This window comes from Diadema setosum, chromosome 1 (assembly GCF_964275005.1).
Source record: "Diadema setosum chromosome 1, eeDiaSeto1, whole genome shotgun sequence".
Taxonomy (NCBI): domain Eukaryota; kingdom Metazoa; phylum Echinodermata; class Echinoidea; order Diadematoida; family Diadematidae; genus Diadema; species Diadema setosum.
The window spans coordinates 10205176-10487907 of record NC_092685.1 but is presented as its reverse complement, the minus strand read 5'-3'; the positions used below and the strand labels follow the sequence as shown (position 1 = coordinate 10487907).

General features: G+C 37.8%; 8 protein-coding genes across 10 annotated transcripts; 2 read left to right on the top strand and 6 right to left on the bottom strand.

Annotated features, from left to right (window-relative positions):
• Positions 1–7044: 7044 nt before the first annotated feature.
• LOC140234058 (uncharacterized) lies at positions 7045–39166 on the bottom strand. The gene is made up of 6 exons (XM_072314142.1): positions 38616–39166; positions 20011–20307; positions 18293–19179; positions 17544–17769; positions 16706–16849; positions 7045–7743 (listed from the first exon to the last, which is right to left on the bottom strand). The coding sequence occupies exons 1-6, from the start codon at positions 38764–38766 to the stop codon at positions 7424–7426; spliced, it is 2025 nt and encodes a 674-aa protein (XP_072170243.1). The 5' UTR covers positions 38767–39166; the 3' UTR covers positions 7045–7423.
• Positions 39167–60048: 20882 nt separating this feature from the next.
• LOC140234035 (synaptosomal-associated protein 25-like) lies at positions 60049–151530 on the bottom strand. Of its 3 annotated transcripts, none has more exons than XM_072314119.1 (8): positions 151483–151530; positions 135789–136129; positions 101745–101786; positions 94088–94136; positions 84365–84482; positions 81779–81916; positions 79357–79501; positions 60049–64186 (listed from the first exon to the last, which is right to left on the bottom strand). In XM_072314119.1, the coding sequence occupies exons 2-8, from the start codon at positions 135864–135866 to the stop codon at positions 64118–64120; spliced, it is 639 nt and encodes a 212-aa protein (XP_072170220.1). In that variant the 5' UTR covers positions 135867–136129; positions 151483–151530; the 3' UTR covers positions 60049–64117. The 3 variants fall into 3 exon arrangements, with proteins under 3 accessions (XP_072170220.1, XP_072170227.1, XP_072170232.1); XM_072314126.1 differs by lacking the exon at positions 94088–94136 and adding an exon at positions 92554–92602; XM_072314131.1 differs by lacking the exon at positions 135789–136129 and having other exon boundaries at positions 151483–151521.
• A 2409-nt stretch (positions 151531–153939) lies between these two features.
• Positions 153940–181806, top strand: LOC140236044 (uncharacterized). The gene is made up of 20 exons (XM_072316020.1): positions 153940–154076; positions 154736–154900; positions 157784–159878; positions 160707–160813; positions 161712–161857; positions 163868–164298; positions 164740–165213; positions 166027–166167; positions 167636–167797; positions 168616–168667; positions 168798–170260; positions 171162–171299; positions 172092–172208; positions 173175–173366; positions 174481–174543; positions 175339–175455; positions 177154–177222; positions 177683–177754; positions 179274–179423; positions 180220–181806. The coding sequence occupies exons 1-20, from the start codon at positions 153940–153942 to the stop codon at positions 180274–180276; spliced, it is 6348 nt and encodes a 2115-aa protein (XP_072172121.1). The 3' UTR covers positions 180277–181806.
• Positions 181807–188085: 6279 nt separating this feature from the next.
• On the bottom strand, positions 188086–191260 carry LOC140235976 (uncharacterized). Its single transcript, XM_072315967.1, has 4 exons — positions 191024–191260; positions 190032–190525; positions 188866–188983; positions 188086–188292 (listed from the first exon to the last, which is right to left on the bottom strand). The coding sequence occupies exons 1-4, from the start codon at positions 191258–191260 to the stop codon at positions 188086–188088; spliced, it is 1056 nt and encodes a 351-aa protein (XP_072172068.1).
• Positions 191261–203107: 11847 nt separating this feature from the next.
• LOC140235925 (uncharacterized) lies at positions 203108–212599 on the bottom strand. Its single transcript, XM_072315921.1, has 5 exons — positions 212582–212599; positions 206169–206495; positions 205304–205797; positions 204652–204769; positions 203108–203338 (listed from the first exon to the last, which is right to left on the bottom strand). The coding sequence occupies exons 1-5, from the start codon at positions 212597–212599 to the stop codon at positions 203108–203110; spliced, it is 1188 nt and encodes a 395-aa protein (XP_072172022.1).
• A 4338-nt stretch (positions 212600–216937) lies between these two features.
• Positions 216938–247241, top strand: LOC140226709 (uncharacterized). The gene is made up of 22 exons (XM_072307152.1): positions 216938–217065; positions 218049–218137; positions 218871–219061; positions 219415–219695; positions 220222–220488; positions 221732–221852; positions 222265–222685; positions 223379–223524; positions 224460–224645; positions 225749–226063; positions 227000–227157; positions 227577–227736; positions 228269–228376; positions 232179–232496; positions 233074–233250; positions 233948–234080; positions 234961–235122; positions 240051–240245; positions 240851–240952; positions 241431–241626; positions 242583–242743; positions 246705–247241. The coding sequence occupies exons 1-22, from the start codon at positions 217059–217061 to the stop codon at positions 246948–246950; spliced, it is 4140 nt and encodes a 1379-aa protein (XP_072163253.1). The 5' UTR covers positions 216938–217058; the 3' UTR covers positions 246951–247241.
• An 8252-nt stretch (positions 247242–255493) lies between these two features.
• Positions 255494–262551, bottom strand: LOC140226699 (zinc transporter ZIP9-like). Its single transcript, XM_072307142.1, has 7 exons — positions 262078–262551; positions 260724–260826; positions 259834–260067; positions 258873–258947; positions 257777–257862; positions 257081–257215; positions 255494–256164 (listed from the first exon to the last, which is right to left on the bottom strand). Exons 1-7 carry the CDS (start codon positions 262237–262239, stop codon positions 255916–255918), a joined length of 1044 nt encoding a protein of 347 aa, XP_072163243.1. The 5' UTR covers positions 262240–262551; the 3' UTR covers positions 255494–255915.
• A 10171-nt stretch (positions 262552–272722) lies between these two features.
• On the bottom strand, positions 272723–278185 carry LOC140226688 (kelch-like protein 28). The gene is made up of 5 exons (XM_072307131.1): positions 277346–278185; positions 276695–276840; positions 275278–275721; positions 274510–274718; positions 272723–273291 (listed from the first exon to the last, which is right to left on the bottom strand). Exons 1-5 carry the CDS (start codon positions 278183–278185, stop codon positions 273128–273130), a joined length of 1803 nt encoding a protein of 600 aa, XP_072163232.1. The 3' UTR covers positions 272723–273127.
• Positions 278186–282732: the final 4547 nt, after the last annotated feature.

The following is a 282732-nucleotide window of genomic DNA, read 5'->3' as shown; positions in this document are numbered from 1 at the left end:
ACAAATTTTGTACGAGAAAAAGGTCACAATTACATACTATCAGGAAAGCTGGGCATGATTCCTTGAATGTGATCATATTCAACTAATTAAATTGATTTTCTCAGTTTATTTGGGAAATGAAAATAGTTTACTCCAGCTCATTAGATAATACCAGGAGTGTTCACTCAAGCATGTATTTATTGTGAAAGAAATTAATCTTTAATGCGCTGCTGTCTGAATGAAAAGGGAAGTGGACATGTCGGTTCTGTGTGAGCCAGAGAAGTTACAGTGTGTGTCAGAATTATTGTGATTATGTTTTAAAAATATATATTACGCATGCTTGTTGTTTCTACAAATACTTCATTTAGTTTGATATCTGCTGTATAGTATATTTCGATGTAGACTCTGACACAGCCTTTCATCAACATACAAGTCGGTGATCCGCAAAATTCCTCGATGCATTATAGACAATAAAGGCAGTAACATCGCCCATTCACCCATCACGGGTGAATGCTCGCCAGCCAGCCAGAGCTGAAGAAGTGACTCGGACGAGTCACGAAACTGTTCTCTCCGTAATTTTCACAAGTAAGTCCAGTCGAACATATTTAATTTACACGCTTTTTGTACATAGTATATTATTGTATCATAACTGATTAGAATATACTTGCGCACTCCATCGAAGGCAAAGGCTGTAGGCAACGTTGAATGAACCATGGTAGGCCCTATCTGTCTTTACCCTTTATTTATGTCTGTTTGTATGATGTTTTCAATGGCTGTATGCTCAATGACAGTTTGGTACACGTGTGTAATTTTGATATGGCAAATGACTTGATATCAGTTAACCCACCTCTCTTATCTTCTGATGATGAAGTATGCCACGATGTGGAAATGTACAGGCCTATAACCATCTAACCCGTTGACGCTTGAGATCGGTAAGGGACCCTTTTGCCTTTTGAGTGAACAGACTGCACGAACACATTGAATGGAAAGCAAATAAACAGGCACTACACAAAATAAAAAAATACACATTTATGCAATACAGTACTCTCCGCGTAATCGGGTATCGCTTAAACGGGTACTCCGTTTAATTGGGTAGTAACGTCAAAATCAGTTCCAATGCACATTAAAATTATCTGATAATCGGGTTGCCTCTCCGCATAAATGGGTAAATAATTTTCTTCTAATGTAATTTCTCCCCACATTTTATCGCAGATATAACACTTTAAGAAATCATGAATGTCAAATTTTCCACGGCTAATCGCATTCTCTGCTTAATTTGCAAAGAAGACCGATCATTTGGGGAGTGATTAAACATGAAAACACATGTACCAGCCTACCAGTACCGACTTGCCACACGTAAACGAACATTACACATGTAGCTGGCACTCACAATTGCATAGACAAACAGGAGTTGAACACACTTGCGCTCCTCCCTTGCTCCGCAACAACATTCACAACACGAGAAATTTGCAACAAAAATCAGGCCATGCACCAGCTCCATAATTTTGCTTTTCCCCAGTCACTTCTCGAAAAGTAACCCGACGTTCTACGTGACTAGTGCACGCAAAGAGACGTGTTCATTTCGGAAACGCCTGCGTGTTAGCGAGGAGTCTATAGTCAAACAACAAAGTTTTCTGAAGACACATTTGTCCGTAGAAAGAGTGTAAATTATTGCTCGTGACTGAGCAAGTGTAAGGTATGTATAATGTGCCGTGCAAGCACGCGTGTTAAGCATACAGTGTAGGTGTTTGGTGCAGTGTACAATGCATGTACATACGCATTGTGTGCGTCAATTGTGAATGAGACGTGTTCTTCTGGTACGTGTTCTTCGGGTACTCCGCTTAATCGGGTAAGAAACGCTCTGCCCGAGCCTACCCGATTATGCGGAGAGTACTGTAGTGTAACATGGTGTCTAGACACAGAGAGACACTGACACAAACACGACACAACTTGCATCACACCTCCCCAACCTTGTATGTGCATAGACCAGCTCGACGGCAGCGCGCAGTCCACTGATACATAGCATTTTCACGCAACCACACTGTGTTATCCCGTTAGGTCTACGGGTCAGAGTGTTATTCAAAATTTGAATAATGGGAATGTGTTCTGGTACCGGTTAGCACAGTCCCACACAAAGCACTTGTGAACAACAACAACAACAACAACAACAACAACAACAAAACACGATGTAAGACATATGTATCTGATATGCTGACATTGCGATTATTGGACAATTTCTCACCCATTAGTATGATGAGGTTTTGAAATGTAAAAAATTTATCCATAAAATGATATAATTGTGATTAAACGCTAAAAAAGAAATGATATTAAGACGCTCAATCCTGTCGAGAAGTGCATGTTTTACGAAACATGATTCTTCGTGAGCGACCAGGATGCGATATTGATGTTAATGTGTTAAATTAGTTTCAGGACACACACACACACACACACACACACACACACACACACACACACACACACACACACACACACGCACACACACACACACACACACACGGTATAATGTTATATCTACAGCTGCACTATCACTTTTTATTGAGGGTACCGGACGAATTCTTTCTGATGGAACGCTGCGATTCTTACTCTGAAATTTCCCTTCATTTTGAAAGAAGATATAGCTTGGATTATATTGACGGTTCCTATATCGTGCGACAACCCGATATTGTAAAACTTAATAAAATTGTAAAACTTAATAAGGCTTAGGCCCTACATTTTTTTTTTCTGCTTCATTTAAAACCTGAGTCAACTAAATATGGGTAATTTTGAATGTTTTAGGAACTATATGGTGCAGTATTTTCATCAGAATGATTAATCTCCCGACCAAATTTCAATGTATTGCCATTAAACAGTATGACAAACTACATCTACTTTGTGTATTTTCTCACTGAGTTGATGATTAGAAAATTAGCCAAAGTAAAGAGCAAGACCACTGATCTATAGACATTCCCCCATTCCTTCAATGCATATAATCATCTCTCAGTGTCATATCTTTCCTACCACATCATTTTACCATTTGCGACTCCGTGGCTGGAATAAATTGATGACATTCTAATTTTTAATCATAGAGCTCTGCCTATATACGAACTTGAGGCATTTGTCCAAATTCTATAATAAGCGCATGTACATGCACAAGTAATTATACCTCGACCATTGTATACCATGAAAATCCATCAAGCGACTTTGCTAAAAATCGAGTTAAAGGGGCGCACATAGATGGCTGGACGGACACCCGAAAACACCATTTCTCCTGCATCCTTCGGGGCGGATGCCACTCCCGAAAAAAAAGGGAAAAAAGATAATAATAACAAAGTACTATAACAGAAAAAAGAACAAAGTAAAGAAATGCATGTATTCAACCAGGGTTAATAAATCAGACACTGCCAACAAGTCAAGTTTGCAATTTGTATTTTTTTTTCGCCAATTGAGTTATTTTTAATACGCTGACATAACGACTGACAAATATTTGTCAATATGATTCTAATCTATACAGTAACAACAAAGACACTGAAACTAATACTTAACTGTTCGAAAAGTTTAGGATAAGACTGTTCACTACAAAGAGAGATATGAAATATGGCTCTCCTTGCACGACCAACATAGGGACAATATGTTTGTAAAATTAACTCGAGATATAACATTCCATACAGTTCGAATGGAACATGTTTTCAGGTACATCTTGTTAAGCACTTAAACAACGGTCGATTTATGACAGATTGTTCTCATTTTATACTCGAAAGAGAAAGCACTATTCATTAAACTCGATATGTACAGACATCTGTCATGATATATCATACAACATGGAGCAATAAAGAAGAGCAATGAACGACTCAAGGAAACCTTGTAGCACACACTGTGCTATCTCAATATCTCTATTAGATATTCAAGGAATCATCATTATACGCATCATAAATGCTTATGCAAGGCACTTTTTAGAGCATCTTGGTTTCTACGTCCATGTCAAAAGCTTGTGCATATTCATTTCACAATTACCACAAACGTGTGATCAACAGTAAACACACAAGAGCAGCATTATTGTCTATACTACACTGACTTGATCTTTGGATCACCGCGCCTTGCCATGGCACGCGTGTTTTCCACTGAAGTTACAGTTACAGGCAATCTGATTCGTCAGAAAATTGAGGTAACGAATGAATATCAAAGTTACAGTTCGATACATCTACTACATCAGTATGACCAAAGCAAGCAGCACATCGTACACGTATTTTCAACAACAGTATCATCGGCACATTCACGTTACATCACTATCAGCGCCATCACCTCCATTGCACCACGATCGTCATAATCGTCTATGAAAAATGATCATCTTTCGATCACAAAAATGTTCCAAAAATGTTACTTTACAGCACACATATCTCTCAGGATTTTTTAGTTGCCCAGTACTTTTCACAAATTCTTAATTATCTAGAATTTGTTGCAATGATCAAACAAAACAAGCAAAAGGCTGTGAAATATAACTTGCGATAAGTCTCTCGAAGGTGGTGGTGTCATCTTGCTTTGACAGAATACAACACCAGTAATCAACATAAAAAAATACACACCCTGAAACCAACAATCAAAAACACTGTATCTCATCTATACTCATATCTGACTAAAACATGTCATCGAATAAAACTGTGAAGTACCGATGCAGGTAATTTCAAACATGACATTAGACAATTACACACACAAAAACGAAACAAAAAAAAACGGAAAAGGGGGACACGAGTTCGATTAAGAACATGAACAGAGGAAATGGAAAAAAAAGAAGAAAAAGAAAATGAAATAGAGGAAACTAAAATAGGACTGAACGTTGCATTGCCATTCACTCATCACATAATCGTACATCCTATCAATCGAGCGACGAATCTAACATCACAGCAACACCCTTCAAAATCATCTAACACGCCTTGAATATTATATGTGTCTGTATGGCAAGAGAAAAATAGAAATACTACCATCTTCATCAGCAGAAAATTTGCGTCTTAATCTTACACGAATTGGTAAGTTGACACAACGACCCACGAACACATAAATAGGTATATTCCTTAACATACGCACAATAAGTTAATACCAATACATTTGGGCCCTGTTTAAGAAGCAGACAGAGTGATAGCGTACAATAAGGACTCTGATTTTCATAATAATATTGACATTCTGAAAACCGATTGACTGTGCCTGAAGCAAACACCTTTGTTTAAGACTAACAGCACGCGGGGAGAAGTCATTAGGAACGTGGTGTATACATCTGACTGAATAATATTACGAGCAAAACTAAGGCGGTGTGATGAGTTGAACAACTCATGTATATCAAACCTTGCAAACATCTCAGTATTACCAAATATAGAATGACAAGAGGAAAGTGACATACAATAATGTCATGATATACATGAAAACAGCCAAAATGAGCAGAGGACATATGACGAAGATTACATCTGTAAACCAGATGATCGCCTGCAAAACGGCCAAAATAATAATAACAATAATAATTGAGCTATAGATTCTATAACGACAAACTATACCAGAATATGATGAATAAAATTTGACGACCAAACTTTCAAGCACTTGCTTTTCCTATTATGGTCTTAAATCTCATGCTGTGGACTAAATATCAAATAGAAATGCAAAGAAATCGGGAAACAACAATGTAGATATTCATAGATGGATTTTCTTAAGGCGCTCATAAATTAACAGAATTATTTTCTTCAATATGTGTCTTCAATTGTTCTATAGAAATGTCAAGAGTGTAAGATCTCTGAATCTAGAAAACGAGTTTTGTAGTAGCCAAAATTATTAATAAATCATATTCACGTGGATGTAAAGACAAATGCTAACACTGATACACGCACAAACATGTGTATTCACACACACATCCCACACACACGCATGACATTTGATTCAACATGAATCTTTATCTTCTTCTTTTTTCAATGATTTTTTTATCATAGTCAGAGAATTAAAAGGAACTTGGAAAAATCGTTAGTTGTTGCGGTTCCTATTCTATATCTTAACCAGATAATAATTTGTTTATACACGGCTATCTTCAACAAACGACACGGTCCGGCATCTCGCGAAATTTTCGAAAATGATATTCATCAGCACACAGTTATTCCTTTAACTTTTTACTATTGTGAAAAATATTTCACATAACTCAACACTCATCTATCGTCAAAAAGCTGGAGAAAATATTTTGCATCAATAAGTAATGATGAATGATGAAACGGGACAACATTTACAACTGATCGAAGCTATGATGTTATTAGCTTACGCATTTTGTACTCGGTTTTGACGAACACCAGGTTGTAGAAGCTGCAGACATGATGCTTGTGATTGATCTAACGGAAGTCAAGCTATGCATCCAGTTGTATTTTGTAACCATAGTAAAATGATGTAAAAATTTATACAACATGTACCACCAAAATTTGATGGGAATTACACTTAAGCCTAAGGGTGTTGCATGGGAATGAAATTTACACGTGTATTTTAAATTAGATACTAGTACTCTGTGCCAAAGTTATCAATCGGTTTTCAATACACACACATTTCTGTTTGATTTCATATTTTATGGCTTACCTCTCTTACTGTCGTCATCATAATGGTCATACAAACGGCAGCGACAGAAAAAAGGGAGCTACAGCACATATTGAATATCACTATAGCATTCCCTCTGAATAAAGGTCATCGATTTCCGAAGACTAACTTTCACTGCTGGTTACTTACGTGGAAACGTTGCATAAACGGGTAATTTAAACGGTACTCTGCAATGGAAGACCGTTTGACGAAACGATTAATCTTACATGATTAGTGTTTTAAGTTAATTCACATGTCAGAAGACGTAACTTCCTTTCTGGCGACATCTCCCTTCACAGAGCGTACTTTAAGCAAAAATAATGTTTTTTGTCAAATACATAACAAAACTCTGAAAAGTACTCTGTGAAATTCATTGCCCATGTAGAACTGTGGTCTCTTTGCACAGACAACAACAAATTACATGAGTTGCATCATGAAACCTCACGACAGTAAAATGATAAACTGGTCACACACATATAGTTTTCATTCATAACCCAAAACGTTCACAGTTGCGAGTGTGAGGATTGAGTTGACGTAATTTGTGCTTTTTTGTTATCAGGATGTACCAAATATTCAACTCCATTTGCAGGAACAGCAGCTGCCAGGCTAAAGCATTTTCCACTTTACAGGCAGTGTGTTCACTCCAACTTCTTATTACTGATCGGCCTCAACTATACTTTCAAATTTCTTGAGAATGTACATGCTTGTGTGAGTTTCTGAACAATCGTGGGCACGGATGACAATGCTCCAAATTGTTACATCCTGTATGTAGTCTTTCTACCGCGAAAGAACATGAAACAATGGTCCATATAGATCACAGGCAAGGCTGTTTATTTTGCTTTTCCAGGGGAATCTACTAAACCACCGTAAGTTTCTCCTCCAACATGGCCGCTTGTGCCTTCATTTCCTCGCATTTGTCGTCGCTGCAGCCAGTGCCAACGGACAATTCGACGTTCTTGAAAACACCTGGTTGGATGCCGTGCAGCCCCTCGAGGGCGGTCAAGCCCTCGATAGTCGCCAGCGAGTCCAGTCGAGGCTTCACCTTCTTCTCTGGCACCCAGCCTCTCCGTCGCTGGATCAGAGGGATGAGAAGCGTGACGAAGGATGCTACGATATAGATACCACCACCAATGTAGAAGGCAACGTCGAATGATGCAGTCAAGTCGTATGAAGCACCTGGATTAAAAAAAAAAATACATAGAAATCTTCAAGAATGCAAAGTTTGACTGCTATATGCATCTTAATATTGACTGGGACATTTCCCCCTTCTCCTGTTATAATTTTTCCTTGCCCGAAGTATGGCCCTTCATTAACTTGCGCATAGAGTTGTAACGAGCTTGCCTTATGAGGATTCACCTTCAACCTCCTCTACAGGAAAAGAAATATAAAATATTTCTCAAGTGACCTTTCATTCTTGATTCTGATTATAATATGTTCATGTTGGCCTTAACAGGCTGATGTCATGGCTGTAAATTCCTAATGTGACAATTTTAGACAGGGATTAGTGACCAGTGAGCATGAAGTCTACACTTTCAGCTGAGAGGCATTCTCCAGTCGTGTGAAAAAAAAAATCTAGAGTGAAGGGACAAAAATCACTCCGAACAGGGTAGTGCACTGTCCTATTACGTAGTGATAAAGAGCGTATGTCATAAAACCATGCAGTTTGTGACAGATCAAATGTCAAACCCTCTCCTTTTCAAGCGATAGGCGTATTCGGACAAAAATTATAGCCTCAAATAACATGAAGCTGAAGTTAAAACCACAATGTTTGACACAATGGATTGACCAATCAAAGGGAATCTCTAATTCGTGTTCATGTTGATAGAGACAACATACTAAAATAAACAGTGCAATGCAAGCTTCCCCAAACTCGGACAAAACAGCACAATTGCCAGATTGTGTCTTACCCTCTTTGGGCGATTAGAAATGCAAAATCATGTACGACTGATAATGGAACGTAAATCATAAGCGATGCGTACTATGAACACGTACGAATTTTAATTGGGTAAATGAAGACAAATATCAAAACTGCGAGTTTCGATAAAATCATATTTATTCCAATAATGTATGAAGGAATGTTTATGATTAAAGGGGTTAGCACAGGCAGATCTTTCACTAAAGCAGGCACTATGATATTGATAAGTCCTAAGTGCATCTCTAAGTTTGGTCACTGTTGGAGAAACAGTTGAACAAACGGACCCGTATATGTTTCCGACATTCACTGGACAGGAGGCACACAAAAGCGTTTTCACAAAGAGCTGAAAAGTATCTGAAGTTTCACATTTACAATTTCCACCCTCCATTGCGCTCGGATATACTTCCTTGTCAAGAATATTTCATAAAAACAAACATCACAGTCCTATCTCAAGTCATGACGTACCATGAACGATTTCATAGTTCACAGTCATCTTTAACCACGGCTACCTCAGAAAGTGACACTCATCCGTTTATTATCGCATAGTTGCCCGTCAGTTGTGAATTTTGTCATGTTGTTCATCTTGATAAGTGCGGTCATACAAAGCGATAATCTCAAAATCGAAAGTTTACTCGATTCTGGTCGATCGCGAAATTATCGCCTCCAACGGAGGTGGATATGCGTTCGTTTCCCACAAGGGTTGTATTCGTCAAGCCAGTGGCGTACCGTGGGTCAAGACATTGGGGGGGCACCTTATGGCAGCAACATCAGAATTGCATAACGGTATAAATAAATGCGAGCGAGCGGAGCGAGCGAGCTTGAAAATTTTGACATTTTACAGTCCCCCAACTGCCGTTTGTAGCTATATATAATAATATATTTGCTTTTGAAATTAAGGGCGTTGCACTGGGCGCAACTGCTGGCCGTTGCTGGCAGTAACATGAATGGCATAACGATTAAATGCGAGCGAGCGAAGCGAGCGAGCTTGAAAATTTTGTCATTTTACAGTCCCCAACTGCTGTTTGTAGCTATATATTTTCGCTTTGGAAATTATTGGGAGGGGGCGCACCGGGCGCAACTGCTGGCAATTACTATATACTGACTGCAACATCAGGAGAATTGCATAACGATTTAATGCGAGCGAGCGAAGCGAGCGAGCTTGAAAATGTTGACATTTTACAATCCAAAAACTGCCGTTTGTAGCTACATATTTTTGCTTTGGAAATTATGGGGAGGGGGCGCACCGGGCGCAACTGCTGGCAATTACTGACAGCAACATCAGGAGAATTGCATAACGATTAAATGCGAGCGAGCGAAGCGAGCGAGCTTGAAAATTTGGACATTTTACGCTACAGTCCCCAAACTGCCGTTTATATCTATATTTTTTCGCTTTGGAAATTCGGGGCGGGGGGGGGGGGGCGCACCGGGCGCAACTGCTGGCAATTACTGGCAGTAACATCAGGAGAATGGCATATAACGGTTGAATGCGAGCGAGCGAAGCGAGCGAGCTTGAAATTTTTGACATTTTACAGTCCCAAAAATGCCGTTTGTAGCTATATTTTTTCCCTTTGGAAATTAAGGGGAGGGGGTGCACCGGGCGCAACTGCTGGCAATTACTGACAGCAACATCAGGAGAACTGCATAACGATTAAAATAATGCGAGCGAGCGAAGCGAGCGAGCTTGAAAATTTTGACATTTTACAGTCCCAAAACTGCCGTTTTTAGCTTTATTTTTTCGCTTTGGAAATTAAGGAGAAGGGGCGCACCGGGCGCAACTTCTGGCAATTGCTGGCAGTAACATCAGGAGAATGGCATGACGATTAAATGCGAGCGAGCGAAGCGAGTGAGCTTGAAAATTTTGACATTTTACAGTCCCAAAACTGCCGTTTGTAGCTATATTTTTTTCGCTTTAGAAATTCGGGGGGGGGGGGGCGCACCGGGCGCAACTGCTGGCAATTACTGGCAGTAACATCAGGAGAATGGCATATAACGGTTGAATTGAAATTTTTGACATTTTACAGTCCCAAAAATGCCGTTTGTAGCTATATTTTTTCGCTTTGGAAATTAAGGAGAAGGGGCGCACCGGGCGCAACTGCTGGCAATTGCTGGCAGTAACATCAGGAAAATGGCATAACGATTAAATGCGAGCGAGCGAAGCGAGCGAACTTGAAAATTTTGACATTTTACAGTCCCAAAACTACCGTTTCTAGCTATATTTTTTCGCTTTCGAAATTAAGGAGAAGGGGCGCACCGGGCGCAACTGCTGGCAATTGCTGGCAGTAACATCAGGAGAACGGCATAACGATTAAATGCGAGCGAGCGAGCTTAAAACTGCCGTTTGTAGCTATATTTTTCGCTTTGGAAACTCAGGAGGGGGGGGGGGGGGCGCACCGGGCGCAACTGCTGGCAATTATTGGCAGTAACATTAGGAGAATGGCATATAACGGTTAAATGCGAGCGAGCGAAGCGAGCGAGCTTGAAAATGTTGACATTTTACAGTCCAAAAACTGTCGTTTGTAGCTACATGTATTATTTTTTTTCGCTTTGGAGGGAGGGGGCGCCCGGTGCGCCCCCTGGATCCGCCACTGGTAGTCAAGGGTGTTGGTTTATATTCATGATTGGGGGAGTATGAATAGCGAGGGGGCGTCGAAGTGACCAAGCGGGAGAAGGATGTCCAAAATCTGCACTTTATATAGAGCATCCCCTAATTTGTTTGCGTTTGTGAGTGTGTGTGTTTCATATAGATGGAAAAGTTAGGAAATAGCCAAGGTCAAGTCTTATTATTGGCAATGCAAGGCATTTCAATATAGACTAGTATGTAAAGCAATACTGCAAAATCAATGATCAAGCTTTGATAGCAAATGCGCACAACCTATCAAACATCACATTGCGTAACATTGCAGCGACTCTTTTTGCCATTCCGATGTTCTGAGTACACTGCGCACATCCTGCTTATATTCAAAATGCCAACCAGGAATCACGCTGAATCACAATCTTTTGTCGTCTCCGGGCTTTTTGAACAATGTTTCACTATAATACCTCTTATATGGTTAAAAGAAATCTTAGAAAAATGTCTTTTTTCTTGATCATCCTTTCATGTCGATTTCAAAATCAGTTTACTAACCCTTGAATTACCATTTTGGTTTTTTTTCTCCTTTTTTCTTCTTCTTTTTTTTTTCTTTTTTTTTTTTACCAGCGGATTGGGGGGGCACGTGCCCCCCCATGCCCCCCCGTAGTTACGCCACTGCGTCAAGCCATATGAAACTATAGCAAGCACTCACAAAAAGCTATATCAAAACGCCTGTTCATCTGACGTCGAGTCCTTATCTAAACATGGCAAACACGACGGAGCGAGTGTGCCTTAGCACAAGGAAACGATATGCATAAGATAAGAGAAACAATGAAACGGAAAATTCCGTGAACGATGACTCTAGTATTATTACTGCCTTGACAAATTACATCGTTACTTTAAAACAGATGGCAAAAGCACACGTGCCATGAAACGAGGTTGTCATTTCTAATCTATTTTTTCTCTCTCTCTTTCTTTTGGTATTAAGTGCTCCTTCTCGCGATTAAGACTTTGGCATATGAATGAAAAAGTTTCCCTTCACGCCATTTCCTCGGGAATCAGAATTAGTTCAAGAGTAACAGGTGTATTTTTCTCCTATCTTTTTAAATAAGATTGTACTAAAACTGCAATTGACATGAACGTGTAACTGAGACAATTAAGCAAAAGGTGGCCTCTCTCAGTCATTATGGATTTGGTACAGATCTGTTTTCTCTGCTACGATCGATTAACTGTATTTATCCACGCAAATTGGCAACTGTAATAAAAAAAAAGCAAATTAAGAAGTGATTTATTCTATATTCTTCTATCATGTCATTTGCTGTGTATAGCTAGTGTTTTAGCAAACATCACGTGTGCAAGCATGCAAGCGCGCCGGAACACTTCTGGTTTTGGGGGGGCAAAATCTCAACGGGGGCACATTATTTTTATGTGACGATGTGAGATCCTCGGCGCGGGAGCGAAGCGAGTGAGCGGGGGGGGGGGGGGTGTGGAAAGTCCTCTCCCCCCCCCCCCCTCCACTGTAGGGAGCTTTTGCAAAAACAGGGTACAAAAGTCGCGTTTATAGACCATTTAAAAGCAAATTTCTAAGGAATTAAACATAGTGAAAAATAATCAGTGCGAAGGACTCATTATTACATACGGGAGTACATAATAATGTGATTGTGTGAGATCCTCGGCGAGGGAGCGAAGCGACCGAGCGGGGGGAGGGTGTGGGAGGGGGGATACCCCCTCCCACGGTAGGGACTTTTTGTAAAAACAGAGTGTAAAAGTCGCGTTTATAGAGAATTTAAAGCAAATTTATAGGGAATTGACATATTGAAAAATCAGTTGGAAGGACTATGATCATAACATACGGGAGTACATTAATAATGTGATGGTGCGAGATCCTCGGCGAGGGAGCGAAGTGACCGAGCGGGGGGAAGGTGTGGGAGGGGGGATACCCCCTCCCACGGTAGGGACATTTTGTAAAAACAGAGTATAAAAGTCGCGTTTATAGAACATTTAAAAGCAAATTTCTAGGGAATTAATATATTGAAGAAAATCAGTTGGAAGGACTATGATCTTAAACATACGGGGGTATATTATGTGATGGTGTGAGATCCTCGTCGAGGGAGCGAAGCGACCGAGCGGGGGGAGGGTGTGGGAAGGGGGATACTCCCTCCCACGGTAGGGACTTTTTGTAAAAACAGAGCATAAAAGTCACGTTTATAGAACATTTAAAAGCAAATTTCTAGGGAATTAAAATATTGAAGAAAATCAGTTGTAAGGACTATGATCTTAAACATACCCGGGGGTATATTATGTGATGGTGTGAGATCCTCGTCGAGGGAGCGAAGTGACCGAGCGGGGGAGTGTGTGGGAGGGGGATGTACCCCTCCCACGGTAGGGACTTTTTGTAAAAACAGAATATAAAAGTCGCTTTTATAGAGCATTTTAAATTAAATTTCTGAAGAATTAAACATAGTAAAAGAAATCACTGCGAAGGACTATGATAATAACTTATGAAAACTTTTCATTTTACTATAAGTACGGGCAGAACGAGCGAGCAACTTTTAAGGTATGTTTCAGCGGGCACACTCAAGGACACGAGGCTACCATCTATACACTAAATTTACTCATAAGTTACTATTAGTGTATAGATACAATAATGTATGTTGTTAGTGTATTATAATTTTCGCCCCGTTAGGGGCGAAAATTTTTACATTTTCAGTTATGAAATTACAACATTTAGACAAGAAATATGTCTTTATTGTTCATTTTGGTCTTTAAATCAGTGATTAATTATTTCGGGGGGGGGCACTTTGGGGGGGCAAAAAATCGTTTTGCCCCCCCAACATTTTGTTTGGGGGGGCAAGTGCCACCCCTGCCCCCCCGCTTCCGGCGCCCTTGCAAGCATGTTATCTACGGCCTAAAGACTGTATTCGTCATTATCATCACTAGTTTAAACAACGTACCCTTCGTATTGTGTACACATGCAGTTCAAAGTTCACCTTGGGCAAAGACCATGTCTTTTGGAAGATTATAGATCTGGTGATCGGATAACTACTTCGTCATGTCAGTTCTTGCAACACAATACCCGGAAGGAATGAAAGATTGAAATACAACTATAGTGTTTTAGATATATGGTATACCGAATGACAGTCTAGTGGGGTATCTCAGATATGGGGATGGGGAGGGGGCTTGCTAGAGTGAAGACATCTCATATACCTTACCACCCCCCCCCCCCAAAAAAAAAAGAGAGAGAGAGAGAGAGAGAGAAAGGGAGAATGTATGCTTTGATAAACTGAATATAAGTTTCTTTGTTTGTTTGTTGTTGTTTTTTAGTGACAGTTGAAACTGAAATCTTCACCACAGTGTACAATAATAAAAAACGTCATTGTTTGACTAGATATACGTTCTTATCAAAACTTTGATCCATGGGTCTAGAAAATGGGTTCCGTTTTAAGATTCCCGACCACTGTGATGTTATGTGATGTTGATGTGATGTGAATGTGATGTGAATGTGATGCGCGTGGATACCTGGTAGACTGTATTAGCCTACCAGGTCCCTGCAGTAAGGCAGTCCCTTTAGATGAATACCCTCCCATAGTACCGGTTAGACTTCATCCCCCAACTTTAGAGGAAGAGAGAAAGAAATGCGGCTCCTCCATTGTTGAGAAACAGGAGATGTTTACAGTGAGCATGCAGCAAATGAACAACAGGGTATATACGCCTACTAGAAGAATGTGATGCGCGCGGACACCACTGCGGTCAGTAAGATAACCGACAGATAATCCCGGACCAGTTAGAAGTTAGTTTGAAAAGACAGAATGACATTTTACAAGCACTATAGTGAACATTCTATTTTGATCAGAATCGGATAAAAATTAGAGAAGTTATGAAATTGAGAGGTTTCACAAATCTTAACAAAAAAGTTCTTGAACAGTCACCTTATATGCAAATGTTAAGTTGATGTCATCGCCTCATAACATGCCATACAGTTTGTACATAAATCTTGAAATTTCCAATTTTTCCTTTCAGGTATAGTATTATGCCCTAGCCTCAAATCCAAATGTGTCAAACTGATCACTATGTTGAAATCATTCAGCTATGACAACTACAGACCTTTTACATTTTTATAGCATAGGAATCGAAGTTTATTTTTTCCTTTATTTTTACATTATCGATGGAAAATTGTGGGGTAATGACGTCATCAGCTCACTCATTTGCATAATCATAACAACTGTTTGAGAACTATTTTGACAAAAAAAAAGATGAATGTTTAACGTTTCATGACTTACTTATTTTTAATCAGGTCTTGATAAAATATTCATTACTGTACTCGTAAATACGTTATAACAGCCGAAAAAGGTCAGCCTCATTGGGGTAACTGCACTTTTATGGACTGCCTCCGTGATTATTATGGATAGCGATTAACCGTATTGTAGTTTGTTTGTGTGTTTGGTCTTGCTTATTTTATAAAAGTTGAATTCTCTCCCGGATATTACAGGTTGCGTATTCCATAAAACCCTTTCCAATCAGCCTCGCCAGAAAGTTCGTATAACAACATTGCTGACACGGAAATCACCTTAGTAGCATCACAGTGATAACATTTTGCCTCGATAACACAGATACCGGAAAGTAAAGGTTGCTGATACTCAGAGACTATCAACGAGGTTCAATAAAACTGTTACAGAACTTTAATTTAAACGTTTTGATGTGATCACCTTTAACGGTTTCCTGCAGTCACAATAGCACCTGTTGTGGTTTTTAGAGACGGGAGGCAATGCGATATTTGGTAGAACGCAAAATTCGACCATTTCATCACCATCCACATACTTTTCCGCCATTATATCCCTTCGCTGCGGTCGATGACTGCGCCATTTTATCTTGGCAATAAACCAAGCTCGCCCTCGTGATAAATCAACACGGCGGAGGTGTGTAAGATAACCCTGGAGGTGTGTCACCCCAATATAAGATTACGGTCGCGAATCAAACAGCCCATCTCACAATGGCTCTTTGTTGTTGTTTTTTCCCCCTTTACTTTTCATGTTAATAAATATGCCCAGTATCCAGCCATTGTCAAAGAAGAACAATTGTGACCCTCGATCTCAAGCCACTTCCTACACATTCTCTTTACGAGAGACCGAGAGAGAGAAAAATGTGATCAGCCATGTGATAGCCACTGTCGTAATACCACACGCGTTAGTCCAGATTATGTTTAACTTCACAATACCCCATGTGATATGCCACAGGGTAATACAAACAAGCAACGAAAACTAAAACAACCTACTTCATATTAAGTCGGTTTCCATATTATATCATATCTTGATACATCCTATCGAGATATAGGCATGAATATACCCTGTAAGTTTATCTGTTCCTACTTGGACGGTACTTGTGAAAAATAGCAACAACGTGAGTCAGGCAAGTGATATACCAGTTCAATCCAGAAAGCATTTTCCATTACAAACCCATGCAGTTACAACAGACCACACAGTGATTGCAACTTGTACAACGACACGTGTATAGGATGGTTAGTGAATAGCTACGATTAAAGATGTGAACGATAGAATTGCTCATAAACTCATGGAATGTAATGAAGTACTAGGTACGATGGGTTTTTTATCCTTATCCCAGTTCAAGTCAATGTCCTTACAGCAATTTATACACACCTGCTATAGAGGGTCCGAATGTGATGCCGATTCCAGCAGACAGGAGGGTTAGCGTCCAAGCTTCAGCCAGAAGTTTGTGCCCGAATAAGTCCATTGAAACTTTGAGGAGCATGCTGTTCACCACACCCGTCAAGATACCAACAACTTGTAAGAGAAGATGGCATTGTGAAAGATAAACCAGTGTTAAGTAGAGTCAGTATCAAGTCATGACAAAACGAGAGTTTCTCTCTTAAAAAAAGGAGAGATCCATACCATAGCAAAAATTAAGCATTCACGAAAACATTTGGGTCAAGGCCATGACATTTACAGTTGGGGGTCTACTGCAGACCATTACAGAAACTAAAGACTTTCTTCAATATTTTTATATCGTTAAGATTAATTAAAAGTTCGTTTTTTCTTTTGTTTTTTTTTTTGTTTTTTTTTGAATAGTGAATGCATTTTGTTGTGAAAGTCGGCCCATATAGCTGATCAGGACATTCCAACCTGTCAGCAGAATAATATAAGATAGTAACTTACAAAACTGAAAGTAAAATGCCGAGGAAAGCGATTGATCATCAAGAAAGTATAATAATGATCCTCTAATCTTAGAGGATTATTATTATACCTACTTGATGATCAACCGCTTGAATGAAAGGAATTTCATCACTGATTTGACAAATTGTCAATATTCGCAATTGTTGTTACTCATATTCTTGTCCAATTTTGTCACAAGGTATGATATACACTATGAAGATATATTTTCTTTATTCAAATGAAGTAACACTGATTTGTCTGATTTCCCCTAGTGTTTCTCGGTGAAGGGTCGCGATTGAAAAGAAGAGTAGAGGGTTGCACTCACCTATAGCGTAACCATAGAGACCCTGTATTTTGGTGATAACCAGAAGGCAGAGGGTGACCCCGCCCATAATCAGGTTTGAGATGGGGTACACGTACACGGTGTGAAAGGGGATGTAGTCTCCAAATATCGCGGATCCGCCACGACCTATCATATCGCAGACGCCAAAGACCATCAACACGTGGACACCTTTTGACGACGGAATGCCTATTGTTTCCATGTATTTTATCTGAAACAAGATGAACGAAGAAAATTACGAAGGTTGAGCACTGCCATTGGCAAAGATCAAGCAGTTCCTTACATTTCTCAAACGGGAGCTGTGAAGCTACAGACTTTCACTGGGAAAAGTTCGTTCGACTGATACGTTCAGTTCGACCACTCCAACAAAACACACAAAAGTAAATTACCAACAAAAAGTGAAGTACAAACAAGATTATGCTTGCCTCATGTGTTTTAAAAGGACGGAGGATTTTTACTCTATTAAAGAATGTATTTTTAGTACTTTGAATTGTAAATGTGCTCACGTAGGGGACAATATCTTGTAAGAATAATTAACTGTGTCAAAAAGGCATGGATCTTGCATGCACATTGCAGCTCAGCAGTTTTCGCACATTCTTTCTTTTTATTACAACGGACCTCTGTTTGCAGTAATAGTGAATGTGTATGCAGCATTTCCGTTCTCGAGAGCCTGGCACATGAATTACAAAAGGTGAATTCAGGAAGTCCAAGGAAGAAGATATGTATACACTCACGAAGTTAACAAACGGGAATATCAGCGACATGTTCATGAGAACATTGGCTATGCACCAGAGCACAATACCCGGCGCCCTGAAGGTAACGAGGAAAGCCTTGATGTACTCCTTGGTGGTATGCTTTGGTGTGTTGTCCGGGATCGGGATCCTGCGCGACCTCGTACTGTCCCTCCTCGACCACACGCTGTCCCGCCTGCTGATGAAGCTTACGATACTGTCCCGGCGAGACGTCAAGCTGCTACTCCTGCGACCTTTGCTGTCGCGCCGCACCCCCGAACTGTTGTCCGACCTTGTTGCTGTGCTGCTCCGTCGCAGTTTATTGCTGCTGTCCCGACGACCCTTGCTAGTCGTGCTGTCCTTCCTGGAGCCAACGCTGCCCTGCCGGGACTCGCTGCCGGTTCCTGAAGGCGCGTTGTTGTCTTTCGGCGCTGCGGGGTCACAGTCTGACGGGGCGGCATTTTGAGTGCACATTGTTGACTTAAATGTAGCACTTTCTTTTCTTTCGCTCGTGGCATTATGACAATTTTGGTTGACATTTTCAGTACTAAGAGCGGATTCCTTAATAGTTTCAAGCTGCGCGCCTAGCATAGAGTCGACAACTTTGTTGTCATCGGCGACCTTGGTGTACCCGTTTTTGCTGAAGACTGCATCATTCTTGGCGGTGCCTTCCCCCTCCTCCCCATCACAACAGTCCCCATCGAGGGCTTGTTTCTCCTCCTCGTCCTCCTCGTCTGGGATTGGAACCTCGATGTAATCAATTTTCTTCCTGAACGATGCTGCACAAACCAGGCCCAAGACGAAGAGGGAGCAGCCAAGAATGATGAACGTCTTCCTCCAACCAAATTTTTCACACAGGATTTCGATGGCTGGATTCAATGACAGTGAGCCTGCAGGAAGTGACGAAAACAGAAAAAATTATGTGAAATGTTTATTTCATCATAAATGGACGGATTATGTTTCGATCAATGACACATTTTTGTTGTACACGAGTTCATACTTTGGCCTCGTCACCAACAATGCCCTCTGTTCATGTTGTTGATTAGTTTTATTTCAAAATGCATTACTTCATGTATGAGTGTTCATCCTTCAGCTGGAAATGTGAATACGACTGTGCTGCGCTAATTGACACATGTAGAACATCAATAGAAAATTCTGGACGGTATGTAATTGACGGGAAGAAGGAATTTTCGCGTCCATGGCCCAAAGGGGCAGCGTGCTACTGTCACGAAAGAAAAACTTTCCTCTTTTCCGTATGTAACCACACACAATACCATTACAGCATAGGTCTACTTCTATACTCTTATCTGCTTCAATTCGAATAATCTTCATATCTTTCACCAGTGGAGATGTTAAGCATTGATAAAGTTTTTGAATATTTTTTCCTTTCTATAATGAGATGTTGATATCAGCATAATTGCTATTTTTAAAGAGGTATACGTCCAAGATGACGTCGGTCTTGAATTATTACTTCCTATACTGCGCCACCAACGTTTCTATCATGTGCACTTAAATAAGCTGCGCTATAGAGGCTCTAACTGAGACGCAGGTGTTTGTAATTCTGGACATGGCGATCATGTATAAACCAATGATTCTTCACTTCATAATTTTTACCAAGCGCATTTTGCTATTGATTGCTTGGATGTATATATTCCGTCTCTATTTTTGTAAAGAGGTATAGGCAATAATTTGATATTGGGGTGATCGTTAAAACTGCTCACCGACGCTCCAGCCCAGCGTGGCGAAGCACGATGCTCTCGCGCTGTTCTTCCGCGGGAAGTAGGTGCCGACCAAGTTCAGCGAGGTATTGTCGATGAAGTTCGAGCCGATCCCGAAGAGGAGACTGTAGGTGGCGAACAGGTAGTACGGGTGTGGGACAGCGGCAGAGAGTAGGAGCCCAGCACTGCAGCAGATGACGCCCACGACGGCAACCTTGCGGTGCCCGAAACGCTTGAAGAGTCCGGTGGAAATGGGAGAGGCGGCAAACATGATCCCAAACGCGACTGACCCGATCCAACCTGAGGAAACACAGAATAAAACAAGTATAAAATAACAATGTAGGTCCTATATACACGCAGGCACTTTCATAACGAACACGACACGTCGACTTTTATTTTAAAAAAATGGCCAGGTTTTGCAACTGTTTCTGATTTGCAGTAGGCCTACATAATGATTGTACCATGTTGTGTCAGCATCGTGCACAAAACATTTTCAACAATAAGAGCAGTATACCGAAAGACTTGCTACGTCAGACAAAAAAAAAAAATGCGCGAAGTCATAAAGTATAATTATTCTAGATAGCTTTCAAAACGGTTGAGGAGGAAAAGTCAACATTGCCGTCTTCGTTATGCGACCACGCCGTAACTTGATCTGTATTCCTCATTTCTTATAATATCGTTAATTGATTATGTTTACGGATGCAGGGCTAAACAAGAGGACATAAAACAAAAGTATCTCAGCAAAACGAATAATTATGTAAGATAAATGTTTTTCCAGGAAACCGTATAGTTACTTGATATCAATTAAACATGATATGGAAGAGTCTTCCACAGTAATAACGGAAAAAGAATATAACTTTATGCGTAGGTAGACATCATCAAAACATTATTCTATATTCACGAGAGTGTGGTGCCGATTTCGTTGGAATGCAAGTTCTCTCTAGCATGGTGCACTGTTCTTACTATAATAACGTTGTGTCTAACTTTACAATTTAAGATTCAAGTTAACCAGTTGTTTCTGCAAATTCAGTTGATTTGAGACTGAGAGGAGATGGTAATTTGATTTTTATTCCTGCAAGTTCTTGAGGTTTTTGGATCAGCATTTGACACAGCATTTCTTTTCCGTTTATCTTTACTGATGTCTCTATTGCTTCATTTTTAAGGAGAAAAAGATGTGAATATAGGTTCATTCACGACGGATTACATGTGCTGTTATCACGACAGTCGCCAAAAGGAGATCGATAGCAAAACCAACTCCAAGAAAATAAAAATAGATAGGGCTTACGTAATATCATTGATAGCAATGCCTTTCGGGAACTAAAATGTCTATCATGATGTAAACTAATGCTAAAATAGAGAGATAACTAATGGAGAAATATGCATATTAGGTACGACGCATTTCCGTTAGATTAGATAGATTGAGAAGTGTTAACGATGTGCATGCATGTATGTTGGAGTGTTGATGGGTAGGACTATATCAGCAAGAGACAGGCAGGCTATGATGTTCTACATACAGCAACATCCTGATTGTGTGTATGGGTGAACCAATACAGCAAGATGAGAAACATTCTACATAAATACATGTATGCTGCATTAAGTTATGATTTGACATCTTAAAATACCCTTCGTTTCCAAACGTAATTCCGTTTAAACAATAATCACCATTGTATGCATTTCGTTGACTAACATTTCATATCCTGGAGTTCATCAATTCCAAGCAATATAAAACTAAAAGGGCAAAAGATTCGTTCCTGCTCCAGTGGAAAGCACCCATCGCTGAGCCGGAAAACAAATACGTTGCGAAATCAGAAATAGCAACTGAGACAGAGAATCAAGATTTTAAGTGTAGATATCGCCGGTCGGTGATGATAATGAAGCTTTACATGGAATGGAGACCTTAAAATACCGGAGGCTGAATGTTGCGATTGATCACTTCTGCCAAGGGTACAAAGAAAGCGAACGAATATGCGTTGATTTTTCTCGATGTATACGATTTTCATTCTCTTGCTCATAGCCAACTGGACTACGATTTATCGAGTGTCGTGACATAGACAATGGAAATAAAATAGTACTGCCACACCATCATGGAGCTAAAAAGAGGTTTCCTCGGAAAAAAAAAAAGAACTCGTAACGCCCTCCCCCCCCCCCCCCGTTATCGACATAGTTGTCCAATACATGATCTTCATATTATAAAGATAACTAAAACCGCTAGGCAACGCCACACCAGTAATGAAATCTTTTCATTCTAACAGTATCGGGTGTCTTAGTATACTGTAAAAAAATACAGGCATTATCAATTTAAGCGGGTATACACAAGATTTACTTTCATTGCAGGACATAACGAAATGCGACTGGAAACAAACTACGTTCTGCTTCCTATGAACACTAGACAATAGCTGTCTGAAAGTCACCTTCACAACCAACTGGAGCGCACACTGAGACCACCGAGTACGTCTAATCTCGCAGTAAGGCGCTTTCTTTATCTCAACCGGTTCTGTCTGCTATGCATTCTTTGACGAAAAATCACTAAAAGGAATACGATTTCATGGGGACAACATATACTATTTGTATAACTCTTTATTGGCTGTCCTGAGGGATAAAGACATTTTGAAGAATTACGACGAAAACTCTACTTTTACCAACAAAGTAGAACTCGACATACAAAATATTTCGCTCGACATATAGTAAATGTTTCTTGTTTTTCTGGGGTTATTTTTTTCATCTTTACACATTACGATGTTGCTTTTGGGACCTGCGTCTGGGGCCCATCGTAAGACAGTCCCACCTTATAAAAGTTCAAATTATTTTGTTTAGCAAAAGTCACATGATGTCTTCCTGTGATATGTTAAGGGTCAGTCATGCTGGCCTGTTTTTAAAGGACGAAAATGACAAGTTAAAAGGTCACCACTGACACTGTCACGAACAACTTATTTTACATCGAAGAGTATCTGATCCCCCCCCCCCCAAAAAAAAAAAAAAGGACGAAGTTGCGAACTCCCGCAGACTTGGCCCTGAGGTCCTGCCAGAGGGGCCCCTGCCCCCCCCCCCCCCTCCCATTCTATCTTCTGCCTGTGTATACGTGAGACTTCGGGCAGTTTAATGAAGATTAAGATATTTTGCATTTATGCTACATATTGGACCACCCTGTGAGGTATCGCTCACTCGGGTCGATATGAAGCGCTCAGTCGGGGCATCACACTAGAATTTAAGTTATGTCTACAAAGTTTGGTAAAAATAAGATCATGTATCTCACGGCAGGAACCAGCTTGTTACCATTGTCTAAGGGCCAAGTTCCAAGTTGAGTGATCACTTCAACTATCATGAACAAAAGAAACTATGTTAATATCTAAACATAAACGAGTATCTACACATGCGATACAGCATGCACCCTGGAACTGGAGAAGAAGTTTCAGAAAATTCACAACTTTTGTCTTCTGGGCTCCATAATGGGAGTCACTTGAATGATTTAAAAAAAACTTTGCACCCCTGCATGCCCTATTAACAGAATAACTCACGCTAATTTTCGTTTTAAAAGAAATATATATATATATATATATATATATATATATATATATATATATATATACATATAAAAGATGAAGAAGTAGAGTGGTAATGCATTTTGACAGTCCAACAGTGCTATTTATTTAGACCAAATTTTCGACGAATACATTCGTCTTCCTCAGGGTCGACAACCTGAGGAAGACGAATGTATTCGTCGAAAATTTGGTCTAAATAAATAGCACTGTTGGACTGTCAAAAATGCATTACCACTCTACTTCTTCATCTTTTCGATACTGGTACCAACACGCGGACTACAAGTATATATAATATAATAGTATTATGTTGACGTGCAATAATTCCGCATCATGCACCAATTTCACGTCGGCTTTATTTATACTTATAGATAGATGATAATCACACAAACACGATACCAATGATGGTTATCAAATTCGGACCAATTCAACATTCGCAGCAAAATTTCATAAGGTTACAATAGCGCAATAATCTGGCGGGGTTGTACTAGCTTTACCGATCAAAAGTATGAAGTTTAGAAGAGTTTGTGTAAAACCAATGGGAGAGTTTTCATGTGAGTTCTGACCTCGTCAGCTCACCTAATTAGCACTGGCACTGGCGAGTCGTTACGACTGACTGTCTCGTGAAAGCACTTTAGGCCCTTTCGATGAAATCCCTACCACTCTCTTCAACTGACTCTACCCTTTCTATCAAAGCCAAAATTGACCATTGTTTGGAATCGCATTTCAAAAAAGAATAGATAAGATGCGGATGACTGATGATGCACGGGCCACGACGAGCGACGATCGACGCAGGACGGACGACTGAGCGATGGTTGAAATAGCTTGCTGGAGTCGTTCGGGAAAGGTGAGGTACTTGAAGTCTTTGTTTGACAAGGGATATTTCCTGATTCCCTCTCACAACACTCTCATCAAGAGGTCATGTTATAAAAATAAAAAAGCGAGTTCAACAAAGGAGCGGAAGACCTATATGAAACTATAAATAGACACAAATAAACCGCATTTATAAGAATTAAACAAATACTACTATACACTGCAGAAAATAAAAAGAAAAACAAGAAACAAATAAAACATGTATCAGATATATTAATTTTGTTTTTGCAGAGATGTCACTTTCTTAGGAAAGCTGTCACAAGTGCAGCAACATAAGTAAATTTGAAACTCGCCGATGCGCTAAGGAGCATATACGGGGGAGTTTTGACGAGTCGCCTCCTTGTCTCGCCGTCCTGACCAGTCCAAATAAAAACAGTAAAATCTTACGAGTTCAACGGTAAAAAAAATTGACTGAAATCGGATGAAAAATAAGGAAGTTATGACATTTTGAAGCTCTGTTAATTTCTGAAAACAGTTACTTATACAGTGGATATGAATACGCAAATGGGTGAGCTAACCATGTCATAACCTCACAATTTTCCATTAAACGTGTACCAAATAATAACGAAAATTCAATGTTTCTGTCGTTGAAGTCTGAAACATGATATTATTCCAAGTTGAGTAACTTCTGAATAGTGATCAGTTAGATACGGATTTGACCCTCGGTCATAATTGCATTTGAATAAAAACTGGAAATTTCAAAATTTTATGTACAAACTATATTATTATGGTAAGTTGTGAGGGGATGACTTGCTCACTTTTCCATTTGCATAAAATTGACCGTTCAAGAACTGTTTCCTGCAAAAATAGCGAAACTTCAAAATGTCACAACTTTCTTATTAATTTTTTCATCCGATTTCGATCAAAATTATACCGTTGCACTCGTAATATTTTACTCTTTCTTACCAGATTAACTTATTTGGACTGGATTTCCCCTTTAAACAGCAAGTGGTCTTCTCATCTTCTCGCACTTAACAAGGCACACAGGTGATTTCCAAGCAGGAGCTTTCTCGCTATCCTCATCGTCCTGAACAAAATGTCAAAATTAATCGGTTTCCGAATGATGCTTTAAAAGCCCTTTCTCCATAACGGTCATAATAAAAAACATAGTAGTAAAGGCCCGATTTAACAAGTCACTGTCTCGCCTTCTCCTCCAAGGCGAGCGCCTGGATAAGCGGCTTGTGGTAGACTTGCCTTTTCGCCCTTCCTTTATCCTATATACGAAGGTGACTACGTGAGCTTGAACGAGTCACCTCGGCGCCGTGAGAAGTTGGCATCTTGTCCGACGTGATCATGCACATTCTCACCCCATGTACAGGCTTCAGTATAAAGGCGATCCTATACGCAGACACAATGGATCACTTCTGCTTCTCAACCTTTTTTTTTTTTTTTTTTTCTTAACCCGAGACCAACTTCGGTTCCCCTGATTTTTCTTTTTCAAAGCCACTTAGATTGGATACAAATATTTTTTATTCATTTTTTTGACCGACCTCGTGGTTACCCGCTTGAGAAGCGCGGCGCGGGATAACACGACAAGCCCTTGCATGCATAGCACCAGGCTTGGCCGTTTGAGAACTTGACAAGTTTTGGTGTGACCGAGAATATGGGTTTGGATCCTATATGCGTTCTCAAGAAGTCACTCAGGTGGTGATCATCAAGAGGTCAACATCCTCATTCACCTAATCAAAAGCAACCAGGAGAAGTGATGGATGCGTTATAGTCCGATGTTCGGTACAGTTTAACCTGTCATGCATGTGTCTTTTGATATCGTCGGCTTAGAATGAGAAGGAACACCATGGCTTTTAGTACTGGCAACTTATGGCCCTTAATGATTCTCAGCCGACGATATGCATAATGCCATGTGAATGTGAATAGTAATTAACTCAAACTTCAACTTCAACTTCGGCTTCGACTTGTCACCAAAAAACACCAGTTTTTATTCCGCTCCATCTTCTTGCGATGGTTCTTTATTGCCTTGTGTTCAAACTCTTTGTGATTGCTCATAACGTCAAAGACAACACCACAACTTCTTTTTAGTATGGCAAGTACCCGTTTCCCTGTATTCGACTCGATTTCCACTTCTCTTCACTCCCGAATGTCGTTGATGTGTGATCTGATTCTGAGCATACAGTGCCATCAAAGATCCAGGTTAGCAAAGCTAAAAGGTGCGACTGTACTATTCGCTGCCTTGCCTTTGTTTTTAAGCAGCTTCCTCTCCTATTCGTCTCCCTCTTCATAGAGGTTAATCTCAGTACATTGTTCGTTTTATGCGAAGGCAATCTGTTATCTTCTGGCGGGGAAGCGGAGAACAATCGGGGCGCACATTCTAGGGCGCTCGACCGAAAATCACTTTCAGCTGTTGGTCCTTCATTATATAACACAGAATAGGTGGAACAAACACTCACGCACTAGGACAGGTAAAGGTATAGGATTATCCGAAAGATGACGTGGCAGAGGAATAAGGAGTACTCAAGTAATGCACACGAAAGATCTCAACCGAATTACTTATCAAATTGTGGTGAAATTTATTGTAATCTCCTTTCCGTACCCGTAGATATACCGACATACATACACATGTACTCCCATACAGAAACATACAAAAATACAATGAACGAGAATAATATAAGTAGGCCTATTCGTACGGACATACATGTCTGCAAAGTTGGACCGCCTACCATATCGCATAAACTATCATCACGCGTGTGCATTTTCTACATTAAAACACTTATACCAGGGAGGTGGAAGCACCTCCCTGCTTATACGCATGAAGATGATTCTCGTGGCGCCGAAAGCACGCCATCGCACTGTCTGCAATTTGTGGTAAGAAGGGTCCCGAACTTCAGAGTCATTTACGTTGCCAGTGAAAATTCGCGAAATTTTGGTGGAAGTTTCTATATAGGTAAATAACCCTAAAAACCAGGTTACAAACATCGTTTAAAAAATCGCAAACAGGTGTGCCGGGCGGTTTCTCTTCAAACTTTGCGTTAAGTTTACACTATACAACGAACACGCCCATCGATGAAAATGAAATCACGATTCGTGTCAAAGTCACGTGACAGACTCTAAAAAAAAAAAGTATAAACGTTGTCTGCACCATTACGGAAACTTTCCCCTCCCGTTTCAAAAATGATTGGCAACAGAGGCCAACAGAGTCCTTTAAGAAAAATCTCAAAGCCAATTTTCTAAAATGTTTAATTATTTTGCCGTAATCACTTGAATTTTTTTTTTAAACATATACTCAAATGGTGCCTCGCTCGGATGACTTCATTAGTTTGATCAACTTGCTACTTTTCTTAGCATTTATACCATAAGTTAATCATAAACATTATATACTATACTTTGTACATCCCGTTAACATTGTAATATTCTCGATATTTTGAATTTTTGCATGTTACGTCACTTCTGACATTGATATACTGTACTAAAACCTATGTTATATTTTTGGAGCCCACATCCTACAAGCTTGCTTTTTAGTGGGTTCCTCATATTACACGCCAATTATATGTCCTTATACATTTGTGCATTATTGGTTCAAACTGACCATTGTGTGAAAAACATTTCTGCTTCAAACCAAATGGAATATAAAACTTGTATGAAATGTGGAATATGGAACATGAATTTAAAAAAAAAAAAAATCCGAGGGCACGAAACTGAAAGCGAAACTTGATTCTGTGCTCACAACTGATTCACCCTTAGATGCAATAACTACAATAAATGGGGCAAAGTCGTTATTAATAATCAACATCATACTTGCCGACAAACAGGTGAGAAGCCCCGTAAAAAAGTACAATAATGACAAAAATGTGCAGCGATACTGCCTTAAAGAAATATTGTATTGGTCATCATTCAAGAAAAAAATGAGATCCGATTTTGTTCTTTTTGCTAAAAATGCTAATTAGTTTTGTAATGATTCAATATTCATGCTTTCATGAATTTATAAAAATATGATGACCATAACACTCTTCACAACTACAGTCAAAAATGAATTTTCATTACTGATTTCATACTCTACGCATGTATTAACATCGCGAAGCAAAACAAAAACAAAAAAAAAAAAAAAACAAGAGACCCGCGGGTCTAGCGCTCACCTGAGTATCGCAAGTTCACCTTTCACGCAGTCACTAATCTAAATTATTCACAGCTCTACTAAAATTTGACCAGGCATTCTCAAGTAGAAGATGAAAATGTACAATAAAGGCCCAATTTTTTTAAGATTCCTTAATTTGGGGGGATTGGGGGCCCCCTGGGGCCCTCTGGGTGGGGCATGGTGCCCATTTTGATAAATTGAGATCCTGACCCCCTAGGGATGCTACCTGCCAAGTTTGACGAAAATCCATCATGAGGTTTTCAGGAAGAAGATGAAAATGTACAATTCAGGCCCCCATTTGGACCTTCCCAACCCCCCCCCCCCCCGCCCCCGCCCCCAAGAGGGGCACCCCTGGATTTGCTATGAACAAACTCAAAACTACAGTCATTAATGTACTCACTCATAGTATTATCTTAGCTCTATAACTTCTGATTCTAGAGAAGATTTTTAAAGATTCCTTCATTTTGGGGGGTTTGCCCCCCCCCCCCCCCTCCCTGGGGCCCCTGGGTGGGGCATGGTGCCCATTTTAACAAATTGAGATCCTAACCCCCTAGGGATGCTACCTGCCAAGTTTGGTGAAAATTGGTCATAGGGTTCTCAAGAAGAAGATGAAAATGTATAATTTAGGCCCTATTAGGACCCCTCCCCACCCCCTCCCCTGGGTCCCAAGGAAGGCACCCCTGATTCTGCCATGAACAAACTTGAAAATACAGTCATCAATGTACTAACTCATAGTATTAACTTAGCTCTATCACTTCTGGTTCTAGAGAAGAAGATTTTTACAGATTCCTTAATTTTGGGGGGTTTGGGCCCCCCTGGGGGCCCCCTGGGTGGGGCATGGTGCCCAGTTTAACAAATTGAGTTCCTAACCCCCTAGGGATGCTACCTGCCAAGTTTGATGAAAATCGGTCTTGGGGTTTTCAAGAAGAAGATGAAAATGTAAAAAGTTTACGCACGACGGACGACCGACGACGGACGACGGACGCCGGACGACGCACGACCGACGACGCACGACGGACGCCGGACGAAGGGCGATCGCAATAGCTCACTTGAGCCTTTGGCTCAGGTGAGCTAAAAAAAAAAAATGTCGAAGTCACATCCTATACTGATCTCGTGGAAGTCATATAAAATGAAATAGATTTAACGCTGAAAATCAGAAGGATAATCAGTATTATTTTCAGGGTAAGAAAGATACATTCATCCCCAATCACGCTACCTAAAATCACATCGGTCTTTTGTCAACATGATCTTGGAACAGCGCCGAAAAATTACTGAATAATATTCAGAGCGGCAATAGATAATTCCATTTTATCAGAGTTGATTCGATCGTGTTCGCACTGTTTTCAACACCACCCTGAAATAGATGATTGTTGTAACAACTCGAATGTCTACTTCTTCTTATTTTATCAACAATACTTCATTGTTGAAATCTAACACTATAAAAGATACTCAGTTTAACCTTTGGCCAGTCAGGATTGCCTTTGAACGATAAAGGAAGATTGCGCCTATTTGGTTTCGCTGCCTAATGAACACAAAATGGGCACAGAATTCTTCTTCACATGACTTGATAGGGAGCCTAGGGTCTATATACAATGTACAGCACTGGTTGTGGCTCTACTTGTTTGCTGATATGGTAGTATACACTGTACTTGTAGTTCCATTCCACTCAAAGCATAAAAAAGAATATCATCACAATATTCGATAACAGTATGTAAAAGTGGCTACACTTGAGATTGTCCCATTTACGTGAGATTAGCGCAATGGATAAATAAAATGACTTGTCATCTCAAGTAGGCCTACATTATAGAAGTTTAATGACGCTCTTTCTACACCTTTGACACTCTCATACACAGGACACACATTTTCCCCAAGGCTGTTATATGCCAATATTCAATACTGTTATCAATTGAGATTCGGTATCGAGGTTAGAGTTGATAACAAAGGACGTGATCATTGATCCCCTTACATTTTGACGTGTGGTTCCTGCAATGTACAAAGTGTGACATCACGTAGACAATAGTCTTATTGTGTACTGTAACAGACGGCAGCAATTTATCGGGTGACGAAAATGTAAAAAAAAAAAGAAAAAAAAAAGAAAAGATAAGATAAGAAAAGCAATTCAGCGATATCATAAACGCCTTACATTAATTCAAACTTCACAATTGATTTCACAGGTGTAGGCCACCCTCATATGCATTCACTTCCACACTTTTGCCATTCTAACGTGCCTCTGGCACCGACAACACAGGAAAACCAAGAACACTTTTGTTTCAATTTTCATTTCCCCTTATTGATGTCTAGTGTTCGGTCACGGGTACATTATTGTTCCATCGTGAGACGAATGACGCTATCAGCGATACTGATAGTTCAGTTTCATTATAGAAAAAAAAAAAACACAGCCCAGCTGTACAGAAAAATAACTTTATCACGATCCCCTTGGTACACACTACTGCTGATAAGATCGAGTAAACCGCATGCAATACCTTTGACTGGATTGTGTTCGAAATCTTTAGCTGAGTGGTTATGCTAATTTTAATCAATGGCGTCTTGTACAATCAGTCCTTATTGCACGCGTAATGTAAACATCGCGCATTAAAGCTCAGTATTATACACCATATATATATATATATATATATATATATATATATATATATATATATATGTATATATTGTAATCATACATAACTACAAAAAAACCCAAAACTTTATCATTGTTTTCTACTCCTCGAATACTCAACAACCACAAGTTCGATCTTGCAGGTGAAGTGACGTTTTCCGTCACTAAAACCTGTTTAGAAGGTACGTCTTACACCAAGGAGATATCATGCATAAACACACGCCCAACACGCATGATTATGCATCCCACCCACCCCCACACACACAAACACACTATACGAGTACCCCTCTCTTCCAACTTCATGAAAGATTCGCCCCGTTCATCTTTCCTACAATCCTGTAACAATGGAGTATTTGCAGTTTCCCCGACCACGTAACGGGTCAAAGTCAATGCAGGAAGCCATTGGTGAATGGGGAAGGTAATCTTTAGAATGAAAGGAAAAGCGCTTTTCAACCATTGTCAAAAGGACAATAGGACGTTCCACCATTAACTGGAATTTGAATAGAAAGAGGTCAAGTTACAGCGGTGACGTTCCACGTATACATACTGAAGTCGACTGCAAGTAGTGGAAGAAATCCGTTACGATCGTAGATAGTTTACATAGATTCCCTTAATAAATATGCATGACAGCCTTTTGAGCTTCAAAAATGTTCCAATACTTCTCTATGTCCGATTTCGATAAACCTTGGTCGTATCGTTGGTTATCCTCTCTACGATGAATCGTAACTTTATAGGCCAGTTGCCGGTATCTGTATATCAAATATTACTAGTATAATATACCTGCTATTAACATAACAATGACACTTGTTCGTAAGTTAGTGAGTGAGTTAGTTAGCTAGGTAGTCAGTTAGTTAGTTTGTTCGTTTGTTTATTTGTTTGCTTGTTTGTATGTTTGGATATTTCTTTCCCAACCTTACTTACTGAAGAAAAACAAACAACAAAACAGTGAATCTTTTCCCCGGTGAAATGACGAAATCATTTACAAGTATGTACATAGACTGCATTCATGGAAAATAATGTGACAATATACGTCATCGATCATTACTGCTGCTGATATAGGTAAGAACACACGAAATTTAAGTCTTTATAGAGAATACCATACGCTGAATATTGTGACAGAAATGACTAAAAAACACCCCCCCCCCCAAAAAAACAAAACAAAACAAAACAAAAACAAACTAGTTCAACAGTATTCTACTTGGTGAGAGTCAGATTCGAAGTGAAATGTTGGCTACCTATATCCATGGTCGCGTTGACTTTAATAGAGAAAAAAAAAATCAGACGAACATACAGTGATGGTAAAAATGCCTAAGATCGGACATGAAAGAAGAAACAGTTGAAATTAAGAATTGCTAGATGATCTCGCCGAAAGTGATAATTATCGTCGCAACCTTACACACTAAATGCAATTTTCTCTTATTGCTTTGTGCGGAAAATATAATGAAAATTAAGAGTCGATTTATTTGGTACACTATACAATCTAATCCCCTCTGGAGTGTCATCGCCATCTATACCCGCAGCTCAACGGACATTTGATGAGAAAACATTTTGTTTTTCTTTTCTGTTTGATTTGATGTCCAAAAAAAAAAAAAATGAAAAAGTAGTGGAGATTTTGTGCCAAGATTAACGGGAGTCCTATCAGCCATTAATACAATGACGTCATCACTTCGTTCCATTTTCAGCGTGTGTTGTTCTCACCAAAACGCTGTTTCGTGAAAACATCCAAAATGTTCATTTTTTTTTCACTTCAGGGCCCCGTTGCATATGAAATCAAAGTCAGAAAATCGAACAGAAGTCATAAAAATTAAACATAAGCCAGGCATCAGTCAATCACTATTGAGTATTCAGAGATTTTCTGAGTAATGTTTTATCTCGATTTTTAGGGTAACAGGGCCCAGGTCCAAGCCTGCTGAAACTTCTGCCATTTGTTCTGTTTGTCTGATCTAATTTTCTTGGAGGAAGCCAACCTGAAAATGATTTAGATTAGCCTTGTATTGCAATATCTAGTGCAAATGATAGGAACGCCTTGAAGGGTGATGAAAAAGCTGATGGTATTGTGTGATGTCCATGCATATCATACGAGGCTGATCTCGCGAAATGCTGCAGGTCGGAAGGCTCATGATATCGATGTCGTCATAATATGCGTGTGTATACAGGAACGATCTATAAACTTCACAGAGTAGGAGTTATAGGACTTGCTACACAGTTGGAGAAAACCCACACTTCTCTACCCTCATTGCAAGAGTGATACAAAATTAAAAATGAGAAAATTAAAGGACAAGTCCACCTTCATATACATGTGAATTAAGAGAATGCAGCAATATTAATATGACACAATCTGTCATTGGTGAGAGTTTGAGGAAAATCGGACAATCCGCTCAAAAGTTATAAATTTATGAAGTTTCAATGCCGCCATCGCTGGAAGACTATTACAGCTTGTGATGTCGCATGTGTAGAACGATATAAAGGAAATAAATATAGAGAAAATACATATGTTCACTTTTCTCGCATCATGAATTGTATTGTTGTATTGTTGCATTCACTCACTGCACATGACTGTAAATTAAAGTGGACTTATCAAAAGGCTGTAGGGCCAAGGAAAACCAACGAAATGTTGTCATTCCTGCCATTAAAAATGACACTGAAGAGTGAACATCAGAACATCCCATCTCGTACTCAAACCCTCTTCATAACATCTGCCGCCGTTGCTCGGGAGCAATTGATGATACCACCCTACATTGATACACGAAACCACAATCAATGCTAAAGCATTAAAGGGATAGTATGGTTTTGGTTGAGATGGGGATTCAGGTTTTAACTTTCTGCGAGATAATTAGAAACTCGTCATATAAAATCTCAAAGAGGAATTAAAAGTTTATTTGATGGAAATCGGCTTTGAACGTCTGAGATACCCGAAAACAAAGAGGACCTAATAAAAGGTGGGTGCCAACTTTTATTCGGACCACTTTGTTTCACTTTGTTTTTGGATATCTCAGCCATTTCAAAACTGATTTTCATTAAAAAAAAAAACACGTTTAATTCCTCTTAGAATATTGCATAGATGCTCTTTAATATTTCATATAACTGGATTCTTAATATCTTGCAAAAAGTTAAAATCTGAATCCCCATCTCAACCACAACTATACCACCCTTTTATTGTAGCTAGTGCATACTACTGAAGTAGTTAGCTAAACTAATTCTACCGATCATTCATATATCTAAAATCTTGCGAGGAATCAAATCTAACTAAAATCTAACAAAAATTATTACAGTAACACTGCAATCCTAATTAAACACAACCGACAATGTTATTTATCTGCACACTCATGTGGCATCATAATATGACCACATTATAAGATTACTTCTTAAACATAATGATCGGAATCATGCTGCTCAGATTAAAGACCTATAAAACTGACGAACTGTATACTATGCATGACTAGCGAGAATGGACAAGGCACGAATTGTCCTGGTAACAAAACGGAACCGCCAAGTTAACGCTTGTTTCATTTGTTAATTGATCGACGTTGTAGTGGCAATGTGTCATTTTTCACAGATTCAGATGCCTGCATACTGATCACAAGGTAAGATAACCAATACATCCAACATAACAACCCTGCGAGTTAACTAACATGAAGATGGTGCAAATGATAGAATAGATAATCTTTATAGGACCAGTATAATGCGACACTGAAAATGGGTAGGACTATGGGGAGGGGACCTATCTCCATGATGAACAGATATCTGGCAAATAAGATTGCATGCATGGTAGGGGCATAGACAGAATACAGTTTTATTTTCATTGGTGCATCTCACTAAATAAGTCGGTGTAAACTGACTGAGTCAAGCAATGCAGGAGTTTATAGACCCCTTAGTTAGGTGAAATTGCGTAATTTCCTTCATCATCGGCATCATACAAGGGGGTTATAAAAAGGCTTACAGTCTAATCTCTGGAAACCGTGAAAATAAATGAGGCGTCGTATAGGTACTCTCATGCATGTATGCTTCACTATACAGCTGCTGTAGGTAGCAATTGAAACGGTCGAGGGTTTGAAGCCCTTATCCCATCTCTATACCCGGGAGGCTGCGACTTAATCAAAGACCGGGGCTCTGTTTCATAAAGCTGTTTGTAAAGTTAACACGAACGACTTAAGAACGACTGGAGATCAGTTCTGATGGGCTATACTTATCATAATTTCCATAATTCAGCACAAGAACTGATCACCAGTCGTTCTTAGGTCGTTCGTAACTTTACGAACAGCTTTATGAAACACCCCCGGTTCTTGACATATAGGCCGTGTATGCGCACAGAGGTGGGAGTGGCTCTGACGGAAGTGGAGACAGTGCACATCACCATACTTGGGGGTTGGTATAATTCTCCGGAAACACTAACGTTGGAGGTGTGTTGAGACCGGTGGCTGGCTACTTAAAATTTGTCAATTTAAGATATTATATGTAACAAAGTTTGAAACCCTTCTGGATGGTGTATAACACGGTTACAAAAGAGGTCGGTCATTGATTCCAGCTCCTGTTTGACTGTTCTTTGGAGGAAGGACATAGCAAGATTATGTGCATACGTCATCAATCCTGGCACAATTTAATCTTGAACTGTTTGCCATTCCCCCCCCCCCCCCCCCCCATCGAGGTTGGTCTAGTGTGGGCAAACAGTATACTCTTACAGTACTGATAGCCACTCTGCCCTTCATTAGTTTGTACGGGTGCTGTTCGTTATTCCGAAGGTTCGCTATTCCGAAGGGTCGTTATTCCGAAGGGTCGTTAATCCGAAACACGCATTTCCCTATACCTAGAGGTTCGTTAATCCGAAAATTTGTGGCGTTATTCCGAAGGTTCGTTATTCCGAAGATTGGTTAATCCGAAAATGAAATTCGGAACAATGAACCTTCGGAATAACGAATCTTCGGAGTAAAGAGCCTTCGGAATAACGAACCTTCGGAATAACGAGCTGTAACCATTTTGTACAGGCAGGTGACCTTTGCTTTGCACCTTTCCTTTGGAGTGGGACCCATCCTAGCCATTCATTTTTTGAGAGTTCTGACACTCGTATCTTTTCGATTGGCGTTTATAATAATCTAATCTTGCGGCGGCATTCTGAACACCCTCAAAATCAACTTATTTTTGCTGGTATGTCCGATTGTCCGATTGTCGTGATCCCATCCCGCGCAGATCGCAAAATATAGACGTGGCTTACCAAGCAAGGTATATTATTTCCGTGGTTTAAACAGAGGTACATAGAGATGATGATGAAAACTATTTTTTTTTTTTAGTTGAGTGGTCGTCATTGCTCAATGATTATTTTCTACATAATTTTTCTTTGTTTCATTTTATTTCATTTACAACACATCATGATTACAACATTTGAATACACATTATACAAATATGATGACTAGTTGATTGGCCTAGTCCATCTCATGTCGTTTTGGAGAATAAATCCTAAATCATTTATGTTATGCAAACTCTCAGCAGCTCTCTCTGACCCTACAAGGGTATAAGTTTGAAGTGTGGTGCGACAGAAAACCAGAGGTTCCTTAGACAGTTGGGTAGGCCCTACTGAATAATTAAACTGTTTAGCGAACCAAAGCGTGTGCATGAAAAAGGAAGCAATGATGCGGTCCTATATTGATCGACAATAGCTTCTTCGCTTAAAGCATATATTGTTCAGAGGGCCCTGCAATTGTATATCAGTATTCTAGTATTGTCAGGAACTCATTGATCATACACCTGGGACCGGACACTAATGCTAAACTAGTGTGGCTTGAAAATCTTGTCTAAAAATACACCGGCCGAGTGCGGGACTGAATCTTGATGGATCTTTTGTCCTGAACTTTATCCATTATGTGTCAATAAAGGAAAAGTATATGAATAAAGTTTGTAGAAACCCAAAATTAACATCCTCAAAACTGAAAAACTTCAGCATGAATAATGCAGATCGTCAGTAGATTACGCCACAAGATTGTAAGAAGAACCAAAGATGTCATAATAGTAGTAATAGTAATAATTCTAGTAAGAACCTGAATCTACTAAAAAAAAAAAGGTAATTGCATTGGAAATGAACTATTTTACTAAGAAATTGTGCAATGCTTAATCATTCAAACATTCTTCTGTCAAACAATCTGAGAGGGTGACTACAGCAGAACTGGTCAAGATCCATGAGAGGACATAAAGAGTCTCGGGTCAACACTACCCTGATAGCTGTTGACTGTAAATACATAAACATATACACTCGCACACATGTACATTCAAAAACACAAAGGCACACAACTCGTACACACATACAATTTGTATATTAATGGTAATGAATAAACATTGATAACAGACATTTCTCTGTAACATGTCAGTTTTTGACAAGCGCGAAAAACAAGTGCATGCACTTATCTTGCATACCCTATACCCCAACCCCATACTCTATATTCAAAAATGATAATGCAAAAATACGCTAAATTAATCTCCGTCTTGAATGGTACAAAATGTATTATGCTACACAAACCTATGACATCAATGTTGGAACTGTTTAAAATGCACCACTTGTGCTGAGGACTTTATGCACGCCTATAGTTTCGACAGAAGAAAATAGAACAGAAGCAAGGGAATAACTGCCAAGCTCAAGTACGCATTCGTCGTACACGTGATCGATCACGTGGAATATTGCGCTTTCGCATCAGGTTTCGCAATATAAACAAGCTGCTCCTTGAGTCAAAGTACTTGTAAGACTGTCAGTGTAGCGGTGACGGCTGGCTGCCGCGGTATGCTGTTTGGACTTAGCATCAATCGTACTCATCCATTGATTGCGCTAGAAGAGAAGCGTTAATTTTTCTTACATGTCATGAAGTAGAGGAAACAGTAAAATCTATAACATTCCCTTCGTTGATACCTCGGTCTTTTGTGAAGTGCATGGTTTCAAGTCAGAAATTCTACTTCCACCTTGCAGCATCGACCATCATGCACCAAACCGTGATAATCCCCTATTCCCAGTGGTATTTGATATTTCCTCCATTCTTTTAGTATTTCCTCTAGCTGGTAGACTGAACACAGTCTCCTGTATCTCTGATCCCATAGTAATACTGAAGATTCACTAATGTTGAAAGCTTCTGAAGCTGAAGATATCATAGCTCCTTACTGTTACAATGAATAATGGACATCGAACTGACCGAACTCGTCCCATATCGACACCTGACCTGTGCGGCCATGCCATGGCACGCAGGACGCTTGGCGAATGCGGGGTGAAATCAACTACAGGTAGTTCTAGGCTACTAAAACCCAGCTCTCTTGGTTGCTCAAACAGCAAAATTAAAATAATAATAATAATAATAATAATAGATTTGTCCACAATTATCGGATAATCAACAAACCACTACATTTTTTTTTTTTCGTGGCGACTGTATCAAATTTCGAGTAGCCCCTCTTGTAAGTTGTATCAGAGGCTACAGAGCTATTGTATTTTATGGATGAATGCGAAGAGTTATCTTCGAATACTCACCGAGCGCAAAGTCACTGATGTCATATTCATGTTGGAGCTTGACAAAGATTACCCCGAAACTGCTTAAAATCCCAGTCACGGGCAAGATGAGGAGGAAGGTGCAGAAAGTCACCAACCATCCCCATGAGTTCTTCAGACACCAGCAACACATCTTGCGGCTGGATGATGAGGGGATGAGATGTCAATTGCTGGGCACGGCTTGTTATTGATGAGGTGGTTGCTAGCTTTGTCTCGAATAGACCCTATGTTTTGTGTGACGGATTCACTAACGGCAAAACATATGTGATATTTCCATCAAACATGTAGTAAACCCGTAATCCCTGGGAGAAGAACCTCGTTGCTGTGGCTAAAAGATGATGAAATCAACATGTTCACGCGGGCCTACTACCTCCGCAGAGTCCCCTGTTCAAAGACTTCTCCCAGCGAGCTCGCGCAATGGACATCTACGGTGCATCAGTGGGCGGTGCATCTAGCGCGATTGTCGAATGTCGCAATAACTAGTGATCAGCTGGCAGCCGCTTTGTGTGAGCGGGGTAGATCAGCTGTTTGTGCCGTCGACACCCTCATAAATACAATCGCGCATAATGAGGGTCATTCTGACGTCAGGGGTCATGCGCGAGACGTAAGCCAATAGCGCGTGCTCAGGTGAAAGAAGCCATCAAACGCTGTTGTTATGGTCCGAAGCTAGTCTGATTTACAGACCCACTATGATTATTTTATTTTCATGTGGATTATGGGGCAGGTGAAGACGCATCTGCAATACACTCTTAAAATCCTTGTCTACATTTTGAAGCAAATGAAAATTTGATAAGATTTGACTGATAACTAATGGCATTTCATAACTAATGGGCAAAGGTCAGAGGAGAAACCATAACAGAGAAGATGCAGAAGACCTTCAAGCTCTTCGCTTTTTCGTTGTAAACATGCGGGGCCCAGCGGGGTGTTCTCCCTCAGTTGCCTGTTTGTTTTCACACAAAACGTAGGACTAGCCCGTACTGTCATTTACCATTTATGAAGGTAATTTTGTGAAGACTGATGGTGTATCATTAAATCATGTTGTTTTGACTGAGAAACTAATTGAACATTGCGAAAGCAGAAGAAAGAGGAGACCTTCACCGCATGCCCCATCATGTGGGCCTCTTGCTGGTTTGCATGTCACGAGAACCTTGGGGCCTACGACGGCAGATGTCATACAAGCATGATACAAAGATAACTAAGAACAGAAAAACAGATATGAGTTACAGTATTACCATCCTTCTGCCTTTCAGTGGCCATCTAAATAGATATATTAACTTACATGACCTTCAAAGAGTGAAGAGAGAAACAAGACTCCAATGACCGCGAGTTTATGGTATCAAGCACATCATTTTAGTTAGAAGAATTTAAATGTTCAGTTTTTGTGATAGTATGCGCCATACGTAGTTTTAATCATATTACACATCTTTTAAATAATCGATTGAGAATTCGACCTCATTGTTCTGTCCCGGAAGCGACCCAAAAATTGCACAATAGAATACAGAGGCCGGGTCACGGAGGATTATCAATAATTCGATTATAAACATGTCAATGGGTGTCTAAACTTATTAACAACTCTGATTAGCATTAAGCTAACGGCAACATGTCTCATATCACAGATAAGCCATATTGGCAAGAGTCCAAGAAAATGCACGAAAAAGGGGGTGGAAGCATCGGAAACGGATATCCAATGAGGAAGGGCGAAATCAGTTTCACATAAAGTTGGCCCTGTATTACAGGTGTTTGATACAAAGAAGTCTAGCAATGAAAAGCATATTATGACAGAACAAAAGTTAGAGAAATAATAGAACGCGAATTAGCCTAATAGAGAAAGCTTTGGTCGAGACGTATACAGAAAGAACGTTAAATATTGATAACTTAATTATGTTTGAAGAGTAACGAGTGTATAGACTTTGACCTGCATTCCGACCTGAGATAATGTACACAATACGCGATAGTTATTTATTAAGTGATAAGGAAGACTGATTATTACTTTGTTTGTTTGTACTTTTCAAAGAAGAGAGTTGAAGGAGTATAGTACAATATTTGTCCGTTTGACTTGAAATATTCATAGGCTTTCATGCGCTATATTTCCGGTCATGTAAGGTGGATAATGCAAAAGTAGTAGACAATATCATAAATGTTGTCAACTATAGTTTTACATTCAACGTACAGAGCCCGGTCCTTTTTGTTTAAGAGTCTTTTTTTGTTTTTGTTCAATGACATTTATTTCCAGAAAATAATATAATAAGTAAAAGTAACATGCGATCAATTTGAAAAAAAAAAATGCTAGGGTCACATAGGAGTACAAAAACTTGTGATGAAATGAGTATAATGACATTCCATAATATACAGTGGATATAGTAATTAGCAATACAAAACCGAGGTAAGGATAAGAACAAAGACAGAGACAGACAAAAACAGGAACAAACACAGAAACATACATACAGACACTGACATCGCAGGGACATCAACTTTGACTTTTACAAAATAATAATAGGGACATGGGACTAAAAAACAAAAACAAAAAACAAACGTGTAATACAAGGGGATTGTCGATGTTATCATAGAGACAATGGAAAATCTTTGCAAGTCTTCTCTACTTTGCATATTCTAACTGTGTATAATGATATAATATAACATCCACATATACTCAAGTGGGAAGAAGCGATGATGCCTTTACCTTACAATCTTCTCATCGGTTTGTACATTGGGGCCATGGTCAAGAAATCATGATTTCGTTGAGTTGTTGTTGGGTTTTACTTTTTTAAACAGCGAACCCTTCCTCCACACACACACACACACAAAAAAGATTTAAAGATTGAAATTCAGTTTAGTGGAGGATGTATTCAGGTCAAAGAGCCTCTTGCGATGTAATGACATCACCGCCTTCTCCAATTTGCATATACAATGTACATTATTATGAATATTACTCCTGCTACTCACTGGTTAATCAAAACATTTAAAAAAAGGAACATTTTGTAAAGGAACATTTTGTAACTTTCGCATTTTGGTTAAAATCTTATGGATGAAACCTTTGACCGGAGATCTGTTGGATACGTCAAGGCTCATAACTAATACATAGAATATTGTTTGAGGTATATACTTGATAATAATTACAGTACAATGATAAGTAAACTTACTATACAGAACAGTGTATGGGGATAGTTCGTCAGCTGAGAATGATAAGGGCGTTAAGTTGCCACAAAACCCATAGTGTTCAAGACCATTTAACGCCCTTCTCATTCTCAACAGACGAGTTGTAAAAAGATTGTAAGTGGCTAGAGGTAAGCATGGAACATGTAAAACACAATTATGACACGTACATATGGAGTGATACGCTATGAAATAATAATTATTAAATTATTGCTTTATAGCACTATCCATTATAATTATCATGTAGCTCTGCCCCTATCCAGGGCTATTAAAGGTCCTGTTTACCTTTGGGTGCAGTGATTTAAGAAATGTTCTAGATATCAATTTTGATGCATATAATAATGTAGGTCATTTGTATCACAAAACATTCTACCATATATATTACTCAGACTCGGAGAATAAGGGAGAACAAACGATCCCAATATTCCTCTGGTTATTTTATTTTGTTTGTTTGTTTGTGTGTTTTGCGTTGCTTGTTTTGTTTTTGTGCGGAAGATTGAACCTCCTCATCGTAATACACAAGAGGAAGAGGATGTGTGCATTTGATTATTATTAAACAGATATGTCGCCACATGCTGTGAATCATCATCATCATACATCATAATAAACGTTACTATATTACTGTAAGCGTAGCGGTTTTATTTATCTATTCATTTATCTTTCAAGCAGGCTGATCTACTTTTTTTTCAAGATGAAAACGAAGAAATCTAAAATCGGAGAGATATAACACGAAGATGAACGTGGGGCAGTTGGTGATAGTGAAATAGTTAAAATCCCCACACTTTCAAAATAGTGTAGTCTGAAATCCGAATTATATAATTATGTACTTTTTACACTTTTTCTTCAGGCAACTGAACAAATTGAAAAATAGCAACGAAGTGGTATACCTTTTTCCCTTTATTCAACTCAACCAGGAAAATTGCATCCATCTTTCTTTACTATTTCTTTATCTTATCAAGGAAAAATATGTGCTTCTATACGGCCATATTTATTTTAGATTTTCTCCATTTGTTTTTTCTTCATGTTCTAAATCGATTTCTCTTAAAGACTGTGGTCTTACGAAATCTTATAGATATTACAAATATGTAGAATTATCTGGTTAACCTTTTCATTTTGTAGTGAAGAATTAATTTTACTAATACTATTCAACTTCTCCATTCAACTGCATAAAAACGCAAAAAAAAAAAAATCCCATTTCTTTCCCGATAATTTGTGTTTAAAATTAATGTGCTTGATCACTTAGATTGTCCAGTTTAGAACACAAACCAAGACGAAACAGACAGACAAAAAAAAAGCAACAACAACAAACAAGCAAAATAAAAGAATTATTAGCTGCTGTCTCCGGTCAACCATGGGGCAAAAGTCTTAGCGAGGTTCCACTGTTTCTTCTTGGTTAGTCGAGGCCGCTTCTCCGATGTCAAAGAGGGAGTTATGTAATAATTATATTCAAATTTTATGCACAACCCAACAACAAAAGATTCTCCCTGGAAGCTAGAAAGCTGTCCTTGTTTGTCCTGTAGCTATATAGTATATGCATTCATAAACAACTAATGAATATCAGGTGGTTCAGCCTCAGGTTTAAATCTTTGTTGTGAATATCCGATTGGCTCATGCTCAGAATTTAACATAGAAGATTTATCACACGTTTCGCAGAAGCTTTGAAGCAAGTGAATGAGATTCAAATTACTGAGATCATCCGTAAGGACCATCCATGAATAAGAATATGTTATCAAAAAGGATTTAAGTTTTTGTTTTTTAATGGTTTTTGGGTTGTTGTTGTTTTGTTGTTGTTGTTGTTTTTTTTTTAATCCAGATCAAAACTCGTCATAAGGCTCCTTCAATGCACTGAGCCGGGCAGTACGCACAATGTATAAACTGGGTTTGTGACACAGTGTATCATAGGCCTCATGCTTTGCATTCGGTACACTCGTAAACAAGTGCCTTAGCTGAAAGCTCAGCTCTTTTAACCATTGTTAGGCCTTTCATAGCAAACTACCATTAATTGTTTTCTTCAAGGACGACCTTTTGCCACTCGTTGTTATAGATGAAACCACAAGATCTCTCATGGTTTAAAGTTTCCAGAAAACAATGAAGTTTTCTAGACCACATTGGGGCCAGAGGGTATCCGTTATTACGATTGAAACCTGAGATTATATAGGACCTTCACTTCCTTATTTCCGAGTCTTATCGAAGACACTTTGATAAAATATGTCGGGTTAGAATATTGAGGTTCAGCCTTTGCTACTGAACAATTGCGAATTCGCGTCTACAAGTGGAGATCCAGGAGAATCGTTTGCCTTAAAAATATATATTGTATTCAGACCGGCTGATCGACAAGCATTATACAGATTCAAAATGATTTCATTTCAGAGTGTGATTATGAAACTTCCAAATTTTTAACCACGCACACACAAAAGAGTTTTTTTTTTTTTATATATTCAAAAATCTTCTCACCAGTGTAATCAAACACTTGAAAATTTTGTTGTTTGTTTAATTGCAAGACTTCTTGCCACCATGCTGGCAGTCGAAATAGTTCAAAAATATTATGTCATTTTTCCAAGAAGCTACTGATTAGACAGGACAGCAAATTCAATCAGGAAAATAAACTACATGAGACTGTATTTCTGATGTACTCAGAGCTTCATAATTTAAAGCTGTTGTACTAGATATAACTATGAAAAAAAAAAAAAAGATGTGTCGTCAAATTTCAGGTATAGGTACCTACATCATGATTTCAGCGCTTGTGCGTGAACAGGTGTACTATGTGTGTTATTGCGTATATAGGGGTTGACATAATTCACTTTTCCCCCACTATTATAAATCTATTTATCAATGTTCAACTTCAATATTAACTGCCTTACTCGTAAAACCCTTCCTCGAATACAAAAAGACGTCAGCTTAACGTTAACATTTTAGACCCATCATGTTCTTTTTATTTATTTATTTCTTAACCTTGGAGTATTGTCCCCTTGATCTGCATGCATGACGTCTAAATAAAAATCGATGGAGAATTGATGCTTGGAATGAGACTACTACTGCCATTACCTTTGACAGCATCGGGATATAATACTGCATTTTATATACCAGTATTTTACCATATTTTATATACCATTTTTTTTTGAGCGTGCAGTCACTCTCACAAGTAGTATATGTTTCCGTGACACACAATATACGCTGCCTTTCTAATCAACCCTATCAGTTCCGCTCTTGTTTCGTCTTATCGGTGACATATAGGACTTACAGTTTAGAGTGCAGTGACGTTTCGTTCTACGTTAAAAAACTAAAACAAGGAAAAGAGGGAAAACCTGGAATACATTTACGTCCCAACTGAATCTTATGTAGGCCTACACCTTTTCGAGAAGCATTATTCTTCTTTGCAGTGACCGTGAATGGCCTCATCGATTATACACGAAAGGTCATGGGGTCTGTAGTAACAACACCGTTTTTTATTTAGACCGATATCAGCAACTGGCTTTGAATCTTTGTGTTATTATGCAGATGCAGAACACAGTACAATGTAAGCCCTACTTTAAAAGAAAAAGTGTCTCACTTGTGCGTGCACTCCATTGCAATTCTACTTCACTTCGTCACCTTTTATTCCTGTTCTCTTTTCATTGATTAATTAATTAATTCATTCATTCATCATTCATTCATTCATTCATTTATATTCATCTTCATTAAATGCTATCATTTTCAAAACATAATATGAAGCTATTAAACAAAAAAAATAAACACTGAATAGCGTACTATATAAACCATATGATCACTAATAATGATACGAATTAGCCTGTACATGACAAATGATTGACAGAGATCAAAAGAGAAAGGAGAAGACAAAACTAAAAGGAGTGTTGAAACATTGATCATCAGATCTGCTACGTCGAGTCAATAAAAGACAGAGTGTATCCACAAATAATCGTTGTGCGGCACACACAGCTGGTATATTGCAATAAAGACAACTGGATTACAGGCATAATTTACCATTTCAAGATGAAACAAAAACCCAGAATTAGTACTTCAAAATAGTTCTAAAATGTCAGTAAGGGATAGAAACAACCAATGTAAAAATTTGAACCAGTATGATTGATGTTAAGTATTGTTAAATGATTATACAAAATGTGAACAATAGTTATAATAAAAATGTTTCCAGACTAAACCGTCTACAGTTATGGTTTAATGAGAAAAATAGTGATATCTCCTGATATTTAGGCTTTCTTGCAAAATTTTTATATGGTAGGATGTTTTGTGATACAGCTGACCTACACATTATTATGCATCAAAAGTGATATCTTGAACATTTTTAAAATCACTGCTCCCAAAGGTAAATAGGACCTTTAAATTAAATTCCAGTGACAACAAGGCCATCCTGGTTCGTTTAGGTGAAGGTGAATATGAATTACCTCCACCACTCTCCAGGAAATAACCTGAACCGAATGTATCGCTATGTTCATTAGAATAATTACCCATGTCAAATCCCAGAGTTAGTTCGTGAAAATCCTTACAGCAAAAATGATGCCAGGACGATCAGTGCCAAAGGCTGAATACAATACAGTTCGTTGCACTTTTGCACAGACAAGCTTCTAGATAGGTTTCCGCTACATACTGAACGCACTCTAAAGTACGTCCATATGCATACGTCTGTTTTCCTGCTGAAGGCTTGTAATGGTCGTCAATTTGTGTACGAATGACCACCTGTTGCTATGATCCTGGATATAGTTTGTCGTTTCCAAAACTACATTTCATGTGCTGCTGCGATGCTGCATGCTGATTTTGATTACCCCTTTTTTTCGTAATATGGTAATGCATCCATGCAGGCAGTAAGAAAGAATGATAACAAGTCTCTGCTTAAACCCTTTCTGCGCCAACGAGTCGAATGTGCACTAGTTTTCCCTTTCTGCGCCAACGAGTCGAATGTGCACTAATTTTACACGCATAACTTTACTATAATGGACAGAAAATAACTATGGCATGCAAAGAGTTCAAGTGTGTGTTAAAGCGAAATTTACCACATAATTTTTGTGGATTTAATGAACGTTTAGAACATATCAGTGAAGATAAAGGAAAATTGGACTATACTTTCCAAAGTTTTATATTTTGGTGACACCATTGATAGATGCAAGACGACTTCAACAGTTCGTGATGTCACAGTATAGTGTAATGATGTAAAGAAATTACAGAGAGAATTCCACAAAATATTGCCATTTTTATGGCATAATAAATAGGCACTTGAGTTACCTCCTTTAGAAAGCATGCAGGGATGATGATATATCACCCTCACTATATATTCCCGTGATGAGTCCAGGGAATGTGAACTTTCCGGTTAAAAAAAAAGAACGGATTTTGGTGGAATTTTCTTCGTATTGTTCCACTACTGTTAATCATGAATACCTGTAGTCTTCTTTTTCACCTAATGTCAATTCATGGATTAAAGAAATCCATAACAAGGACAGCCTAATTTATCTCAAAGTTCACTCATTACGATCTTCTATTTTTTGATCCATTTACTCCACATTTTTGGTTAAGTTCCACTTTAAAGAATGCAGTATACCATAAACAAAATGATACTCTGTTTATGCGTGCAGCAAAATATGCTCTCTTTTTTTTTCAAGGACAGGGAAAGTTTCACTTTTTGTTTTCGTTGCAGTCTGTACAGTCTCAACGAGTTTGTCAAAACCAAGATATCTGCGGAAGTTTACAATCAAACTATCAGACTGGATCGGATACATAATGAAAATTGTATTGCATACAAAGTAGTAATCAGTATGTTGATCAATGACCATAATTATGATACCCATTACCCCTTTAGGATGTAAAATTGATCACAGCTCTCGAATATGCAAAGCATTTGTTTCCTTAAAATTCATTCAATAGAGAGAAATTTAGTAAAGCGCTAATATGTAAAACATAACTGAAAACTAAATCTGCGTTGAAGCTATGACATCATCACCTACATGACTCGACTAAGTTGCATACACCATGTAATTTTGACTGAATCGTCAAATAAAACATTCAGTAAGTACTTAAACATGCGAAACTTTAGCATTCAAAAACTTTTGGACCTGTTCGAGTTTAAATAAACGTTCATTCATCTGTGTGCTTAATATTCTTTATAATCATTACAGTCCTGACGATTAAGTGGCGTGTTAAGAACTCTCTTCTGTTTTCTCTGCTTGCTCTCCTTTATCATTTTCTTTGTTGTGTTGAAATGTCATTATGTTCTTTGTTCCTGGTATTATAATAATTGGGTCCTTCGTTTGCTTGTGATTTTTTTATTTTTTTTATTTTATTATTTTTTTTTTTTGCATGACCAACTGCGTGAGTGCACTTTACTGCTGTTTTTTGTCACCATGTTAGTTTCCTGGTACACACTGATCGATGAGCAGTGTCTGTGCTGTGCAGTAATATTTCACTTTCAGTATTTCCTCTGTATTTTAAAGCAAATACTGTTTACGGTGTTTTATTATCATATTTCACTTAACAAACTAGCTGTACATTTATATTATGTTATTTGCGTATTTTGTATCAAGTGATCTATGTGACGAGCCCCGCTATTCAGTAGACCACTCTCTTCATAGCTGTATTTACTTTTTGGTCATCGTTTGCAAAGTATGCATTGTTTCTCTCATTCATACCTAAATGATTTTGTTTTGTATTGATATTTATGACCCGCAGTTCTTACAAATTGTTAATTTGCCAAATATATACTATGTGTCATGTATTATACCTTTTGGTAGATGGCGTTGATTTATAATTATTGAGTTCAGATAAATTGAACTGAATTGAATTAAACATTGCATGGGGACTGCAGCTTCTCTTTAAGAGAATGATAACGTATTTCCTGTATGTGCACTTTTATGGTACATGTAGTGGTGTTACTATCAAAAGAAAAAACACTAACAATCCAAAGCTCAAATTTCAGATGGTTCCCTTTCAACAGGTTTAACCATGGGACAATCAGATGTGCATCCGGTTACATGTGATTTGTATATCAGACTGTACGAGAAAGTTATCCTTTACACTTCATAATTTCTACATTATACCTGTAAACGTTAATTGGTAATGATGCTGAAAATATCGTATTACATTATTCAAACGTTATGTTGACTTTTCTCTTGCCGTTCGTCTTATTACTTTCATTAGTCTCCCGATGTGTGTGTGTGTGTGGGGGGGGGGGGGAAGAAAAACAAAGGTTACAACACCTAAAACAATGTTTACAACCATAACAACAAATGCCGGCAAACGCTTTTACGACGTACGCTCAAAGCCCCCTTCGGTCACTGTGAGTACTCTATGCCCTGTACTTGCCCTATCGCGCCCTCTTCCTGTCATTGTCAACAATGTTGGTTTGACGAACTTCCCGTCATAATCACGGAGAGAACTAGCTGAAGAGAGAGCCAGACGGACAGAGACCAGGAAAAAAAAAAAAGATGAGAGGCGGGATCCTGTGCTAAGTTGTACAAGTACAATGAAAAACCCGGTTATTGTCAACGCAGCTTGATAAGATTTCTTCATGTAGACTTTCTTCCAGTCGGATACAATTAAATCTTTAAAAATTGATTTTTGTTTTTAGTGTTTACAACGCATGTTGACTACAAGACAATTCATGACAATGGGCAAATCTTACCCAGTTTTCTCACATCGTCGCCTTGTAGAATTTGCTTAGCAGTGCGGTAGTTTCTCTCACCATTTTTATAAACACAAATAGTGATGATGTCCTTCAAATGAAATGTAATTTTTCCACTGAAAAGAGACTAATACAGAAGAGGGTGAGAACAAGAAAAGAATGGTAAGCGCATAAAAAAAAAGTTATAAATTTTGGCGCCATCATAAAGGTCGTCTCTGAAAGCGGGTAACCGGATTTCTTTGTTTTCCTGTTGGGCGTGGGGAGGAGAGGGGGATTTATCCTGTGATATTCAAGGGTATATATAAAATACAAAAAGTTTGTAGGCCTACATGATTATGTCACTGCATGGTTGTCACTACCAAAGTGATATCATGTACAATGGGGTAAAATGCATGACTGAGGATTCGGAAATGGGGTGATGTTCGCTACTGCGAGTTGAGGTATGTTATTCCGAAAATGGAAAAATGGTGCGTTATTAAGGGTAGGGATCGTTATTCCCAAATAAGATACTACTTTACAAAGGTTCATTATTCCAAAAAAATTCAAATTCTCTACTTACGTAGATGTTCGTTTTTACTAAAATGAAATAAGGTTCGTTTTCTAATTTTCAATTCAATCAAATCGTGCTTTACTTCCATCCAACAGAAATGTTATACAAATACGAACTATACATTCCAATATATCATATTGTAAAGCATCTGTAAACAATATATACAGATCATATAGTTTGATACATCATTATGTGAACGAATGAGTACATTCCGAGGTATGAATAATCCGAAAATGAAATCAGGTTTGCAAATCCGAAAATGAAAAGAAGGAAAATCATCCTTGACAAAGAAAAATGAAAATTACAGAAACATAAGTTTGACAAAAATGTTAAGACCATCCTGTAATTTGTGCTTTGTCATGGAAAATGTGAAAATGTCGGCCACGTAGAATGTTTTATATATATATATATATATATATATATATATATATATATATATATATATATATATATTTCTATTTTGAATAAAGAAGTCTTGGGTAAACAAAGAAGTATTCTTATTTGTCGTTCAAGTGTTTGCGTAGAATATACGCTGCCAGATATAGAAGAGTTCTCTAATAGTCATTTCATCCGTGTTGATGCAGAATCAGATAAACATAATGAGATCATGTTGTATCTGTGTAAGAAATCATTCTCCTTTGAACCGGCACGTTTATCGAAATCCTGTATATTTTTATGATATCATAACTCCGAGAAAGTAACTAATAATTTGTGGTCATGCTATAGTATTTGCGATCGTGTCGAAGCACGTGGTGGTATACAATGAACACAATTAATTTTTGTGTATATCTGTAATTTATCACATTTATCAGGCGTACTTCCTATGTGTATCGAGTCTATAAGCCGCGAAAGTTCAACTACTGTCTGAGATCCCTCCGGTACAGTTTAAAATCATCGACCTGTCTTTATGCTCTTCCCTTGTGCATGCACTTATTACAAAGACGTTCATAATCTATGATACCATTATAATTTACTCAGTAATTCACTGTATGCAGGCCAGTATACGGATTAATCTCAAGTCAACTTAAGCATGCTGTATGCAAAAACACAGATGCACTTGAATGCCAAACGTCCTTCAGCTATTTAAACAATAGGTAGTTAAGTTTTCGTGGATTTAGCTTTATAGACGTTCGACACTCTTGGTTCAGACTGCTGGAGTTGGGGGCATTGCACCGCTATGGTGTAAAGATAATCTCCTCAATAGGAAGCAACCTTTACTAGGAATCCAGCGCGTCAGGATTGTTAAACTTATCGAACGTGGCGTTTCTAATGGTCGATATTCAATCGTTTGGTGACATCCCATTATTGCCTTATCTTATCTTATCTTTGCTGGTGGTGGGTATTGTATATTTCTTGCTGTAATAAAAGCGTGGGCTTCCTCAACGTTTTATGATACCAATATCTTACTTTTCTAGAAGAAAGTTATTCGAATTGTAACAATGCTGGCTTTCACAATCTGATCATACAATAGGCCTATTTTTCCCCATGTGCAAAATTAAAGATACTTGAAATATTTCATCGACTCTTTATTTCACCAAGGAAATTTTCATGATCCTAAGGCCTATATATGTGTGGGTTTTTTTTTTCTCACTATTTCAACATGATTAAGGAACTAAAATTTATATTATATTCAGATAGATTTCTCTTGCATAATCATAAAACTGCAACAGCCGTAGGAAATTATATTGGGCAAGACGCCTTGGACTAAATGCCTATTAAAACTGCAATGGAACCTTAGCTTAATCTCTCTACTCGTGCAAGGAAGGTTAAAAAACTTATCGACATATTGAGTGATAAGAAAACTGGAGGTGTGTACTCTGAAGCAGTGTCGAGCGACCCAATAGGAAAAGTCTGAGCGGAAAGTCTGGCATATTCACTTCCAGTGTGCCCACACGGATTTATTCCCAAACGGAAATCTCCTTGTCATTTGAGTTTACTGGCTTTCATTGACTGAAAATTACCACCTTTCAGTATTTCTGTTTTGCAAAACTAGAGACGCAATAAGCTCTGTGAAATCGCGAAACAGATGTTATCGATTTTCAAAAGGGATAAAGTTTGTCTCTTTTTTTTTTTGGGGGGGGGGACTTATGGGACTATTGTTATAAAAGACATATTCGTGTCGATAATTTAGTGACACGATAACTTCAATCACTGGAAAGCTAAGACTTCACCACTATTCAATTTTCATTTACTGCAGATAAATTATGATATGAGAACCTTCGTTTCGAAGATTAAACAGGAAATAATACCACTTTTTGACATTGCATTATAGTTGTGTTCTTTACTTGAAGCCATCTACATTGTTCATTATTGTTGCACGTAATCTGAAATTCGGTTTGTTATTCGGAATATTCTTTAATCCGAAAATGATAAGGTTCCTCAACATGAAAATGAACAGAAGGTGCGTAATATCGAACCTTCGGAATTACGAACCTCATTTCTTTTTCGGATAAACGAAACTTCGGAATAACGAACCTTCGGAATTACGAACCTCATTTCGTTTTCGGATAAACGAAACTTCGGAATAACGAAATGTAAAATATATATATGATATTCCATCAAGGGTCCACGTCTTACAAGCTAAGCGTTCTAGTGGATCCCTCCATTTCCATCGTAATTATCAACTTGTGCTTTATTTTACGAAACGAAATAAATTCAATTCAAATTCGAAATAATACACAATATCCGTTATGCACTGGAAAACGATATTCGTCTAAATAGATATTGTACGACATGGTGATCTTTTCTCTCTTTTACCTTTGTGGCTGGATAAGAATAGCTATTGCAGCATGTGTGAAGTAAAAGATTTACAATCTTTTTTTTTCTTCTTTTTTTTTCTTTTTTTTTTTTGCTGATTCTTTCCTATTTACCAAAATGACACTTCGAGTGGGAGATGTCCTCGGGAGATCTCGACCCTATTTGGTGGACACAAAACCTGGCAACTGCCTGGAGCAAGACACAACTTCCTGTCACATTGCCGAACATGCTTTACAAACTTTGTCGCATGACTTTCTGATCTACTCTCAACAATAAAGAATGTTTCAGTCTTTCTAAAGCATCAAAACAATCATTTTCCACGCATAGATGCGTTATAACCAATAATCACGCACTAAATAATACACACAATGATGCTAAATGAAGTCGCAACCACATGAGAACAGACAAAGGCCAAACAAATCCGTAATATTTTGTTGTTCAATGCTTTGATATATGTAATATTGTATTTTGTATCTTTATTTTTGTCATGACACCTGCCATTAACTCAATAAGCAGGAAATAATTATGTGATCTCTGCAGTAGCAATGTACCGTAAAGAATGTACATGAAAATAATGTTTGTTTTCTGTTCAACCAAATGACAGATGGAAAATGCAAATACAAGGGTGTATTATAGATTTACATGAAAAAGCACTCAGCTTTGTTTGTAGTTCATCAGAGGATGGTTTCTCTAAATAGGCAGAAAGAATGCATCCTTGCGCATTCTTATCATAGGCCTACATCTCTCTCTCTCTCTCTCTTCTTTCTGAGACTGGTCCTTTCGTAGTTTCGTTTGTGTGATTTTGGGATTTCACGTCAGTTGCCAACATTTATGACTGTGATTGAAATAAGGTTTGTGTTGATATTGCTAGTGCTGCTGTCGCGCAGACTGTTTAGTTTGTGAGCCTACATCATTTCCTTCTTCACTTTCCCACGATATTATATAGGCCTATGTCTGGCTGACAAAACCTTCTGGACCCCTTACAGGACGCATCACTGATCGACTTTTCCCGGTTATCAGGACATTCTATGAAGTCCCTGAATCAGCATGAGTTAGCGCGGACTCGGTTACGACGCAATGCCTAATATAGGGTCTAATTTCCAGCTTGATGTAATACATGAGATAGTGTACTGACAGGTTACGAGTTACATAATTTCAAGCTCCTTATAGATCATTACATTGTCCATTCAGGTGATAATAGAAAGTGCGATGTAAATCAATTTTCCATAGACGGGCACTTGCATAAGGCCTTGACGCTGAAATAATGTATTAATGCGTCTGAACAGCAGGAGAAATAAGGCGATACTGATACTTTGTTTCTTGTTGAGCTATGATAATGAAAATTGGAAAGGAGAGGAATAAGCGTTGGTTTCAGCAAGAGTTTTAACGGCCAAGCTTTCAGTCCGTTTAGTAGACCTTCATTAGGGCTGCTAAATGCCTTTAACACACAAAAGGAAATGCCTCTATCATCACTCTGCTTAAAACAATCCTTACAGGTAGGAGGATTTTATGTGTGGTACATTATTTCAAGGTTTTGCGCGTGATGTAATAACTTACAGAGAGAAACACGTTACTTGGGTATTGTACCCAAAGATTGTGTTTCTCTCTAAAATAAACTCGAGCGCAACGTTTTTAGAGAGAATCATGACATTCGGGTATAGCACCAAAATATCGTGCTTCTCTGTAAAATCAACTCAGGCACCCCGAGTTTTGAATGTGCCAAACATAATCAGTGTAATCATTCAACCAGTAAGCATTGTTTTAAACAGGGTGATACTTTAAAGAGACATTTCCTTTTAGATATTAAAACAGCCCTGATGAAGGTCCACCACAGGTATGTATGGAAAGCTCGGCCAATAGGACGCCTGCCGAAACTTGGCTATGCATATACCGTCCCTTCCTAATCGTTAAAGGGGATGGCTAGTAACTGATCAGTGGGAATCAGTAGGAATGCTGGGGGATGATTGTTCCAATTCTTGCGGGATTCATTTAAGAGTACATTATGTATCTATTGTTGTGTGAAAATTGTTTGCTTCAGAAGGGTCTCATAATTATTCAAGTAACAGTGGCGGATTCAGATGGCGCACGCCCCCCCCCCCCTTTATTTTTCGTTAAAAACAAAAGAAATAAAAAGAAAAAAAAGAAATAATGAAACCCGGAAGTGGCACCAGAAATATTAGTCACCCCCCCCCCCCCTTTACAGAATTCCTGGATCCGCCCCTGAGTAATGTGCAGTTTAATGCCCCGTCACTGTACAGGCATGCTAACCTGGAAACATTAAACTGCACATTACTTGAATATGAGACAATTCTGAAGCAAATAATTTTCACACAACAATAGATATATGTACTCTCAAATGAATCCCACAAGGATTGGAACAATCATCCCCCAGCATTCCCACTGATTCCCACTGATCAGTTACTAGCCATCCCTTTTGAAGAAATAACAGTGCGTCTGTGGACGGCACATACCCTTCCTCGCACTATAAAATGATATCATGATCTTTGTCACTGCAGTTTTTCGTTTGTTTGTTTGTTTGTTTGTTTGTTTGTTGCTGTTTTTGTTTTTGTTTTTTTTTTTTTGTTTTTTTTTTTTGCCGATGTATTTTGAAGAACCCGACAATGATTGTCGACTGGACAGCTGCAGCTAGCATTCTGTAGTACGCCCCCTTGTGGTTTCATCCGAGGAAGCGGACATGCTTGGTACTATTGTTGCCTTTTGTTTGAGACTTGAGCAACATCTTTAGACTTCCTCAGTCAAGAGGGGCGTTAATCTAACGTTCTCTCGTTGTGTTGGAAAAATGGTGACTCTGTTACAATTCTTGGAGTAAGGAAAAATATTCAGTTATACTTATGCGATCCCCGTTGAATATGTCATCTGAGCTGATTGACAGAAAAGAGCAGAAAGGAGGGGAAATGGTAAGCGATTCTCAGCACGCTGAGCTGAGTTCATTAAAGTTAGATGGGCAATATCATTGCACTTGCATCCTAAATCTTAAAGAGCCACACAATATATCAGAATGTTTGCACATATTCAAAGATCGAATCAGAGCCTCGCGTTGTTTTTTTCCATTTGCCAACATATCCTAGCGGTATAATAGATTATGGTGGTAACATATTTCTTTTTGAAATCGACAATGAGACTAGACAAATCTAATGTCGAAGTCCTTGCGAATGGTGTTCCTATCGCCTTTCAACATTACTGATAGCTCTCCTTACTGTTCTGAAAACCTGCCGTCAACGTTGTTGATGGAAATATTGATGATAAATCACTTTTGATAGGCTATCTTTGTGTGTGTCAAATTTCACCCTCTCCCCCCCCCCCCTTTATTTCCTCAGATTATCGCATCCAGCAACTTTGTGGTCAGGAAATACATGAAGTATAAGAAGGTCGATGTGAAAAAAAAAATAGTGGGTCGTCCGCTCGTTCTGACTCGACAAACCTAGAGTGCAACGTAAAAAAGAAAGAAAGAAAGAAAAAAGAAGCCGCTCGTAAAAAGACAAAATGTTACGCACAATCGTTTTAATGTTTGCCAAGATAAAGTTTTCATCTTTTTGTTGAAAGTGATGACCGCTGGCCCTAAATGTTTTGCTTATCATGACAGCATCAAGACATGACACCAGCAAGATACGCGATTAGTGTTACCTGGGGTATTCTTTTCGGTAAAAGTAAACACCCATGGCAGGAATTGGGAATTGGTGAAAGCCAAAAAGATACTGTATCTTGATAAAATGCTGTGAAAAGTGAAAGACCCTTAAACTCACTAAAGTCTACAACTGTGGTTATGTATAAGCAAAAAAAAAAAAATAAAAAAAATAAAAAATGAATAAATAAATAAATAAAATAAAATGAAAAGATTAAAAAAAATAAATGTCGGATTACGTGGTATATAAAAATTGATTACGTTTGAAGCTATATTAGTATAAAAAAAAAATCATTAGTAATATGGAATTGACAACAGTGAATTGGGTCTCCTTCTCTTAGGGTTTATTCTATGCTGTATGCCACAGAACAGCAACGAAGATTATCTATATCATGATTGTCGTAAAAGGTACAATCAAACCTGTCTATAGCGGCCACCCAATGAAGACGACAAAAGTGACTGTTATAGACGGTGGCCGCTAGAGACAGGTCCTTTAACATGCTTTTTCTCGGGGGAGGGGGCTGGGGTAGGATTGTTTTTAGTGGTCGTATACGGTAGGTGGTCGTATAGACAGATGGTCGCTAAGACAGGTTTGACTGTATTTGATCTATGACGATAACGGATTAAGGATTCTGATCCATTCTATATGCAACTACTATCGACGCACTCGAACGGGCAAGCTACAACAGGGTCGAAGGCTTTAACCCTCGAAGGACCAGACAAGAATAAAGAACTCTACCTTGTCCAAGGGACTTGAACCAGAGACCTGATGGCTGAGAAAATTATTTCAAATCTACGCTATGCTGCCGTCGATGGGACCAGGAGCCGCCAGAGCAAAGCCTTCAAAGTCCGTTTCCGAAAGTCACTGCAAGGTCTGCGTCTGTCTATGCGGAAAATCCGTTGATTGAAGTGTTCGGAAAACACAAACAAATCCTGGCACGAAGATTGTATCAAAGAAAATAATATCTATATGAAGAGTTTGTTTGCAAAAACCGATAAGTCCATTTTTGAATATTTTGAAATAGGGTCTCTGTCATAAAGTACAAAATAATACCTTTTAAATGATATATTGATCACAACATATAAAGGTATATTTTTGAAGTTATGGTAAAAAAAAGCAAAAATTTTCTTATTATTCTCTTTGTTTTTCTTGACCTTTAATCGCAAATATCTCCATTTGACAATTTTATATACTGTATATATATATAACTCTACTTTTGACAAACAAACAAACTGTGTTCTAAAGAGTGATTCCATAATGACACTTAAAGTTGTGCTGCGTGGGATATTTCAATATACAGTATGTACCAGTAACAGACTACAAAATAATTGTAAAAGGAAACGATGAACAGTAAAATGCAGGGGCACGGATCTCGGAATCCCCCCCCCCCCCCCCCCTCCAAACACACACACGCACACTTTTGGCTCTTAAAAAAAAAAAAAAAAACACACACACAAAAAAAAAAACCACAAAAAAACAGGAAAAACTGAAAATGAAAGTTATATCGAAAAAGAAACAAATAACAATACAAAAAATACCCCCACTACAAAAATGTTCTGTGACCCCTAGTGTATTGATATAAAAGGTACACTAACCCCAATTCTAACAAAGAAGTCGACACAGATTGATGTTCCTTGGTAGATAGTACTTGTATTAAACCATCAAAATCACTAGTGTAAGCATAAATCCCAGAGTGCCAGGTTTCATCATGGAGCTACATGCAATTAGTTCATTTTGTACTTTACATCATACGCTGTTGCTTAATTAATATGTATGTGTGTGTGTGAGTCTGTGTTTGTATGTATTATGTGGAATTTATGTTGTCATAATGAAACTTGTATTATTTAATAATAAACTTATTTGTATATTGTTTTATATGAAAAAGAAAGAAAAATAAAAGATTGACAAAAAGTATATCTGTTCCTTTCATACAGAGGACTGTAATTGCTGTATGTCATTAATATTGGATCAATATTGTATTTTTAATTGATATATGTTGTATTCTTTATTTGGTATATATTTGCTTTTGTTTACCATTTTCTTCTTTGTTGAAATGTTTGAATATGTATATGCATGTAAATATATGATATTTTTTCATTTTTGAAGCGCCATGAGCACTGAAAAGTGGACCTGTGCGCTATACAAGTAGCCACTATTATTATTATATATATATATATATATATATATATATATATATATATATATATATATATATATATATATATATATATAATATATATACATATATATACATATATATATATTATATATTTACATTTTTCATAATCATGAACCCTCCATTCTGAGTGGTCAAAAATGTAGTCACTAGTTTTCACTATACTGCCTGGTACTCGCCCTTTTTCTTTCTTTCTTTCTTTCTCTCTCTCTCTCTCTCTCTCTCTCTCTCGCTTTTCAAGATGCATGTGAGTATATCTTGGGCATGCATACATAGTCCATTGTGAAATAGTACTGTATGCAATTTTTTTTTGATCGGTAGAATGACAATTTCCAATCAATGTCTTAATTCTTCAAATATGAATTAAATGGGATGCGGTACATAAACCACATATCAACTGCTTCTTTTCGTGTCACAGTTGGAACAATTTATTATAATCTTGGAGCATAACACTGTTGAGGAATCACTTCTGGGTAAACAGTTTTAAAGTGCCCTCGACAAAGTCGATCTGAGGGTATTATGTAAATGTATATGTTTATATATGTATGGTATGTATGTATGTATATATATATATATATATATATATATATATATATATATATATATATATATAATCATATATAGCATGCAATATACCCACATATGAATGATTCATTATCAATTTTTATCCTTTCTACTACAAATTTTTAATGTTCTCATTAGACATTCAATGCAGAAGTTAACGCTAGAAGCAGCCTTTTTCTTTCTTTTGTGTGTGTGTGTGTGTGTAGCAAGAGTTTCTACATTAACAACTGACCTTTGACCAAGAGGAACTTGCACTTGCACAACTAGGTGAGAATGGGTCCAGTACAACTGTATGCATAAATCATTTCCTTCAAATCTAAACAAGAGATGGCGTTACAAGCTATATACCATTGAAATATATCCAGCAATCCCTGCATGGGAAATTTGACCATGCCTGAACATCCTATGAAAAAAGGTCGGGTGAAAAAAAAAAATGCCTTTTCACCTCTCTGAGAAAAATGTTATAATATTCAATATTCCTTTATTTCATCAAAACCATTCATCTCATGGATAGGTGTGTGGTTGAAAGAAGTGATGACTTTTCAGTTTACTTACATTCTGCTACCTACAGAAAGTCTGATATATTATACATGCCATAAGGTTTTTGTGCAGACATCAATCCATCAGGCATATTCAGCTGTTAAAAACTACTCTTCAATCGATCAAATCAGCGACTTGCATGTGAGCACTTTTAGCTATGTGAAAAAAAGACTGTTCTGTTGCATAATTTACCCATGTACTGCTGTTCTATACCTAATTAATTTATGGTAATTTTAGTTGTAGCCTACAATCCCTACATGCAGTAGTACCAATAACAGTTCTCTCAAATGTAGGAGGAATATGAGTACACTGTACTTGCAAATGGATTGGCAGTAAGGGAGCAGATGTTTTCGTATATACACTTGTATAACATAGTACAAAATAATGCAATGAAGGAGTCATTTGTTTCTGTTAACGAAGAATGAACTTGTATATTTTCAAAAATCAAATACAATTGTCATTTCATTTGCTGACAATTAATTACAATGTTCATACACATTACACATGTAAATGTACATCTTCAATTCAAAATCAAGTCATCCTATCATATATGTTTACATTTCAGCATGATTATTTACATCTTTCAATCAAATATTACTTGGCCTGCATGTTATCAAGAAAAAACAAAAAACAAACATCTCCCCTCTTGCTCTAGAAGAGCACCTTTCCAATAAATCATTTAAGTCTATATTGCAACAGAGCACTTACCCCATTCATGACCTGAATGTTTTATCTGAAAATACAAATGAAGTTTCTGAAACAAAATGAGAGAGGTTTACACTAATGAAAAGACAGACAGACAGACAGAGAGAAAGAAAAATCATTGTTCTTTGGATGTGGAACGAAAGCGGAGTATTTGGCAGCGGACAGAATGAAGTGATAAATAAAAGATATACACTATGCGGTAATACGGTAGAACGAGTGTGCTCACACATAGATGTAGACAAACCCTTAAATATGAATATGATATAGATGTGTACATACATATGCGGTTTGCCATGAATTGTATGGTAAAGCACTGTGCTCTGTTAACATGTCAAATGCTTTGCTGCAATTTTCTATTTCCCTTGGGGAAAAAAAAAAAAGGATTTTCCAGCCTTTATCATGCCGATGAGGACGCTCACAAACTTATTAACCAAGTAATTCGAAAAAGACACAATTTCCTAGTTGTCTATTTTGATTTTAAGTTTCATGAGTATAGACTTTGTTGATCAAATATCTATAAAAAAAAAAAAAAACCTTCAACGAAAAGGGATAGCCACAGTAACACAAAATACAAAGAGAATCAATAAATTGTACAAAGTGTACATAGTGTACATAGAATACATTAGAACGTAATACAAATAATACCTATCACGTATCATGTGTTACAGATGCTTCTATCTCTCAGAAGTGACCCTACGGGCTGTGCTGATAAGCTGGAGACATGCATCAACATAACATGGTTATGAACAAGCACATACATACACTTGTAGTTATGTTCTGTGTCCATTACACAAACATTAGCATTCGAAATGCCACCTCAGTAATGATATACTTTATTTTCAAAATATTGTCAATATGTCTAACTAAAGCACACTTTATTTTAGATGTACTAATATGAAGATTTCTATGTCAAACTTGTGATGAGGAAATAATATTCATTACTGATAACAAGCGATAATATATTTGTTATGCACAAAGAATAGAATGGCTTCAGTTTGAATATGACATACCCACATACATGGAATGATGATATATCACAGAGGAATATATATAAATTGATATACAATTAGGACAAATGGTATTAAGTAGATATCATGCAATTAATCATTAGTATTGATACTGACAGTTCTTTTATATACAAATTTTATAGCATTTTTTTTTTCATTGCCATCATTTGTGATCAATAACTTGGATACTTGTTTTGAATGGCGGTTATGAAGCAATCTACATCATGGCAGGATATATAAGATCTCTATTTACACGACTTATGTGAAAACAGCAATGCAATCAGAACATAATACAAGTGGCTTGCTATCATGTCAGTTTCACTCTCGGGTCTCATGTTGGCCAGGAGCCAAGACAATAAAGATCAAAAAGATGGACTTGTGATTGGAACACATCCTTGAACCACAAAACAGACTTCTTTGTTGTTTTTGGTTATACTTTTCGGAAAACGGGGTAAAACAATTCAAGGTGGTTGAACAGGAAGTGCAAAGAATGTCTTTTTACCCCTTCTATTTTAATACTACCAAGTCTTCTCTACTAGGTCACAGTAGTAACATTACTAATTGACAAGTTGAGCTACAGGTACTTGGTGTAATATGCAATCTTAATTGTCTATAATTCTTAGGGATAGCACAACTATTTCAATTTTACACATAAACTATAAATGGTTCTATACAAGCTAGTTACAGATCATCAAGGATTTCAATTTATAGATGTGCATATCCACATGCATTACCACAAGTCACCATTCAATTCTTTTTTCTTTCTTTTTTTATATTACAAGCATCAAATATGACAAAGCTATGCAAGGTTGACAGAAAAAAAATCTCCTTTTTGTTAACAATGTAATCATCAAAAAATAAACCACCTTATACCTTAGAGTTACTACTACACCAACACTTTTGTATCTTCTTGAAGTCAAAATGATGTACATGGCAATGTAAATAGATATCTTGATATACCAAGTTAGATTTATATATGTCAGTTTACACACTGGAGATGCAATGTTTCTCAAGTCAGTATACATTCATCAATTCCTGCATACAGAAAAGTCAAGTGTTTGGAGCAGTAGAATGCTTTATTTCATAGATCTGATTCCTAGGTCATAAAGAAGTAGCCTCTTGGTAACCTTTGCCCACCAAACTGGTGATTTGAATCATGTTTATATTGATTTGTTGTATCAATCCAGCAACACTGAGTTCTACATACTGCCTTTAATATTTGGTATTCAACAGTTTTAATGATGAATTACATATTCAGCAGTCTCAAAATGAATGATGCTATGTACATTCAAAAACAATCAAAAGGTTCTCCATAAATCAGTCAGAATGACCACCAATTCTTCACAAATCTGTTGACGCTATAAGATGGAAATTGGCAAGAGTGCGGAAACTCTAACACTATCACTATATCCAGTCAACGTGCGAGAAGTCAAAATCTGCACTCTTATCCATCAATATACCTCACAATCTACTCTTGAAATGAGTAGTAACAACTTTGGCTAAGCAGAGATAAATGAATGCAACCAGTGCATATAAAGTATGCACTGGTTCTGACTTGTATAGAGCAGTTATTATACCCATTGACATGCTGCTGTTTCATTTGCTACTGAAAACATACTTATTTTTTTTTTTTTTAAATTTGGTAGTATATTTGCATTTGTATCAACGCAGACAGCCATGTAATCAAAGTGTATGTGACAGTGCTGTACGCACTGCACAGGCATCATAAGAGATGAATGGAATACATAGAGATCCTTTCTTGTCACATATCAGTGTAAACAAGACCAGAGAGGGAGCCCTTTCTGATGAATAGACCCTGACACCTTGCAAGTCACAGTAGACTAAACTGTTGAATCTATGGTCAAGTTTTGGCTGTAATTATCCCACAGACAGGCCAAAGATAAAATGATTACAAAGATGCAAAACATAGTGGACTGGTAACATTTCTATTTCCATACTGTTCCTCAGAGGAATGATGTATTACTTTGTCATTAATGTGAGCACTGCAGATGCATAGGAGCATCAGGAAAGGTGGATGTACGGAAAACACTTCAAAATAGTAATGGTATTGAAGCAAGAATGAGAAATATGTCATAAATTTTGCTTTTTTGTTGTTTGTGTTTTGATAATAGCAAACAAAATAGCATTTGATGAATAATACTGCCCTGCAGTAACATAGTAACTTGTAAAAGATGTGAAGTTCTATGAGAAAATCACACCAGTTTCATGCAGGCAAGGTGGAACTATCTGTGAGTGAGCGAGTGCCTGGGAGGTGTAGGCACTGGTGTATATCAATCTTTATATACATCTTTAGATGTAAAATATGTATCCATGGACTGTTATACTCGATTATTACTCTATCCAGCAAAACGTTTATCTGACAATGTGAAGTTGTATTTGACAAGTACCAGGGATAAATGTGGATGGATGTGAATAGAGTCCATTGCATTCTATATTAAATTCTGGGGTTAAAGGGCGTGGTATCATGAGAAAGAAAAATCTACCATCCAGTTGATGCTTGAGGATACAAAAACATTTACGCAAAGTATGTGCATATGTGCATGTGTACTCACATTTGTATGAAAGTGCTTTATGTACCTGTGTTAAATCCAATTAAACATTGCTCCTATGTGCCTGTCACAGGAAATATAACAATATATGACTTTGTCTTTATTGGTGAGACAAAGTGACCGCTGTCCCTGATTGCAGATCACCACCTTCTTCTGCCGGCATGACCGACCACACTTGACGAGAGTGACCGTCCTTACTGCTTTCGTAGGATGTTCTTTGCCCTCTTGTCAGCATTTGTTATTCTGACTTCATTGGATTCGGCCTGGATGGACATGACAAGAATAAAGAACAAGAACGAATAGCGTCAGTAACTCTGAACATATCAGTCTGGATTTAAATCCATGATAATCTTTCTAACACGATCCTTGACAGAATTAGAAAATGATGAATTCGGTGACAGCATTAAAAGTGGAACATAAGGGGAAAAAATGACAGTGAAAGTGGAAAACATAGTTTTGTGCCATCAGCACACATCATTGCACAGTGCACTCCCATAATAACGAACATGGTTATAACGAAATTCCTGTTACAACAAAGTAAAAATTCGAGCTGCAACATTATCCGCTCTATGTATTCTTATTGTTTATTTGTTCGGTTATTGCGAAATTTCAATATATCAACAAAAGTAAACTGCCAGTCTCAAGGACTTCATTATAATGGGAGTCCACTGTACATGGAGGGAGGTTTGTAGAGTCTTGATAACACATAAATGTCACTCATACAGAGGAAAGACAACATAACATGGCTACCTTTGTTCAGTGTTAAAAAAAGGAACATGTCAAGAATGTTGAGAGTTGCGCTGCCCTGGACAAATCTAACAAGGACCACGTCTGATCTTACTACATGTAGTAACAAAAACATTTCTCCTTTACTGAACAAACTAAAGCTGGCCACTTATAGCTCATTCATTGGAAAGAAAAAGAACAAAAAATAAATGAGAATTGTCAATATGCAAATCTTCAGATACAACTTATCATACATGATACCTACTAATGGGAAAGAGGGCAAAACTGAGTATTCAACAAAGGAAACCAAAAAGGAAGCAACAACATAATAAAAAATCAACATTTTGCCATTTCTGATCTTTCTTTACAAAGGAAAAGATAAGATATTATACATATATGTCAAACTGGCATCAAGTACACAATAACAGCACATGAAACATACATTTGCAGAGCAAGACATCCATGCAGTAGACAAACAACACATACAGCACTTACGAAATGGAACAACAGCTTTCATTGCAACATGATTTTCCAATTCACTGATAAACCACAAATTTTTGCCGCTTGGTGATTTCTTCCTTCATTTCAAAAATACCTTTAAATCCCAAACTTGACATCAAATTTAGAAGGAGTAACGGACCAATCACTTTGGCTTTACACAAGGAATTCATCTGTTTAAATCGGCTGTTTTGAACAAAATGATTTCAAAACAACCTTATCAGAAAAAAAGAAGAAATTGGCAAATGGTATGAATGTCAATAAGGCATTAAACATGTATCCCATGCCATCTCAACGCGGCAGTTTTGTTCATAGTAACACAAGTTGCTTGCGTATACTGATATAACTTCTAATTCAACTACCACTGGAATAAAAAATACTTTGCTAAAATTAGCCTCTAATCCATGTCAGTGATATCATGGATAATGCTTGAGTTTGTGATATATTTGATATACATAAAACACACACACACGCAAATACACTCATATCACACACAAACATATATACATATACAATGTATATAAATATAGCAAATCAGAAAGATATCTCTTGAGAAAGTGTGAAGTTAAAGACAATACACAAAACACATATTGCATAAACAGAGTGAATATTGAAATGGTTCAATGTACACAAAGTAATTTCTTCAGCATTATCACTGATCTTTTAAAACTCATTGCCATTATTACACCACCACTGTCAAGGTCTCAATTTTACATCTGATTTAAGGGGCTTTTGTGGGGTGAGAAATCAATGTTTTACAGTCCTGTAATTGTCAAAGAAACACTTTTAAACCACTCACAAAGAGTCAATTCACATGTCCATACCTCTCATGAGATTTGACCAATCATGCTTAAATTTTGATGGGATGTGTTGCTTTGGGGGTTTCACAGCAAACTGACAGAGTATGCATATTCTTTATTGGAGCAAGATTCCTCATAATTGCAACAGAAAGCTGAAAACGAGAATATGGTACTTTTACACCATGTTCCCGGCAGCCACTGCAGCCCCATTTGCCCGAAAACGAAGTGCACCATGGGAAGATGGGATATTCTGTTTTTTTCCCCTCCATATTCCTCAGGCTTGTTCATTCCCGTCTAACCTACGATGAACATGTACAGACGATGTTTTCACACCATCTGGTCAGGCTAGACTACACGATATTTTCCATCACATTGTACTATGGACTGACTGCCTCTAAGTTTTGTCACATTTTGTTGTGTTCATCTCATTTTATTATGGCCTACAAGGTTTCCCATTAGCACCAACACTGGTGGTCTGAAATGTGACTACTGTGGCGGCAGGGAACATGGTGTAAATGCAGCATAAAGTAAGTCCACAACTCAACTAAAACTTGTCGTTTGGTCCTAAGCTTGTAAAATTACCCAATACCGCAAAGCAAGACAAAGGCAAAGAACAACAACACCGAAGAACAATCCTTACACCTGCACTACGGACCAGTAAACAGATTTTTCAAAACCACTTCTCCTTTTCCTCAAAGGTAAATGGTAATATAAAACAACCAAATTATGGTTACACAGAACTTAAATTAAAATACATCATTAGCATACCTCAGAAACACAAATTAATTGTGTGTAATGCTGAATATCTGCAGATTTTGAAATTTAGTTTACCGTACCTGGAAAGGCAAGTATTTATCCGTGAATTTATTAGATCACTATAAATATATCGTCGTGTGTTTGCAAGAATGATGCGAATACACATGATTTAAGGAAGGTGTACCCAGGAGAACGATACAAATGCTGGCCAGGTCCATAAGTATAACACATGTGTTCGCGTTGTTCTCCCGGATACAACTTCCTTGAATCGTGTGCCTTCACATCGTTCTCCCAGGCACAGGACGATACAAAGCTTTGAATAATTACATATAATTGTATCTGTGCTACATATAATTGTACCTGTGTTAAAGCAATAAAGGCTACCATTACTTTTCCCAAATACAGCATCTATCATTAACAAAGATTATAATATATCATCTACAAATAAAACGTAATTATAATCATCTGGGAATTCAAAAGTACACATCAACAAATATTCTATGACGGGGAAAATAATAAAGTTTCAGAAAGAGAGATGGAAGTTTCACTAGATACATTCCGACAAAAAGAATGGAATTCAAAGTCAAACAGAAAATATAACACACACATAGCACATTATATGGTGCTTCTAATCTCTACAACAATCACATAAAGAAAGTTGAAATGCAATATTCTTGCTGCCACTTATCTGTCCCGTCTCTTGCACTGGTCTCGGTCCAGGAATAGCTGGAAGCTTTTCCTTCATGAAAGCTTTAATTGAACTTACCTAAGCATGCCATGACTCTCTCTCTCTTTCACTCTCTTTCTTTTTCTCTATCTCTCTCTCTTTCTGTCTCTGTCTCTCTCTGTCTGTCTCTCTCTCTCTCTCTCAGCTATATCATGAAAGCTTGCCATAACACAGTAAGTAGAAACAAAGTAATTAATTCTGAATGGTACAGATTGAGGGACCGGCATATACTTACACTTCATGCCATCAAGGTTATAAATAAACAGATTGCAGTTCAATAGAGTCTATGTATATCAAACCTACAAGGATATTATATATATACTGTAAGTATGCACTTGTTCACAACAATTTTTTTACTTTATATCCAAAAAAGTATAGAATTCCAAAAATGCACAACTTTACAAAACAAGACAGAGAAGACATTTTTAAAAATGCATCAGTTTGACACACTGTATACACTGTTATTTTCGCGAGGGTTTTATTTTCACAAATTTCGCGAATTGCAATTGGATCGCGAATTTAACAACACGCGAAATTGTCTCAATGCGCTTTGTTAATAGAGCATTTACGTAAGCGTCGGCGTTGATTTGCGAAAACAACATCCTTGTCATTTGTGAAAATATCTGTACGCGAAAATAACGGCGTATACAGTAGTCATACTGTCAAGTTCAGTAAAGTGTGCTACTAGTATGTTATTCTGTTTGACATTATTCTCTACATTATTCTGTTTAACAGCTGCCAGAACAAGGAATCAGAAAGACTTCTGTGAGCCTGCCAGTCACTTTCAAACAGCAGTGTGGGTGAAGGTGGATTATGCAGCTGGGATCTGGCTTGAGCACAGCCTCATCTTCCGGGGACTTTTTAGTTTGGTAAAAAAAACTTTATCCCTGGCTTCTTTCTTTTTTTTCTTTTTTTTTCCACAGACTGCATCAAATTTCAGTGGAAATGTTCATATGCAAAGAAAAGAGCGCATATGCTGTATTTATAATATGATTTGGAATGGGTTGGACTGGTCTTCCCTACAAAACTAGAAAAATGTCGCACACCCAGGTAGGTGCAGCTTGCAAACTGCAACACACTTCCCCTGATGTCTCTCACATTGATGTTGTGTGTGTCATGCACTGACTGACACACATAGCCAGATTAGCAGTTGCTTGGTTCTCTTGATAAACTTAGCAATCACAGATTTCAAATTGATAATACACAGTGCTTTATACACATTATCATCAAATGAGTTTTCATTCTGAAGACATGCTGACTGTAAGAAGATTACTTTTTCATGACAATAGCACACACTTTGTTGTTGTTGTTAAATAATCACATCATTTCTGGTTGACTCTGGACTTCAGTTGTTATTGCTGCTTTATTTCAACATAAGCATGTCATCTACTAACCCTTGCAGGATACATTCATCATTATACTGAGTTGAACATAAACTTTTGTCTAACCCTTGGGTAAGTCTACTAGGGCGATATTTGTGGCTAACGATCGTTATTTAACAGCAAAACATTGATCAGATCAGTCAATATTGAGTCAAAATGAGCTGACATTTTGCAGACTCGAGTGCCAGTGCATCGCACAAAAATATTTGCCTGATATGAACGTGATGACGTTATGGAATGTCGTAAGCTGCTGCCGGTCAACAACTTGTGTCAGCCTCTTGGGCATGCTGTTACCAGCGACAATCTGGGCAAGTGGCGACGATAATGTCAAGAATGGTTTTGCAAAAGTCTGCTCATATCGTCATCAGTGACAACAAGCGCTGCAACTGTCATATTTTTAGTTCTAGATGGCCTGTTTTCTGCTCAAGAGCCCCCAGTGCTACCTGGCAAAATGAGTACTACTACCTGTAAACAAGATCTTTGCTCATCTGAGCATGTTTTGGCCATGCTGACAGAAGGGTTAAAATCTAAAAGATTGTGATCGAAGTCTCTAGACATTTGTAATCTTGATGCCACTGCCCCATGTCAGATCTCACATCGGAGAAGACTTGCATGTGGTGTGTGCATGGGACTATTCCAATCAAGTCACTACAGCCTTTCATATCGTCAGCTGAGAACCAGTTGCAGGGGGTCAATGCAATTTTGAGAGGTATTGAATTATTGGTATCATGTTGTAGAGCTTGATCTCCTATACATTATGGTGTCAATATTAAATTCTTTTCATTTTCAGCAAAATGTTAAAAGTAAAAAGAAAGGGCCTATTTTACCCAATAATTTGAACTATGCTTATAAATCCATCACCTTTGAATAAAGTAAACTTTTTATGTCATGTTTTTTATGTCAACTTTTCATGTCATCTTTTTTTTTTTTTAATTTATTCATTTTCAATCTTAGAATGCCATAGTGCCATTCTGGTTTTCAGCTGACGATATGATATGCTTACAGCAGGTTTCATGGAGAAGTATGAAGAAAATAAAAACAATCACAAAATAAAAACCCTTCCATAAGCACACAAACTGGGGGGGGGGGGGGGTAGGAGTATAAAAGGTGGAACATAAGACTTGTGTCAAATAAAACCTCGTTTGCATTTATTTACTTTCTCTCCCACTCCATTCATTCGTTGGAGAAATCAGGTCTGACATACATCTACCATAAATATTGTAATTGTATAGCTATGGTATATCACACAAAGAAAGTCCATAATGAGTTTATGTGTATCCTAGACCTAAATGCTCTTTTCTATGGCTAATTTCAAAGTACTGGTACTTTCTACAGTGCAACTGGTCATTATGAAGCTGTTTACACACACACAAAAAAAAATCCAAATGGACGAAGGAATGCTTCAAAGGTGGAATGACAACTGAAATTTTAGATCTGAGATAGCAAAAGTTGTAACATCAAGTTTTGAAAGTTGGTGTGGTTTTTTTTTTTTTTCAATTTCATAAAATGTCTACACTGTTGTGAAAGAATGCGGCTGGCAGCAACAACATGGTAAGTATTCATTTACCTGGTAAACTTATTTCTACTTCTTCTACACCAGGGCTGTACAGTTTTAAACCATGCAGCCCATATGTTGAATTTTGCTCACATGATGCACATCAGCATAATGTAAATTTCTTGAAAACATTGAAAGATTACCCTTGAAATTTTATTGATTTGTCTCTTATGAAAACCTTACCCCTAATTTCCAAAACAATGCATAGTCTTCTTAGTTTATGTATGAGTAAACATTAAATGATGTGAAAAACAGACTCACATTCCAAAAGGTAAAGTCAGCCAGTATCAAGCAGTACTGATGTAATACTTATTGACCTGAATCCCAGAATATCAAACTTCTTTTCATTTGATTCTTTTTCTTTCTTTTTTTTTTTTGACTTGTTTTTGTTTGAATACAGCTTACATCTTGTGGGAAAATGGCTAATCTTGAAATGCAGCCAGTGGGGGAAAAAACAGATTTGTCAAACCAATATTACATAATTACTTAGAATATATTGTTTTCATCACTATATATATCTTAGAATTTACAAATACAATATTTCAACATGCATTTATACATCTAAATCTCCTACACACAAACATCAATAGGATGATAGTGACTCACAATAACATCAAATAATTCAATCATATAAAGACATTTATATATTCCATGACTGTAATTCAATATACATATACAAAGCTTTGTGGTTATCGCATCTGTCTATGCTCGACCATGGTTACACATTCACAATTATTATAAAGTGTGGAATCAAATATCATTGTCCATTGCTATGAATGCTAATGAAAGACTGAAATCAAATTTCATACGATATCTCTATTTCTATAAAGGCTGAACTACATATTGCAGAATTTAACATGAGCTGACTCCCAGATATGTTAATTCAATATCATGATAAGAAAAAAAAAAGACTGCATACTTTTGTTTCTTTTTTAACACATATAGCTATGACTTAAGTCAAAAGTAAAAATATTTGCTAACCATACTACATGACATACTTTAGAACATATAGTTAACCTGCTGCAGGGCATATTGTTGCAGTGTTTAATCATCAAAATTTAGTGTGGATTACAAGACATTTTCAGCAATCTACAATATTAACACTTGCAGTAACCACCTATTTCTTGCATTGCAATGTTCCACAGTAACAAGCAGAAAGCATTTAAAATTCACCATAATTCGATTATGACATTGAGCACTAGGTTTGTATAGCAGTTTGAGTATACCAAGAAAGAATGACAAAGGACACCAAACTAAAGAATTCTTAACCAGTAATGAAGATATTTGAGGACTAATGCATACTTGCTTGTCATTTCATTCATGCGAACTGTAACTTCACAGAGGATATCATGACATATTGAATACGTGTCTACTGAAAAACACTGAACACAGCCATAAAGGGATATATGCAACATGGTTTTGACACATTTACATATATGCAGAATCATGGGTGAGGTGCTGAGTTTTTTTAATGAATTTGATACGTTTCTTTACAGATTTTAGGATAGCACACAGCGGTCTGCAATGAATGAACTCATAAATAATGAATACACAGAAATGATCGTTATTTGCTAATCACCTTAAAAAAAGCACTGCCAGTAGGGGAGCATTATTATAAGTTACATATTAGCATGGTGTTCAAGTCCCATGCCACCAAATTGCTTTTGTTGAGAACGTTATAGGCAAACATCTGGCATTATCGTTAATGGAATAGGTAGGGCAGATCTTTTTTAGGAGTTCATTCATTGTCAGGACTATACAATGTATGATATATAAACACACACACACACACCAACACTCACACACATACACACATAAACATACACACGTATGTAAATATAGACACACACAATGCAGTAAATAACAATATACATGGGGATGCACATTTGCATATATACATGGAAACGGACTGAGATGAAGATGTGAAGAGATAAAAAAAATCATGTTTTTGTGCTCCGCTCTGTCCAAAACATATCAGGTAAAACAAAGATCTGGCATGTTTTGTCGCATAATTCTGTATCATATTTTGAAATGCTTTGATTTCAATTTTTCTGAAGGATGGTAGTAGCTCGCTTGTTGGCCAACCCAATTCGGGTGTCATTAAGAGATGCCTGTAGACAGGGGGGAAACGGGAGAGTCACACAAAAGATGGAAGGTTAGGTTAGGTTGGGTTAGGTAAGGTACGGTTAGGTTAGGTTAGATTAGGTTAGGATAGGTTCGGTTAGGTTCGGTTAGGTTCGGTTCGGTTATGGTGATGACAAGTGATGGGGGGGGGCAGGGGGAGGGATGGGACATAGGGTGAGAGGTCAGATTGCATAAGAGTAGTATTGAGGTGGATCATAGTAAGATGATAGATGGAGGGGACAAAGGAGAGAAAACAAAAACAACAAGTAGAACAACAAGGATTGGACATACATGTGTGAGTATACAAGCAATGCTAATACTGAGTGTTATAAAGTAGCTTGTAATAGCAAAAACATAACCTGATAACATCTATCAAAAGCACAACGTGACTTATTGTTTTGAATATATGTATGCACCTAAAATATGTGTATGCAGCAAAAAAAATAAATAAATAAAAAAATCACTTAAAAGATGAACCTTGAACTTTTTAATAAACAAGTTTTCTTCCTCCTCCCCCCCCCCCCAAAAAAAAAAAGAATGACAATAACATCCCTCCTGCCAATAAAAAGGGAAAAAAATAGAAAAAGGATTGATAAAGCAAATATAAAAAAAAGCTTTAGAATGGTGGGATAGAAATACACCTGGACTGTAGCCAGGTTTTGTTTTGTTTTCTTTTCTTTCTGTTTTACTTTGATTGCAATATCTCTTGTTCTTAGAAGCTATGTAGTTTAAAATCTCTCTAAATGTATCCCCTTGACTCTGCATCGCTGATAAAATGGTAGTTTCCTCACAAAGCCAATGATCATGGAGTTGGTATATATGAGGGAAAAATCAACAAATGAGAGAACTTTTGTGTGTTTTTTTTTTTTTTTTTTTGTTTTATCTCTGCTAACTTGGCAGGGGATTTGATTTGACCCTAAATTCAAGACCATTTTCTCAAACTATTAAGTTCTATTCAATATCACTTATTCCAATGGGGTTTAAATCACCAAAATTACATATCATTTTAAGGCTGATACTCATGTTTAAAACTTGACAGACCACTACCAGTGCATTGAAGGTCTTATCTGGCAAAATTTTGTGATTTTGTGATGCAAGGTCACATAAGACTTCTGCTGTGGAGTAAGACACAACATCTAAAATTTACAGTGCTGCCGTATCACTGGTGTGATATCTAACTTTAAGATATTTTGTGAAGGAATGTTGTTGTGACTGGGGGTACAAACATGTATGTACTAGATTACAATGGACAAAGAAACAAGTACTTGACTGTCTTTACCGCATACAAAAATTTTCTCATCATGAGTTCATAGTTGATAAAGTTGCGAGCTTCTCACATATATGGCAAGCCACAAAATAAACATTGTGATAGATGGACAGATCAGTTATGTTAGTCATAAATACATTACGAGCAATACTGACACAAATGTACTAAAAGTTGGCACTAGTTCTTTGTTCAATAAGAAATGACATCCAAAGACACCCATACACATAAACACACAGCATGGCTAGTTTGCTAAATAATAACAATAATTTTTAAAACCGCAACTTAATAATCCACGTTCTTGGACATTACAGATATCAAACACAAAATCAATGTCATGCACTGATTTTCCATAGCACAAACTTCCTAATCTTACAAATCTTACATTTACATCCATAAAATGAAAGCACATGCAGAATAAATGTTTCCATGTGCATATTTAGCATGAATATACAGTATGTCAGCATGCATACAGCTTTGATTAATGCAGACACATATTCTGAGCTTTGACTAGAAGGTAGTTACTATCAGAGAGGAAAGCGTATACATTATTGACGAGATGAAGTTTAAAAGAAAGTCTACAATGGATCATACTGAAGCCCTGTAAAATATTGAAGAACACAGAACCTGTACCATACCGTGCTGATGTAAACAAGCAAATATGTGCCTTCACATTTTTAACTATGATTAAATCAAGTCCAGTTCCATCCTACATTCTTTAACTAAACTTCACCAAATAATATGACTTTTAAAAATTCAGTTCTTCAAATATAGATCGATGTAACAGGGCAATTAATTTAACTTCTTTGACATCGGTTCAGAAATACAGAAAGAATACTCATATCTTGGGAAAGCATACTACTCCTGATGGTAATGGATTCACGATCATCAAGATCTTAAATTGGTCACGAGTTTCAATATTATTTTCATGTAGAAATAAAACAGTCCTTTTACAACATGGGATTTAGTAAAACAAAAACAAAAACAAAAACAAAAAACCCTATGGCATCTATTTTCAGGAAAACTGCCTTCCTTACACCTCCTTTTTCTTGTTTATAAGTGTGGCAAAGTCAGTGTTGTTATGGGGTCAAAGCAAACTTAAGTGTCAGCTTATTTGAGGAGCTTGCTAGCGCGACTATTGGCGGCAGCGAGGCGGTCCACATTGGAGGTGCCCTGTGGATGTTGGCAGTACGAGATGCGGAGTGAGGCGGGGTCAAAGGTGAAGGGGCATAGGAAAGTGGTGTGAATAGTGGAAAGGGTGAACGGATGAAAAAGGGTGAGATGAGATAAAAAAAAGCAAATGACAGAAAACAAACAAATGAGTGTCTTCATGAATATGATAACATGACTAAAGAGAAATAAGAAAAAGCAAAACATTCAAATGTCACATTTCATGATGCAAAACTATAAAGACTGTTTTGTATAAATAAAAAAAAAATGACCAAGTAAACACAAGAACATGCCATCCAGGCTGAGATGACACGCTTGTAAAACTTGTCAATTAATATGAGCATCACCACCACCATAAAAAAAAAAAGAGAGAATCAATCACAAGAGTAAGATTAAAAAATTTCAGAAGCAAAATCTAAAGAAAACCATTCAAAAGTAATGTCACATATTCATCAGTAATAAAAAAAAAAAAAAAAACCTTATCAAATCATCACACAGATATTTACTCTCTTGCAAATATTCACATTCAACAATCAACACGTAGACAATAAATTATCTTAGGGCTTTCACAGATTTCATAGGATGTTTTCTGAAATTTTTGTCGGGCAAATATAAATGACCTGTCGTATATAAACAGCAATAGAACTTTCACATTTTCATTGCAAAGCAGTTTAAAGTTTTATGAACTGAATAGATTTTGTCTCTCTCTCTCTCTCTCTTATATATATATATAGATAGATATATTATGCAGTAATTGGTACCCAGGGATACCAACTGATATTTTCTTGAATTCTTTTTTTTTTTTCTTGGCGCTGTACCCTGGGTCACCAAAGAATGAGTGAAAGTAGTTTTCAGCACTTTATGTCAGATGTTGTGTTAGAGATCTTAACCAACAATAAATGAATGCTAATACATGTAATTACTTTATCCAATAATCTATAAAAGAAAATCTATGAATTAATTTCTAATTATGGATCAATAAATCCTGTAATTTAATATTTTCTGATTATGGTCCCAAACAGTATGACACTAATGATCTGCTGTTATATTAACTGAGTATGCAATTCAGAAGTGCCGTTAAGCAGCAGCACCAGTACACTGCACTAATTGACTATGCATTATTAGTCCACAGACAGACATATGTAATCATGGGCTGAGTTTGTGGATTAAAACCATATTTGGAAAACTTATATAAAAATGTATTATGATTATCATATTTACATTCAACATGTCATAACAGGGATGAATTGCAATGGGCATCATTATTGCCTATTGTTAGAATTTAGCTGCTGTGATAGCGTTGTCTAACTGTACATCTCCACAACATGAGATGGCGTTACACAATGCCGAATATCAGGGTGTAACCGTTCCCCGGGTTATGGCAAGCAGAATCATTTACAAAGAGAAAACTATACCATCATGATCCCTGCATATTATGACGTTAATAATTCAATTCGTTAAACCTAGGGACAGCAAATGGAGAAGGCAGTTCAGCCTCTCTTTATTTGTCTAAATGCAAGACTTTACAATCTTGTATGATGATCAGTTTTTCCTCTTATAATGTACCTTCTTCTCCTCTGACTCCATAAATGAAGACTCCCACTGAAAACTAATCTCCTTTTTGCACCTTTGTGATATGGTCTTTGTGCATAATTTCATAAAATAGACCCTACAAAGAGCATTGTTTTTTTGTAACTTTTCACCACAAATTCTTTGCGCTGTGCTCTTTAAGTGTACCTGCAAAAATTGCTAAAGACCCCAGACAAAAAAACTTGTGGTCATCTTTTACAACATACAAAAGATTCACATGACAGCATTACTTTCAATACATCCAAATATATGTGCAATAAGATTTTACTGCTGTCAAATCGAGGTTTTCCTGATTCTATTCCCACATGGACATGTGTGCATGTGTATGTACTTCACCAGCAGTGCTATATTTTGTGTGTACAAATTTGGAAACGATAACAGCTAAAAAATGTCATACTATTCAAGATGCAATTGTGATATCGAATGGTGCAAGACAATTAAAAAAAAAAAAAAAAAAAAAAATTACTTTGAAAATGAAATGACAGATAGCCTACATGTGCATCAAGATGCCTCAGGGGAGAACATACAGGTTTGATTTTAAAAGCAAAAACTTTCAGTTCCCTGGGGGCAACAAATATTAACAAACTTGCAGACAACATAATTCCCAAACTGTCACTTCTTCAGATGCCAAAGTCAAGACTAAAGATGAAGAAAGTGATCACGAAACTTGTTTTACAACAACCCTGACTCTGTGTTTCTGTGTTTGTTGTTTTATTTGCTTTTTTGTACTTTTTTTAAAGGGGAAAGGGCAATTGGTAGTAACTCATCTACATTTTTGGCTTATTTGGCCATTAAGTTGAATTTGTGACACTTTTTTTTTTTTTTGGGGGGGGGGAGGGGAGGGTAGGGCATTTGGTTTAGACCACAGACCCCTGGGCCTCAACCCTCAGCAAAGATCTTAAATTAAAGAGATGCAGAAATAGTATGTAAACCAGCCATCCAGTGAACAAACAAGATGTAAAGCAGTAGCTGAGTCCTTGGTACATGAACTTAAATTGGCTGAATATGATTTGGTTCTACAGTAATTTAGTGCAGCTCATCGTGAATCTGTGTGCCAAAATATCCTATGTGAAAAGAATGAACGGTTGGTTAGGTTCAGTGCAAGGAAAGGTCATAAAGGCCAGCTTCCCAATTTGTATCAGATGTGAAGCCACTCATGATGAGGAGAAAGAATGCACTGTGATTTGCAAGAACAGTGGCCAGAAAACACCACTGGACCCCAGATTGGCAATAACAGCTCTAATTTACATAACACACAGATTAGAATACCATGATAGGAGTTGAAGTGAAAGATGAGTATAGACTTAATTGCACTAATGCTCTGGATGAGCCTGCATGTACAAGCCCTTTCAGACACCAAGGTGTATAGTATTTGTGGACGCTTATCTGCTTTTCTACGTTGATCTAAAATCAATGATTTTGATGAGAGAACATTTGAAAATGTTTCTGGAAATTGTCCAATATGCTTCTGTTCAGAGTTGTGGTTCTACCTCTTAGTTTGAAGTGTTACGGTGAGCAGAAATGACAGTCGTAAAGCTTTGAACGTTTTTTTTTTTTTTAATTGACCATTCCATCTCATTGTTCTGGTGTGACAAGGTCTTAACCAGACCCTAAAATAGTGCTTTGGGTCTTAAATATCTATTCTTTATCAAGTCTGTTGCAGGCAAAAATGTAAAAAAAAAATTGTGCATCCAATCATACATTTACGAACTTATGGAACAATTTGTGTCATAAAACCTCAATATTTCATTATTGTCCAATGGAAAGTAGATGTGAGGTTTCCTGAAAAAGAAGTTTTGATACTTGCATCCTGTATTGCAATCTCAAAAGTCGTTATATGCCCTACAAGTTACAGGAATATTCATTTACACATCACAAACTGAAGGCATGAATATAAACAACATCTCAATGTTAAACATAAAATCTTGCAAGAGATGATAAAAACAACAAAAGTGAATTGACTAAGAGAAAAAAAAAATAGATACACATTAGGTGGTAAACCATAAATAAAATATATCACATTTACTGGACATTGACACACAAACACAGACAGACATACAAAAAGGCATTCTTTTGCTTTTATTGGAAAACAGTGCATTTCTTTTATTCATTTTGTTTTCAGCATGATCGTCAAGAGTTTTCACAAAAAATCAATCGTAAAAAAAAAAAAAAAAAATAAGTAACTGCATATATGCTACCACAAAGTGTAAGTGGAATCAGAGAGAGAAAAAAAAAAAGCCTGCAGAAGACGGAAGAACCAACAAAGCTGTACACTGAATTGGAATTACTGAGTCAATCTCTTAATCACTGCAACATGCAGTGGGACAAGATAAGAGATGAGATCACAAATGCAATGCTTTCAGTCCATACAGAATCATCCATACAGAATGGGGAAAGTCCCTGTGCAAATTTCTGTCTGGTGGTTTCTCAGGGATTCAGTTCCCTTAGATATATGGCAAAGGCACATTATTGCTTTGCTCAAGCCCCTATGAATCTCTCTACATCATACCAAAGAGACTTTGATACAGTATTACCTATTTCCTGCACCGCAATTGGCAACCCTGCTTTAACATCTTTTTGTTTTGTTTTTTAAAACAAAAGTGACATGTGAGCTGCCATGAGAAATGAAGGAATTTAGCAGCATGCTTTCCAAATGCCAAAAATGAAAGACTGTACACTGACATATTACCAAGCCTCCAAGAGATGGTAGGAACATGCATGGCAGCCGTGTCTAAAACAATCACTGTGTTTCACAAATATCTCATTATGCTGTGACACACACACAACAACAAAAAAAGAGGAAATGATCTCACAAACTGGAGGAAAGAAAGCGGGGATTACCTTGTGTGCGATGCGATCCACCTGTCGGTTCTGGGCCGAGATCTCGCTCTGCATGTCTATGGCCATGTGACGCAGATTACCCACAATGCCGCTGACCTGGGTCAGGTTCTCATCCATTTCATCCTCACGAGCGTCATTCGTTATCCTATGTCACATGCATTAACAAAAGAAAAGAAAAAGAAATCCACAGTCAGGAAGAGGTCAATAGTGCACTCATCACATAAATTCATACAACTCATCTATACACACCCACTCACATCCACATACACACAAACAAACCCACACACACACACACACACATACACACAGTCCAGTGGACAGACCAACAAGCAATGTACCCGCAACTAGTGGTTCCATGACATTTGCGCCTGCGACAATTGCTCCCGTGAAATATCTGCACACATAACCCTAATCCTTACATCAAACTAAACCTAAAACCCTATCACAACCACTAATCCTAACCCTAAGTCCTTGGAGAAAATAAGACTGGAGCTAATGTCGCAGGAGCAAATGAAATGTCACCAGTGGAAGAGAAGTGCTGTATGAGAACATAGTGAAAATGACAGGGGAAAAAAACCTCATGGGGCTTGATGCCTACCTGAGCTTCAAGACAACCATTTGACCTTGATGCAACATCCCCTTTGTGCCCTAAAGTATTTCATTAACGATATTGCCACAAGATTTCAAGGCCCTGTGAACATTCCGTCTCTACCGATGAAAGTGTCTAAACATGGTGCAAGTTACTTGTCCTATGAATAGATAAATCAATAATTGAAAAAAATATTGCTACAAGATTTCCCTGTAAACATTCATTCTCTCCCAATGACAGTGTCTAAACATGGTGCAAGTTACCTGTCCTGTGAATAGATAAATCAATAATTGAAAATGACAATGCCTTGACCTTTCAGAACCAAAACCACAGCATCCATTGGGGCCATATGCCACTTTTGTCTTGATAAAAATCGATAAAAATCTAATTATGCTTCTTTTCATTAGGAAAATGATGAAAATGTTGAATCTTTTCTCTTAGTTCCCCTTACAGTATAATGAGGTACCCCTGGAAGTATACAGTTCCTCCTTTGTACCTGGTAGGTCTCTTAATATGATACCTTGGTGTACCAACTCTCAATCTAGAGAAGATGATTTGATAATCAGTACATCGGCACTTTCTTCAGTCCTTTGTGGTTCCTTCTATAGAGACCTGGCTGGCACTCGCCCATTCCCCCTCCCCCACCTCCCAGCAAAGTGGGACACACATGCAATTTGGAAAACATTGCATACTGCACCCCTGATGAAAATTCCTGTGTAGAATTGGCAAAATGTAATTATGTCTATGCAATGAAATTAAAATGTTACTTTCCCAGTAATGGCAACCCCTCAAGAAGAAATTAATCCTACTCGGACTCTGTCAGAACAGCTCAATGTTCTTTACATTTCTAAAAGTTGTCTTGATGTAAAATATAAAAGACTTGGCTGCACTAGTTCTAGATCTGGGTAAGAAATTTGAAACATTTACACAGGTTTGACCCTTTGGGAACTCTATCCTGGAGCCACTAATGTGTTCCCCCTGCGACTAAATGAGTTCTACAAAGTTCCATTAAATCTGGGCATGTCTTTAGTAGGAGAATATGAAAACGTTAAGTATATATATTGCATAGAGCACAAGAAAATTTTTTATCCTCTACTTTTGAGAATAATTTCGAAAGAGAATATATAAAAAAAAAACACATTAACCATGGGTTCAGAAGACACTGATGAAATCCGGTAAGTCTGCAGAATACTAGATGCAAGGGAAAAAAAAGTAGTTACAAAAGTACTCTAGAGCCTTTGGCTCAGGCTAGAGTAAAAAAAAAAAAAAAAAATCCATCACTGTCTGACTGCAGCAAACCAGCCACCATCCCTGACTTCTTTTATTCACCAGAAAGCAACCTGCTTCCCATAGCTGCTGCTACTGCTGCCTATTGTATGATGAAACCTATCTCTATCATCCTTTGAACCGGAAGCCAAGAAGAGCCACTGAATACATCACAAGTCAGCATGCCTCTATGGCTTGAGTAAACATTTAAAATTCAATCATTCAGAAAATACAGTTTAATATTCAGTGATTCCAAGCATTCTACATTGTGCTTTATATTTTCAGCCCACCAATAAAAGGACTCTTAGCACTAAAAATATAAAGACCTTGTACTTGTAATCACTTCTGCTCCTTCGTCTTTAAAATACAACTAATAAGATTATCAAATTTCAAAGCTAGATAATCTGTCTTTATGAATATGTGTATGTTTGCAAATCTCTCATGTCATATCTATTGGAAAGGAAAGACGAGTAGTGTCCCAGCACATCACTAGCTGTTGTTTTTGTGTTTTCTTTCTTGTTTCTGTTTTCTTAAAGGACAGCAGCCCACTCTTGATTATTCACTCACCTAGTGACCATCGACTGATTGCCAGCGACGCCATCTCGGTCGTCCTCCATTCTGACCGGCTGAGCAGAGTTGACCTTGCCATCATCATTGCCCGCCCAAGTCTTCTTGTAGTCATCTCCCTTCTCGAAGTTGGTCAACCTGCGTATAAATGTTAAATGTGTTACGGTATTTTAACAATTTCATACCAAAAATAGGAGTCAACAAAATTAGGAATTAAATTACAGATATACAATATTGTTAGTACTACTTTTAGTAGAACACCTTGTATGGACATTCACATTATCACTGTATACACCACATATTTAGCAAGTCTAAATTTTATCTCATCAAGTGGTTGAATTTGCAAAAGTGGAGTACAGTACTGAACGGAGAAATGTATCTGTGCATGTCACAGTCCTATTGGGATCAGAGTCAATATTTTCATGTGTGTTAAGATTCGCAAATAGCACCTGATTTGCAAAATTCGCGAAAATAGAAGCCTCGCGAAATATTCGGCATATACAGTATTTTACTAGTATAGTGGTCTCCACCTAATCAGGACAGGTCAAGAGACAAACTTTTCTCGCGCCTGAGAGGTGGCTGGTAATGAAGGAAGAAAGGAACCAGGAAGCCAATGATGTTAGCACTCATCTAGCATCCTGCTAGAGCCATTAGCAGCACTATGCCTCAGCCCCAAAGGAGGATGGGGGAATTAGGATAGGCTATCCATCCATCTATGCCACCAATATCTCACCATCACAATTTAAGAAACACTATTCACTGGATTTTCTTGGTTCCTGACCCAGGTTTGCTAGATGAAGTGCAGATGTGCTGACTGGATTCTTTTTATCTTATTTTTTTCCCCTTCAAAGTCCTTAATGGTCAAAGGTCACAGGTCACTGAACTTTGGCTTTAAATTGCAAGCAAGTGAAGGAAAGGAAGTATTCTTGCAACTTCCCATATAAGGAACTAATTAATAAATTAATGAACAGCAACATCTGAACACACAAAATACATCCATATCTACAGGAGATCATCCTAATGGGATGTTTTGGAGCATTGTGATTTGGAGCAGGTCAAATTGTATATTCCATCATATCTAATCATTTCAGAGGCTTAGAATGGCAACTGGCTTTTTATTTCCCACTGAGCTCACTATCACTTTGAGGTGCACTCTCTTATGGTCACACATTCCAAGTAGCTTAAACAAACTTGAAAATATATGAGTGGGACTTGTAGCAGAAATACCATTAAAGACATCACATAGGTCAAAATACTGTACTGTTAGGCTGGGCTGTTAGAACATGATTTATTTCCTTGTAGCTTATTCTACTGGATATCTCCACATGACAGATCAATATTGTATACGTAAAGGAAAGAGATCACAATATTGAATGGTAGCTGAATGGATCACACATTATATTGAGCTCTAAAATAGTATGCTGCCCTCATCTGACTGTGATCATGCATTGGTCGATACAGAGCTTACAAAACCAACAGCTATTTGTGGGTGGAAACCTTTGCAAAAGAGCAGTTCTACCTTGTTTTGTGCTAAATTTAAGTCTTAGGAATGAAAATATTTTGTACTATCATTTCTGTCCACACACAGTTTGTAATGAGTTTCTAAGTCTGTGTTTGAGCCCTCAGCTTATATGAGCTAAAAATTGTGATCTCACTTCCATGAAAAGAGCAACCTGAAAATAAAAACAACTTTCTTAAACTAGGACAAGTACCTGAATTCTGAATGAATTAGGCAACATTCTATGCAGCTCAGAATCTGGCAATATTTCACTAGTGCTTCAGTTGTTGTTTTTTTTTTTCTTTTCTCTTTTTTTTAAATTAATATTTCACTAGTGGTTCAGTTGTTTTTCTTTTCTTTTTTTTTAAGTCAGATGCCATTACTAAATGAAATTAACTCACTTCAAGGAAATCATGTCAACTGTATTCAATGCAAAATCTACAGTAAATTTTGTAAAAATATATTTTTGATGACTCTTTCTTGTACAAAAATATGAGTTTGAATTACTGTCATGAAAAATCAAGTGATTTCTGCACAAATTTATAAATTGTGTATATGATTTTTATTGAATCATTGTCATAAGGCTACATTTCAGCTTAAATTTGGTTCTTTTGCTAGAAAGGCATATGTAATGTCCCTCTACATGTATGTCTTGAATAAACATAATTATGTTTTTCTACCTTTTTCATATGTGGAAAATTTGAGTTAACATACACATGAAAACAAACACAAATCCTAATGTGGAATGCTAACATGCAAGTAGCAGTGACTCAATAATACTTGTCCAATTATGCTTTGAACTGTGACTGCTGTCCAACTCATAGTTCATTGCAACAAAGCCACATGCAGGGTCCCTACAATTATTCATGGCTGTCATTTCTTTAGTCACAATAGCAGGCATAAGAATGAGTGCAATAAACAGAAATTTGACAACTTTAACAGAGAAAGATAAAAACATGAAGAAAATGTGTGTATGTGGGTGTGTTTTTGTTGTTGTGGTAACTGATTTCCTTTTTGTTTGCTTCTGGCCATTAGAGTTATGACCCAGTTCACGTAGTGAGCTGGTATCATTAACAGATTTAACTCACTTCTTCCAGGGGCAGACACAAATCCCACAGCATTTCTCAAGACCTGTCAGGTTCTTCTCTGCCTCTCGCATGTCTGTGTTGATCTGGTCCATACCTTCCTCAATGCGATCCAATTGCTCTTTGGGGGTCAAGGGTCAAGCACATATTGGTGTTAACATCGGCACAGATTGAGAGAAATGTATTATAGAGAGGGGGAAATATAGAGGTGTAGTTTAGATTTTTTTTAAAGAAAAAAGAGAGAAAAATGGTTATCACAGCAGTACATGTGACATTATCTGGGAATGGTGAAATTTTGCATTTCTGGATCTTCTGGCTGGTTTTACAATTTTCTCAACCATCTTTGTTTAATAAAGGATGACATTTACAAATCCCCAGAGGTTTGACACCCCAAATGTCATTTCACCTTTGGAGACAATGATCAGGTTTCTACAGCGCTCTGCTCGCACAGCTAACAAAACATCTTTCAGTCAATACATTTTGATTTCTACATCTTTAAAAAGTCTTCGCTTTGAAAAAAAAAAAAAAATCATAGCCAGCACACTACACTTGACACTTAAACATTGACAATCAAACAGTCTGTACTTCTAGAACATTTCACAGTCACAATTCACAAGACACAATAAATGAATGCATATATCACAATGTGTAGACTAACATTTGCATATTATGAACATGATATCAATTACCAATTATTGTTAGACATCATGAATCAATTTTTCAGTTGCTAATGTTTTTTTCATTCAACTACAATCACCAAGGCACTATTGAGATTCTGCTTCACAGAAGCACACCTCCAGAGAGATAATATCTTATTGTGATACAACTATAGCACATAAATGTCATTATTCAATTGGGTTGAGACATCCAAAAGACAGGAAACTCGAATGCTGTTGCAGATCACATTCAGATCTCCTGCAGGCGCGTAATTGTACATCATAAAACACATCGAGGGAAGGAGACCCAGTGTAAGAAAGGGAGATGCCACCACTGTTATCATCACCCCTTAGCAGATTAAGCAGCCATAAACGGCATACGTACAGCAAAATTCTGCTCCTTGCTCAAGTTTGCAACAAGAGCCAGGGGATGTTCTATTAGCTCTAATGCATTGGTGATTGTAGCGTCACAGGTATCTATCCTCTATCACTGAGTAATTCACTGCAGCAGAGAAGATGGGTGCAAGCTGAATGATGCATAGCAGTCCACGGAAAGGAAACCATAGGAGTTTCCCTTTCAATTCTGGACTATGCTTTTTTTCTTGTGTGCATATATAACAGTTAGTCACAAATGTGCCGTAATTTGCAAAGGCCATTTCCCTCTCGCATTCATCAAGCTACATATTGACATTAATGCATCACAAATAACTGCTGACTGATTAGTCCTGGTACATGACAAGAACTTTGTTTAACCCATCAAGTCCTGGGGGATTTTTCTTTGGATATTATCACTTCATCATCATCATCATCAAATTGGCAACTCTGAATTCACTGTGTACATCTGAGTTTGGAGAAAGATTACATGCAACTGTTTGATCCATTAATTCTACACAGAATGCAATTTATAATTGACAAGCGATAACTTCAGAGAGAGAAACAGGAACTGCAATCTTCTAAAACATGTTAGCAATCAAAGAAACAGTCACAGAATTAGACATTCTGAGGCTTTTGGCATTCTGTCAACCACAGCAAACCATTACACATGAACAACAAATGACTTAAATGGGAAATAACTTCATATTTTTTACCTTATGAAATGTTACTCAATAAAACACTATAAAAATAGATACAGGACCACATGAATATCATTTTTGTGACTTGATGGGCTAAAACAGAGTAAAACTGTTGGACAAGTAACTGATCAATTGATTAGAACAGTACAAAAAACATCACTTTTGAGCAGCACAGCAGAAATAACTGACAAGATTACCGTATACGCCGAATATTTCGCGAGGTTTTTATTTTCGCGAATTTCGCGAGTCAGGTGCTATTCGTGAAATTAAAGACTCGTGAAAATATTGACTCTGATCCCGATGTGAAAGTGATGTTTGCGTGTACTCTTCTCTGTTCGGTACAGGACTCCACGATCGCGAATTTAACCACTCGCGAAATGGTCGAGAGTTCCCGATTCACGAAAATTTAGACTCACGAAATATATGGCGTATACAGTACTATACTTCAATCAGTACGGAGAAAAGTACTACTATTAGATGCACAACTAACTGAGTATAAACAAACTAGCCAATTTTGGTAGAAATGAGCTTAAAGGAAACCAATGCCCAAATGTAAATGCGGATTGATTGAAAGTAGCATTAATAGTAGAACACATCAGTGAGAGGTGGAGGAAAATCTAACATGTGATTCAAAAAGTTAGGATTTTTATAGTTTTGGTGCCATCATTGCTGGACAAGAAGACTAATACAGTTCATGACATCATTATGAAGAACAATAAACAGAAAATATATGGAGAATCCCTCCAAATTTATTTTCATGAAAAGTACACATTCCATCAAATTGTAATTGACATTTGTTAGGGGTAATATTATTCCTCATGCTTTCTGAAAGAGGTAACTCAAGTGCTCTTTCATTGTGCAAGAAAATTGAAAACATGTTGAATTTTTCCTTTGCATTGTTGTCCATAATAATGTCATGAAGTTGAGTAGTCTCTCTATCCAGCTATGGCTGTGCTGAAACTTTAAAAATTCACAATTTTGGAATCAATTGTCTGACCTTCATCAAATGTTTACTGATGTGTTTTACTAATCTTGCTGCTTTCACTCAATTCATATTCACATTTGGCCTTTGGTTTCCTTTAACATCACTGGAGAGTGCAATGCTGGGGCACATCACTGATCACATGTGTGTGATGGATACATTTACCAACACTTCAAAGTTGGGAGGTGAGCTGGCAACATCGGGTGGAGGAATTACAAGGGATACTAATATAGTGTCATCAATAACCACAGCTAATTGCAGAAGTGGAGCTGCCACTGCCAGCCAGCAAGCTCTCGCTCTCTCTCTCTCTCTCTCTCTCTCTCACTCCACTCCACACACACACACAAACAAACAGCCAAAGACGTGTGTGTGTATATATGTATAATATATATACACACACACAGATAGATAGATAGATACAGATAAATATATATCTATATATGAGCTGTCACCATATCATTAAAGTCTTCAGATTTTATGCTTTCCAGCAATATTTATCTTTCTTCACACATCATTAAAAAAAAAAAAACAGAGATAAACCTGGTCACAAGATATATTTAGTTCTCCTACATTTGGCTTTGAAGTTTTGATATGGTCCAGTATACCTGAAATAAGGTATTCAAAACACAAAAAGTAAAGACTATGGGAAAAAGCCCCTGCAACATAAAAATGTTTGTAATGAAACATTGTAGACTTTCAAATTTCAGGTAGAAGGTAGTTAAAATATCAAAATTTCAGTTCTTGAACAGATATCAGACTTCTTATTTTGGAGCAAATCACTTGGTTTTGCATTTTTCTTGCAATAAAATCTTCAACTTTTTATTGAGCAACATGGTAACAGGAAATATGTGTTATCTCTCACTCTGAACCTTAGTTGTGAAGGCAAAGGGAGTGCATTCAACAAAGGTTTATCAACCACTGATGCAGTGCCACTAGATGACATAGAACAGGATCATTACAATTACCACTCCTACCACTGGATATTCTTAGATTAAGTAATGGCCAGAAATGACCCTTTTATTGGCACAAGTCCAATGACCCTTCACTTTGACATTTCACCACTACCATTTCCTGTAAATAAGTGTCTATTTCTCTTTACCCTTCCTTTTAAACAATATTCACAGCTTGATGAATATTGATTCGAAACAGCTGCCCCATCAATAACCACTCTCAAACTGCAGGTGCCCGCTTTGTGTTTGCACAGTTATGCTTTCATACCAAATTTTACCACCACTAAACATTCGTAGCTGTCATCATCACTGGTTGTGCTCGTCTGTTTTCAGAGATTGGTGGCTATTGACTTTTCTCCACACAGCTCTGTCTTCCATTAGATGGGACTATTGCATTGCTCTTCATACCAAGCATCCTCCATAATCAATCAATCCATGAAAGTTATCTCCCGCCTGATTTTTGCTGTCTTCTTAGCCACAGTTCCTGCTATCGCGATATCCTTCATGCTGTCCTTGCACACATAAGACATCCCAGAAACTTTCACCCGCCAATTGCCATTCACTTTCATTTGATACAGCTTTGTTAATGCTTCCCTTCATGACTAAACTTGCCATCTTGGCCATCCATATGATCCTCCATGCCCATCGCAATAAGAACCACGTTTACACTGCCTCCATCCTTATCAGCATCACTGCACTTATCGTCCACATCTCACATATGCGCGTCGAACTTTATATAGATGATGACTGGCGGGGGAGAGAAAATACCGAATGTTCCACCCGAAGGGTTTGAAATGCTATTGAGGGAGGTTATAACTCCCGGGACGAAGTTGAGGGACTTATAGCCTCCCGAAACAGCAGTTTCAAACCCTGAAGTCGAACGTTTGGTACATGTTGCAGACAACAAAAGTCATCATCTGTTATATTATATGGGTTAATCAAATCACACTTTCGTACGCATTACAATAATCGGTCATCTGCTTTTTCACACTGTATGGAATAGGCAAATTTATCTTATCGATTACGTGAAAAATATGATTGTTCTATCGTTTGTCATTTGTTACGTGAAAATGTTTTCCCATGGGAGAACATTACAAAAATGTTCTGCCCATGGGCGAACATAACCAATGTGCCTCCATCAAATGACTGTGTTTAGCCAATCACTAACTGGTATTTGACTAACCCTTTTAATATAACCAGATGTAGCATTTCAGGTTGCTCTACCTATGTATGTTCCAGGCTGTGAGGACAAAGCCATCTTCCTGTAAACTGTCTTTGTGATACCGATTCTTCTTCATATCTTTGAGTCACGTAGCCTGTTTGTCTACAGTTATGCTGCCATCTATGCAGTTGACTGATCCCCAGTCCCATGGATTTTCATTCAGCCATCTGGAGTCACTCGCTCCTTACTTGTATCCGTCGGCTTGTGCAACTCTTCCGAGTCTGCTATGATTACCATGTTATTTGCAAACTTTAAATGGTCAATATTTACACCATCAACCTTTTTGAAATTGTCTCTTCCAAGTTCTGCATAAACCTCTCTACACCTGGGGAAAGTAAACCAGGAGACATTGGGCAGCCTCGCCTCACTTCTCTACAGATAGTGATAAAGTCAATCGGAGTATGATCCATTATCATAGCTAACTATTGGTCTAACATGCAGATATCTGATTACTTCCGATTGATATCTGTTATGTTTATATATCAGAGATTTATGTCTACTCATATTGGGGTTAAAACAATTAAAGCTGATGAAACTGATGTACATTGGTAGGTATTTCCTTGCACTTGTATAGCTCTCTGCAAGAGCACTCTTGGAATGAAAACTGCATTGCAAGGTTCCTGTAGTAGGCTGAAAGCCATACCACTTTTCTGCAACATCTTCTTTTCGTCCTTCCTCTGGTATTGTAAAAGAGGATGTGTAATGCCAGCTGGGTCATATGACTCCTTCAGCTCATTTTGCTCACGTTCTTTTCTTTCATCTGTGCTATGATATTGACTTGCAAGTTCCCCAGGAAACTGTCTTCGTCAAAGACCTTCATTACTAAATTAGTGATAAGCTCATCAAGGTCCAAACTGTCTGGTGATTGAAACCATTCATAGGCAAAACTGTGGAGCACTACTGCCTTTACCCTTGGCATTTTCTTCAGACAGGCAGCCACCTCTACCTTCATCATAACAAGAATCTAGAAGTCCTTCTTAGTAACTGGCTCATGTCCTCTTTAACTGCTGAAAATTTCTGAGATGTGCCCTTTCCATTGGTTCAGGATCTCCTTTTTTTTATAATAATTACAGTGTCATCTTCAGCATTTGTGCAAGAAAAAGCATAGCAAGTTCGTGTCTGGCCTGTCTCTTGTCTTATCTTTTCCTGCATTTTCTGAATGTTGATCTTCTCCATAGTTCCCATCTCTTTGTGTTCTTTGCTTTTGTGTCTCACTTGAGTTTCATTGCATTTGCTGCTCAACAACTTGTCCTATACCTTATACCATTTTTTTTGTTTGTTTGTTCTTTTATTTGAATCCATTCCTCATCAGACAGTGCCTTCTCTTACAATCTCATGTAGTTGGTCAAATCTCTCACCTTGGTCTTCATTTTCCTCTCTTAAGGTTATGCTCCAGTCAGATTTTCACTGTCGCTTGGAAGTAGAGGGTGGTCTTTCTTTCCATAAGCTTTTCGAACAGGGAGCAAGAGTTGTTTTCTTCACATTTCATAACTTTTCCCTGACTGTGACTACAACTGGGACATGGTCCACGTTGCAATCTTCTTCACTGAACCACCTTTGGTTTGGATCATCCACTTCTTCTCTTTCTTCATATGAAACAATGCGCCTGGATGATACCGTTTGCTGATGACTGCTTGTTACCTGGAGCACACCATGAAGGGGTGGCATCGTTCACCCATTTTCTGGTGTGAGTATATTGATGTGGACCACTTCAGGGGATAGACACCAAGGAATAAGTTTAACTGCATGAATAAGAACCTTATTCTTTTATTTTTTTTTTCATCATGGAAGCAAGCAAGTCTCTCCAGTGTGTCTGACAAGGGATTGACTAAATTGGTTTTCCTCTTGCTGGAAAATGGTAGGGCTACAAGCAAGCATCTCTTCTTTTCTATCAAGAAGAGCATTGGCATGTTAAAGCTGTTCTATAGTTTACTAGTGGCACTGTCCCAACTCAGTCACATATCTACTCCACATATGCACAAACAAACAAACAAACAAACTAACAAACAAACAAACAGACAAACTATAGCTGTTTTCTATGAACTATGGCAAAAAAGGAGGAATCGAAGGAAGTAGGATCATGTATACAACAATAACACTTTCAGTACATCATTAAGCAGCCTCCTGAAACATTCTCCAAGCAATTCACAAAGCATTCATACAGAGGAAACAAGGACACTACAGGATAATCCTCGGAACACTGAGCCATGCGATACAAGCTAGATTAGTGTACTTTGTACATATGGCTCGCAAAGTTTCAAGTTGCACAGCATCCTGGTGAATGCTGAGCCATACTGGCTGCCTGTTCTGCCTTTGTGATCATGTCTACCATTTATCTACATGGTTATCACAAGTAAGAATTTTTGACATAAGCATACAAATCTGTGCTACACTCTTTATACCAAGGAGTAGTTTATACATCCTAATGGCTGATGTGATATTTCACCAGGTTTCCCAAAATTTTGAGCTCACATTAGTACCTTTTCCATTATCAATAGATATATGACTATTGCATATACACTTTCGAGTACCTCAGAAAAAAAAAAATACATCTTGCGACTCTTCTGCCAATGTCAAGGGGAGGTTAGTTTATATGATCGTCATTGGCAAATCAAAATTTTTATGGAATGAATGATCCCTTAATCAAAATTGAATTCGCTAGCCAAAACTTGCCTTTGAACAAACCTTTACAACGTACTAAGATAGAAACATTGAAACTGGAGCCAAGAGCTCGTTTTGGATTTTGGGGTTAGGGAGGTTTCTGATTAAGTGACTGATGAATAAAGGATATAATAGACAGACAGAGTAAAGAGGTCTTTCCTAATGAAAATAGCTCTTTCCCACACTAACACTTTACTTGTTAGCACAATCACCACCGGTACACATCATTATCATCAAACAAAACAAGAAGGTGCTGCTAAGCTCGATTTAGGAAACTAGTAAACCTAAGATAACGGCACTGATCAGGTTAGGGGTGATCCACATCATTGGGTAAGAAGAAGAGAAGAGGAAACAAGTATATGTATGTAGTTTTTTCATTTTACGACTTTTCTTCAAACAGGTTCACATTTCTACTTCAAAGGACACATCACAACTGCGACTAGATGCACACACACACATAGAGGAGGTGTCCACACATATGGGTGTTAGGCAGATAATATGGGGTGTTGGCTGGGGATGGGTTGTTGGGCGGGGTGACAATGCAGAGGGGTCTAGCTAATCAATAAAACCACATTGATGATTAAATGACATTTTAACTGCAGGAGGTGGACAAGCAAGGGACTGGGGGGGGGGGGGGGGAATTATCACCTCCTTGTTCATCCAGCAGCACCAATGTCTTGATACCAGCTTCCTTGCTCTAGATATGCAAAGTGTTTTCAACAAATGTGGAAATGGAAAAAGAGGGGAAAATGGGAGGGAATAAAGGAAAAAAAAAGAAGAAAGACTGGAAAAATAAAAGATGAATGAAAAAAAAAAAAGCCCAATCACCCTGGCATGGAGCAGGAGAGCACAATCTAATACGAATAGATGTAAGATGTCATCACCAGTTTCAGCAAAAGTCATGAGAATGCTAAAATGCACCCATTCATCATTAAATTGTTTACATATTACTATTCAAGGAACATAAATTTGTTTGCACATAGTTCTACAGGATTTTAAAATGACAAAGTTCACCTAAATGGTGAGAATCACGATATGAAATTGTTGTGATCTTTGTGTGCCATCACTGACATCACCAACTCAAATCTAATATTGACTGTTGGAATGCCATATTTGTCATCTGACATCTTTTCATTCTATTCTGACTACATTCTGCAATCCTGTCTCCATCAACTAAGAAACTGCAAATCAATCAAATGCAGTGTGTATGTTAGAATTGGTGAGATGTTGTCCACACACACATACACACTTGATTCTGTGATGCTATTTCATCACACACATACAAATGCAAGAAACAAAAATGCCTTTGCATGTGATATACGTCATTCTTTAGTAAGATATCAATTTCCACATCACACGAAATCTATATTGACAAGAAATTGAAGTTTTTATCATCTTGACATGAAATGTCATTTATCTTCTTTGAAAGTGATTCTTTCCGAGCCACACACACACCCACAACATTTAGGTTGAAATGCAATTTCTTTCTTAGTCTTCAGCAATCTATCATGTCAGCTTATTGCCCTTCTACGAGGTCTTGGATAATGCAATGTTGCTTGCAACTGATGAATAAGCAGACAAACAAGCCTGCCACCACTCTGAAGTATTTACAACATCTCTTCCGGGAAGGCTGTACACCATACCTGCTTTAATGCCGCAATGTATGCTGCAAGTTCAATTCCTGGAAAAGATGTTCCAACTGGTTAGGCATTCATTCATTGCTAGTTGATGTGAGATGGAGACTTGAAGCATGGAGCATTGTTATCATCTCCAGAGAGGGAAAATGCCTGGGCTGCACACTTCATATCTTACACAGATATGCAGCCACTCAAAAGATTGCTATGTAATCTCTATTCATATCCTTGCAAGTCCTGAAATTGCACATCTTTAAAGCATTTGAGGAAAAGGAATCAATCTCCTTTGTTTGGTGTCACAATTCAAGAGCAAACGATAAGGTCTGTGAGTGGATTCAGACAGAAATACAGCCCAGACAGCTTCTTCTCACAAATGCAGGCACTGCCATGTTGCATGAACCACAGCAAGTCTCTTGCAACCTCAATGAGAGGAAACCGATGAATCTTGTACATAGTGAACACCTGTGTGTATTTATGGGGACAGATGGCATGGGTACGTAAAAGGACAAAAGAAGACCCGCATTGGACCCATGTCATGAATTCCTTACCTCCTTGCTCGTCCAGCATTACTAATGTCTTGATTCCCATATCCTGACTCTACATAGTGAGTGATGGAAAACGTCAGACAGCACACAAATACAAGAGCAATTTCACTGGACAAAAGGGTTAGGATATACAGACAACAATGAAAACAGATAAAATTATTTTTCCCTTTCATTCGCTTTTGATTTCTCTCTTTCATGACAGATGCCTCCATAGGGCCTACTGTTGCTATGATATGAAAATGTTTCTACATTTTTGCAAATGGCATGAAAAGTGTGGCCCAAAATTTACACAACTGTAACAATGGAGAAAAAGTAGCTGTTTTTTGGTGGGTTTTTTTTTTTTTTTTTTTGCTTTTTCTTTTGTATGCCTGTAATAATGATAAAACATCAATTAGATACTTTTATTTCATTGCACGGTAGAAAATCAGAATATTCACAGAAAATATTATCCTTACTTTATCATAGCATGAATTTAGTATGACTTGTTTTTGCTCATTCTTCAAAATTACCATTATGATTCTAGAATTACAGATGATTCTTAAAAAATTCAGTGTTATTTGACATTACTTAAATCATAGTTAATAGACACATCAGCTCACACAATAATATCAAACATTTGTACTGAATGATGGAGTTTTAATTGTTTAAAGAAATGTCACATTTGCTCATTAATATCTTGTTTCAAATGTAACTTTGAAGGATAACATTTAAGTGGTCAGGAAAAATTCTAATGCTCGTTGCTCCCAAAGAAAATGAGCATGAACTGAAAGAAAGAATAAAGTATAATATTGCTAATTTCTAACCATTAAATGTAATTTTTCAGTCATTATCCCTTCTAGTATTTGAAAAAAACAAGCAATGTCATGCAACAAGGACGTTTCAAAAAAAAAATCCATACTACACAGTTAAGGGGCTTCGTGCAATAGTTCAACAATGTCCAAAAAGTTAGTAAACTCATAGAAAACAAGCCGGGATTATATAATATCAACAGACAGCAGAACTTTCACACAACATGATATACTCATAAAAAATCAATATCATGAGGATTCTTCACGGTGTGCATGCAAATTTGAACACTGTGACGGTGATGCATGCCAAGACCAACAGCTTGTTTTGAACAGGGAAAGTATACATGAAGGCTCGGGTTTGTTTTTATGATGGTCCGTAAGCATAATGGCACTTAGGCTGACTCCTGCTCAAAGACACAGTGTGTTCTAGCCAATTTCTGTACATGAGAACACTATTTTCACCCAAGCTTACGTCCCAGGAGGAAAGTGGTAAACTTTATATTTGTCTGTGAGAGAATATTAACAGAAATTTGTCAATGTGAGAATCGGGAACACCTTTTTGCAGTGTGCTATTCTCAAAATAAGGGGGAGTTCTCCTACGACTTGATTCATTTCAGTTTTGACACAATGATGCCTCCTCCTTCAAGGAAAAATTAATGCACCAAGATTTTCCCTCAAATGAAAATATGTTCTATGTGTAGTTAATTCTAACAATTGCAGTCTCAAAGATGATTTAATGTGTGCACAGCATGATATAGCTTATTCTGCACTCCTGTCAATGTAAAGGGCTACTGTGATAATTCAAATTCTGACCTTAACTTCTATTAAACTTTATGTCACATCCAAAACAAAATATTCATTTAAAATATTTGGTGAAAACTGAGAAACATTTAGAATACTCAAACAACTGGTAACATTGTCCTTACAACAAGAAACTATTTGAGGAAATCTTGTGATTTTGTGATTGTGACCCATTTTTCAGTTAACATGTGTAACGTCTCTATCACATGGAACATCCAAAATATTTGTTGAAATCCTAAGCAAGTCAAAATATATGAGTGTATCTATTCATTTATGCATGACTTGATAAGCATTTGAATGCCAGAGCTGGAGCCTAAACTGGCACAACCGCAGTTACAAAACACTTTTATAGAATGCTAGTTTTTACTGGGTGTCGAGAACAGATAGGAATGTTGAAATCTGCATCCCCGAGTAGAAAGGGGTCAAAAAGTGGTCAAATACTGTGGTGAACAGTCAAGTAGCTTTGAAGGTTTTTGTAACTGTATACATACTTTCTGTAAGATGAAACCTTGGCTAATGCGTTGGAAGACCTTGTGTAAGATGTGCTAACTATAATACTGGTTATATGTTCAACTTTTTGTGGCAGAAGGAACAGTTTGCAAAAAACAGCAAATCACTGAACTGGTTAATATTCTTTTCTAAATGTATGTTACATTAATCATTATGTCTTGGAATGCTATGAACAAAATGTTAGTCATATCGAGATACCTTGACTTTTTTTCCCCATCCCTATAAATTGAAATTTTGGCCATTCTTCAATACCAGAGCCATAATACTTGAATTGATGTTGATAACTGGTACATGGTTTTCAACATACATATATCATCAAGTAAACTGTAGAAAGTTTGGTTCTATGTCAAAAAGATAAACCTACTTCCTGTTTGAGCATTCTGTGTTATTCATTACTAAAGAGATATGATTATGGGCACATATATTTGCCACAAAAATGAAAACACTTCAATTGCCACCATGCATTGCTTGCTGCACTATGTCTGACACACACTCTCCTTGTCAGCCACACACCAAAATGAGTGGGAAGCGTTCATACATATAGAGAGGATGTAACCACACTCTAAAGGACCTAAAGCAGGTTGTTGCTTTTTGTCACAGACAATAGATCAGTAGCATTTCTACCAATCACCATCAATAAAGTAATGCACATGTGTTCTCACACATATCTTTTATAGAGTGAAACATATTACCCTATGAAAGACATGCCAAGCTACATGTAGCAACTACAATGTTGGAAATAACATGCCAAACAAATTACATCTCAATGGCTTAGGTATCTCTAATAGTATACACTAATAACCCATCCCAGCAAATAGCTTTTTACACATTAAGAGCAACATACAGCCTTTTTCCCAATCAAATACCATTTCAAGGCTGTCTCCACCGATATAACTCAGACATCTGTTACCAAACAAATAAGGGTTGCAGAAAAAAAAAAATCATCAAAAACACATCTTGGTAGCAGCTATCTGGTTCTTTGTTCCACACCCTGCCCTTAAACTTCAGTTTAGACATGTCACTATCCTGAATTCATGCAACACATCACACCAAGTCCTTTTTGTAATTTTGAAAGAACATGACCAGAATATTATCAGTGACCTGTTGCAAATGGTGAGATCAGGAAGTTACACTCTGAGTAGAGTGTGGTTTTGGCCAAAATTGTTTGTGGTACCAAACAGGAATATTCATGTGAAGATGTTGACCATTGCGGTGAATACTATGGTAGGGGAACAAATTAATCACTTGTCTCGCAAAGAAAATCATTGTGAGGTGTAAGACGTTTGTCTTCGCGAGACAAGTGATTAATTTGTTCCCCTATCATCATAGGAATATTCATATCAATCTCTACACCTTAGGAAGAAGACCAACATTGCAACTGGGAATCGGATGCAATCCTGGTAGAATCTGGGAAGTTCTGGCAGACAAGGTGCGATGTTTTGTTTTGTTTTGCTTTGTTGTTGTTGTTTTTTTGTTTGTTTGTTTGTTTTTTGTTTGTTTGTTTGTTTGGTTTTTTTTTTGGGGGGGGGGAGAAATGTCTGTGGTGAATCTCTAATATTTGATGATATGCAATAAGATGATAAACACACCTAAACCAAATGCGGGTAAAATTCTTATTTAAAATGGGAGCATTCTGGTTAATTCACTCCTAAACCAAATGTGGGTCGAATTCTTATTTAAAATGAGTACATTCTGGTTAATTCATGCTGATATTCAGTGGTTGTCTTTCAATAAGCACCACCTGTGCAATAGCCCAAGTGATTAGAAAAAGAGGATGCACCACTTGTATTCATGACTAAAAACTGCATGTTTACCAAGTTGCAAAAAAGCATTTAACATTTATCCCTTTGTTCACATCTCTCAAAAACAAAACTACTGTTTACGGTGGCAAGCAACTTAATTTTGAAAGGTACTCACTCAGTACTTTTTTTTTTCCAAATAGACTCTAAAGACAAAAATATTAATTCCACTCATACATGAAGGTTTTTAAACATCAGAAACCTGATTTGCACCGACTTGCAAAAACATGGACAGAGGGTGATTTTCACACTGTGCCTGTTCCCTACTTGATAATCAAAATGAAACCCACTAGCCTAAACAAACCCGGATGCTTTTAATAGTACTTTTTAGGCACCAGTGGGTGCACTGTGACCTGAAGAGGAAGCAACATATGTACTTTAGGGTCAGCTTTACACAACTCTCTCATACTCACCATAGGGGCAAACTACTCTCCAGGAGAGAGTGCATCAGGCATAACACAGCAAGTTCTGTGGCAGTACGCTGTGCACATAGAGGTAATCATGTAGTAATGAATAACATCGAGAAATGACACAGGTAGGCTTTCACGCTTCATGCCCACTGATACCAATGCATTATGTTTATAGATTGTCTGTCCGTCCATCCTTGAATCTAATATCATCTTTGAAATATGATCTAAGAAAAACAAAATTGGGCAGATTTTCTGGATGCCTTGCCCAAGGTATGCCGAATGAAGAATATATGTATGCACTGATTAGATTATTTAGTAATATCCTTGGGGTCAAAAGAAACTATACGCTGGCTAACAATGTCAGTAAGCCACAACTTCAGCCAGGAATGTGTGACTGTAATCTAATGTGGTAGAGATGATGCAGCTAATTGTGTGAATGAAATGACAAAGGAGAAAGTTAAGAGGTCACAGAACTTCAGTTCACAAATTTGCAGCCATAACTTTAGATATACATGAAAAATCCAATGAGAATGTAAAGTAATTTGGTTTGCCAGATTAAAAATGTCTGAGGTCAAGATTGACAAACTGTGTCTATATAAAAATTATGGTAAATGCATGTGGTGTGACAAAGAGACTGTGTGAGGAGGGGGTATCTATATGAACTCTACACTGATATCAAATTGTTTAACTTTTTTTCCCCCAACCCAGTGTATTTTTTTGGTAATGTCTATGTGTGTTAATTGTGAATACACTACCCCATGTGTCCATGTACTACGAGTGAGTCAGAATGTATGGTTCTTCATTGTTCGACTGTTTGAGGCCAATTAAGGCCATTTATTTGGCAACATAAAACACAAAAACATATTTGAATCTTTAATGAAATGACATATTAATATTCAGATAATAATACCCTGATACCTTCCCAACATATTATTGGGATGATTACATTCTTTTTTTGCAATACATAATAATGAATCTCTGAGAAAATTTTGTTTACAGTTTGAAATCAAAATTATTATGATGCCACCAATGACATTAAATCCTTGTTAACTGGATTCTACCTGTAGTAACACCTGTCTATAGAATGGGGTATTTTTAAAAATAAATAGATATATATATATATATATATATACATATATATATATGTATATATATATATATATATATATATATATATATATATATATATATATATATATTATATATATATAAATATATATATAGATATATATATATACATATATATATATATTATATATTATATATATATATATATATATATATATATATATATATATATATATACACAAATGTGAATATCAAAATCTACCATTTCATGGTGACACTTATAAATGTGAAATTATTCAATTTGCGTAAGTCGTCCTTTCTTTTGATATTACACTATTTGGTACAAACAAGCACACACTTTGTGTTTTTCTTTTGATGTGTGTGATAGGCCACAAAATGTAGCAACTTGTTGATAGAATACACTATGATGGAGTTGTTTTTTCTTTCTTTTTCTTTCTTCCTTTTTTTTTTTTTACCATCACACTTCTTTGACACCTGCACCCCAAATGTCTATTCATGCATGTTACCTGTGGCTGCCTGGCTAGATGTATGAAAAAACAATCCTGCCATGTATTCCTTCTTGCTATCACGGGTGACTGGCATCTCTTTGGAATAATTCTTCTTCCACCTTCCATACCATCTTACATGGAGTTGCAAGTGTTATATTTACTTCTGTCATGAATGGCTCTACAGAGCCTGATATAGCAAATGTTAACCCATTGAGGACGGGCTGATTTTGCTATAAAATGCATTTTCCATAGACCCTCGCCAAGGTATATTTGGGACTCGTCCTCAACGGGTTAACATACAAATTGGGTGGGGTTATGGTTGTTAAGTTCTTTCTTGGTAGGCATGGAGCCATAATACTGCCTCATGATCCCTTTTGTGTCAGGTAAGCCACTGCATACTCTTTACTGCAGCATGCATCAGTATATGTGATACTATAACAGACAGGTATTCATCACTAAGTGAATTTCTGAAATTTCATGATAGATTTTTCTATCTGATGTTCCATTTTAATGGTTCTGCTGTTTATGTTGTCTGATTTAACTCTATTCATTGAAGCCCAAATATGTAAGACAATATCTCACTCTATCCCATGCTTCCAAAATTCAAATCTAGGCTGACAAAAGGGAACTGCAATTAGTTCTAGTTATGAATGGCCTTAAATTTATATTTCAAGTCCATTTTTCATGACTACAGAACCTGAAGTTAAACGTTTTGAACCAATCATTCTATCTGAAATATTGTCTAATTTAAACCTCCCTTTCTGACCAAATATCATTATCAATGGTCATTCCAAACTTAATGTATGGCTGAGAAATGACATTTTGTTGTAAAGTTCAATGATTCTTGACCTCTGACCTTGTGGGGTTTCCCCAAAAGCTTCTGGGTGCATTTACACCTCATGTAGCATAGCTGTGCCATGTAGCCAGAAAATCCATGATGGGGAGGGCTGCTTAAATCAATTTAACAAAATCTACAGCACACAGATGGAAGAACAGATGGACAGACAGATAACCCACAAGAATACAATACCTCCAACACCTTTCAGGGGCAGAAGTTAGGAGCATGACAATACGACCACATGACCACACTACTTTGTAGACTGCTATACTGCATGCAGTGTCAGATTTAGACATACCTCAAAACTAAACAAATCAAAACAAAACAAAACAAAAAACAGACATCCCAAACAATTGTCCCCACATATCCTTGAGGTGAAACCAGTTCACTAACATATTCAAATTTGTAGAAATACTGAATTGTTCTGAACTGAATTGTTTTGAATCGAATTGAACAAATTAAATTGAATTGAGTTGAGTTGAATTAAATTGAAATCAAATTATTGAAATGGACTGAACTGAATTGAATTCACATATTTGGTCCTAATTAAACGTTCTCTAAATTATATATGTGCAGTGACAATATATTCTTTATATCCTTGTAGGTAGGTCTACGAAGTGTCAGACAAATATATATAGGCAAATCTGGAGTCACCTTGGATAAAGTTTGAGAGGGAATCATGCTAAACTGGTTTGATGTTAGTGGTTCTATAAAATAGGAAGATCTCATAGATTACATGATGTGAGAAAAGGATTTCATGACAATACTGACCACACATACTGAATTATGCATTGCATTGATGGTCGACCTCGAGTAAGGAAAACAACCACATATAGAGATACATGGGTGTAGCTTTGCCCTTGAAAAGGGGAAATAAAATGCTGGCAGTTTAAGCCCATGTTACATTGAAATCTTAACTTGTTTTTCCCTTTCTTACCTCTTCTGCCATCTGCAGCATACGCCGCGTACTCTCCAGTGACTGTAGAAAAGCAAGAAGAAGATATACACTCAGATAACATTGGTTCATAGTGATGAAAAACATAAATACAGACATAGTAACACATCCTGTTATATATCACATTCATTGTTTCATAATGTACACATGTTGCCATGAAAACAAATATCAGTAGTTTTTCAGTGAAAGCACAAATGCACTGTTGAGTAACATGGAATTGTTCATAGATTATGCTTCTCTGTACAGTGGTGAGAAGCCACTGTACATATGTTTGTCATTGTTGTTGTCAAGTGGAATGGGGTCACATCCTCTTGCTCATTAGCATATGCCCCGGCAACGGGAGTTAAGTCTGATGCTGGCAATAATGATCGCATTCAGGCAAGATCAGATGAAGCGGGGTGGAGAAAATGCAGCAAATTCCTTGAAATTGAGCATTCTTTGTATTTCTTTTTTGAAATCCATCTTGGAGACTTTCCACTTTTATTACAGATCAAACATCAAGGATTTGGAGCCATTATAAAAACAAATGCCCTCTCCCTAGTTTTGTTTCTCATTCTCACCACCTCATCCTGCAAGTGGAAAGTTTCCAGATGAGCTATGCATCATTCTGAGCAAGTAATAAACACTTATGGCGATCCAACAGAACACCTTTGTATTACTCCTTTGTGAAAAGTAAAAGGGAAACTAGAAATGTCGCTACGGCGACTGATGCCTCCGCCATAATGCATGATTCTCCCAATAGGTGTATAGTACAATGTCTTGACAATGTGTGATGACAGTTTCACATAACTGGCAAAATATCGAAATAACAGGTTTGTCAGAAATATCTTGAATATTCACTTTCCACGAATTGGGTTTGCTATAATTGTCTATTAAAGAGTGCAGGTACACATATTTGGGGAATTGAAAATTTTTACTTGACTTCTGACCGACCTCATTATAAGTTTATGCATTGAGTATAATTTTCAAGGTATGATTTAAACCTGACCTTTGACCCTTAACCTTTGACCTTTGACCCTCTGGCTGGAAATTTCCAAGAGAATCTCCATCAAGTAATACATGTACATATATTAAACACTTTTAAAACTAATAATGCAATCATTGCATATAGTAGTATACATGTATGAGGGAAATACAGTAGTAACATTTTGAGGAGTTGACCTTGACCTTTGAACCCCTGACTATTGACCCATGACCCCTAAATTCCCTAGATAATCCCTGCCAGTCAGTACATGCATATGTACCATGTTCCATGAAGATACATTGAACCATTTGCGAGAAAAGTGATATTGCAACATTTTCACCTAACCTTTGACCTTTTGACCTTTGACCTTATGACATGAAACTCTCTCTGGAGAATCCTTACGCAGTAGTACATGTCTACACTAAGTTTCAAGAAAATAACTGCGGGCATTGCACAGATATGGGGGAAATAGCAACATTTTTAGCATTTGACCTTGACCTTTTGACCTTTGACCTCTTGTCAATGTCACTAGAATCTACTCAACTAATTGTCCCATCATACATCATCCTTGGACCAAGTTTGGTGAAAGCTGCTTCATCCAGTTTTGAGTTATCACATAAACAGATAAATTTTAGGATTTGACCTTGATCTTTGACCTTTGACCTCTGTCCGATTTCACTGAAAAACTAATCAAGTAATTGTCCCATCATACATCATCCTCCAACAAAGTTTGGTGAAATTTGCTCCATACAGTCTTGAGTTATCGCGTAAACGGATACAATTTCATGATTTGACCTTGACCTTTGACCTTTGACCTTTAGCCGATTTCACCCAAAATCTTATCAAATCGTTGCCCCATCATACTTCATACTTGGACCAAGTTTGGTAAAATTCCAGTAAATATTACTCAAGTTATCACGTAAACGAAAGCGGACGGACGTACGGACGTACGGACGTACGGACGTACGTACGGACGTACGTACGGACGTACGTACGGACGGACGGACAACCCGAAAACATAATGCCTCCGGCACCACTTCGTGGCGGAGGCATAAAAAGTCCTAATATTTTCTTATGTTCCCCATTTGCATACTTATCACTTGGCATGGCCGGCTCTCATTACTCGTTCCCAAGCTGACAAGCTTACAAACCAGTAAGTAAAAGGTCACTGAGCTCTACAAGCAATACATGAAGACAAGCCACTAATGCACAGAACTTTTATTGCACAGCACAACCATGCACACTAAGTATTGTTTTCCATCAGAAATCCTGTATCTTTCATGATTTGTACCATCCATGATTTGCATTCAAAGAAAATGAGTGGCATGTTCAGGGGATTCTCCAATATAGCAAACAAACTGTTCAGATATCCCTGCATCTCTTTGCCTTCTGGCAGGAGATAACCAATGGAACATCCTACCCTTGGCAAGATGCTTCATGCATATCACAGGAATTGCCTGTGGGTGATGTTCGTAAATCTGAAAATGAAATACGATTCGTTATTCTGAAGGTTCGTTATTCCAAAACACATAATTTCCCTAAAGCTAGATGCTTGTTAATCTGGACATTTGTGGCATTATACCGAAGGTTCATCATTTAGTCTAAAAATGAAAAATGGTTCATTATTTTGAAGGTTTGTTCTACTGATATTAAAATAAGGTTCATCAATCCAAAAATGAAATACAGTTTGTTATTCCAAAGGTTTGTTCATCTGAAAATGAAATAAGGTTCGATAAACATTAAAAGAAGGTGTGACAAACAAACCTTAGGATTCACAAACCTTATTTAATTTTCAGATTATTAAACCTTTATTACCACAAACCTTTTTTTTTTTCATTTTAAGATTAACGAGCCTTTAGAGTAACAAACTGTAACCTCACCTACATTCCATTGATTATAGCTATGAGAGAGCCGGCTCCTTAGTTTTTGATAAATTTCTATCAAAAAGTGTGTGACTGTAAGAAATATGAATGTGCACGTTTGTACCATGCCTCTGTAACTGCCTGACCTGTATAGCTATACAGAGAGAGATCCAATTTTTCTTACATGAGGGAAAGGATTTTAACAACAACTTTGATTTGTTTAATGTCTTGTTGTCAGAAATTTTCTTTCATCAAAGGCTGGCATATATGTGTGGCATTTGTTTTGTATCTAGAGCCGGAACACTCCATATGAACAGTCTTAATGTTGTATTTTGTCTGTGCATTAGCTGTCACGTACAATAGTACTTGATATTTGATATTACTTTCTTAATAAGCACGGACAGGAAATATCTCAGCTAAGATGAAAAGTCAGAGTTAATGGTTAACAGACTTCTCAACCAAGCAAGTGCCACATACTGCATTTCTTTGGTTTGATGCTATTCTTTTCTATCATAATTTTCAGTTTGATTGCATTTCTATGGTAATACAATGCAAGTTTTTCCTTTATTTGATCCTTATTTTGTTTAAATATCACATCTTACTGTTTGAATCAGTTGCAGAATTATATCAAAAGCTTCTAAATTTCCAAAATTGATATCCATTAAGTTTAATTGACAAAATATTTGAGAAGATTACATTCAATGTTGATGATTTCTTTCTGAATTTGTGAAGATTTAATGAATCTGACAAGATGAACTGAAACTTTCTCCAACAAAGATGAAATGCAGTCAAATTCAAAGGTGGCAATTTCGTGATAAAAAGATGACAATTTCTGCACCATAAGAATTCCAGGGACTCGAATGGTTAAGAAAACTTTGGTCCCTCTTCATGTACCTCTCCTTTCCCTCTATCTTTATACTGAGCTACCTCCATCCTTTTCTCTTTCTTTTGCTCTTCTTTTTCATACTTTCCCGTCCCCCCTTTGGCCTCTCTTCCCCACCTCTTGACTAGCAGCCCAGTGCTCTCTGTCCCCTGACCATGAAGAGGAGTCCAAGCTAGAAGGACTTGAGCAAACAGCTCGGGAAACAATGGTCTCAAGAAGCCAAACATCCATGTGAGACAAGGACCTGGCAGGGTGGAGGAGGAGTGGGCTTTGATTTTTGGCAGGCTTTTTTTTTTTTAACCATGTTATAACGAGGAAAAACCTGGTGTGGAGACTAGTTTGCCTGCTCATTCTTTCAACATGAAAAGACATTAGATAATACTTTAAGGCAAGACAGGCCTTGCATGGAGACTAGTTTGCTACATCATTCTTCTAACATGAAGAGACTTCAGACAGAGCTCTAAATGATAAAACATGCACAAAATATTTGCAAAGTATGTAATTATGCAAAATGTATTTGTTTGAACAATTCCACATCTTATTTCTCAATCTTTATGCACATTTGTACCATTAGAGAGTCAGAAGCTTAATAAGTCTAGGTTATTACATAGTATCGCTTAGTATATGAAATACATTTTCTGTACACCAGAAACCAACCTAATGTCTAATGAAGTCTTACTTGACAGTATTGTGATTTGTTCACCCCGGAAACTATGCATGAAATGAAGTTTTATTGTACATTTTGTTTTTTAATATTCACTTCATTTTAATTTTTGTTCCAGAATGAAAAATGTTCAAAAAGGATTGATTTGGAGAACTTCCACAAAAAAGTCAATACTTAGGACCAAAACAACAACTGAATCATTGATGCACCAAATTGTTCAGTGTAAACAAACTGAAAAACAAAACAAAACAAAACAAAAACACTAGGATGATCACAATGCATGATGGCATAGCAGAAGCTACAAACAACTGATTATAGAGGGCTGTATTCTAATATTTTGTTTTCTTTTTACAGAAGGGGTAAAGGAAGTGATATGTCAGAAACATTCATGCAAGTTAAGGTTGAAGTATATAAGTTTGAAACTCTGATTCCATAATATAACTGAAATCTAACTTAGGACTTTTTTCCCTCACCTTGTGAGTCTAATCTAGTACTATGGTCCCTATGCCTAGCACCTATGCAGGGGCTGCTAGAGTGGCCATTGTGTACAACCTGTCATTTACCCACTATACTACTGGAAAAAACAAAACAAAACAAAACAAAACTAAGCCTAAGAAAATGATGGAACAAGTGGAATGTACATGTATCTACATAATACACTCAAGATACAATGTTCACTCATAACCAGAACATTTTGCTGTTTTCCTTCTTTTTCTTTCTTTCTTTCTTTTTTTTTTTTTTTGGTGTACAACTATAAGACACGTACATCAATCAGTAACTTTGTTAGAAAAGAGGTTGAGATATGTCAGTCAGTTGTACTTATTTTGTAAATTTATATTCATGATGTAGAAAGACAGGATAAATATAGGGGGACACATCTTCAGTCTTGAGTTCTATCAACATCAAGTCCAGAACAGTGAAGTTCAAATAAATCACTATTAATTAGACTTGGCTTGTCACAGGGATAACTACCACTTTAAAATCACTGCTCCCTTCTATAATATGCATGACATATTACTAGTGAGCTGTTATTTTTTTTTTTCTTCAAGAGATCCATAGATATATTTTAACTCTATGACACAGAATGATTGCGTATGAACCACAAAAATTGCAAGTATAAGCAGGAGGTACTGTGTGTTCATATCTTAGGTAGATTTCCTTAAGAAAACACAATGGACAGTCTCTTCTTATTCCTCTGACTTGTCTCTCTTTGAAGAATGAGACAATTTACAGAAATAGTCTTTCCATTTGAGTATTGAAATAAGGTTTTGAAAATTTCAGGTTATTTCTTTTTTCTTCATAATGTCATCATTACTGTAGTATTTTAATAGCTACAAACTGACAAAAAAAGACAAACAAACCTCAACCTCCTGATAGTCTTCTTGACATGTTTAGATAAAGTTGTCTTCTTAAATTGTACCCTATACTCAACAACAAAAAACAATAACATTTCCAGGGCCTAGATTCTGGAATGACCTATCCCTAGGTATGCTGTTCATGCTTTCGTATTCTAAAATGCAACTCACAGGTACTCTTGAGGGGGTTACTCTGCACAAACCACAAGAAAACACCTGTATCTAGTGCATTCTTCTTTGTCTTTTCTTCTGATTCTTATTCTGACATTCAAAGGGATGATACAGTTTCGGTTAATAGGAGGCTACAGGTTTCCAACATTTTTAGATAATAAATTTTGAGATAATGAGAAACCTCTTATGAAATATGATAGAACATATAATTCTCAGAGGAATTCATAGTTTATTTGACGAAAGTCGGGTTGAAGTGGTCAAGGTATCCAAAACAAAGCAATAGGCTAATAAAAGGTGGGACCTACCTTTTACTAACAAAATAGGATCACTTTGTTTTACTTTGTTTTGGATATCTCGGCCATTTCAAAAGCGATTTTCATCAAATGAACTTTGAATTCCTCTTAGAATTGTATGCTCTTTAACACTTCATTAAGTGGTTTCAAAGCATCTTGCAAAGAGTTAAAGGCTTAATCTTCATAGCTACCAATACTATACCATCCCTTTAATGCAGAAACTTGGTCACCTGCAAATGCACATGTAGGCTTCTCCAGGTATACTTATTTGCATGCACATGCATTCAAATTGGCTCATGTTGTTTCCAATTTCTAAGGTATGGCACAAGGCCACATTCACCTCATGCTTCTCTTGCCTTTGTCCAAATATCACAGTCCTCTTTTTGTTTTTCTATCTCTTACATACTTGATTTACACACTCAATCTTCATGCTTAGTTCAGCTGAAAATAGCCTGTGTTGCCAAACCTGGAACAAATAGTCTTATCTCAAACAATACCACTGAATACAAGAGCATTCCCATACTTGCATATTCATATACCAAATATGTATACACTTCTTTATAAACACAAATTATGCAACTGTGGTTATCATACTTAATATGATAATTCTCCAACTTCACGAGCTAGAACATTTCTTCTTTTTTTTTCCTGGGGGGGGGGGGGCATGAGTTATCTAAAAAAAAAAACCATAGTCTTTAAATAATCAAATATCACAGCAGCATTCATGTAGCTACTGACATCATGTAACCTGCAGTGCTTTTCCTTCACTAGTTTTCTGACAATTACGTAACTACACACTAATGTACCAGTAATTGCCGCTCTCAGTATAGATATCCTTGGTGATTACTTTTGTTCAAAATAAACGCAATGTGAGACAAATATATCCATAAACTGCTATGACAAAGGATTCCAATCTTTGCAACCATTCAGTACAAAGGTTTGCCACTGTAACTATCAAGATAATGATAATGATGATGATGATGGTAATGATGTTAAAGGTAAAAACAGTAGTGATGACATTAATGACACCAGTAATCAAAATTTGAAATGATATGTCCTACAAATAACAATGATGGCAATTAAAACAATAAAATAATACAATCATCCAGGGTAGCCTCTTCAGTGTTAGGGCTGTTTCTCCAGAGAGCCCAGCGTTGCCAGGTACCTTGTTTTACAGGTAACTCATCTTGCAACACATGATTCAAGAAGGACATTGCTGACAATAAATCTGAGAATCCATAACTGATCCGTCCAATGCCTTATCCACAATGCTACAGTGCTCCCTGGAGAAGCACAGTTCATTAAGGAACGAACCAGACGAGGTAACCAAGTAGTGACAGCATCATTATCAATACATAGCACTTTGAAGTGATCGTACATCAGTTATGACCTGGGGCGGCTAGGATCTTGGATGCTTTTTGTTGCTGACTTATGAAAACATGCGTAACAGCACTGGTGCAACATAATCTAGGGCAGCAAGCAGCATGTACAGCATATTGCTACTAAATATTGAGTGCAAATTATTAGTTCATTTACAACTATGTATGTTAAAGCTGAAACATCATCCAGTAGACTTGACTTTAATACTCCTCACTATAAAATCTCCACATAGCAAAGAGTTTATTGAGGAACATACAATGTAATAAATGGTCACTTCACTCAAATGGCATGTTTCCAATTGTATGCAATACACACATCTGCGACTAAGTAGTGCAGTCGTGGGTTGTTGTTTGTTGTTGTCTTTTTTCCAGAATGACCTTGAGCTCATACTAGCACTTCCTGTAGAGTCAGCTTAGGTGCATTTGAGTCAATGTAGATTGCAAGTGAACACAACTCAAGACTTGTGCACTGATCACCATCAACAGAACTCTTTGTGCCAGCCTTGTATACTGGTTTTATATTGTTATCACACTGCTTCAGTGCTGACGTTGAAGACAAAATGCTGATGGTGATAAATGCACTATACTACGACATGATATTCATGGCAGAGTGCAATACAATTTTTATTTTTCACTTTATTTTTCTTTCTTTCCTTCATTTTTTTTTCCTTATGCCGTGTGAGGAATGTTTTTGTGCCCTTTGTGAACTAAGAATGGTTAGGGGCATTACAAATACCCTATTTTATTGTTCCATTATAACCACAAGTATTACATGATAGATATGCCAACAATCAACGTTTTTCCACTGATGTAAAGGGTTATCACTATCAGCCTCATAGACTGCTATGTAAATTGTATCCACCATGGTGCACTGATCGTCTGCACTGGAATATGTAAATATATTTATTTCAGTCTTTTCACTATTTTTCTTTCTTTTTTGGGGGTGGGGTAGGGAGAATCGGCAGAAGGATATAAAACAAATATATCATGCAGTGCTTTGAGCCACTAGTGAAATTATGGATTCCTCGGTGACGGAAATTACACTATTCCCGCCACCTCTTCATCCATAATTCCAACTAAAGCCTCTCAGTGCGTGGTATATTTGTTTATTATCTCAAGTTCATCAGTCTCATAGATGACCAGCTCCTGTTTTCCAGATCACTTTTTCTTTGGTGACGTCAACACCCACGCCGAGTAATCATTCACTGATTAAAGGAATCTTCTGTATCTCATAACAGCAAGAAATCCTAACTCAACACATTCTGGCACCTGGCCATACTAGACATCATATCACAAGTAATTAAGGTACAGGATATCATATCACAAAGTAAGGAAGCAGCACATGTCTCCAATGTTGTGGGGCATGATATTCTCTCCCATCATGCAGGCATTTATCATTTTGAAAAGAACACTTTTTGTTAACCATACCACCTTGTAATGAAAAGGGCATAGGCATCAATGAGGTAACAAGAATCCTTTCATGTCTAGTACAGCAACTCGCTCAAACACTGTCTGCTGTCAAGATGTTGTTATGAAATACTAGAGCTGTCTTATTTGCACCTGAAGACACACACTGACATGTCAGTGTTCATCCAGCAACAAAACAGAGCCATACAGACAATGCAAAAGCAAAACATGTCCAGGAGGCAAGCTGAGAGTAGATGGGATTCTTCACACTGAGAAAGTCATCAACACAGCTGTACTGTCAACGATGCCAGAAGGTACAGGCAGTTGTTAGGAAGGTCAAGTTGGACACCATTTGAGCCAAATAGGATATTGCGGTAAACAAGCAGTATACGGCAAAACCAACAACCCAATGAGCAATGATAAAACGTCTCTTGGACAGTGGACAAATTAAACTTGTACTGCATATGGTGTATATTTCATGGGCTTTTTGTTTTTGCAAATGTGATATTTACCAATTTAAGAACATGCCAAAATACTAATTCTGATCCCAACATGAATACAATGTGCACACATACAGGTACTGGTACACAATACACAGCACATGAAAAAGGTGTGTGATAACACTGTACTCCACAATTGTGAATTTAACCACTTGCAAAATCATGGAGAAGTCTGGATTTGTCGAAAAGACACAAAATGCAAAAAAATTAAACTCGCTAAATATACGACATATAGTTTTGGGAACTGACATGGCTCAGTAGTTTTGGACCACAGTCTCTCAAACATGATGGCCCTGGTATAAGTCCCTTGGCAATAGGTTTGTTGCCTGCAGGCAAGGTACTTCACTGCCTAGTCCTCTAAAAGGGACTTCTAAAATCCAGTCTGTCCCATTGTAGTATACTCAAAAGCAAGTTGGTTGGTGGCTACTCAAAATATATCCAATGTTCATGAACCTACATGAAGCACAAATCTGACAGGGGCATATTTACCCATGTCAGATGCATTGAATTCATCTCTCATGACACAGTCTCTCAAATACTCCTACTTGCTGTACTTGTTGTTACTTAAAACTATACAATTAAAATTTGGTTTGCCTTCAATAAAAAATATAAAAAAAAAAATTGCATAGCATATAAATACCACAGGCATTATACGTGACAAATGTGCATGGCAAGATTTTCCACTATAATCATTCCTATTCCAGATCTACAATGTATAATTGTTACTGTAACAGCGACTGTGATGATGATGATAATATTATTGATAGTTATAATGGCGATGATAATATTATTGATAGTTATAATGGCAATAATGATAACAATGACAATAATAGTTTGATGATTCAGTCAGGAGAGGGCAAGGGTAGAAACACATACATGTGCAGTCACCAACTATGGTGTGAACATATAGTACAGAACAAAGTCTCCCACAAAACTGAAGTAGGCTTGTAAGATTGGAATGAAGTGTCAATTATCTGTCTTTTCAAAAGATATGTGCATTTTCCAGTAGGGATGTCAGTTAGAATGCAAGAGAGAGCCTGAAATATATCTACATGAAGCTACTGTGTACATATAAGAGCTTGAACTTTGATATTGCCAGAGCCTGAATTCAGGCTTCTGCCTGAAAACCAGCATCCCACAGTTTATAAGAAAACACTCAACTTCTTGATTCAAATTATTGGAAAGATTTTGAAAAACAAATCTCCATGAGGCATTTGTGCTTACAGCACTTTGAACTTGAATGTTGTGAAATTAAGACCAGATCTGCAAAACTACTTTGAAACTGATAAGCAGGACAATAGCTGACTACTAGCTATTTACCAATCACATGTTGAATGCATGCACAAGGGACGTAAACTCAAAGTGAAGGTTCTTCAGTAGGCCTGTTTGAGATGCTTTATAATGTGAAGCAGTCACCCACTCCATGCATTTGATGTCACTATCTCAAAAAATCAAACTTTTCTCACTGCAAAATGTGATATGTTTTTTGAATCACCAACAATATCTTTTGAGCCTTGAAAAAAAACCCAAATTGTCCTAGAATGAGTACATGTTGCTCTGCGTGGAGTCATTCCCTGCACTGAGTTGCGCTCGGAAATAAGGCCATACTTACACCCCTCGAGTACTTCCGCATAAGACATGCTTCAACGGTGAGGTCACTGCGAATCACAGGCAAAGAGGGTGACCTATGTTCACGTCGGTGCTTGTAAAAAGTGAGGTCAAATGCCAAGTCACTCGCCATCCCCTCCTCTGCCAGAGACCTAGAAGAGTGTTGTTGTTCTCATTGGCGTGTTAGCATGAGTATTGCAAATCACTTGGCAAATTACATCATTGTATGCAGGATCCTCAGAGCAAAGCAAAAAGGCTCCACAATCTGTAAACACCGACTGGGATTGCAAGATGCTACTCCCAGCAACAGTTCGTTTAGGCCACTTCCATTAGCAACAGTTCGCAAAAAAAAAATTCTGCGCCCCTGTCCACTTTTTCCACTACTCCGGATCTCCTGCTCTACCTGATTGCTGCGTAGTGGGAGAGTGTTTTTTATCCACCACCGCACAAAAGCTGCCTGTGTTTCATGCAGCCACAGATGAGAGACTTGTAATACAAATGATTATGATTCACAGCAAGAGCTTCACAGGAGCTTGTCCAAGAAATACTGAAGGCTTCTGCCCACTTCTCTCCACTACCCTACTAACTGACAGCTCATCCACGTCCAAGGATTAAGTCCCACAAATAGGCATGGCAACAACCTTTTCTGTATCAAATCCCATTTATATGGCTTTACATTAACATGAAGACTTAGAATATTCTCCATTTGCACAAAAACAGGGAGAATGGGGGAAAAAAGCTCAAGAGCTGCACACAGCTAGACGAGCTAGATGCAAATCTGTGTCTGGCTATAATCACGTCAAACCAGCGAGGTGCAGTGCTCAGAAACAAGCATGTTTATCTGTAGGAAAAAACACAGCCACAGGGGATGCCTTAAAAGTCATTGCTCCATCCCACCTCTTCTCTCTCTCTCTCCCTGTCCTTACTTTTTGCTTTTATTTCTTTATCTCTTTTTCAATCTGTCCTCATACTGTCTATATCATCTTTTTTTCCCTCTCCTCTATATATACCTCATCTCTTTCTCTCCCTCTGTATCTCCCTCCTTTCCGCTCCTTATGAAGAGTATTTTTGTTGGATGCTCAAAAGATTTGAATAGAGTTTCAATTCCACGGCTTGCAATCAAAGGATTACTGTCATGCCTCTGAATATCTTCCGTGCCCTGCGCAAAGCAGTAAACTCTGCCAATATTTGGACACATAGTTTAAGCTTCACCCCACTTCAGATCAATATGACCACTAGGCATGTGTAATAAATACGCCAGTGCATTTCTCATTTGTCTCTGTTGTGATCTGATATCACTTGGATAGATTAACTCCTCATTTTTTCATGTTTTTTTTTTCCTCTTCTCAGGATGTAGCAAAGTATTTGTATGTATGTATGTGTGTGTGTGTGTGTGTGTTTAGCTGATCAAACATTGCTGATTGTATTTTGTGTTCATACATTCAAGATGAATGTTTTTGTCATGTGAAATCATTAAAATCAAATAAAGAATAATGAAAAACAAAAAAGTGTGTTTGTGTGTATGTGTGTGTGTGTCCGTGTTTGTGTGTGTGTGTGTGTGTGACATCTACAAATGTATATCAGCACATGTAAATTTCATTATCAATGTAGCCTCTCTAAAGACAGGAAAGTTAATCTGTTCACAAACCAGAGAATGAATTGCTGGAAGCAAACTAAACCACACACAGGCATTAAAAATCTATGTGGGTACTACAATTGTTGTGATTCGAAGAAAATACATGCTATTTCTCTACAGTGAAGCTGCCAACATTCCCACATAAAAATCAGGGAGGTTTCCACTAGGGAAATACTTGTGTTTTGCTTCCATCTAAATGGAAAGAATCAATTCCCAGACTAGGGAGACTCTTCATATCCTCAGATTGTCAATATAGTATTAGAGTTTTTTCCTCCAGAATCATGAAGACATAGTAGGGAAACAATGCTTTATTCAACTATGCACAAGGCTTGCCTGACAATGCGGTTAGGCCATTGACATGAGATGAGGTCCATATAAGAATTGACTGTTACTGCAGACACTCAATAGCCTTTTCCATCTCTTGGAGTTGAACCCCACTTGCAGGGCAGACCCACTTTGTGATTAGATGCTGCCTGCATTCATGCCCGGCTACAAGAAGCGGAACAGGCGTTTAGGCCTGGAACAGTGTTCATGGCTGACTGTACATATTAACTTCATGATCTGGCATTGGCATCATAGTAATCAGCCTCGTTATCTAATTGCATTCGATTCTCATATCTCTGCACTCTTTCTTTGAGCAATGTCAACTTTGTGATCCTCTTCTGTGATTAATGTTTACAATGTTATGTTATCATGTCAAGACCATGATTTCCTGCCATGCATGCAGAGTACAATATCAGAAGCATTGTCCTACTGTGTGAGTAGAAATGTTAAGGGCTTTGGAGCCAAATAAAAAAGTTGTGAGAAAACACATTTAATATCAGCTATTATGTCAACAGATTTTGTTTTTTGTTTTTTTGTTTTTTTACTGATTTTTTTTATTATTTTTTTTTTTACTCCTGGTTTGTTTTGCTTTTTTTTTCCCCCAATAAGATTGTGGACGTCACTGTTTGGAAAGAAAGAAAAAGAATTGCACAACTCGCTAGGGTTGGAAGGTCCATTAGTTGTTAATCATGAATTCAGCAACTCACAAAAATGTTGCTAAATATCTGTGCACAAAAACACTGACATGTATATAATCTAATTTAAACTTGCGTGTGTGTTCTATGAATTCGATTTCTTGTTATCCACAGGTTCACAGGTTAGATCCTAAGATGTGGTCTCAAAATTAAGCATACACAGAGTTTGTATTAGGTTGTAACTCTGGAGCAATTCACACACAAGTTTTCACTTTTGGATCGCCGTTATAAATGAAATAAATTTTATTTGGCGGAGATCACACATGGCATAAAAAAATACCCATCAACCCCATTCAGCTGCAAGCACAGCACTTAAAATCCCGAGACTGTGTACAAAGGCTTAACAATGACCAGAGCATGATCCTGAGCATCTCCATCATAGGCCCAGTGCAGCCAGTTGCATCATGAGATTTAGACCAAAAAACAAAACAAGAGACCCGCGGGTCTAGCGCTCACCTGAGTATCGCAGGTTCACCTTTCACGCAGTCACTAATCTAAATTACACACAGCTCTACCAAAATTTGACCAGGCATTCAGAAGCAGAAGATACATCCATAATGAGGTTTTCAAAAAGAAGATGAAAATGTACAATTTAGGCCCCAATTTGGACCTCCCCATCCCTCTCCCTGAAAACTTGAAACTTGAAACTTGAAACTACAGTCATTAATATACTAACTCATAGTATTAACTTAGCTCTATCACTTCTGGTTCACGAGAAGAAGATTTTTAAAGATACCTTCATTTTGGGGGGTTTGGGGCCCCTGGGGGCCCCCTGGGTGGGGCATGGTACCCATTTTAACAAATTGAGATCCTAGTCCCCAAGGGAAGCTACTGCCAAGTTTGGTGAAAATCCATCTCGAGGTTTTCAAGAAGATGAAAATGTACAATTTAGGCCCCATTTGGACCTCCCCACCAACACCCCCCCCCCCCCCCCCCGCCCCAAGGGGGGAAGGGGGGCACCCCTGGATCTGCCATGAACAAACTTGGAACTACAGTCATTAATGTACTAACTCATAGTATTAACTTAGCTCTCTATCACTTCTGGTTCTAGAGAAGAAGATTTTTAAAGATTCCTTAATTTGGAGGGGTTCGGGGCCCCCCTGGGGCACCCTGGGTGGGGCATGGTGCCCATTTTAAAAAATTGATGGATGGCGGATGAAGAATGATCGCAATAGCTCACTTGAGCCTTTGGTTCAGGTGAGCTAAAAAAATGTTCCCCTTCTGCGTGCTGTTCACTGACACTGCACAAGACAAGTTGTGGTGAGGGCTTAAGATAAAAAGTCATGATGGACTGATTTTTGCAATAGTTAGTGATTTTTTGTTTGTTTACACACAAACAAAAAGTGTCCACATACACACTTATTATTTGTCATAACATACTGCAGAAAATGATTTATGAAAACTATTAACTTATGGTGTATGTATGGGTCTTCTGTGCCTCAACACACCATAAAATATCTTGTGTAAGGTGCATCCCTAACTTTCTATCTTTATTTTCAGAAAAAAAAAGAATTACCTACTCTCTCTCTCTCTCTCTCTCTAGTCCCATTCTCACAAACTCAAAATTAACATTTTTGAAAATTGCTTTTGCAAGGTGATGTAAAAACAGTTAATTCACTTGCGTAGATGGAGAAAAAAAAAAAACCTTTAACTCTCGTATTACACATCAAGATGTAAAATTAGGTCCAGCTTGAATAATGAAAAAAAAAACACAAAAAAAACTGACATTACTGTAAGGCCACATGCACAAAAAGTAGCAATTGCTTGCAAGCAATTCCTTCAAGTACAACACAAGACCAAAGGTGGGAGTGACATGATGTATTTGAAAGAGCATGTATGGGTGCAGAAACATTTCCTGACATAGCAGAAGAACTATATAATTATGCACAAATGCGTGCCCACACACAAATATCCTGGCTGATTCCTATCACTTCCCCGGGTGATGCTTAATAGCTCGGATCTGCCAGGTCGCACTTAGAGAGAGGTCTCCATGCTCTCCACAGTGACACAACATTTGCTCCCACGACCATTGCTCCAGTCTTACTTTCTCCAAGGACTTAGGGTTAGAGTTAGAGTTGTAATAGGGTTTTAGGTTTAGTTTCATGTGAGGATTACGATAAGGATAAGGGTTAAATTTGGGGTAGAATTTATGTTTTATCCTACCTGTTTCTCATCACGTTTTGTGTGCCAGCCACTGGACATTCCCAAAGTTGAAACAAAAAAGTTTCTGATACATCTCAGGAGAAATCTCTTGTTGATTTATACCACTCCTGCACAACTTTGGCCTTTCTTTTACGAATTTGAACACGATGCTCAAAAGTAAACGTCTTGGCAGTTACTAAAGCAAAAGCTCAAGTTAGTTTTACAGAGCTTGGAAAAGACGTAAACGGCTGCTAGCAAGAACACACAAAAGGTCCATTTTATGCAGACATTATTAAGCAAATGCTTCATCTCTTTAAAGCAATTGCTAACGAGCAACAAGCAATTGCTCATGGTTGCTAGCAAAATCTTTTGCTCCCACGTTCTTTTTTTTTCATACAGATTCAAGCAAAAGGCTAGCACAAGCAACTGCTACTTTTTATGCATACAGCCCAATGTTCTGTCTGCATGGTGTTTGTGAACAGCTGGCTAAGAAACCATTGATTCTTTTAATCCCAAAATACAGCTGGCCACACTAGGCCCTCACACTTGGACATCTACGGTCATGCTCTAGTCAATGCACAGACTGGAGATTACAAAGTGTTTCATTTTGCAGTCATGATATTTCTTTTTTTCTGTGCTTTTTCTTCTTTTTTTTTTGCCATTATGTGAATGGAGGAAAATAAAATCTATTTTCACATCACACCACAAAAACCATTCACTCTTGTGTGTGAACGCAGCTAATGTCATTTTTTTTTAATCTTCAGTTTAGGCAAAAAAAAAAAGGCTTTTCTGTAAACTCTGTTTTCTTCAGTTTAGTCGTCTTCGTCCCCATCTCTGTTCCACTCAAAAACATTGTGCAGGCAGATCTACATGTATACATTCAACTTTGCTAACAGGGGGTTGATGACAGAGAGGCAACAGGCACAGTAAATATATTGCGCAACATGTACTTTCTATGGGATTCCATGTTTTGGGGTTATCAAGATTCATAGTTACAAAGGACTAGTGTCGTACTGATAATCTGAGCAATCTTAAATTCATGTTATAAAGCATTCTATTATCCCAGATATTTGCCTTACAAGTGATGATAGCTAGCATTGATGATAGGTGAATAACCACTGCTCCTGAACTATATGCTTGTTCATTTGGCACTTATCATCGCATCTCAGTTCTCATTGAGCAACACGCAATGATAACAGCAGGAAGTATAACACGCACTGCACGCAAGAACCTCCATTTCATGAATTCTGAGCATACTGGCAAAACTTGAAGGTGAGAAGCTTGCACAAAGTTCAATCTCTTACAGTGACGACAACGCAACTGACCGAGAACACAGAACCATGCCGTAAGTGAGACTCTACTCAGGAAACAGTGCAGGAACAATCAGGCGTTCATTGACTGGAAGTAATTCAAGGGCTTTCATGGGTCAAGCATAACCATAACCCTGTTGATTCCCGAGTTCACACGGCCTAGTTAGTTACGATTCTCCACTGGGCATACCCCCATCATTGAGATATCCCTAATGTAACTACAATAAATATCATGCGTAAGATCCAGTAATGGTTACTGAAAGTTTGCCAGTACTGTGGACTACATTCCCATAGTCTCTACCTTGGTGCTCTAATATCATCGAAGCTACAGGTGTAACTGACTTCAATTTAACTTGAAAAGTTGAAGTGTGATTCTAACTTTCAGTTTCACCTGCTTGCCCTCAGCAGCTTGTAAACTTCACATTTGCTTGCAACCTGTTTCATTGCTGGGCTCCTTTTCCTACACTCATTACAATCACAAATTTCACAAGAGTCCAGTTAGTGAGACTAAGCTAGCCAGAATTCTGCTCAAAGTAAGGTGTCATCGTACTGTGCTCATGTACAAGGCACACACCCTTCAGCATACAAATGACCATTACAATATGTGGTTCAATGACCAAATGGCCATTTTTTCTTTGGAAGATGAAATAAAACCCGTAATATCTTTCTAAATTACTCTCTGATTCCATCCTGATTTCACTGGGCTGTTGTTTTGTATGTAGCAGTACAGTCTCGTGGAAATTAAATAGTTGGAGGTAAAGTATCTGTCATGGCAAAAGTAATTTTGATTCTGGGGCTGCATAGCAGAGTAAATTGTACTGCATTCATCCAAACAAAACAATTTAAACAAAATGGAACATCCCTGTATTCTGTCCTCTGCAACTCAAAGAAAAAGGAAAAGTGAAGATTAAATTTTTTATTAATTCATAAATACCAACATTCATATGAGTCTATCGAAAAGTGAATTACAACTGTATCAGTATAAAGGTTGGGTTTTTTCCATTGTTCTTTTATTTCCCAGTTGTGTTCCTTACGCATAAATTAGAAAGAAAATCATCTCTTTTCTGTTACATGAATCAACTCAATTAGGACTGTCCACATATTCAAAGAGTGTGAGATTGTGCTGATAATCATCCATACTGATGACAGTGTATCAACTATTCTGGCATGGTAATCAACACTATCAACAGCACTATGACATTCCTAAACTGGCAACTCAGAAAGTGCAATACAACATACATACACTGTCAAAGGGCAAAGTGTCTTTTGTCAGCAAGACAACATACATCTCTCACTCTCAAAAATGTGAGCAAAAATAGATTATGTGAGGTAACATACATAGACATCGAATCACAATCACTCCAATCTTAGTCCCACGTATCCTTCTTTTTTCTCTATGCCTCTGTTAATTTAAGTGGTCCAACTGAAAGTGAATGGAATATCGGCAATGGCAAAAGTCTTATTCAACAGCCCGATCCTGTGGTAACAAACTCCATTCAATTCATTACTACTAAGTAGATAGACTCAAAATATGTACATATTTATGCATGCCAATATTTTCTGAAATTATGAGGACAGCAACTCCATGGAGATGATCCTTTCACTTACGTGCAAAAGGAGGAATCTGTGCTCCGTTGCTATGGCGATGCAAAGTTTGGAGTATTATGCAGCTGTCGTCATGGGCACTGTGATGCACATCCTTGACTTTTTCCTCACTTTCTTCTTATTTTCCCTTCTAGTCTCCACATTAATGGCACCCGTAAGCAATCTGTCATCAAGTGTGTGCGCAGACATCGGCTAAAAACATTTTTCCCTTCACAGCTTCAACCAAGCCTGAGTTTGAATCACCCTCAAAACTTCATATTCTGCATCACAACTGTCATGTCTTTGCCCTAAACATTCAATAGGACCATGCAAAAAACAAAAAACAAAAACAAAAATACTGCAGATCTATAAAGTGGCAACACCCTTGAACTAAAAGCTACTTTGAGGCAACATTTGACTGCAATAGTGCAATGTAAATCATTAGTACCAGGGTATGCCACAGTCTTAACTCAGCCTTATGGTCATCTTTCTGACATGCACTGAAACATATCAGAACTGCTTAAACATTCAATACCACCAATACAGTGTAGGTACATCTCTATCACATCAAAACTTAGGGAAAACTTCCCATATGGCTCTTCATCGAAAAAAAAAAAAAAATAATTTAGGATTAAGTATACCTTTCTTCATCAGGCCATAAGGTTATGTTGGCATCAAAATTAGCCAAAAGTTCTGTGCATGTGCAACAGGCATGAGGACACGGCACATAATTTTAGAAGATTAAGAAATTAACGCTACACTGAAAAGTGCATGTGTGCACTTTGGTATCATTACACATGGTGTAAAGAATGTTTACAAATTCAGTGTTTTGTGGGGTAAAGTGTGTTGTAACACAAAGCATTGTATACACATTACATCACCACACTATGACAAGCATTGCCCTGGCATGATTAACAATACAAGCATGGACAATATTGATAGCCAGCATCATGAAATCCAGTCATGTGGGAAGTACATGGTGAGATAGGAAATTAACTAAAAGGATTTTTCAATACAGATCAGCACACATAACATAGCATCACACAACCGACAAAATGTTGCAAGGCAGGATTTTTTAGTTCAAGTAACATTTGATAAGAATTAAGATTCTAGGTATCATTGATACCACAAAAACACTTTAATAACAATATCTAAGACCTTTTTTTTTCATGGAATTTGCCATTCAAGATAATGACTGTCAGGACGGGGGAGAGTATGGCATAAATGTCTGTCTAATACTTAAGAAACATTTGCATAGTTTGCTGGAAGTTTGCATAACTGGCAACACAGCCCAAGCTTTCATTTCCAGAGCAGAAGATACTGCGTGGGCTGCTACAACCTCAATACTGCAACATTTGGAAGCACATAAAAAGCCGGAGCTGTCTCAGCACCCGCAACATGTGATTTGTGTTCACATGGCACAAATATCGTGCAAAAAAAAAGCTGAGCAGCCTCCGCTCAGGTAACTAATCTGGGAGGAGGAGCATCAGGTGAAGGGCGTATGAGAGAAAAATGTCAACTAGTTTGTTATTGTTGCAAACTTTTAGCCCTGCTAGGAACCCACACAGAACTACCCTTAGAATGGATTTAATGAACAACTGTTACCATAACCCACAAAGGCACTTGTGTTCCACACAAACCAGACTCTATCCATTTCAGCATAATATAATAGAGAAGAATTTTGAAAACCAGTAATTCATTCATCTAATTTGAACTCTTACTCAATTAATTATTACATACACTCATTTACCTACATGTACCTAAATTTATCTTTGTTCTTTTCTAGCCCCAACCTTGGTCACCCTGGAGTGCGAACATATGACTCCCTTCCCCAGAGCCCATCAAATCCCATAAACCTCGTTGTGGGGATTGATATTGGATCTTTTTATTACAATTTTTATCATCTGTTGCTAGCATTTTACAGTGTAAAATAACTGTCTTTCAGGTGAGCTCTATGATAGTCAAAGACCTTTGAATTTCAGTTGTACGATTATCAAAAGCCTCTAAACCACTAAACTAAAAAAAAGAATAAAAAAAAATCCTTTAAAAAATGGCAACATATTCCAAGAGATAGAGTTAATGTCGTTGTCTCAAATCAGCAATCTAATTCTGCTTTTGTGCATACTATAGGAATTCATCTGGTCCCATGTAATACCTAATATAGGATATGCAAAATAACTCAGAAGGGTCAATCTAATGAGGACAAGATGACAATTTCTGCAGTAGAATTATCCCAGGACTTAATGGATAAGAGTTGGTCCTACAAACTCAAGGTGACATCCATACAAGTCTTCCTTTTTTTTTCTAAGAAAATATGCAGATGTTACTTAAATACAAAAGAAAAAAAGTTCCAGGCATATAATCTAAACCAGGCACTGGATATCACGTTATGGATAATGAATAGATAAATGACATCTGAATTCAATTCCATTTTGGCTCAGGTGATAGAGGTTTAAAAGAAAAAAAAAATATATATATATACATATATATCGCAAACTCAGTTCTATTAATAATATTTACACATGACCTACAATGGACGAGACTGTATAAGATATTTTCTATACCGTGTATAGAGTGAACGCCGCTTAGTTTAGTTTGCGAGAATATTTATGTGGAATATACCTCAATTGTCTGCTGCTCAATGGGATCACTTGCTTGGATTTGCATCTGTTCTCCATTTTCTCCTCCTCCCTCGCTTCCTCGACTATTGGCTCCTCTTCTTGACACTTTTCCATTTTCGCAATGGTTCTCTTCCATGATTCAACTACTGAAGTCTTGACGCTTCCTCCTTGCACAATGTGGCACAAAATAAAAAAGTACACAACTCCTCCCAAAAGCACACAAGTAGGCAGTGAAACTGTCCAAGGCACTGGGAGAAAAAGCTCGCGAATGTATCGTCAATTTCCTCTCTAGAATGAATGTGCAACATCCGATTCCATGCTTCATTAGCACAGAAAAATAACATACCGCTCAAGAGGGCAGGTCTCAGTCGATGAATGAAGAAAGAGACCTGATGTGCCTGTTATCCACAAGATATAATCCAAATATAAATATATATCCAACTTCAAAGTGTAAGTACAGATGAGTGTGGAGTGTTGCATCATACATGGCATGGGACTAAACGCACACACAAGGTATACAGAAGTGATGTTCGAGAGTCTCTAGGCCAGATGAAAATCTTATTGTGGAATGCAATGAATGGGAGAGAAAACAAAGCAAAATGAAATAGACCAATACAAGACAGAGGTGATGTTACTAATGTCCTAGTAAAATCCAAACAGTTCCCATGAATCCAGGGTTAAATGTTATGAGCTACAGTCTAATCACACAGGACTATCTCATCCATATTCCATGATAATGAAATATCAGCCAAGCTACTTGTCAGGCAAATGTCTTGAGGAACACGCTTCAAAAAGACACCCGCAGCCAGGCATCAAATCAACTCTTTAGGACACACGCCCTGCAGATAACTGCACTAGAAACTGAGGCAGAATATCTCATTCTGTCTTCATTTTGGCAATCAGTATTGAGGAGGGATCTTTTGGGGTAACTCATGTGCATGAATTCAGTAGTATTGTGCAATATGCCGCGCGAACACTCTAATTCCATTGCCACTGCATACAAGTTAAGAGTGTAACGGATCACTCCATGGCACTCGTAATATGATTTTCGGTATGATGACGGCATAAGACATGTGCATCCTGTTTGGGATTGGGATGGCGTCTCCATGCACTTTTCTGAGTCTCTTAAAAGCGCATCATCTGTAATTGCTTTCCGCCTGCATCTTCGCACAAGTCGTGCATGAAAGTTGGGAACTACGACACCCCCTTAAGACTGGTGTGTGTTTGGTAGCTGCTTGCAAGGCACATCATCAGTTCCTGAGACCAGAGGCTGTTCATCATTAAACACTCCCACATTAAGGTTCCAATGGCAACGGCCAGCCCTTAGTCCGAGACATTTTTGCAAGCCGAGGCTTCTTTGTCACTTTGTACCATGTGCTGACCAAGTGGGAGTTGTAGCACCATCACTGGAAGCATCATCACTGCAAGGTGTGCATGTAAAAAATGCGCACTTGGAGGAATGTCAAATGCATGGTATACACATTATCCTCTCCCTCTCTCTCTTTTATCACAATCCACATTTATGGACGAACACCACCTGAGCAGTACGGCACAGAAGAGATGACTGGTATGTTTTCCCCTCCCCACAAACAACACACACAAACACACACAGACGCAGCACTTATGTGTCTGTTGTGTCTAACAACGGGCCAAGAAGATTAATTATCTTTGCATTATATCAACCATTCTTCATAGCGCAAGCCCTATTCTGTATGCTTGAGGGAAGACTGCAAAAAGCAGGTTCCAGGGGTACAAGAGTGTCTCCTCAGACTGCACTTTTAATAGTCAGTGGCCAAAACTACACCACTATACCACTCATAGAACAATGAAGTGATTAACATATGAACAGGACCATCGTGCTCACTCAGGCATTTTGAGCTGCTGGCTGAGAAGGAGCAATTACTGCGAATCCCTCCCTCCATCCCGACCCCTGCCCCCCATCACACACTCTCCCTCTACCGCCACATTTGTAACCTGCTGCCCCCATCATTGATTAACGCATCATTGACATTTCTCATCTCGCCAAATATCTCCTTCAAATGACTGGAAATTAATTTCCAATTCACTGAGAACCCCATACAAGTGCTAACAGCCAGACTTGGAGCAAACAATGCATGCAAAAGCACACATGCATGCCTCAAAAGAAACATTTCATATCAGGTCCGGATCATCTCTATTGATTTTTCAGATACTGATGGCTCTCTGTGTTCCTTAAGGCTTTGCATGTATTATCATGAACTCCCCGTGTCAGTCAATGAACCATTTGACAATGCATGGTTCCTCACACCATCCAACCAGTCCGGAACTCTGATGGATGGATGGCTGGCTGGCTGGCTGGCTGACTGTGAGCTCGCGGCTTCACCAGAAATGAATAATATATGACTTCACGCTGACTAGTAACGTTTTTAAAAGGTAGAGACTGCTGTCACTAGATTGCCCTGAAAGCACCAGATGTGCTCTCTGGCAAAGGTATGCAACTGAGCAAATAAAAATTCAGAGCAGAATGAAGAGAAAACCCATGGAGAGCACTGACTCTCCTATGCATTCCACCATAAATACTACTGTAAACATGCCTACTTTTACTGTATACTGACTGCTGCATGGAACACTGTTCAGCATATTCAGGGTATTGAAGAAGTTAGAAAATTCTGTCATCAAATTTCTAGTAACAATGACTTTAGAGCAGTTAAGAAACAGATGCTACACTAAAAATATAACAAGGAAATTATAACATTTAATTCAATCTTAAAAAAAAACAACCTACAACAACAACAAAGGTCATTTATGATATGGGGCACCATCACTGCTATCCTTTAACTTCACAATCAAACAACCCAAAGTTGAGCTCAGTGACTTGCCAACTTTACACATACTTTGCCACCATGATTACACAACCTTACAGAGAAATGAACCTCTATAACATGATTTCAATACGTGAGACTGTAATGTAAGTTGTGCAGAACTTGGCTTGACTGGTTTCCTGTGTGTGCAACTTGAGATGTGGACGGAAGTCTAGTTCATGTAGTACAAACTGTATGTGAACTATGCCAAAGGATAGTACTGAAAGTAGAAATCTTCAGTGTGGAAATTTTTGCACATTTCCCCAAACAAAAAACCAGCATGAAAATAAAAGCATTTGATTTTTTTTTCTTTTTTTTTTTTGCTGGTTAAATGTAACACTATTTCAAATTTTAATTACAGAGATTGAAAAAAAAAAACCCATAACGACACACACAAGTACATGTACCAGACTGAGCACACACACACACACACAAATACTTGTGCAAAAGTTTCCATTTTTGCAGTACCACTGCCAGGCATTTTGGCATTGACATTATGCATAAATAAATCTCCCTGGCAGGAGTTTGTCATTGCAGGCATCTTAGCAAATCCTAAGAAATGTTAAGAGATCTGTGGGTGTACGCACATGTAAATGGCTGGCAGTGCTACAACTCCCATGGTTTCAGTGTGTAGTACAATATTTTCATTCCAATCAAACTCAAGTTACTGTATATTAGTGATTATAAGAGATTACTAATTGTCATTTCTGGTACATAAAACAGGTATACCTTGATCTATCTGCTATGAATTTCTGCATGAAAATGTTTGGTATGTATGTGACACTTTTCAATGCTTACTGTAGATTGTTTATGTTGTTCAGTGGCTGTCATACCCATGCATTTACAATATGGGCAGAAGGATCCCTGCGATCTGATTGGTCAATTACCATAAATGTAATGATAATGTCCCTAGAATATCTGCCACTAAGATTTGAAGTGAATGGACACAATCTAAAAGACACAAGTCTACAAAGTCAGGTGAAAGTTGAATATTTGTCATTAACTTTGGGACTGTTACACATATCAGAATGATTTTAAAGTGCTGTATGTTGTGTACCTAAATGTATCATACTGACATGGAACACAAATTTTTTATATTTTCATTGCCATATTGAAAAATAGTAAAAAAAAAAATCAAAATCAAAATCAATGTGGCACCAATACTGGATGCTTGCGAAAACAAGAAACTCTTCTATTCTTTACTTGGCCTAATGAAAGAAGAGAAACAGAGAATTTTAATGTTGAACCCGAGGGTCTGCCCCAATTATTACCCCCATTATGTGTCCAACAGGGCCATGAACAAGTGAAATAGTCTCTACCTCTGAGAGTATCTGTAACATCTTGGTAGTATAGCTGTACTACTTCTCAATCTAAAGAAGTAGAATAACTGAACCAATTATAGACTACTGCCAAAATGTTAAAGGCAGCCTTGATGTTGGCAAATACTGTATTCTTCAATGCACACTTCCCACTGCAAAACATGTAAATCCCAGCCTTAAAACCCACAGTACCATTAAATCCTGACACAGATATACACATTATAGGAATGATGGTATTAAAGTTATAATGTAAAAAGGTTTCTGACCACAACTTTAACCATGCAGTATTTATGATTGCACTTCTAAACTTCATCAAAGAACACCCCCATGGCCTAAGCCACTTGATCAGGCTAAAAGCACATCTACAAAAACATCAATTGAGACATGACGTCATAGAAATTCCAGCACTTGAGTGCTGAGTTATTTCACCACATCTCTCTCCCGAGCCTCTCAAAAAACAACCCAACAAAAAAAAAAAAAAAACAAAGCAAGACAAAAATCATTCTGCCTTCATTTTCTGATCATTCATGGTGCTCAAGCAACAACTGGAAATTCAATCTTCAGCGAAGTTTAATCTTTATCTGCCTCAAGAGAAACCTTGCCAGCTTGTTAAATTTGTGTTGCGGTATTTGTTGTTTTTCAGTATATTTTGTAATTTATTTGATATGATTATGCAGTCTGGCTGCTTTGATATAAGAAGTCAATATGACAACATTAGCCAGCCTCACGTGGATGCAGTAGTCATTGTATTAAGATGTCATCTGTTGATATACTTTTTAAATAATTCCTTGGAATGGAAAAGTGCCATCACTGCCATCACTGCCATGGAGACATCCTTCTCACTATTCAAAATACAACATGTAAATACACAAACATTTAAACAAAGTATTAACCGATTCGGGTTCGTTGAGGGCAGCAGACATTTTATGGCACTGAGCGCAGCCATGAGCTCAAATTGCGGTGTCTCAGCAGACCCCCCCTGCTCTCCCCCACCCCCAGGGCAACATGTTTATCGTGCACTTGTAACAAAGGTTCGCGCACTAAGCAAGCATTCGCGCACTCAGTACGAGACGCCCATTGGCTAAAGCAACCATGCATTAGTTTTTCATTCTGCACGCGTGCTAATGTAGGGAGAGGGGTGGGGAGTGGGAAGGGGGGGTCGGCTGAGACACTGCGTAATGGCGCTGCCCATGCCAAAAATACAAAGAGCGCGTCACAGAATCGGTCAATATGAAAAAAGAAATCACACCACTTTCAAAATTGTAAATTTTATGCAAAGTTTGATAATAAATTAAAGTCATGAGTCTACAGGCAACAATTACTGAAGATGTGAAAAAAATAGACAGACAGACACACACACACACACACACAAACATGAATGGCTGATATACTGTTATTACGAAATTCCAATTAATCGTAATTGTAATTATAAAGTAAATTACGCAAAAGAGGGAAACTGACCAGAAATGAATATAATTTATTTGTGGAAAAATGAGCAAAGAAAATGAGATTTGTAATTAATGAATGTAAACTGAAAACAGTAACTTCCAAAGTTTGGTAGAGTAATGTTACCACTTGAGAATGATTTTTTTTTTTGAAAAAAAAAAAGTGAAATTACCTTCTCAAAGTAAAACTTTTGTTTGTAGTGTATAATATGGAGATATTAATTAAAACTATTAACCATTTGCCCCTCCACAGCTTTTTCTCAAGACCTACATGTACACGGGGGCTACAAGTATCTTTCAAATAATCCTATATTACCTTATCTTTAACATAAGTGACTCCTGTGAAGTCGGAATAAAATTTGATCATAGATGGTGTGGAACTCTATGACAAGATTACCGGTATTCGCCAGCAATAAGGCCCTCTATTTTTAGCAAAAATAAAGCAGTAAAGTCGGGATGAGGCCTATACGCCAGCACAAGCAAATTACTGTATTGTCTTTCCAACTCAGAGTATCACCTTCCTCACCTACACCCATAATCATGTGGGATTTTGCAATGTGCCGATTGTTATTGCCATTGTTAGGAAACGTGTGGAAACACGAAGAAATACCCGGTAACAAAGTTTCTTATTAAAAAAAAAATAACGTAGAAAAGTAACAGGGATGCCAGTGGCAAATTGCTCTTGGGCCGGAATTTTTTTTGGGGGGAACGAAATTGATGGAGAGATCATGAGCGCGAAGCGCGAAGTCCCTTCCGCCGGGGTCCAGCTCTGGGGTTCTTAGATGCTCTCTGGTGCAATCTGAGCATTTCTGAGGGCTCTTCTTCCCTCAAATCTCATCCAGAGAAATGAATTTGTAGCAAAAATAAGGAAGTCCTAGTGCCGTAAACTCCGTAGTTTTGCTTCGTTCAGCTGACTCGACCGACTCACCATACTCTCTCAGCGTTGTAGCTATAGCGAGAGCGCAGCATGATCCATGCACCGCACATTATAGTACATCGCCTAGAAACACCACACGTTGTTCGATCGCGATCGCACGCGCTTTCCAGACAATAATGTGGTCGTATTCTAGAAAAAAAAAAAAAGGAATTTGTAGCAAAAATAAAGAAGTCCTAGTGCCGTAAAATCCGTAGTTTTGCTTCGTTCAGCTGACTCAATCGACTCACCACACCGTCTCAGCGCTGTAGCTATAGCGAGAGCGCAGTATGATTCATGCACCGCGACCGCACATAGTACATCGCATAGAAACACCACACACTGTTCGATCGCTATCATTGCACGTGTTGCATGTCCCAGCTATCCCAGCTAGCAGCAGCAACAGCGCGCTAGTTTTGCATGACAGTCGTTTTGTGATGTTAATTCTCATGCCCAAGTATGTGCGAAACATACTACGGAAATTGTGAAAGTGAATGTCCCGTAAGTTTAGATGATCATATTTTTTTCGTTTTTCTTTCTTTCTTTCTTTCTTTCTTGTGTTTTCCGGCTTTCCCACACAGACGGAAATAACATCACGAAGCCGGAAATTGGACACCAAGATATGAAAAAGCCGGAATTCCGGCTATTGCCGGAAAACTGGCATCCCTGATGTAATTATGTTTTGATCAAAACAAAATCCCTCAGATTTTTTTTTTCCTGTTTTTCATCACCAAAGTATGGAAGCGGCTTATCCGGCAATGAGGCCTTATCGCCAACGAATACGGTAATCAAAATCATGTATGATTCATCTTACAATTACAGTGTGTGGAAGTATGACATTGTGAAATACTGTTAAATTACATCCTTGTACATACTGATCAGTACTTGGCTTGGGTAAAACATGTTGAAAGTTTGCAGAGAAAACTACACTAGGTTTAGAGTTCGTTTCTGTTTTAAAAAAAAAAAAAAAAAAAAAAGTCCCTTACATGGAGCAAATGGGAGCAATATTCCATGAAGCACTATTCTTTTTTAAGAGTAAGGTGAGCCATTACAGTGTTTTCAGGAAATATGGCAAAGACACACACACACACACATACGAGTGGTTATACATGTATGCATGTTGACTGAAAATTCCCACGTGAAGCCTGATATCAAATGACTCAAAGAAAATCTATAAGAGTATTGACCATCATTTTGAAAGATGCAATAAACAATTGTTATGCACATGGTTTAAAGTTGTTAATGAAAACACACCAAGCACACATGACCAGCTGTTTGCTTGTTTTTTTAAGGTCAACAAACGTAGTCGATCATATCATGGTTCAAACAGACAGAACACCTTACCAGGTTATATTACACAATTCCAATCTGCAATAGATGCCATAAGTCATAAGCCTAAAATTTTGAGACAATACATATATGTTTTTATTAGAGGTGGGCTATAGAGGGTCATTTTTTGGTCACATTTTCAGAACATGCTCATCACACCTTAGTTTGATGATTTTGTGCCTACTGACACCATTTTTGAAAAAAAGAACGAAAAAAATGCGAAATCCAGGGTGCCCCGGCCGAAATCGTTAAAAATCCAAGATGGCCGCTGTTTCGGCCTAAAAAAGACATTTTTTGCTATAACTCACCTATTTTTTGGTCAATTGTGATGGTTTTGGTGTCTAACCCCATGTTTTAGGGGTCAAGGAAGTGGATTATAATAATAATTTTAGTGTAAAACCAGATCTTTCACATGATACTAACCTTTTTCCCATATATAAGGTTAGATTTTCCTTGTCCTTTACCCCTACCCCAACCGCCATTTTTTGCACTTTTTTCTGTATTTTTTTTCAAGTCGTGTTGACTACCATACTCTTAATATTGAGTTCTAGCTATCAATTTGTGTTTTCTACCAATAATACAGCAAGAAATATACAAATAACTTACGTTATACGTGTATGTGTCATGCAGGTACCGGTATGTGGCTGGTGCATTCAGGATGCATGGTCACTGTGAAGCCAGTGGCTATACTTTATGGTATCTGCTTTATTAACATTTGGTCTTTAGACATGTAGTCATACACTGTATTGTACAGTTCTACTGTAACTTTCAGTCACAGAGAGTGAGATGATGACTCTACCATTATGATGCTATAGATGTGAGGAACATACATTGTACATAACATTTGTTTGTCATAGAACTGGTTGGATAATCAAATGCTATCAAATTTCCCATGAAATGTGAGGACTCTTGCTTTATAAAAGTACAGCAATATACCATACATGGTAGGGAAAAGCAGCCATGAGAAATAAGGGACCAAGTGGTGATGGAGAAACACAAAAACTAGGCTAAAAGATGAAAAAATGACTGAGTTATGGTAAAAAATGTGTTTTCTAGGCAAGACGGCAGATACAATGTACATCATCCAGTCAAGTACATGTACCTTTGTGCAGGACAATTGGCATAGCTTATTCAAGTCATTTTACAAAATTGTACACCTACAGTAGAATTTTACACTTTGACTATTGTTAAAGTCTAATGACCAAATGTCAATGGGCACCATAAAGCAGATACAGTATTAGCACTGGTTGCACAGTTACCATGCATCCTGAATGTACCAGCCACATACCGGTATCTGCATGACACATGATACACATATAACGTAAGTTATTTGTATATTTCTTGTTGTATCGTTGGTAGAAAATACCAGATCCATAGCTAGAACTTGTTATTAAGAGTATAGGAGATAACATGACTTTAAAGAAATACAGAAAAAAGTGCAAAAATGGCGGGTGGGGTAGTAACAGTTAGGGGTTAAAGGACAAGGAAAATTTAACCCTAAATATGGGAAAAAGGTTAAGTATCATGTGGAAGATCTGGTTTTACACTAAAATCATCATTATATTCCATTTCCTTGACCCCTAAAACATGGGGTTAGACACCAAAACCATCACAATTGACCAAAAAATAGCAGAGTTATAGCCAAAAATGTCTTTTTAAAGCCGAAATGGTGGCCATCTTGGATTTTTAACGATTTCGACCGGGGAACCCTGGATTTCGCATTTTTTTTTTCATTCTTTTTTTCAAAAATGGTGTCAGTAGGCACAAAGTCATCAAACTAAGGTGTGATGAGCATGTTCTGAAAATGTCACCCTCTATAGCCCACCTCTATTTGTATGTTTTACACTTAGATAAGTTATTGTAAGTTTGCATTCATTTCATTAAAATGTTCTTTATAATAAAAGAAAAAAAATCTATTGACAAAATAAATTATGTTTGACAATTTTGATTCATACCACAGTTTGATATTAATAAATGTATTGCAGATTCTAACTTCAATGATTGTGTGTATATCATTTGGTCAAACGTACACTGTGTATAGAATATAATGTTTTGTCACTTTATGTGTTTTTTAACTTACGCTTGTATTCACAGGCTCACTGACTGCTGATGACAATAATAATGATCTATTTGTTTACTTGCTCTCCAACAAAATAAGGCATTCGCTGAACAGTCTACTAGTTTTCTGAAAATGACACATTTTGAAACACAAGCACAAACTGGCTTTTGGTATCACCAAGCTTGTCATGTTTCTGGTTTCCTCATTAGGTCATGCTGGGTGCTTGATATTCAACAACGACACCAAGCTAATAGTCCATCCGAATTCATATGCATGATATTTTCAAAAATTTCTGCACCAATGTAATTTTGATATTTCATGAAAACATATTTTCAGTAGCATACACATGTACACATATGAATATAGGGTGAGGGGATGATGACATCATTTCAAATATCTCATACATTACACACATAAATATATTACAACTGTATTTTTTTTTTTTTCATAATTTGGTTACTACCCTCCCCCCCCCCCACTTTTTAAAGCAATCATCTTTGTTAATTATCTCAATTTAAGAATTATTCTATGGTGAAGTTACATTAGATTTTATGAATTAGTTTGATAGAGGGAAATCTGATAAAAAGATTCATGTACATGGCAATGTAAGAGTTGTGAACCAATGACATCATCACCTAATTTGGTTTGCAGTATGGGACTGCAACTATGCAACATCTGTTGTTGACAAGGTCTACTGCGTGGTGCGTAGATTGGGTACAGAGTGAAAACTGCATTGGTAATACTGGATCTAGCATATCTATTTGAACCAATATCAGTTTGCACACATATGTGTGCACTTCACTGATTTCTGCACGTCTTCTCAACCTCAAGGTGTCCTGGCTGGTGTCAAGCCAGCAAAAGAGGGCTCACTATCACAAATATCATGTTTCTTCATTGAGTTTTCAGTCTCACACCTGTAAATAATTCCCCATAGAGATATATGTATAATTGAAAATAAAATGGAACTAAGTTGTTTATAAACAAGGTGACAGCTTTGATGCGTTCCAAGTTTGGTACATGCCTGCAAACAAACTTGTTATATATTCATTAGATTGATAAAGGGCAATTAGTCAACCAGCTGCAATGAAAATAACTAAAACAAAAGGTTTTGTCTATCCAATGCACTCATTGATTGCCAGTGGCAATTTGTGAAAGTTTCGTGCCACAAAGAAAGCCGTCAGTTCCAATGCGTGAAAGTGGTTGTAGAGTAATTTAAAAAGATATACAGTATCCACTGCTATAAGGGATAAGAACCAGCTCTGGCCGTTGGGCGGAAGCTCGGTAGTCTAGTGGAAAAAACGTCTGTCCAGTAATCAGGAGATCGTTGGTTGGAGTCCAACCCGAGTACGCATGCCCATTATTTTTTATCACGGCATCTGCCAAAATACTGAATAATCTGTGCTTATTTACGTTGATGAAGGGCAATTTGTAAATCAGTTGCAATAAACGTGTTTATGTTCTATCGTGAAGGTTGGGAGAGGAGTGTTGGCTTAAATTTTCGCTCAGAAGGCCATGAAGAGTTAAGAAAATGGTTGAAAAATAATTTTTGTATGATCATGAGCGCAGTGCTATAGGCTGGTCCAAATGGTCTTACTCACTGTTTGCTCCCTTTTGCTTCAGAGCTGTTTTCATTGTCACAAGATTGTTGAATTTTGAATCTGAAAAGTACAAAAGCTTCCTTGTGTGGGAGAGGAGATACCCCTCTCCCATACCCACCCCCTGTTTGGTTCACCTAAATAGACCTAGGAAAGACTTATTGTAGTAAATAGACTTAGAAGTAGACACAGACACAATAAAGACACACATGCAGAACAAGAAATGACAGACACCACAATTTAGCCATTTACATTTTCCCTGAATATCTATTTTTCTTACTTTTTGATTGAAAATTTTCCAAAATATTAAACCAAAAGTGTGCACGATATCAATGCAAAAGCTTCCACTTGCGGGAGGGGGTACCATCTTCCCACACCCTTCCCCCATTCGATTGCTGCACTCTGGCACTGGCATCCCCCCTCACCTCCCCCCCACCCCCCCCCCCCAACAAACGAAAAAATGACAAAATTGCACATAATCTTGCCCTTGCCCAGAAAGGTTTAAAACAAAACTGTGTATGGCTGTGTGCAGGACTGTCATTAATTTCATGTATTATCCACAGGATCAATGGCAAACCAGCCTTCCTATATATATCAGCTTCCTATTGTAAACAAAGCTGAACCAGCAAAATGAAGATGCCATTGTAGCATTATGGGTATGTAATATTTTATTTTGATGACACTAGCATCATAAAGGTAAGCCTCTGGTTCAATTTACAGACTTCACACCATCTGCACAAAAGAGTATCCTCTAATGAAAGTTGGTACCCCTCTATAGCAAGCCTTCTAATTCCCCAAAGGTTTCGTCTGTAATATCGTTTGCTTCTACTCTGCATGGCAAAAGCATCTTTCACACATATTTACTGACGTGAGCAATCTACCACTACAGGCAATCATTAATTACCTCCACACCCTCCCCTCTCCCATTTGGATTTGAGGGCTTCCATCTTTTGATTAGATTGTTGGGTTTCTCATTAAAATACTGTTTCTAAAAGGAGCATAAATGGAATATTTTGATATGTTTATATACTGGCATGTTGACTTTATGAGTCAAATCAACTCATCTCATGGCTGTCCACAATCCCCCCAAATACTACAGTACCTTCAGAGTGATTTTTGAAAACATACCTCATCAGTCATCATGTTAGACTTCATCTGGATCTCTTCCAGCTCCGACCGCATGTTCATATCATTGGCGTCCTCCATTTTGCTTGTGTGTCTGTCTGTCTACCCGTCTCTCTGTGTCAACCAATTTGCAAAAGTTCAATTTCGCTGGTCGGGAAAATTTATGCTCTCGTATGTCTGTCCTGATAGCTGCTGCGTGGTAGTCACTCTGTCCAGTCTGATGCTACTTTTACTGCATGTGTGCCTAGAGCTTACTCTGCCCTGTGATACGAGGTGGAGATATGATGATGTCCAGCTTGGCTCCACGTGATGACTGCTTGCCTTTGCTGATCAGCTGACCTTTGCTGAAAAGGAAAAAGTACATGATCAACTCATCTCATGAAATTTAAATATGTCCAGTGGGACTCCTGAGCACCATTATATCAAGCGTTGTACAACAATTGCAACATGCATTGATTGAAATCACTGTAGCAGCAGTTAAGCAACAACCAAGTGACCATACATTTAAATGGGACAGTATTATCTCAGTTGAGAGGGTGTTTCACATCATATATTTTAACAGGTAAAATATGACATTTAAAAAAGCTTGTAATTTTACAAGGAGAACAAAGTTTATATGATTAAAAATTGGGTTTGAAATGGCTGGATATTCCAAAATAAGTCACCATAATAAATGACAAATCCTGACCTTTAATCAGCATTTTGTACAGACCATCAGCTAGTTCCCTCTATGCTTCAAAGCCCTACACATATTTATAAATACAGAATTTCCCCTTTTCAACTGTGTATATTCTGCACATATGTTCATGTGTTCATAGAACATGAAGGCTTGGGGAAGTTGAAAAGTTGTGAAACATTATGGGTTTGTACAATGTATTGCAAGTGAACTCTACACTTGACCAGATAGGTGCCAGACTGCATTTCCTTCCTTTAAAGAATGATTCCTGTCAAATCTGAGCAGACTACACTGAAAAGAAAATATCAATAATGTCATGAATACATGGGTAGGGCCACTCCAGGAAACTGCCATGAAAACTGTCATCCTTCCCCAATTTCAAAATTACATCAGGTATCACTACACAATACACAAGATTGTACTACTAATGAGCGTACTACTTTCATGAAAAAAAGAAAGAAAAAGATGTCGCCTTATTTTGGCACTTAGGACCTTTAAGGCTGTACTTTAGCATTGCTCCTGTAGCTACATGTACCAGGTAACATTTCTGTTGTTGGGTATCTAAATATATAGTAACCTGATGGTAATATTTCTGGACCTGGAAATAATGACATTTGAAATTAATACATATTTTGGCATTGTATCCCTGGAGAAGAAGATACTCAGATACTTGCAGCATTCTTTAATTCTTAAATAATACAAAACAATTAGCTGTACTAATTCTGGATATGGAGAAGAATATCTATGAGCTTTACTCACTTTGGGACCATTTGGGACCCATGGGGCACCCTGGGCCCCTATGGAGCCCCCTTGAACAGGTTAAACATCTTTGCATCCCCTGCCCATATAAATGATTTCAGTAAAGTTAATCTTAATCCTTAGTTACTACAAGTATGGCTTCTAAAGAGGACAAAATAGTTTTAAAAAGATAAAAATAAAGGGACAAAATTACAGGGTTATGGCAGATAATGCACAATAAATGATGAACAGAAAGTAGCTGTGCATAATAGCTCACTCTCTGCATCCTTAGCTCAGATGAACTATAAAACATGCATGATTGTAATTTCACACTATTTTTAAGGTGGTTTCATAATATAATCAAATAAACAAACTTTCAAAAAACTGGATCCAAAATCATGGAAGTTTTTATTACTGAAATTAAAAAGTCACATGTATGCTTTTACAACACATTTCACGGTAATTGCACAGGCAAACAAGATGAGGTAACTATGTCACGTTCTATAAAGTCTGCTGTAAACCTGCACAAAATCTTTCCTGTAAAGAAATGTTTCTATTATTGGACTTGAAATCACATAGAAAGCATTTCTTCTGAACTAAACTGTTATGTTACAAACATCACGCAATCACAACTTCTATGGAAAAAGAGTTGTTAATCAATGATAAATTATTGATCAAAAGCATGATTTCATATCTTGTGCACAAACTGGCAGGAAGGCTAATAATATGCATAAAGTGATCAGTATATTAGGTGAAAACATAGATCAAAATTAAATAATGTCTGTTTGTTTGCTTGTTTATTGTTCAACTCCGGTAAAACATTCATCCATTCTGCTAATGTGATCCTGATCTGTTTATGAAAGTAAATGCTAACATGGTATGAATTTCCTCTTTAATCCTGACTCCTGCCTACATGTATTTATTTTCACATTATTACACTGAACAGGAATTTTGTGATAGAGGCTTTTATTGTAATTACCTGCTAAGATAGTATGCAGAGTTCCTAGTTTGTTTAAGAGTCAGTTGGGTACCAGAAGAGACTGACATTTTGCCTTTTTAGGCAGGAATATCTGCTGCTTATCATTAATCATTTTAAGGTTAGTATTAAAATATGCATTAAAAGGGTGTAATTCCATAATCTCATTTCTCACTACAGTACTGTAACATCTACTTTTCTGTCTGATACAGTGTATAAATTTCTTGAAGCTAACTCAATAATATAGTGGAATTTCCATCCATGCATCTGTCCTATCCAATTTCATCAGCTCATCTGTATGATATCTTGCCTGGACTGAATCTTCACAGGTCCCGACAGTGTGCCAGCACAGGCAATATCTTATGCATGCACACTCCACTCGCCCGCCTGCCTGTAGGAACTACGGGTACTCGAACTGCTGGCAGTGGCTAAATTAACCCCTGCCTGAGAAGCATCCTACCAGCAGGACACATGAGCATCCATGTACCATAATTGAGATGCGTGTGCATACATACAATGCACACACACATATATGCACACATACAATGCACATACACACAGATACACACACATACACATATGCACACATACAGACACATACAAACGTACAATGCACACTCACACATTACTACACAAACCCAAACACACAGAGACACACAGATATACGCATACACACACACACATACACACACACTGAGTGTATGCACATTGTAACGCATCTGTCCACTTGAAATACTTCTACCAGTGAGGCCATTAGCATGAGTGACGCCACACCCTACACTGGGGTTGACAGGCCAGCATTTTTCAGGCGGCGCATTTACATGGTTGAGGCGGGTTTGGTGTCACAAAGCGGTAGAAGAAACAAGCTGGGAAAAAAAACAACAAACAAACAAACAAAGCTGCCTAGATTCTATTCAACTGCAGCCATGCAGCCAGATTTCTTTTGACTCCACATGGTGACCAATTATGAGCAAAATACAGTCAACATGACAAGGTCAAGATGGCCATGCTTGCTAGGAGGCAGATTTTGTGAAGCTTTGCCCTTGATATAAATATTTTGGTACACATGTACTAGTATTTATCTTAGCTCATTCCCCCTTCCTTTTTTAAAATAAAAAAGCATAATTATCTATCTACATTGATGGTAAGTTCATCCATGTATCTAAAACAGACACAAGGAATATAAATCCTGAAGGGACGATTACCTAACCCAGAGAGAGAGAGAGAGAGTTTTATGGATAAACAGACATATAGTTAGTGCAGTTGCTTCCATTTTGTGCAATTCCAGTGTATAAGTTCTACACATTTTCAGTTCATACCAAATGCTTGTATGTATACTCAGATCTTTTTTTTTTCTTTTTGCAGTACAGCTGTTCCAGTAGCCTCTCCCCTCAAAAAAAAAAAAAGGAAATAAAAGAAAAAGAGAGCAAACCCTTAACTCATCTTTGACGGAAATAAAGATTGTCAGTTTTCCCTTTCTACAGAGTAGAGCTACATTGTATGCCACATGCCAGGTATCGGTAAGCTGCACTGCCATAGTAATACTATTTGCATACTTTTATTTCATGACAGTATTTGTACATATTGTGGTGTGTGGCATGTGCATGAAGGTCTCTGGAGGTATGGACATAAAAAAAGAAGGCCTGAGTTCACAAGGGCACTTTAAATCAAATCTGTTGTTCAATGTTTGTGTGTCCCTTAAATTGCGACCCTGAAAATCACATTCCTTTCGTAAGCTGGTATATTTTAGGGGTAGGTAATTCAGACCTTTCCTCACAATAACAAAACTGCAAACTTCTTTATGATGGAGGGGGAATGAATAATATACAGACTTTGAGTAAACATATTTAGACCTCAAAAAAATTCCAACCGTTACAAATGGGGAGTGTATTCTCGAGTAGTGCAGGTTAATTTTTCATTCCTTTTTGAAAAACTCTGAGGCATATTACCTGAAGATTTCATACATGATGTTGGGAGATATTATTCTTCAACCATGCAAAATTCTGTGACATTTGCAAAAGGGATGTACTAAATGACCTTCATAACTTAGTCTTTGGACTAAAACAAGTGTAAAAGAGGCATACATTTCACATGCCCATATCAGCACATTTGTGCATTATTGGATGTCTGTCAGCGTATATGATCTGTCACATACATTTATGTAGATAAAATTTGCATATTCCACAAACAAAATCACCTTTGTGAATTTCTGCCATAGTTTTCACAGAATATCCATGGAGATTTGTCACACAGAGCAGAGAAGAAATAATGGGATCAAGGGAATTCACAATCACAATGCTAGCATTATTAATGAGTAATATGACAAATTCATTATTTACGATATTCAAATGATAACAGGGACAACATTTCAATGCTCCGGCCTGGCTAAGTTTACATATTTTTCAAAGGTAAGTCTATTTTCTGCCAATCATTTCAACACATGTATCATGTGATATGTGATGTATCATGTGATGTAAAATCATGTGATGATTTTACAACAAATTATCATTTTTTTTTTAAGTTTCCTTTCGTAAGTCAAAATAAATCAATGTCCTCCAAATCACTCAACTGATGTTGCATTTATATAAGTAATAATCAAATTAACTTGTGCATTTTCCTAGATAAAATGGTAATGGCCAATATTGGTCACAACTGCCCCTGCTTGAACATTCTATATCACTTTTTTTATATGAATACTATTTGATGACTGCACAGCTTCAAGAAATAGTAAAGACAACTGATATCCAGACAACTCTGGCCCTTGCAGGCCATGCCACTGGGTACCTATGGGGGCCATCTGCACCACTTGAACAACATTGCATATAAATACAAAATGTATACACGTACATTGATCCTGTACCCTATGAATTATGGCTCCTGTGTTTTCCTTACATTCTACCAACATTTACTGTGAACAGAAGATAAAGATTTTAATTTGAATAACTGAATCCCAATGTAACTAAGCTAAGTCTATCAAAATACAGGAGCACTCCAATGGAGATTTCTTCTACATGTATCAATCTTTTTTATTATTATTATCATTTACATAAATGGGTGTTTCGGCCCCTTCCCTGGTCCCCTAGAGGAGTGTAACTAATGCAACATTTGTATAACTGTAATTGTATATATTGTGTATATTGCTTGAAAAATGATGCACTTCCCAACTTTGGGTAGTATTAGCTGACTGTGGGTTTTAGAGGATGGGGATAGAAAGAAGAAAAAAGGTTTAACAAACTACAAATAATGGATGACAGCCAGGAGACAAAAAAAGGGTCATAAAAGCTTATTGAGGCTTTTGGCTCAGGCAAGCTAAGAACATCATATCTGAGTGTACTCATTTGGCAAGTTTGTAATATTCATTGTATGAGTATTACACCCACACATTCTGCCTAAAGTGCACTGTAAGAGGGACAGCACAGAAAATGTGTCACATGGGTTCCAGAAAAATTTGTTCACACAGTTGACGAAATCAAAGTATGGAGGTTGAATTCAACATCAAACACCGAGTTAAGATATCTAATACAAGATTTCAACACAAGAAATGTGATGCAGTAGCTGACACAGCAGCAATAGTGTAACGCTGTTGCATCAACAGTAACCTTAGAAGTCTATGTATGTTGCACAGGGCATGCAACTGCCACATGTATGCATGTAATCAATTTACCAGATCCTGTGCATGAAACAAACTCTGCTCCCTGCTTCAAGTATAACAGCTTGCACATATTATGTATCATTAATTGTCGCTGCTACTCCAATCATGTCATATACTTTCAGTTCCTTTAAAATGTATGCATGAATAAGTGGTACATAATCAATTCTCAATATGCTGCTTCAACATCTACTGTAGATAATATACTAGCTGTAGTAAATTAAAGGCTTACAGACTCAAAACCTTCTTTCTTTTTCTCTCCCTCCCTTTCTCTTAATTTGCATTAATACAAATGCAATAATTAGAAGTCATAATTATATCATATTGGATAGCAATAGATGGGATACCAGGGATTATTGCATGAATTAGGGCCAATATTGCATGAATTAAAGAGGAGAGCAATATTGGCCATAACAAGTGCAATATTCCCTGGTATTCCATGAATTAAAGCCATCCAATATAATCACTATCATCTTGAATTATCATCTAGAGAAGGCAAAAACTGTACAAAAGTGCTGTACTACTACTAGTCTTTGCAGTTGACTCTGCACTGAAAAAGGAGCGACTCGCACTTGCTAGCTGCTACATTCGCACCTGTGTATACCTATGGAGCAACTAGCAAGATGTTTGTGCACTTGCGAATTGTATTAAGAGTTTGCGCACTTCGTACAGTAGTAATCATTTGCGCAACAGATGAGACAAAATACAGTGTATTATTGCACAGCCATTAATGCCAGTAGCCTCTGGGGAATTAATATGTTGGCCTACATGTATGCATTTTCAATGCACTCTCGTATTGCACAGCGAAAATCAAGTGGGCGAGAATACGCGTTTTTAATACACTGCTAAAACATCCTATACAGATGAAAATTTTTTGTGCTGTTGCAAACTTTGAATGTTTATACCATCTGATCAAGAGTTATCCAAATGATGCAACTCAGTGCTTTACTAAAAGTACTGCATTGATTTCTTAGGTTATAATAAGCTGTCAATCTAATAGCAGCAACATTCAGAATAATGATAGCTGTGAGTCCAGACACTATGTACTTTCTTTCATGATGTCAGTCAGTTGATATAATACATGTTTTACAATACTCGTCTGGAGAATTTTTTTTTTTTTTTTACACTAAGAGCATGCATCATACCTTTTTACCAATTCTTCCAATTTTATATCTGAAAACAGATACAATCACAGCCCTGCCACAACCCCTGCCATTTTTGTCACTTTGGATTTAGAAATTGTTAAAGCTGCATAGTCCCGGTAGTGTAGAGGGCACTGTTGATGATACTGCCGATCACCGTTAGCATTGATACAAAGATTACCGAAGTTTAGCTGTCATCAAGAGTAAAGTGCGTAGGTGTTGCTAAGTAACGTTGCCTTTGTTGTCTTCTCTGCGCATTGCGCAGTCTGTAGTAATGCCAGGGTGCGTGCATATGTGCTTGTTATTATGACATCACAAAAGAAGTTTGCTATTAAAAGCTGTCATCCCCCTCAGCCGAATCATGAGCCGAACTGTGATCCGACCACCGACTACAGTGAATCGGACTTCCTCAGACTTGGGAAAGTGGGCCAAAGTGAAAGCGCTAAAGAGGAGTCAATAACGTAGGTCTCTATAGGAAACTTGCGCCGTGCGCCCGCGTACGCATTTGACTTAAACACCGGGACCATGCACCTTTAAAATATCAGCATCTGGAGCTTCTGACAAAGCTATCACATTGTTGTGTCAATTGGCTAGCAGAACTAATCCAGTTATGTACACTCAACTCTTAACAAATCAGATTCTTCAAGCATTCTATGTGTGCCAGTCTCAAAGTTTGCTTGATAGGGATATGACCATTTAGTTTGCAAAGCCAAATTTCTGAATTTGAAATCATAGTGTATCATGGTTGGTGCCTGTAAAACATTGTCTATAGAGTTTAGGGTCCCCACAAATTCTCTGCCAGCATTACTTATTCCAGAGAGGTATCATATGACTGCACAGTTTGGCTAATATATCTCACTGTTATTGGTTCTGCAACATGAGGTCTATGTGATATCCCTTGGAAAATTGAAATTATAGTTGTAAACCAAAATATTTCTCAAATTATCCTACATAAAATTAATAAATAACATGCACTACACAGGACAGTATGCCTAACGACTTGTTTTTGAACTCTATACATTTCATCATTTCTTGTCAGCAATCCGTTTTGCATTCAATTTTGCGATTACCCTAACACCAATTTTTCACAGCATTGAAAATCGCATAAAAATTACATTTAAGATGATATCACAAAATGGACCCTACACCACCCTACCCAAGGTGTTCTGCATATGATGTGCAAGACAGCTGTTTCCATTGTTTAACCTGGGGAGTGGCGTCATCTTAGCGTTCGCATAGCAAGCTCACTATATCATGACATGGATGTTAATCCAAGCATGGCAAAGTTTGCAGTCAAAGCAAATGAACTGAGCACATATTGAGTCATTAAGTCAACCTGCTGCCAGTGCTGATAAATGCCATTAGTATACAAATGATGCACAGGATAGAGTGCGTTAGTGGAGATGTAGCGCACTCGAGGGTATTTACAATTGTGAAACATGCACGAGGCGAAGCCGAGTGCATGTTGCACTACATTGTAAATACCCGAGAGTGAGCTGCATCTCCACAAACGCCACGAAATAATCCTGTGCATCATTTGTTTTATAAAATGGGTCGAAAACTAACAGCATTTTTCACGTACCTTTGTGGGTTAATACCAGTCAGCTACATGTAGCACTCGCTCAAGTCAAAAAGTCAAGATGTCCGAAGATGTTCGTCCCAAACATATTACGCACGTCGCACTCGGAAATCCCGCACATGTAAGTACTGTGAGATGTGTACGTATAAGAGTATACGTACGCCACATGTCTGCACAAGAAAGGCCGGATGGCAGCAGCCCGAACTACATGTAGAAGTTGTTTACAGGATTGACAGCGCGTATAGTAGCGCGCGACGCATTTGTAACAACTGATTGAGTGCGCACTGCTAGTGTAAACATTGTGCCGTCAGGCCGTGCATGTTAGTGAGAAATTAATGCACGCACACGTGACTCATTTCAGCGCTTCCAATTGGCTACATTCTTGAACCCATTTTATAATATCATTTAACTCTCCCAGTCACATCTATAAACAATGTCAGATACAGCATAGCATTGTAGGATTGGTTGTTCTGAAAGAGTAAACTTATCCTTGTGAAAGGAAATCAAGAATCAGATCTGAGGATTTTAGGGATAGCCAAGAGGCATACGGAATGACAGACATCATGTTATGGAAACCCAGTGACGCAACATTTGCTCCTGCAACAATTGCTCCTGTCTTATTTTCTCCAAGGACTTGCTGTAGGGTTAGGCTTGCGATAGGGTTTTATGTTTGGTTTGATGTGAGGATTATGATTAGGGTTATGGTTATGATTGTGGGTAAAATTTATGTTAGGCTTAGCATGCACATATTAAATGGGAGCAACTGTCACAGGAGCAAAAATGTTGTGTCACCAGGTTTCCGTGGAACTGGAACACCAGACTACTTAATTTAACCAAAGTTAAGAAATTCTTTGATTTTTGGTCCAAAGAAGCACCTCTACACTGTTTAATCGCTTATACATTCATGACCTTTTTCATTTTGTTAATTCGGTCAGGGTGACTGACACTGTTAAAGATAGATCAATAAAGGCAGCACCATCTAAATCTTCAGTAGTCTCCTCTACCATAATTTACCATTGGGCAAAATTTTATGAAAACTGATTCTGTAATGATGCTTACACATTTTAGGTCTATAAATGGATCTTCACAAACTTACCTTTTTGCATTAGAACAGTAATGGAAGAGTCACAAAGATGTCAAGTTTTTTCATGATATTGTACCTCTGCAGTGATTTTTAACTGAAATCCACCAAGAAATATGATATGTTGGTGGTACCACTGTAATATCACTGAGTCTAAGGTATCATCCAGACACTTGGTCATCCATGGGACAGCATCTCTCTACACATGTATCACAGCAGCAAGGGACAAATGTAACATTTTGGGAATTCTAGTTATGTAGCACAAATCTCTGCTTTTGTTTTTGTTGTTTCATGGCTCCTCTGCACAAATGACAGTATGCCATAAACATTTCCTTTTCTTCCACATGTATTCATGTAGTTTATGTGATTGGTATTTCAATGCATCCCAGATTGGACATTACTCTGGACGTATGGATTACAGTGAAATGGCATTTGATGTCTACGGTAAGACAAAAAAAAAAAAAAAAAAGAAATCCCAAACCCACATTTATGTGATGACCAGCAAGGAATGGAACAAACAAAACTGTCAAATTGAAGGGTTTGAACTGGTACAAAGCAAGTCAAGGGTTTATACATTGTACTCTTTTCTCTTCCCCTCTCAAACTGCATTTCAAACTCCAGAATGATACACCAACACACTAATGCGCACAACACTCCAAGATGTACAGCTGACACTAATCATGGACGTACAACTGTACATGCGTATACGTGTACACGCAGATCCATTCAGCATTTGTTACTGTTCAAAACACATGTGTGAGGGGATAGGATACTTAGTAACATGTATAAACTTCAAACTAAAACCTTCTGCCCCAATTATGCCACTGTCCTAATTAAAGTCAGTAATGCAATGCATCACTCATAAACTTTACTGAAGCTTAGTACATGTACATGTACACGGGCCTACTATGTGCACTTGACAATTTAATTTGCACATATTTGGATAGGTACTACAAAAGCTGACACACTACATACTAACATAACCTGTATGTGCATTCATCAGAGACATTTGAATGTATGTAAAACATCGTAAATTTGCATATCAGTCTAGAAAGGAAAGTTTTTCTCTTTTTAAAAATAAACTTTCAATGGGGATTGTTAGGGCCTATACACAAATGTATATGAAACAAAATATTTCATCACCCATAAAAAGAAGAAACTATTATCACATCCAGCCAGTACCTTGAAGAGCTCCTTGGTTGCACATTCATTCAGCCAGTCACTTGTGTTAATGCTCACAGCACATTTATAATTAAATGCAGCACATTTATAATTAAATTTTGACTGTATCATTATTTCATCAATTGTTCACAACAACAAAGTAATCATCTGTTGGCGCTTAGTCAAATCATAACATACAGTTGTTCTCTGGGAGCTATTTTCACAGCATCACCAACGAGCCCATAGCTACAGTGTAGCTTTCACCAGGTAGGACTTTATGCACAACCATGCTTTAGAATGCAGCTTCAGTGCCTTTGCGCTTTGTGCATGCAGCAGTGGCGGATCCAGGAGGGGGTGCACGGGTGCGCACCCCCTTTATATATATATATATTTTTTTAACAAAAGAAATAAAAAGGAAAAATGGAGGGGGTGCATGTACCCCCATTTGATTTCAATAGGCGCCCCCCCCCCCCTTACGGAATTCCTAGATCCGCCCCTGATGCAGTGCATACATGTACCCAAACAGCATCTGTGCAAGTCTTCTACACTGTAATAGAGTCCCTGTCCCACTGAAATTTATCATTATAGTATTCCTTAATCCTAGTCTTGTGGGATATGAATAGGGTTAGGAGGACTTAGAGTCAGAGTTTTCAATCAAAAAAAAAAAAAAAAAAGGCTTCGACTACAGTCGAGGCTTGAACTACAACAGTAAGTGGGGTAAGGTTAGGGTTTAGTACCATATACTCAAAGTACAAAGAGGGGACTATGTTCTGGGAAGTATGAGAAGTAATGTACATACAAACTCAATATCTGAAAATTTGCCTTGATGTACCAAAATTGCTCAACATTCGAATTAAATTCTTGCACCACAATTGTGTTACACGAGCATGTAGGCGAGGTCGATAATTTTGATGCATAATCTCTTTCTTTTTTTTTATTATCAGGCGTGGAGGACTGAAATGTTGGTTAGGCACCCAGGGCCGTTAAAAATGCTGTCATTTATCACATTAAGAGTACTATTATGTCAGTGCTCCAGACGATTTTTGTATTTGAGTTTAACAGAAAAATTAGATCAAGTATATTCAAGAAAGTATATGAAGGTAAAATTCAACAATTATTGTGAAATCGCATAGCTATTTCCTCCTCATTTTGCAATGGCACATCATCAAGTTTGTGCATTTCGAAAGTGTCAAGGCTTAGTCTCAGTGTACTTTTGCATCTGATTAAGAGATAGGCTTTCTAATCTACAATATGCAAATTTAGCCAAAAGCATTACATGCATGCAAAATTCTTGAAATCTCTGCCAAAAACCTATCATCTGACTATATACGTAGTCCATACATGGGCAAAAAGGAGGGAGGAGGGGAGTATGCACTAGTCTGTCTATTGTTTTACCAATCATTTATTTCTTCGTTGCTCTGAATTCCATTCTCACGAGATGATTAGGCCCTGGGATAAAGTCCTACAAATTATTAATTGTGCAAAATTATGTGAATTATTTCTTCTGATTTTTGAAAAATATACTTCAAGTTATATGTACATTGTAGTAACCCCTCCACAAAGAGTGATCTTTTTTACATGGTGCAAAATCACATTATAATTCCAAACACTATTTTTGTAACATGATAATTGAATTCTTTCATGTCTTATGCATGCATCAAAATCACTATTCATACCCGCTATTCTCTGTGTACCTTCGTAATGGGTGGACGACAAAGAGAAAAATGACAAATCGTCGCTGGGGCGACAAGACCTCGTAACTGTAAAATGTCAAATGTTCAGGAGAGCTAAAAAACGTTGCAGCCAAAGCACTGTATCAAACTGGAGAATTTGTCGCCCCAGCAACGAAATGAGGCTCAAAATTCATATTGTACGGTAAAAGGTCAAACATTTCGAACGAGTTCACCAGCAAAATCTTCAGCTACAATGTAAATATATCTTCTCCTAAATCTGAGCTAAGATAATTAAAACATGAGTTCCTTAGCATTTCTAAATTTTTGCGTAGCATTTGCAGCAATTCCGACTTAGACAATGTTCAATGAGATGGGTAGACATACATTGTAGTCTCATAGCCATGTGTATTAGAATTTCACTTTAAATTACGCAGAGATAGGAGATTGGATTGTATCACCAGACCTTATTTTTAGTGGCTCTGAATTCCATACTCAGAGGATAAGATTTCAGTCTAAAATAACACTAGAGTAACTGTCCTAGTTTGCGGCCAGGCACCTGTTCGCAGCCACTACAGCATATTTGGTAATATAACACTGAACACAGCGACACACTCTATACATGTATACCACACATTCACTAATACACTGCTAATCTACAAAAATCAACCGATGACATGGGCAAAATCTTCAATCAAAGTGAAATATTCTCACCTAAATGACGAAATCTGACATCGAAAATTTCATTTTTGGTACTTTTTAACATTACAGTTAAGGAACAAGGGGCCTAAGAAACTGGATTTTTTGTCATTTTCCCAATGTTCATGGATTTTGTACATGCCCTCACATAGAAATAGAACTTTCGCAAGCCGACGTGGGCCGCCATTTTTTTTTCTGGAAGTGAATGTTACGCTCGAAAAAATACAAAAACATAAGAAAGACAACAGTAACACCGCAACAACTGCAATCCCTATTCGTTGTAAGTGCACGCGCGCCAGCCCTTTCCTTTTTCTTTTGCAACGGGGCTTGGTGCTTACGCAATGTTCGCGAGCCAAATGAAGGTGTTCAGCAGAAGATCGTGGAGCAGGCGCGTATCGCATAGGAATTGTACATCAGGCCGCGAACCGAACTACCATGGTCGCGAACCGGCGGACGCTGTACCGGATCGCGGTCGTGGTCTTTTTTTTACTATCGCGATGGACATTGGTCTTGCGATTGTGACAATATTGTAAATTGGTTAAGTGGTCAACCTCTATGATATATCCTGGGTTAAAGCAATTAGCAAGTTTGCGTTTCAGAGTGGAAAAACCCTTATGCGGCTGCAAACCGGGACACTTACTCTAGTTATTTACAAAGTCCTGGAAAATATGAATTTTGCAAAATTATATAAATTATTCTCAGCTCCAATTTTTGGAAAATAGACAGGTCAAGTTAATCCCTCTACAAAAAGTTACATTTTACTGCGATGTAAAATTGTATTACAGGTGTATAATTCTGAACATGATTTTCGTAAACTCAACATCTTTCACATCTTGTCCTTGCACCAGAACCACAGTTCATACCCACAATTCACCATACACATTCGTATTAAGGGGATGACAAAGAGAAAATCAGCAAATGAGGCTCCAATTTCGTAATGTACGATAAAGGTCTAACATGAAAATTTTGTACAATTTACGCAATAACATCTTGTGATAAATCATTATCTTCTTCTAAACTGTGGTGAAATACAAATTATTTCTCTCAAATACAAATTTCTGTTTTTTAATTTTTGTGTCGCCTCTTTTTTTTTTTTCATTTCTGCCCATACATCACAAAGCTTGGTGTAGATGCCAAAATACGCGTTCAGAATTACGAATCCTTACCATGGATGGTAGGTATGGTGTCTGCTAAAACCATGACCTTTAACTAGAACTCTAAATAACTTTGTGTGTGGGGAAAAACAAGAAACAAATCTTGCCGATATGCTGCATCAATAACAAAGCCTAGGGCCTCAATTGGTGCAGGACTAGATGTATGGCATATATACGGGCTTAGGATTTTTTTTGTATTTAAGGCAAATCACAACGCCAAAGACAATTTAAACGGTCTACTTTTATTTGCCCCTTTTTTAGGAATGTTGGAAAGTATAGTCGTGGGTTGCAATTTTAAATCAATGCTCATTTAACCCTTTTAGTACACAGTACAGCCTTGTTGCTGCCTGTGCACGTTGCTTCGCTTCCAACGGCGTCTGGTCGAGCTACAACGTGTAATATTATAATTTAACCTAATCGTAGCCCCGGAGACCGCGCCGCCAGGCGCGGTCCTGGCGACTTCCCCACAGTTTCGCTTATGTTCATTCAAGTATTCTGTGCGCTTGTGCAAGTGATTGTGAATTCTGTGAACATCGGTGAGCTGCTTATAAGACATCATTTTGTGCATCACAAGCAATGAAATGCATCAAACAGTCGCCGATGATAGTCATTTAGGTTTCATCGACCCATGTAAGTATTCCTAGTAGTTTCTGTTGAAAAATTAAGGAAATATAGCGCCGCAAAGGCACCCGTTTGTTCAACATGAAGATATGAATGGGATCACGCGGCATGCACAGCCGCCACACTGCGTGTGGCGGCTGTCGCAGTTAACCTAATCGTATATTCCCAATGTTTCTGTGTTGCCTTAAATTTACTGTCTGTAGGCCCTACATATGTCTTATTGACATGTTGGTGTTTACACTTCGGGTAGTAGAAATGAACCTGCTAATGGAGGGTATATTTGTACCGGTGTGACAGTGTTGGTACTCAACACAATTCTGCCGCATATGTACGGCCGGATGGCCTGTCTTTTGATAGCCCAATTAATCAACGTGTTTTGTGCAATTGTGGGTTCTTTTACACAGTCAGTGTAGCAACTGTCTGTAGGAACCTTAAGGAAAGGTATCCACAAAAATAAAGATAACCATCTACTATTAATAAACAAGAAGAATGTTGCTTCTACTTCAGTTCATGCTCGAAAGCTACACAATCATGACAATAGGCCTACTTACCAGTTTTGAGGAATCACCGTGAACGCCTATCTCAACCTGCTTATGCTAGCAGCCTGCACAAACTCTACTCAACGTTATTGCAATGCAATGATAATGTAAAGAGATGCAGTCTAACCCGGAAGCAAATTACTGACGTACCGACCTTGCTATGCTAGCGGTGCGATCGCGATCCGAGCGAGCGCTCATCTTCAGCCTACTCGCGAGCTGCGTTGAAATGCGAACGACAGTGCGCGAAATCGGTACGGTGGCAAGCCCTGGCCCTCGCCGCCTGGCTGGCTTCGCTTGGCGCCCGGCCCGCGCGCCTTGCTCCTTTTTGGTAAATGAGTGCCTGAGTGTTATTAGTGTTAGCTAGCTGTGCAGACATCGACTGTTGTGCGGTGTTTCAATTCCAATAATGGTTCGACTTAGACATCTATAGAAGGTACAGTCAGGGGTGATGGTATGCATTGCCATTAAAATTTAATTGTATTTACTAACGTAACGTACTGTAGCGATCAATCAAATGTATAGAGTTGAATACATGATGAGTTTTGGCACTTCAAGTTCCAGTAACTTAGTGTTAGTCTGGCCTGCGTGACTGAGAGGTGGGTATGTGTATAGCGTCACGTGTGAAAATGGTGAAAAGCAGCAATCTAGCGTTGCTAGCATAGATCCACTCTTCTCGTCTTAATCATGTGAAAGTAGAATTTGAACTGTTGAAGGGACTTGTAAAAAGTGCTTTGTCTAGAGACAGAGTTACGTTTGAGCAGTTACAATTATACTAAAACTGCTACTTGACAGCTGACTGCAAACTTTAATGATGAACAAACTAGTTCTGACCTTGCCTGCACTCCTGCAGTTAGTAATCTCTAACGTTACTGACCTACTGTTTTGTTTTTAGGCTAGCTATCTTCTCTCACCCGTCTGGCCCCTGCGAGGTGCTGCACACACTTCCAGCCCCCAAGCCGTGAGATGAGAGACAGTACAGTACTCAGTAGTAAGGTTGTGGTGAAGGAGGTCCACCTCTCACAGGACTACTACAGGATGCAGAGTTTTTGATCAGATTGTGAATCTGAGCATGTATCCAATTGGCCCGTAGAGTAAAGCCCAAGGTACAAGTCTTGAAAGGGGAAATTCAGGAATTTTTGTCAGACATATCGGTTTACTTGGATGAATACTTGCCATAACTCAGATTAATGTTAAAGGTATTCAACTTCAAGTGTAAATTAACCTTGGTAGGCTTTGCTCTGCGAAACAGTAACAAGGAGACAGGAACTCCATTGTTTTTAGTGTGGAAGAGAGCCATCACCTCCTTGGGCTATAGATCTACAGAGTAATCGACCCAGTTTGCGGCAGGGTGCCTATTTCAGTGGAATAGCCCGATTATTTCCGTTATTTATTTCATTGTACTTCCCTTTAAATTTGATACCACAAACTAGTGATCTTATCATCCAGCAATGCGAATGGCTGCATTGAAAAACTTTAAAAATGTATAATTTCTCAGTGAACGAAAATTTCACTGATGTGTTCTACTACTACTGTAATAGTGCTGCCTTGACTCAATCCACATGTATGATGTATGTTTGGGTTTCCTTCCACCGTATTTATGCACTTCAGTGGCTTGCCATATGATCTTAGTTAGACCACCAATCTTGGCACCCAGACATTTCACTGACAGTAAATTTTGTCAGAGTTTGTAGCAGTTATTTCCAGAATTTTTCATCTGTTGTGCAGCTGCCAAGTCTCCCTGATTTTGTAGAAGGCTTTGTGAAAACATCACCACCTCCTCATGTCTACATGAGAAAATATCAAAGTCTCCCTGATTCAGCTCCCTTATTGCTCTGTGGAATATCCCTGATTTTGATATTTAATATATGCCTATTATTGGCAGCCCTGTTAATGAATTGATCAACACAAATTTTTTTCAAATCATAGTGTGACAAAAAAGAATCAAACACATACTACATGTATGTTTTGAACGTAATATACTAATAGCCAGAGGAAGATGGCGAGATTCATTGGAGGGATGCAACCCCAAATTTGGGTTTTGAAATGATGGCAGCCTCTAAACTTTACACAATAAGTAGGATTGGGAGATTTCTCCCCTTGTTTTAAAGGCAAGTGTTTGCTTGAAAATTGTCATCAAATTTGATGCTATTGCATGAGTTTATTGTGTTCCAGAATTAAAAGAGAATTTTCCTATGTGAACAATATTGGTTGCACCAGGCTGTTACCCAAACAGTGGTAATACTAGTTAGAAGATTGTAAAAAAAAAAAAAGAAAGAAAAAAAAGTGACCTTCCCTTAACTATATTTCATGTTTTGGTGGATTTTAGTTAGTCTAATTATGTGCAGGCTACATACCGGTACTAGATGTCTGGCAAGGGATTGTCTTGTCCATTTGTTTGTTGAGGGAATCATTATTTTGCGTATGGGTTCTCTCCATGATTGTTTTTTAATTTCAAAAACAGATGTAAACATGGCAAGTGTTTCAAATCCTGAAAAGTCAAGGTTTATGTGCACCGTGTGCAACCTGGATTACCCAACAGCGGTGCAGTTTGAGGAACATCTCTGGTCTCTATACCATCACAAGATCATCAATAATAAGCAACCCAGGTAAGCTGATACTGTTACCCACTTATTTCAGTTGTATCAGGGCAATTACCCCCGACTACAATTATCTCTCCCCCCCCCCCCCCCCCTTCCTGGCTAAATACTGGTTAGTGATAAGATTAGGGTTAAGGTTAGGTTTAGGGTTCGAGTTTGGGTTAGGGTTAGGATTAGGTTCAGGATTAGGGTTAGGGTCAGAGGAAAGGTCTGGGGTAATTATGCAGGGGGTAATTGCCCTCGACCTGCTTCAGTGATATAGGTTGATCCTTATTTTGTCAACAGAGGTAAACAATTTGGATTCTGAGAAACAACTAATGTAGAAAATGTCCCACTTTTTCTTGCATACAAGCCTGGTGTGTTTCTATTTTTAAGTACCTTTCACAAATTAAAGAAGTCTTTATTCAGAATTATCACAATCACTGTATGGCTGCCATTACCAGGGACAAAACAGTGATTTTGTTGTGACAGTAACTTCCATCACTTAGTCTAGCTGTTGTAATCAACACCCCTCTGTGACTTTGTGATGATGAGGTATTAATGAAGAAAGAATGCACTAAAGCTGTTGTATAGTGTGTGACAAAGATTTTTTTTTTTCCAGTAAGGAGGTAATGTAGGAATTAATTTGTTGTTAATAGGATATTCTGAAATTATGTCTTTTCATGCAGCATTAAACATCATTGCAACCTGTGCATGTTTGAAAGTTTTGACATCAACGAGTATGGAAAGCATCTGATAGGTGAGAAACACAAGGCATCCCTGGGATTACGACAGACAAGAATCTCAGAATCAAAACAAGGTGTTCCTTCAACCAGCCAAGCAACAAACACAAGGTAAAGCCTGTTTCAGAGTCACATAATGGATCAGACATTTGTCAATTGTAGTAACTGTGACACTGGTTTTACGTATACCAACATTTCTGTCACAACCAAGTGTAGACATCTATGCCAACACTTACTTGATATTGACTGGTTATAGTGTGACCTGAGATAACTTTTGCAAACGGCAGAAAAGATTTGTTGATGTTTGAGGGATGTAGAGGAGGCTGTAGCAGTGGCCTGTTCATTTGCATATTTCCACATATGATCGTGTCTGCACATAATACGTCATATTCAGTGTAAGATATGACTGCTGCATCATCTGTAGCAAGGATTTTATGTCTCCTTTCAGCTGCCATCAGACCCTCCAAGACAGATTGTTTACTGTTTAAATTTTTCTGTATAATCGTCGGTTGAGAATGATAAGGGCATTAAGTTGCCTCTAAACCCATAGTGTTCGGGACAACTTAACGCCCTTCTCATTCTCAACAGACGTAATTATGAACTACTTCAGCAGTGCTCACACTTCTGAGGCTTTTTCAGAAAATACTTATTAACTGACTTGGCAAAAGACACAAACAAAACTCTTATAAATACACAATGTGTAAACACAGATTTTTATGCGACCATGCATCACAAAACCAACAAAAAGTCGCACATCCCAATTTCAAGAGAGAACTCAAAGTAGGTGATAGCAGTCAACTTAGTAAATCTTCAGTGTTTTATATTTTTTTGGAAGAGCAACTCTTTTTCTACTTAATTCTAAAGTTTGTGATTATAACTTTTTTTTCCAGTTTTTCTGAAATACTTTTTTAAAGAATAGTGTTATTAGGTACTAGTATGTCTTACAGACCCCTTTTAATTTTCAGAATCCCTTTACACTCTTTTCAGGTTTCCACTGTCATAATCTTAGAAAGGATGATGCTAGTTAGTATTAATCATGAGAAGAATGTGCTTGTAGAGTGTGCAAATTTTTAGGTTAATCTGATAAGCCCTTCATTGTGGTTGCTACGGAATTTTACACCTTGCTTTTTGTCCATTCATTGCAGAGAAGAGAGGTTGGTGAGATTAAGCAGTTGAATAAACCCTCTTTTCTCAGTGAACATTTTCTATTTGTTTTGAGTTACGCATCATTGAAATTTTAGAGGTTTGAGCATGCTCATCTAGAATGTGCCCTAACTAAAAATCTATTGTCTGGTGACTTTTTGGTGGTTTTGTGATGCAGGGTCACATATATTAAAAAATACCTGGTAGTCTGTTTGAAAATGCTATTATATGCACTGTATTAGAGTGTTTTTTTTTTTATTGTGTAATATCAACAACAAGATTTGTAGAGGTTTCAACCAAATTGGACCTAGAATAAGAATGTTTTGTAAATCTATGGTTTGAATATGATTTTACAAACTAACAGTGATACTCAAACAAATATGACAGTTACAGTAGATGAAGCAACAATGCCATGACCTCACAAGTGTCATGTTAACACATACAAAAATCCATAAATTTCCCACTTGTCATGAAATGAAAGTGAAACATTCAAATCCTTTACATCAAAATTTTGTTATGCAATTAGGTAGCACTGATTGCTTTATAGAGGGATGTGCCAAGGAGTTTGGGATCCACCCATTTTCCTCAGTGTAGCCGGTACTTCGTTAGAATGTATATGTCAGTAAGCACAAAGTGCATGCCACAAACATATGATAAAGTGTATACGTGGGACTATGTATGAAAAACACTGAAACTGCAAATTGTATATGGAGTACAAGAAACAATTTAGATTTAGATATCTTTTTTAATGCAATGAGATGCTTTTTCCCCAATCTGTTGTTATCTTCTAAATATGACTTTTCACATACATTCAGTATTTCTTACTGAGACATACATTTCTTTGTAACATGTGATATCTCATCACATCAATGTTAATAGATTGAGTTTGTTATTAGCTAGCTTGTTACCAGATACATAAATTTTATGTCATTTCTGTGTGCAAAATGGTGAGACAGTTGAGTTCATTACATCACCTCAGCATCTTTATAATGTGCTAACGAGCTATATCACTAAAGATCTTGTAAACATATGAATGAAATTTCATTACTTTTGTAGTTATTCAAATAAAATTTGAATTATTTTACTTTATCTATTGATATAAACTTGAAAATTGCATTACGCTACAATTTGAGTCAATTTGAATGCGGAATGGCATTTCATTTTGATGTTTATATGCCATCCAATTTTGTGATGCATGTTTTTATTATGAATCTAAGATAAGATACAGTGTGATTGCAAACTAGATATTATGAATTCACTATAGTATACTGCAATGTTTACTCAGAAGCAGATGACTGTTCATTGTGCTTTACATGTAGAAAATTAGTAAACACGGGGAGGTGGGGAAAGACCACCTCACTGGTAAATGTGAGTAAAAGAGGGGAAAAGTCACTAGTATGGACATGACATCAACAGCTGTCATGTGTAATGCATTTCTTTATTTTTGTATTTATTTGTTTTTTAGGCTACCTCACAACTGTCATAAATTTATATTCTCACTTTAAATGAAACCAAGATGGTGTGCTGTGGTGCAGCTGCTACACATATAATATGTGTATTTATCCTCTTGATTTGAGATCAGTGCATTTATACAAAAGCACTTAAAGCATTTTGGCTAAAACTGACACCAGAATGAAGTAGATATTGCAACCAGATTACTTTGGCATGCAGTATTAATTTTGTAAATGCAAAGGGATCATCTGACGTGAACCATGGATTCCTTTGCCCATACAAATTTGCATGAAGATAAAAACCAGGTTTGATTATGTGTCAAGTTCTCTTATCATGTGTTGAGGTAGTGTATACATCAATTACCAATTCATTTCAAAAATATATCTTTGTTTCACACAGGGCATCAGAGAACAGGTCTTCCATTAACAAGGCCAGAGACCAACAAAGGGGACCCATTGCAGAAACTTCAAATTCACATCAATCATCCAGTAACCAGGTGCAAAGATGTCAACAGTTTCAAGGCAGTCAAGAACAGTATGGTCCGTATAACACAGGCTTTTCACCCCATAGGTTTAAGAGCCAACTCATAAATCAACGATTTCCACACAGTCTCCCATACAACAGATGGCCACGGAGAGGCCATCGGATGATGGGTGCACAATTTATGTCCAGAAGATGGCCCACACCTGACCAGTGGCAGCCACCGCAGCCACCGAGGTTTCCACACCTGCCACATCCTCCAGAACCGTGGCACAGCCATCAGTTTGGATTCAACACCAATGAGTCATGGCCAGGCAATTTCATTCCCCCCTGGGAAGAGAATGATTGGGAAGGGAATAATCAAAATCACATCGCATCAATGGAATCCCATCCAATGGCTGGGTGTCCATCAAACATGCCAACTGGTACTGAAAGGCATGACGCTCCCAATTTTGCCTGGAGATCATGGGGCACAAATGTGAGTGATCCATCTGAGAAATTCAGTACAGAGAGATGGACAGACTGTGGAAAACTCAAGAGCAAAGCTGGGCCTGGTCAGCAGTTGAATGGCTCAAATGGAAAAGTGTGTGCAAATGGAAGTAGTCAAACAAGGGAAAAGAGACCAAATAGTGTTGACACCTCTGACAGGATTTCAGCTCAAGGTTCTTCACAGAAACATGTTCATGGTGCAGATGTTGCAGGTATCAACTCAAAGGAGAATATGTCTAAGTTCAAATCTACAGGATTGAAAGAAAGCAGTCATTCCAGCAAGAAACAAATTCCTGGTGCTTCATCTGCCAAGAAAAAGGGCAAGTTCTCCTCTCGGACAAACTCAAAAAAGCCTAGACTATCATCCCATGTTGCCACACATCGGAAGTCTTCACAGTGTGTGCCGATATCTCATCGCTGTAGCAACCGGGACAGTGAAACAGTGTCCAGTACTCTCATTAAGGACAATGTTCTAGATGAAGCTCCATCTCCATCAGGAGAATCTTCGGTGCAAAGCAGTACTGACCGTGTGCATTCGGAGAATAGTTTGTCTCAGAGCCAATCGAAAGCCTTGGAAAGCAGTCGTACTGTCATGCCAAAGAGAGCTGTTTGTAGTGGCACTCCTAGCGAGAAAAACTGCACAGGCATTCAGTCACCTCAAGCAGTCACTGCACCATTGCAGTTGTCAAGTGTTGAGCCCTCTGTTAGTGTGAGGACCTCACAGGAGCTGGGCAAAGCATGTGACGCTCCTCAAAGAGCACAGCAAGAGAGAGTCCAACAACACTCAGCTGGTCATGAAGACATTACAGATAAATCAAGAGACAACGAAGGTAGCAGACATGTTCCACCACGCCACTCTGTCCCTCCATCATCTAAACAGGCATCAGAGCATGGCTCAGAAAATCATTTCAAGCCATCAGAAAGAAGCGACGATGTGGAAGTCAGAGACATGCAAGGTGCTAGCGCATCAAGTTCAGCCTGCTTCCAGCAGAACACTGTGCATTCCGCTTCTTCAAATGGTTCAGCTGATACAGTGCTCTCCAGGAGTGACCAGGAACAAAGTGCTCAGAGCTCAGACATCCATTCCCCTCTAAATGACAGAGGACCATCAAGTATTGTCACCAGAACAGTCACTGCCACTTCCATGAGAGCGCCACCGCTGGTGTCTAGAACTCCCATCGGTCTTTATTCAAGTGCCTCGACATCTTTGCCAACATCAAGTCCCTCTTTAGAAAGTAGTGAAAGAGCAAGAGGGAACTCAAACAAGGAGAATACTGTTTCTGAGTATCTTGAACATTTGGACTCTGACCCTACCCGCTCATCTGGAAGTGAACCATTTGACCTTCAAGAGGATGAGAAGAAAAAGCCACAGGGAACTGCACCATTGCTGTTGAAACCATCCTTGCCCAAAGTCCTTGTCAGTGACCACCAGAAGCATCTTCCCAGGCCCAATCTGACAGTTGCCAGGACCAGGCTGAAATCCAGCAAGGATGGCACAACTGGATTGAGCACACAGAAATTCAAGGTAAGATCAGTAGCAGTCGTGAATCTTAACCTGGGCAGTCACATCATGAAAGTTATCTGCCTTTTCATTCTTACTCAATGGCAACCACTTTGTGCTGATAATCATGGTAACCTTAAATTTGACATACTCATGAACAATGTTCTAGTCATGACTTTGTCAAAGTGGCAAGCTACTACTTCCTGTTTTCAAAGGCTCTGTAGAATTTTCACATACACTTTTCCATACATCATGTGAAAGGCATGAGATGGAAAAAATAAGTTGATAAAAAGTGAGAAAACAATACAATGTACTTACACTTGATATATGTATCTAAACTTTGAATTAACATGTAAAAGGGGTAGCGTGAAATAACCCCCCCCCCAAAAAAAAAAAAAAAAAAAGAAGAAGAAGATGGATAATGACAGTAATAAGTAAATAAATAAATGAAATAACTTGGATTTACAAGATCTCCCAAATGCAGGTTTTCTGGCATTGTGGAAAATCAATGAATGCCACTTTTTGATGATATGTAATGCAGGGTCACAAATTGAGGAAAAATATGTGTCATATCATCTTTTATTCTCCATAAGCTGAAAACAAGGATGTCCAAAGTCTTGTCATGTCACTACATCATGTACTGGAGGGTGAATTGTGTGAACCACACAGTGCAGTTGATTATCAACATTTGTTTTAAGATTTTGACTCAGATTATAAACCATCAGAATAACGTAAATTTAGCAGCATAGATTTTAGACCTGATTTAGTAATCGCCACTATTCAAGTGATTTAGTGCTGTCATGTATTTTTCCAAAGAATGCTATCAATTTCTAATTTTTGCTCTTATTTAAGGATCAAATGCAGGGACTGGTAAGTGGTGTCGCTAGACCTGTATGGCAGGAGAAGAAACTCACTCGCATGCTTTCCAAAGTAAAGAAGACCCCAGAACGATGGAGCAGGTAAGGCAATATTTTGTTATGCATATTGGCTGTACTATGTGAATGAGTTTTGGGTCCTTGACTTGTCTGTTTCCAACATTAGAATGTGCAAAATGCCCTAGACTATTAAAAGTGTCATTTTGTCCTAGGACCAATGTACTAATCTTGCATCCAATATTAGAGCATGCTCTGGGTGGTTATACAAGCACATGCCTCAAAACAGTCAACCTGTCAGGGTGACAATATCTCAGCTATCCGTGCAAAATTGGGCAATAGAATTGTATGTACAATATGCAGATTCATTGCATGACTTGATAGTGATGCTAGTGAATGCCTATGACGCAGCACATACTTTGATACACCTGTAAACATATGTTGGCTGTAGAATTGCAGCACTGAACAGTGAAGAATTGGATGAAATTTTGACAGATGCGTGTAGTCATAGCTTGTTTATTAGTGGAAAAATGCGCAAAGAAAATATGGTTCCATCAAGATTTGAACCCGAGACCTCTGGAGTGCTAGCCCGGTACTCTACCGACTGAGCTATAGAGAGCCCTAGTTCAGTGTTCATCCCAGAAACCCTTAATTCTCAATGTTCGAATGGACAGAAGCTATAGCAGTGTGTTTGTGTGTGACATACACACGCACACACTTGAACCTGGCATGTTGTTGTTATTTTAAAGATCGAAAGAAGAGAGAGAGAGAGAAATGGGGCCCTATACAAATAATTTGCCCCAAACCTGGCATAAACCCAAAGGATAATTCAACTTGGGGATAAATGCAAGGGATCACCAAAGTGATGCAGCTTTTTGAGTATGTAGCTTTTCTTACACACACACTCACACCTACACACACTCTATCTCTTGTTCTTCCATCATCTCGTTATAACTCTCCCGTTCTCCTTCTGTTTGCTATTCAGGTTTGGTCATCTGTTGACCTCGAAGCAAGGAGATGACCTGGCTGATTTGGACATCACCAGCCTAGGCCAGGAGGACCTGGAACAACTGCTCAATTCCTGCATCAAGATGGAGGACTTTTCTGCAGACATCTTTGCTGAACTGATGGGTAAGAATCTTACAAAGATGTCTCTCCCAGAATCATCTCAGCATCGTTTTCTTATTCCCATATGTCACATTACCATAACCTCTTGGTCATCAGCTTTTTATATGGTATATGCTTCTGGATTGGGGGGGGGGGGGGGGGGGTATGGCCCTTATTTGTGCAAATTGTAACAAACAAAGTCTTGGTAAAACAGCCACAGTCAACTTTCACAACCCTTTTGATGCTTACAGGTGCTTAGCAGGTGCAATAACATTCAATCATATCCATATTGGCCTGAATTCATGAAGGTGGTACAATTGAAACCATGGTTTAAACCATAGACAATTTGTATGGAGCGCCAAGTGTCGCATGGCCTATTTCGTTACAAAATCAGTCACTTCTTTGACGAAATGACCATTTCGTATCGTAATGAAATGACAACATTTCATTGACAAAATTATTGTTAATGAAATGAGCATTTTGTCAACGAAATGGTCATTTCGTCGCCGAAATGAATGATTTTGTAACAAAATAGGCCATGAATTTGGACCTTTAAGTTTGTGACAGTGTAATTTGTTACAGAGCTTTTGTGTGGTGATGTACCATGGGCAGGATGAGATACCTAATGGCAATGTGGCGCTGCCATCATTGATTCATGTTCTACAGGGTCTAAGGTCACCCATATCAAATGAACATTTCTTGCCAATTTCATTCAAACTTCCATTGGAGTATATCCTCTGAAAAAAAAAAAAGCTGGCCACCTATTATTTTTATACTAGAGCCCTCAATGTTTTTGCTATTAGTCTCCAGACCAATAATGCCCAAATGTTCATTCTTTCGGATGAAATGATATACATTTCATCATATCATGTCATACTGGTCAAGAAAACACATTTACGCTGCACCAAAAAAAAAAAAAAAGTGTAAGTCATTATCAGTGTTCTTCCACCAAGGCAATTTATGAGATGAAACCAAGTAATTCCAAAAGTGAAATTTACTGTTTTCAGCAAATTTTATATAATTGCTGGTGACAGGTTTTCACAAAAGTCACAACTACAATCCTTCTGTCTATATGTGTATGTTGTTACTAGAATATATTGCAATCTATCACATGTTTGTGACCCTGCACCACAAAACCAACAAAAAGTCGCCAGACATGGATTTTTAGGAAAGGGCAGATTCTGAAAAAGCAGACTCTAAGCTTTTAAATGATGTATAAATCAATGCAAATGGCCACCCCTTAGCTGCCTAGATACTGAAAAGAAAACACACACTCTGGAAAAGTGTCAACTGAGAAAAGAGGCTCAGAAGTACACGGTCTATTCAAGTGCTTAATCTTTACCAAGCCGTGCTATGCTGTGCCATAAAAGGGACAAAACACAGGATGTAAACCACCGGAGCAACAACAAAGAAGGGATTATTAGATTAAGCTGAAATTGAGCATATTCTATCAATACATTCTACCCATGATTGATGCTAACTTTCAAAGCAGCAGCGTCATGCTTTCAAAAGTTTATTGGACTTGAAAGTGAAGGGTGTGCAAAGGATTTCAAGACATGAAAAGTGGCCTCTAAGACATACCAGATCATTCTACTCTTTCCCCAAAAAAGGGTTGTAGAAAAACCTGCTAAAAACACATGTTCCCATTCATGTTAAGATCCCAAACTGAAGAATAATGTAGAAGGATAGCTCTTTCAGAAAATATGAAAACTCAAGATTGACTTGGTTGAATCATTTCACCTTTTTTAAGTCATCATGTAAAATCAAGGGGTGTGACTTTTTGTTTGTTTTGTGATGCATGGTCACATTTAATTTTGTATCAGTGGCGGAAGAGTTTTGATTCTGCAAAGGCAATTAAATCATCAGTTTTCACATTCCTTAATGGAGGATGAGTGTTTTGGACTGGCTGTGTGTGTTCTAATGAATTGCTGGTGCAGTCAGACTCTACATCTACCCGCTGCTGTGTTCACAGGGAAGTAGAGTCAACACACAAATCAGTGGTTTTAAATGACAGTGCACGTGCCACTATTTTAGATACAAGCAACTCAAGAGAACAGGCCATTCCTGAGAGTTTGGGCCTCCCTCGGAGTGTGAGTGGTTCCAGCTCTGTCATCCCAACCTCAGCGCAACCCACGTTGGACTCCAAAAAGCCAGAATCAAGTTGCCGTGACATCCAGAAATCAACTTCAGTAGGCTCTGCTCTCACCAAGAAAAGAGACCCTTTATCCTGTGTCAGTCGATACATCAAACAAGAACCAGCTGATGAAGGCTATGTGTGGGCATCAGACTCCCAGGCATATGATGGGAGTTTGGGATCAGGAAATGGTCCAGTGATGAGTGAAATACAGGCAAGACTTGATCCATCCCCCGATGGAGAGAGACCACCCTGCAGTATTGAAGCAAGGAAAGAGTGTGATCAACACCATGAAACTTCAGTGTCCTCCACTGGTGTTTCGCATTCAGAGGTGACTGGACATAATTTGCTATTTTCCATTTCAAATAAATAAAGATGCATTTATTTATTTTATTTTTTTTTTTATTTTTTTTTTTTTTGGATACATGGCTACTCTGTTGTTTGCTACCATTTGCCATGTATGCAGCCAAGGGACCACTGTAGATTGTTTGTTTTTTTTTGTCATATAATTGATACCTAAATTAATTTCCTTTCCTGCTTTCATTGCACCTTTCCAGCATGCAGAATAATGCTGAGCACATAACTCAGCTTTCCTCTGTTAGATTTGCCATACAATGATTTAGTCTTTGTATGGCAAATTCTGTTCAAAATATTGATGCATACTTTTATTTTTTCTTAGACAAAGTTTAAAGAGTAGGTTTAATGAAATTTTCATTTTAAACATCTGGTAATGCCAGATACATTTTTAAAGATATGTATGCTCATGTTGCAGGTCACTTCTATAGCTCCAGATGTCTTGCAGAGTTGTGAGAGGCATAAGAACAAGGGGAGGCATTGGTACAAAAATCGCAAAGGAGAAAAATTGTCCAGGGACTGTTCAGATGGCCGTACCACACAGCAGCTGCCCCATAAAGCCGAGTCTCCAAAGAAGAAGAAGAAGAAGAAAAAGAAACATTGGAAGAACAAACCCTGCAGCATCGTTAAGACCCATGGACTTGGAAAGCAGAATCTGACCGCTTCTCATCGCCACTTGAGTACAGCCGAGTCAAAAGCAGAACGTGCATGGAAGGGACAGACAGATGCTGTATCCTCTACAATACACTCAAGCAGAGTGGGAGAAGGAAAGCAGGCAACACTCGCTGTTGATAAAGCTGCAAATTCTGACGAGGCCATCCTGTCACGTGACATATCTGATTGCCACTTCCAGAGTGAGCAGATTGCCACAAATGTGAACAGAAACCTGCAGGTATGCTACCTTCCTTTCTTTTATTTTTGGTGCTTGTTCTATGCAGAATTTTCCTGGTATCACACCAGTTAGTAAAGAGAGACATATAATGCTACAACAGTTGTTAAAATCATTTCATTATCTGATTCCAACATTAAATGGCTTTAAATCAAGAGAAATAGGCATGTGTGCAGAGTTTAAACATTTACTTTAACTCTCATCTTACGATTTTTTTGCAAGGTGCAATAGAATTCATGACAGATAGTACATGTACTTGACTAAAATAAAATGACCCACATTTGCACAATTATCTTCTGTGTACAATTACACATATTTTGTTTGGTTTTGTAGATTTTTTGTTAGAATTTGATTTGCATGTTTGCTGAGGAATTGTATTCATGATGCATAATTTAAACTGGATTTGTACAATTCATCATTTGCAGATAAAACTCTTTTCCAGTCATTGAATTTTGAAAGGTTGATGAAATCTGTTTGAATTCCCCCCCCCCCCCAAAAAAAAAGAGCATATATCTAAAGCATATAATGCTCTAGCTGTAGCTATGTAGTCTGGAGAAAGATGACAGATAAAAGAAAGCTAATATGTCTGTTAGTGCAGAAATGTGTCAAAAGATAAGACCCATTACTTTATATTGGACTGTAAGAGAAACAGACAGATATGGAAATAATATATGTATATAAACAAATTATGTGTTGTTATCCTGTTCCTATAAATACTATGTTTGAGCTGACACCCATTCCAATATCAAGTGAGAGGGGGAAGAAGATTTGATTGGATGTGATTTCTCCAACGTTTCTCTTTGAATATGTAAGCAGGTATTCAGTAGAAAAAAGCTCAACAAGGCATGTTCAGGACCACACCAAGGCCGCGCCAAAGGGAAAAAATGGAAAGCAAAGTACCTTGCCAATGCGACCACCAAGCAAATGAAGGAAAAACTGATGAGTAAGAAGATTCCGGTGAGCAGAAGTTACTGTCTGTAGAGTAGCTATACTGGAGATATGACTTCTGTATGTTCCACCTGTCCAATGCTTTATTCGAAGCAACTCCTCAATTCTCTCTTGTGTTTCTCTTGTTCAGCATGTACCGGTAGGCATTCTCTATCTTTTCTCTTTCTCTCTCGCTCTCTCTCTCTCTCTCTCATTTCTCTCTTTCTTTCTTCCTGTCCTTTTCTTCGTTTAACTTTGTTTTTGTCCCATTCCGTTCAATCGTATCTCCCTCAGTTTAGTCATGTCATGTTGTTATGTCTCCATTTTGTCTAAATCATTTTTGTGTAATGTATTTGTAATTGCAGTGAGTATTTTTGGAAGAAATTCTTGAGTGGTCCACAATCTACAAGCACTGCTCTTTAGTGGACCTCTCAGTTCTCTTTTTTTTTTCTCCTCAAAATATAACTTTGTATTTTCCCGTATGTATACATAATTTATTTCTATTAGTCTGTTGACTATCGTTTATCCTTAGCACTTTGTATAGTATATATGCTTATGATGGATTTTCTGATTTACCTTGTGTTATGTTTTGTTGGAAGAAAAATGAGAATGAAATAAATGAATTGAATTGAATTGACTTGAATTGAATTCACCATATACTGTAAGTGAGATTTGTAGGCTAATTAGTGAACCCATGCTCAACAAGCACAGCAACAGAATGACAAATTGTGGCTATCGCTGTCCCTTTTTGAGAGATAAGCTAGCAAATTGTCTCCTTGGAGACTGAAACTATTATATTGTGTCTCAGGAAGTAATGTTTTGATGCGTCATAAATTTGCAGATATCAGAGCACTCACAAAATCAATGAAAATAAAAGTGCTGAAAATATGTGGTGGTGGTGATATATGGATCACACTGCTCTACCCTGAGCTTTATATTACACTTTAAAGGGATGGTACAGTATAGGTGGAGATGAGAATTGGGCTTTTAAGTTTTTGCGAGATACCAAGAAAACACTTATGATATAGTACAGAGCATACCATTTTAAGAGGAATTCAAAGTTTATTTGATGAAAATCGGGTTGGGAATGACTGAAACATCCAAAAACAAAGTAAAACAAAGCGATCGTAATAAAGTGTAGATCCCACACTTTATTAGAATCGCTCTTTTTTTTTTGATATCTCAGCCATTTCAAAACCAATTTTCATCAAATAAACATTGAATTCCTCATAGAATGACATGCTCTTTCATATTTCATATGAGGTTTCTCATTATCTCACCAAAAAAATGTTAGAAACCTGAAATTAGGTCTCAACCAAAACTATACGATCCCTTTAAAAACAGCAGGCCTCTTTTTCTTTTCCTTATGAGTTGAAGAATTTGTCAGAAATTTTCTTCTGCATCCTGCTTTGAATGTCTGTGGGCTCATGTTATGCAGAAAGGGCATGAAAGAGATGGGGATAAACTTGATTAATGTGATTCAATTTTCATGCAGCAGCTTTCAGCAGATTGCAGTGTAGAAGACCTCCTACAAATCACCCTAAACGAGCACAAACTGCAGGAAATGATGGACAGACTGGAGAAGAGTATCAGCAAGATTACAAAATGCATCCAAAAAAAGACAGCTCAGTTAGCCAGGTTCAAGCAGCAGAAGAGCATGGTGAGAAAGTGGCCAGAGTTTACATTCTACTTTTGAAACTGCATGCTTAATACAGTGTGTGCTGAGAGGGCAACACATAGTTGATATACAAGTGACTCCTATTATGACAAAGTCCTTGGAACTGGCAGTTTTCTTCTGTTATCAAAATTTCATTATGGCTGAACAAATAAAGTATAAAAACATATATAGAGATAACAATTTTGGGACCTGAATTTTGACTATGTTGTAAGAAATTTTGTTGTATCTCAGTGGACATTTCGTTGTGGTTTTTTTTTTATATTGTACTCATTTCGTGTCATTATATGTATTCAAACGTTTCATTATACTCATGTTTTGTTGGAGATGAAATAAACAACTTGAACTTGAACAGTTGATGAGAAGATTATCAGTTAGCCAGCAAATGAATTACCCAGTGGTATATTGGTAGGGCTACAGAATGATGAAAGTGTATATAAAATGATAGAAAGGTGAAAGTCATTTGATAAGCATTGCAAGAATTATATTGAAGAGAATGATGTCAGACAGCTTTGTTCAGGACATGTGAATTTTTATCAAATACCAAGTCAAGAAGCACACCAGACTTGAAAAACATCACTGAGTGAACTTTATCAATGGTTTTTTGGCAATTTTGATGAAACATTTTAATGATGTTATTGTTTTCATGTGCAAGACATGATTTTTGTCTTGTCTTTGTAGGGGCATATTTTCACTATCACAAAACAAATAAGTTACTGTGTTTGCAGGGCCTATCATGCTGCTATCCTGATGTATGCCTTTGTTTTGTTATATATTCTCCCCCTTTTTTTGTCAAATTGCAGGTCATTGGTAAACTCAGCACGTTGAGAGAACATAGACTTCAGATTTTATTTGGTGAGTATTCACCTTTTCTCTATGTATTAATTGATTGTTTTATTTATTTTCTTTGTGATTCCAGTCTTTTGATTCTTTGTACTCAATTTTCATTAGAAAAGTGATGTTACTGTTTTCATTCCCAATGTAGAATTAACACCACAGGATGAATTCAAAGCCATGATGAAGTCACCTGCAAAAATGAGATCTGGAAAGACTACCGGTAAGACATCGGCTCTCAGGAAATCCAGCGAAGGCCGTCTGTCAACAAAAAAGAGCAAATCAGGGAAATCATTGCATGACTTCAACCCTGGCCAATCACCGGTGTGTGCAGCTGCTACCAAGAACCTGAAACAAAGCGGAAATGGACGGAGCAGCATGGCAGACAGTAGTTCTCAAGTTTCTTCAGTACGGGATGTGTCAGATTCCCCAGGAGTCAGCAGCGTCAGGATGGCAAATGTGGCATCCACTGAGTCCTCATTCAAGCCTCATCAGAGGTCAGAAGGATTCAAGATCATGTTGGGCAGTCCAGAGCACCCATGGAGTAAGGTCGTCTCCCCAGGACTGAAGATTAGTCCAGATACACATATTGAAGCGGTGCGGGACAGTGATGGCTGTACCAGAAACACACCTGCAGACAATGTATCAATACTCCCAAAGGAGGGCAGTATCACCATTCAGCCCTTTGACATGGGGTACCAGACAACAGAGGTTCTGCAAGCTGTCCAGAAACTGGTCCAAGCTGAGCTGGAGACACCAGAGAGCAGCTGGCAGGGAAGCAACGTCGGTGATTCATCCACTGTACGAAAACTCGGAAACACAGAAACTGCCGGACCCGTTCATAGAGCAGAGTGCATTCCCACGAGAGAGAATGATGTTATTATTGAGATCAAGCGTGAGCCTCCTGACACCCAGGAGATCAGTGAGCTTGAAAATGAAGCCACCGGTTGGAGTTATAGATCTCATTCTTTCCCACCATATGTTGCGTCAGCTGGTCCTGACAGAAATTCAGAGGTTGAGGATACTGCCCCATCTGATGTAAAGTCCAGATTTGATCAAGTGCAGCTGGAACTAGCAGATACTGGTTACAAGCTGGACTGCAGAGATTTAGAACACTTGAAACAATTATATGCAAGTAGTGCATGCAGCAGTGCGCCTAGTTTTGAGCAAGCAGCTGAAAGGAGAACACAAGCAACGGACATTGTACAAGTTAAGGTGGAAGGAGGAAGTAGGGACCTTTCTGAAGAAGCAGCTGAAGACAGCATGGTGAAAGTGGAAGTGCTGTCACCAAGCTCATTCAATTCTGAGAGTGGTGTGACAAACAAGGCAGGTCAGTGCCCAGCAGTTAGTTCCTCGGCCAACAGCCTTCTCCTTGGAAAACGGCGCAAAGCCACCGAGAGTGTTGATGAGGAGGAGAGGAAGAGGAGGAAGGAGTTGCCGACCAGTGCTCCCGCTCCAAAGACAGAAGCAGATACCGTCGAGAAGGCTCCACTTGGATCAGACCAGAGCCTCAAGAGGCTCCATGCCAAGGGCTTTGTCATCAACATGAATATCATCAGGGACAAGCTGTACTCAATTATCTCTGATGGCAGATTCATGGTGTTCAACCTGAAGGTGAGTTGACAGTCTGTTCCCCCATCCTTGATGTTAATTGCCGAGTTCAAGCATGACACCGCACTGTTTTGCAGACATGTATTTTAGACCCTGTGTACAGTGAGTTAAAGGGCCACGCTCGGCTGCGGCAGAGCCCGGCCTTCATTTCACTGTAAACACGCAAAAGGCCTAATGCGGTACCAAAATCCGCCGCGCATTTGGCCAAGCTCTGGAGGTAGTCTCGGCCGCGGCTCGGCCGCGGCTGAGCCCGGCCTTTTCTCACTGTAAATGCAAACTGGGCCAAATGCAGTACCAAATTGCGACCAGCACCCTCAAATAATAGTGTTTGATTACAATCAGAGCGCTACTACAACGAAATATTGAAAGGTTTGAATTAAAAGCCCGGGCTGAGCCCGGCACTGTAAATGGACAGAATTGCGGGCCGAGCTGCGGCCGAGCTGCGGACGAGCTGCGGACAAGCCCAGCCCTACACTGTAAACGGGGTCTTAGTTTGCATTTTCATGTCATATGTTTGAGGATTTCTCCAACAGTAAATCTTTGAAGGGTATTTGACTGAGACTTTTATCAAAAATAACATTTTGCCAAAAATGCATTGTTACATAATAGTAAAGGAAATTTATTGTTTAACTTCAAAATTTTGGCTCACCTTAGCCAAAGGGTCAAGTTATGTAAACTAACTTGAGCCTTTGGCTTAATAGGTATAACAATACCCCTTTTATTGCTTATTGGCCATTTTGGGTCAGGCACCAATAGTCTTGCATTGTCAGACAGCAGCAATACTTATAAAGTTGATAATAAAAGATCACAACTATTTTATGTCACAAAGATGTGGTTCATATGCAGTCAACTCATCAATTTAGCCAATTCCCTTGCTTCCCTTGGTCCATTTCGTTTCCTTCAGACCAACAAGATTGAAATGGAGGAAGATCTAGCCTGCAGTGACATCCGACATGCGCAGACTTGGCAGGAGTCCTCTTCTGGCAAGATGATTGTGTTTGCCAGTAATGGCAGCAGGAACCTTGTTCAGTTTCACGTCCAGGTGAGTTCTTCAACAAACTCTCAACAAGTCTGTGTGATCCAACAAAATACCATTTGATACATACCATTTTTTTTTATGTTGTTTTTTGTTGCTTGCCTACATATTGTTGCTGTGTTATTGCAACAGGTTTTGTGTGTCCTCGTAAGTGTATAGGAAGTAGGAACATTAATACCCAATACTGTATACATACCCAATACATGAATGAAGCATTGGAGCTAGATGTTTTTGTGTGATATTGAGAGGCAAACACTCAATAACATGAATAGGACATAAGATGATAACATGGAGATTTCATCTGTGAGAGTCACAGCTTACATAAGGTTTCTATTGACTTTAAGTAAAGATCAGGAAGGAACTACAATGAAGTAGTTCACCACTCACACACCCTAGAAAATGCAACTCTCTCACACAAAATGTCCCATCTTTTAGGCACATAGTGTCAATACAGTGTTTATTAGCTTGTGATGTAAGATTTATATTCTTTCCACAACTATTTCTTAAGTTCACATTTTGTGATATGGTATTCATTCATGACATATCTGTCTTTGGCTTGACAAAACGTAGCAACAGTGATTTGTGGCTGATGGTCTTGTTTTATGTAATTTCTGAAGCTTGCAAACATAATCATTGCAATGCCTGTCTCATTTGCCTCAAATCTTAATTTCAGAGTATTTGCAATATTGCTTTTTGAAAAAGAAAAAGAAATATCTGGAATGACAGATATTCTCTTATCAGTTTTATGTATATTATTTGATTATTTCTTTGTTGAACAATTTCTGCTCTTGACTTCAGGATAAGGAGTTTCTGCAGACATTAGTTCTAGCACATGATATCTCCTGCCTACATGTCTGTTGGAATGCAGTTTATGCTGGCTTGGTGGCTGGAGACATTGCCCATATCAACATAACAGTAAGTCTATAAATTTCATGACTATATCATTTGTGTTATGCCCCTTTACAGAAATCCCTCTATGTGGACCAGTTCTCACAACTGATTGTCTTTGCAAAGTAGTGTCTGACACTAATACGTAACGCCTGCTGTCTAAAAATGGCTAATCAATACATGTATGAAAGTTGTTTTTAAAATCGCAAGAATTATTTGTCTGACAGAGGAACTGGGAATTAAAAGTGGTCACCATGCAGTGTATTAGAGTCTGATCATTGTGGAGAATGTGTGAGCATGAGTAAACGCAACATTTGCTCTCATAGTGTAACATCTACGTGAGCATTTCTTAATGCAGGCATCATGCTGTGCTGAAATTGAGCAAAAATGTACATGGGATAAAGGAAATATTCCAATTCGGCTCTGATTGTATAAACTTTGGATCATTTGTGAGGGCATCTAAAGCCATCAGTATATGACTGCCAACAGAATTTCTCAGGATTCGGCAGGAACTACATGAGCAGTTGCAAAATTTTTGGCAAGCCAAAGAATAGCCGGTAGATCTTGCGAAGGTTCATTTTGTAATAAAGATTCACATCTTCATGAAGCCTTCTGATATGATTCGGATGTCATCTTCTGTAGGCATCACATTTGCTTTGATTGTTAATTGGCTTTTAACCAAGTTCTGACCCAACATCATGTTAACTTCAAAGGTTTCAAGAATGACATGTAAAACACTCAAAAGCAGATATATCTAAGATTATTCAAGGAACTGGTGCCTTTCTCTGTGCTTAAAAGGATGCAGTTTGTTCCAAGAGGTAATAAATTGGTGGGGACTTCATGGCTGTAAATGTTCTGGTCAAAATGCCTGTTTGATTTTGTCAAAGTGACCCCTACAGAAGTTGAAATTGGAATCAATCTAGTAGATTTTATAATCGTCCAAATGATGTCATTTCAAAACTTTATCAATGTGAATCTTGTATGTGTGCACAGAAATCCAGGATCAGCTGGTACTATGAATGCACCCCTTCCCATTCCATCACGGCCATGGCATCAGCCCTAGCAGGCGGCATTAGACTGCTAGTCGTGGCTTCAGTCAACCACAGCCTGACAATCAGGCAGGCTTCAGACGGACTGCTGCTTGAAGAGCTGGTGGGACACACTCACACTGTGACACAAATTCAGGTTGATTCTTCTTTGCTGTCATGCCTTCAAAAGTCTTTCTCTTGGTCAGGCTTCCTCCACCAATTCCTTTAACTCTTTGTGTGCCACGTTCGCACGCCTGACTCAGTCAACGTCATGCCAACTTCGCATATTCTGCTCATACGCACAAACCCGCACAAACCGATCGTTAAATCGGCGGTCGCTGTTTTGTGTGCCCAAGTCATGCATTTACAGCAATGTAGCTACTGGTCATTTGAGAGCAAAACAATCATAGATTTGTCACACAATTTACGTCAAAGCAAGGCTTGGCAGTTTCTCTACAACTTTGCTCACTACATGTCGAAGTTTTAACAGAAATGAACAAAAGTTACATTGATTTAAAAAGCAGACTGTTTTCTCAAAGCATAACTTCTTTGTTGTCTAATAATAATGTGGCGCACAGGGGGTTTCCACCATGGCACATAAAGAGTTAAGGAACTCGTCAAAACATATCTGTTCAATTTGTAATTGTGAATGAAGAATGATCATTACAATTTGATGTCTTTTTGTACACATTAATGCATCTTATGTTCCAACATCTATTTTCATTATGTTTAAGTAGCATTTTGTTTGTTTTTGTATTTCATTGTTTCGATAAGTTATTATATTTGATTATCATATGGTTATATATTTACTGTTCATGCTGGGGATGTAACAGCGCCCTGAGCGTCATTTTTGATGGACTTAGCTCTTTACAAGAAGCCACTATTAAGTGCTTAGCAATAGTCATGGAGATGCATGCCTGTGATTATTCCTGGTACTGTAATAAATATCTATGTGCATATAACAGATATCTGTGTACATTTCAGAGTCAGCTCTACAGCCTCAGGCCATTCTCTGAAAACACTTGTTTCACAATGAGTTCAGTAACTTAATATTTTGAGGTCAATTTGATTTAATTCAAAGAAAATACTGACATGAAGCTTCATCTGTATGATTTAGTGCTAATTGTTGATACAAGTAGGCAATTATTCAAAGGTCTGAAAATATCACTATTTTCATGATTATTTCATGATTATTTTTTGAGATTCAATCTTTAAAAAAATAAAGAAAGTACCAGAGTTGAAATTATGAACTCCTTTTCTTTACAATGTAGGTTGTTGGAAGTCAGGTGGTGAGTCTGGCATCAAACAACCTCATCCTCCTGCACAACATTGAGGTAAGATATTTCATTTTGTATTAAAGCTTGTATGATACTGAATATCAGTGCAGTAAAAGTTAGAAACAAATAGTAACTTCAGATTCCTCGCAATTAAATCAGTGACATCATGTATTCCTGTGTATCCCAATGATTTCTTTTTTCCTTGCATAGCACTACTCTAAAAAACATGAGCACATAAACTACCATTAACGAAGTCCTGAGGACCAGCACTTTTATTTCATTATATTGAAATTTTGTTATAGCCCAACAGTAAAGTATTTAAAGATATATAGATCATAATTTGGCCTTGGCTACCTGAATTTTTACTTTGTTGTAACGAGGACACTGTGCTAACCATGTTCGTTGTATCGGAGTGCGCACTGTATTATTCATTAGTGCAATTGTGAGTGTTGCTGAAATGAAACTCCTCTAGCATTTCTCTGTGTGCTTTTCAGTATGTTAAAAATTTAGACATTTTGGTCACTTCAATTAGCACTGGACAACCCAATAGTTATCTCAATGTATTTTCAGAACAGCGGTGAAGCCCAAGTATAGTAACAAGTCATGAAAGGGGGAAAAAGAGGTGATAAACTAAATGAGCAGAAAATTTCATGATAATAGAATCGTTGAAAATGAAAGCATGGCCTTTCCCACCCAACCCTGAAAATTTTATGAATCAAGTGTGAAAAATGTTAGTAAAACACATAATATTATACTGTTGTAAGAGTCCCTTTGTCACTTGTTTGGATTTTCATATCTGAGTTGTATCATAATAATGTTGTCTTTCTTTCATAATGTCTAATGCCACTTTAGACAGGAGCAATCATAAGAGGGATTGAGCATGATGTACCCATCAGGTGTTGCATCATGTCATCCAACATTCTCGCAGTGGCTGGTTGCTCGGGCAGCATCTATTACTACAACATGGAGGTGACTTAGTCAATTTCCTTCACTCTTCATTTGTACTCTGGGGGGCGTTTCATAAAGCTGTTCTTAAAGTTACGAGTGACTTAAGAACAACTGGAACACCTTCTGATGTGCTATACTGATCAGAATTTCAATAATTCAGCACAAGAAGTGATCACCAATCATTCTTTATAAACAGCTTTATGAAACACCCCTCTGGTCTTATTTCTAATTAGGTCATGTAATGCAGTGTGATACAAAGTAATATGAATTAATCAACTAAAACTAATAGCCAGATGTTAATATCAGGCAAAGAAACTATTAATCATGGCCTTCTTTTAACATGCACAACAAATAGAAAGCTAAAAAATTTACAAGGTGATGTGGATGGTAGTGTCAGAGTGTGCACCATTTGCTTGCAACTAATCTTTTTGTCATTCCTCTTTTTGCTCCAGAAGGGCATGTTCATGGTGAAAACATTCACAACCTTGGAGAAACATACTAAATCATCACGTTAATTAAGAATGAATACTGATATCAAAGGTCTAAAGGTTCTGCCACAATATGTCACCCAAAATTATGTGAAGTGTAAATTTGCATGTGTAAGATCAAGTCATATCATAGTAGCATAAACTCTGCATAATCAAATTTTACACAAGACTGTAAATCAGCCAGTTTTGACTGCCATTTACTGTAAAACAAGGAATGTTCACATGCATTTTAAAGGTAGGGGATACCTTTTACAGACCTCCCAAAATGCAGCAAAATATTAAATATGAACCTCAGGGGACTTGTTTAGGCCACTGCTGAGAAATTTGGAAGTCAACAGTTATCTACAATTTGAATAATGCACAAAACTCAACTACTCAGTAGTTCTGTGTGTCAGCCACACTTAAGCCTTTTTGTTGCAGTCTTCTGCATTTTTTATCTATAAACACAAATCTAAAAGTATAAGAGCTGATGTAATAACATGTAGAGTGTGTGGCAAGAATGTATATAGAAATGTTTGTAAGTTTTGATGAACTTTCTTCACAAAATATATATGATGGACACACATGCAGTGCATGGGTCTGCAAAGGTAGCCCAGTAATGTACTGGAATTTACGGTGAGCCCCGAAAAAAATTCAATTCAAAATCTAACGGTCAATAAAAATGTACTAAATGTTACCTTCCACTTTCAATACTTTATGGGAGTTTCTAAAATGATACTCTCTTCAACATACCACTGTATTTATACAATTCTTCATTTGAAGCATGCAAATGGGATTCCCTACCTTTAATTTCACGAGTGCCAAAATTCGCGAAATTCAAATGCACGCGAAAGTCCTTATCTACACTATATGCATTGAACGCCAGTGGCAATTCGCAAAAATTTCATGCCACGATAAAGGCCGTCGGTTCCATTTCGTAAAAATTTCATGCCGCGAATATATCATGTTTTACAGTAGCAATTTACAGGAAAGTGCATGCTAGATTATGACTACTACTTCTGTTTCTTAGGGAAAAGTCAAACTTGTTGGATGCACAGAGATGTTATAACAGGTTACTGTGATATGTAATGAGTGTAGTTAACTTTATTGTTATGTTCACCTTTTAAATGAAGGAAAGTATGTGTCTGATGAATAGAAATGGTGATATAGAAATATATAGAAATCATGTCAAGTTTGTGGCAGTTCGTAGACTTTATGTACTCTGTTGATGATTTATGCCCTTTCCTTCTAGACTGGAAAGTCCGATGTCATTGACAGTGGCTGCTCCGACATTGAATGTATGACAGCTTCCCGTACTATGGTAAGAAGACAGAATTTGATATCAAATTTCAGGTAAAATACCTATATGATTTTAGACATCAGTATATTAAAGGCTGAGGTTTGCTGATGACATTTATAAAGAAGTCTGTCATTATTTTTGTGGTATGAAATTTAAAAATGACAATATTTCTTTGTCACTTAATTCTTATGTAATGAGTTTCGCTCTGTGCATATAATGTTATGTGTTCCCCTTTTCTTTTTGGAAATATTCAATCTGATTTAGTCCTCAAGATTCTTGCAGGTATTTTTGCTGTGCAATGCAGGAGATCTCAGAAGATTTGTTCCATTGGTGTTATCATCATATTCAAACTTCTGTGTATATACAGGTATAAAAGGAAAGAATATATTGCTTTTATGTGATGGAAGTAATGCCCTCTATTGAAGATGCATTTTGACGATGTATCCAAGTAACAAATTACTTCTTCACATTTCTTGAACAGCTGTTTCTCGGAATGAAAGATGGCTACATTGATGCCTTTCCTCTCAACCCATCCAACATCTACAAATGCCAGGTAAATTTCATCCACAGTTACTAAGAAAATAAATGGAAGTTAAGGATGTTAATTTTAATTGAGACAGCTTCATTAACTGTTCATTTGTTTCGCATGCTTGCATAACCATTCAAAATTACAGAACTAATTAGAGGCCAGTCCATGTTTATTTCAGAATGATTCATTGCACTATATGCCAGTATGAGAGTTTTAAGTATCCCATTGCTCCTTAAATGGGCCAAAACAGCAATCAACATGAAGCCCTGCTAGTCTGGAGTAGATGTGTGGATCAAGAAGGGACTCCGTAGGACCAGTACATGAAAGATTGATATAATTCAGTAAATTTAGTTGCCAGATATATTTGATGTTTACATAATCAAAGAGCAAGGCATGATCCAACTCAGCTTGATTTTGGTGTCAACCACTTTGAGTTTTATCAACCACCTCGTTGGTAATGGGGGTAATTTCTCAACATTGCACCGAGTTTTAGTCTTGTGTGGCCAAGTCAGATTGTATTTTTGTTGTTTTTTTTCTTTTAACTCCCTGAGCCAAGGGAGCTGTTCTGCTTAGTTTTTTTCCATTGTTTGTAATCCATGGTGTGAAATGCCATGGTCCATTGTCCATGACCATTGTATATTTTTTAGTATCTTCCGTAAAACTCATGGTTAGCTCTTAACCAAACTAAGCAGGAGTCATTCTTGTGTGCAGGTAGTACAACAGGGGCAGATCCAGAAATTCATGAAAGAGGGAGCACCTTTACAAAATTAAAGGGGGCGCACGCAACCCTTCCATTTTTCTCTTTATTTCTTTTGTTTAAACAAAGAATAAGGGAGGGGATGGGCGCTTGGTGCACCCCCGCTTGGATCCACCACTGTACAAAGTAACATAAGTGTCAGGAATGATCCCCATGATGACTTAGGGGCAGGGACCCCACATGCCATGATTGGTGATAAAGTTATTTTCTCCAGATCCGTAGTTTGTAAATCCAAATAGTTGTATATTTAGATGAGGCGAACAATAACTTGGCCATTTCAGTTGCAGATGCCATCAAGTTCAGTCCCTTTTGGGATAGTATGTTGTGGAAAGGGGGCCGATTGGACGGCGATAGCATTTTGGTCATCTTTTCAGAAATGCATAATCAGTGTTTACTAATGCGTAGTAGGATTCTTGCTGAAGGATTTGTGACACAGAGTTGTGAAAATCATACATAACTCTCACATCAGGGCCCAGAATCGGGGCACTGCCGGAATATTCCACAGATCCAAGACAGAAGATATAAAAGTAACTACTCCAGATCAAGTAGTACTCCATAATGGTATTGTTTGTGCAGTGGCTGTAGGAGAAGTATGAAAGACATTCGTCAGAGGTTAGTGGTCAGTGAATTCAGTAACAGGTTGAATCACGCAGTCACAAATTGCAATCATTTGTGATTCATCCAAATCCATTCCGTATAGAACTGCAAAAATGCAAATACTACCAGTATGATATTTTGAGACAAATCCTCATGTGTATCATCCTACCCTCAACTCCCCACCCACAGTGGAGGCAGTGTCCCAGTCAATTCACGACAACAGATGCCCTGTGGACCCATCTCAGGCACGTCCACATCAGGACTGGCATCAAGCAATGTCTCTGGAAGTCTTGCCTCAAGAACTACCGCCCAAAGGGCCCAAAGGGCACGGCACTAAAGGTAAAGTTTGACACCTTAAGCAGACCTCAATACTAAATTTTTCCTCAGGTGGCCCATTTGACCACTTAAATCTTTAAATCTGACATATTGGTGGCCCAAAACTAAAGGAAACATAGACATCTGTTTTGAATCTTAGTTGCCCGATTGGCCACAAAGAGATATGCTTTTGGAAAGTTTGATGGCTCAACAATCAAAGAGCCTGTTCCTAGTTTACCAGATTGTTGTTGAATGCAACAGCGTTCGATCCATTCTCTGCACATCAAATACTGAGCATACAAATCGTGTATCAAGCCCACAGAGCTTGAAGCAGATATCTTGCATAACATCATGGCAGTTGGAATATTAACCAAGCTCTTTGTAATGGACATTCCCTTTTCATTTACTGAGATTAACTGTTTCTTGATCCCCCCACCCCTCCCCCTTTTGCAAGGAAAGGGGGGGGGGGCATAGTGACAGCTATGGATTCATCATTGATGATTTTAACTTTCAAAATTGCATGATAGTACTTCATGCTTGTATTTCAGGAAACTGGTATCAGTAATGACTGAGAAAAAAGCAAAAAAACATGCATAAGTGCACTTCTACGCCCAAATTGTATAGTGAGTGTAACAAAACGCGTACTTCAGAGCTCATCATAGTCTTCCATGATTGTGTAGCTGCAAGATTTCATGTAGGCACTTGACACATGAATTATTTTGTGGATGCATTTTTCTTATTGATATCACTGTACTCTACTGAAAGTCTTAGTAAATCTTCTGAAGCGTTTTTTGTCTGTTATTATTCTCCTCTCTTGCAGGCCATCACGCTGCATGTTATGTCTCATGTAAAGGCCCTGGGAGGGGAGGGATTTTGATGAGATGGACCCTTTTGCAGGTGCGATGTGCAGGTGAGGGACAGATGCTTTCAGACTGGTTAGTGGAGAGTGATGTCCTACCATTGAAGAACAGTGCCTCCCTTTATCAGAGGAATTGTAAGCCACATTCATCCAGAATGTAAGGGACTTTGTTGAATTGTAAGCCACATTCATCCAGAGTGTGAGGGACTTCGTTCTATTCACAGCCAATCACACCCGCTTTGTGGGTAGATTGTCGATGCTTGTTCTATGATTGAACGGCAGTTTGCGCAGCAACAACGACAATCAAATCAGTTGCGTGGAGGGTGTAGGGACTTACGAAAGATATATGTCCTCAGGAATGATTTTTTTTTTTTTTTATGTGTTCAACATTATTTTCTTACTGTATAATATGTATAAAACAGATGTGTTCATCATTATTTTTCTATTCCTATGATATGTAACATAGATATGAAAGTACACGTGTATCACTTCTTGTGACTGTATTCATCATTATTTTTTTTCATCCGCTCTTGTGTGCTGAGATTCTTTGAATACATGCAATGAAAGCATTTCTAGATCACTGTCACATACGGGTAGTTAAGACTTTGCATTACAGATTCAGGAAATGGTATCCAGGGCCATGTTGCATGAAAGTTGAGATCAAGCATATTTCAGAATATCAAACATAAGTCTCGGAATACTAAATTCTGATTGGCTGATGCCTGACTTATGTTTGGTTTTATGACCAGCATCAAAACACATCATTTTCATCCCCTCTACAGTACTTATATACGACTAAAGTATTCACTCTATGGACATACATGCCTACGTGATATACTTCAGATTTTATTGCATCTTTTCATCATCTTTTCTAAAAATGCATGAAAATGAAAACCTGACTTTTATCAAATTTGCCTTAGACTGGCAATCACACATTCTAGAAGATCAAAGTTAGTTTTTCTGCCAGTTTGTTTTTTTACTTATTTTTTTTTTTCTAATTTTGAGGACATAATTGATCTAATTGGTCCCATTTAATTTTTTCCTTTATCAGATAAGCAATTAAAGTTGCCAAGTTGAAGTCATTTTTTGCAGCAAAATTAAATCAAGACTTGATGGGTGAAGTAAAACCACTAGGAATGTGAAAGTTTCACAAAATCTCAAAAGTTTCAAATACACTACATTGATAGTGACCACAGTGATACATGTGAAATGGATAAGATTATGATACCCACACAACTCTCCTATTGGTTTCAACATGAAAAAGATATATTTTTTTAAGAAACACAACAGCTCCCTATTTAAAGAAAGAAAGAAAAAAGAAAAACAATGTTATTGCTTTAATAATCATTACAACTTAAACAAAAGAATCATTACAATGTCTGATTTGAAGTTTCTTCAATTTGAATGTATTCTTTTTTTTTTTAAATAAAAGGTAACTTGATGATATTGTGCAAGCTTTTGGAGAGAAGAAGGTGATATTTTCGCCTCTTCAGGATGACATGATGTACAGAGATGCCAATTGTTACTTTTTGCAGTATTTTGTACTGTTTTGTTTTGTTTTTTTTTTGCCAAAAATATTGCAGGTTTCATGGATAATACTGTTTTCCCCAATTTTTTTTTTTTAATAAAAGGTAACTTGTTGATGATATTGTGCAAGCTCTTGGAGAGAAGAAGGTGACATTGTCACCTCTTCTGGATGGCATGATGTACAGAGATGCCAATTGTTACTTTTTTGCAGTATTTTGTACTGGGTTTTTTTCCCAAAAAATATTGCAGGTTTCATGGAAAATACTTTCTTTCCCAAATTACATCATTACACATATTGTCATGTGCCCAGCAGAATGACAAGGACGCATGCAATGCATGTAAGTATAACGCGTGCTTCACATGCACTCGTGTCGTTCTGCCAGGCACACCTTCCTTGAATCACATGCGTTTGTGCTGTTCTGCCTGCCACATGATGATAATTCCAGGAAAGCTATCACTGCCTTTTTTTTCCTCCAGAAATACTCTTTTTTTTTTTTTTTTGTCCCAATGGATATTACCGTGTTATGCTCCAATGAAGCATTAAGAATCCATGCTTTTCTTGCTCTTTGGTCAGATATTTTTCAAAACTTCTACTGCTATATGATTTACCACTGTTTCAACATTCAACATACACATACAAACATACACTCAGCAAAAAAAGAAAGAAAACACTTTTTCCAGTTAAGATTTTTCATAGAAGATTTCGATGAAAATCATATACTATATTAAAGATTATTTAATTGGCTATTAACCTGGTAGGTTTATACAAATGGAAACTTTACACATGAGTGAACACATTCATTTTTGTCTTCCAAGCAGAAAAGTAAAAATTGCAGAAATTGACATATTGAAATTCATTTGCAAATGCCCTCCAAGGTACCAATGATAACAAAAAAGACCAATTTAACATAATGAGAGACATGAATAAAACAGCAGAAATTAGTTTCCGTTCCCTCGTTTCTCTTTATATTCTAAAACAAAAACATAGTGGGGAAACTGAAGGTGGAGCATACAAATTTTCTGTCAATGCAAAATTTAAATGGCAAAGGGAGAGCAGCAAAGGTTGTAAAATCAACAGAATTTCTTCATTTCACCTTTTAATTAAGGAATTTAAGAATGCATGAGATAAATGTTCGAACCAAAAATGATTTCAGATTTTCTTAATTTGGAATAACGCTTCAAATTTAATCTTCTTTGTTACAATTACTTATTCTCTTATGTCTTTTGACTATGGATTTGACAGAAGATTCTACAATTTCTTCCATTATTTTTTGTCTGTCTTTATCTTTGGAGGCTTACAGAGACATTATAGAGATCATAGGATGAGTTTTGTAAATTAATTTGCATTTTTATTGTGTTGAATTTGTCTTTTGTTTCATTGTTATATGGAAGAGCATACACGCCTGAATAACAGCTTGTCCATTTTTGCCATTTTTATGCCTCCGCCACGAAGTGGTGCCGGAGGCATTATGTTTTCGGGTTGTCCGTCCGTCCGTACGTACGTCCGTCCGCTTTCGTTTACGCGATAACTTGAGTAGTATTTACTGGAATTTTACCAAACTTGGTCCAAGTATGAAGTATGATGGGGCAATTATTTGATTAGATTTTGGGTGAAATCAGCTAAAGGTCAAAGGTCAAAGGTCAAGGTCAAATCATGAAATTGTATCCGTTTACGCGATAACTCAAGACTGCATCAAGCAAATTTCACCAAACTTTGTTGGAGGATGATGTATGATAAAACAATTACTTGATTAGTTTTTCAGTGAAATCGGACAGAGGTCAAAGGTCAAAGATCAAGGTCAAATCCTAAAATGTATCTGTTTACGTGATAACTCAAAACTGGATGAAGCAGCTTTCACCAAACTTGGTCCAAGGATGATGTATGATGGGACAATTAGTTGAGTAGATTTTAGTGACATTGGCAAGAGGTCAAAGGTCAAAAGGTCAAGGTCAAATGCTACAAATGTTGCAATTTCCCCCATATCTATGCAATGCCCCAAAGGTATTTTCTTGAAACTTGGTGTGGACATGTACTACTGCGTAAAGATTCTCCAGAGAGAGTTTCATGTCATAAGGTCAAAGGTCAAAAGGTCAATGGTGAGGTGAAAATGTTGCAATATCACTTTTCTCGCAAATGGTTCAATGTATCTTCGTGGAACTTGGTAAATATGCATGTACTGACTGGCAGGGATTATCTAGGGAATTTAGGGGTCATGGGTCAATAGTCAGGGGTCAAAGGTCAAGGTCAACTCCTCAAAATTTTATTATGTCCCTCATATACTAGTATATGCAATGCTTGTACCATCATTACACTCTTTCTTCATACCTTGGAAATTACTCAGTGCATAAACTAATAAAAAGGTCCATCAGAATTCAAGTAAAAATTCTCAATTCCCCAAATATGTGTACCTGCACTCTTAAAAAAATTATAGCAAACCCAGATCAAGACATTTCTGACAGACCTGTCATTTCAATATTTTGCCAGTTATGTGAAACTGTCATGGATTACACATTGTGAAGACATTGTACTATACGCCTATTGGGAGAATCATGCATTATGGCGGAGGCATCAGTCGCCATAGCGACATTTCTAGTTACTTTTGTACCTTGGAAGAGAAAAACCAATGTGTTCACTCATGCATAAAGTTTTCCTTTTTATTATGCCTCCGCCACGAAGTGGTGCCGGAGGCATTATGTTTTCGGGTTGTCCGTCCGTCCGTACGTACGTCCGTACGTACGTCCGTCTGCTTTCGTTTGCGCGATAACTTGAGTAATGTTTACTGGAATTTTACCAAACTTGGTCCAAGTATGAAGTATGATGGGGCAACGATTTGATAAGATTTTGGGTGAAATCGGCTAAAGGTCAAAGGTCAAAGGTCAAGGTCAAATCATGAAATTGTATCCGTTTACGCGATAACTCAAGACTGTATGGAGCAAATTTCACCAAACTTTGTTGGAGGATGATGTATGATGGGACAATTACTTGATTAGTTTTTCAGTGAAATCGGACAGAGGTCAAAGGTCAAAGATCAAGGTCAAATCCTAAAATTTATCTGTTTATGTGATAACTCAAAACTGGATGAAGCAGCTTTCACCAAACTTGGTCCAAGGATGATGTATGATGGGACAATTAGTTGAGTAGATTCTAGTGACATTGACAAGAGGTCAAAGGTCAAAAGGTCAAGGTCAAATGCTAAAAATGTTGCTATTTCCCCCATATCTATGCAATGCCCGCGGTTATTTTCTTGAAACTTAGTGTAGACATGTACTACTGCGTAAGGATTCTCCAGAGAGAGTTTCATGTCATAAGGGCAAAGGTCAATAGGTCAAAGGTTAGGTGAAAATGTTGCAATATCACTTTTCTCGCAAATGGTTCAATGTATCTTCATGGAACATGGTACATATGCATGTACTGACTGGCAGGGATTATCTAGGGAATTTAGGGGTCATGGGTCAATAGTCAGGGGTTCAAAGGTCAAGGTCAACTCCTCAAAATGTTACTACTGTATTTCCCTCATACATGTATACTAGTATATGCAATGATTGCATTATTAGTTTTAAAAGTGTTTAATATATGTACATGTATTACTTGATGGAGATTCTCTTGGAAATTTCCAGCCAGAAGGTCAAAGGTCAAAGGTTAAGGGTCAAAGGTCAGGTTTAAATGAAAAAAAAAATATTTTGTACTGTAATTACACTCTTTCTTCATACCTTGAAATTTATACTCAATGCATAAAGTTATAATAAGGTCGGTCAGAAGTCAAGTAAAAATTTTCAATTCCCCAAATATGTGTACCTGCACTCTTTAATAGACAATTATAGCAAACCCAGTTCATGGAAAGTGAACATTCAAGATATTTCTGACAAACCTGTTATTTCGATGTTTTGCCAGTTATGTGAAACTGTCATCACACATTGTCAAGACATTGTACTATACACCTATTGGGAGAATCATGCATTATGGCGGAGGCATCAGTCGCCGTAGCGACATTTCTAGTTGACCAACTAGGTTGATAGCCAATTAAATTACCTTTAACATGGCATATAAAACACCATTATTAGCCAAATAGTATATGAGAAAGATGAACTCAAAAAAGTGTGTACTTTCTTTTTTTGCTAAGTGTACAACGTGGAGCAACTTCTCCATACTTTAAAAAGCTTTTGATTGTACATGCGTTAACATGGTTTTATATTTCTGTATGTACCTCATGTATTTTATTTTTTATGTACAAAGCTACATGTAAATATGAAGACATGGAAAAATAAACAAAGTTATATGTGTGAAGAGAAAACAGAAGTTATTAGGTGAATGACTAATCTGTCTGGTGGACTTGTTTCATAGCAGATTAATGTGAAAACTGTTGGATGTCTTCTGTGGAAACTGGATGTTGCCACATGCTGTGATGAAGGAATGATAATAATGTGATATGTGTGAAAACAAAGGCTGAATTTACTAAGCTGGTGACAACTCTGACAGGTGCACTTGTTTTATAGAAAGCCAATGGATGTCGAGAGGGGCCCGACCTTTCGATCCTAGAAGAATATAAGTCAGAGACGAATATTGTGAAGCTGGTGACAAATCTGTGAGGTAGACTTGTTTAATAGGAGATGGATATGAAAACAATGTCACCTCATTGGAAGTGGATGTTGTCATGTCATTCATATTTTTTTTTGACCATTCATTTGTTTCCAAAAAAGTATGAGACAGACATACATAGATGCTTACACACATGCATGCACACAGATATACATGTATACAGTTAACAACAATATTATTCATACCCCTGAGAAATTATTAGTTTTGAGCATATTTCTTACAAGTGAAGGATAGAGTGATGGTGATTGGGTGTTAACCCGTTTAGGACGAGTCCCGAGTATACTCGGGCAGGTGTCTATGGGAAATGCGTGTTGTAGCAAAATCAAACCGTTTTACTCTTATTTGTCCTCTATAAATTGACATTAATTCCAGATTCATCTCATTTGCATAACAATAGAAATATTGAGATATAACACCAAATCACCATCACTCCATCCTTTACTTGTAAGAAATCTGCTCAAAACTAAACATTTCCCAGGGGTAGGAATGATTTTTTTTGTTAACTGTACATCTTTAAACAACTGTCTAGTTGAATTTGACCACATGTAAAGACACAAGCAATCCCAAGTTGATCAGGAGTCCCTTGGAGAGGAAACTATCAATGTAAATTTTGTTTTTCATTAGCTGGTTTAGAATTTATAGCTTACTATACTAGAATTCTGTATGTATGTCAAATATTTCACAATGGTTTCATTAACACAAATTTTGGGAGTTCAGTTGATGATATTCACAAAACTGTCACGGTAAGCTTTGCATTCCTTGATGCAAATAGAGTACACATAATTATCATCTCCAAGGTTTTAAGTCACTAACTTTGCACCTTCAAACGAGAAAGTATTTTTTTTTTTTTCTGGTTCAATTGCTGTGTTTTCGATCCACTCACAGGATTTTCTTTTAAGTCCTGCTGTAAGAATATCAGTTTCCTTAGTTTTTATTTAGAGATACACCTGGTCTCATTAATATCTGACCAGTTTCTTCTGCAATGTGAATGACAAATACATGTATTTCAAGTTGGTCAAAAACTGGTCAAATTTGAAGATTTTGTAGGTGATACGCAAACTAATAGAGCTCAGTCTTATGGTATTCAACACATGTATATCGTCTAACTTGAAGGACTATTGATTTTTCAGATTTTAGGAAATAATGGGTGATGGTCAAGATAACAAAAAGCAAAGTCGTCTACAATATATTGATATGCAAGTGCATATTGATATTTGACAAGTTGGCATAGATTTTCTTGTGCCTCAGTACCTACAAGGTGATGGATGCATGCATTTTGGGAGGTTGTTCACCCATCCATCCTTCCGCTGGCTTTTCTTTCACATGATTTCAAACAGTATGTATTTTGTTTTTGTGACTGATGACACTTTAGTCAAGGACAAACCTTCAGCAATAATCACACTTCTTGTACAAATAACGTTTTCTGCTCTCGTTCAACATTGCATAACGTGAATGATTCTCAACCAATCTCACAAGAAGTACTTGAAGAAATGATCATTGATGATGATGATTCACAGCACTAATATGGCATTATATGTCAAACACAGACTTCTCCAAGAGATAAGTGTTCTTTTAGAGCAAAATGGTGTCTGGAAGCTATACACAGTACAGTGTACTTGTATATATTTTGCTCATTAGTTTCCAATCATTTAAAACCATTCTCCGACCCTTTTTCATCATCCGTATTGGCCTGCCTTGAGCATTTAATCATAGTCACTATCTTCAGACGAGGAGAGCCCCTGATCCTTGTCCATGCCCTCTTTGATCTCTGCCTTGAGGAATTCCATGTGGATCTTGAGATAGTCACACTCTGCCACGTCCTCCGGCTCGAGGTTCTTGACGACTACGAGGTCGGTGAACATGACCCGAGCCATCATCAGCATCGCCCGTGCACGGTCGAACAAACTTGCCTGTGAGGAACAACCAGTTATCATTCACATAGATACTTTATCATTGAATTTGATACCTGCCAAAACATTACCAGCCACAATAATAGCACCATTAGCTAATTAACTTAGCTCTGTACTATACTCAGCGTAACTGCTCCCATTACTTTCTATTCATCATGTCCTTGTTCATCTGATCGTGTATCCCATAATGATGTCAGAAGGAACACCTGACAAAATTAACATGTTACAGAAAGTCCATTTGAACACCTCCATTAAACAAGTATAGGTTTCCTGCGTCAAAGTGATATCGACCAAATGGGCCATTTTGTGATCGTTCAGCATGGATACTCGCTCACATGCAGCTTGTCAAGTCAAGGATGAAAATGAAAGTGGTTGCAATCATACACAAGTGTTATCACTGAGGGAAATGAACTGTTGGAAGTAGTGGTTATTCAACACTAATATCTTTACAGGTTAAAGTTGTGTGTGTTTAAAAACTATAATACAGGAATGCCAGTACATTGCAGTAGTAATGGTATTAAAAGACTAGTGATATGTGATTATGACAGATACATTTTTATGAAGATTTCATACCTCCAAATAGTCGCGCACTTTCATGAGTTGATTCCTGACGTTTCTTATTTGACCACTGACTCCCCACATGCCATATCCTGTGTTCAACTGAGCAATACTGCTGTAGTAATCATGTAATCTGTGCAGCAACAGAACATACGCACACACACACAAATAACACAAAGAAAAGACGATGATAAAGTTACTATCTTCCTTTTTTTTTACATAATCCAGATATTTTTATATCAATGTAAAGCAAGAAACAATGTTTCAATACATAAACACGTCAGTCCACAAAAACAGTACTTTTTTGGAAAAAAAGTGATACAGGTATATACTGCAATGTGACAGAACAGTGCTGTGGTAGAAATTTGGTATTATGTGTATCAAGAATTTGAATGCAATGATTCTGTAAAGAAACATCTGAATATGTGTTGCTGCCGTAGCCATGAAGGGAAGCTGCAAAAGTATAGAAAAACAGTGGAAATGGTTTTTTTTGTTCTCAAAGTATAGGATCCCTAAATGAGCATGATTTGGAAGATGATACACTTTGCATGGATGTCGAGATTGAAAGAATGCTTTGATGCAGGTAGATTCAAGAAGCTGGAATTAATACATCACACACACACACACACACATACACACACACACACACACACACACACACATATATATATATATATATATATATATATATATATATATATATATATATATATATATATATATAAAGGGAGAGAGAGAGAGAAAGTGGGGAGATACATACATTTATAATTTGCGGGACTTGCAATCAGCAAAACTTGTATTTCGGAATGATAGGGCCTATGTCATTTTTCATACAATGTTCTCACTGATATGACATAATAGATTTCAAAATACTTTTATGCTAAAAACAGCCAAAAAAGGTATTAGCATGATTTCATATAAAAAGTATCGAAGTAGTAAAGTACTCAAATTACAAACAACTCTGTGGAGAAAAAAAAAAGAGAAAGGAAAAACAATAAAAATGGCTGTAAACATTTAGGCCTACTACATGTATAAAACTATGAATTTCAGCTACAAATAGCAGTTTGCCAAAACATTGGAATGGATACAATATTAGGACTGTAAAGTGAGTCATAAACTACTAACCACTGAATAATGTTAGCGCACTTCAGATCCCATGGGGAAATTTAAGGACATAATACCTGGCCACATCATCTTCTCGATCGTCCCACATGGTAGTCTCGGGCTCGACGCGGTAGAGTCTGATACAGAACTCCGGCGCGATGCGGTTCATCAGCAGCGTTGTCATGAAAGTCGACGGGATGGGTTTCCCGATTCTAGGCAGGACCAGTGTGTGCTTCTTCAGCACTAGGAAGTTCTTGAGCTCGCCCTCAGACTCAGTTAGCGTCGACAACTTGTGCGTCATCTCGTAGTGACGCAGCTCCTCCAACGTCCCCATCCAGATGTAGAATCCGAAACGAAATACTTTCTCCTGGATGAGGTAGGCCAGACGCGCCATGTCCGAGCGAACGCTGCGGACATCCGGTTCGTAGCCTGCCGTCTTCTTGCGCAACATAATGGCTGAGATCAGGAGCTGTTCCGGCTCTTGCTTGGCCAGGGCCATGTCAATCAGCGGCTGCACTACGGTACGACTTCGAAGATACTTGAGCTTCTGGTGCGCAAATTCCATCATGACCTGTATGAAGTTTACCGATATAATGTTAAGCGGCTAGCTCTTACGTCATATTCATCACTGTTTCCAAAGAGATGTACGTTACCCTATCATGTCAGCAGCATTCCACATAATTATCTTATACATGTTATGACAAAGTTGTCAGACATCGCTTTGTGTAATCGTATTGTTTTGATTTGTTTGGGGGTTTTTTTCTGCTAATTAGCGCATTTACTTTTGGGATAACATTCTATCATTTGGCTCCAGATTGCGTCCCACCGACACTATAGGATGTAAATCCTGTCGAGTTCCGGCTTTGATGTTTCAACTATCAACTATTCCTACACACGTAGAAATTTTATGTTTACTCATTTTGGTTTCATGGCCGGCCAATTCGTTCCAAAAAGAAAAGAAAAAAAAATCAGAAATAAGAAATCAGCAGACAATAACATTTACAATATCATCATTACATGAAACGATTGTGTGCATAAAATGAATAGAAAAGCCATTGCTTTAAAGTACCTGGTCCAAGGATTTTCCTTGTCTCTGCAGAATGTAGGTCAGTGTCTCATATAGTCTGCTCTGGACGAACTTGGCCTCTTTGAAGAGCTCCTGCTTGCCAAGCTTAATATCCTGTAACAGAATTCCATGGAGCGCCACACAGGTATCTTCTAGTAGAAGGCTGCTATATTTGTATGAGTCGTCGATATTGGGGTACTTCTTGTTCCGCTCACGCAGCTTGTCATACTGCGTCGCCATGGTTACCAGCAGCCAAGAAATCAGATGCGTTGGTTGCTGCTCATTGAGCTTCACAGCGTTTCATGGGAATAGATATGCAGGGGAAAGCTAGCGAAGAAAAGAAAATGACCTGTTTATAACTGATTGATTCTTACTTCAACAAGGATTCGTAATACTAGCACATGCCATGTACTTGATTATATTTATAGTTGCTGACGAGATTTCTTTAGAAACTATGCATATAATATATTCCTGAATAAATTGGCTGGAAGCACTTTGTGCTTTAATATCACACTAAATCGTCACCTTGTGAGACTATCTGTTTGGCTTGAGCAAAACAAATGAGAAGTCATTTGGAAGCACGCGTTAACATAATGTCGTTAGTCCTTTCTGTGACAGACTTTGGACAGTGCAGGTCAAGGGTTTCTCTGAGCCAGTTGGCACTAAAAGCACACAAACGGTTAAGTTTGGTCGCGACATCGAGCAAGAGCTTGTGGTGGGTGGCTCTAATAAAGCTCTGTATAGCGTCATCCAAAACATTCCCTCCATGTGAATTGAGGAGCAAAGAAAGGAATATAATATGCTATGACAGTACATGATAGCGACGCTATAGAGAACACAATACTACACCATATTCCTCTGTCCCACATAATGCATGTCCGTTGTATGATAAAGTGCACTCCCGTTTGTAACGAACACGGTCATAACGAAATTACAACGAAGTAAAAATTCAGGACGCAATATTATCCGCTCTATATCTTCTATTGTTTATTTGCTTGGTTATAACGACATTTCGACAGAACGAAAGAAAACTGCCAGTCCCGACGACTTTGTTATAACAGGAGTCCACTGTAGTCTGTCAACACAGTCAGTGGTTTGGCGCGGGCTACACAAGGCGGTCGAAACGAAATCGTATCAGATATTTAAAATCTACTTTTTGCACAAAAGCATTACTCAGCAAAGCGTCTTCTGATTTTATGTATGTTGATTTATTTATCTATTTTCTTTTCTTATTTATTTATTTATTTATTTATCTATTTATTTATTCATTCATTTATCTATCTATCTATCTATTTTGCTTGTACACAGATGAGGAGCCAACATCACATGAGAATGAGTATATAATATACATAGAACATGGCAGATATATATATATATATATATATATATATACATTTATATAAATATATACATATATATATATACATATATATATATATATATATATATATATATATATATATATATACATATATATATACATACATACATATATATATATATACATATATATATATATATATATATACAATATATATACAACATATATATACAATATATATTTGATAAACCGGCAAACGATCAAATTGGTGATTGGGAATATTATGGTATTGCTTTTTCCTCCACCATTCATTTTGGATGACCTTGTCTGTAAACTACATTATCGAGGCGTCTCATCAACACCAATTGTAGCCAACTGAAAACTAATAAATGTATGAAAGCTGTCTTTTCGTGTTGTGTTGTGCCATCGACAATTGGTCATGTGATTCGAAATATCCCCCCCCCCCCACAATTGTCACTACGATATGAATCGAAAACACGCTGTATCTCTTATTTGCTGATAATTGCCTTCGTTGCTATAACTTGATTTCTACGGAGCATCCATAATGAGTGATATGCGTATACAGTAAATGAACGACACCGCATTATCCCGTTATATGGCAGGCTTGCACCCTCGACCATAGTCATATTACATTTTTTTCCCAGCGATATTATATAATTCCGACATTTTAGTGCCAATATTGTGTTCACTGTAATGTGTGACACGAAATGCTTGCCTTTAACAAAGACATTCAAGACCTTTTAGTATTGCTTATCCAACTGCATCACCATATCAAATTTTGATATGGTATATACATGCTTTTGGAAAGCATGTATTTGCCTATTATTGATAGCATATTGTATTTAAGTGATTGAACCATAAAAGATGAGACAGGATATAAAGTTTGCGAGCTGGGATTTTTTTCTTTGTTAACTGTTACACGGCAAGCGTGTAATCTGGTAATTGCATGAATAACCCATCACATGGCATTGTGTCGCTCTCTCTCTCTCCTCTTCAGCTTCTCATCAAATTCTCGTGTCCTCATGGAATAATATCTTGGTTGACTTTATGAATGTCTCTATGATCACACTTCACGAAACTACGCACCATACATACATTGTAATGAATGGAACAAAACTATGTTGGACTAAATTTGCCCTACAGGACGAAAGATATATCCCACAGCGTGTGTGTGTGTGTGTGTGTGTGTGTGTGTGTGTGTGTGTGTGTGTGTGTGTGTGTTAGGATTCACTGAATTAAAGGAAATTTTACCTGCGTCATAATTTCTCAGACTTGTTTAAATGACGTCGTATTTCGTCTTTCCGTTCAGTCAACAGAATCAGTCTTTCCTGTGTCAACTACATAGTGTGAAGGTGCGTAATATTACTTTCAGACACCATGCGCTCGTGGCTTAATTGTCCTTGCGATCGTACTTGTCCTCTTTCTCATTCGACGCTGCAGAAATTGCCTTCCAGCATTACCAACGTTACAAGTCCTTGCTTTCATTGTATTTATTTTGAGAAATTCTGTGTATATCCTCTCGCTTGACTAATAAAATCACGACCATCAGATAAAAAGCCTTACTTAGGATCAATCCTCTGCATAATTTATCTAGATCATTATACTGACGTTCATGATAAGCTGCTCTCTGGTAGCTTCATCTAACTAATGAGTATCTTGCATGGGTAATATTGGTTATTTGGATGATTGATTAATTTGAAAGAAAGCATGGTTTGTGAGACCGAAGTAAACAGACCGCATGAGAAATCTTTTTGCTCTTTTGTATTTTGATGGCCTGCTTTCAGCCCAGATTCGCGCATACTATCGACATGCGACCACTAATATCTCTCTACTTGTCAATTAAATTTTCTCTGTAGAAAAATAAAAAAATTCATATATATATATAATATATATATGTAATATGCGCGCATGTGTTTAATGGTAAAAAAAAATGACTTATCCTCATCCCAAGGCATGAAGGTATAATCTTTGTTACGGACTGATCTTTATGGTTCACATGCCTTAGCTTCCTATACGAGTTGTAACGAATTTTACATTTTCACATTTAGCATCAATCTGTAAAGGACATTTTGATTATATCATAATATATCATACTAAAGCTAAGTTTTCCTGTTGTGTACTCTTAGACTAATGAAAACCCTGTATTGTGAGTGCCTCCGACAAGCAAGCTGACTATATAATATACATGCACAGCGAAATGAGCTCTTAGATATCCGTAACTGATATTCAACGTGCTCTAGTCGAGCCCTTCATTCGTGCCCACTCAACACAGAACTTACCTGTCCAGGTCTTTGCTTCACGCACAAACTGCCCTTTCGCACCCAATCAGTTGGAAACTCTGAAAATCAGTTGGTAGGACGATCCTATGAACCATTCACGTCTATAAGTTGCAGAATAGCAAATTTAAAGCAGCGATGTATACTTAGTATTGAAGTTGTATAAGAGGTATCTGGTAGGAACTCTATCGCTACTTCCTAAGCCCGTTTGGGTCGTCCATTTCCATTTTTAGTTGTGTTGCAAGCTACCTTCAAGTAATCGATATAAGCTGTTCGGGAGGTTTGTTCGACAAAGACGCTCCCCGCTTATTGTACGTATTGTTCTTCCGTCACCACATATTCCTCTTGAGTGAAGATACTTCGTTGAATATCATCGATTTCACGCTGTGAGGACCAGTGTAGTAGTTGTTTTCGTAGCTTGATTAACAAGACCAAGACTCAGAACATGAATGAACAGTCGTATATAGGTTATCTATCTCGGTGTATTTTTTTTCCTCTCTTATTTCTTACTCTCTCTTGTTCATAAAACCTCTCACTTGGACCTTCTCATGTCTGGAAAACAATGAAGTATTCGTAGCTGACGATGCCCAAAATGTATGACTCGACTCGAGGAAAAAAGAAAAAGTCGTCAAAGCTGTAAATTTACTTTCTTTAAGTGTGTGTGTGAGAGAGAGAGAGAGAGTCTATTTCCTTCTCTATCTTTCCCTCTATATGGCAGTCTCATACACTCTAAATTCCTTAGATTGAAATAGATTGTAGTCAGGGACCAATCCAAACGTTTGATTGAAGTTTTCAATCTAATAGAGTTAAAATTCAATCTTATTCGATTGAAACTTTTAATCCACGATCCACGGAATTTAGAGAGTAGATCTGCCTTACGCAGTAATATTGCTTTGGTGACAGTACATCTCTTTCACGATTTACTTTAGCATGTCACTTAGATGAAGTAGGCCTACATAATTGCACAAAATGTAATTGGGCGTAAATCCCGGGGGGGATGGGGGGGGGGGATATATCCCCCCCTGAAATGGAGGAGGGGGGGATGGCCTGTACAATCATCCCCCCCCCCCTGAATTTTGAGGGGAAAAAATGAAGGAAGCAGAAATGTGATTGTATCAATTTTTGCATATTGCATGACGTTTGTACGCCGGCCTTCAGACAGGTAACAGAGCTGAACAGTATTCTATCTTGCAGGAAAATGTATAATTTTCTCAAGCGCTCGCTCGCTTCGCTCGCTCGCGAAGAAAGTAACATCGACATACACTGTAAGGTATGGCTCAGGCGTTGACAACGTCAAATAGTATAGGTTTACATGTAAACATGCTATGACGCGAGTAACTGGGGACCATCTGCAAAATATGTACGAAAACATACAAACAAACAATAACAACAACTTTATCGCCATAATTGAATCCCCTCCATTTCCTGAATCATTCCTGAGAAACGACAGTGACTGATGACTCAGTCAGGATACATCTATGGGCATACCAAGGGAAGATCAGGGACGTCGAATCTATGGGGGACAAAGGGGCATTTGCCCCGCCCCAAAGGAAGTGTTTAGACAGACAAATCATTTATCCCCCAAGCAATTCCCGAGATGAGGACAAATTTCGAACTTTCTTAATGGAAAATTGTCCAGATATCGCCAGAACTATGCACCAGATCGTTGTATTGCAATCATGAACATGCAAAAGGTCCGCTATACAGGATAAGGGATAAACTTTGTACACTTTTGACATAGACGTATATTCCCTAAAAGAGTGTGCAGCAGATCTTTCACTTAACAAAAGCAACCTAATTTGTATAGAGGCGTCGATGGGGGGGGGGGGTGGTCCTCAAATAAAAGTGGGACAAACAAAAGCGAAAAATACAGCTACAAACGGCAGTTTTTGGAGTGTAAAATGTTACAATTTTAAAGCTCGCTCCCCTCGCTCGCATTTAACCGCTATGCCATTCTCCTGATGTTGCTGCCAGTGATTGACAGCAGGTGCACCCGGTGCGCCCCCCTTAATTTCCAAAGCGAAAATATAGCTACAAACGACAGTTTTTAGGACTGGAAAATGTCAAAATTTTCAAGCTCACTCGCTTCGCTCGCTGGCATTTAATCAGTATGCCATTCTCCTGGTGTTGCTGCCAGTAATTGCCGGCAGTTGCGCCCGGTGTGCCCCCTTAATTTCCAAAGCGAAAAAATACAGCCACAAACGGCAGTCTTTGGACTGTAAAATGTCAAAATTTTCAAGCTCGCTCGCTCCGCTCGCTCGCATTTAACCGCTATGCCATTCTCCTGATGTTGCTGCCAGTAATTGCTGGCAGTTGCACTCGATGTGCCCCCTAAATTTCCAAAGCGAAAAAGTATAGCTACAAACGGCAGTTTTTAGACTGTAAAATGTCAAAATTTTCAAGCTCGCTCGCTCCGCTCGCTCGCATTTAATCGCTATGCCATTCTCCTGATGTTGCTGCCAGTGATTGTGAGCAGGTGCGCCCCCCTTAATTTCCAAAGCGAAAAATATAGCTACAAACGGCAGTTTGGGGACTGTAAAATGTCAAATTTTTGAAGCTCGCTCGCTTCGCTCGCTCGCATTTAATTATTATTCCATTCTCCTGATGTTGCTGCCAGTAATTGCCAGCAGTTTTCGCCCGGTGCGCCCCCTTAATTTCCAAAGCGAAAAATATAGCTACAAACGGCAGTTTTTGGACTGTCAAATGTCAAAATTTTGAAGCTCGTTCGCTTCGCTCGCTCGCATGTAATCATTATGCCATTCTCCTGATGTTGCTGCCAGTAATTGCCAACAGTTTTTGCCCGGTGCGTTCCCTTAATTTCCAAAGCGAAAAAATACAGCCACAAACGACAGTTTTTGGGACTGGAAAATGTCAATATTTTCAAGCTCATTCGCTTCGCTCGCTCGCATTTAATCATTATGCCATTCCCCTGATGTTGCTGCCAGTAACTGCCAGCAGTTTTCGCCTGGTGCGCCCCCTCCCCCCTTAATTTCCAAAGCGAAAAAATACTAGTACAGCCACAAAGGACATGTGGGACTGTAAAATATCAAAATTTTCAAGCTCACTCGCTTCGCTCGCTCGCATTTAATCGTTATGCCATTCTGATGTTGCTGCCCGATTGCCGGCAGTTGCGCCTGGTGTGCCCCCATAATTTCCAAAGCGAAAAGATACAGCCACAAACGGCAGTCTTTGGACTGTAAAATGTCAAAATTTTCAAGCTCGCTCGCCCCGCTCGCTCGCATTTAACTGCTGTGCCATTCTCCTGATGTTGCTGCCAGTAATTGCCAGCAGTTGCGCCTGATGCGGCCCCCCTTAATTTCCAAAGCGAAAAAGTATAGCTACTAACTGCAGTTTTTAGACTGTAAAATGTTAAAATTTTCATGCTCGCTCGCTCCGCTCGCTCGCATTTAATCGCTATGCCATTCTCCTGATGTTGCTGCCAGTGATTGACAGCAGTTGCGCCTGGTGTGCCCCCCTTAATTTCCAAAGCGAAGAATATAGCTACAAACGGCAGTTTTTGGACTGAAAAATGTCAAAATTTTCAACGCAAAGAGATTTCACCGTAGGAGGGCGAAACCCCCCTACTATACCCTCCCCCCTCGCTTGATTCGTTCCCTCACATAACCGCTCGTCCTAAGATCAAATCCTGTCTACGCCGATGATAGGCCCCATTATTTAGTAGGCCTTCACAGTGATGTCGCACAGCAAGAGCTGAAATACCACGATTTTGTCATTCAATAATATATTGTGAATATTTCATTTTCTTATTGTTTTTTTAAAGAAAAGAAAAGAAAATTTTCACCACAAGTGAGCACCAGATCGCTGAATTTCAGGTCTGAAAATGCAAAATCTTCCTCGTGTGGGAGAGGGATACCCCCCCCCCCCCCCCCATACACATGCACCCTTCCCCCGTCCGGTCGTTCCGCTCCCTCTCACAGATATTTCAAAAAAAAAAAAAAAAATCATACTTTTAAGGTCTGATTTTCCGCCGAAAGTCGTCTGACAAGCAAAAAAAAAAAAAAAAAAAAGCAACAAGAACAAAAAGTCTTTATGTTGTTGCTGCCACTTTTCTCCCACTTTATATTTCATGCAAAAGAGTGGGGCATCCGATCCCTGTAAAGTGTGTGTGTGGGGGGGGGGGGGAGGGGAGGGGCACAAAGCTTCTCCCCCCCCCCCCCCCAAAAAAAAAAAAAAAAAAGGCTGCGCCGGTCCGGTTATGGGCTTGTAATCGTGGTGATGGTGACCATCCCCCCACTCCTCAGTATGGATTTACGCCGTTGGTATAAACATTACAGAGCAACTTCGTTAATGTTCACTCTGTTCTAAAGAGTCATATTATCCAAATAGTGATACCTTCTTTTATATCGGACAAAACAAGCAGATTGATAAATTTTAAAGAGACACTATTGAACACAAAACAGTGACATTGGTCATAATGATTATGATTTATGATTGGTCATGATTGGTCATAAATGTTATTCTATCAGTAAAGATGAGGCCTATTATCAACTTTAACTCCTTTAAATCGTCATTACTAAATCATTACATACACTACATTCATTTAAATAAAAACGATGTGCGTATAAATCGATTTTCAGATATTAGCTTCGGGAACAACGCTTCCCGCGAGGTTCTAAAAGTTGTCCATTCCGTGGCAATGCCATACTTCCTTCTTTTTGGAATCATTATTAAAACAATAACTGAAGTGAGACATTTTTTTGTGTGTAAGTCATTGAAAGGCTTACATCAACACCTCATTAAATTGCATGAGCATTCTTTGCTTCCTTATAACGTCCTCTTAAACCAAATTATATGCAATTCAAGTCAAACTTTGATCTAATTCAATCTATCTATCACGATCTTCTTTCGCAGCTTGCCATGCACTTAACAAGCTCTCCAGTCCATAGGAGAGACCCATTTTATACACGGTATAGTTCCTCTCTTTTTCTTTCTGTCTTTCTTAAGCTAGTATCTCACCAACGGAGACGTCTCCGCGACGTCTCCAACTTACCAGTCGCAGCAGTCGCGGAGACGTCTCCAACATAAAAATGTCTTGCGGTCTCACCAATGAGACGTCTCTGAGACGAGTTATGGCAGGTGTCAAAAAAAATCAAATATGAGGGAGCCGTTGCAGGATCACCTGACTTGATCTAGGCAGGATATCAGCACGCAGAGGGGTCACGTGGTTTCTAAAGTAGATCAAACAGCGTCAAATAGAGTCGCGGAGACGTCTCCGCGACCTCTCACCAGTTTTTCTGGTCTCCAGCAGGTCTCGGCGACGTCTCTGAGACGTCTATGAGACATCGCGGAGACGTCGCGGAGACGTCTCAGCAGTCGCGGATATTATAAGTCTCCGCGACGTCTCTGCGACTGATGGAGACGTCTCGGAGACGTCGCGAAGACTTCGCGAAAAATCGAACATGTTTAAATTTCTTGCGACTAATCGGAGACTCTGTAATTTTCAGGAGACGTCTTGAAGACGTCGAGGAGACGTCTCTGCAACTAGCAAAATCTGGAGTCGCGAACTAGTTTCAAGCCCGGTGAGATACCCCCTTAACTTGTCTTCCCACCCCCCCCCCCACCCCTCTTTCTCTCTCTCTCTCTTCTCATATCTCGAATTAGAACATGTTACAATCAGTGAGCAGGGCAAAGAATCATTGTTCGATTTATCATTAAAGTTTTATTCTCTGTACATGTATGAACGGCTCAACATCTATTTGGCGTAAAATGCATCATAAACGACTTGAAATATAAAATTAAAATGAAGAATAGTTAAATATTTGAAAAACCGGAACTTGCCTCCAATACCATTATAGCAAAATCACTTCAGGCTGTAATAACTGTCAATGACAAATTTTGACGTCAATGATGCCCCAATGCTTTGAATAAGTGCGAACGATGCGGTTAATACATGTGACGATATGAATGTTTCCTAATTTTGATCTGACAACCAAAATGCAAGAAGTAGCTCTTGGCTGCAGTTGATCCAAATTTCATTCAGCAGTCACATACATTTGGCAATTCCGAGTTCATATTTTCAAGCACAACTTCCATGCACACTGACTGATAATAATGTCTTCACATTGTAACAACTATCAGGGGGGGCATTTCATCATCGAGTTCGTCGGAGTTTTCACCGACAAATTTGCTATCAGCCAATCAGACGCAAGGATTTCATTAGCTTTTAACAGTTGTCAGTGTAAATCCTTGCGTCTGATTGGCTGATAGCAAATTTGTCGGTGAAAACCTCCGACGAACTCGTTGATGAAACGCCCCCCAGAAACCCACGTTATGTTTCCATTATTTTGTTAATCTATATGATCCGTAAATGAGTGGTGACAAAACGAATCCTAAATTATGAAAAATGCTTGATGAAATAGATGAAAGTGTTGTTAATTTTCAGGTGATCTGCCTATCATTCAAATTAAAATGATCACCTCGACGTAAAACTAAGATAAACTGAAGTTATGTACATGACATGTGTGTAAAGCTTTTTTTTTTTTATTGTATCAACTCTAAGCTTATTTCAGTTACTGCTAGATATGTATTTTAAATATGTTACCTTGTCTATGATTTAGATAGGATTAATGTAGTTCCAAATGCATTTGACCTTTATGCTGTGTTAAGTGTTTTTTGTGTTTTTTGTTGGTGTGTGTGTCTAACATTCGTTTTACTCAACATTTAATAACCAGCATAACTGGAAATATATCACTAATACAGAATGTAATCTAATAATGAATGAGATCATCTGAACTCTAGTCTCCCCTATAACAGTGATGTCTCGAATCATTTGAATATAATGTTTGATAACATATATAATGTATTAATTTTCTCATAAAAACAAAGAAAACGTATATGGATAAGAATCTGATAAAAACAAAGAAAACGTATATGGATAAGAATTTTCACATTAGAAATAATGTGTTCATTGAAGGCTAACTTACTTCAGGAATATTTAGAACCAGTATTGCATTGCACTTACTACAAACATCTCCTGTGAGACATTTTGAAACTGTAGATCCCTTTACATCCAGAGTATACGTTGTTTTAAGCTATATTAATGTCCCAACGGCCATTTTAGAGGATGTGTATATCGAACGCGAACCTTTAAGGTTGTAACTTGATTCATAGGGTACGCGTGCAAATATCTCGGCTACTTTAAAATTAATTATAATCATGACGTATGACTTTTGCATAGATAGATGAATATAAACTATATAATTAATATGAAGAATACATGATTCATAATGATCATTAACATGTAAAGAAATAGGCAGAACGTTCTCTTTGAATCTAACTTCTCATACAAAACAACTTATAGTGTTTTTGTTTTGTTATGACGTTGCGACATTGAGGACATTGTAAGTGACTGATTACTTTCAAGTTTTATATTAGCTGTAAAGACTTCAAAACAGGCGTTCTCGTCTCTCTCAAAGTGCTTAATATAATGATTGTGACGTAATAGATAGTTCATGTTTTCATATATCGTAACAGTGCCATTTCAAACTGATAAAGGTCAAGTGATCCTTGGGAAGAGTAAAGACAAGAATATTGCATCCAGTAGGGTTTAACCGCCCATTGACAAAATTCTCAAAGCGCCACTGAGTCTGTGCCAACAAGGCGCCGCGGCGCCATGTGGCTGGCACAATCTCAGTGGCGCTTTCTCATGGAGTTAAAGATAAAAACTACTAATGATTGCTTGTCTTTGCTAGGTGTTGCACAAATTCCCCGACGAGAACGTGTCAAAGCGTGGCTTGCGATCCAAAGGCGTGTTAAACTCACAGGATTTATGATATAGTGATTATGTTCTATAAGGTTTAAAAGGTGAAGACAAATCTGTGGAAATGAATCTTTACTCAAGTCTGTAGCAGGCGTTTTCCAGATTTTTCGGCAATTTGGGAAACGGGAAAGATCATCATACTCCACGATTTGTGTCTTTACTGACACTTTAAGTGTGTAAAGATATCTTTTCACCCATATTCTCAAATTGTGAGAGAACAATAGTAACAATTAAGTGTGATTAATCCACAATAATGACTTGACACTACTTTTAGTTCAAGAACCGGCATACGTCTGAAATGGAGCCAAAATGTTAAAGTGCGATATGCGAAACAGATGACCTTCAAACAATCTTTGCTGCGGTTGCTTTGAAGTGATATTCTATTGCGAAAGTTGATTAACCAATCAATATCGAGGGATAATAATCTATCGGTACGAGGCCAACATAAAGTACATTTCGCTTTGGTATAACTAACGACACATAATCGGCGACGAGTTGTTCAGACTATTGTACCGCAATCACAATACCCATTTCTTTTCTTCTTTTGTTCGACCTTCCAATGACAATCTCTACAAAATTTCCTATGAGGAATTGATGCAATACATCCCAGTATTCTTCCTCTTACTCCTCTTATCATAGTGACCATAGTAGCAATAGTATGTAACCCTAACGAACACGTTGGTGGTGATTTATTTTTGCCCTTGCTTGCCACTGTCGTCGTACACGCTTTCGTCCGTGGATGAGTAGCCGTCGCCATGGCGGAATGCCTCCTCGATGCGAGCCTTCAGTTCGTCTATGTGGTGCTTCATGTAGTTAGCTTCCTCGATCTCCTCCCGCTCCAGGTTCTTGACGACCACGAGGTCGGTGAACATGACCCGAGCCATCATCAGCATCGCCCGTGCACGGTCGAACAAATTTGCCTTGAAGAATTAAAATAGTTGCAAGTATGAAGACATTGGTGTAAGTTGTTGCTCGAACGTTATATAGCGCAAAGAACGAATTGAACTGTCTCACTGAAAAAGAGGGAACTTTATCTCATTTACATCACTATACCTTTTATACAGGCCTGCCTTAGCCTACATAAATCATTAGCAAAGAACTCAAATGAATCAGGCGCACAGCCCAGTAATCTCATTCACTTAAGCGGCGACAGGTTGATGGATCTGATATGAGCTAAATAGTGATTATTGTATGTAGTGGACGCTATTTCCGCTACATGTTTAATATGTTAATGGTATAGCTTGGTTAAAATTAATGTTTTCCCCTTGGAAACCTCATGAACAGATAGCCAACTTTGCATTGCAATATAGTGGATGGGTCTTCAGTGTCACTGTTATGGCAATCACAATGGGCATGGCTGCAGTATGTTAAAAGAGGTGATATTCAGAATACGAAAAATTACAAGTAATATCGCCTTAACTGAAGACTGTTTTTTACGATTCCAGGGAGGAGTTTGTCAGCCGAAAGCAATTCGCCTCTGAAGCTTTGATATGCAGAGAAAGATTAGGGCTATAAGCGTACGTGTGTATGATACTCGTGTAATTATAGGTCTAAGGTATCAAACATACAATTCATTCGTGGTATTGATGGTATGAAAATGTCCCCTTTTTCTGTCGGTGTTTATAGATAGGGAAAAAAAATCTTGAGGATAAGTTCTAATGTGAAGTTCCCAAGTCGTAAGATTACACGATATTATATAATAAATAGCACAGATTCACTTCATATGCATTTCAAGCTGTAGGAAATTGACTGCAACTAAAATGATATTGAAGAAACACTTGAGTGGTTCACAATGTACAAGCATGGCTGTTTAGTGAATTGAATTGAATAGAATCGAATCTAAATGAATTTGAATTGAATTGAATTGAATTGATATATGAATATGACTACTTGCACAAACGATACGAAGGACTTGCATCACATCTTTAAAAGCAAACATAAAACTGCACGCACATGCACACATACATCATACATACACACACACACACACACATTGTCATGCACGTAGAGCGGAAGGGGGGGGGGGGCAGAGAAGCACTAATTACACCCCGAATATAAACATGCAAAAGAAAAAAAACGGAAATGATGTTTTAAAGGATACACACAGATGATGTTGACATGGCCTTTTACACTAATCATAATCCACATAAAACGAGATTATAGAAACTCAGTGAAAAGGTTCGTGCACTCAGAATGCCTGAAAGTAAGTGAAAGCGATGTTTTCTGATCTTACCTCGACATAGTCTCTTATTTTCAGGAGTTGATTCCTAACATTCTTTATTTGGTCTCCTATTCCCCACATTCCGTAGCCAGTGTGTATACTCGTTGTGCTGCTGTAGAACTCATAAAGCCTGCAGATTGTGAAGATGAAAATGGAACCTGAAGGTTATACAGTAACAATGAACAAACTATCGATGACAGTTTATGACATTTGTTGTTGCCACATGATTTTTTAAAATCATTTTCGAGCTGTCTATTCATCATACAATACGTTTCCTACGCGTTGTTACGCATAATGTTCATGTTGCTTAATAATCACACGGCTTGTGGGTTTTTGACTTGATAAACAACCTTAGCAATAATGGAGGCGGAAGTACAGGTACAGGTGTAAAAAAGTACGTGATGATAAGCTCACCATTCATCCACCTTGTTTATTGTTGTACATCAGTATTCGCTATTGACCCACACACTTTTTGTTTTAATTGCCAGGAAATGCATTCTTTAAAGTGCTTCTGGCACAAAGTTTTTGTGCATCGGATAGGGCAATATTATGTAGCCTATATCACTGAAAATATACGATGACAGTGGTATCAGTCCCGTTTACACTATGGACAGCCAAAATGAGCAATAATCTTCCAATATATAGGTGCCAGACAGAGTTTCACCTCGCTACGTCATCCTCCTTGTCATCCCACATAGTCATCTCGGGCTCGATGCGGTAGAGTCGCAGGCAGAAATCCGGTGAGATGCGGTTGAGTAGGAGTGTCGTTTGGAAGGTGGACGGAATGGGTTTGCCGACGCGGGGGAGAACTAATGTGTGCTTTTGTAGCACAATGTAACTCTTTCGCTGTCCGTCAGCCTCACATAGACTCGAGTACCGGTTAAGTATCTCAAAGTGTTTCAGTTCTTCCAGTGGTCCGATCCAGAGGTAAAAACCCCACTGTACGGCCCGCTCCAAAACCAGGTAAGCCAGACGGGCCATGTCAGAGCGGACGCTGCGCACGTCCGGCTCATAGCCAGCAGTTCTTTTTCGAAGCATGAGTGCAGTGACGAACAGGAGTTCGGGTTTCCGTTTCGCCAACACGACGTCGATCTTTGGTTGAATGACGGTTCGCCCTCGGAGGTACTTCAATCGGGGATGCTCATACTCCAGCATGACCTATATTTGCATGAAAAGAACGGAAAATCATTACACGATGAGGGATGTAATCAGTTACCTTTCTATCATAAGACACGAGTCACAAAATCACAGTTCTTGGAAGACTATACACTTACATCAAAGTTGATTGTTATCATTTGTAATTTGTAAACGCATTTATACGTGACAGCTTAAAGCGTGTGTTTGTAACGTTGAGAGTAATTGCATAACATATTCTGTTGCAACTGAAGGCCCATGTACAATGCCGGCGATCTATTTTTAGTTGAATAAAGTATGTTATGTTTAGTCAGTGCCACGACAGTGTGTCATCTTATGAGACTTTGTTGGGGTGAAAACCTCTACATGGCCCTGATCATTGTAAGATAATATACCTGGTCTAATGTCTTGTCCTGTTGCTTCATAATGTAGGTGATGGTCTCGTAGAGTCGAGCTTGGATAAAGAGCGGGTCCTTCAGGAGTTCTCTTTTGCCCATACTAAGATCCTGCAGAATGATGCCGTGGAGAGCGATGCATGTGTCCACCAGGAGTTGCTGACTATAGAGGAAGGTGTCGCTTATGTTTGGGTATTTGATCATGCTCATGTGGGCCCTTCGTGGATCCTGCGCTGCCTCGGCCCCCATCTTGGTCGGCTGTTGCTGCGCAGACGATTTATGGTCACGCTTACCATCAAGCGATGGTAGCTTGGTTTTCTTCGACATCTGCAAAACGTAAGACAGGCATGAAATGAAAATGATTACCAGCAGACAAATCAGTGATGAAAGTCTGAAATGTAGAGATCAGTTACAGCAACAAAATAGTTGCTTCGTTTTGTAAAGACAAAAAAAAAAGGCAAGTGAGAGTTAAATTGAAACGGACATAGTGGTAAAAAAAAGTCATGGGTCCGCAATGAGAATGAATGATAAGGCCTTGCTTCGCCTTTCACCGAGGAATTCCGATGAAACGTCCATGGTCTCATTGTAAACAGAATAGGCTCTCCATATTAATTCCCTTTTCCCTGATATTACAGACTGAATTCCAAATTCGTCCTCCCGTCCTCTCGTCGGTTAGATGACAGCCATTCATCAATTTCCCTTTGCAATTATCCACAAAATGGAAAATGTCAATAGTGTGCAACTCCACACAATGTTCGATGCGAAGTGAAGTTTAATAAGGCGCCACGATATTTAGCCTCTACGGATCTCTTCCACACAGGGACATGGATATATTATATTATATGTATATATATATAGAGAGAGAAATAGAGTTGGGAATGTATGCCGCATAATTTTTTTATTATGTACAGCATGGTTTGATAGGTCCCGTCCCCGATGTTGTATGTGTGTGAATATCGACTGCTGCAATAACATTGACAGTAATTATAACTATGATGATGACGATAGTTATAATAAAAATATGGGTGCTGTTCGTTATTCCGAAGGTTCGCTATTCCGAAGGTTCGTTATTCCGAAGGTTCGCTATTCCGAAGGTTCGCTATTCCGAAGGTTCGTTGTTCCGAAGGGTCATTAATCCGAAACACGCAAATTCCCTATACCTAGAGGTTCGTTGATCCGAAAATGAAAAAGGGTTCGTTAATCCGAAAATTTGTGGCGTTATTCCGAAGGTTCCTTACTCCGAAGATTGGTTAATCCGAAAATGAAATTCGGAACAATGAACCTTCGGAATAACGAATCTTAGGAATAAAGAGCCTTCGGAATAACGAATCTTCGGAATAACGAGCTGTAACCAAAAATATCATGATGCTGACAATGTCAATTACGTAAGATAATAAACTGATATAGTATGTTGTATCATACGCTATACAATTAGAATTGATACACACAAGTGCGAATTTAAAAAAGAAATGAGAGAAGAAAGACGATGATCAATTAATTGATTGAATCTTTAAAAAAAAAAAGTTAGTTTACAAAAGAGTTTGGAAATGAAGAGAATTTCATGGAAGCAGATTTCTTGCGCTTTGACGGAATCTTATAACCATAAAAATAAAACATGAATACTTATACATTCATGACAGTAACCAACATTGTCATATACCGTTTCAATATTTGATCATAATTGTACAATCTGGTTTGTATAAGACTTAGTTTGTTGAAATCACGAAAAAGACATGCTTCTATTATGTTACAGATCCTTTTCAGCAAAGAATTGCGTTGACTTCCATGTACTACTCTCGGATATTGTGTCCATTAAATTTTGTACAATACATCGATAAGTGTGAACATCGCCCGATGATGGACATTGAAATATAGGACTATTTCATTTGAATTAGAACATTTCCACACGCTAATCTCTTATTTCGTGCAGGAAAGGTAGGCTCAAGAGGAAGAAAATGCACTCGACTCATGCCGACTGATCCCATTGTCGTCAATATCACTCTTAATATTTGCAATACCTGCAGAAAAGTGGAGAAAAGCAATGCAATCTGATAAGGGTGAGATATTCTCTCCATAATATGGATAGTTTATTTTGTACTCAAATTTATTACGAAGTGTTTCTACTGTGATTATATACACACAAATTTGCAGAATAACAGCCATTGGTTGAGCAAGTTTCCTCTATATCACCACGTTAAAATTGAATTGAAACGAATAAAAAGCAACAACAAATGAAATGAAAATGAATGAGGTAAGTCTAAGGTATATATGTCGCCAAAACAGTGGAATCCATTTTGTTGTTGTTTTAAAAGAAAAGAAAAGAGGGAGAAAAAAATGGGACCCTATTTAAAAAAAAAAACACACACACACACACAATTTGCCACAGACAATACAGACATAAGATCAGACCATAATAGATCTTAAAAAATCAAACATTATGAGATATATACAATATAATGTCTCCACGAGGGAGCTCATACTGAATGTCATAATAAATGTCTCCACGAGGGCCCGAGCTCATAATGAATATCTCCACAAAGGAGCTCATATACATTTTAATTATTACGGTAATATACATTAGTAAAACAATAGTCATGTCTCAAGAAAGAGCTCATAATAAATGAATATATTAGGGAAACAATGTCTACGCTGATGAATTGCCTCACGTCCATCACCCAAATACGAATAGCTAACACATGGAACTCGTGCCAGCTCACAGTCTCCATGTAGACGCCATTCTTGATGTTGAAACGCCCTTTTATTACGCTGTTCTTCTTACACTTCATAAAAAATGCACAAAACCTACTGATGCAATATTATCTGAATCAAGACGATTTTCATGTTTCAAGGTAGGAGCTTATTTGATCTTGTTACAACCTTACACCATTTACACCGCTGGAGGGTTTAAAAACATGTTTTCTTCAAAATGTAGTCAAATTAATGATCTCATCACCTTGAGTTGCATTTTTGTCCTTTTGGGGGATTTTAACTGCGTATAGGTCTCTACTCCGAGAGTAACTTTTCGCATCTTACGCGGAAGCTTTGCTCACCGAATCCTCTTTTCTGATCCTGTTTAGCCGTTATGGCATTTGAGTAAATACAAATCGATAAACAATACTCATGGTAAAGTATGTATAGTGTATATGTTAACTATTATTGATGAAAAGTCTTCGTATTATAGTGCATAACAAAAGAAACATGAGTTTCGATTGCTATTACACAAGCCTATAGGGATCCCTTTAAGCTCTTCAATTTGTAATTCCCGTTTCCATGGCACGTGTACATTAGACGCTCACTCTGTCTGGTAACAGTTTTCCTTGGAAGAGCAGAGTGAAAGGCATCCGTGGTATTCAGCCTACGCAGGTTATTTTGGATGCTCTTTCGATAATCTCTCTGTAGTCTACACCCATGATGAAAACATCACGTAGTTTGGTTTTGACGTGGTTTGCCAACCCAGTTTTCGTTTACATGAGAAAATAGTGCTGTCAACGTTTAACAGACAAGTGTAATGTATTTTTTTTTTTTTGGTAATTTGACATGTCAGGAAAGCTCGTCAGCCAAAATCTTGCCGACTTTCCACGGAGAAATAATGGCTTGCGGCTTGACCAGAGACTATATGCTTTCCGTGACGTTATTTGACTGACATGTGCAATCATAACTAATACAAGGATGCCTGTCAGCCCTCTCCATTGGTAACAAACAGTACGTCAGGACCAGAGGAGCAAATGAAACGCATGGATGGAGAAATAATTAGGATGTTATTCTTGCCTGTACATACTCTCTTCACTCCACCGAACCGAAGGGATAATGAACTGGGTGTAATGATCGACTCATGTCATAACATTTACCTATGATACACATGAATGCACAGATCCGTAGCACTTCCCACATAATTATTCCAATGTATACGCTATACATAGATTCACTCAGACTATTACATTGGGTTGATCAGACATCGTGAGTGTATGTGAGTGAGTGTGTATGTACTCACTTTCGTTAGAGAAACGAAACATCCCTCATGAATTGTAAAAGAGTTTTATTCAAACTATGTTTGAGACTTTTTAGGGGCATTGGTCGAAATACATTTATGTATATGAGTGCAGAGCAATGCAATGCAAAGAAAAGAAAACAAACTGAAACAAAACATAAAAAGTATGTCATCAATATTAAGATATTGATTCTTTAGTCTGATGCAAAACTCATAACACTAAAGCTTTTCCCGAGGTGAAAAAGCAAAAAGTAGAATATTATTGTTAGTGATTATAACATATCTTTAACCTCAAGATCGAAGAAGGGATATCATTACCGGCATCATCAGCAGCAGCGACATTGGAATGATATCAGTACTTATAAGATAATATTATACATGTATATTCAATCGAGACAATGATAAGAACAGATGTCGCAGGATGCCGGCTTGTGGAAGCTTTCGACCTTGGGTCTTCTTCAGCTTTATTGTCTGTTTATGCGAAGTGAAATAGATGTTTTGAGCATAACAAATCATATTTTTGTCTCGATTATATTCTTCCAATGATGACAGAGGCGTACGGTAAGAGTATCAGCATCATCTCACTATAATGATATATGCATATGTATGTATAGATTTTAAGAAATATTTTAGGACGCCTCAGACATCGTGTCAGCTGGCGTCGTACTCGTATCAGCCCTAGTATAGGGCCTACAGCATAGTTTCGTTTTATACTCCAATTTTACAAACATTCAGTGATACCGCTTTACACATTTTATAGTGTTAACATTCAATGACACTGCTTTACATAATAATGGTGTTAGCAGCACTGTAGCAACCAACTAGCTGTAAGTACTACAAAAAGTTACTATGGCGACCGCAACAATGACTGCAAGTCATGATAATGCACATCGAACATTATCTTTTTATGAACTAGAAGTCATGAACAAGCTCTATACCCCCTTCTACTCTCCCCCCCCCCCCCCCCCCCGAGAGAGAGGGATGATATCCATAATAGTTATGATAGCATTGCAGGATGATGGTCTTAAAGGGGTTAATAGAGTACAGTGCTTCGTTTCCATTGAATGTGTGCTTTTTAATCGTGCATGGGATTACATTATACAACTGCATTAACGACATTGCTCGCTGAACACAATCTGTTCTTCGCTACTATACTGTCTGATTATATATTATGATGGGTGGCATATCTTGGTGTTAGAGAACGCAAAAGTTATTCAAATGCTTCGCTTATTTGCGTTTACTGGCATGCCATTTCCTTTCGGAACAAAGTGATTTGTAGCATAGCAACGTTGAAATCGACATGACAACGTTACTTTGAGATACGTGTATCTTATCTCATAATAAACTGCCTGGTAAGTGAGATGATCGTCCAGAAAGACACTTTCTGACAAGATCAGTACGGAGATTACATTTCAGGCATTGTCAAATCTTTATTGCTAATGCGATGACATATACATGATATGTATGCTTCACAATTTAAATGATGTGGAAATAGATGATTTATAATGCCCCGTCATGACTGTGTGTCGTTGCTTCCTCTGAGTTTGCTGACATATAATATTATAACGGTTTCCCTCTCTTTGCAACCTCCCTTAACTCTCTGAGTGCCACATTCAATTCATGTCCATAGGTTTGTGTATAAAATTGTTGCACTGATGCATTTTATATCTACCCTTATCGGTTTTAATGATATGTATCAAATGATTTGAAATGAAGTATAAACCGTATGCTTTTCCAGAGGCCTCCATCAAACTCAAACTTCAGCTTAAGATGACGGTCTCCCGCATTTTGTATGTATTAATTCGATTGAATAATCAATGATTTTCCAATTGTTTTTGTATTATTATAATTCACCCATACAATATTTCATTATTGGCACATAATATATATTTCATATATATATATATATATATGTATGTATATTCATTTTATGTTGGATATAATGTGGTTGCTATTGGAAAATTGACCGTTACGTTGTATATACTTTGTGAAACGGTAAATATATCAAACCATCAGAGGAGTGTCATGCTTTCTTTTCTCGTTTAAATAATACATGGTATCACAGAGATCGGCTTTATGTTCAGAGTTTCATACTTCCAAGTATTTGCATAAGGATTGTTGTTTCGTATTTGGTTTGAGTAAAATTTAAACAATTTTATTGTGTGCCACGCCATGTGCGGATAACTAAGGTTGGACCGTAGACCCATTCTCTTCATACATAACATTATGACATTATATGCGAGTAGGGCCTATGTGTGTGTGTGAGACACATCGGAATGCCGAATATATAGGGATGTGATTATGATTTTGGTGATGTGCGATCCATGAATAACAAAGGCACAATAACAACAACAGCAACAAAACTCCACCCCATCCAACAAAAATAACAACTGTTATTTCTTCAGTATAGCTTCTATAGACTTACCATGAATTTGCCATTCATTCGTGAAGATTGTCGTTGCCGTGAGTAGAGGGAGCAACAAAATTATCGGTGCGTTGGTGAATGGCGTCCAGTTGCCAGACAAGGTTGTCACGCCGAGTCGGGCTACATCAAATCATTTTAAAGTATAACACTGGTATGATACAGTGTATTTCCCTCGTTCTTACACGTTTTGAAGTTTGCAAAGACGACTGTACAACTCGAAAGTTCACCATGTATCCGAGGGATGTATCTCTCCGTACTTCGCATTTCGCCGAGATACTCGAGTGAGACAGGTTTTCGTGTGGCACCCCTGCAGCTTCGACTGATCAGTAATTGAAATTCACTCTTCTCTCATGCAGCGCCCGGAATTCATCAGCGCGTACACACAACTCATCGACTCAAAGAAGTACAAAAAGAGGAGATCAATACACCGAGAGCCGAGTCGTACATACACGGAAATAGAATTTAATAGGTTATTTGCATGTGTGTATAATCATTTGCGTGTGCAGGAGTGTGTGTGTGTGCGTGTGTATTATGTGAGTTAGTTATGCCTCTTTTGGAGAGGAAAAGCGCTACCAATATTGATAACTGCGCAAACTGCATGGTGGCGCCCTTTCACTTTCATTCCATAGGGAGATCTCTCTCGGGTCTTTGGCAATTACCCTGACCCTAACCTTAACCCTAATCCTAAAAATGAACCTTATCCTAACCCTAACCCTTACCAAAACTGATACCTAAACCTAACATTAACCCCAATCTTTACTTTAATCTTGTCACTAACTATTGGCCGGGTGTAATTGCCCTGATAAGCTCTCTCTCACAACACTTATCTTGCGTTTGGTGGAGCCGAAAATCCATGGAGAATACGAGAATGCCAGCTTTTAAAAGCTAAAGTCGCTTCAGGTTCCACTTGACTTAAAAGAAAATAAAGATGAAAAGTTTAAAATCAAACAAGAAAAATTTTGTGAAAAATCTTTAAAAAAAATGATCAACTTATAAATTATCAACGTTTCAGCTTTCAGAAACAATAATAGTTCATTGCACAATGGTCTTTCATAAGAAAGATGCTGTAGTGGTCATGTATTTGCCTTACAAGTCTCCTGTATTACATACCTGTAAGTGAAGACGACTGCAGCTGATAACGAAGATATTCGGCATTATTGCCAACATTTAAAGTTCATACTTTTGCAAACTCTTAATAGCGAACTCGAGCCGACGAGTTGATGCAAAAACAAAACAAAAAAAAAACAAAAAACAAAACGGGAAAAGATTGACCGCCAGTGCCATTCTGTTTCTGCGACACGACAAATATGACATGACATCAAAACTATGGTTCTTGAGACAGACGTTTAGAATCCTATACAGAAAAATTGTTCTTTTTCTCAGCTTGCTCCTGTTCCATTTCTTCAAGATTCATCTCGCTTGCATGGATGTGACAGCAAAACGTTTTACTTAGAATTTGGATATTTCTGGGTCAAACTGAAGTGTCTGTTGAGCTATCATTTTCTTCGCTGATAGTCTTACAAAATGATACAAACATTTACACTGCCATTGGTCCTTGCATTAGATAAAAAGATGGGAAAATGTATAGGATGAACTCAATATGAAAAAAAAAATGACAGGAGTTAATTGACTTCAAGAAAACTTTGATTTAAGTGGGTGAATGGTATGGAGGCAATTTTGATATCTTTTTTAGTAATTTGTAAAATCAGTAGTCAGTAAAATCAAAAGCGAAATTTGAAAAAAAAAACATACGATGCTGGAATGTTGGCAAATCATAAACTACAATAGAATTATGATGCTCTTAATTTGTTTTTATTACGATATCCGTTGATATCAATATCTCGCGCTGCCGTGATATATCAAGCTCATATTTTTCATCCGAAATTATTGTCGTTGAGTTTTCTTGAAGTTGTATATCGGACAAAGTAAGGGACTCACCATGGTAGGATGCAAATCATATGGAATACATGCTTTAGTTTCACTAACCCACATCAACTTTTGTGATCAAAAATACGTAAAATTTCCTTATATCAGGCTTTAACCCTAAAGCGAAGCCTAGGACTTAGCAGGGGACCTAAATTCTCCTTTTTTAAGCGTTACAAACTCTTCAGATGGGTCATCCTGTATGCTGTACACGCCATGCCAGTCATCAGCCAACGAGTCCGTGCCTTCGATGTAGCAGTACATACATGATGAAAATAAGCAAGAAGAATGTTTAACCTTATCATACACGTAGAATATACGATTGAAGTTGAAGTTGAATTTTATTATCTATCTATATTCACATGTGTACATGGCATAATACATAACAAAAGAAACATGCATGAATACAGGATAAAAGGTATCAGAAAATAGCATGAATGCTACTCAAGTCCGATATCCTGTCTGATACAAAGGTTCTAAAAACGTAATAAGTACAGTACAGCGAATAGTTCTACAAATATTGTAGATTTAAAATATATGAAACATGAACATATTTACAAGTATTTACATCACAGAAGATTTGAGTTGAAAACTTGACATGATGGTTCATCGTTCTACTATTAGTGTAAAATAGATATGTGGGTCTAAAATAATGTAACTATAAAAAGCAAGGAATATATGTATATTATATGTATATAAGAATATGTTACTTTATGATATTCAGCCGTAAAATTGGCGAAAGCACACATAAAAGTGTTCTTCTTTTTTTTTTTTTGGTATTACACAGCCAACAAGTGCGATTTTTGCGATCTACGAAATGAGTATGATGAGCTACACTCCCGTATGGGTAGCGGCAAATCATTCCGCACAGATACACCAACAAATGACATAGAAAACTTTCCGAAATTAGTCTTAGTTTTAGGCAAATTCAAATCGTTTCTTGTAATACGTATATCTATGGAATACAAATGAGCAATATCTTGAAGCTGTATGAGGCAGATTACCACTTATAAGATTGTATATATCATGAACAGACACACAGCTCATGCAATTAAAAAATATTGAGAAGCTGTAAATTTTGAAATATTGGCATTGATGGACTCATAATAGGGATGAAAGAAATGGCTCTTACTACCGTCTTTTGGGTAATATACAGGCACTTTAAGTTTTATTCATAAGTACTCCCCCAAACGTCTATTCCATATTCAAGATGATGTTGCAGTAGTGTCTTATACATCAGTATCAAGATATACCTGGCACATAATACCGTAGTCGAAATATTTAATATACCAACCGTTTTTTTCTCAGATTACTGTTTATCTTTTCAATGTGAGTTTTTCAACTTAATTGTTTATCAATGTGCAGGCCAACAAAAACAACAACAGCTACTTCTTTAATTACCATATTAGCTGTTGTCATTTTCCCTCGTACCTTGACCGATCGATGTCTTCCCCTAATGATAATATAATTTGTTTTTGATAAATCAATTGTCAATTTATTAACATTACACCACTTTAGCTATAGGGCCTACTTCACAAAGATGTACTTGACTTGAGACATATCTATTCTATACAATCTTTGACTGGGAAAGTATGAAATAGATAAGAGCTGCAAAAATCTTGACTTTAAAGAAATTAGTTGAATTAGGCAGATCATTAAAATAAATAAGAAGCAGTGTTGGGCCCAACACAGATCCATGAGGAACTCCACAAGTAATAAGTCGTCTGGGAGACATTTTCCCATCATAACTAGCAAATTGATATCTATTACTAACATGTTGATATCTATTACTAACATATTGATACCTCTTACTCTCGGAACCACTGGAGAAGTGTGCCTCTGATTCCATTATGTTCTAATTTACTGGACAAGATATCATGATTTATTGTATCAAATGCTTTCTGGAAATCAATAAACAATGCACTATTCTTTTTTTTTTCTGTATCACCGCAGAGTGTAAAATTAACGAACTTGCATGAACAATTTATTTGAAATGGATTCGACGTTATATTAGTCATCTAACGTTAACGTTAGGGTTCTAACTGAATTAAAGGATACCAACGTATTATTAGGAATATTAGGACTTTTTTGCCTCCCATATTGATTTGAATTCGTTTTCTTTAATGAAAACAAGATTTTATTAGGCATAAATATTCACAACTGAATAACAACAACGAATCTTCCACCTCCCTGGTACAGTGGTAGGTCCACCAGTATTCACCTGTCGTTCTATCAAAGGGGAGTGTCCGCAGGATTCAACAGCCAGATCGCGTCCATGGTGACGAGAACACCGCTAGTAGGCGATCGCCCAGATACCGGTGCTGAGAGAGTCCCGCCGCCGCCGCTGCGGCCGCCGAGCTCTCAACCAGATGGTCGTTTCCCATAACACGCATAGCAAACGTACGTACTGCATGCGTACACTATTTGCTGCGCGGGACCCAAAATTGTGTGCGAGATCAAGATTATCGCCGGCCTAGAACACTTAATGCGTCTTCCAAACCACTTGCACGACAAGTATAACGCTTATGAGCATGGATCAACCATTTAGATTACAATGAAGCGTAAGTGCTCTAAAATCCCCCACAAATACTATCGTGTTAGCTAGAATACTTCATTTTCTCTTTCGTTATTTCAAGTGCAGAGCCTGCATGACGTGTTTACTACCAACGTTTATCTCCGTGGTCCCACGTGTCTATATTTACGTTTGATGTTAAACACATTTGAGATTTGAGAACTTAACCAATTCGACGAATCTTAAATTACTGCATTTGCTATTTCACCATGACCTAGACCACAATATGTACAAGACAGAGTTGTGCATTGTATAAACTAGTGTCAAGAAGGGGGCGAGTTTTGCGTATCTGGCTTAGGCCTACCCAATCAACCTGAACTTTTCAAGTTATTCAACCCCAAGCCAAGCCCAAACAAGGGAAGGCTCCGGCTAAAGAATCGAGATTATGAAAGCTACCAAAAACATTGCAAATGTCTGGTATTTTTTTTTTTTATGTCTGTGACCAATTAGTTATTTAACACACTCTAGAGTATCTAATAAGGACAAATTCATGATGTAAAAAGAAAATTTGAAAGATTGAAATGGGTTGCAATCAGAACTGGTTGCAATGTAGCACTGTATTGAAGTCTAAATTTAACTCTAATGACCCCAATGTTTAGACTGACTACCATATAGTCTATAGACCTAACGTTAGGCTAGCCCTTGTTAAGCCTGTATCTACTGGTTACTGTAGAGATCCTGAGTAAGTTCAAGTTTCAAGTTCAAGTTTCAAGTTTCAAGTTTATTTAACCAATTCATTAAACATTTGACATTTTACAAAAGGATACAGCATTAAGAATGAAATAGACATGTAAATGACATTCACCCCAACATTGATTGGAGTAAGGGAAACAGAGCAGTTTCCTCTCTCTGCTGACTCTACATTTAAATTGTTTTAATCATTAGTTGTTTGTAGGTATGTAGAACCCTTACTTATTAAATGCATACATTTTACTTTTGATAATCTTGCCATTTTTACCTCGCCATAAACAGCAATTGAAGTGAACGAAGACAACTTTGACTCACTCTTGGCATATGATGATCTCTTTTTGGATTACTTCAACGCCTTCCTCCAATATCCAGTGAGTAACTTTTCTTCCAGCACTTGTCTATCTAGAGAGTGTCAATAACATAATCACAGTAATATAAAATTCCATTTTGTACCTCATTGCATTTGATAAGATTTTCATTTTGGGTCTACTAGCTCACCAAGTCCTGTGAGAATTTTGCAGCAGAGATTATATTGGCTTGTTATAATTTAATGTATTTGCATCTCTGAATATAACTGCATATTTCATATTAGAGAAAGATAAACAATGATACATGTACATGTATGTCAGTAAGATGATTTTATGTATGTTTGTACAAATCATTGTGAATATGATATGATATATGATATGATGATATATGATATGATATGATATAATATGATATGATCTTATTGATAGATGATATGAATATGATGATAGCTGTTTTCATTTTCAAAAATGGCTCTGTCAGTATTATATAGTATTTTGGCTGTTGTAAAAATCTTGGCATGTTTATGTAGCTTCATGTTCATGACATCTTTTCCTGCTTATTTCATGGTTTGTGTTCTCATCATACATGCTATGGTATTGCTAATCATTCTGCTTAGCTAGTACAGTACATTTCTCCACTCATTTTGTGGTAACTATAAAATCATACAAGATACGAGTACCATTTGGGTTATATTGCTACCAGCTTTACCACATGTTCAATGTTCAAATAGATGTGCAAATTGTATCAAATTGTATTTTTAACACTTCTCTTTGTCCTCCTTTACCATTCCCTAAGGCATTCCCCCAGCCTCTGTATTACAACCGCCTGACGGGTTCCTTCCAAGAGGTTGAGGATGAAGCCCCTTACAGGGGGGTCCTGGATGCCTCAGACCGCGACCCAAGAAGAGGCCTGTATGGACCAGGAGATGCAGAGAGGGAGCGCATCATGGAGTGGGCGAGGCAGGAGCGACTCCCTCTCTTTCTTAGGTAAATTCCACAGTCATGAGTAAAAGGTATTTTGAAGGTGGCCTAGAAATGTTTGTGGGCCCTAAGGAAATTACGTAATTTTGTTTTGATGTAGACATCAATATACTGTTAAACTCTGATCTATTTAAATGTTTTACATTGCTCTCACCCTACCTTTTTTTCTTTCCGGTGTTACTGAATGTGATGTGAAAGTTCCATAGAATGAAAAAGAAAAAGGTCTTTATACCTACAGTTATCCAAGGAAAAGAAGAGCATCAGGAGTTCCCCCACCACATAAAGCCTTTGCCACTAAAAGGTGTGTAGGTGTTACCAAGACTCATTGACAACATGTCTGTATTTGTCATTTATCTCAGAACAAAGCTCTTCCTAGAGTACAAGCTATGCAAGCTCTTAATCCGTCCACTTGATGAGCGCCGATCAACCAGCCGCCCCAGCAGCCGTGGCTTGCGGGGCTACAGTCGCCAGACGACAAGCTACACCACAACTTCCACTAGTCTAGAACACAGCCGTGAAGCGTCTGCCTACGACAATGACAGCGACTTTAGCTGGCCGGGAGATGCTGATCGGCTTATCCTGTTCAAACACATGAGGCCAGGCTCACGCTGCATCAGCATGCCACCCATGCTTGGACTTAGTGAGTAATTTGTAGAAAGCTCTGTTGCCTCTCAAGTAATTGAAGTGTGTAGGCATTAAGTAATCAATTGTATCCCTGTAACTACATTTTTAGGTTATCACAACATTGCAAATGGTAGATATGATGTGTAATATGTGATACAAAAAAAGTAATCTAAAAAAAAAAAAAATCTTGTGCAGACCTGTTTGCAGGTCATTTGGAGACTTATTGAGGATGCTATCACCTTGTGAAGTTTGCATGTGATTTTGACTGGTATTAGTGGTAAACTGGTATCATTGGTGAAACTTTGCAAATGTCAGTTTGGAGGAACAACCATAGTAAGTGAATGCTGGGAAAAAAGCATGGCAATCACATCAAAGAGCCTGAACATAGAAAGAGTTAATCAGAATGTATTATATGGTATGGTATATGGTATTATTAGCCATATTAGCCATTCATAGTTTCAAGCTTTCTGAACATTTGTTGTTGTTGTCTTTGATGAGCTGGTAAGTGATTAAGTCACTTCTTGAATGAATCAATTTTACAGCTGTAAATGGTGCCCTCTGGAGTCCCATCGATGGCTATCACTCCTACAAGATGTCACCCCCCAAGCTGCCCTCTCCGACCAAGGTGTCACGGGGGAAGGCAGAGAGCGGAAGGATGACAGGAAAGTCATCCCTGCCCTCCAGGGAGAAAACGCTGATGGAGAGCGTGGATGAGATACAGGCCGGCGGTGACGCCATGGAGAGACTGCAACTCAACAATAGCAGACAGGACACACAGCTGACTCTGAAGAGTGGGGATGGTGAACAGGGTAGGTGATGTTTCAGTGAGAGGCCTGGTGAGGGGATGTAGGGATGAGACTTTGCTATAAATCAAGTTTGTTCAAGACTTTCCAGAATAATGTCATGCAAAAGAAGCAACAAAATTCTATACTTTGTAGAATGGTAGGCCCTTTTGTTGTCAGTGGGTGATAAAACAATGCTGCACACTGTAACTGGTCCAACGGTCCCTTACCATTAAAAATCACTGTTGGACCCGAAATTTTTTCAGGTATTTACCGGTAAAAAAAGGGAAAAAAATGGGTACCTACTCATCCTACAGACAGGTTGGACCAGTAGAAGATTATCTCTTGTGCTATACTTTGTAAGCATGTCCAACCTGCTGAGCTGGAATATCTGAGAAGTTACATGGTGCAGTAAATGTGTATGCTTGTCTGTTTAACCCTATTCTAACTGGGCTATTTGAGACCAAGTTTTTACTGAGGGGGGGTCAATTTGACCCCCCCTTCAGATCTCGGCCGCCGATCGTGTGACCGCCGCGAAATTTTGCCTGAAGATAGAGCTGGATGTCAACTACACGATTACATTGTCATACAATAGAAAAATATTGCCTTTCTATTTCTAATAAATTACTTATGCAAATTTGTGCATGAAATCATATTTTCACCTATAACTCCATTAAAAAGACTGGAGGATTGCTAAATTTTTGTGTCAGAATTCCTCAAGACACATCAAACAATTTTTGTGTAAAAAAATAGCTCAATTGAAATTAATTTCTTTTGTTTTTTATTGTTTTGTTAATTTCTTATGTATTTTATTGTTTTTTCAACCTTTTGTTTTCTATTGTTTTTTTGCCAAAACTTGTTGCAGGCACTTTTTCAGGCTTATCTACACTAGAATTGATTAATTTCAATGGTTAAAAGTTGAAATAATCTAATTTATATCAATTTAACCAAAAAACACAATTTGCATTGGATTTGCACACGATATCATGAATTTAAGCTGTTTGTTGGTGGACATGCATATGCAAAACATTACGTAACTTCAAAACGGTGTACCCGGACTTCGCAAATTTGGTCTCAAAATATGCGGGAGACTTCAATGAAAAAAGTCGTGAAACGACGCGGCAAAAGCTTTGCGCGTTGCGAAATCGTGGCGCGAAACGTCGAGGGGGGGGGTCAATTTGACCCCTCCCCCCCCCTCCCCGTTAGAATAGGGTTAATGTTATGGACTACTTTTGTATTTCTTGAAATGTACATGTATTTGTATACACAGCAAGAAAAAGTGCATTAAAAAGTGAGTCTCGGAAGGAAGCCTCACCCAAGAAGCATGCCACCATCCAGACACCCAGAGATGACCCGGGAAGAAAGTCTCGGAAGAAATCTGACATGAACGGGTATGTTGAATGCAATAATCTGTACACATTGGATCCATTATTCCTATTTACATTGTGTAGGCATGTAAGTAAGCTACGTGTCACTGGAATAGTATTTGTTTGAGTCATCACAATCTATTTATTTGAAGAAAGTATCGGCAGAAAAACTACCCACGGCATTCAAATCACTTCAGATAAAAAAAAGTTAAAGAGGGTGTAAGATAGAAGAATACAAAACCAAACATGTTAGATGTCATATCAGGAATACATGTTTGAACCAATTTCACCCATCGTTTCCTAGACTCTCATGCGAAATCTAATTTGGGATTTCCCTTCAGCAGATATAATATCTTGCTAGGAGGTAGTTGCTAAATCTGTGGTTTCTTACATATGTGGTCATATCTATCATGATGCTTTTCCTCACTCTAAACAGTGACATGCGTAACAGCAGATCACCACAGAAATCAGTTTCAAGGAACATTGACTCTGAAGACGACTCTGAAGACGAAGAGACGGAAAGCGAGGACAAGAGTTTCAGTGATGGCGATGATGAGGAGGAGGAGGAAGAGGTGACTGATCATGGTGATCACAGGAAAGAGGAGGAAGTGACAATCCAACACCAGCTTCAAGGAGTGGGTATAGAGGACGCAGAATTGAGAGATGACTTCCTCAACCAGGAGTTGAAGGTAGACGATGAGGAAGATGACAATGACAACGTCCAACATGAACACAGCATCATTGACTACGAGGATGAGGAAGACTTGGCGGATGAGAGGATGGAGTCGGAGCTGCGGCAGGTGGAGGCCAAGCACCGCGTCACATTCCACCAGCTCAAGGAGGAGATCCTAGGCAGTGTGAGTGCAGGATCCATGTTGCCAAGCATTATAAGCTGTGATCTGTAAGACCAGGTCCTAAAACTTACTCTGGTATGTGATGTAAGAGAGGTATTCATAATTTGTGTGATGATTCAGCTTTCTGTTGGAAACCATTAAAAAAAAAAAATGTTATATGGACCTATTTCATTACTTATTTTCTGTCTTGAACGATTTTCATCATCACTGACTATTTTTTATGAGGAATTCCACTGCATTAGATGATTGTTCTTCAAAGCAAATCTTCAGTATCAGGTCAAATAGGTATTTGATAGTTTGCTAGAAGTTTTCCCATATCTATGGTAATACTGTTTGCAGATATGTTGATTTTCAAATTTTACTCCCGAACTTTGTAAAGATTGCATGAACAGTGTCGATTTTTGATAAAACAAAGGCTGAAAGGATCTAGTCAGAATTGCAATTCTGAGTCCAATCCCTTTTTGTGCTCCAAGTTTAAATTCTGCGTTGAGATCATTATTTTCAGTTTCCTTTTAGCCGATGATTCTGGCAAGATACATCAATTAGGATTTAGTGTCTGCAAAGAGGGTATAAAGTGGATGTTTAGCACGAGTTTGAGGCACATTCAGAGGCCTGTATAGCCAGTTGTACTTTGAAGGACAAGCAAGCAGCTGTTCAATAATTCTGACAAATATCATTGGCTGTTGTGACTTGCAGCTTGTTGGCATGGAGCTGTTCAAGGCCTTTCTTGCAGGAACTGTTGGCGAAGACATGCTGAATTTTTGGTTGGACTGTGAGATGTACAGGGACAATGTGCAGGCGCTGGAAGATGGTGCAGACATCACCAGAACAAGGCTTTTCAGGTATAAAAAAGCTTGATCATCATTCTGGATATGCTTTTATACTTTTGGGTTGTTATACCCCCACCAGAATTGTTGTAGTTGGGGTAATTATGTTGCAGGGTGTGATTGGTTGGTTAGTAGCAAAACTTTGTAGTTCAAACAAAGTCCATGTTTCTTAGCAATTTATACATGGTATTGCATGATGTTCTGTAAGATTTAAAGTGCAAGGCATTTTGTTGGTGTTTTGTTTGTTTGGCCAAGTGTTGACATGATAACTATAATTTCATTTGATATTCCTTTTGTGGGGCTAAGCATTTTTTTCAGTGATTGTTCACAGAGCATGGTGCATGTTATGACCTGTAGATGTTTATTGCAAAAAAATTGATGTGTTTTTGAGGGTTCACTTGATTATTTCCACTGGCAATCGTTGGTGAAACAAAAAAAAAAAACAAACAAACAAAAAAAACCTTTGCTGAATGTACTCATGCCACAGTTTTTACGTAGTTGAAAGTGATACACATAACAACCTTGAAGAGTGAATGGATAAGTCAAGAGATCTTCTTGTGTTTGTTTGATGGTGTAGCTCTTACCTTTAACATTCCAACTTTCAGACACCATACAAATAAATTCCCAGGTGTTTCCATCTCTCCAATAAAATGTTTTACACAGTAGAGTTCATGTTGATATGTTGGATACGTTTTCATAGTGTGGCACCCAACAATTTTAGTTTTCGGTTGTCAATGTTGCTTTGTATCCGAAGTAGTTTCAAAGCATAGTTCTCTCCGATTTCATTCCCTTTGTATTACACATAAATAAATTGTCATTGTACATTTGTAAACACAAAGGAGGTTGAACATAAGCTGCATGAGAATGTCAATATTGTAAGGAAATACATTGCCAAGACATGAACCAATTCTCCTTTTGAGTTATAACTGTCCTATGTATTGGCATCATAGGGACATCCAAGACAAGTACCGCTTTAAGCTGATGCCAGATGCTCAGCGTCAAATCAAACAAGCTCAAGGGAACATTGGCCTCAGTGACTCGGTCTTTACAAGAACCCAATATGACGTCCTTCGCAGACTGAGATCCTACTGGGTAGCTAGATTTCTGATTCACCAAGAGAGGACAGGGGAGTACAGGTGAGGAAACAGTCAGAAACTGAAACGGAATTATGAAGGATACTTTAAAGTGGAAGTTTTTGCGGTGTTGAAATTTTTCGCGCAACCAGAAACTAGCATGAAAATAAAAGCACCCGAATATTTTTGCTTACCATATGTTCCTGTGCGTGATGCCTTGATTCTGCGGAACTAAAAACACGCAAAACTCTTCTTATCATCAAGCGCGAAAAATTAGTTGCGTGAAAATATTCACTCTTACAGTATTTGACAAATTGCATGGATGAACTATATTTTTTTTTTCATTTCTATTTATTAGCTTTTTACTTTTATCTGCCAAACTAAAGAAATATTTGAAACAAATATGTAAACTGAAAGATACAGCGTAGTTATTCACAGTGCTTGTACGATTGTTGTACAATGATGTCATGGTCACTTGCATCGTGAAGTATGATGATAAGAAGGTGTAACGTAAATAACTAGGGGTATCCATTATCATCAAAAAGCACTATAGAAGAACTTGCTGTAGCACATGAACTTACTGTAGCACATGATATGACCCATACGACATTATTTCACATAGTGATGAATGAAAGTTGACATACTAATCATGATATGAAGTTCCAGTTTGGTTGTGCAGCATTGCAAAAATGCAGCACTATGATTACAGTAGACTTGATTGTATTTGGTTGTAGCTCCAGAGTTCAAGGGAATTGAAATTTGTTTTGTTTTGTTTTTGTTTGTTTTGGGGGTTTCTTTTTTTTTGGGGGGGGGGTGAGACATGCTGTTGTTTCTGGTGTGATTACAAAAGTTGATTTTGTTTATCCTTAATTGACAGACGAAGACTGTGATTGTAATAGGAGTTTATTCATGATGTGACTGCAGCTTTTTGTTAACATCTTTTTAACAAATATGAACTGTCTGTGACCAAAATCGTGTATATATACATACTGCTAAATTGTCCAATATTATCAACAAGGGAGCACCACTGTGACCCAGAAATTGCAGTAGATGTGATAGCAAATACTGACTGTTTGATGTACACACATCACCTCTTGTGAATAGTCTTTTATGACATTGGATATTTCACCTCGTCTTCCTCTTTCTAAACAACACAAACAATCCAGTTATGACCGCCTCAGAGAGCGTCACCAGCGGATGATGGAAGAAGCCAAGAAGCCCGTAGACACATTTCTGCCCTCCATCTCGCTAGTCAACTCCTTGCCCGTTCGCCCGTCCTCCTGCTTCCGGCTGGCCACCACCCAGAAGGACTGGACGCGAGTAGCCAGGGGAGGAAGGCAGATGGAGCCTGTCATCAGACCTGGTCAGCTCATGGCCCTGGATGAAACCAAATACATCCCCCGCCCGATGTCAGCTCGGTTTCACATAGGACTGGCATGTGACCGTGATGCAGGCAGGCCATTCCAGAGATACCTAGAAAGGTAGCAGTGTGTCTTGTCTTCTTTGACATTTACAAATCACCATCATTAATTTCAACAGCATTATCTTCTTCATAGATCAAATGATTTCATCATTGCTGTCCTGTTCTTGTACTTCAGTACATGGAGGAACTGCCAAGGACAAAATAAATGGTATAGATATTGACTAAGTGTGAATTTTTGGGCATCTACCCCCTTGAGTGTGTTGGAGGCATTATGTTGTTGTTTTGTATGCCCGTCTTTCCCAGTTCTCATGATTGCAATTTAAGAAATATCTCAATGATGAATTCTGATGTTAATAGTTGTGTTGATTAGAAATTTGACAAATGTTGTTGAGGTCAGAGGTCATGAAGGTTACTAAACTTTAAAAAAAAATAAATTCAGACCATTACTTCAGCAATGATTGTCAGGTAGTAATACTATGTGGTAGGAAAATTCCAAGATAGACAATGGTGAAAGGCGAAAGGTCTCTTAATTTAGCCAAATATTCAATTTCCCTGCTGCAACTTCAGCTCGGAAATCCAGTTGGAATGTAATGTGGTATGATGAATAGAAATAAAATGTGTAATGTTTCTTTGTGCAAAGGAGACTGATGTTCAAATTTTGAAGTCACATGTGGAGATTAATGAACTTCATGTCAGTATCAATAAAGGGCCATGCTTGTGAAGGAAAAATGTAACCATATGAGAAGGTAGATTGTGTCTCATTCAAAATCCCACTACAGTCAAATTACTCTATTTTGACACATTCCGTAATCTTTGGTTTCATGGAAATGTCTGGTAGATTTAAATAATTGCATTTACCCCTTGCATGTGACACATAATGGAGTTTCTATTGATAGAACCATACATTTTTTTTTTTCGCTCATGGACAAATAGCAGATTTCTCATCAGTTTTCAACTCTACTTTGGTTTTGTTTTTGTTTTTTCTTGCCAACAGACATTCTGATCGCCTGCTCCTGGCAAATCTTCTCTTCTGGCAAGATGTGTCAGATTACGTGATGGCCGAAGACCGATCCGCTGATCGCTTGCTGCTCATGGGCCAGGCCTGGTCTATTTTCAACCGATATATCATGGATGGTGGCATATGGAATATAGGTGTGTGTGGTTAACTTCTTTTTTTTCTTTCCAAACATCAATCTCCATTGTGCATAAATTTGCACACTAATCAGTACATGAATCTTTTCTCGATCTCAGCTTACAAATAAAGTGTGTGCTGCAGCTTATGCTTTTACATTCTCCAGTTAACATTTCTGTATTTTATATGTAGCGTTTCAGAAATGTCTGCAAAGTGCATACCAGTAAAGTGTACAAGACGTCTATCCTGTGACATGTTGCCTTCCATTTAGACAGTTCTGTCCATCTCTCTAGATCCTTTTGACAAGTAAGAGATGAAGTAGAAAAAAAAAACTCACAAAAACACATCAATATACTGTAGACTCTTATGGGCCTGTGTTATAAGTAATATTTCTGTGTCTTTCTTACTATTTCTTCATTCATTTACTTACCTTGCTCAGAGCTACCGCCTGGAGAGCGAGACTTTATCCACAGCACCCTCCTGCTGACCAGTGACTTTGTGGAGGCAGCGACCTTTGACCGGGCCAAAGAGCATGCCGTAAAGCTACTGCAGAGAGAGTGGTTACACTTCCTCAAAGAAGACCTCAAGACATTTTTAGAGTGAGTTCTATTAGATACAGTGTACCTCAATTTTACGCAAGACTTCGAGACGATTTTTGAGTCATCACTCGGTCCATCCCAGATTCATATCATGACAATGTATTATCTTGGTTTTGATGGGTTAAAGTGATCAGTGTAAAAGGTCAAAGGTCACTACACTTGAAAAAAAAAATCAGTCATCTGTGATCATTAGGGTATTTGTTTTCAAATGTCTCTCATATTGTGTGACATATAACCCATGTTTGATAACAAAAGTTGGATGCTTTGAAAAAATTATGATCTTTATAGTATATTTTTATGACAAAATATTTTTATGATTTTGATTTTTATGACAGCGGATAAAATGTTTCTTTATTCATTTGCACATTTATAGCTTATCAAATCCTGTAAAAGATTGCATGTAGACATACATCCACAAATCATTGTATTGGCTCGTGTTGCAATTTTATGTTGTTCATCGCTATGATTTACAGTAGTTTACTACAAGTCACCTATTTGTAAAATGCTATCTTTACATTCAAAATCTGTTCAGTTGTCGAGCTAGGCCTGAGGATCGCATCATGTCTGCAAGCTCCCACAAAACATCCTACTCTGACAGATCGGCTCTGGCAAGGAAAGAATCCATCTACGCTGGTAAACTGTAAGTATTTACAAGACATGATTTCCCCCTTTAGAAGCCTCAAAGACTTATGTGACTTCAGCATTTGTAACATCATGTGTACTCTTGCATCTATGCTAACAGTAACCAAAAGAGAGAGGGTGATGGTTGGTTGACTGGATTCAGTTGATGGATGTGATGCTATGAATGTGAAGAGTTTGAAACTGTTTCAATTTTTTTTTTTTGTATGTTGTACATTGAAGATAAAAGCTGACTGCCAGTAGAGCTGTTGGCATCCAGCAGATTTCATCATTACATGGCAGTCATCATAACAGGAAAATGGATCGTGTCAAGTTTATATTTATCTCTCTTCCTCTTTATGTAGCATTGATGAATAAAAAGTTGCCATGATCTCCTCTTCCTTTCTGTATGCTGTAAAAGTTGTGTTTCATGATGCCCAACACTGAGGTTTTGTGGAATATCCCATGAAATGCATTTGCACATATGAAACTTGTGACGTGAGGATGGCTCAAAGCTGTTTTTATTCAGATGGGAGCTAAAGGACTGCAACACCAGATTTGTTCAGAGTTAGCACCAATGTAGAGATCAACTGATTGAAATAAATATGTGATGGAATAGATCGTGTACACTACCATTTATTTTTTACAATTTCAGATACTTCTTTTGTCACTCACATTTCTAATTTTTGTTCGTGTTGGTAGCATCAATCATGCCTGCATTCCGGGATGTCATGGACATTAAATACGGTGTAGTTTGTATGGTATCATAAACAGCACTTGATTCCGTTTTTTTCCTTTCGCTTGCAACAAAGGCCTTCAGTGGTATCCATCATTCATCAGAAAGCCAGGTAATGAAAGGTTTTCAGAGTGTTGCAGTGTGTTGTTTTTTATGGAACATTTACAGGAACAATTGTGCAATGCAAACTGTCAAGAATCACATTTATAGTAAGACATTCTAGAAGCTAGAATTATATACTTGATTAGATATGCTAATTCCATTTTCATCAGGAATCTAGATTAATATTATGATTCAGATGTGAACCAGCTCTAGAGCTCAATCTGAATCAAGGGCCAATATAATTGTAACCTGCGCGTGCTGTTCATGAAGAACAAGTGCTTTAAAAGCCAAACTCTTTTTTGCTTGTCTTTGGAGCTATGAATTAGGTTAAACTCATGTCATTGTTGTCTTTTGTATTTTGTGTGTGTACTTAGTGTGTATCATGAGAATGTTCTCGAGCAGTTGTTTTTTTAACATCATGTAGATTATTGTCAGGATTTTCAGGATTATCAGGTGCTACACAATTAGGATTGGTATTTCGCATTTTTGTTGTTGTTGTTGGACTGGAAGTCACTCTTTTCTCCTTGTTATTTAGCATCTATCATCTACCATCTACCATCAGTTTGCTCACTTCAAATATGCTTGTTGTTGAGATACATGTTATGATTGCTTCGGTAATGATTTCACTGTAAGGAAGATATCTTTGTCAGTGTTCACATGATATATTAACTTGGTATATACAAGTAGTTCATTATGTCACTGTATAATATACATGTATGTATGTATACATATACATATGTCTTTGATATTATCATTGTGGACATGTTTAGTTATTCCTCCATCTATCTATTACTCCATTGTTCTGTCCATCCATATTCATGTATTTGTTTCCACGAGAACTTGAGAGAACATTAAGGTATCATGAGGGAGATTTCTTGTGAATTTTGGAATGGAATTTATGGGGAATAATCTGGCATTAGTCAGGGAGCAATTTCAAAGAGCAATTTATGTATGGTGCACATCAATCATAGTGCCCTCATGGTATACTAGCTGTGAAGGCTACCATTGGCAGTATCATTGTCTTAGCTTGTATACCATGCAAGTAACCTTTTAAGGTCTGTCTCTCATCATGCATGCTATATTTCCTCATACATTCCTTCCTTTCAAACCCCCCCCCCCCTTCATTCATTGGTGCCTCAGTGATGAGAGCAGTGAGACAGATATGGAATCCAGTGATCATGACAGGTGACATGCCTCATTGCTGTAAAAACTCTCTTGCTGTTGCACATGTACACTCTAGGTTCTTCACCCTGTTGATTTGCTGTTTTGTTTTCTTTACCTGCACTCAACTAGCAGTGAAAGCCAGTTGAAAATATGGTTGTAGTTACTTGTGTGTGTGTGTGTGAGTGTGTGTGTGACCACAGTAAGTACGTTATGAAAGTATGAAGTTTACATTCAGTTTGCACACTCACATATAAATTGCGCATATTCCATTAAGTGATAGCTAGTTAGTACATCATAATTGTTAGTGATGAGAATGTACTTATATGTGATTATTTGGTATTATTTGGATGTGCTGCTTATCATCATTTTAGCAAGTGACTGTCACTTTTGCTTTGTTATTTTTTATGTCACATTCCAAGTTTGCAGTTCCTTCATGCTTGTCAGATTATATTTTTCACATTTATTCAATCTTTAATTACCAGTACAATGTATGTCCTGTTTTCACTTTTTCTTCTGCATACTTTGCATTATATTTCCAGGCAAATGATAAGTTTTACAGGATGTAGTGGTTCTTTTCTTCTCTTTTATTATGAAAAGTTATGGTAATTTCAGTTATTGATTTAAAGTGGTATTTTCTATCTTTGTACTCCAAGCAAGTAGAATAAATTATACAAGTAGAATGAATTATACAATATGTAGAATTAAGCATCATGTGATTGTTCTTTGATATATCCTTTCACTGCACTACCTACGATCAAATAACTTTTTTTTTTTTTTTACACATACCTCTGGCACATGTTTTTCATTTTCATTTTCAGAGTTAAGTTTTTACAGTTTTTGTTTGTTGTGTTTTGTAGGGATGCTACCTTTTTACACATGTGCATACATGCTTGCACCAGTTCTGTTGTACTTTGTCATGGTTCAAATGAATCAAACTTGTGTGTGACAGCTTGCGTACATAACAATTTGGGCTACATATTGGAACAGGCGGTTTTACATTGCTTTTTAATATTTTTGTGAATGATAGGCTTTAGTAATTGCAAATTTTCAAATGTTTTTATGTAAATGAAAGGATTTATAAAACAAGGAAAATATGTTGTGCATTTCAATGATTCAGTAAAGTTTACCCACATTTGTAGCTTGGTATATTCTCAGTGGTTTTACAAAGGAAGTCCTGTGGAATCCCACAGCTATACTGTGATGTGGCATGGTCTTGTTTTCAATGAATATGTAGTGTTCTCAATGGATATTCTCATAGCATTGTGTTACAAGCCACAAATAATCAGTATGTGTTACTTGTGTGCTGAAGGATGTATATATGAATAAGCAAATAATGAACAATCTTGTTTGCTTGTGAAAGTATATTATGTGTATGTGTCGCCAGTTTGTGTTCATCTATGTGTTTTCAGCCTTGGATTAATCTTTGACGTAAGATGATGATGCAGAAAAACAATATTACCAGTATCCTTTGTGAATATATATCAAAATATTAATTGATGGTTGAAAAGATCAGTTTAATTTGCATCTGATTTTGTCTGACATCTGAGGACAATGAATAATATTTGCAGTACATATACACTTTCTTTGTGTGTGTGTATGTATCTGTATGATTTAGTCAGCAAAATGTCCAAGAAGACACATCCACGCTAACTTGTCCGTGTATGTGTGTTTGTGTTTATGTTTGTTTGAGGACAATATGCTAGCTCTCTGTCAGACCCTTTTCATTTCACTAGGTCTCCATTCTGGTCTGCTATGCAGTATGTACCATACTGCTTGTTAGGCATATAAATAATGTGTCCTGTTTTTGACATTTTTCTTTCAGTAGCGATGAGGAGACAGACAAGGGTAAGACGAAGAAACCTGAGAAGGCAAAAGCCAAGAAGGAGGACACGGCTAGCCAGGCGGACAAGGAGGCCATGAAGAAGCTGCGAGAGGAGCGTAAGAGAAAGCAGATCGCCATGCAGCGCAAAGTGGTGCGCCAGGCCCGGGCCCGTCAGCAGGCGGCCAAGAACACTGGCAAGGGTGGAAAGGGGGGCAAGCAGGGGGTCAAGTTTGAGGGTGCAGGCAAGGACCAGAAGGGGGACAAGAAAGGGGAGGATGAAAAGGACACCAGCTTCAAGAAGATGTTCAAGAACAAAAGGTAATTCATTGCTCAGAGGAAGTCATTAGCTTGTCACATCTTTCAACTTTTTGTCTATTACAGCTTTCCACTCTAAAGGAAGTCTTCCTATTCATGAAAAGTTTGACATTTTTCAGTGTCCCACTCGTTTTACCTTTCTTACACTCCCTCAGGCAGTTTCTGTAACTTTTGAACATTCACAATTTATAAACCTAAGATGTTGATAATGTGTATGCCACAAGATGATATATGTGCAACATCAGTGGAGGAGTTAAAAAATTGGACAGTTGCTGTACAATCTGTAGCTCACCTGAGTCAAACCCTTAATCATCTGCTGAGATTAGTTTTATTGGCATATGCCATTGGCAGCAAGTATCTATATCTCAATACAATATGCTTTCAGCATTGACTAGGAGCATGTTGGCTTTATGGTTTGCTCATTTGATAAATCTCCAGCACTTCCCGTTTTGTTGTTAAAAACAATATGTACAATTGTTCTGTGAAAGCTCTTAAGTGTATACGTATGTGTGCTCATCTTTTCTCATTTCTTAGCTGTCAAAGTGTAAGAAACATGTTTTTATTTCTTTCCCTTATCCAGCATCATGAATCTCTTTAGGACATTTGCTCAAGATTTTGAGAGCAAGGACATCAACAACATGATCCAGATGTACTTTGACATCGACATCTTCTTCCGTATCCCCGAAAACCTGGTCGAGAAGCGGTTGACGCTTTCGAAGCAGATCTACGGAAATTATTTTGACCCAAACTCCAGAAGGTGTGATTATTAACATCTGTTCAACATAGCTACCTGTACATTTCAGCTTGCCTTTGGGTTTTCTTTGCTGTGGGCATGTGCTTCTTGGGAGCAATTTTTCGTGGGGCAAAAGCAGACCTTGTTGCTTTCTATTTTATCATCCATTATATTTAAAAGCTCCACCTAAGAATCCAAGTGTGGATGATGTGCTTGTACTTCAGTACTTTCACAACATTGTCAAGCTGTTTACATCAAATACCCTGTGTAAGAGGAGACACATCTAGTGTTTCTCACTTGCAATCATCCTATGGGGTAGAGAACGCAAAATTATTCAAAAGGTTCATGTGGTCCCCATAGGGGTGATGACAAAGAAATACTGAGAGCAAGAACACTTCTGACTTCAGTCATCTTATCTGTATCTGTATCCCAGAGTAAATGGTACTGTGTGTATATACCTTTATATTATTATGAAGAATGATATTTTTTTTTTTCAGAGGACCACCACAAAGAAGTCATAATCATGGTCAAATCTACCTTAAAGATTAATGGAGTGTCAACTCCTTTTGAGACTTTTGTGTTTTAAATACTTTGGTGGTTTGTGTATCTTTCTTGTGAATGATAATAGATACTGGGTAAATGCTTGCAACTTCAGAGGTAACCTTCTCTGTATTAAAGCAGTCATGCTCACATGTTGAATGTTGTTCTCTGCAAACTTCAGGTCAATCAACATGAGTCGAGAGGTTCTAGCACGACAGAGTACAGAGGGAGAGAGACTGTCTTCAAAAACAATGGACATGGCACTGAAATCTGTCCTTCCTAACATCGAGGAAGCTTTCAGCAACTTCTGGGCTGTAAGTATTCACTTGAAAATTTATCTCCCATGTCATTGGATTTACATTATGTTTATTCATGACTCATAGTTAAATGATGCCTCTCATATTACTATATTCAATACACAGTATCCTTACCATTGTCAGAATGAATACCATTTCAAATATATTTTCATGTTCATTATTTCGTGTATAATGTTTATATGCATGTATATATTTTTTCTTTTTTCAGATGTGTCTCCATTTAGTCATGATTTTTTACCCAAATGCATCATGTATATATCATGAAACCATCGTCCTTTGATCGTAAGGGTTTGACAGGGAAGCATATCAGTAGGATTCACTTTTTGATCTCGGAGTAGATGTTATCATGATACTTTTATGAAAGAGAGACTGATTATCGTCTCACTGGAGTTCGAGATGGCGAACATTCTGTGAGATTGGATCAGAACATTTTACAATTTCAGGCAGTGGTCATATATAATGTGCACAAAATAACAAGATATCAATGTGTGAATTTGTTAGATGACCATCAGTCAAAACAGTTAATGCCTTAAAATGAAATGCCAATTTCTGTTGAATTTAATGAGTACAGTGAAATCAACAGAACTGAAATGTGAAAGTTTTATTATGACTGGACACCCATCCTATTTAAAATTTCTCCTCTTTATGAAAAGTAATGACAGTTATAACCAGATATGGAAATTAGGACGATGATGTCAATGGCTCAAAAGTCCCCCATTTGCCAGTACACAAACCTTCACTGAATTTCCCCTGTACATGCATTTCATCTTAACTCCCTGCTTGAGTGAGCTAGAGTGATTGCTTATACTGTCTGTGGTGTGTTGTGAGCTACCCATCATCCATCATCTATGTATGAAAACCATGACATGTCATTCAGAGTCACATGGAGTCAATGGATGAACAAGGAGGAGGAATGGGAGGAGGAGGAGGAGGAGGAGGTGGAGGCGACAGGATTGAGGGAACGGCCAACACGGGGCGCACTGAGAGCACCCAAAGCATGGTGCTCGCCTACAAACGACGACGAAGAGGGAAGGGTCCGGTAAGGGAAACGAATGAATACTTCTCTTCCATGTGTTAACTGGTTTTATTCTTATGGAATTCTATCTATTCTTTGTGCTTAACCAAAGGGAGAAAAGAAAGTAGACTTCAACAGATATTCTGCTAACTCTTGTTAACTTGCTCTGCTAGTTTGTGAGTTTGTTTGTTTGCGTGTGCGTTTGTGTGTGGCTGTGTGCATGCTTGTTTGTGTAGGTGTGTTGGAAAGAACTACCAAACTTCTTCATGTTTTGTGAATTGTGGTTAACATAACTACTTGAATGCTGCTAACAAGTACAAAGAAAAAAATGCAAACGCAAAAATAAATCATTAAATGATCATGTAAAAAATAGAGACTTAAACAAATATTACCCAAATTCTTAACTTGCTCTGCTACGTTGTCTCTGTTGTTTGTTGCATGTGAGTGTATTCTTGTGTATATAGAACAACCAAAGTTCACTCTGCTTAGTGAATTGTGGCAAACAAAGAAAAAAAAGCATAAAAATAAACTAATGGATGATTATATGCTAAATATACTGTGCTTTTGATCCACATTTTTCTCCCCTCATTGCCTGTAATGCCTTAACACTTAATCTGTTTAACTTTCAGATGTAATTCATGTAGTATTCAAACAAAGATTTTGAACTCCCCAGCGTAATATCATTCGACTGTAACCTGATTTGTCATACCCACATTTGTATTCAATGTACCATGTATTCCTGGCAGTGATTCAAAACGTCAGCCAAATGTAATCAGCCAGTCTTGCTGATATAGTTGATATTCATTTGGATGTATTCCAGAAAGAAAGTGTATGCCTAATCGTTCTACTAAAACATATTAATAATCATTTCAATAAGTCTTAATAACTTGATAATATGATTAAAAAAAATTCATAATTTATTTATTTTGTATTACTTTTTTGCAATCAGAGTATATTGCAGTCATTTCCTGTGCTTCAGATTAGTGTGAAACAGCTCTTTGATGGAGAATATTTTCATTCTAGTGAATGGCATGAAAGAGGATCTTCCCTCAAGTAGTGGCCACCTTTTGTAGTTACTTCATAGCTTTGCAAAATTTCTTCAACAGGTGGCTGTAATCTTAGAATGGCATATGTCCTTTGTTTGTGTGTTTGGAAATATTCATGTTTCTTGTTGAGAAAATTATTGTGTTGTCGTTGTTATTTGCCTATGTAAGTCCTATCTGCCTACAATGTACTGAATACCTTAAAAACCTGTGTCTAGCTTCAGTAAATCCTCTGTATTTAAAAAAAAAAAATGAAATTCAAAAGTGGGTTTTTCTTGCCAGAAGACATCATATGACTGGTGTTTGAGCACTTTAATAAAAAAAGAAAAGAAAAGACATGTATGAAGGAGTATCGTAGTATTTCAAATTTTCTGGTGCAAAATGCATCACATAGTCAACTGGCACGCTGCTAAGCCAAGCCTAGACCTAACCTCAACCCTTCACAAAACAGCTCGTCTCCACCCAAAGCCTTGGTTGAGCAGTACTAATCACACATACCAAAGGCTTGTGTTTTAAGGTATGGGTGGTGGTGTATGCATGTTTGAAGTACATGCATGGCTGGATGTGTTTCAAGTGTGTCCCAGTTTGTGTGTTTGTTGTGTGTATAGCTGCTTGCATCTTGGTTTGTGCAAATGTCACATAGATATGAATCTGAACAGGAGAAAGAAATATGAATAGATAGAAAAAAGAATCAAATCACTCCCATTTTCATTGAATTCCTCTGAGAATATCAAATAGCAAAATGATACTGAGCACATAGTCTTGATCATAGAATAAGTAGCAGAATTTTGATGCATTCGAGATTTAGTGTGTTGTGTGCATTTAAACCAGAATCTTTGCAGAACAAAGAAATGCCAAAACTTAAGTTGAGAACCTTTTTTTTTTCCAGTACCATCCAGAGATGATAATTTATTTATTATTTTTTATTTTTTTTTTTTTAAGGGGAGATGCAATTTCTTAACGTCATCAAAATATATTGACATTTGTGCACATCAATGCTGACAATAATCATTATGATCAAACTCGCTGGTCTATTTCATTTCCAATAAATGATTGCAGGCACGTAGTCTGTACATGTACGACGATATTCATGGGGATGCAAATTACAGTGTGATGTATAAAGCCTGTATGCTTCGTCAGCTTAAAGGTCGTAATCAGTGTCATGATTTCGCAGTAGCGAATGCGTACAATATATTATAGTGTATGTCATACAGTCCATATAATGTATGTGAGTGCATATATATGTAAGTATGTACGTGTATGTGTGTATATATGTAGTGAGTGCATATGAATGTTGTATGTATGTATGTATGTATGTATCATGTATAATTATGTGTATATTCCCTGGTATATGCAGATATGTTGCATTATCTACATTATATGTTTGTGTCCTGCTATCGGTGGCATCATATAAATAGCCAATTTTTATAATCAGAAACTGTCCATAACTATCACTTTCTTATCTCACTTGCTCATCATCAAACCAATAGCCTGAAACCCATGTAAGTAATGCATCTGCATTCTGACAGCTCTGTGAGTTGTCAATGTCATTGCTATTTTGAGTTTATGTAGCACAAAAAAAAAGCTGAAAAAAGAAAGAATTTGCACCAGTTTTGTTCAGAAATTCATGTGACACAGCTATTAAAGATGTATTAACTTTGTACATTGTCAGTGCAAAACTCTTCCATGCAATCTGTTTGTTTGTTTGCCCAGTTGTTTTTTGATTTTCCAGGGCATTTGATTTTTGTTGTTGGTTATGGTCAATTAAACCCTGTATTTGCATTGCATTTTGTGTGTTTGTACATCATAAAATAGGAAAAACAAGACTATAGTTATTTTTTCTTTACTGGTATTGCCAGCTTTCTGAAATTATGCCAGTTTTCGTTGCTTCTATTATTTTGTCTTGCCTCTGCACTAGGAATACTGGATATCACAATCTTACCAGGTCATTTTGTTGTTTACTGTTCATGTCCCCACCCTTTCATTTCATCATGATAGACATCATTTCAACAGATTTGATATACTGTAAAACAAGGAATGTTCGTGTGCATTTTAATTTCGCAAATTTGGCGAGCGCCAAGATTTGCCAAATTAAAATGCATGTGAACGTTCTTGTCTAAACTATATATGCATTATTGAATGCCAGTGGCAGTTCGCGAAAATTTCATGCCGCAAAAAAGGCCATCGGCTCCAATTCGCGAAAAATTCATGCCGCGAATATATCATGTTTTACAGTATAGACAGAGTAAGACAAAATCATTAAGCTGTGAGTCATTTTTATGACATTTGCCTTTAGTTACCAAGTAATACCAATATCAAGCTCATGAAAGAATATTTTTTAGGATTGTAAATTGTAACGTCAGAACAAATCAAGAGTCGCCCAAAATGAACCAGGATCAAATGGGGAGAGAAAGTCTTTTGTCAAAATAAATCCTGCAAATACCCTTTATGCAGCAAGTTGCGGAGTGTTCACCAAATTAAAACCATAATGAAGTATGATAGACACATGGCATTGTACATTTAAGTACAACTTGACAAATTTTGAGAGAGTTATAACTGTTTTCAGTCTTTGGGATAGCTTTCAGTGCGCTCCTAAATAGGTAATTTGAAAGGTACAGGTCATGCGACTGATGTTATTTCTGATGATGTTCATTATTTGGAAGGTTTGCTCAGTTCCATAACATACAAATGCCATATAACCAGATGTTTGCTACTCCAAAAGGAAATGTGGTTTGTGAATCAGAACACTTGTGGTGTTATTCCAAAGGTAGTTGTCCAAATATTACGTAAGGTTTGTTAATCTGAAGGTTCACTAGGTTGGAAATGAAACAAGGTGTGTTATGCAGAAGGTTCATTAATCTAAAGGTTCATTAGTCTGGAAATGAAACAATGTATATTTGAATGCAGAAGGTTTGTTAATCTGAAAGTGAAATAAGGTTTGTTATTCCACAGTTTCGATCGTCCGAAAATGAAATAATGTTCGGACTTACATTGTAATCTTGACTCTGCTCTGTCTCACATTTCATTCTGTCGTGGGATAACGCTGGGCTGCGCTTTACTAACAGTGGTACTCTTTTCTCATGCTGTCATTCATAATCACTCTGTGCTGAAGTTGTTTCATCCTTTAACAAGAAAGAAGAATGATACAAGATTTCATCAAAATCATATCTCTTTTACTCTTTCTTTTTTATTTCTTTCTTGGGCCTGTGTTTAGTGTACTTGTGTAGTCCTTAAAAGAATGAATAATGCTCTTGCATTTCTGTGTGGTGCAATTCTTTCTCGGTGAAACTAACCTTCTTTTTATTTTTCTTTAAAAAAAAAAGAAAGAAGAAAGCTAGATATTACAGTGCCTCAGCAGGAGATGCAATCCTGCACTCAGTAATAAGCACAAGATTGAGACTTCATTTCATAATGATGATCAATGTATATTTATCTAGTTGTAGTCACATGCAGATCTATGGTAATCCTTCAAATAGATCAGCACAAGAAACTCTTTCAGAAGTGAATAGACAAAATACTTCTACACCAGTGGCAAACAATTTCCAAATTTCCTTCAGTTATCATGTCAGTCTTCAGTCTGGTAGTAGTTCTAACTCTGTCACTGAATATGATATTGTAATGACAAAGTCTTTTTAACTCACAAAGAAATAAATATCTGTTGGTACTAAAGCATGAATTCATAATTCTAAACACAATCTTTGTTAGTGTTCATAGGTATGATACACTTGCCTTTGAACAAAGTGAATGCATGTCCAAAAAGTACATATATACATATACTATTTTGTTTATGAAATATATCTATTATTTATTTTTGCACCACACAAGTGTGTTACATCTCCTGAAGAATGTTTTGATTAATCACCTCTTCATTCGCTCCCTAATTTAATTTGTACTCGTCATGATCCACAGCAATCCGGCCAGCAGATGCCAACTAGTCAAGATAAGAATGAGTTCCACGCCACTCTCATCAAATCCGCCCGTGGAGTCCCATCCCATAAGCTCATGTACTTTCACCGATACCTCATGGAGTACAATGACAAAGAAGGTGGAGCCCAGTTCCTCGACAAGGACCTGGTCTTCTATCTGGAGGCTCAGAGGTTTAAGGTACAAGTAATCGATCCCCAAGGTTGTCTTGAAAACATACACAAATTTTATATCTGTTCAAATGATAAGGCAACATTTTTGTTGCACCCATTTATTTTTCATTTGGTTTTGTTTTATGTTAGGCACTTTTTGCTGTTCTTGTAATTTTATTGCACTCTGCATTGCGTAGTGTTCATAGTACCCGTAAGCTGAATACAGCACCAATATTGTTATCAATATTGCTAATATAAGTATCATTGTCATCATTAGTATGTGCCCATGATATAGAGAATGTAGATGTTTGCAATATGATATACATTTGCTCCATGAGAGTATTAGCAAGTGATTTTATAAAGGTTCATTTTAGTGAGAATGTTATACACAGTACATTTATAAAGTGTGATATATAACATGTACATAACAATATCATACCTCCTCATTTGTCACGATATTGCCTTTGGTCTTAACTGAATGCATGGTTTTGCAATGCCTTTTTGTTCCATCTATTTCATCAAATTTGCTCATGTTTTTGGTATTTTAAACTATTCATATCTTTCATTTCTCTTTTTGCATTGTGGATGTGTTTACTGAATAAATGATAATTTTGATCATGTTTGCATTATTAGGAGGCATGCCACACCAACACCGACAACTTTCTCTTGAAACGAAAAGTGGAAGTGATTTTAGACTGTTTCATCGATTCACCACTCACTACATCAGGAGTGCTGGTGAGTGCTGCTGTTGAACTCGTCAAACAAATGCTGTGGAAAATGTACTCCTTCAGTGGTTATCATGATATGTTTATGTGTTCTTATGCCCTGTGATGAGATTTTTAGTCACTATCAAAAGTTTATTTTCTGTTGAAAGTAAATACTTTTCCTGGACTGTTTCACTAAGCTTTAAAATCAATTCTAAGTTCAATTCAACTAATCTAGGGACAATTTGGGATCAATCAGTTTTAAGAAGTTAGTAACTGTGATACTATAAAAGCAATTTGAGGACAATATCTTGCCCCTACCTTGCCACTTTCTAGAATACATCTTGAATGTCTGTGTATCTTTCCCAACTAGATCTGATCTGAATTTGTCCCAACCTTCAGTTGATTGTTTGGCTTAATATAGTTCCCATGTTAGTAAAACATGGCCCTGGTACATAGACTACCCAAGACTCCATCCATCCAAAGGTTCCATTTCTCTTGGTTCTCAGATTGATATTACCTCAGAGCTGGGGAGCAGGATTCTGAAGAAGGCTGATGCCTACCTTAAAGATACGGGCAAGGATCCTCACAACCCAAACTTCTTCGACGACGCCCAGTACAGTGTGTTCAAAGAGATGCTCCCATACTGGGCAGCCTTCACAAAGCGCTACCATCAACCAGCCTATCACCAGGATAGATTACCATGTAAGTACAGTGTATTACAGACAAAGTGATCAGTGACTTTCAAGACAGTAAGTTGCCTTCGTCAGTGTCTGTTGATATGAAATATGTGTTTCCTCTGTAAATGTAGGCCCTGACATATCTTATGCAGAGTCTATGTAGGAGAAGGATATTTATATATAGCACAACAGAAAATCTCAATAGCAATCACAGTTGCATATGGTGATGTTGCAAAATCCTCACCATGCCATGATGTAGATTCACATACACAAAATATGTCATACGTGCTGTCTGACAAGAAATACATGTTTGCCGGGAAATTAAACTGAAATTGTAACAGGTAAAAATTACATTAAATTCAGGCAAACTTGAGAGAGATGCTACCATCTGTATGCAGGTAATTCATCCAGTTTTGCATTCAGTGAGCACCGAGAAGAACCACATTCATCATGTGACCCTTCCTCTTTTGGCTGTAAAATTTTACAAATTCTACATTCTTCTGGAGGGTATTTTTTTCTTTTTCAAATGTGTTCAACAGTTATTTCTAGGATGTTCTGCTTTTTGCATAGCTTTCAAGACAGAGAAAGTTATTTCTGCCGTACAAATTCAAGAACGGTCATATGGCAATCCTCTTGTTTAAGCAACGGGTGAAAAATTCTGTGTGAGCAATGTCTTTGCAGTTTTACTAGGATGATACTGCTGAAAGCACCTTAGAACGCTGTGTAAAGTGGTTCATTGATATTCAAGCGATTTAGAATGTTATGGTACTTTTTGGCTGTCCTCAAACTTACCCTGGTCTGCTGATTTCATTTCACTAATTTCATGCAAGTGATTGAATTATCCATAAATGCATGACACTTTCAGATGATCAGACTTTAATGGTAATGGATCACATCATGTGGTCAAAAGTTGCTTTGATTTAGCGCTGCTATTGTATATTTTACAGCCATAGTGCTTGTTTCCCCCCACTATCATTGCAGCATCCAAGTATGAGCGCCTCTCCAAGCAAAGATTGAAGCTCTTCATGGATATGGGAGAGCCACAGAGGGAGTTTAAGCTGCCAGCTGTCCATACCCCACCACAAAACCGCACTGGTGGGACTGGGATCACCTTCTCCATTAGTGATGGCCTGCAGTGGAAGGTAATAGTTCGTTTTATATCCCTCATGTAAAGCTTCTTGCCATAGGATTGTACAGAGCACGAACATGGTGTAGTTTTACTAGCTAGCTACGAGCAGCTGGATGCGGTGCAATTGGTTACTAGCCAGCGGGATATAGTACTTTTGGGAATCCACGATCTGCACCCAATCGTGATCGTGTGATCGATATCAACATTTCTCACCTAAGAATGTACGCAGTGCGCGTAGTAGCGATACTTTTGAGCGACAGTCCTGTGCGTGGCTTGTAGCTAGTGCTAGCATGCAGCGCTTTGAAATTGCGCGACGGCATTACAGAATATCTGTGGTGCGATGGCGTGTGCAGTGTGTGTAGACCATTCGTTAGAGTGATCAATGCAGTTCAGCTCATTATTGACAAAGTGACTGCGCTTCAAGTAACGGAGGAATAATTGCAGCAGAAGGACACCATATCAGATCAAGTACGAATTTGGAATAAACTGAAAGCGATTTTGAAGATGATGTGGGTAACCAAGCCGCTTTAGACCTACTTCTAACGCTTAACGTAGTCCTGGACCTCCTCGATCTTTCGGAGTTTTGCACGCTGTAGTGCAGCTCGTGTGTATAGGAACCAACGGTGTCGTTCGCTACGCGCTGCACGCACTGCTGCTGTACTGCCACTGCTACGGCCTAACGTTAGATTTAACGTCAGGAAACCTGCACATTTTTCCAAAAGGGAACCATCATCACTCTAGTAAAATGCTCGAGAGGGATATAAAACAAATATCGACTGCTTTATTTCGGGCCATGGTAAAACTATTTGACCTCGGTGATTTCTCAACAGTGCCATGTCCCTCGACTTCGTCTCGGGACATAGCACTGTTGAGAAATCACCTTGGTGCAAATAGTTTTACCATCTCCCTCTGCAGCAGTCGATATTTGTATAATATTGCACTTATATACTAGTCACTCATGATTTTGGTTATTTTTTCATGACATGTCTACTGTTATTATTATTAGTGTTGTTATTAGTTTATGTCATTGTTAGTGTTTGTATGTGACTTAGTACTTGAAAACAAAAGTGTATTGAAAAAAAAGATGAACCTATCATTTACACTGGACATTCACACTCAGCCAATATACAGTGCAATAACTGAAGCCCTTTACAGCTTACCTACAGGACTCAGGTGTTCTTCTGAGGGGACCTGGATTACTTCAGCTGCCCATTACAACAAAAAATATTTCTATTACATCAGAGCTACAATTTTAGGGTACTTCACATCTGTGATTTGCTGTATGAAAGCTGCACACTGCACACAGTCATATTCTTGACGTCGAAAGATTACACCCACATGTGAACATGTAGTCTCCAATTGAAGTATTGCATGCTTTGTGAATTGTTTTTCAAGTATGTGTGCTTGGTAATCCATTATAAAAATATGTGTCCTTTTTTGTACGTGGTTTTATTCATTTGTTATTTCCATGTAAAGAACATTATTCCAATTTTACAGTATCTGCTTTGTGTGGGTTTTCCTTTTTTTCCCTTAACCATGCTGAAACAAGGAATGGGCCCAGGTTGAATTACTGCCGCAGTAGAGGTTAGCTGGTGATGATGTGTGTGTTACACCCAAGTGTGAACAGCACACACTCACGTCTGAACATGAAACTGTTTGCATTTCCAAGTAATGCAGAATTTGTTGTTTAGCACCCCAGTCCCCAGTTCAACTTGTTCTTCATTTGCTAGAGAGAGAGAGAAAGAGAAGTAGAGCTTGCAGAATGTTGCACTGACTGATGTTAGTGCCATCACACTGGCTATTACACATTGTAGTTCATCACCTCACACCCCCAGCTAACCTTGCAATCATTCTGCACTCAACTCATCCACAGGTGCATTTTCACACCATTTTTCTGCTGCATTTAGCTCAATGTTTGACTCTAAACTCTGTGATTTGATAGAAAGCACTGACAAACAAACATGTCAGGTACATAAGAACAGTGACATATGCAGATAATGTTTGGGTTAGCAATAAGTGACAAATTTTGTGATGCAGTATTAAGGCCAGTTTTGAGGGAAGAGTGGAACTATCCAAGTGGACTATTGCAACCGCAACAGCAAGAAAGAAGAGATCAACTATAAACAGATATAATACTGATAAACTATCATAGTGTCATTCAGAGTAAATAAGTTGTGATAATGCAGATTGGTCAAACCGTATTCAACACGCACAATCATATAATGCCTTTGAATCCAACAACAACAACAGGAGAGGACTACTAGTAATGATGTAATAACCAGAAAAGGCCAAAGCAGAATATATGAGCATTATTGTGGAATCTCAGTTGAATTATGTTTAATGTTATGAGTTGAAAATCTTTACTGTATAGGTGAAAAGAAATAGTAGACATGAAGAATTACAGTGAACTGTAAAGTGTCATAAGCAATACAGGGATGGATGAACTGTATGAACTCTTTTTAAATCTTGCAAGAATCATTTGTCACAGATCTGTAGTTTTTGTCATTCTCACTTCAAATTAACAACTTGATTTGATAACACATGCAACTGTAGTGATGTAACCTTGTAATTACAAACACAAGCCATGAGCAATAACACATACTGACTGTGTTCTAATCTTTGATTAATGGATAATGTTGATGTATGACAATACAAATGCAACCAACAAATCAGCTGAACTTTTAGAAAATGAACAAAGAAATTTGTGGTAGCCTGGTAATATTGAAAGGTAGTGAATCTTCTGACATTGCACCCAACAGGTACCTAAAAAGATGAAAAAGAAAAATGTGATGTTACTGTTTTTGTGCAAAATTAACTCTTTCTGTCTTGAACAATATGTAGAAACCATGCTTCCCCCTTTTATTGTGATCAGAGTTATAGAGACAACTCTTCTCTTTAAAGAAAAAAAAAAGGTTTAATGACATTTTCTGTACATAACAAAAACAGTTCTTTGGTATTAAAGTAATCCGTTCTTGTGTTACAAAGACTGTCAGTTTTCACCCCAAACTCCTATGACCTTTTGCATTCATTACACTGTATTCATCCACTTTGTTGTGGTGTTAAAGTCTGTATATCGATACTGAAATACACCTAGGCTGCTGTGTTTGCAGATATGATATTTAGAAATCATTACACTGATTCAGACTAAAACTCTACTAAACATTAAATACACAAAAAGCATGACATCAGGGACCCTGCCGCTGCAAGAGGAGCTGTTTACATCCAGCAGATGTCTCGGAGGGGGCGTAATTCATATATTTGATATATTCCATTCTCTTGGTGTATTCCAAATGGGTGAACTCTGTATTCCACCTCTATTCTTATCCTTTTCAAGGTCCCCACACTAAAGTTATAAATGGAATTGCATTGTAGTTGACAAGAAAAATATCGTCGAAGCTACAGATCCAATATGATCATTGTTGTATTTGATGTTACTCTTTCAATTTATAATGCTGTGTGTGATGTGAAATTTTGCCTCTCAAATACAGTAAATCTTAACAATCAACTGACATTGTCTAACAGATTTTCTTACAGATGTCATTTGCATCGTATGAGACAGTCATTTCTCATAGAATCTAACTTCATTTGACATTCCAGAGTGCATTTTTGTGTGTCTGCATTTAATCATTGATATTGTTTGCGCTGTGAAGAAAGTCAGCAATGTTGTCTTTGGAATAACATGATTATTTTGTTGACACGGAACATTGATATTTTATGTTGGATATTTTTACCCTTTAATGATAGGTGATCAGATTAGTAAGTATCACTGAGCTGGTGCAACAGTAAGAAACAGTCTGTAATTGCTGTCTTTCTGTTCTTTCTTTTGCACAAACATGTAAATACACACACACACACACACACACACACACACACACACATACATCAACTCACATACTCTTCACCACGTCCTTACATCTCTCTACCTACCTCAAAAACAAACAAACAAACAAACTTTGGAATCCAAATGTTATTAGGTATTTGAGGCCAACGAGGCAACAGACTTCAGTGATGTGGAGACAGCGCCGGCGGTGCCACGAAGTGGGCGGACCAGTACCAGAGAGTCCACCAGTACTCCAGGAACGCTGCAGCCACAGTCTCGGCAGAGGAACACCATCTCAACCCGGGGCAGCGGGGGATCTACCCTAGAGTCCTCCTCCACTCCTTCCAGACCCAACAGAGTAAGCATGCCGCCCCGGCTGGCAGTTGTTGTCCAAGACTGACCAAATCTTACACCACAAAGCATTCACATCATTCTCTTGTACAGAATCTGTGTACATGTAGAAATCATAGAGCTATTAAAAATTGAGCAATAGGCAATGGGGTCTAGGGCAATTACCCCCTGGGCAATTACCCCGGACCCTTCCCCTGTCCCTAATCCTAATCCTAATCCTGAAACTAATCCTAACCATAACCCAAACTCCTAACACTAAACCCAACCCTAACCCTAATCTTAACTCTAACCTTACCACTAACCAGTATTTAGCCGGGGGGTAATTGCCCTCTGGGGGTAATTGCCCGGATACGTAGGCAATGCCTCCCTTTTAAGTAACCCCCATCACATTTCATCTCTTTGTTTTGGTATTTTATTCTGCTTTCAGATGAACTCACAGTGTTGTAAAGATATTGTATATGATATTTCAAAGCTTTCATCGATATGATGTGTGATATAGTATGCTAAAGACATGTTCATAACATTTACTAGGGCAAACCTGTGGTATTTTTTCTATGTGCATCATAAGTGTCGAAATACAGTGAAAGAAATTAAGATATGTTAGTGCAATTACATAAGTAATTTTCTAAAAGAGTCCATAAGGTTTTCCAAGGGCTCTTATCGCTATAAAGAAGATTTGAAAGTACTGATACAACCAGCAGTTAGCACAGATTATTTCAGGATACTGTGTACAGCTACAACTTGTAATGAATATCTGTATATTGATGTCATAGTTCATACATTGGTTATAGATGGGGGGAAAATATGTTGAATAATATTACAACTAAACTGTTTCACAGTGATGTCCATGAAGAATATGACTTCCAAAGTGTACCCAAACATATGCAGATTCCAAAGATCTTGAATATATCTTAAGTTGATGAGGCTAATTCCATACCTATCAACTGTGCATATATAAAAGGAATATTCCTTCCCTTTTCTCTCTCTCTCTCTCTCTCTCTCTCTCTGGAAAGAATTAAGAAGCTTTATGCACTATTGTAATCCTATTTTGTTATTACAGCTGCTGATATTGATGTATTGCAGATGGGTGAAATTTCTATTTTTGTAATATTTCCCCAAATTTATTCCTATTCATTGAATGTAGGGGGGTTGGATGGTATGCAATCATAATCCTACATATCTTTGGACTGGTTTCTGGCCAAGTCACTGCAATTTTAACCTATACACTATTACAGAGATGGGCAGCAGTCTTTAATTATCTCACGCTACTGACAATTTCTCTTCTCCAACAGTCAATAGTTGGCACAAAGACTAGCTAGAAATTTTGAGATGATACTAATCTGTCAATATGATGGTATGGCATAGGTTTGTTCAACTGGAATGAATAAGGCCCTTATTCTGACAGAATAGGTACACAACGCAGCTCTTTGTGCCTATGTTCTCTTTTTGTAGCAGTATTTCTCCTTGCAACACCTGCTTTGGAACACAGTACCATTTGTATAGATCTGTGAAATGATGGTCTCCAAAGTGGGCCTCGTATCAGAAGGAATATCAGCTTTGAAGGGGATGTTTAACAGTGATAGGAAAGGATTATGACTTGTGTTGTGATGTTATGGAGCCACATGAACAATTGTGTGCAAATATTTGGGCACTTTTATGCACTAATTTTGTATTTTTGTGTGTCAGGCAGTTAGTGATTTAAAGATGTTAAGTGAGTTCACAAGTCAGCTTCTGTATGTGGAGACTTATCAAACAAGATTAAACTCAATCAAGGGATTCCAATTTTCACATTGAGAAATTTGTATCTATGCAAGACATTCCAATGTTCAGAAGATTCTAGCCAGATTTATAAAGATTTGATAAAGTGCAGTTGTTAGTTTTGAAGTCAGCCAAAGAGATTCAATATCTTTCCACAAAAGTGAATTGTCCTACATTAATCATGAAACCTTTCAGCTGTATAGACAATAAAGTATTTTAAGATGTTGTTTTCTTTTTAGAATTCCTGAGTAAAATCTTTTGATGAAATGGTGAGGAATTACATGTTGCGTCAAGTGAATGAAAACCTTCCGTCCAGCAGGCATTTTTTTTCTTCATACCAGAGTATATTGTGGCTATTTAGCTTTAGAAATTAATGAAGTATTCTCACCTACAGATTAACGAAATGTGGAGGGCTCACTTAGCTGTATGCCACCACATCTTTCAATATGCAATGAAAACTGTATTATCATATATTTTTATACTTCAGTTCATCTATACTCTTGAGAAATGGCCTCATTGAATATTGGTGGTCTCTATTTTCATTAATGTAGCAGTAAGGTTTGCAATCAACAATTCTTCAGCCTTAGCACTTTTAGATCTGAGTAGAAAGAATGTTGCCTTAAAAGAATTGTGCTTTTGTAAGTCACCACACTTCTTGTCATTTTAACTTGTCAATAGTAATTTATATGCACTTTTGATTGTCCCAATTTAGTATTTATATATATTTAAATCTGGTTTTGTGATAGAATTCATCTGTATGATAATACAGTTTCTATGATAATGTTTAAAGCTGATGACAAGTGTATGAAGATATGTGACAAATGTAGATGGATTTTTGGTAATTCGTGTATTTTCCTTCTTATTACCACACATAAGATTCATATCATGAAAATTATGTATCTGTATGTCTTGAGGCCTTGGTGGAAGATACAGATATCCATCTTTCACCAGCGGAAAGGTGTAAGGATAGTCTAGTAGACAAATGTCAACAAGAATCGTCTTAACCAGTGCTGTGGGGCAGTATATTTGTCGTAACTAGAATCATGTGATAACTATTATTTTGTATTCAGCCCCAGAAATCAATGTACACAATTTCCTTTTTCTTCCGTCCTTCAAATACATTTGTATATAAAATTCATCAATTTGTTTCATGTATGTATGTTTTCCAAAACCATGAATGACTCAGTATTTTGAATGACTTCAATTGATGTCTGCAGGGCTTTTCTCCCAGTGACATTGATGTGAATAACTTTGCACTCAGAGTATGCAATAGTCATAGTAGCGATAACATATAAATGTAACATATAGTACTCTTCAAAGAAGATATTTGAATAGATATACAGAATTGTGCCTGGAAGATATTTGTTTTACCTCAGCACACATTTGTATTGCTAATCAAAGGATTCATTGTTGATATTTGACTTCATTGGTAGTATAACATATGGAAGGGAAGCATGTTTATTCAGTCTATTCTTCAGATTTAGTAGAAGAGTGATATACATGTAGATATCAAACTGACAAGGACTGAGACACGGGCATGAATGAATAATGCAGCACATGAAAGCAAGTATCGAGTACTGTAAAAGTGGATATTTTCGCGCGACTAATTTTTCGCGCTAGGCCGGGTCAGAAGAGTTTCGCGTGTTTTTAATTCCGCGGAATCAAGACATCACGAACAGGAACGTATGGCAAGCAAAAATATTCGCGTGTTTTTATTTTCGCGCTAGTTTCTGGTTGCGCGAAATGCGCGAAAATTTCAACACCGCGAAAATTTCCACTTTTACAGTATTTCTTTGGCCTTTCCTCTAAAACTACCAGTATGTTGTTTTTTTTACTGCTTGTTTGATTTTTCGTTGATTCTGCCCTTTCCATTGTTTGTTTTTGGTGTGTATGTGTTATTGTTGATGTTTTATTGTATATAATTATTCTTTCGTGTATGATATTGTTCAACATGGGTATCATCTACGACATCTCTGAGAGGCGAACTGCAAAAATTGATAAAAGATGCTATTGTGCGCCTGTGATAAAAAAAAGAGGGTAACATATATAATGACAAGTGAATGATACATGTATTGGTTACAACCCTAGAGAAGTCTTTCCAAAGCAGATTGTCATTACTATTCCAGAAGAAGTGTGAAGGCCTTTCTTGAGGTATTATCAGGGAGGTGGGAAGAGATCTTCTCACCTTCCTGAGTGGTATTATACACGTATGTAGTGATTAGAGTACATTTTTGGATTGTACTTGCTGCTTCGTGTCGATGTGGTATTTAGTGTGAACCCATAGTGACTTCTGTGACATGTACTGGAAATGTTGTCAGGACTTTTAGAATACCAAAATGATGGTGTTACAGTCTTTTGTTATAGCTTGGGTTGGAACCAGGTGTGCGCATGGATAGCAGCAATAGTGTTCACAGATACTCAGACCAAGTCAGGTCAATGAGAACAATTTTCCACAGCTATGATAAGCTATAACATCACATTTTTGTACTCAATAGCAAGTTGCTTTTGCCATATTACTATAGTGAAGACCGAGGTTAATTCTTTCTCACTCTTTTCATTGTATGTTTTGCTGTCTATCACATTCTCTCTCCTGTGTGCAAAGACTGCACAATTTTTTTTTTTTCTCTCTCTCTTGGTTGTTGCTTCAACATCATGCTGTGCCATTCTATGCCGGTATCAGAGATCATGCGCCAATGTAATAACCTATCGACAAACTGCCTGTTTTGATTAAAAAACATGGACCAGTTCATATAATATCAATGGCAGCGTTCAAATGTGTTGTATTGTAGTTTTGTGTGGCAAGCAACAACAGCATGTGTGTGTTTGTTTGTGTGTTCATGCAAAATCATACTCCTGTATCATTATACATATGTTACAACTGCTGGTACACTTTATTCACTAAAACAAATGATGTATGCTCTGCCATGTGCAATTTTACACTATATTATGGACTCAATATGGAATGGAACTTCATTTTACAGATATCAATGACCTCAGTCAAGTAAAACTGCCCATTTTTTCGTGCACATACAGTACATTGTAATGTAGCAGCTTAGTGCATAGTCACTATTTCGTTGGTAATGTAGTCAGTACCTCATTCTGTGGTTTGGTGCTGTGCTTTTGGTAATGTTTTCCAAAATTTTACACTCTGTACTTGACAGACTCCGTTTTTTGACAGTAACATTGTATCCCCCAACCCCCATTCCCTTGAATAGCTTGCATTTCTGCATTATTTTCATCTTTTTCTAACACTGATATGTTATGTGTGTGTTTTCCTATGTTTCTTGTTAGAGGTTGGGTTTTTCTTTCGTGAATGGATGTTTCAGGCAAACACATTTACACAAGCATTTCACACACTAATCCACATACTAACAGTCTACCTGTATGCAATGCAGAACTGAACCTAAGCACTCATTCTCAACGGTTAGGCATTCTCCTGGTAATGTCTTGTTTCTATTAAAATAAGAATACCTGTTGACTTACACAAGGCTATCAACTCTAAAAAATGTTGTCTTACATAAAGAATTTCATAAGAAACATAAGAAAACTAGAGAAGCACTCTTAGAGCACAGACCTCCGCCAAGCATGCAGCTCATTTCCACCACTGATCTTGTTCTTCCATAGTAAGTGATTTCCACCCATGCGTACTTACAGCATAGTGTGCCAAAAGTCGCCCGATTTCCCAATATAGTAGCCTTCGTTATGTCATAAACCCTCAGCTGCACGGCGCACCTCGCCCTAGCAGAAACTAGAGCACACACTTTAGTGCCCGCATGCAAACCTCAAATACGCGCAGCCTGAACTCCCAAGTTCACTGACCCTACCTGCCAAAATATCAAAAATCCTTCATAAATTCCCCCCAAATTCTCGGATCACTACCAAAATGTAATCACCTGTTACTTGTATCATTCTAAACCTTTCCTGCAAGTTTCATCCAAATCCGTTAACTACTTTTTGAGTGATTTTGCACATGGACAAACTAACTACATGTAACAAACAAACCAACCAACCAATGGTAACGAAAACATGACCTACTCCCTCGGCAGAGGTAATAAAATGGAACATTTCTTTGATTTATGCAATTCATCAACCCACAAGCTGACTTGCGATTTACTGTACGTTCATCCCAGTTTGGAACTTCATACAACTACATTCAGATATTTATAAACAGAAAAGTATGTTTTTTGTTGTTTTTGTTTTTTAAGAACGGATTTCTCAGACTGCCCTAAAAAGCAAACAAAACATTTTTTCATGCTCTCCTTATCTCTCTTTTTTTTTTTTTCATACAAAGTGTTTAAAAGTTGATGTAAATTAACTCACCATAATGAAGTATATGTGTATGTTTTGTGTCCTCATACTGTTACAAATGGCCTTTGGTTATTGAGCAACACACATATGGGACTATGGGGCAAGGTAATGTAAAATAGACTGACACGCACTCTTTGCCTTTAATATTCAAACTTTGCGCTATTGCAATTTGTATGAGGAGAACCATATGGACTTACACGAGAGGCATTACAGAGTCAGCACTGGCTACATACATCATGGCACTTACACGACTACATGAATGAATACTGTGCATACAGCAGTACCTCTTCATACCACTCTGATCTGAACTTTTCTAATCAAATGAGTTCAACGGCAAGCACCATCTTAAAGGGATGGTATAGCTTGGTCAAGATGGAGGAGTAAGACTTTAACTTTGGGTAAGATGACTAAAAAACCGCTGGTGAAATATTGAAGAGGATACAATTTCAAGGGGAATTCAAAGTGTATTTGATGAAAATTGGTTTTGAAATGGCCGAGATATCCAAAAACAAAGCAAAATAAAGTGGTCCCAGTAAAATTGTTGATCTCTTCGTTTCTGGATATCTCCGCTGTTGCAAAACCAATTTTCATTAAAAAAAAAAACAAACAAACTTTTGATTTCCTTTTAGAATTGTATGCTCCTTGATATTTCATGTGAGTGGTTCCTAATTACCTTGCAAAAAGTTAAAAAACCTGAATCCCCACATCTGTCACCAGGGTTTAGAGACAAACAACGGCAGGTATACAACATTCCTGGTCTGTGATCATGTTGTTTTTAATAATGGCTGGATAGACAGCAATGTAACCTTATACAAGATACAAAAAACTTGACCGAGTCTGCTCCCACTTCTTTGATGGTCCCAACAAACAAAATGCCGCTGGAATCTAAGCATGATATACACTAGCAGCCCTCTCTACACTGATAAACTTGCTTGTATATAATCAAACTCTGAGCATACCATCAATATATCATGTCTGTTACTTCCTTTTTCCCCATTCCACCACAACATCAGCTTTCCAAATGCCACACAAAGCTGGCTATAAAGTGCTGAACACTCATATTTTATAAAATGTACAAAGACAGGAAACCTTGAGTAAGTTGACATACACAGAACCAATGATAACCTGTCAGGTTGTGTAACTGTTGACTTACACATTTATACAGAGTTGACAAAATCTCCAGACACCTTTAGTTGTTGATGAACACATGTACTACACTCTACTGTATCATGATGATATGCCATTGACTGCTGATGTTGCAAACTCCTACACAATCTTTGAACTTCTTACCCTATGGAACACGGTGAAAGACAAGTTCAGCCACAAGTCTTGAAAGTAAATTAATGTATATATGAGCCTACATAATATTATATTGTCAGCTACTTTGACACCTTTTCCTAACATCCCAATCTGAACATCCAATCAAGTCATTTCAATTGGTAACTTTCTCCTGGTCAAGAACTGCTCCTTACAAACCAATACATTGTATTATCACTGTAGCTGGTACTGATAGAGATTAAAAATAGGATGAACTTCAGGGAAATTTCCTCCCCCCCCCCCCCCACATTTCAGTTTGAAAGCAGGCTTTGGAGCAGTTAGTAACAGCTAAACTATCCAATGCAAGTCAAGGAACATGAGACATAAGCAAACACACACACAAACACACACTCAAAAATATGCATTTGACACGATCACACACATACTGACATGATGAGTGTAGCTGCATTCAACTTGTTGATTTGTGGGCTTTGAATGAAATTGACATCTGGCATATTACACAATCCTAGCACTACATCAATGTCCTTTTTGGAGAGAGAGAAAAAAAAAAGACAGACCTATACAAAGAAAGGACCTTTCACATGAAATGTTACACAGTGACTTTATAAGAATAATTTTCTGTGCATAAAATGAGTACGAATCCATTCACAAAAACGACATACATAACCTTATTATCCCCAAGAGCTGATTCATGAGATATTGCTTGGTATAAACTAGCTTCACTAGGCTTGCCTGGAATGAATTTCTTTGACAGTAAGAAATGTCAGCTTACTCCAGCTTGTCAATTCTGCACATGAAGACTCGAGATAATTAAGCATTCTTTTGGGAGAACCCCTCGATTGCAAAGCATAATATAATAGATATCTCATTCAGCACTTCATTCATTTCAAAGTGCAAATCTTATTGGTGCAAACATGACAGCCTTCCAGGCATACTTGACATAATTTGAGCAATAATGTACAATTCATGAGTCAATGACTGGCACTAAACTTCTATAGAAAACAAAATAAAATGGACTGTATTACAACTTGACACTGCTGAACCTCAAACCTGAAAAAAAGCCTCCCTTGATGTTGAATAACTAATCCAGATTGATTTGCATTTGTTGCGAGGGATAAATCCATCTATATGGCCTATGATAGGAAAACATAGTACCAATATCTGACTTGTCTTAAAAACAAACACTCCCTTCCCCCCCAACCCCCCCCCCCCAAAAAAAAAAAAAAAAAAAAAAAAAAACAACAACAACATACAAACAAAAAACCCACCCTCCTAAACTGGTTTTATGAAGTGCCTCTTCGGGATATCTTCTTGACTCTGATTATGCTCAGCCTGTCTGACCAGACATTATATTGACAGAAATATGGTAACAGCCATAAAAAAGCTGTTCAGCACCCATTAAATTTTGTCTTTCTTCCTCGAGCCAGTCTTTGTGGATAGAGTCACCACGACAAGTGATGAAGTGGGCTACACATACATCCTTGTGGCATTAATCATTTCTCAGAGCCCTTGATTTCTGTTGCTCTGCCTCGATGCAATCTCTAACTGGAGACCTCGTCTGAAGACGGACTCCTACAATGTCTCTTGTCCTCTGGTACAGTGCTTTCAGCAGTAGGACTCTCCTTTGGAACAGAGGAAGATAAATACTGCGGGGATACAGCTGCATTTGTCTAATGGTGGTGTCCCATGGCGAGAAAGAGGGGTGCCAGGCAGCCGCACACCAGCGCCCCGAGCTCAGTCCACGTAAAGCCCTGTCTGACCTCCGTCCCACCCTCTGGGTCAGCCGGTGAAGGTGGCTGTTTCTGGCTGGAGGCTATCTCGGGAAGAACATGCACTGTGGCCACATAAAGGAAGGTGCCGGCCGAGAAGAGCATTGACAATCCTGTGGCATTGACAGACAGCAGAGCCTGTTTGCTTGCCTGAAAACAAAATAAGGGAATTCTAGACATTACTTTCTTGACAGTTGAACTTATTCTGATATTTCATTTTTTTGCTTCTTCACTTACGAACATTTTTTAAAGCAGGAATAGTGTTCTGTCTCTAATGATGTCATTTTATTAGCCTGTCTTAATCCATTCCCGTTACTGGATTGACAATGTATCATAATGTATTGACTTCACAACCTAAATCTAATGTATGTGTATTTTGTTGTTGCAGTAGGTTTAGATTTAGGTGATTTACAGACATCTATGACAAGGAAGGACAGGGTCAGTTGTGTTTGTAGAAAAGTATCGTATATAGATTTTCAATGACAATTACTGATAAGTGGCAATCTAACTCTTCCAGTCTGGGGGGGGGGGGGGGGGGGGGGGGTGCTGCAAAAATTATCATTTTGTCATCATTAAATTTGCAACTCTAAATTTGCAAATCTTATACTAGAGAATGATTAGATGTAACAGGCTAAAATCAATGCATCTGCACAAAATGGAAAAGAAATTTACTAAAAATGTTTTACAGAAGCAGGTACCTAAATCTTCATAATGAGGAGCCAATTTTAGAATAAATCATTAACCTTGCTGTCTTTAAGATGCTTTTGAATACTCTGCAACAAAACAAAAAAATATTTATGAGCAACAAAGGGCTCACATGTTGGTTAGTACGGCGTGTTCTGTTTTTGTTTTGTTTTGGTTTGTTTTTTTTTTTTTTTACTTACTTCCACCTCTGAACACATCAACAATGAGTAAATGTTATCATATAAAATTACAGCACCAAACCACGTAATTGTCAAAGAGAGAGAGAGAGAGAGAGAGAGAAAAAAAAAAAAACAGCAACAACAAACCCTCAAAAACTTAATTGGATTCTGGGAGTAGATTGGTTAAAAGGAAGAGCACTCACATGACTTAGACTGTAGTAAGTAAATAACGCCATTACTGGAGCTGCAAATGAAAATACAAGGAGATGCTTTCGTATCCTGTTCCTCTCGTAGTTTTCATGCATGAGAAAGGTCACCAGACCAAATGCTGCTGGGGCCTGGAGAGTGGGAAAAAAAAATTCAAAGATGAAGTACATGCATTGTGATATCATCCACAATAATTTCTACTTAGGTTTCAATAATCCTGCTTCTTTTCTGGACTCGAACCTGACATACATACAATGAAATTCCTCTAATAGCATCCATTGGCTTCTTGCAATGGTACCCACAGACTCTATCCACATCAATTTCTTACAGAGTGGATCTGGTATTTATGCATGTGGGCTTGGTTGTAGTTGTTGTTTTTTTCTTTTTTTCTTTTTTTCTAGCAGTCTGTTCATACATATATTTTTACATATTTGTGATTAATCATGTTAAAATGAGGCACAACACTACCACATGAACCTATAAGAGCAGATATCTGTCATGATAACATTAAAATATTGGCATGCTTGTGTTGTGTACATGTGTTTCTCTTTCTCTCTCTTTATTAGACGTACATGTTTATACATTCACTGATGCAATCTGTTGCAAATTTATGAAATGATTAAACAAACTTCTATGCCATTTCCCTTCCTTGCCTCTTAGTTACTCCTGAGAAAAGAGTGTGCAGATCTCACCTTGTGCAACATTATGGCAACAAATACAATCATCTGCACATCTGCCCGAGATCCTATAGCAGCTGCTCCCATAGCTACACCGTCAGCTGCAATTAAGACGGAGAATATGATTGTCAGCAGGAAGGGTGAGAACGTTCTGCACGGTCCCAAGAAGTACAAATGTTTACCCACCACTTCACAGAATTTGAAATGTGAAACGTGGCACTATAAAGTTTAAGTACGGAGTACAAACATACACATAGTGTACAAAGGGGAGGAAGTCCTAGTTTGGACTTGTGCTGAAGACTTTGTCCATCTTTTAATACCAGGCAACTATCCTTCATACAGTTAAGGGTATTACAGATCTTTTACAGCATTCATCTCCACCACATAAAATTAGAATTCAAGTGAACTATGAATAGACATTCTCAATAATTTCTGATTTCATATCAACAGCAGATACTAGATTTCTGAGAAAGTCCTAGGCCCACTTAATAACAAGAAAGCATAATACAGTCTGTACCCTATTCAAAGGGAAATCACTATGAGGCAGTGTAACAATGAATAATTGCAGCATTTTTCTCAACCTCCAATAATTGCTCATTAGGGAGTTTCCATAATAGATGTGAAAGATGGTTCGGTGACAGCGGAGAAATGGAGTGTACCAATAATTGCAAAGTAATTGCAATAAAAAAAAAACCCACATCAAACCTTCTGACATTACACACTGATTGTACACTGACATGGCACATCGGTCTATAATTCACCCAACAATCTAACATATTTCACATTTGTTTTTTGTTTTTTCAACATTATACATTCCTTTTCACTGCCAATTCAGTAAAGGCACAATGTATTATTTGGAAGTAAACTATAAAGAGCACCCTCAGTTGGGAGATGAAAATACATTGGCTTTTAGGTTAAGCAAAGTTTCTTGCATAAATGGGTTCTTCACAACTCCTGGGAAGTGTGTGTGGTTCTTGCGGCCATAAGTATTAGAATTTGTTATTTCTAAACACTTGTGTATGTAACTAAAACGTAAAATGAATTGATGCCATTATGGTGGTAACATCCAGTATATAATGTTATGCCAATGTGTAATATAGATTCTTCTCACCTGCTGCATGGACAACCAAACCAAGTGTAGCAGTGATACGATTTCTTCCTGTTCTGTGTGAAACATCTAGTTCCCCTGTGCACAAAGCGGTAAAAAAAATAATAAATAAACCTGTTGTTACCAACAATGTATCATCAAACACTTAAAAATCACCCAATAAACTGTAGAATGTTTCCTGTTTCAATGAAAAAAAACAAAACAACAACAAAATTATGCTAAATCCTCATAATGAACCTTGTGTCTTGCACACCCTATACATGGAGATGATAGGCCCTGAAGAATGTAGTTTCTATGAGGTTAAGAAAGTGAAAGTTTCTGCAAAATCAAACAAAAGTAAGAGAGTTATGGAATCTTCTAATCCATATTTTCATGACACAGTGATCATGGTTACAATCACACATGGAAATTACATGAATTACTGATGCTATTACCTAACATATAAGTCAACCACAGTCTGGCACACAAACCTTCAGCAAAGCGTCTCTTTCTCAATAAATTCAGGAGAACATGATAGAATTTGTCAATTATACTACTGTTGTAAAAACTAAGCAATTATGACTTTTAAGGACAATGTCATAATTGCTAAATTAATGACCCAACAACTGAATACATACATCTCAATGTTCAGGTTAATGAAATATGCATATAGATGCCTTAACAACACACAGCTACACTGTGTACTTTTCTAATATTGTATCCAAGTTTCATTGAACTTCTGCTGTTCTGATTGTTTTGACTTCATCTACATAAATACATTACTAGAAGTAAATATAGAGTATAATTTCCCTTTAAAGAAGATACAGTAGGAAGCCAAACAGGTACATAGGCCAGTAGGAAGTAACAGGTATATAGGCTAGTAGGAAGGTACAGTATATAGGCCAGTAGGAAGGTACAGTATATCATATCAACCTTGTCATGCAGTAGAATTTCACTCTAATGAACTTGATCCTTGAGTTTTTACCGGTAATCTGTGTGTGGGAGTGACCATGGGCTCCGCCGATCTGATCGACCAGGAGCATGAAGACAAATCCAAAGACGAGGGCCACACCGATGAGGGAGTGGAGTTCCTCCACAGGGGAGTGGCTGTGGTCATGCTCAGGGTGCTCTGCAGCCTCATTCTGGTTCACCTCAGGTTTGGCAGGGTTGTTCTCTGGTCCTATCACAGCCCGGGGGTCTATTTCATGACAGTGTGGGCCTGGAAATGCAGACATGTAAATAAGACTTGAATATGAAGATAGAAAAAAAATCCTTGCAGTTAAGGACAAAAACTTATCTCCTTACCTCAGTGACATTTCAAATACTATGCACGAGATGTCAAAGAAAGAAGTTCACCTTTATAGTGCTAAGTACAAAAAATTACAGATGATTCATGAAAATGCTATAATGAAACATCCTTCACATTCATCAACATCTGTTCAATTTTCTTGCAGAAGAATTTCACAGTAATAAAATTAGTCTGTGAGTTGTTACCAGTAATCTACCTATGGGAGAAGCCCCCTCCGCTTCCCCCTACCCCAACACATACATCTTGGGGCTCCTTACAAATAAAGAAGAGGAAATTGTTCAAAAAAATATCCAAACTCTTCCCACCATTTCAAGCAGGTTGGAAGGAGCATTGATCCTTGACTCAAACACCAGCACTACCCTGTCCTTGAGCCCCTCCCACACTAAAAAAACATTGCATACAAGTCTCCGATATACTTGTGTAGAGTTCAACCTGTCTTACTACACTTGTTACAATCGAGTTTGGAGTCTCCATAAAACTGGGATAATAACCCTTTTGCAGCACCACAGTATAGTCTTTATGAGATATAATTCAAAAAATGCATTTTAAGGATGGAGACAGAATACCTGCTTCTTCAAACAGTGAGTGAATTCCTTCAGGGATGATGACAGCTAGTGAAGTGCCTACCAGTAGGCCTGCTCCAAGGACAGTAATAAGCCGCGTCTTGCTCTGTGGTATGAATCATTTTCAACAACAGAGATATCAAAATAGTTTTTACAGAGAGTGCAGTTAATGACTCTACCAACCACTCACAGTCAATAGATCACATGCTCAATCAGTATTTATTTCAATCACCAAGTGAAAAAAAAAAAGGAACCATCCTTGAATTTTAACCTGTCACCTGCCAGTACTTCTTACTAAGCAGCAATACTATCGACCTCCGCTCCAGCATGATCATTAAATTGCCTTTGGTAAGATGAAGTTAGACGAAATGTCCACATCCTCACAATTCATTTCTTTCTTGGTCTTACCTTAGCCTCCGGGGAGGCATTTTATATGAATGAAGAGAATTTTTTATGCAGAGAGTGTAATTATATGTTTCTCTAATTGTTACTCTTGAACTGTAATAATAAACAGCAAGTGAAAAACAAGGAACCAGCCTTGAATTTTGTGAATTTGTGCAGTGTGAAAAAAAAAGAAGAATTTCACAAAATAATATTGTTTATTACAGTTAGGCCTATATCCTATCCACAGTGTTCACTCTTTCATTAAACTGTGACCATCGTGCCAATTGACATTGTTGATTATCAAGGCTGAAATCAAAACTTCCTAATTATTGGCAAAATCGTGAAATCAGCCCCACCGCAGTGCGCATGTACCCGTGCGTTAGCAAGGAAGATAATGTTCTGCACAATTTTTACTCAGTTTTGTCATGTGGAAGCACTGGCAGTATTCATGATGTCATTGATGATATCCACTTGCATAGTTCTGTCTTTCTTGCTACTTTAACTTACTAAAAGTTCACATGTACATTACATGTAACGTTAGGCCCTAACCGTTAGGGGTGTTTACTGTTCTGTCTGGTCAAAATCGATTGATAAGTGACAAGTGCAAGTCAATTCTAACCGTTAGCATCACTGGCTACATTTTCTATTGACCGAAAGATCGGTCTGTATCTGTCCGTCGGGGAATGTTCCGCGGAGACTGCGTCTGGCTTCACGGATCTCCTCTGTCTACGGAGGACAGCGTCATTAACAGCCGTCAATGGCAAAATATAAAAGAGTCCTCCGGACAGACGGATCTTTCTGTCTACATTTTCTACAGCTGGACTGCAGCTTACATTACCACATCACACCTGACTTAAACTTAGACAAGTTAGACAAATTAAGTTAAACACCTGACTTAAACTTAGACTAGATAGATCTAGAATATCTAGTTAGACAAAAGTTAAGTGTAATTTCTGACTCTTTAGTAGCCTACCTCTGACATGGAAATTGCTAATGGCACAGAACCGGCAATGAAACATCCGACCAGCATTGCGAATGAGAGCAAGAAAATACCCCATGTTTCCGTTCCTTCTTCTTCCATCATTGCGCTAATGCTAACGGCGTTATGACTAGCAAACTCTGATGGAGCAGTCATACATCACCATGCACCAGCACAGGAAAGTTGCTAATGCTAGATTAGACTTGTCAGTTGTCTTTCGCTGGATACAACATCGGCCATCCAAACTAAACTGGTGGTGGTGGAATACGTGTGTGCTCGGCCCTCGGAAATCTTATGTGACGACAGTGACGTGTTGATCAACTCAGAGAAATTCACCACGTCGCTTGCTGTGACTGATAGCTCTTATAACAACTGAGAGACGAAACATATGTTCACACGGAAGGACGATAACACCTAATTTATCTCTCCTTGGCCAGCAGAAGATATTCACTTGTTGCTTCTATCTTGCCCCGACTGAAGATCGATCCGAGGGCTAGCTAAATACATTGTACTTTGGGGTCGGGTCAGGTGCGGAATACGTACGGAATACACACAAATGCACACGGTGATTGTGTTTGCGTGGCCTCTTGCCTGGCAATGTATGAGGAGCGAAAAGGACATTTATTTAGCGAAGTCTCTACTCAGACCAGCATTCCCATTTGATCTCTTTCGTCTTGTAAGATAATTTTATCCAAAATCCTCGAATTAATATTGCGTTGAACGCTCTTTTATCGCATTGCTGTATGACTTTAAAAAAATATTAACATAGTAACCTGCATTTTTTCTTGTTTTTTATTCGTGTAACCGTAGAAAACTCCCGGTGTAAGTTAATTACACTTTGCAATTCTTCCTCTGATTAGGTGCTCCCTTCATCAATCTCATAAATTCTTTCACTAAACAACTGGGTTTTCTTTTTTCTTTGAAGAAAACCATTGACAATAAATGCAAACCAATCTCTATTCCCTAGATAATTTAATGGCTATCCAAAAGTTCCTATAAGGCTATGCGCCTATGATATCACCCAGGCTAGTCCTTGACACATGAAGGATAGATGGATAATAACAACACACAAAAGACATATGTTTTATCATAATACTATTTTATTTCCATCGATAGGGCCTATGTGGGTCTGTGTAATTGATGCCGATATGTCTTCTTCTACTTTTATCTTCCAGTTCGTGTCAAGAGCGGATCTAATCGATACAGTGTATTGAAAATAACTGTCCTAGCGGTCTGCAGTTGTAAGACTACCAGTACTGTACTCGTATTCAGAAGCCAAACCAGAAATAGCTATGGCACGCCAAATGTGCACTCAAACGAAACAAAGCAAAACACAAAAATACTTCAATGAAAACATTGAAAGAGAAAACTCACTTAACTAGTTTATATAAGTTATAAATTTGAAGAATAAAGAGTACAGTAATGCTAAGCAAGCAAAACCATAACATTTTGATCAAAATCATACTCAAAGATCAGTAGAACCAAAAAAATAATAATTTTACGTGTACTCATGACTTGAGCGTTGATACTGGGTACATCACTTGAACTGGGCTGATAGAAAACTGGCCCTCTCTCTCTCTCTCTCTCTCAGACACACACACACACACATACACACACACACACACACACACACACACACACACACACACACACACACACACACACACACAAACTGAAACTGACTACACACGGCTATTGTGTTGTACAGGTGTTTGTTACATCACAATCACTAGCCATCGGATGACATACTCTTTCTTCTTTTTTGCACACAAGCACTAATTGAACCAAAATTCTCGATCCTATGATCAAGAAGTTTGGCTGCCAGTTTGAACGGACCACTAAACTTTTTAAACGTCTCAATCTTTGCCAGTCTGACCACGCAGACTTCGCATCTTATACTTCTTGATCACTTCGCATCTTATACTTCTCGATCTTTTGCCATATCTTCTTTCAGTTTCAAGAAAAACTATGTCATTGATAAATTCTGTCACAGAAATTGAGCAGTAATCAAGTCACTTGACCTAAATAACAGTTGTGAATTACCTTATAGCAGCCTGTGTATATTTTAAATAACTCTCTAGATTTATCCCCAAACTCAATATGCTAAACTCTGTAAGTGACTCTATTCTTTACATTAAAAGACTAAACCCATGCATTAAAGTGTCTCTCTCTCTCTCCCTAGTTCACCGTTATTGCACATACTCCTCTCTCATCCAACTCAAATCTAAATATTTTATCTTCTACATATTTATAACATAATACACCACTACACAATTTCCACAAATGAATTAGTACACAAGACTGATAAAAAGACATGACTACAGCCTCTGTGATCATAAGCAGAAGAGAAATCACATTCAATTTATTGTGTTTCCTAAATAGGAAACATGCAGCTATACTCTTGCAATCATTAAAATGGTGTGTGCTGTTTACCAATAACACGCAACATAATCCTATACACCTTTACTGTATAGCACATGGTGAAAACAAGCAATACATATCAGTGGGGGATAATAAGTATATCACATAGTAATGCAACCTACAGTGAAAATAAGGAACTGAACTAAACAATTAACCTACACTTTAATCATATTACTCGGCCTCATGTCATAGTTTTTCCCCATCATATTAGTGATCCTGTAATTAACCCTCAAGTCCAGGGGGAGGGGGGTAATACATTTTCATAAATCAGAGGGTGTCCTTCAACCAAAGAAAACATTATGACCAAACTAAGGCCTTAATGAAAGACCTTTTTGTTTTGTTAATTTCAATTACCCCAAGAAATACTATAGCACTGAATGATGAAATTGAAATAAAAAGACACATCATGCAGCACCAAACCAGATATGTTTTGGGTTTGTCTGTTTTTTCTGGGACTTGATGGAATATTCAATAAGAACTTTTGCCCATTTTGGGAGTAAGACATGTTGATGCGCATACAAGAATACTCTTTGACCCACAGAATAAGAGGGGTGCTATACAGGTGGTACTTCTTTATTGTTTCATAACAACAGCCAGCACTCGGTTGTTCCCTACATTTCAAATACACACAAAAAACATAATTGATAGCTATGCTGCTCCAAATAGTGAGCATAAAAGTTTACATTTTCAAGTTTAAAAGAATGACTTGATGACATCTTAATTCTAAAAAGTAGTATCTCAGATATTTATACACTTCAAGTGATGTTAAACAAGACATGAGTAATGTGACAAATTGTATAAGTTAAATTAAGGCAGGGGGCTGAGATGTTTCTAACAAAGCATAATACATGGTGTTACCCTTTCCAAAGATCATAAATAAGATAAAAATCAGCAGTTTAACTAAAATGCACCATTCCAGACTTTGTGTGAAGTAAAGAGGAGACAAACACTCAACATTTCACTTTAAAACATTATGGATGTAAGTTGAACTTGTGCATTTAAGCTTCCTGAATATACCCTACATGAACAGTATACTTCATGTTATAGTCCGAAATGACAGAGAAAAACATTTTTATACAATTTTCATGATATTGTACTGTATAAAATGTATATTGGATAATAGACTTTGAAACTGAATTCTCTCAACAGTTCATATCAGCTTGTAACTTTAATATGCCATAGAAACGTTAATACAGAATGTGCATGTGCTGCCGAACCTCACATCGGAGAATTGACACTCATGAAGGCGTTCATCAAATCTTAATCTGTGAAAATAGCAAAACACAAGACATTTGATTCCTTTATGAACAACTTTTGAGGATTAAACTTCTTTAAAAAAAAAAATCTAGTACCTTGGTCAACAAACTTTTAGAAATCCATGTTGGTAATTCAAGCATGTATCGGTTCTGTATGTGCCTGTGTTTCTCTTATTTTGCTATACATTTAACATGAATTGTCAATCAAACATTCAAAAGAAACCTAGAGTTGGTTTAAAGATTCCCCCCCCCAAAAAAAAAAAAAAAAACTACCTGTATGACATAGGAGTTACTACTCTACTTGAGTCTTGCAAACACATATAAAGTGTAAGAAACTGGAAAATGATAAGCATCTCGACATAAAAGACAAAGAAGAATTGAAAAGTATATCTACAACCATATTTTTGCTTTCTTACGTCAAAGTGACAACATATATTGCAGTGCATATCACAATAAGATAAAACGCTTATTGCATGACAGATTATGAGACCATAAGCTCTCCCAATGAAAACATAGTTATGAATAAACACAAATATACTTCACTCTTTGCACATGGGGGGGGGGGGGAATGAAGGTGTTCATGAGTTCAAATGGTGTGCAGTTACTTTCTTACTACTAAAAAGTCAGATCAACTTAATAAGGACAGGCAAACCACCACTATCTTACTTCTGAAAAATACACACATTAACATCACATGAAACCACCATTGACCAGATATATTTGCAGATACAATGTATCATATACATACTATACATAACATTAGCTTAAAGAGAAAAAAAAAGATGAAAAATAATGGACATACCTTACAAATCACAAGAGACAATAAAACTCTACTCACAAGTTTCTCTCTCAGGTAAACAAAACTATTTCAATCCTTTTCATTCCATTTTTTTTTTCAGTCTGTGTATGCACTCTGCACTGAGTACAATATGCACTCTTAAAACAAAATGCAGGATTACATCCATACAGACATCTGTTCTTTCTAGTACAAAAATACTGCAAAGATGTTTATCTGCCAGAAATATTCTCCCTTGAGCTAGAGAAATGAGGTTTGTAGGGCTTTCATCAACACAAACATACAAAGTTATGAAAGGCACATGTGACATTATTTGAATGCATTAAATATACAACAGCAATAAACGTATATCTCTGTCAAATCCACGATATTTAAAAAGATAAAAGTTGTCTTAATACCATAGTGGCATGCTACTTTGCATTACAGTAAATATCATCTACACACAAAGTGACGCTTAAACTGAAACATCTAGAACATCTTCACTAAAAAACAAAACAAAAACAAGGCAGGATTGTGTACAGTGTATTTCAAAGTCATATACATGTTGGAAATTCACTATAATATTGATATAGAAGAAAATAGAGGAAACACTCACGAAATATTCCTTCTTTATATGCTATAATATATCCTGAACAACTGCATGCTATACTGTCAATTCGTCGTGCGCATGGCAGATTGTCGTTAGCGCGCTTCCGTGCGCATGGCAGATTGTTGTTAGAGCACTTCCGTGCGCATGGCAGAATGTTGTTAACCCTATGCGCGCTCCCACACCCTAACGACAATCTGCCATGCGCACTCCCACACTGTAACGACAATCTGCCAGGCGCAGGGAAGCGCGCTAACGACAATCTGCCATGCGCACGACGAATTGATGCATTAAAATATTCCCTTATCAGATCCCACCATAATTCAGTCTTTTGACTGTAAGTACAATTTTGTCAATTGTAGGGTTCTTCCACATGTGAATTTATATACAGAATGTCTTAAATCTCTCAATGACCACATCTGTAAGTTTCTGTGAGGGTTTACACTTCTCTTTGTAAAACATCACTCTAAAAGTAATGAAAAAAAAAACCCTACAAATTACATTCTATGCAAGTAACTGATCATCACGTTGGCAGAACGCATCATTCAATTACAAGTGGCCATGACAAGGTGCCAATAATACAGTAATTGACTGAGCTTGTGCCAGCACAGTCACTCACATTCAAAAAGATTATGCATTACTGCCCACATTTTCCATTGCAAATAGCATTTGATTTTCATTATCTCATGCCCTTGTCACGCACACACAGACACAGACTCACACACACAGAACAAGAAAAGTTATATGAGAAATCAAGTTCACAATGAACTGACAGCAGCCCTCTGAAAATAGCAGGATGTGGTCATCTCTTCATCTGTTTTGCAAATCTAAAACTTATGAAAGTCAGAGCTGTCATGAGTAGGAAACAAAATCAAACAAACAAAAAGGAATGCATTTACAGACATCTATAGAATTTTGTGTGTGAAATCAATTCTGCTCTCTTGTGAACACAAGTGTATGTATCATCACCACACATAAAATAACTATGACTACGACGGTGATAAAAACATACATATTCTCAGATATGATCACAAACATTCCGAGGATCTAGTGATCTACCTGAAGTATACTGAGCACATAGTACAGACATGTGATTGCATTCACCTTTATTGCCTCAAAATACATTGAATAAGTCACATCAGACCAAAGTCAATGAGCAGAAACTCAAGACTGGGAGTCCGGAAGACCGACGGGCAAGAGGAACAGCATCACGTGACGTGCTTGTAAGATACTTCATACACCATATATTTTGTGGGGGTTTTATCTTAATGAATTTTGTGACTCGGGTGCTACACATGAATTTATGAACATGTGAAAATATTAACTCTGATCCCTACATGAATGTGATGCGCACCTGTGTTATGCAGTAAACAGTACATGAACAGCAGTGAAGTGCTCGTAAGATACTTCATAAGCCATATATTTTGTGGGGGTTTTATTTTAATGAATTTTGTGACTTGGGTGCTATACATAATTTATGAACATGAAAAAATATTAACTCTGATCCCTACATGAATGCAATGCGCACCTGTACATGTCCTCATATGGAGTAAATACGTGTAACAAGGTGTAATATAACAACACTCCATGATTGTGAACTTACTGTATACGCCATATACGCCATATATTTCGCGAGTCTAAATTTTCGCGAATCGGGAATTCCTGACGATTTCGCGAGTGGTTAAATTTGCGATCGTGGAGTCTTGCACCGAACAGAGAAACGCACATGCGCACGTCACATTCACATCGCGATCAGAGTCAATATTTCTGCGTGTCTTTAATTTCGCGAATAGCACCTGATTCACGAAATACTCGAAAATAAAAACCTCGCGAAATATTCGGTGTATACAGTAACCACTCTTGAAATTATGGGGAACTTAACCACCCTTGAAATTATCAGGAAGTCCCAATTCGAAAAAAAAAACACCAAAAATCTTGCTAAACATATGGTATATATACAGGAGGATACTGTATAAGCTGTTTTTGCAAGATGTTGTTTTCACAAATTGACACCGTGGCCATTGTAAGTGCACTATAACCCCAGCGCACGGTTACATTTTCGCTTGTTGTTATATTTGTGATGCAATGGTGATAAAATCCTTTGTGAAATTTGCAAAAATAAAACTGTCATGAAAATTAAAACTGTTGCAAAAAATAACAGCTTTTACAGTATGCAGCAACAGAGTGCATGCTTCAGCTAGATATTTCTTGCTTGTGAGGCAAACTCTTCCATGACATATTTGAACAATTTGACTACAAGACCATGGCTCATGATGCAGGTTTTTCTGCTCGAGCACGTATCTCAGTCTCTTAATATTTATGTCACAAAAGGTATTAAAAAATAAAATATATGTGTGTGTGCCATTGACTGGTCAAGCGTATATGCACTTTTTTTTAGAAGTATAGTAACACAGCAGGGGGGGGGGGGGAAGACTGCAATATCCATGACTTTGTCAATAAGCAGCTTTGAGATAAAAATCATATTTGTCTGTATATAAAGCTTAAAAGATGAAATATCTCATGTAATTCACCCCTGCCTACTCCAAAATAGGACATGCTAATATTTTGACTTTGAGGCAACAAATTAAATTTCATCCTTATTACTTTTTGATATCTTTCCTCATCATCTCAATTCAGAAGGGAAGTATTTGCACAAAACCCAACACTGTACACTTACTGAGTTGCAAAATAACAAGTGATATTCATATACAGTAATACTCGATGTGTGCCACAAATCTCACAGGGTGCATCTGCACACCAGCAAACAAGCAAAATTGGTGAATATATACACTGCAGAACTTTCATGCAAGTTTCAAGCAATGCTTCATTTCATTTCTTGTCACCAGCCACTGTATACCCATTACATGAGCATTTTGTGACATTGATTACAATGGCTAAGCACTGCTCATTTAATTGGCTTTTAACAGAAATTGCATCACATAAGTTGCCATGGCAGTAACTAGCCTCATCAATCAATTTTATTACGGCTAATGCTACCACAATCACATTTACTGTAAGTGAAAGGTGCTTGCAAATTTGTGAAGAAGAAGAAAAAAAAAAAAAACTTCACAAAATTAAGCCCACGACTCACTTTGCTCATAACTTTCTAGCCTATCTTTGTGCATTTCCTCAGCAAAGGAAAAGGTTTACAATGAATGGCAAAATTTGTGTGAAACTATATGCAACTGTGAATTCCATCTAATTATGGATCTTGGTAATTAAATTCTGTTCATTGGGAAATTAAATTCTGTTCATTATCAAAAATAGAATTATAAGTATCATTTTTTTCCCCCATTTTATACAGTAACATTACAGTGAAAGTGTGTGCACTTCCCTTGCATTCCCTCATATGCTTCCAGGAACGATGTACTGTAAAAGTGGACATTTTTGTGTGACTAATTTTTTGCACTCGGCCCGGTAAGAAGAGTTTCGAGTGTTTTCAATTCCGCGGAATCAAGACAGTAAGTACTGGAACATATGGCAAGCAAAAATATACATGTGCTTTCATTTTCATGCTAGTTTCTGGTTGCGCGAAATGCAAGAAAATTTCAACACCGCAAAAATTTCCACTTTTACAGTATACTCAGACAGCATGTAATACAGTGTAGCCTCATATCAAATATATTTTGACAGATAATCACTGTGGAATGCTTGTATGATTTAGTCTTGCGACTACTTTCTATAGTTTTCTATAGTTTACTCCAAACAGGCTATCACTGACTTCAAACTAACTTTGAGGGTAAGTGCAACATAAAAATAAATAAGTTGACTAAAACATTGTACCACCAGATGCCAGGAATTCATGTTCCCAATTTATAAGACAAATAATGCACTTTGCACAATTACCAACAGACATGCACAGAAACAAGCCCTACCTTGTAACGTCACTAGTTTGTACACTCCATCTGACTTCATGTGTACGAGATAGTTTCATAGAATGCCTCATGCTGCTGACTCCCTGTAAAAATCCTAATGAAATGGACTATTTGTGCACTATAAATGCCATAATACTTCAAATACACCATGTGAGATTTCCATCATCAGATGTGTGACGAAAGAGTAATTTAATAGTTAAAGTTGACACTGATAAATAGTCATATGAAACTTGAATAAGATAAAATGACAACAAAAATAAATGACCTGCAATGGTTCTGGCAAGAAAATTTTGACTGGTTCCTACACCTTGAATTATGAATAAGAAACAAGAGATAACAGCATTTTGCAGTAAATGTTGAAGAATACTTGTACCTTTACCCTGAAAATTCAAGTTGATGAGAAAAGAGCACAATCTACTCTCCTAAAATACTATAAAACTAAAACATTTTGAGCAAACACTGTTCACCTTGACATAGTTTGGAGTGTGCTAGTCACAGATAGATACAGTGTGTATATGTAATGAGCTACTTATTACTGCATGACATAACACACAGAATGATTGAAGGTGCAGTGTTCCACACATAAATGTGGACAAAATTGAAATTAAACTTTTAATGCTTCTCAAAGAACCTGGATAAATATGTGTATAAGACAATACTGTACATAAAAATAGCAACAAAAAAAAAAGAAGAAAAGAATAAAAACATAAATAAATAAATGATGGCAGAGGCAAGAAATAATTCCAACTCATTATCTTTTTTTTTCTTTTGGAAAGAAAACAAATCTCCATTTGATCACAATTTAAATATACTTCACATTCACATGGTGACATTCAGAAAATTTAAGAAAAAATGCATGAAACAGATTTGTCTCCTATTAACTAAACATAGTAGGTGTTTTCTGAAGACAAATGAAACACATGCAGCACACAGTGTAACATGCAAATTCTCAATCCAGTGGAACATTCCATACAAGATTATAATGAGTTTGCGTAGACAATCTTTTAGTCATGTCATTTTCATCTATATTCAATTTATCATTCCCCCTGATTCTGACCACAGCATGAAAAAGGAATTGTGTGTTCATAACCATTCACTGCAACAAAGGGAATCAATATTGTTTTCTTTCAATTCTAGAGGAATATCGGTTTATGCATGTAGAAGCCATGTGTGCAACGTTATACAAGTGATATTGAAAGGGGAAAAGACAGCTATCATGATGGTTATTGCGTACCGTGGTAGGTATATCTACATTCAATGATTAAATTTTTTCTTTTATTTGCATTCAAAGTTTCAGTAACCTGTTACTTTTAAATAACTAAGTGCAATCAGATAGTTTTTCTCTTCTCAAAACATAACAAAACCAGCATGACTGCACTTTTGTGATACCGCATTAACGTTTCCCATGAAAGAGATTTATGTTCACTGCCATCCAGCAAATTACTTTATAAATGAGGGAATAAAACATTGCAAATTAGATATAATCTACTGTATGGCACGGAACGCTGTAGGGTAATTTCAGTTTTATGCGTCTTTCTCGGAAAAATTATTTGCACCTTTCTTTTCTGCAAGTACATGCATATAATTTCTATGCTATAATTAAGTCAGTGATCTGATATAATCACAAATGACTTGAAAATCATATCAACTATTCAGCAGAGAGCTGATCATTACGTAATAACAAATCTCATTCACTGGCCTGCGAGGGCACACATCCTCCTCAAATTATAGACTACATAGTATGTCTTGCAAAGCCAATCAAATATTCCACGCTCAATATGAGCATTTGGCAAGTTGGGCATATACCTGGCTGAGACTAATGTTTCAGTACACCATTTGCCAGTTGAAGTAATGCCAGTCTCTACTGTGGTAATTACTTCTTCTACCTTGCTTCACATACCATTTCATGACCATTTCCTAACTCACTGCCCCGTACATAAACCAGTCATAAAATATTGCTTTGTGAATATCTCCTCAGAAGTACCATCATGCACCTAATAAATGTGTTCTTTTGTACAAAGCTGATGATGTGAAGATGTGGTATTGCTGTGCAACTTCAAAGTGGGAGAAATATATGTGCATTCCGCACAGTTTCCCTGTGACTTTTTACTCACAAGGCGGCAAAGGCAAAGTTACATCTGCAGTTCAGCATAGCCTTGACCAGGGTCCAGGTGTCGGTGAATGGATCATACCGCTCCACACGGTCCAGGTACGCTGCCCCTGAGTGCCCTCCAGCTGCATAGATGTGGCCCCCCATGACAGTGACACCCAGACCTGGTCAAAAGAGTATTGGTGTAAATTGAAGTACATATTCATTCAAATGCCATGATGATTCTTGAACAGAATGGATGGGAAAAAACAAAAAAAAAATGCACATAAAACTGCAAGAATTTGTACACCTTTATTGCCTTTGCACATACTGGGATAATGAACACACCACAAAACCTATTTTTTCCTTTGCTATCAGAGCTGAAAAAAATAAATGATTAAAGTGTCAATTTTACAGGTGCATCACAATCAGTGCAAATCACATGGAATTTGATGTGACACACAATTACTGTTTACAAATAATCCCATTTCAACAAACTATCATGGTGGCCTTTGGTGACTGAATATCATTTGCAAAGCTTTAAGCTTACACTAGACTATGGATTTACGGAGAAGGAATGAAATCATTTGCTACAGTCTTGTGTATTTGTTGAGAGCTTTGACTTCTCAACCTCAGCTGCACTGAAACAAATCACAATCAATCTTACAGTGATTTGCAAATAAGGATTTTAAAGACTGACAATCTCACTTGATAAAGTTCTCCATGCAACACTAGGTCATAATCATAATGCCTTTATTTCTATAATTTCTCAGACTCACAGCATTTCAAAATTACATCATCTTTTCAAAAATAAAAATATCAAAAAAGTTAACATAGCTGATTAACACAAACAAAATAAGATAAGCGTAAAATTTGTTTCATGTTGTTCACCTTCTGAAGAAATATTATCAGCATCTTAACCTGTTGAGAATGGGCTGATTTGGCTACAACACGCATTTCCCATAGACAACTGCCCGAGTATACTCGAGACACGTCCTCAACAGGTTAAAGGCCCAGTAGCGTGGGGAAACATTGGTGGTCTGATTGAATTGATCTTCATTTGCTGTCCACCGGGGTACATTAGAAAGCCACGAATAGCACCCATAAGCCACATGTCAGCAAATATGTGCATCGAGGTGTATGCTCATCAGTAAGGTAAACTCCAGTTGAGATTTTTTGGTTGTGTGTGTACTTACACAGAGATCATTCATAAAGCTGTGCACTATACACAATTTATTACCGGGACTTTCAAAATATTTCTGAGCTGGGCCAGCCTTCCAAATCCATGGCATCTCCATGCTACTGGGTCTTTAACAGATGTAGCAAGGCAGAGATGACTTGCCACAGAGGGCCACTACCTTTGAATGGATCCCTCTCTAACAAAGGTCACCATCTATATTTACCTGTCCTAGGTATTCCCATGGGTGACATGCTCTTCCAGCTGTTCTGATGAGGGTCATAGCGTTCCACACTGCTGAGGTACTGCTCCCCGTTGTGGCCACCAACAATGTAGATAAATCCGTGCAGCACAGCGACCCCAAAGTTGATGCGCCTGTCATTCAGAGGTGCTGCTTTCTCCCATGCGTCCTTGTCTGGGTCGTACCGCTCCATGCTATTCAGCAAAATGCAAGATCACAATACAATTGAGGCAATGGTCAGGAAAGTTTACCAACTTGTTTACAGCTGATATGCCTCTACAATGTATATTGCCATATTGCTCAACAAACCCTAGCAGCTCAAAGCATGTGAAGTGCTACACCTTATCCTCACACTGCCCATAGATGCATTTCACTGCTCTGTACTACACTGCCACAAGCACTGTTGCAATCATGTGACATATTTTCTAGTTCATGGCATCAAAAGTGAAATTTCAGACCTTCAAATCAAACTCCAACAATCCAATCCAACAACCTTTGACGTGTTCTGCCCAAAGTCTAATTACTGATTCGAGCTGTAACACTCAACTATGGGACACTTCAAACTGATTTTGATTCCACAACAAATTGAGAGAAATCAAGACTGTACATCTACGCCACTTGATACTAAATTAGATTTACTATCCCTGGCTGATCACTCCTATGAGTAAGTGGGGAATGCCAAGTGCAAACCATAAATTTTCAAAACCAATCTTTTTCTCACTTTTATCAGCCATGCACATCAAAAAGACAAACCTGCTTAGGTAGTTAGGGCCATATCCCCCGATGGCATAGATCTTGCCATCCACGACAGCTGTAGTGAAAATACTCCTGGAGTCAAGCATGGGCGTGGCATCCCGCCACTGGTTACTCTTAGGGCAGTAATACTCTACACTCTTCATGTAAGATTCCCCATTGTAACCACCGAGGGCATAGATCCTGCCATCAAGCACTGCGACGCCATGGTTACTGCGGCACATGTTCATGCTGGCAACAGTGCTCCAGGCATTGGTCGCCGGCTGCCACCGCTCCACGCCATTATCATAGCAGCGGTAGGAGTTTCCATTGCGTAGCTGGCATCGCACACCCCCAATGACATAAAGGTTCTGATTGACGACTGCTGCTGCGCACTCTTGTCGTCTGCAGCTGAGGGATGCAACCTCCCTCCATGTATCTGTCTCTGCTTGGTAGACTTCCACACTGATGGAATAAATTGTCAAAAATCATCATACAGAGTCAAATGCTTCCAGTATTTAAGTAGTCAAGTATTCTCCAAACAGCCAAGATTTTCATATTTTACAGTACACATATCTTTGTTAAATACATCACAAAAGTACACAAAAAGTCACACCTATGGCTGACGTTCCAGCACAAGTGAAGATAAGGGTTTCGGGTCTGAGGATCCATTTCTAGATTTCATTCTTTTCTGAAAAGCAACCATTCTTTAACTCATATCTGAAGCTTGGATGCTCCTTCATTTCCCACTCATGTGGTCCAGAAGTTATCCAAAGCATGCATAAAAAATTACATAAACATGGCAACATTGTGCCATTGATTACTTTGAAATAGTTGTGACAACATGCTTTTGATACACATGTATGCCATACACATGTGCCATATACTGTATACATAACTTATTATCCCTTGACAGCAATCCTTCATCCAGTGGTTTTAAATCCATGTTTTGTCCCACAATATGGAGTGAATCACTGTGCTTCCACAGATGAAATGTCAAGGCTATTTTCCTCAGAAAAAAAAAAAAAAAAAATCTAGAGTTAAGTTTCCTATCTCTGCTTTAAGTGGGTTGAGAAGTAATTGATTTTGACAATAATGGAATCATGTAGTTATCTAGACAAGGTGTCATCACTGCGTGAATCTACATTGTACGTAGTTCCTGCAAATTTTACATCCCTATTGCACAGATATTGGGTATGGCTTATCAATTAAATCATATTTCTGTGCTCAAATAGAATATTTTCATCTCCATTGGAGACTTCTTTTCTCACCAATTGTATAATAATAAATGCTACAGGCTTTAGCGGAGCACAAAACACAGTAATCACTTCGAATACCTGCAGCAGACAACATGAATCAGGGCTTTGATAAAACAATCTTTGAAATTCAAATCAAATATTCATTAAGTAAACAGTTTAGTATGAGCACGCCACCATACCTGTCAAGTGTTGCAAAGAGACCATTCTTTCCTCCAACAGCACACAACATGGAAATCTCTCCCCTCTTTTTCAGTCGATTCTTGATCTTCCTCGCAACAGACAGCCTGTCCTCGGCATTCAGGTGATACTGCAGTGCCTTGTTGACCTGTGAAAGCATGCAGGATCATCATTTAAATTTACTGTCTGTGTTCCTTTTTAATTCTTATTCAAGGGACCTGTTTTATTTTTATACAGAGGTATGGTGTAGATTTCCTCATGTCCCCCCTCCCCCCCCCCCTTGACTACTCAGTCAAGTCCCACCACTTACCAAGTGTGTGTGTGTGTGTGTGTGTGTGTCTGCATCCATGTATAAGAAAACAAAGTTTAAGAGTAGTGTTGAGTGGTATGGCAAAATTAGTAGGATGACAATCATATAAGGAAGACTTTCTGAGATCTGCAATCATTGTAAACTGCAGTAAACATCATTCACACATCAGGTCTATAAAGGTACCGGTATCACTTTTACCACATTCCATTTTTTCCCCAGTTTATTGTGCTAAAGACAAGACAATAATAAAGGTGAGTTTTAAAATTGATTTTTGTGTGCCATCACAGCATTCAATGAAATCCATGCTACATCGATTCATAGGAACTACAAATTCTCAACTCACCTGCTCCTGGCAGAGCGAATTCTCTTTGATGAAGGTATGAGTCTCATACAGTCTTGTCAATGTCTTCAAGGTGAGTTGTGGCAAGCGGACGCACTGCAGGAGTTTCCCCAAATAGCACTGACGTCTGTTTGGGTCGTAATTTAGCCAGGTATCCAGAGCACTGAAAACAACCTCTTCTGACGACACATTCAGGTCATCTCGGGAGAGAATCTTGGTCAGTTCCTCAAAGTCCAGATGGCAGAATTCCTCACCCTGGCTGAGGTCCAAGAAATTGGCAGCAACAAACTTGTCAGCAATGGCCTGCAGATCCTGACAGGCATGGACTTCAGCAAAATGTGCAATACCAAGACAGTTTGTGGCATGTAGTTGAGCCTGCAGGAAATCGCAGCACAGCTTCTTCACAGACTGCATCTGAAAAAGATTTGCTGCTGGCAAGAGTGACTGGACATTGGCATGTGTCACTGCGATTTTTCCAGTGTAAGCAAAGTCCACCAGGGCATCTATTGCTGTCTTGTCAACGGACTTCAGATCAATCTCCTCCTTCTCGCTTTCACAGAGATTTCCTGTGAACATAGCCTTGAAGTATGGGCTACAACCTGAGAGCACAGCACGATGGACTTGGACTTTGTGGCCATCTACTCTGAGGGTAACATCACAAAGATGACCCTGCTGCTGCAGAAAATGCATTTCACGCAGAACCATCCGAGCATGCCCCGGTACCTCGCTGCACACAGCGCCGGAGCCGCAGGGCGAGGGGCAACTGGCCTGCGGTCCACTACGGTTGTCTACATCTCTGTTGCTGCTCTCCTGTTCACATCCTTGCTCACGACTCATATCCATGAAAGATCGGCAGCAGTTTCACTCTCTTAACAAAATCACGCTACATTTGTGAACAATCAACTAAATCATTGCATTCATCAAAAAGCAATACGCCATACAGAAGATGTGGTCACAGCCGGCAGTCTGAGCATAATTTTCATTCCATGCAGAACAGATTCCGGTATCCATGCCACCTATGGGTCTTACACTACGTCGACGGGAGTCTGGGTTTGTACTGTGTGTACACAACACAGCCTGTGTTATGATTGATTGTGTGCTACATTGCGCCCATTCGACATTCTGCGTGTGTATGCGATGAAGTAAATTTCTTTACATTGAGCCTGGCCGGATGCATCGTGTGTTTGCAGGTATCACATGGATGGTCACTTCCGAGTTCCGTTACACTAAACAAACACACAAACAAACAACGCGTCTGTTGACACCCAATATCACATAAAATGAGCGAGCAGAAAGGTTACATTTCATGTTTATCATCAGTCTAGCAGCAGAGTTGGAGGAATTATCTACTTCTAATTGAGAAAATGCAACACAAATTACTTAAAAGGCCTATATAGACACTGAGCTTTTCAGCTCAAAAGAACTACGTACTAGTAAAAGAAAGGAAAGAGAGAGAGAGAGAGAGAGAGAGAGAGAGACTAGAGAGAGAGAGGGAGAGATGAAAAGGGATGATGCTTCTGATAAACCTATAGGTCATGTCATTACTGTCCAAACAACCACAGCAACTCAGCCACGTGAAGTCAGCGCAGGTGTATGGAGTCAGCACAATGGACACCTGTGATGGGGGGGGGGGGGGGGCTGAGATTTAGATGGAGGAGTTGAGCAGTGGAAGATTGAAAATAAAACTTTTTTTCCTGCACCTTTCATTTAATCCACCTGATCATGTGGCATATTTTGAAATCGCTGAGTCGTACCAATACATAGGCGTATTCAGAAGAGAAAAAGAACAAATTACAATCGAAAACAAAAAACAAAATGCACACTCTACATGTAGGCATAGTCCATGACCCCGATCAATCAATCATCATCTCCATACCAAGCACCAACATGGCTACCACCTCTGATTTCACCCCCAGCGAACTCTCTAAATAGAGTGTACTCATTAATACGGAAGCACCCGGAGTGGGTGTGGCAGCGCGACCACTGCATGGGTCCTACACCACACGTGTACAAACTCGGTGCCGTTAAGGTTTTACCGGAGATGTTTCATCTCACCTCCCAGGGTTTACCGAGGGATCAATAGACATCCATCTAAACTCTGAAATGACATGTTGACCATATGCAATCTCTAACTCATACAACACATCCTGCACATTTAGGTTTTACAGACATTTGGTTTATGATGTGAAAACAATCATTATGTGTATAAATGTGTATAGTTCCGATTTTTATCAGAGGCGCAACTCCACAGAAGATAATAGATATATTTATTCTCAGTCATCGCAGACCATAATACATTACGGAGATCTGTCAGATCTTTCTTGTTATAATCTCTCCATTGACCTGGTACTTTTTCTACTATCGGCCTATATTCAAGCAAAATGAAATGGAATGAGAAGAGCGGGATATTTTGGTTCCATTGTGCAGTTCTGATCAAGACAAGTAGGTGCTATAATAGCCACGCTTAAAATCAATTCAAAAGCACAAAAATCAATCCAGATTTCTCTTTCCTCGTTGTCATCAGCTTTTTAGGAGCTCTTGCATTGAATACAAGAGTCTAGCAGCGAAGTTCTGATGCGGTTTACTCTTGATGTTTTAGTGAAGTCATTGTGTGAAGTCATTCGGAGTGATGTGTTGCAAACAAAGACAAACTACAATTTACCGTTACCATGGTTACGTATGTATGTCATATTATTCTTTTCTTATGACGTCTTTGTTATTTTTCTTCTTTTTTTCAATTTCTTTTCCTTTCGTCTCTTCCCATTTGGGCTTGAAACATTGCATTGAGCGCCTTTATTATAGCCTGTTATTATTATCATCATTATTATTAAAAGCTATCTTGCCCTAAAAAGAAATACATAAGATAATATAATGCTTAATGCATACTGTCATCATGCCAATACTAAACATCTCTAAGTTTGTATTCATTTTTCGTTACCATGTAAATGATTCATCGTACGGGCAAATTATTTGTCTAATTGTGAAGAATACAGTTATATGTGTTACTAAGATAATATGCATGCATGGAATCGAAATATCTTATTACAGCAAACTTTTATAGCTTATCGTCCACTCTGCGTGCTCGCATTTATTAATATCGACTATAGATACATATTGACAAATAGAGTACATCATACACTGCAAAAATCAGACGCATGTGTGTAGTGACATCGATATCAACATCATTCCATAACTCACATAACCGCACACATACATTGTAAATTACGGACAGCCGCTACTGATGGCAATAACTCTGCAGTTTTGTTTGTTTTCTTGCATTATAACATGCTTTTACACGCAAGCTTCATGCAGTTTATAGGGTTACAGCTGTTCGTTATTCCGAAGGTTCGTTATTCCGAAGGCTCTTTAGTCCGAAGATTCGTTATTCCGAAGGTTCGTTGTTCCGAATTTCATTTTCGGATTAACGAATCTTCGGAATAACGAACCTTCGGAATAACGCCACAAAATGTTCGGATTAACGAACCCTTTTTCATTTTCGGATTAGCGAACCTCTAGGTATAGGGAATTTGCGTGTTTCCGATTAACGAACCTTCAGAATAACGAACCTTCGGAACAGCGAATCTTCGGAATAACGAACAGCACCCGTTTATAGAGTCACGCATTTGTAACCTCTTACGTAAAACTGTTTTACAAATATCAAAAGAGAAATCGATGCCTTGGTTAGAGTTGAATAATCTTCATGAAGCACATGACTAATTCTATTTCTATTTTTCCCTTTGTATCCCGATGGTCGCAGAAAATAGTCATTATAGCGACAACGACCTACGATTTCGGGTAGTGGCACCATCAACGCGGTGAGACAGTTACTGTCTGAATTCTTGGAAGATATAAGAATCTTAAAGGGATCGTATAGTTTTGGTTGAGGCCTAACTTCATGTTTCTAACATTTTTGGGTGAGATAATGAGAAACCTCTTATGAAATATGAAGGAGCATGCAATTCCAAGAGAAATTCAATGTTTGTTTGATGAAAATTGGTTTTGAAATGGCTGAGATACCCAAAACAGAGCAATACTAATAAAAGGTGGACCTACCTTTTTTCCGACGGCTTTGTTTTACTTTGTTTTTGGATGTCTCGGCCATTCCAAAACCGATTTTCATCAAATAAACTTTGAATTCCTCTTAGAATGGTATGTTCTGTACTACTTAACAAGTGGTTTCTTGATATCTCGCAAAAAGTTAAAAGCCCATTAAAATTTCTCATCTCCACCAATACTATACCATCCCTTTAAAAGGAATTCTGAAGTAAATAGGGACCTATATCATTCGGCGAGGTATAGTGTTTTACTATAAGGCATGCAAGGAATGAACTTGGCTCGGTCCCTGATGTTTGTTTATGACCAACGTCAATGACATAAATAATATGAGAGGGCATTAACTTGGCTTGGCAGCTTGACAAACACAAAGAATGCAGAATATTGTCCTGATCAGAATCCCGCATCGCGTCTCGGTTTGCCGAGCTGCCATCAAGCCTTTGGAGAACTAGAAAAGAATAGGCCTAATAAATTTATGTTGCGTAACTCCCGTATTTTGACACTTCGGTGGCTGAACAATCATGGCTCAAAATATCTTCTTGTCCGACATTGCTCCAAAGATTACTTTGTATCTCAAAATAATATTGCCTATATTCTTTAGAATTATAATTTCATAAGTGATGTTTGTACAGTCAATAGAACATTAGATGTTGGCAGTGGGATTATCATTTTATTCTATTCTCAGGACAAATTTTATTTCTTCCAATCGCATCCATACCTCAGTATTGTGTTTACCTTGTGTCAACTGATGCTTCCGCTCTCTGTACTTGGTCATTATCTCTCATTTGTTATCCTATACTACAGTATACAGCTTTGCCAGTTCGCTATCGTGTATTACTAGGCTCCACCATGTTTCTCGTGTTTTCGCATGCTTTGTTTTTTTCCACATTGTCGGGCGATCATAATGCGTGATGCGTCATACGTAATGCGTTCAATAGCCTTGGATGCATGCATAAAATAGAAACAGGATCTTTTTGGATTAGGCGTATCTGATGGAGTAGGACACCATCACCAGCATAACCTTTTCCATTCTGCTATATACTGATGTATAAAAGCCCGGATGGTTACAAATAATAAATTGATCATCGAGTACGTTGCCTTGTACAGGGCCTGCTTTGCGTGAGATGTACAAAATTCCACATTTAGTGTTAAATTTTCATATTCGTGTCTTTCGCGTCCGTGATGATATAGATTATAATGTCAATAAACTGTCTTGTACAGTGAAACATATTCCTCAAAGCCATTCATCGTGACACCGGAGGTTTCGTCGCAGTCCCAAATCTACTTTAATCTATACTCACGATTAACCAAAGGTGTACAGTTTCCATTGTCATAAC

Coding starts and splice junctions, on each gene's coding strand:
- LOC140235976 (XM_072315967.1), bottom strand. CDS start 191,260: ATGGCGACGCAGTATGACAAGCTGCGTGAGCGGAACAAGAAGTACCCC. Junction 190,526..191,023: donor AAGGAAAATCCTTGGACCAG/GTACTTTAAAGC, acceptor AACTTCATACAG/GTCATGATGGAATTTGCGCA. Junction 188,293..188,865: donor AAGTGCGCGACTATTTGGAG/GTATGAAATCTT, acceptor TGTTCCTCACAG/GCAAGTTTGTTCGACCGTGC.
- LOC140235925 (XM_072315921.1), bottom strand. Junction 205,798..206,168: donor AGGACAAGACATTAGACCAG/GTATATTATCTT, acceptor ATGCAAATATAG/GTCATGCTGGAGTATGAGCA. Junction 203,339..204,651: donor AAATAAGAGACTATGTCGAG/GTAAGATCAGAA, acceptor TAATTCTTCAAG/GCAAATTTGTTCGACCGTGC.
- LOC140226699 (XM_072307142.1), bottom strand. CDS start 262,239: ATGACTGCTCCATCAGAGTTTGCTAGTCATAACGCCGTTAGCATTAGC. Junction 260,827..262,077: donor TAGCAATTTCCATGTCAGAG/GTAGGCTACTAA, acceptor TTCATACCACAG/AGCAAGACGCGGCTTATTAC. Junction 256,165..257,080: donor CTTACTACAGTCTAAGTCAT/GTGAGTGCTCTT, acceptor TTTTGTTTTCAG/GCAAGCAAACAGGCTCTGCT.
- LOC140234035 (XM_072314119.1), bottom strand. CDS start 135,866: ATGGAGGACGCCAATGATATGAACATGCGGTCGGAGCTGGAAGAGATC. Junction 84,483..94,087: donor AATGCTGGACGAGCAAGGAG/GTAAGGAATTCA, acceptor TGACCCCCAAAG/AGCAATTGGATCGCATTGAG. Junction 79,502..81,778: donor AATCAGTCGATGGTCACTAG/GTGAGTGAATAA, acceptor CATGTGACATAG/GATAACGAATGACGCTCGTG.
- LOC140234058 (XM_072314142.1), bottom strand. CDS start 38,766: ATGTGTTGCTGGTGTCTGAAGAACTCATGGGGATGGTTGGTGACTTTC. Junction 20,308..38,615: donor CATCAGTGACTTTGCGCTCG/GTGAGTATTCGA, acceptor GTGTTTCCTCAG/GTTGGATCGGGTCAGTCGCG. Junction 17,770..18,292: donor TATTCCCGTTTGTTAACTTC/GTGAGTGTATAC, acceptor ATCTTGTTTCAG/ATAAAATACATGGAAACAAT.
- LOC140226709 (XM_072307152.1), top strand. Junction 221,853..222,264: donor AAGAAATCTGACATGAACGG/GTATGTTGAATG, acceptor CACTCTAAACAG/TGACATGCGTAACAGCAGAT. Junction 228,377..232,178: donor TCCATCTACGCTGGTAAACT/GTAAGTATTTAC, acceptor TTTTTCTTTCAG/TAGCGATGAGGAGACAGACA.
- LOC140236044 (XM_072316020.1), top strand. CDS start 153,940: ATGGCAAGTGTTTCAAATCCTGAAAAGTCAAGGTTTATGTGCACCGTG. Junction 168,668..168,797: donor TAGACTTCAGATTTTATTTG/GTGAGTATTCAC, acceptor TTCCCAATGTAG/AATTAACACCACAGGATGAA. Junction 173,367..174,480: donor ACACTGTGACACAAATTCAG/GTTGATTCTTCT, acceptor TTTACAATGTAG/GTTGTTGGAAGTCAGGTGGT.
- LOC140226688 (XM_072307131.1), bottom strand. CDS start 278,185: ATGGATATGAGTCGTGAGCAAGGATGTGAACAGGAGAGCAGCAACAGA. Junction 274,719..275,277: donor GGCCCTAACTACCTAAGCAG/GTTTGTCTTTTT, acceptor TTTGCTGAATAG/CATGGAGCGGTACGACCCAG. Junction 273,292..274,509: donor CATGGGAATACCTAGGACAG/GTAAATATAGAT, acceptor TCTTTTGACCAG/GTCTGGGTGTCACTGTCATG.